We start from the raw sequence: 288,358 nt of genomic DNA on the forward strand, positions 1-288,358 counted from the left end.
TGGTGATGGAGGGTTTGATACTTTTCTGGAACCTGTGGGTTAACTGCACCTCTTTAACTTACATACCTTCAGCGTTCTCTGGCCTGATGTTCTTGGCAAGATAATTTGATTCAGTGAGATAAGGGCAGAGACTAGGTAAGCATTCTAGCTCTACAATGCTATGTGACCTATTGTCGCTTCTGCATTTTAGTTTCCTTATCTGAAATATCACTTAACTCAATGGTTAGCTCTATGACATAAATAAGATTCTTATCAAAGTATCAGTACAGCAGCTAGAGACACGTAAGGCCCTTGTCATGTGGGTCTGGGAGAATAAGCAAGCCATTGCGCAGAGTCCAAAGAAGCTGCAATTATCTTATTACCCTCCAAATCCCGTGCGCGGCCCGCAGGTGAGTGCGGCTGAGCTTCTAGACTCCAGGTGTGCGCAGCAGGTGAGTGCCGAGCCGTTCCTCTCGGCCAATGGGCAAGCGTTGGGCAGCAGGGTGGGGCGGGGCGGAGTCGCCAGTGGCGAACCGGCTCCGGGGCCGCACCCTGGCCCTGGGCGCTCCACTAGGCACTGCAAGTCCTTGGCAGCTTTCCCTGCTGGAGCTGTAGGCGGTGGTGACAGTGTCTGCGATAATACCGTGAGCCCTACGCTCTCCCAGTCCCGCCCCCAGGGCCGCCTGCGTTTGGCTCCCGAAAAGAGGTTGTGGAGGCAGACCACGGCTGGTTGCTGCAGAAGCGGCGTCAGGTGAGTGTGGGAGCCGAAGACACCGAGTGCCAAACTGCACTGCCGGCGGAGGAAGGGACGAGGAAGCACTAGCCAGAGAGTCGCCGGAGTCACCCCTCTCGGGACGCGCCTAGCGTGGGCATGCAGGCGACAACCCCGCGCGTCGGGGTGCCGGTCAGGACCCAGCCGAGCGCTCCTTTGCGTCCAGACCAGAGCCAGAGAGAGCGCGGAGGCGCGATCGAACCCGGCACCGTGAGCACCAAGGGCGGCTATGACTTCAGGAGGGTGGCGATCCGGCGGAAGTCCAACCCCTCCTACCTGCTGCCTGGGACCCCCAGGCCCTGGAGTAGGCCCTCGTCGCACCTGGGATGGGCCAAGACGGACACCTTCAGGATCCAGGCACCCGCGGACGCCCCAGGTAAGTGCTTCGGGAGGGAAGGGATGAGCGGAGGGTTGGCTCAGGTGAGGGACGCGCTGAGTGCTCTGTAGGTGCTACGGGGCTGCCGGTTCCAAAGGAGCCAGTGGGGGAGTTTTTCCCAGAGGGCTGCGCCTGGCGACCTACTCCCTTAGCAATTTTATCCCTTCCCCCAAAGGACCTTGTTTGGGCAGGAACACGCCTAGGGCTGGGCTTGCCCTGCAGGTCAGTTATTAGAGAATTCCTGAAGTTAAGGTATCACTCTTAAGACAAAAGTTTGGTTATAATGCCCATTTTCTAAATACTAAAGTTTAAGTTTCTTGGCTAAATTATTGCTTTTGGCAAGTCCTCGTGAAGGACTAGTGAGTGGGGGAGGCTGCTGTACATCCTGGTCCGCAGCCTAGCGCTTGAGTGACCTAGGACGAGCTATCTTGAGTGATCCAGTTTTCCCTTTTGGGAAAAAACCAAACAAAAAACCAAACACACACACACACAAAACAACAACACCTTGACTCCCACCCCGAGTGTGAAAAGCTGCAACTCTCTTATAAGGAATAACGTTCCCATGATCAAGAAATTGAATTCTTATTGGCGCTTTTGTATTGACAAATTCAGATGTTAGTAATGAAGTATTCTGAGTTCTGAATTCTCATGGAACCTTAGTATTGGAAGAAATCCTCAAGATGATCCATTCAACCCATACCTCCTTAGCTCTTCAATGGCATTCTTTTCTTCCAAGGCGAACTTGAAACTATGTAGAAGACACTAGAGATATTTTTCTTGATTTGTGAAAGTTTTCTTTACAACCCCCTTGCCCCTTTTTTGTGCTCCTATTATGCCATAACCTGAGATGTCTTGTATGGAGACCAGTTGTGAGGCAAACCTTTATTTTAGTCCTTGTCCTGAAGATGTAATAGTCATAGGGCAGAAAAATATGATGATGACTTACAATTATGATGAATTTATAGCCACAATAGATAAGTCCATAAATGGTGATGTGAGAAAAAATGTAACTGAACAAGTAACTGAGTTGCACTGCTTCAGGTCTCAATTTCCTCATGTGCAAAATGAAGACAGCAGTGAAAAAGACACTGTGATCTCTTCTAGATCTAGGTGGTTCATTTCAAAGTAAAGAAGAATGTTTTCTTTTTTTGAAAGTGAAAATGCATTGCTTTGTGTTAAAGTTATTTCTAAATTATTTTTTCAATTATTTGAGCTCCCCTATGTCTTAATCAACTTGAGGGAAATGGAATACAAAGCTTTTATGCCCTTCTACTTAAAATCACCTGCTTTATTGTTAGCAGAAGATAAAGTACACTCCTTTAAGGTGGAGTGAGTAGAGTTGTGGCAGTCTATAAATCATTTCTACAAGGCAGATGTACTTATAATAGGGAGTGGACTCTATTTTTATGCAGAGGAAATCCCCAGAACAAATTTTTTAAATGAAATGGAGAACCTAGTAGTAACTTTTCTTGGTCTGTTATATTGTCTCACTGTTGTTTACAAAAACTCCAAGCTTTTGCTGCTATTATTTTCAAGGTTGAAAAATAATTACTGTGACTTCCTGAATACAATTGTTTCTTTTTACCATAATCTTGTATATTCTGTAGTATCTGTTGGAGAATAATCTGGTGTTTTGACAGGTCATCTTAAACTATTGAATGACCACACCTTTATTTAATTTGATGGGGTAAGAACATTTTAGAAAGTTCTTCTTCCTTCTTTGAATCAAATCTGCCACTCTGTTTAATGTCTCATCCAACTATCTATCATTATATAAATAGAACCCTCTCCACATCAAAAAGTAAACAAGGTTTAAATTCCTAAGAAGTGTCAATTTATAATGCCTAGAAAAATATTTACATATGAAAATCACAACATTTAGACCCATTTCATACTCATCAAATTGTTACTTTCCCTCTTAAAGAGGGAACAGAAACAGAGGTCAAGCACTTAGCAGAGAATTGAGTTTTATGGTATTGTGTTATATTCTATGATTGTGAAACCCACTCTTTTTAGAGTTCTCTGCTTTTTGGTCAAAATAAAAAAAAGAAAGTCTACCAACTCCATCCTCCATATGTAGTTGAATGTGAATCTTCTCATCTAGGGGAAGGAGAGGGGAGGTAATTAAGACAGACTTTGGGGTCAAATAGCAAACAAGTTCTAGGCCTACTTTCATCACCAGTTGTGTGAATTGGACCAAGGCTCTTAACTAATTTATTTTCCTCATCTGGACAATGGAAATAACAATACTTTAATATAAGACTATTGAGAGGAGTGAGTACAATTACTTGTATATAGTTAAATGTTTGGCACAAACAAGCATGCCAGATAGTATACTAACAAGAAATCTATCTGTCTCTGTGTCCCAAAGGGTCTGGCACTACCACTGGCACATAAGAGACTCTATAAATGTTTATAATAGCTACCATTCATTAAGTGCATTTTGTATACTAAGAACTGTTATGTGATACACACACGAATACATATGTGTATGAATTTATTTCACAACAATCTTAATATGTAGGTAGTATAATATTATGCCAATTTTGCAGATGACAAAATTGAGGCACAGAAAGTTTTATTAACTTGCTTGGAATCATATATTGGTTCTTGATTATCCAGGATTCAAATTCAAGTGTGCCTGGCATCAAAGGTAATGCTTTTTATCACATATCACATAAATCACATAATTCCATTATAGAAAAAGAAATTCAGAAGGGTATTATATTTAAAGTAGGATTAAAATTTTCTTATTTTGTGCTTTTTTTTTTTTTAAGTTCAACTTTTTCTGTGCCTTCCTCTTTTCCTTTCCTACAGTATGAATATCTGAATCTCTTGTGGGTAGAGGAAAATCTATCTATATTTTTTTCCCTGCTATTATTCAAGGTAGTGTGTTTTCTTAATTACTCTTTAATGTTATGGGACTCCTGAATGGTGTGCATTGAAGATGTCTTTCTGTGGAAAATACTTATTTGTTTCTACCTCCAAGACTTTTAATAACCAGGCATTTTCCTGATTTGAAGATGTTATAAATTTGAGTTCAGGCTTGCTCAGGAAAGATCAGTGTCATTATCTTCATTAATTAATCTAGGCTTGGTGTAGGTCTGCAGATGTACTCATCAGTTTGCTTTTATAGAAGGGAGATTTTCCCCCTAGGTCACCCTTTTATCAAAGGTGTAGCTCCTTCAGTGTGAACAGTGGGATCTTGTCTCAAGTTCAGTCCTTTCCCATTTCAAATGCTTAAGGCCAAGTCTCCCTTTCCCTTTCTAGACCCCCAGGTTCCTGGGAGGGAATAGTATTGCCCCTCTCCCCCTGCCCAGCGCTGTGTGGGCTTACAAATTAGTTTGCCACTAGGGTTTAGGCTTATAGATTTTTTTTCTTTTTTCTCTTATCCTTGGGAACCTTCTTTATCTTCTATGTCTCAGCAGTACACTTTAAAGTACCATATTTTTCACACTATAAGACTCACCTTACCATAAGATGCACCTAGGGTTAGAGGAGGAGAACAAGAAAAAAAATATTCTGAACCAAATGGTGTACTAAAATATTTAATAAAATATAACAGAAAAATATTTGAGCCATGTAAAGTGAACAGCAGTCAACAGCGGTATTAAGAACCATCATCACTGTCATTAACAAATGAGGAGAGACTTTAAGGTTCAAGTACTCTTGTAGTTTTCTGGGAACCCCAGGTCAGGTAATACACATAGGTCTGTGACACAATATTTGCTCCATAAGATGCACAGACATTTCCCCCCACTTTTTTTTTGGAAAAAGTGCATCTTATGGAACAAAAAATATGGTATATCTTTTGTTATTTATTGAGCATCTGGACACTTTGTAATGGAGGACTCTTCGCATTAGTATGACATGGAAGCTTTCCATAAGTCGATTTTGATTTATAGGTCTCACAATGGAATACTTGGGTTTTCAACACATACTCCAATATCTTGAGCACTTTTGGAGGACTAATGTTACCTTTGTTAGGAGGAGGTTGGGATGGAGATTTGGATAAGAGCAATAAGAGTAATTAGTGTTCATTGAATGCTGGCTCTGAATCAGGACTGCATGTGTTTTAGTTACAGTTCTTTTTCTTATGACAACCCAGCAAGATAAATGGTATTATTACCATTTAGAGAAGGAAAAAAACAAACAAAAAAACAAGTTTCAGAAAGTCTTACTTGTAATGTAACTAGCCTAATTTCAGAGGCAGGATTTGAACCAGGTCTCTGGCTTCAGTTCTCACATGCTTGTAACACTGGGTTTTAAGAGCCTTGAAAGGCAAAGTTCAATGCATACAATGTTAGGACTAATATTTTTTGTAACATGAATAAATGTATATTATATTCAAACAGTGATCTAAACAAGTAATTTATCTAAAAATTTATAATAAAATGATGATGACATTAATGTTGTTAATGTTTGTTAGAAGCTGCTTAAAAATGGACTTTGAAGTTGGGAAGTCCTTTAGAGGAACAAGAACCAGGAAGAGTTTTTTTGTTTTTGTTTTTTAAAATTTGGATTTCCTTTCAAGAGCAGTTTCAAAAGTAGTCAGTTGTCTTTCAATGAATAGCCATTCATTAAGGGTCTGCCCAAGGCCACTACCTCTGGACTTCCAGGGTACTTGGATTCAATCCTGTGGGGGTTGTACTGAAATTCTTTTTTACATGCATTCTGGAAAGTTGATTGAAAAAGAACTCAAACATGACGCATTTAATTTTATTGATGTGAGTGTAATGAGATTCACTAGGGTTGGACAGGAGCTCATGAATCTGTATTTTTAAAAAGTATATCGGATAATCTGAGGACTTGCTTGGTTTTCAAATGTCATCCTACTGGCTGCTTCAGAATTAGTGGGAGTGCTAATTAAAAATTCCTAACCACACCCTAGATATGAGTCGGAATTCCAGGAGTAGCATTAGAGAAGCTGGATTTTTAAAAGGTACCCCAGATGATCCTGAATGCAACCAGGTTTTTGAACCACTCTGCATTCCCAAACATGGGTAAACTCTATCTTTGGTCCTGAAGGCAGGCACCTGGGATTGGCAGGTACAAGGCAAAGAATAATATAGATTATCCCTCAGCTAACACATCAACTGGGCCCTCTGTATTTTTTTGGCAAACTTTTTGCCCATTTCTGGTTGATTCTTAATTGCATCATTTACATGTCTTTTTGCCTGATATTTCTACTTCACTGGATCTCCAAGTTTCTTCCCCTGCTAACCCATTTTTCTTCTCTCTTCTATACAACCGCTAGTATTTTCTGCCACCCACATTCTTAAGTGGTCTCCTTCACTCTCTGGGCTTCTGTAGGTCATCTATACTGCTCTGTTATTTTCAAGTGCCTGCTTAAGAAATGTAAATGTCAGAAGGGCACCAAATTGCAACTTCTTTTTCTGATGCAATCAAGTCCTTCCTCCTAACATTCCTTAAAGGGATCACTAACCTTGCTTTTGTAAGGCTTCAAAGTTTTCTTTAAGTCTGTTCTTTTCTATTATCTACTTGCCATCCAGTCAGCCACCAGTTCTTACTGGTTCACCTTCATTTCCAGTTGCACTTCTCCCCCCCCAGCAGTGCTGCTAGCCCATCTACATACATACCTGTCTTGCAATTAGTTTTCCTAAATCTGGGTCTGGATCCCATATGCCCCATGGCCAGAAGCCTTTTATGGCTCCCCAGCTGGCTGTTATTGATATCTGTAATGCGATACTCTACATTCAAGAATGATCACACTCTGCGACTGTTGGTTAAACCTTTACCAGTAACCCTTCAGTATGGAGATGGACCTTTTGAATTCACACAAATATTTAATCTTATTTGAACTATTAAAGCCGGACTAGTTATGCATTGACCACACCTTAGGAGTTGGGTATGTTTTCAGGAATACATTTGGCATCATTTACAGAGCATTGTGTAGAATTAGTCATCTGTCCTTGGAGTACGGTTGGCAGTGTGGCCATTAGCACCAGCAAGCATTCTGGGAGCCCACGGTCATTCTTGTGTTACTGCCTCAGTAATGCAGGAATAGACTGAAGACAAACCCAGCTGTTGGTCCCTTTCACCCCCACACCCATTCACCAGAATTACACTGTCAACTTCACCACTTGCAACCACTGTTCTGGGGATGGCACCGAGTGAAATGTCCAGCCTGCTGCGCAAGGCTAGGATATTTCCTGGGGCCTCTGGTAGGTGAAATTTTGTGTTAGGCCACATGTTAATAGAGCCTTAAAAAGTGCAATGGCTTCAGGATAAGGTTATTTGTATTTTTTAATTTATACTAATGAGTACAATTAAGAGGTGAAATGTCAGTAAGTAGAACCGAATAAATTATAAGATATCCCACCTGAAAAATACTGAGAGGTTATTGCTTATAGTTTCAAGTGTAATGCAGTATAAGGTATGGGAAGTTATTAAATTATAGCCAAATTTGGTTAAAAATAATTACTCTAAGAGTACCCTATAGAAAACCCTCTATAAAAAAATCAAAATTTTAAACAAAGCAATCTTCACTTCCTCTGCAGAAAGTTTACTAATATGTAACTTTTTCTCCTAAAACATGCTCCCTTAATGTTATTGTATTGGTGACTTAATATGACAATTAGTATTGGGAATCCAAGATGAATAACACTAATGTTTTGACCTTTAGTATTTTCAGGTTATGAGGAAGAATGTGATATATAATAAATCAATGTGATTATATATAATAAACCATGTGATATAGGAAGCAGTGTTGGGTATAATAGCAGTGATCAGAGTTGTTCTAGTTCAAAGGAAGGCACACTTTGCTGTGCTACATCCAGTTTTTGGGAAGACTGTACAGCTGACTTGAAGCTTCAAGGTCACCAGTAAGTCTATGCCTGCTGGCTTATGCATCTGTTGGAGCAGTATCCTGCTGATACACTCTGAAAATCTATACCAGGTTGGATAATGTTCTTCCGCAAGTTCCATTCAGATCCCTAAAGCAATTAATTCCACTAGTATCTGTGTTCTTTTCAAATTCCTATATCCTTCATAGTTTGCCTACTATGATCCCACTAAAGCTAGGGATCCTTCAACCCTTCAACTAGTATTTGAATGTTTACTATGAACCAGGCATTGTGTTAGGCCCTAGAAATCAAGGTGAAAAGAATGCACTATGATGACTTGTGGGCTCTGGAATTAGACTGGCCAGTTTTGAATCCTTCTGCAGTAATTATGAGTGTTATTTGGAGTTCTTTTTTACTCTGTTCCCTCATTTATAAAACAGGAATATAAGTATTACCCACATTGTGGAATTGTTAGAAGAATAAAAAGTTAATATTCTTTTTTTTTAATGGTCACTTAAAGATTTTTTTTTTATTTATTGATTTGAGAGAGAAACATCGATTTGTTGTTTCACTTATTTATGCATTCATTTGTTGATTCTTTTATGTGCCCTGACCAGGGATTGAACTCAGAACCTTTGTGTATCATGATGACACTATTCAACTGAGCTTCCTGACCAGGGCAAAACTTAGTATTCTTAAAAGACTTAGAAACAGTGCTTGGGAAGTTTTCAAATAATAAGTTTTCAGGGCTTTTGTTAGGATGAAACAGGCACTATCTTCACAGTCTGGATTTCTTGTGGCATTTTATGTGTATCTCTAATCGAGTGCTGTCTTACTTGATTGTGATTGGTTGTTTACAGTTGTACCTACTAAGTGTGAGTTACTGCCCAATGTGCAAGCTGCCCTAGGCACTTGTCTTCCCATCCCTTTTCATAAATGCTTCCTACTAAGCTCTCTCCTCCCCTTAGTCCCTGCCAAAAGTGCCTTTCACCACTGGCCTCTCTCCTCAGTCTTTACTCCGGTGCTGTCTGAGCCCGACACACTTTCATGTCCATCTTTCCTAAAGTCTCAGTTACTGCCACCCTCTTCCTCTGTTTCCTCTCTCCTCAATACTGATTCCCTGTTGACTCGTGTGGTAACTGATTATTTTCCATGACCCTCAGAGCACCCTGTCAGGACCCGAGATCAGCCCTCTGTTGGCTTTCCCTGACTATATTTGTCTTCTACCCCTATGGAAAAAAATCCTTCCACATTCACTTTTACCAGCCACCTCAATTTCTTTCTTTTTTTAAAAATAGGCTTCTTTTATCTTAAAAAAAAATCCTCACCCAAGAACATTTTTTCATTGCTTTTTAGAGAGAGGCAGTGAGAGAGGGAAACATCAATGTGAGAGAGAAACATTAATTGGTTGCTTCCCATATGCACCTGGACCTGGGATCAGACACCCCCCACCCCCCAACCTAGGTATGTGCCCTGACTGGGAATCAAACCTGCATCTTTTCAGTTATAGGACAACGCTTTAACCAACTGAGTCACACCAGCCAGGGCCAGCCACCTCAGTTTCTTCACTGATGTTCTTTCTTGTTTTTCTATTCCACCAGTGCCTATCCCAAGTCATCCTTTCCATTGCTCCTCAAGGTCCATTCAAGGACTCAATAAATATTGAGTAAACAGAAGAACCCCAAACTAACTTGGCACATCTTGCTTCAACAAAAGAATTTTCTGACAACACTGTCAGAAAATGAAATCGGGTTTCTTTGGTGATCCTGAATTTCTAATAAATGAAATACTCAGAGAGGCTAAATGACTTATTGGCTGTGCTGCGCCAGAGAGAATGTCAGGTGTAACCCTTTCTGATCAGTAATCCGAGCTTGCAAACTAAATATTCTAAAATCAGTGGTTCTCAGCTTTCCTTCCGTGTAAGCACCATTCATATGCTCCTATCAGGCATATGCAGCAGATTTGTGTAGAGGCATATTAAGAAACATGTGGGGATAGTATACTTTGTTCTCTTTGAGAATTCATGGAGTAGCTGTCCCTTTTAATTTAACAGTTTTTATTATTCCTGGCATTCTTTTTGTTGCTGTGATGTTTTGACTGAAGAGGTATTGGAGTTTGTAGGATCTGGGTTGCTTCTTTGTTGAAAGGCGCCCACATGCTTTCTTATATTGACAGGAGTTTCATTATCTTATAGCTCTGTCATTTCGCATTTCTGCCATCTTCTTTCATCTTTCATAGCCTTTTTTATTTTTTCCTGGCCTATTGTTTCTTACTATTAGGACTTGGCTTTTAAGGACAAAACTAATAAAAGTCCTTTCTTCTTTCTTTTGTCCATCTCTAATGGGCATGTCTTAAAAAAACAATCTGAGAGGCAGAAATTAGGGATGATCAGAAACTAGCTTTTAACTTCTAGCTCATAGAGAAAAAGATGAGACTGTGGAATATTTGATACCTGAAATATCACTATTGTTTCTCATCTTTTAATGTAATTCATCTAAATCTAAAATGGATCCTTTTTCATGCTTTAACATCTCTGAAATTGTGATGCTTCTTTCAGTTGATGGTGTTTTCAAAATTATGAGACATTGAAATGTAGATTGGCCTAAACCATAAAATATAATTGCACTATATTTACTTCCTCTCAATAACAGTAAAGTTTATGAAATATATTTCTGGGTTATATAACTGAAAACATCCACTGACAACTTCCCCACATCCCTATCCCAAAACATACTATACATGGCTCTCTCTTCCATGTCTCTGGTTATTGCTTCAGTCCTCTTAATTATGATTACAATCATGAGAGGCATAATAATAATAAATAGATATCATTTACTGAACACTTATTTTGTTGGTCAGACACAATCCTAAGTGCTTTGTGTGCATAAACTCAATGATCACAAATAGGACCCATTGTTCAGAATAGGAGCCATAAGCCCAGACAGAATTAAATAATTTGTCGAAGTTCACATGGCAGGGGGGATGGGGGTGGTGGGCAGGGGGACAGGATTTATACCAATACTCTTAACCCCTGTACTTTTATCTCCCATAACTGTTATTCTTATTACCAGTTTTTACCATCTCTGAACATATACTCATTATTAATCTTTATTAATGGAGAAATACTTTCCTTTTATATTTTTATCTAGAGTATTAAATACAAAAGCATCTCTAACTAGTGTGGAAGGGAAAAAAAAACATTTGCAAGGAGGAAGAGAAACATATTTTTAGAAAAGATTCTGGAAATAGAAACAAGAATAGCTTCCTGCTTTCTGCTGTGCAACCAAATACCTACTTCAAGCCTTTTGCTGCTTTCTTTCTAGGAACTTGTCTGACTACATTATATCATATCTCATCAGCTAGGTGATAGTTGCCTACAAAACTTTGAAGTTATGTAAATAGTATTAATTTTCAAAAATCATGTTAATTTTAGATATTCTGTAAAAATAGGCAAAACTGTATTCTTTTTTACCCCATTTGAAAAAAAAAGAACTGTAATGCATGGCAATATAATAGAATGTATGTGTGTATATGTCTATATGTAATACTCAATAGTAATAGGATCTTACTTGTATATGTTGGCAAACCATTTTATTATTTCTAACTAAGAGAATTAGCCATAGCTTTTTTTCACTCTTAACATCTTAATGTAATAAAAAATTGGGTTTGAGTAGTTATACTCAGAGATGCTGTGCACTGTGGGAGAAGTAGGGAGCTGACTAGGGTGCTAATTAGAGCCCCTCCACAGTCCTTTTATAGCAAGTGGTAAACTCGGGCCACTGGTTATGAAAACAGTGAAAAGAAGGGAAGAGGAGGGCAGGAGGAAGCAAGGAGGAAACTGCCAATGACGGCAATCTTTGTTCTGAAGTCAGTGTGGTGCCCCGTTGAAGCTCATTTTCATTGAGAACTAATGCCCATTTCCAAGTTTAGGCACTGAATGACCAACTTGTATGTTTTTGTTAACCTGGGAGATTTGCTATAACCACATTGTGGGCTTTGGGAAGGTAGGAAAAAGGAACAGAACATTAAAAGAGATTAACATAACCCCCACTTTGAGTGGGCAGCTGTCATAAGTCATGAAAGTGATGAGCTGGCAGGGGTGGGTGAGGTGCTTTTATTACTTAAGGAAAATTATCTTGACAATGGCACGTATTACTGAAGCGCTAAAAGCCCTTCTTTCAGAATATTCATTCCCACAGATCTTTTGTTAATTGTCCATTTCTGGCCAAGATTCCTGTGTCCCAGTACAATTTATATTTTTTCATTTGCAAAAGAATTTTTATTTTTATTCCTTGTTTTGGGTCTCAAAAGCCAGTTCCTTACAATTAGTTCTTACAAATGTTATAGTGACTCATTCAGAAAATAGGCTTTGTTACGGACTTTTGGAAACGTTTAGTAGTTCATATTTGCTCATTTTCTTTTGTCTGAAAATATCCCCCCAAGAATAGATTAAGAAAATAATTTCCCTTTATTATCTTTTTTCTTCTAACATTTTCTCTTTGCTCGTGTGTTAAGTGATACTGCTTTTTATAGACCCGAAAGTCTTTACTAATTTGACATTTCAGTCACCTGAAATCTTACTTTCAGTGTTTAAAAATTATTGAGTTCATCCGCTTCACATCTTCACTTAAACGCACCTTGTCACTGAGGCCTTTTCCTGGCTACAGTATTTAGAATCGGAAGCCCCACTCCTCTACTTGCTTCATTTTTCACTGCAACACTTACTACTCTCTAACTCTGTATTTTCTAATCTTATTTTCTGTCCCCCACCCCAGTAGACACAAAAAAACCCATGAGAGCAGGGGCTTTTGTCTGCCGCATTCTCTCTTTCAAAGGAAGGGCACAGTCAGGATTCCCAGTGTGCACAGTCCCAAGCTGAGGCCTCAGGACCCCAGGCAGCTGGTCTCTGAGACAGGGAAGAAGGTGATTATGGTGGATGTGCCAGTGAGCATTGCACAGACCTTAGAAGGAGGGTGGCAGGCGTGGGCCACAGCAATCGGGACACATGGGCTGCTGTCTTGAAAAGAACAGGTGGAGGCAGAGCGTGGATTCAAACTTATTTAAGAAGAGAAAGGAGTTGGCATGAGGCCTTCAGTTCACTAAGTTCAGTGTTGTGTATACAGAGGATCTTGCTTCATCGTCTCTTGTAGTAAATTTGTTGAATCACTTTAATGTGTTTAACATGAAGATGAACCTTTATGTTAGTTACCATCATGAGAGCAGGGACTATACCTGTCTTGTTCCCCACTGTTTCTCCAATGCCTAGAAGAATTCCTGGCTCATACTAAGTGTTTCTGAGATTCTAACTGGGTGAGCGAATGAAATCCTATGTTGAGTGCTGCATTTTCAAAGTGCATATTTACTGCCAGTCCAGTACCTAATTTAAATATACTTACCTAAACCGGTAGTTCTCAGCCTGGGCAATTTTGACTCTCAAGGAATATTTGGCAATATCTGGAGCTACTGGTATCTAGGGACAATGCAAGGGACAGCCCCGCAACAGAAAACTATCCAGCCCAAAACATCAATAGTGCCAGCATGAGAAATCCTACACTAACCAAATATCTTGTTGATGGTCATCTTAACAATCATTAGTGTTAAATAAAATTCTTTGTTTACCAACCACTTTCTTTTGTAGAGATTCTTAAGGCTCTTCTAAAGATTTTATTACTTATTTTTTAAAGAGGGGGTAAAGAAGAGAGAAAGAAAGGGAGAGAAACATCAATCCATCAATTGGTTGCCTTTTGTATGCCCCCAACTGAGTACCTTGCCCACAACCCAGGCATGTGCCCTTGTGGTAATCAAACCTCTGACCTTACGGTTCACAGGCCGGTGTTCAATCCACTGAGCCACACCAGCCAGGGCTATCTGTTTCTTTTGATCTCGCAATGACAGGGGTGGGCCAATGGAAATCACAGTAGAAAAAAAGAAGCCTGCTTGTAATTTAATAGCCAGAATGCCATTTCTATTATGTTATATTATATCCCTCATCTGGTACATGAAATTATAATTGCAAAATATTTAGGTTGAAATATCTGGGAAATTATATACTAGCTTGCTGTCTACAGTGCTGAATAGTAAACGTTTTAAAAATTATTATTTTTATTGATTTTAGCGAGAGAGGGAGGGAGAGAATGAAAAGAAGGGAGAGATAGAGAGAAACATTGATTTCTTATTCCACTCATTCATTCCTTGATTGATTCTTCTGTGTGCCCTGACCAGGGATTGAACCTGCAACCTTGGTGTATAGGGATGACACTAACCAATTGAACTACCTGGCTAGGGCATTTAAACATTTTTCATGACAAGGATAAAATTGTATATATTCAATACTAAAATGTTGGGTGGTATTGTAATTTTTTTCTATTTGTCATTTCAATTTCTATAACATCTAAAAGCGACACACTCTTGTGGGTACTTCTCTCCAGCCACTCTTGTTCTTCTCCTAATCTGTGGCTTTTTATCTGCTGCGAGCAATGGAAAAATTAAAAGCGAGATTAAAGAATTTACTGAGTGAAGGCTAACGTTAGTAAAATATAGAGTTTCAACATTATTTTAAGAGCAGATACTTTCTTTTTTTAAAACTTGGGTTGATGTTCTAACGGTTACTACTATTATCCCAAACTTGACCTATGTTTCAAGTACAGTGTTATTAGATGCTAAATATTTCCAAGCCAATTCTATAAAGCAAACGAGAATTTAATTTTTCCAAAATGAGAAGAAATGTATCAAGGACCATTACTGCGTATTCCTTCCTGCATCATTGGAAAACAATAATACTCTGAAAAAATAATTTTCACAATGAAAAAGAGTGTATATGTGATATGTAGGATGATATAGTGAAATGATGTGCAATAGTAGGATTGTGTGTCTAGAAAAGATATTTCACTTTTGCTGAAAATGAAAGGACACCAGTCACATGCAAAACATCTAAAAGGCTAACAGGATATTTATTCATACATATTAACGTTCGTTCACTTTGCCATGGATGGACCCAGAGGGTATTATGCTAACTGAAATAAATTAGTCAGAGAAAGAAAAGTACCATATGATTTCACTTATACGTGGAATCTAAAGAATAATAAAAACAAACAAACAAAAGAGAAACAGACTCATAGACACAGAACAGAATTGAGGGTTGCCAGAAGGGAGAGCAATTAGGGGACTGGGTGAAAAGGTGACGGCATAAAGAAGTACAGATTGGTAGTTAAAGGATAGTCACAGGGATATCAAGTACAGCACAGGGAATATAGTCAGTAATAACTAAGTATGGTGCTAGGTGGGTACTGGAAATATCAGGGGAATCACATTATAAAGTATATGATTGTCTACTATGTTGTGCTGCTAAAACTAATACAATTTTTTTTTTAAGTTCACTTTGTGCCCTGGCGGGGTGGCTCAGTTGGTTGGAGTGTCATCCTATAGTCCCCCAAAAGGTTATGGATTCGATCCCTGGTCAGAACGTGTACTGGAGGCAACCAATCAATGTTTCTCTTTCACACTTATGTCTTCTATCGCTCTCTCTTTGCAAGATTTTAGGAGCAAATGCAGACATATGAGAATGTGAAATCTGCTGGTTCTATTCAAATCAATACCACAAGTATATGTTTAAAACTTCTGCTATGTTTTATCAGATATCTTCAAAAGGTCCAGGCCAATTTCAATTAAAATATGCACAAGTGCCATATATATATATATATAAATTTGTAGCTAAGCATTACTGAATACTGAATATGTAAATATACTAAGCTTTAAATGCATTACTTAATTTAATCCTTCACAGTCTTACATCTGTACTTTCATTATCCTGATTTTATAAAGAAACAGCCTTAGGGAGGTCATGCAACTCATCCAAAGCAGTAAAGTAGTGGAGGCAGGATCTTAACCCAGGCCAGACTGATTACTGAGCCAGATCTCTTAACCGGTTTTACCACTTTCAAGAAATAAAGCTACTCCTTACAGAACAAAAATTTTCTATTATTCTCGTTATATTTGATATTTAAAAATATTATTCACTACCTATGACTTATATTCAGTACACAGAAAAAAAAAAAAATTGGCCAAAACACCATATGGGGCCTCATCACATTGTATAGATTTTTGATTTAGAATAAATTTGAACCTTGTTCACAGGTTAATCATATTTTAAATGTCAGTTACCAGCAAAAGTTTCAAGTAGTTCCCATTTTCCTAGCATAAAGCACTGGGAAGGCAATTAAGTTAATTACAACCATAAAGAAACCAGAGTGGGCCCAGGTGCACAAAAACACTGATTTACATGAACAAAACGACCTTCCTGAGGAAGTCAGTGTGATTAAAGTTTCTTCTTTGAAAAGACCAGGCTATTTCAAAGCAGGTAAGTAATGAATTTAGCCTAAGAATTAAAATTATTTTTATGTGCATACAATTTATCGGGAAGGGGGGAAACTATTTTAAAAATTCCAGCTGTAAAGAGTTATTTGTATTCAAATTCTTACTGCTCAGCTGAGCCTCAATTTTAGTTACAGGATAACCAACTTTTCTGTGGCTAAGGAAGCTCTAATGCAAATGTACAGTCAGGAAAAATTACTGAGGCTTTATGATTCTCCTCCATTTAAAAAATGTAGACAGACAGTTTTAGAATGTAGTATTAATGAAAAGAGCTGAACAGGGGTGAAGTGTGTGAGGAACCATAGAAAACCAAGGGAAAATGCTCAGCTTGTTATGTAGGTCAGGTTAAATGTATTATCAGATAGCTAATCCCTTTGCTCTACTAAAGGTTTTTTTTTTTTTTTTTTGTTTTTACCTTGCACTTACCCATGATAGAGATTTTCAAAGATGTAACTTAGTCTCAAAAAAATAAAAAAAAAAAATAAGTGATGTGAATAACTTCAATAGCTATAATTAAAGGATAATTTGTTACACAAAACAGATACACTTTTTAAAGTTATAGCTAAAAGCACTTAAAAAAAAAGATTTTATTTATTTTTAGAGAGGAGAAGGGAGAGATCAAGAGAGGGAGAGAAACATCAATGTGCGAGAGATACATTGATTGATTGCCTTTCACATGGGGACCTGGTCCGCAACCCAGGCATGTGCCCTGACTGAGACTTGAACTGGTGATCTTTGGGTTCGCAGGCCAGTGCTCAATTCACTGAGCCGCACCAGCCAGGGCTAACAAGCACTTTTAAACTGAATCACCCCTCAAAAGTACCAAGGAAACTTGTTTAAAGAAATCCTATTTTAGACAAACCAAAACCAAAGCCAAAATGGAGTCATGAAAAAATTAAAGGAGGTATATGTATTAGCTGTAGGATGTTTAGCAGCACCTTAACCTCCCCTTCCTAGATGCCAGTGTCTCTAAACATTGCCAAACATTCACTGAGAGTCAGAACAGAGTGCTCCCTGCTTGTGTTTCTAGCAGAACACCGCCCTCACTCCTTTATTCCTTGGGTGTGTACATATGGCTTCCTAGTGTTGGTTAGTAGCTTGTTAGTCTAGGTAGATTTTTTTTAAGGTAAATATTTCTAATAATAGAGAGATTATGTGCACTTGAAACTGTTGCTTTTTGGCAAGATAAATGTATAAATCACCCAGACATATCTTGAAGTATGTTGTTTGTGCCTACTGCTGTTTGCATATATAAAACTTCTGAATCAGTTTTTTTTCTGGATCAGAAATTACGTTAGGTGATCCAAATTTATGAGCAGTTGACTAGTAGCCATCTGATTTTATGGTATGTTTTATGATAAATGAATTCCTCTGTCCCTCCCTGGTTAAGCAGAGTTCATGGAACAATTAGCTCTAGATCTGGTCACAGTGGCTCACTTCATTCCTGTCCCTAGCTATTCTTCAAGCAAAAGCTTCATCTTCTGAGTTCTGTCCTTGTTTGTAGGTTATCACATTCCTCAAAGTGTTTGCTTGTTATGACTGAGAAAGGTTTGTGAAAAACAGATCATCAGGTCAAGAAAATCTTATTCTAGGAAAACACAGTATTGGTAGTCATCAAAAAGCTGGAATGAAAATTAATGATATGGCTTTCAAGTTCAGTTTTTTTGTATTGGATTGTGATAGCAGTTTTGAAAAAGGAACAGTATTCGAAAGGGCTTAACACTGAACTGAAATAATAAATTGTGTTTAAAAAATATTGACAAGCTGACTTAAAAAAATAGCTTTATTGAGATATAGTTCAAATAACACATAACTTATTTACAGTGGACAGGCTGATTTCTGAGATGGAAAACTTTGGATTGTTTTTGTAAAAACATTAAAAAAATTGGTTTTAGAGAGAGAGGGAAAGGGGGGGGAGAGAAAGATATCCATCTGTTGTTCCAGTTATTTATGCATTCCTCGGTTGATTCTTGCATGTGCCCTGACCAGGGATTGAACCCACAACGTTGGAGTATTGGGATGATGCTATAACCATCTGAGCTAGCCAGCTAGGGCTGGACTGTTACTATACAGTTCCACAGAACTCCGAATTAGGCAAAGATTTTTGACAGAGGGATTTTCTCTCTTCAAAACTGCTTAATTTTAGCAGGGTAAGACCTGAGGTGAAGATCAAGCAGAGAATGGGTAGCAGTTCTTCAGAATTCAGCAGCAAGTTTTTGGCAACTTTTAAGAAGATACTCTGTCCTAAATTTGTAACCACTTAAATGCTTTCTCCCAAATTGTGTAACATATTTGAAATAGAGATTGATAATATAGATAGATGTGGTTGACTTACTGGAATAGCTCACAAAAGCTTATTAGCAAACTGAGGTAGAAGAAAAGGGTCATTGATAAGTAGGTTCCCACACAAATTAACATTTACCAGTTGAAGACTTCTGTGTATTTGTAAATTGGCCTTGAAAAAATGAGACCAATGAAGTGTGAAAATGGTTCAAAGGTTCTTCCAAAGACAGGAAAGCCTGCACTTGCTATACTGAGATTTGTTACAGAAAAGAAGTTGGTGTCTTCTGATGTCTTTAGTGAAATCTGTCTGTCCGGTCCTTACAAGAAAAAACAAAACAAAACACCTTTAAAAGCATATACAATATTCATAGTAGGGCTCTTTAAAAGTAACTTTTTACATGCTTAATATTTGTAAAAGCCTATATCAGAATTCTTTTTCATTTTATTTTGCTACTTCTGTGGTACGAAATAGGAATTTAGAATATTTGACTTAGGCTTTCATAATTTTTACCCTTTGACCATTGCTTAGGAATGATTAGGTTGCAAATTGGGTTTGCCTCGAGTACAATGGCTTTTTATATGGGTAGGCTGAAGGAAACAACTCATGCTAGGATTATTGAATAAAATCTGTTGTTTCTGGACTCAGAGATACAGAGAACAAACGGATGGTTGCCGGAGGGGAAGGGTGATGGGGGACTGGGTGAGAGGGGTGAAGGGATTGAGAAGTACAGATTGGCAGTTACAGAACAGTCACAGGGAGTAAAGTACAGCACAGGGAATAAATAAGTCAATATTTTAGTAACTATGTATGATGACAGTCTTATGGGGTGCGGGAAACACTTCATAAGTTATACAAATGTCTAACCACTATGCTATACTCCTAAAATTAATATTATATTGAGTGTCAGCTGTAATTGAAAAAAAAATGTTGTTTCTGTGGGTGCTGACAATGGCAGTTAGAAAATATATTTATTCCATTTCATTGATAGGTCTTAATGCTTTGGTTATCTGGGACAGAATTTACACATCTCACATAAGCTATCATTTTGAAAATGAGCCTTAAATGGACACTGGGAGTTAGGCTACACTATGAGTTGTGAATAAGATACATATTATTTCTAAGAGTCTAAAATTTCAAAATAGCTCTGGTAAGGACCTCCTGTCAGTGGAACTTCCAGTTTTTCTAGAGAAGCCTAAAGACTGGAATTTAATATAAAATGTCTCAATGGTTACAACTAACGGAAAAATGTTACTTTGATTTGTGGAGCAAACAAGCCATGCCTATGGGCTGTTTGTTCCTGTGCACTCTGGCCTAGGCAGTGGGAGGCATGCTTTTGTCCTCAGTGGAGAGACATCAATATCTGTTGACCCGTTCCATACGGGGGACCTGGTCCTGAGCCCATTTACCTAGGGCCAGCTGGTAGTGTGTGGGCTCTTGACCTTCTGGAGGAAAGATTTCACCACATGAGTAGAGGTGACTATGAGTTACATTTGTTAAAGCTGGGGGCAGTGAGCCGAGGAAGGGTTTGGCATTGAAGAAGCAACAGGAGAGCCTAGCCTGGGCTGCCTTAGCTCACTGGGAAGTTAGAGAAGAGGGGGCCTCGGGGACAGCTTCAGGGGGTTAGCCCAGGACAAGCTGCCATTGCCCGTTGCTCCCCTGGTTGCAAGTCTCATGAGAGACCCTTAGATATTAGGAGATACCTGCCTTTGGGGGAAGGGTGGGGAGGAAAGGTACAGCATGCTTCTCAGAGGGAAAGCACACACAGTGGGTCCTTTGTCTTGAGGCTTTTATCTCTCTTGCAGGTGGAAATCTTAAGGGAGATCTCAGGGGAGGGTTTCAGCAGAATGTTCATATGTTTTCCAGGTGTGCTCTTTCAGGGTCGTGGTCTCTACTGATTAGTCAGCACCAAGGCAGTGGGTCATTAGTCATTGCAGCTGGTTGTGGCGTTGCCCACCTGGTTTTGCTGCTTTTCTGGGCCTGAAGCTGAAATACATCTAAGATCTAGATAGTATCTCTAGGAAGGTAACCTTCTGTATCTGGCTGTAAATTGCTCGGCCAGTTTGTTCAGCTGTCTGTCTCAGTTTCCCCATTCTACTTGCCAAGAAATTTTCCTAGCTTCTTACTATCCTGCCCCAATACAAGCTGGAAAGTGATCATTCCCAAGTGTGTAGGGTGCCAGAGACCTTCAGGGGGGCAGCGAGAGTCCGTGGAAGAAAAGGCACTAATCAGGGCCCTGAAGGTGGGATTTAGAAGTGGGTCAGTGACAGATTGTTATCTTGCCCAGAGAAAGAAGTACAGGCTGATTATTGTGAGGAGCAATTAAGTCAGTGTGTTACTAGCCTTGGTCTGTGGAGATATTCCAAGTAAAGGATAAGGCAAAGGCCTTCCCATAATCTGTGAGCCCCCTCCCTACCCTCAAACCTCCCCACATGAATTGTTCAGTGTGGATTAAAAGAGAGTATAAAAATTTGAAAATAAGAAAAATCATCTTTAAGATAAGTCCCTTTGCCCAGCCAGATTATTGATCCTTAACAACTCTTCTATACAGTCAAATTGCTATTTTCCTATAGTCATCCATTTTGTCACCTGGGCTGAAAATAAAATCCTCGTATATGTTTCAAGTTAATAAGGTATTGGCTCAGTATGGGAAGAACTTGGTCTCTTAAATTTTGGTTTTCCTTCACTAGACTTTCATATTTTAGAATCACCTATTATATTTCTCAGTGAATAGTTTCTGGGTGTGGTTGAATGATTCATGTAAAGGCTATTAAAGTTATTCTTTCACCTTCCCAGGGTTAAAGTTCATTGCTCTTCCCTTACTTAAGCATTAGATTTGTTATTTAAGGTGACACCATTATGATATTGACACTGTTGTGTTATATACTCAGTGAGATTGTCCATTTGAGATACGGGAGATAATCTGACATAACTAAGAATTAAATGTGTAGTTAAAAGGCTTAGCATTTTAGTCCCAAGTTGTCCACCAACTTGCTCAGTGATGTAAGGCAAATCACTTACCTTGAATGATGTGCTTTGTTTGTCTCTATTTTTAAAATAGAGATGTGGTCAAACACGGTAGGACAAAGTTTAGAACACAGAAGCAAAGGTGCTGTCCCTCCCGCATTTTGTCACACATTTTCTTGACTCTCTCCACATATTCCTTTAGTGGAACACCTTTATGAGATTTGTTTTAAAGTCTTTGTTTAGTATATCCGCCTTAGGTATTTTTCAAGGATGGTTTCTGTTGATTTTTGTTTGTTTGTTTGAATGTGTTATTATTTCCTGTTTATTTGTATACCTGTGATTTTTGTTGTTGCTGTTGAAAACTGGGCACTTGAATGTAAAAATGTGTTAACTCAGGAAATCAGATTTTCCACTTTGAGAATTTTTTGTGTTTTGTTATTTTTTTTTCCTTATTGTTGTATGCTGTCCCTGTGCTGAGGATCAGCCTGAGGTATAAACTTAAGGTCTCCTCAGGTATTTTCTGAGCCTTTCTGTGGTCAGGTGCGTGGTCAGTTTCTAATTTTTCTGTATGTTCAGTAGTTATTGAATGTCCTAATCTTTAATGTCTGACTCCTGAAAGGGGAAAAAGTGGAAAAGAAAGTGGGAAAAGAGGGCTCTTACTATCTAAATCCTCTGTAAATCACTTCAGCTGGTTGGGGAGGATAATATGGAAATAGCTGCCCACCTTTTGAAGGTATAACAACAATGGCTGCCCACCTTTTTGTCTGCCCCTCTGTGATTAAAAGCAGCAGTCTGCAGTGAAAGCATAGATCCTCATTATTTGGAGGATAGAGTCCTTTCTTGCCTGCCCTGGTTCCCATAAGCTGTGCGCAGCTGCTCCAGGAACATACACCGCTGCCTACCAAGTGACTGGGGCTGGGAGTGGGTTATTGCTATGTGCTAAGATCTGAAATTGGCCTATAGTAACCAGATTCTAGAGTTTCAAAATAGTTATATCAGACAGATTCTGCCAGTGCAGTTGTTGTCTAGGTGGGGAGACAGACACTTGGTGCTTCCTACTCTGCCATTTTTCTAGAATTCTCTCCATAAACAACCTTTTGAAGAGCACAGCATCTTCCCACTATGGTACAAATTGAGTACTGTGGTACAAATACTCAATTCTATTTGTCTTGGTTTGAAATTTGTTTTTCTTTTCCCTCTCTGATCAGATCATATTGCTTTTTTTGCCAACTGGCTGTTAGGTTTGGATGGTCAGGTGACTTTATGAAATGAATACCCCGAAATGGTATTTGAGCTTAATTTTGAAGGATTGATAAAATTTAGAATGGCAAAGGTGGGAGGGCAGCTGTGAATGATATACCCCAGCTCCCTGGAACAGATAGAACTATATCCAATTATAATAAAATAGAAGTCTTCTTCTATGACAAACCCTTCATTAGACCTTTTAAAGTATTGTTTACAATTCAGCCATAACCATGAGAGTTAGATATTGTTATTTCCTTTTTCTGTATAATACTAGTCTCCTTGGGATTTCCCTGGTTTTTATACTACCATCTCATCTTGTTTAGCATTAGTCCTGGATAAGTGTCTTAGTTTGGCTAATAAATTACATACTCATCCTACAAAGAAGCAAAATGGTGTATAGACTTAATTAACTTGCCCAACTTGGTTGGGAAGAGCCTGACTTGAGCTTTTATATTTCTAATTATAACAAATAATATTTTCTAAAAACTGTCTTGGATAGACTACTTGGGATGGTTTTACAGTAATAGTGGGGAGTAATTAGCCCTAGACTGAGAAATGCCTTGGACCTGTTTAACAAATTATAGAAGCAAGACCTAAAAGGCACAAACTGTTCCAAGTAATTTCTAACTGCATCTTGGAACAAAATTCAAGAATATTTATAGGAATACAAAAATATCCAACATCCAGCTAAGTGAAATTTTAAAATGTCTGGCATCCAGTCAATGATTACTAGGCATGCAAGGAAACAGGAAAACAACCTTTAATGAGAAGAATTATCACTTGAAATCAACCCCAAACTAATGCAGTTGTTAGAGTTATCACAGAAGATCATTAAACAAGTTGTAACTGTATTACATGTTTAAAAGTGTTAAGTGTGAATATGGGAGAGGTAAAAAAAAAAGACCCAGCCCTGGCTGATGTGACTCAGAGGATTGAGTGCCACACTGAAATCAGAAGGGTCACCAGTTCAATTCCCATTCAGGGCACATGTCTGGGTTGTGGGCTGGTCCCTGGTTGTGGGTATGTGAGGGGCAACCACACATTGATGTTTCTCTCCCTCTCTTCCTCCCTCCCTCCCCCTCTTTCTAAAAATAAATAAATAAAACATTTAAAAGAAAAAAAAAGACCCAAATTGAACTCAAGGTGGAAACTACAAGGTCTGAGATGAAAATGCATCAGATGGGATTAATGACACATTATACATTGCAGAAGAAATGATTAATGAACTTTCAGGCAAAACAGAAATTATCTAAAACAAATCTCTGGGGAAGGGAGAGAATGAGGGAAAATAAAGAAAAGAGGATAAGTGAGCTGTGGATAACATTAAGCAGCCTGATATATATATGTAATCCCTGAAGGATAGAAGAAAGGGGCAGGGCTTAGGAAAGAAATGGAAGAAATAGCCAAAACATTTCCAAGTTGATGAAAACAATAAACCCATATATCCAAGAAGCTCAGTAAACCCCTAGCACAAGAAACACTAAGAAAGTTACACAGAAGTACATCATAATCAGATTATTCAAATCCAGTGATAAAGAGAAAAATCTTCAAAACAGCCCGTGAAAACAAGATTCATTACACACAGAGGAATAAACATAAGGATCTTTGAAAGCCAATTTCTTCTGTGACACAAGGCAAATTAGAAAACAAAGAAGGACTATCTTAGAAAGAAACACCAAACCTAGAATTTTATACTCACTGAAAATACCTTTCAAAACTAAAAGTAAAATGGGGAGGGTGTTGGGAGATGGGAATGAGAAGCACAGACTTTCAAGTATAAAATAAGTCACAGAGATGTAATGTACAACATAGGGAATAGAGTTAATAATGTTACAGTAACTGTGTATGGTGACAAGTGGTTACTAAATATACCTTTATAAGTTACGTAAGTGTTGAATCACTATGTTGTACACCTGAAACCAATGTAATATTGTATGTTAACTCTAATTAAAAATAAAAAATGTTGAAGGTGAAATATAGACATTTGAGATGTTGTCAAGACATACAGAAGCCAGCAGAATTCATCATGAAATGAACCGATGGGCTTTGTTGGGCACAGATGCTTTCATAGGCAGGCCTTAGCTGGGCCAATCAGAATATCAGACCATGAAAATCATATTAGTCTGTGAAATTGGGGCCTTGTATGTAAAGGAAAGACTATTCCATGATGTCACTACTGCCTGAGCATTGCTGGACCTATCAGCTAGATCCAGGGTAGAACAGAGATTGCTTCCCCTAAATTTCCTCAGAGACTGGATGATGCACCCCTCCCCTAGGTCCTCCAGCATGTGGCTCGTGTTGGTTCCTGTCAGGTAGAATATTTGATTTTGCCATTTCATCAATCACTAATCTTTTATAAGCCTTTTAAAAATTATTTTTTAAAATATTTTTTGTCACTAATGTTTAAAAACAGAATCAGATTCCAGCTTCTGAGTCCATATCAAATGATTGTTTTATAAACAAGTTTCGATTTCTATTTGCCTATCTCTCTAATCTAGTAGTTTTATTTTACCTTCTTTTAATTCAACAGAATCATAAGTATGCTTTTGATTAAGTATTTTGCTGGTAAATAAATTGACTAGACTCCAATTAAGAATCTCAGAAAATTATTTTAATAGTTGCCCTTTTTAAGTCCTCAATGTCCTTGTTTCTAACAATGTATCTTGTGATTCTTTGTATTTTTCTTCCTTTCTGGGTGAAGTGACAGAGCATTAAAGTCTTTTACGACTATCTAAATACTCTTTTCGGAAGCTTTGACCTACTTAGAATGATTCTTTGTGCTGGAATCCCCAGGGTAACTGCTACAGAATTGCCCCCTGTGAATGCATTGAAACTTCCCACTTGTCAGATCTTTTATTACACCAACACAATGAAGCAGCATGCAGCCAGAAAAAGAAGTGAGGAAGGCTGCATTGTACTTGACTTCCTTGAATTAAGTTTTATTCATCTATGTTTTCTACAGATTCCTTAATAATAATATTGTGAACAAGGATTTTCCCAGCAACAGTTGCTTGCCATGTATGGTCATCCTCAATATGTTTGCTGGGTTGAGAAACACACCTTTAACCATTTTGTTTAATAGGACATTATACTTACAGATCAAATTTTACTTTGTTACTTAGAGCTTTTTTTAGGCATATGGCTCTAAACTGTCAGGATAATTGTATTTAGACTTAACAGTATACATTTTCAAATGTTTGCACTTATTAATACTCTGTTTTTGTGATTGATAGCAGAATATCTATGTCATTTGCTCTATCTCTTCAGGGTTGGATCATTTGCAGTGAACTTTTTCCCTAACCATTTTAGCTTTTTTAATGCAAGTAGACATCTACCTATAAGTTAAAAAAAGGGTCACTGAAGATAAGGAAATAAGCAGAGCATGTTTTATTTGGTCATTATCAAGATGAATTTGAGGATATGTGATGTTTGTTAAAAGTAGACATTGTGATGAATATAGAGGTGTTTTAATGTGCCTTTGGCCTCTAGGAGGCAGCATAATCTAGTTCAAATTTCTGGATTCTGAATCAGGAAACTGGGTCCTTTCTCATTTTACATGAAAATATTTCTCCTCTGGAAATAAATAAAATGACAGCTGATAGTCACAGAATCCTACAGAATAAGATTTTGTGATTGTGTTACTTCTTTTTGTATCTAAAAAGAGTAATTATTGAGATTGCCATAGCAGTAGCCTAAAGATTGAGAAGGTAAAAAAAAATCAATCATTTTAACGGGAGGGTCCTTGTCCATTTGCTGACTACTGTTCTTTTGTGCAGATGCTCTGTGAGCATTACTGTCCTGAACAGTGAGTTTGGGTCTCTTATTTTTAGCTGGTGTTTTTGCTAAAATACTATGTTAAATTTGTTTAAATATAATTTGAATAAAATCATTAGCAATGTTATAGCTCTCCTATAGCTATTATTAAAAGCTATTTAAAATTGGTTGAGATTCAGGAAATATATTACGCCAGTTTTTTCTCTCTGTAATTGGATACTTTTGGATGTGATCAAAATGTACTCATGACGTGACTATTGCTGGCTTCAGGAGAATAGGGACTGTGAATGAGTCTTAAGGGGACAGTAGGTGAATAGTCATCCTGTTGTCTATTTTTCTTCCTTTTCCTGTTCTCTTGGCACCTGAATAATTTCCATTTAGTGACTAGGCGAGGGTATTATAGTAAAAGAATAATGCCCCTCAATTCTTCTGGAATTGACACTTCTCAGATAAAATGTGCCACTTTTAGGAAAATTTATTCTGCTCAAGACTCAAAGGTCAGTTCAGAAGGCAAAGGAACTAGTGGGAGGATTTATTTATAACCTTATTTATAAGATTGATATTTTGTTATTGTCATTAGTTTCATTTTGGATCTGTGTCAACCAAAACCTCTTAAAGTTAAGGTCATGCTCTTTTATCCTTGATTGTATTTAATCCAGAGAGATTTCACTAAAGTATGTAATCAAAAGTTAAACTGAAAGAATTGACAAACATTAAGAAAACTTAACGCTGCCATATAGTCTAGAGAAGTCCAGTAGTTCTTTTTGCATAAAGGGATGCAGTCCTTTAAAATGGAAATCCCTGTGGACAAATAACCTGCCGTTTTTTTTTTTTTTTTTTGTTTTTTTTTTTGTATGGGTCGTCTGAGACTTCTGCCTCCCCTTTGTGTTTGAGAAACAAAGTTGGTCAGCTAATGAGCTGGGCCCTTTTTTTTTTTTTTTTTCATATACTTCTCCTCCTCCTTCTTCTTCTCCTCCTCCTACTCCTTCTCCTTTTTAAAATAAATGTTTGTTTAAATGTTTGTTGTTTTTGAATCAACAGGATGATATTTGGGGCAAAATGGAAATGAGAGAACATGAACTGGTATAACCTGTTCTGAGCCCTATAATGGGCGGGTATGTACTTGATGAAAGAATTAATATATTTGGAAACCTTTAGATTTTAAAAAGCAAAACAGGACTTCTACTCTCTACTTTTTATGTATTCTGTATTATATCATTAGAAAGTTATTTATTGGTAAACATATCATTTCAACCAAGAAAAAGTGTCTTTTTAAAAAGTACTCTTTAATTTTGCTTATTATTTTTATTTTAAACTAGAAATCAGTGGTAATGAAGGAGAACCACTGTGAGACATTTTATGTTTTATCCAGTGTGTTTAGGGTCATTTTTGCCCATTAACTTAATTCAGGATTGCTACATCTAAAATAATATTGTCTAAAAATGTTATGATCCTCTTAAGATGGGGCATTGTAGAAACTAGATTACTTATCTTGTCATTTAAAATTGTCCTCATTTTGGAACTAGTCCATGTAATACATACCAAAGGAATACATCATGAATACACCACAGCATCTGTAGAATGTGGAGGGAAATTTCTAATATCTAATTGCTAGGGTCTTTTGTAAGAAAAGATGGCCTGTGCTTTGTTTGTCAAATTAATATGTATTATTACAGGATACTGTAAACTTCAAGGCTGTCTTCGATGGACCTAGACCTCGAAAGTTGTGTTTTTTTGGTGTGTACATGTGTGAGTGTGTGCACATGCAGGCTGGGTTATTTCATTAAAAATGATCATAGGTGAGAGAGATGAAGATATTAAGAAGTACAACTAGGTAGTTACAAAATAGTCACAGGGATGTAAAGTACAGCATAAGAAATATAGTCACTAATATTGTAATAACTCTATGAGTATATGGTGCCACGTGGGTTTTAGACTTATCAGGGTGATCACTTCATGAGTTATATAAATGTCTGATCACTATGCTGTACACCTGAAACTAATGTAATATTGAGTGTAAACCATAACTGAAAAATAAGAATTTAAAAAAAGATCAGCTTATTAGGTACTATTAAAAAATATTACATTGTTCTTTGTGCCAAGAGCAGTACATATACTATTCAAAGGCAAATTTCAGTGGAAACCAGGGTCCCGGGGCTGAAAGGGACCTTGGAAGGTGTCTAGTGCTGTGATCCTCTAGCTGTGGTCCAATGACCAAATAGTGTATATATAAGCAATGCTTAAGCCTCCCTTCTGGGAAGCACAGCTTTGAATATGCACCCTGTCTCCTGTACTTGCTGCAAGTAAATAAAACTGTCTTGAGATGACCACATCCCATTTTGAATAGAGCACTGCAAGCTGTGAAGCCCTTGAGTTTGGTAGCAATAGAATAAGAAGGTGACCAAAAAAAATAAAATCAGAATTATCATGAAGGTTCTTTGAAGTCTGAACTGACATCCACTCTCGTTAAGTATGAACTTTGTCTTCAGTTTTATTATGCCTTGAGATCACTATGTTTCATTGTATTAGAAGTTCCATTTTGTGTATTTTGTAATATATTAGCACAGTGGTGCATGTATAGAATTTATAAATGTTCCTGTCCTGGGGTCCATAGTCAAAAAGTTTTTATGGGTTGTGTAATGAAAAAATTGGAGAAGGCCCTGGCTGCGGTGGCTCAGTGGATTGAGCGTTGGCCTGCGAGCCAAGTGTCGCTGGTTCGATTCCCAGTCAGGGCACATGACTAGGTTGCATGTCAGGTCCCCAGTTGGGGGCGCGAGTGAGAGGCAACCACACAGTGATGTTTCTCTCCCTCTATTTCTCCTTTCCCCTCTCTCTAAAAATAAATAAATAAATAAATAAATAAGTTAATTATTTAATTTAAAAAATTGGAGATAACTGTTTAGAGAAAGAAGCTGAAAAACTAAGGCAAAGAGGGGTTTGTTGTTTGAGGATCTATTTGGCTTCTACTGGTTACTATTGTCTGTGGTTTACTTTTTAATATATGTGCGTGGCATAACCCTAACGGCAGTCCTGTGAAATAGATGTTGCTGTTTTATAGATGGAGATCATACTTACTGGACTGCGGATTCAGTTTTGCAGTTGAGGTCTCTTCAAAACACATGGTCTTTCTACATAATGTTTCTATTACATGATGGGCATTAGAAAATCTTAGATAAGGAGTACAAGTTACTGACTTTTCCCAGTATATCACTGGTGAAATTTTTATGAAGCAGGATTTATAGGAACCCTGCCTAAGACATCTTAATCCATATGTGCTGTGTGTTATTTGCTGCTGTGTCTGGGGGTCCATAACTTATTCAGCATGCTCAAAGTTAATATTGATTCTCCTAAGTTTGTGTTTGATAATAGAATATTCAGTTAGGAAACATTTCTTTTCTCTTGGGAAGTGATTATATTTTGAATTTGGAGAATGTGGGAAAAAGCATAACTATTTCAGCAACTGAAAGTGGTATAAATACAAAATTTACTGATTTTTTATTATTTTTTTATTATTGTTGTTGCCCTTTTCAGATAAAGGTTTTCATGGCTCCTTATGATTCATGTATCTCTAGTCTTGTCGCCAAAGTTTTCAAATGGTTTCTACAGTCTCAGAAGCTAACAAGATGAAGAAAAATGCAACAATGCTGAAAAGGTTTTTGTCTGATGAGTTTAGTAGTCATACTTCCATTTTAGTCATCTGTTCCTCTGATTATTTTGACAATTTTTTGCCAGGTGGTTTATTTGTCTGCTGTGAATTTATACAACCCACAGAGTGGAATTTGAATCCACATATTTGCACAGAGCACTGACTGGGAGATGCTATAAAACAAACAGAAAAATTCCTGGGGAAATTTCAAGAATGTTGTGCATTTTTAAAATAGAAGTAACCACGTCTCTTGTTCCTGGTTTATGCTCTTTGCCCTGAGACTATTATCCTTCATTTTGGCTTCTTAAAGGTCTTCACTGTGACCTTTTTAGTTTTGAATTTGGTTTGTTTTCTGCAGAATATCATCAGGTGGTTGATGACAAATAAACACTACATCTGGGACATAGGAAAGTTGGCAGGAAAATTACTTTTCCATTCTTTATGGGGCAGCCTTAAATGCCTTCACAGCTTGTTCCATGGTTTGCCTTTTCTAGTGAGTTCAAATGCAGTGGCATATACAAAACTTTTAAGTACTCAATAATTAATTGCTATCATTACATTATTTCCTCCTGTATTTGACTCTCTCCCTACTCTGATTCAAGGCCATTAACTTTCACTTGTATCTTCTCTCCAGGGTTTGCTCACCTTTTAAATCAATGCTGTTGAAACCCTGCCATGCACTAGCATTTGCTTTCTGCCTATTACTTTTTCATCTATGAGGAAGCCACTATATACTTTTATTTAAAACAAAACTTAATTTTTATCCAAATAGGTTTCCAAACATATCTAAAAATAGACAAAAGACTGGAAGCAGTTTGTAGTGCAAAAATGCTTGGGACTATAGTACTTAGCTTCCTCTTTCCCCATTGTTTCAAGAGAGTAGAACCAGGATGATAACAAGGGAGACAATGTAACTACCACACACCAGGCACAGTGCTTAGCTGTTTAGTAAACATTATAAACTATATTATCCCCATTTTACATTGGATTCATGTGGCTCCTGCCTGTGGCTGAGAAAGAACTTGGTTGGCTCAGGGATGGCCCAGATATTTCTGCCTCTTGAACACAAGGAGTCAACCTGACTCGGGTCATGTGAATTCTGATGCCACTAGGTGGCAAGACAGAAGCAAGAATTCTAGGCAGACCCATAGGATGAGGAAGCCTGATCAGCCATACCTGCAGGGGTGGGAGGTAGGGAGAGACCTGTCAGAGTGCCACAGGGAAAGAATTAGTGCCCGTGAGTTGATTTCTCTGTTAGTTATTTTAATTCTACCTCTGGTGATGAAGTTTCTGGTGGTGGAATTTATTGCTTAGCATGTGTTGTCTTAAAGGCATGAATCATAAAATTGTAGCTATTCAAAACTTTACAAAGCTCTGCCATCAAAGAGGTCAGCAGGCACAGTCATTTCAATTTTATAGATGCACAAGTGGAAGTCCATAGAAGTTGGGTTTTGCAAGATCTCACAGCAAGTCACTGGCTGGTCTTGCTCTTGAATTCCAGTTCTGTGTCAATTAAGGTATTGTTCTGAGTGCAGTCTATTTATGGGAAAAATTAGAACCTGGAAGATGTTCTTAATTCTACCTTCTGGCTATTCCTAATCCTGAATGTAGGACCTGTTCAGCCACAACCAGACACTGCTAGTCAACAGGCGGTAATGACCAAACTTGCCAGTTCTGTAATTACAAGAAAGTGATATTTATTAGGTCATCACTTAACATGCAAAACTATAAAGTCCTAGTGGCTACTACTTTGTGATATTTGCAGGACTGTGAGGATTAAAGGAGAAAGTCTATATGTGTGCCTGGCAGATAATCTAGTACAATACCTGGAATTAATAAAATGTTTTTCTCTATGTCTCTGCCGGCTCCCTAGTAAATCTTTTCATATCTTCATCTCTTGTTTTGTGAAAATGTATTAGTTTTCTGGGCATACTAATGATCAGTTGGAATCAGAGTGCTGAAAAGTTCATCACTTTAAACTGTCTTCTTTTTCTTTCATACCAATGGACTTTTAAAAAGTGGTGTTACCATGGAAGCTGAATATGTAAATACTTTTTCACTTATTTTCAGTAGAGCAATCAGTAACTATGCTTTCAAATAATGGCTTTCAAACTTCTTAACTACAACTAAGTACACTACTGTATGTGTATGTGTGGGGTGTGTGGTGTGTGTGTGTGTGTGTGTGTGTGTCAGTGTTTGTGTGTGAAATAAAACTTACGCTATGTGCTTATACATTCCTCTATTCTGTATCGGATCCACTTAATGGGCTGGGAGCACAGCTTGCAAAATCTTCCTTAGAAAGAAAGATAATAAGAAAATATTCTTTTGGCTTGATTTCTATCTTAACTGAAGACTTTCTAGGTTGCCAACAACCAGGGCCCAATTCAAAACTAGAAGGTTACACCTCCTGAGAGACACAGGTCTGGATCCCAGGGAGGCACAGACGTCAACTCACACCACACTTACTTGTGTCATAGCGATGAGTAAAGGTGGTGAGAGCAGAAAGAAAATGCAACATAAGGACTGTGAATCACAGCTGACATTTTTGCTAAAACTTTTACTCACCCTGTATTTCTTTTGTGAGTAAATTTTAACCTCATTTCTTGCAGTTCTTGGATCGGTGGGCTTGTGTTAAGTCACATCACTTAGCGAATCCACTTGAGACAACTTTAGCAATTCAGGTGTGAGCTGTTGAAGGAAAACATTGCTGCCCTCACTGCTGATGGAGTTGGATAGCGATATTGACTGATGCCTTCTTGCTCATAATTTGGTGTGTGTGATCTTATTTGTGTTCATTCCAAACCCACCCACTGCCACCAAAAACCAAACAAGTAAGCAAAACCAGAGGATTCAAGAGGTTAGCTAGCTTGCTAACTTACTATGTAGGTAATAAGTGAAAGTAAACCTCAACCCAGCTCTGCCTTATTACTAAAAATCTTGATTTCCAAAATTCTTTGTAACATGTAATCAAAACGATCATTGTCAAGAGCAGCTTTGTTGTGGGTTAACACTAAATAGGAATTCTTTAGGAGACAAGTTAAAGAGTACAGCACAAAAAACACATCATTGTTTAAAGGCAAATAACTCATTCATCTTGACTTTGTACTTCTGATATTCAAGAAATCTTCATGGGAAAAACTTCTGGCCAAGATGGAGGTCTAGACAGACATGCTGGGTCTCCCTCCACAACTAAGAAGGAACACAACTACCTCAAAACTAGAGACAACCAGAAGTTCCAGAAAAGCAAGCTGAATGGAAGTCCAAAAAACAAAGATATAAAGAAGAAATACTCATCCAGACAGGTAGGAGGGGCAGAGCTGGGGCAGAGAGGATGTGGTGTGGTTGCGGCGGCAGCGACGACAGAGGCAGGCCAGCAGAAAGTGCAGTTACACATTTTAAAAAGTCAGGAGGGACACCTGGGGAGCACTCCCAGCTCCTCACAGGACTGCGCAGCTCACAGTCCCAGCACCGGAGAAAATCAAGCCTCATTGCTTCTGACTGTGTAGACCAGTGGGGGTTGGGGCAGAGGAAGAATCTGTGGGCCTCTCTGCAGAGTCCACTTGTTTAAAGGGCCCCCACAGTCCTAGAATGTTCGCAGACCCACCCACTCTGGGAACAAGAGCCAGGGCAACAGCTAAAGAGGTGTCAGTCCCATACGGAAGTGGGAGAAGTGCCTGGAAAAGGGATAGGTGCTGAATAAGCGGTATTGTTCTCTCTCAGACCCATCCCCCACATACAGTGACACAGCATCGTGAAATGAGTCACCCTGTACTGACGAATACCTAAGGCTCCGCCCCTGACAGTGTAACAGGTGTGACAGCTCTACCTAAGACACAGAGGCAAACAAACACAGGGGCCTGTCAAGATAAGGAGACAGAGAAGTAAGGCCCAAAAGGGGGAACGGATCAAGGTTCCAGTGGGAGAACTAAGCAATGAGGAGATAGCCAACATAAAAGATGCAGAATTCAAAACACTGGTGATAAAGATGCACACAGACTTGACAGATATACTTGAGTACAGCAAATGCATAAGGGAAAAAGTGAAGGCTATACTAAGTGAAAACGAAGGAAAATCCACACAAAACCAGTGGTGAAGTGAAGGAAACTGGGGTTCAAATCAATGATTTGGAACATAAGGAAGAAAAGAATGGTCAACCAGTATGGAATGAGGAAACAAGAATTGAAAAAAATGAGGAGAGGCTTAGGAACCTCTGGAACAACTTTAAATGTGCCAACATCCAAATCAGGGGTGGCAGGAAAAGAGGAAGAGCAAGAAATTGAAAACTTCTGTGAAAAAATAATGAACGAAAACTTCCCAAATTTGGTGAAGGAAATAGACATACAAGTCCAGGAAGCACAGAGAGTCCCAAACAAGCTAGACCCAAAGAGGACCACACCAAGACACATCATAAATAAAATGCCAGAGGTAAAAGATAAAGAGAGAATCTTAAAAGCAGCAAGAGAAAAGCAAAGAGATACCTACAAAGGGGTTCCTATAAGACTATAAGCTGGTTTCTCCAAAGAAACTTTGCAGGCAAGAAGGGACTGGCAAGCAGTATTCAACGTGATGAAAAGCAAGGAACAACCCAGATTACTCTATCCAGCAAAGCTATCATTTAGAATGGAAGGGCAGGTGAAGTGCTTTCCAGACAAGGTAAAGCTAAAAGAGTTCATCATCACCAAGCCATTATTATATGAAATGTTAAAGAGACTTATTTAAAAAAAAGAAGATCAAAACTATGAACACTAAAATGACAACAAGTTCACAACTATCAACAACTGAATCTAAAAAATAAAAACAAAATCCAACTAAGCAAACCAGAATAGGAACGGAATCCTAGGAATGGGGATCATTTTGAGGGTTATCAGCTGGGAGGAGGAAGGGGGAGAAATGGGGAAATGATGCAGGGATTGAGAAGCATAATTGGTAGGCACAAAATAGACAGGGGGAAGTTAAGAACAATATATGAGAGGGTGAAGCCAAAAAACTTATATGCATGACCCAAGGACATGAACTAAGGTGGGTGGGTTTGCTATAGGGAAGGGGGTATGGGCTGAGGGGAGCAAAGGGGGAAAAAATTGGAACTACTGTAGCAACATAATCAATAAAATATACTTAAAGAAGTCTTCATAGAGGGAATATTGATACAGTCCCCACAAATATATATATCTGTATATATATATATATATATATATATATATATTTCTTTTTGTCTGTGCAGCAAACATTAAACCTGTGAAGAAAGTGGGCAGTGTTTTTGTTCTGAAAAACCTATGAAGTAAGGGGGCAGGTGGTGTCACTGCTGGCGACACTGAGGTATGAAAGAGTTGTGTGAGAATTTGAATGAGAACTTGGGTCTTCTGACTGCTGTCCACGTCTTTGCAGTAGCATCACTCCATGTGGGCAGAGTAATTGAATGTTTTGAGTAAAGGCCTAATGTCAAAAAAATGATGAAGAGGAACACACATTGTATTTGCTTCTTGGGTTTAGAGTGTGGCCACATCCAGACTGTTTTGTCAGTGTTTTATAAAGTGATTCCATAAAGGAAAAATTAAGTAAAGTTGTGTACTTTCTGGGTATTTCTCAAAGCCAGTGAGTAGTCAACTCAACAAGTAGAAATACTCTTTAAGTTGTGATTTTCCTTTCTGTCCTCAGTTTCTATTAAAGTTTTGCTAAGCACTTAATTTGCATGTGACTCAATGAAGCGTGCCGTGTATATAAACACTGGATTAGAAATAGTTTCTAAATGTGTTTGGTCTCATTCAGCTGAAATTTTTGATTCTATAAAAGATTAAAGAAAAAGGAAAAGGGTGAGTAGTGCATTTACATTATATAACCATTGAAAGGCTGATCAAACAATAAGAATGGCTAGAGTTTGTTGAGAACTTCGTATGTTTCATGAAGTATTCAAAGTGCTTTACACATTTTATCTGAAATCCCAGTGAAGATAGATATTATTATTATTACAATTTTTACTGATGAGGAAACCAAGCCACTACTAATTTAGCTTAATATTGAGGGTCATAGTTTGATAAGTGGTGTAAAAAGTATGATCTGACTTGAGCTCCTGTGCTTTTAATAATTGTTATATTGCTTCCCTGCGAAGTTGACATGAAACTAAGAATTAATAGAAAATTGGTCCTAATTGTAGTTTTATCATTGATTTACAATCTGTACTTTTACAAGTCACTTCATCTCTTTTGCCTGTCCCTCATCTCTAAATTGCATGTAATAATAGTTTTTCTACCTACAACTTCAGTTTGTGATAGGGCTTAAAGGTAAAGAGGTATAGTGGCCACAGGGCAGGGGACATTCTGGAAATGGGAGGCAAAGGGGAGAAAGTAAACACAATAAAAAATGGTAGAAAGTGTATTCTTAAAATGTTTATATGTAAAGAATACTTCAAAACATTGTTTTGGTGAGAGAAAGGTAAGTATAATATAATTTCCAGGGTGGGCTGTGGGCACCACCTTTGTGGGAAGATAAGTGTGAGAGGCCAAAAGTAGAGCCTGGGGAAGTAGGCTGTCAGTGATGAGAAGGTGGAAGCCAAGGGATACCTTGTGGGTGCTGCTGCATAGAAGGGAACGGGCCCAACTGGACAGGAGCAAGATGAGACAGGTGACATGCTGTGAGAAGTTAGGATGAAACATAACCACGAGGCGGTACATTTACAGATGGTCATTTGCTTAACCAAGCAAATGCTGGTGAAGGGGATGAGAAATGAATGGAGAAGTTCCATCACTATTTAGGTTGATGTTTGTTAATATTGAGTTCTTTGAGGCAGGCAAGAATAAGTCAATCATTTGTGATGGAGAATAATGTGCATGACACACTGAGTCTGGGGGTCCTTGTACTTTGTACTGCTGTCTTCTTGTTTCCTCTCCTCTTTTCCTCCCATTTCCACAGTGACCTCTCATTGCTCAGGCTTATCTCTTTAATTATCTGAATTTTATATTTGTGTGTGTAAGATTTGAGCAGAATATGAATGGCTTTCAGGAATCATTTCTCTTCTTAGGAATCTAATAAGTAAGGGATAATAAGGTGTACCTAGCTATACCCACTTTAGGTATATTCATGTAAGCCCGCACACATGGTTTTCTGGAGAGCACCATGGTAGGAAGAAAGGTTAGTCATAGGAGTTCCGGTCAAGATGCAGGCATAGGTAAACATGGCTTGCCTCCTTATGCAACCACACCAAAAATTACAACTAGACTACAAAACAAGTATCACCCAAATCATCAGAAAATTGAGCTGTATAAAAGTCCAACAACCAAGGACTTAAAGAAGCCATATTCATTCTGATGGGTAGGAGCAGTGGAGATGTGGAAAGACACGGAGAGGCACAGAGAGGCATGGAGACGTGGCATGGGCAGTCCAACACTCACCTGTGGCGGATAACAATTGGGAGGGATACCTCGGGAGCAAGGGATCCCAGCCTCAGACCAGACGCCCAACCCAGGGTTCCTGTGCCAGGAAGCTAAGTCCCCATAAATTCTCGCTGTAAAAGCCAGTGGTGGTTGGGACAGTGGAAGAAAGTGTGATATTCTCAGGAGTCTCCTCTTAAGGGGCCCAAAAGGGACTTTGGACTTACGTAGACTCACTCCCCCTGGGATTCAGCACCAGGGCAACAGCTGAAAGAACACCAGTGGCATATGGGGAGAAACTGAAGTGTCTGTCATCAGGGCAAGTGCTGGGAGACAGCTTCCTCCTGGGAAAAACTCCAGAGGCCAGTCAGTGGCATTGTCTCCTCTCTGAGCCCTCTCCCACACAGCCACAGAACTGCAACATGGGTTGTCCTGCCCTGGCAATTACCTAAGGCTCTGCCCCATTCAACTTACTGGTGTGGTTTTCTCCAAAAGGCCATGCTACTAAGACGGGGAGTCAAAGCAGCTCTACCTAATACACAAAAACAAACACAAGGAGGCTGCAAAGATGAGAAGACAAAGAAATATGGCCCAAATGAAAGAAGAGAAAAAAACTCCAGAATAAGAACTACACAGAAATGGAGATAAGCAATCTCTCAGCTGCAGAGTTCAAAACACTGGTTATTAGGATGCTCAAAGAACTCATTTTTTAAATGTGTATTTCAACAACATAAAAAATACCCAGGCAGAAATGAAGGTTACACTAACTAAAATAAAGAAAACTTTACAGAGAACCAACAGCGGACTGGATGAAGCTGAGAATCAGATCAATGATTTGGAACATAAGGGGGAAAAAAGTTTAATCAGAACAGCAAGAAGAAAAAATAATTCAGAAAAATGAGGATAGGCTAAGGAGCCGCTGGGACATCTTCAAACATACCAATGTTTGAATCATAGGGATGCCAGAGGGAGAAGAGAAAGAGAAAGAAATTGAAAACTTATTTGAAAAAATAATGGAAGAAAATTTCACTAATTTGGTGAAGGAAATAAGACATATAAGTCCAGGAAGCACAGAGAGTCCCAAATAAGTTGGACCCAAAGAGGACCACACCAAGACACATCATAATTAAAATGCCAAAAGTTAAAGATAAAGAGAGACTCTTAAAAGCAGAAAGAGAAGAAAGAGTTACCTACAAAGGGGTTCTCATAGACAGTCAGCTGATTTCTCAAAAGAAATGTTATTGGATAGAAGGGACTGGCAAGAAATATTCGAAGTGAGGAAAAGCAAGGAACTACAACCAAGATTATTCTATCCAGCAAAGTTATAATTTAGAATGGAAGGGCAGATAAAGGTAAAGCTAAAGGAGTTCATCATCTCCAAGCCATTATCTCATGAAATGTTAAAGGGCCTTATTTAAGCAAAAGAAGAAGATGGAAACTATGAACATTAAAATGGCAATACATTCACAACTATCAACAATTGAATCTAGACAATAGGCTAAGCAAACAAGCAGAACAGGAACAGAATCATAAATATGGATATCACTGGTGGGTTATCAGTTGGGAGGGGGAAGGAGGATAATGGAGGACCAGGTGCAGGGATTAAGAAGTACAAATGGGTAGGTACAGAATATACAAGGGGATGTTAAAAACAGTACGTATAGCAAGTAGAGAAGCCAAAGAACTTATATGCATGACCCATGGACATGACCTAAGTGAGGGGTTTGCTGTAGGGAATTGGGGGTACTGGTGGAGGGGGCAAAGGGGAAAAATTTGGGACAACTGTAATAGTGTAATCAATAAAATATATTTAAACTTTTAAAAAGTTAGGTATATCCTAGTCACAGGAGGCCATTTGACCTTAATTGAATGTCTCATCCTGTGTGGATAGTAAACTACTAGTAGCCAGGCTATGACTTAAGGGGACCACCTGTATTAGTCATGAATCTCCAGAAACACAGAGCCATTATGGTGTCTCTGTGTGTGTGCACACAAGTATTGTATAAGGAATTGGCTCATGTTTTTATGGAGGCTGGCAAGACCAAATCTGCAGTATGTGCCAGCAGGTTCAAGATGCAGGAGAGACAGTGGTACAAACTGAAGTCCAAAGGCAGTCTGCTGGAGAAGTTTCTCTTGCTCAGGCAGGCTGGTCTTTTTGTTTTATTCAATATCAGCTGATTGAATGAGGCCTACCCACCTTATGGAGAGCAACCTGCTTACTCACAGTTCACCAATTTAAATGTTAATCTTATGCAAAAACACCCTCCAGTTGATGCGTAGAAGTAACCATCCCAGTGCCACTAAGGGAGATGCTACAGGTGCAAGACCCCCTTAAAGGATGTCAGCCTTCACCACCCCATGGGGACCATATGTCGAACCCACCCCAACCTCAGAATTTCTCTCAAATGCCAGCATGTTTAGTTAAATATATTAGGTAGAAATTCTATAACCTGTATGAATCAAATTAATGGATAAGGAAACACTTTAAAAATTGTGAAGCAGTTTACACAAGGAATTTAGGGGAGTGCTGAAGGAAGAGGGTGTGAAGTAGAATTTAGTATAATTGGGGGGTGGCCCTTTGTCATGAGGATTAAAGTGTGGCAAGAGAACAATCAACCCTTTTTTTGTGTGACTGGACTGCACATTGCCATTCAGTGGGGACCTTCTTAGAACCTTCTCTTCCATCTACAGAAAAATCCCTTCTGTGTTCTATGGGAGAATGGCTTGGTGTGGGACATTTGGAACTCAGGCTTTGCTACGTGGCCACTGAATTCTCACCCATTCTCACTGCTGCTGGCTCTTCAGGGGACTCCTGTGGTGCTGTGCAACCCCTGGGCTGAACTGGATAGATGAGAAATATAAATTATTTTTACAGCAGCTACCTTTTGAGCCATATTATCTCATACAGACTTTGGGACGGTCTAATAAAGTGGAGGGAGGGGGTGATTATGTTGCTATTTATACTTTCAGATAGAGCAACCACAATTTAACTCTTCTTTTTGCACATAATTGCTTAATAAATATTTGGTTTAAAAGAAATCGTATTTTATTTCTGTATTCTCTCCTCTTTCATCTTCTGATTTTCCTGCAGCTCACATTTAAGTGCCTACAATGTAAAGAATGTTATATTATTTTTTAGGTGAAATTAAGCAAATAGAATTTAGATCTGCTCCTTGAGGAATTTTTAATGAGATTAATTTATCTTGATACATAGTGGAAATGAAGTGCTTAACATTAAATGCTACATATCATCAAACACTAGATAAAAGAGTGCTTTTTTTAACTTAAATGTTTCATTGCATTTTAGAGAGTAAGCCTTTCTTTAGTTTAACTTATAGAAATTGTGATGTTTTTATTTTCCATTGAACTCTTACAACAAAATGTTCATTAATTAAAAATAGCTGCCTGATACAGGAAACAGCTCATATAGCAGCAGCTCCTGACACTGTTCTAAAAACAGACTTGAGCTGCTCGTGTGCTAAAAAAGAATGAACATTGAAAACTATATGAACAAATTCAGGTAAAAGCATGCTATGTTTTAAGAATTTTCATGTGCCTTTACATTAATGTTTTCTTATTATAAGAGTCATCTGTGCTTACTATTTAAAAAAAAAAAAAAGGCAATGTATTATTTAGAAAGTGAAATTCCTACCCAAATTGTGATGCCTGTTTGGTCTGGTGGTGTCTACCAGATTTTTTTCTATGCATATACAAACAGTATAGAATTATTTAAATAATGGAATTATATGTTTCTTTAACTCAGTTTTTCATTTATATGTTAGTTTTTCACATTAAATCTTTTAAAATGTTCTTCCTTTATTTTCTTTTCTATTTTAAGGCAGCATAATATTTCACTGTATAGCTGTACTACAATTTGTTTAAACCAGTTCCCTATTAATAAACTTGTAGTTTGATATTCTTATATTTAAATTTTTTTTGAAAATCATTTTTAGGGCAGATACATTTATAACTTAGCAACTCTAATATGTTGACAGTGTAATAGAGAGAGTTTACTATGTGTCTGAATCTTAAAAAGCACTAGTTTATAAAAATCAGAAGAATAATTCTACTGTCTTAGGAGGGATTTGCTATGATTGCCCCTGTTCTTGAGATGCAGAATGTCTCGGGCTCCCTGGGTGCCATCATGGGCACCCACAGAGTGGACTGAAAGACTCAGTGACTGGATCAGACATGTGAGGGCCCTTTAAATCCAGAGCAGCTGGACAGGACAGCAGCTGTGTCAGCATAAGGGAAATCAGAGCTTACAAATTTTTATTGGAGTTACTGATGTTAAAAAAATCTTTGCTGGTTGCCATAACAACAGGCTTTGGAAGACCTGCCCTCTTAACCCGTGTGACTGTGCCTTGAGGAGTCCCTGGCTATTACCACAGATGGCTTCTGTATATCCCCTGCTGACCTTCAAATCCCTGTTGTGAATTTACCTGACATACAGGGCCTTTCCTTGGATTTGTCTGTATCCCTGGTGCCTCACTGAACACCAAGAGATGTCAGTCAATCCTGCGAGCTCCCATCCTTGGCCAGTCCTCCCTAATGGCCTGTGTAGCTGCTCATTGCTTTCTTCTGAAAATAAAAACTCTTTTAAGTGTTGTCATTTTTGACCCTAAGATCCGTTTCTGAGACAGATTCTAAGAAAAGGCTTCTGAGATTTAGAAAGTATATTTCATTTGCTTTAATGATTATTAAATTGATCCTAGGTATAATGCATTAAATTTTTGGCAGAAAAAACGTGTATTCCACATTACCTTTCTTCATAAGTAACTAGCTTATCAGGACTAGAGACAATTGAAGTTCAAAATATACCAGAAAGGGCCTGTGTTTTGGTTATTTATTGCAGTTTAATAAACCATTTCAAAATTTAATAGCTTAAAACAGCAATTTATAACCTCAGTATTCAGTGGGTTGACCAGGAAGTTCTGTTTCATGTAATGTTGGCTGGCTGCTGGAATGGCTGTTGACCTCTGAGGCTTGGATAGGAACTCACTTGGGTTTCCTTGTGGTGTTTGGTTCCAAACGGGAAGTAGATGCTGTCCAACCAATGGAGAGCAAAGATCAGAATTTGTAGTGGATCATATCTGCCACATTTTAATGGTCTCATCAGTAATAGACATCGGTTTGAGTTCAGGATCTCATCATCTAAATCAGGTCAAGGTGCCGATGAGGCTCTATGAGTACAGCTGATCTCAAACTGAACACCTGTGAAAGGGACAGATGATTTGCTCCTCCCTGCCCAAAATAGAAAGGCACAGACAGGAAAATTGCAACAAAGACCCAAACAGATGCTCATCTTCAAAAAGGTATTAGAGGCTGTGAAGTAATCAAAATCTTTATATATTGCTGGTGGGAATGTAAAAAGATGCAGTCACTTTAGAAACAGTCTGGCAGTTTCACAAAAGGTTAAAACATAGAGTTGCCATAGGATCCAGCAATTCCATACCTGAGCTTATACCCAAGAGAATGGAAAACATTTACCCATACACAACTTGTACATGAATGTTCATAGTGACATTGTAATAGTCAAAAGGAGGAAACAACTCAAATATCCATCAACTGAGGAATGGATAAATAAAATTTAGGATTTCCATACAATGGAATGAAGTACTGATAAATACTTATAACATGGTTGAAACTTTGAAATACGCTAAGTGAAAGAAGCCAGTCACAAAAGGCCACAATTGGTATGGTTCCATTTATAGGAAATGCCCAGAAGAGGCAAATCTATAGAGACAGAAAGTATATTAGTGGTTTCTTAGGGCTGCTGGGATGGATGAATTGGGGTGAGGAGGAGTGGGTGCTAACTAAAGTGTACAGGTTTCTTTCTGAGGTGATAAAAATGTTCTAATCTTTGAATTGCAAACTTGGGGTGAGTTGTATGGGATATGAATTATTAAAAAAGGCAGAAGGAAGACTTGGGAGGCACATAGCAGTTCCTGATGCACAGCAGTTCTAAAATCCAGCTAGGTATGTCAGTAAATCCTTGTTTAGGGACCAGTTTATAACTTGGGTGGTTCTCCCTGGCTCTTGTCTACACCCTCTGGGTTCTTGGCTGAGTTTTCTGAATCTTCTTACTTTTTCCAAAAGAAATGGTTCATGTTTGCGACTCACTCCATCTGAATAGGCCCTGATATTTTTTATTTTGAACTGTTTCTTCTGAGTCCAGACTGATAATGCTTCTACTGATATATTTCTCAAAATCTTTGTGGTTTTTCCCGTGTATCTCTTTGGGGTTCACAGCATTAGATAAAAACCATTTCCACACATCTCTTGGAGTCAGGGCTCCCTCTACCTTGGACTGCCTTTAAGATTCTTAGACACTCTAGTGTCTAATAGTGATGGTCCTTACGATGCACCCTTAAAATTCTTTAAAGCCTTTTGGTCTACTTCTGTGACTCAGAAAGTGGTGTCTGTACCAGCAACGTTAGCCTCACCTGGGGATTGACTACAGAGGTCAGATCTTATTTTAGATCTGCTGAATCAAACTGTGAGGACCCAACCCAGCAATCCAAGTTTTAGCAACGCCTCACCCTCACCCTCGTCTGACACACGCAAAGCTTTGGAACCTCTGGTCAAAGTGGAAAGGGTCTATGAAGAGCCCCCAGAATCTTTATGAGGTTCAACAAAGGGTTGTGTAACTACATCCTTGAAGCTACATTTTCCTGGCAGCACAGGACTTGATCTTTGCCCTTAACTATTTCTTACTTTGAGTGTCTTTTGCTCAGATGCTGAAATGAGGAGTAGTTTTATTTCTGAACACATCGAGTCTGACTCCTTTATATTTATTTCCTCTAAATTCTACTTGGAAACAAACCAAACGGTTTCTTTTTTAGTTCATCTAACCACTCCTGTAGTTTATCATAGGCAGCTAAAAAAAGCCAGTTGGTACTTTCAACATTCTTCCTGGAATTCTCCTTAGTCAGATCCATGAGTTCATTGGGTAACCCTTCCACCCTCCACATTACCGCATGCAGTGGGTTTGCTAACTGTTCTGCCAGTACATAAAGTAGCTTCCCTTTCTTCAGCCACGGATAACTTGTCTTCACTTTTTTCACACCTTTATTAACAGTCTCCTCAAGACTCTTCCTCCATTTTCTGCTCACCACCCGGACCCAAAACCAGCACACATTGTAGGTTTTACTGACAGACGAGCCCCACTCCGGGTAACAAATTTTGTTTCTGTTATCTATCACCGCATAACAAATCACCTCCAAATTGTATGGCTTAAGAAAACCTTTATCTTGTTGCTCACAATTTTGGAATTTAGCCAGACTTTGATAAGGGTGGCTCATCTTGGTCTGTGTGTTGTCAGCTGGGGCAACTTGATTAGGGCTCCGTAGGATTTTTTGCCGAGGGAGCTCACATAGACAGCTGCAAGTTGGTTCTGACTGTCAGCTGGGATTTTAGCAGAAGTTGTCAGCTGGGGCCTTGATTCTCCTTCATGTAGGCCTATTTCATGCTTGTAGCTGCTTGAACGTTCTCACAGTATAGCACCTGGATGCCAAAGTGGAGGAAGCAGAAGCTGGCAGGCCCCTAAAGCTTTAGCCCAGAACTGGTGCAATGTCATTTCTGCCCTTTGCTGTCGGACAAGCAGTCGTAGGCCCAGCCCAGATTCAAGGATGCGGAGAAATAGACCCCACCTCTTGGGAGTAGTGACAGAAAATTTGTGGCTATTGTTAAGGTTTTTCTTTTTTAATACCGAAAAGACACTCTTGGCTAAAGTTATAAGTTGATAAAAAGTCATTTGTTAATCATTTGAAGAAAGGTTCAAACTCTGGAAGGAGATTCAAAAGAAAGCATTTACCTATATAGAGCCTCTCAATATCTCGAAATTTTAAGTGTTATATTTCCCCAGTAGACAGAAATCATTTTTCTTTCTTTGGTAAAATTAAATTTTAAAATTCCTCATCAATAGAATAATATTCTTCAGCACTTTTGGTTGTGTCAAGATTTGCATGTGATGGGGATGTCTGAATGCACTTATGCATCTTATTTAGTCTTAACACTTTATTTTTAGTAAAGCTTGCCTTATACTGTATATTACCAAATGCAGAGAAATAGTCTCCTTTCATAGACTCCCCTTCTTCAAATATGTACTAAATGCTGTTTAAGAGTTGCGAACAATGAAAGGCAAACTCTGATGCATTGTAGAAATGATTGTGGTAAAGGCAGAGGGTGATAATGGGATTAAAGAATCCCAAGGTTCTCTGTCATTTGGAGCTTTGGGGCGCAGCTGTTTCTAGATTGGCAAGAGAGGACAAAACAAGATGACAGAAGGAGCTGCTTCTACTTTTGCTTATTCACCCCAGTCATCTCATACAGGCTAGTAAATGGCTTCCTGAATTTGTTAAGTGCTTATATTAGTAAATTTTTCTCTATTCAATTTGATACTCTTTTAAAAAATCAGATTAATGCTCTGTTACATAGTGATTCAATGGAGTTTAAATACATCTTGTAGCTTTAAGATTCATAGAATCTGAGGGATATTCAAACTTTGACCTTTAACTTTAGTTCCTGTTTTTAGCTTTGGTTTTGTGCTTTTGGGTTTGGTTATATATTATCATGTGGCACTGATCAGTTCAGTATTGAGGTAATTTGAATGTTTTTCTTTCATTTGATTGTAAAAATGTTTTTGAAGCAACACTAGTTTTTCTTACCTGCTTTTAGTTTTATTCTATCACATTTGAAGTTGTCAAGTATGATTAATAATGCACTTCCTCCTTTTCGCTCTCTCTCTCCTTGGTTCTTCTATTTATGTTTTTCTTCTTCTTTTCCTTAATAATTCATTTTTTATTGTACTTTTTTCTATTACCATTCATCCCACTTATACCCTCTTCTGCCTCCACCCACTGCCCTCCCCTCCCCCACAAACACCACGATGTTGTCCATGTCCGTGAGTACTTTTCTTTTTCTTTCTTTTTTTTTTTTTTGCTCCATCCTCCTGACCCAGAGCTGTCATCCTGCTCTCTATCTGTGAGTCTATCTCTATGTTGCTGTTAGCTCAGTTTGTTTATTAGATGCCACATATGAGTGAAATCATATGGTATTTGTCTTTCTCTGTCTGGCTTATTTCACTTAGCATCATGTTCTCCACGTCCATCCATGCTGTCGTAAAGGGTAAATTTTTCTTCTTTTTTATGGACGAGTAGTATTGCACTGTGTAAATGCCCCATAGTTGTTTAATCTACTTATCTACTTACTGATGGACACTTGGGCTGCTTCCAAATCTTGGCTATTGTAAATAATGCTGCAAGGAATGTAGCGGAGCATGCATTCTTTCAGATTAGTGTTGTGGATTTCTTCAGATAATTCCCAGAAGTGGAATCACTGAGTCATAAAGCAGTTCCATTTTTAATTTTTTGAGGTATCTCCATGCTGCTTTTGACAGTTGTTGTAACAGTCTGCATTCCCACCAAGAGTGCAAAAGTCTTCCCCTTTCTGCACAATGTTGCCAGCACTTGTTTGTTGATTTATTGAGGATAGCTATTCTGACCCATATGAGGTGATATGTCATTGTGGTTTTAATTGCATTTCTTTGATGATTAGTGATTTTGAGCATCTTTTCATTTGTCTATTGGCCAGCTGTATATCATCTTTAAAGAAGTGTCTATTCAGGTCCTTAGCCCATTTTTTAGTTGGATTGTTTGTTTGTTTTTATTTTTTGGTGTTGTTTTATAAGTTCTTTATATTTGGATATTAACCCCTTATTAGATGTGTTGGTGAATACGTTCTCTCATTCATAGGGTTGTCTTTTTATTTTGTTGGTGGTTTCCTTTGCTGTGCAAAAGCTTTTTAGTTTGATATAGTCCCATTTGCTTATTTTTCCTTTGTTTCCCTTGCCTGAGGAGATAGGTCAGAAAAAATATGGCTACGAGAAAGGTCCAGAATTTTACTGCCTGTATTCTCTTCCAGGAGTTTTATAGTTTTGAGTCTAACCTTTAAGTCTTTGATTCATTTTGAATTTATTCTTGTGTTTGGTATAAGAAGGTGGTCTAGTTTCGTTTTCCTGCACATATCTGTTGAATTTTCCCAACATCATTTATTTAATAAACTGCCTTTAGCCTGTTGTATGTGCTTGCTTCCTGTGTTGAATATTAATTGACTATAAAGTCATGGGTTTATTTCTGAACTCTATTCTATTGAGCTAAGTGTCTCCTTTTATTCCAGTACCATGCTGTTTTGATTGCTATGGCCCTATAGTATAGTTTGATATCAGGTAGCATGATTCCTCCAACTTTCAACTTCGTTCTCTCTCAAGATAGCTGTGGCTATACAGGGTCTTTTGTGGTTCAATATGAATTTTTGGAATATTTGTTCTAGTCCTGTAAATACATCATTGCTCTCTTGATAGGAATTGTGTTGAATCTATAGAAAGCTTTGGATAGTATGGACATTTTAATGATGTTAATTCTTCTTCTCTGTGAACACGGTATATGCTCCCACTCATGTGTATCTTCTTCAATTTCTTTCTTCAGTGTCTTATAGTTTTCTGAGTATAGGTCTTTTACATTCTTGGTTAAATTCATCCCTAGGTATTTTATTATTTTTGCAACAAGTGTGAATGAGATAGTTTTCTTAATTTCCCTTTATGATAGTTCATTATTTGCATATAAAAAGGCAACTTATTTTTGGATATTAATTTTGTATACTCCTATTGTACTGAATTCATTTATCAGTCCTAGTAGTTTCTTGGTGTAATGTTTGGGGTTCTCTATGTACAAATACCGTGTCATCTGCAAATAATTACTGTTTTACTTCTTCCTTTCCAATTTGGATGCCTTTTATTTCTTCTTCCTGTCTGACTACTGCGGCTAGGACCTCCCATACTATGTAGAGTAAGAAAGGTGAAAGCAGTTTTGTTCCCTGTCTTGTTCCTGATGATAAGGGGAAAGCTCGTAGTTTTTTCCCTTTGAGTATGATGCTGGTAGTGAGTTTGTCATATGGCCTTTATTACATTTAGATATTTTCTATTTCCACTTTGCTGAGAGTTTTTATCATAAATTGGTGCTGGATTTTATAAAATGATTTTTCTGCATTTATTGATATGATCGTGTGTGTTTTTTAAAGTGTATTTTATTGATTATGTGATTGCAGTTGTCCCAATTTCCCCCCTTTACCCTCCTTCCCCCCAGTACCCCTCTTCCCTCCAGCAATCTCCCCTCCTTAGTTCATGTCCATGGGTCATGCATATACATTCTTGGGTTTCTCCACTTCCTGTGCTATTCTTAACATCCCCCTGTCTATTTTGTACCAACCAGTTATGCTTCTTAATCCCAGAACCTTTGACCCCATTCTCCCCTCCCCCCCCACTGATAGTCCATATGATTTCCATACCTATGATTCTGTTCCTGTTCCAATTGTTTGCTTAATTTTCATTTTTTAGATTCATTTGTTGATAGTTGTGAGTTTGTTGTCACTTCAGTGTTCATAATTTTGATCTTCTTTTTCTTAAATAAGTCACTTTAACATTTCATATAATAAGGGCTTGGTGATGGTGAACTCCTTTAGCTTTACCTTGTGTGGGAGGCACTTTATCTGCTCTTTGATTCTAAATGATAGCTTTGCTGGATAGAGTAATCTAGGTTGTAGGTCCTTGCTTTTCATCACTTTGAATACTTCTTGCCTGCAAAGTTTCTTTTGAGGAATCTGCTGACTGTCTTATGGAATTCCTTCATAGGTAACTCTCTTCTCTTGCTGCTTTTAAGATTCTCTCTTTATCTTTAACCTTTGCCATTTTAATTATGATGTGTCTTGGTGTGATCCTCTTTGGGTCTAGCTTTTTTGGGACTTTGTGCTTCCTGGACTTGTATGTCTATATCCTTCACCAAATTAAAGAAGTTTTCTTTCATTATTTTTCAAATAAGTTTTCAATTTCTTGTTCTTCCTCTTTTCCTTCTGGCACCCCTGTGATTCAGATGTTGGTACCTTTAAACTTGTCCCAGAGTTTTCTAGGCCTCTCCTGATTTTTTTGAATTCTTGTTTCTTCTGTAATCGTTGACTATTTATTTCTTCTTTGTGTTCCAGTTCATTGATTTGAGCCCCAGCTTCCTTCCCTTCACTATTGATTCCATCAGATTTTTCTTTATTTCATATAGTGTAGACTTCATTTCTTCACTTATGCATTTGCCATACTCAATCATTTCTCTGAGTATTCTTATCACCAGTGTTTTGAACTCTGCATCTGATAGGTTGGCTATCTCCTCCTCACTTAGTTCTCCCTTTGGAGCCTTGATCTGCTCCCCCTTTAGAGCCATACTTCTCTGTCTCCTCAACTTGACAGCCTCCCTGTGTTTGCCCGTGTCTTAGGTAGAGCTGCCGCACCTGTTACATTGTAAGGAGTGGAGCCTTAGGTATTTGTCAGTGCGAGACAACCCCTTTCACCACTCTGTGGCAATGTGTGTAGAGGAGGGGTCAGAGAGGGAACAGTGCCACTTGCTTGGCACTCTCCCCTTTTCCAGTCACTTCATCCACTTCCCATATGTGACCGGCACCCCTCTATTTGTTGCACTGGTGATAGTTCCCAGAGTGGGTGGGTTTACATACATTCTCAGATGATGGGGTCCCTCTAAATGAACTCTCCTCAGAGACTTGCAGTTTATTCTGCTGCACTAATTTCCACTGGTTTTCATAGCCAGAAGCAATGAGGCTTTATTTTCCCAGCACTGGATTAATGAGCTTCATGGTCTGGCCTGGGGCTGGGATCACTTCCCAGGTGTCCATCTCAGCTTTTATAATGTGGGACTGCTTGTTCCTCCAGCCTCAGCCACTGCCTTGCCACCAGTGTTGCATCCTTGTCTCCACCACACTGCATCCTCTCTGTCCTGGCTCCCCGGCTCTGCCCCTCCTATCCATCTGAATGAATATTTCTTCTTTATGTTTTTGGTTGTTGGTCTTGAGGAAGTGAAGCATGTCCACCTATGCCTCCATCTTGGCTAGAAGCTGATCATGTGATTTTTATCCTTCAGTTTGTTTATGTGGTGTATCTCATTTATTGATTTGCAAATATTGTACTGACCCTGCATCCCTGGAATAAATTCCACATAATCATGGTGTATGATCTTTTTGATGTATTGCTATATTCAGTGTGCTAATATTTTGTACAACCTACTGCATTCTCACTATTTTCAGCTCTAATTGTTAAAAATGTATTCTTGGATATGTTTAAAAATTGCCCTTTATTTCTCTTAGGTAGGTACATATCTTCTTGATTACCTTTCAGGTTTTTTCACAGAATTCTCATTTCTGGGCTAAATAATTTTAATACTTTTGATTTTGTTCATATCCCACTTTCTCCCATAGCTTTAGAAAATTGTCCAATATTTAATACCTTTACTAGTTAACAGAATTATTTTTCCGCTTGACCTTCCTTCTGTAGATATCTAAGCAGAAAAATTCATAAAGCATTATTGTCTACCACTTACTCTTTAAAAATATCTTTTATAAAGTAATATAATGTAGGACTTGAAAGGGATCTTTGAAATTATATAATTTAGAGCCCTTATCTTGCACTATTAGTGCACATGTAATGCACAGATTTGATACATAGAATAAAACTAATAATACAAAAAAAAAGGGGGGGGGGAACAGTGCTGCATGTAATTGGAAAATGCTCTGTTCTCCTTTATACTTCCAACATGCTCTTTACTGTTTTAATTTCAAAATTTCCTGTGGGCCTTTTAATTTCTCTGTTAAATTTTGTAAAGCCTGTCTTTCATAAAAATCTGCTTATTTACATCAAAAAGGAAATATTTGGGTTTGAGTTATTTTTGATTTTCAACTTCTGTTAATGAAGATAATTTTGACTTTCAAAACTTGTTTGGACTATCACTTTTTATTCTGGTAGCATTTATGAGCTATTTCTAGTTTATTACTTGCATTGCTTTTAAAAAGGATACCCATGAAAACTACAAATTATTGATGAAAGTAATCAAACATCTAAATAAATGGAGAGATATACTCTACTCATGGATTAGAAGACTGTCCATATAATAAAAATGACAGTTCTCCCAAACTGATACATAGATTTAATACAATTCCTATCAAAATTCTAGCAAGAGTTCTCTAGGTATAAGTAAGGTTATTCTAAAATTTACATGGGAAGGCAAAATATCTAGAATAGTTAAAACAGTTTTGAGAAAGAAGAATAATGTGGAGAGAATCACCCTATCCAATTTTAAGACATTATATAGCTAAAGTAATCAAGACTATGGTATTGCCAGAGGGATATACAAATAGATACATGTAACAGAATAGAGAACCCACAAGTAGCACCACACAAGTATAGCCACTGACTTCTGACAAATATGCAAAAGTAATACAGTTTGTCTTTTCAATAAATAGTACTAGAACAATCAAATATCTATAGACAAATTAAAAATGAACCTCAACCTAAGTCTTAGATTATTTACAATACATAAATTAACTCAAAATAGGTCATTAATTTAAATGTAAATCATAAAACTGTAAAACTTTCAAAAGAAAACAGGAGAAAATTTTGACCTAAGGCTTAGCAAAAGTTCTTAGTCATGACACCAAAAGCATGAACCATAAAAGAAAAAAAAAAACTAATAAGTAGGAACTTATCAAAATTTAAAACTTTTACTTTGTGAGAGTGTTGAAAAGGTGAAAAGACAAGCTGTAAACTGGGACAAATATTTGGAAACCTTATATTGACAAAGTACTCAGTCTAGAACATATAAAGAACTCTCAAAACACAGCCATTAAAAAGGCAAACAACCGAATTAGAAAGTGGGCAAACAACATGAAGACACACTTGACCAGAAAGGGCATACTGATGATGAGTGAAGATAAGCACATGTGGACACTCATCATACAATCTAGAAGCTGTACTTCTGAGCCTTTATCCCAGAGAAATAAATTCCACACTAAAACCTGTGCAAGAATGGTTATGGCGGTTTTATTGTAAAAACCCAAAGCTGGGAACAACCTAATGTTCTTTAACATAATGTCTAAACTTTAGTGGTACATCCGCACTACAGAACCCCACACAGCCATAAAAAGAAACCACGTTATTGATGCATGCGAGAACTTTCATGGATCTCGAGGACATTATGCTGAATGAAAAAAGCCAATGTGAAAAAGTCAGGTGCTGTGTGATTTTTCTTCTATAGCATTCTGTAGATGACAGCATGATAAAAATAGAGAATAGGTTAGTGGTTGCCAGAGGCTAGGATGGTGGGGAGAAGGGTGCTTGGTATGGCTATAGCACAAGGGTGCTCTTTTATAATGATGGAATTGTTGAGTATCTTGGTTATGTGGTGGTTACACAAATCTGTACAAGTGAAAAAATGGCATAAACATAAACACACGTTGTACTTGTGTCAATTTTCTGGTTTTGATATGGCACTATAGTTATATTCTGTGACAAAATTAGGGGGAACTGGACCTCTGTACTATTTTTGCAACTTCCTGTGAGTTTATTTTAATTTTTAAAATGTTTATTGATATTAGAGAGAGAGAAAGGGAGAGAAATATCGATGGGAGAGAAATATTGATATGAGAAAGAATATTGGTTTGTTGCCTCCCATTTGCACCCCAATGGGGGTGAACCCACAACCTTTTGGTGTACGAAATGACACTGAACAACTGAACCACACTGGCAAGAGCCTATCAGTCTATTTTAAAATAAAATAAAAAAATTTAAAAATAAAAGATATACCCAGACTTTAGTCCTGTGCTGTCCACTAGCCACAAGCCACAGGTTGTTTTTAAATTTAACTAAAATAAAAATAATTTCCATTCTTTGGTCACATAAGCCATGTTTCAGGCGCTCATTTGGCTACCTTATTATATAGCATAAGTAGAGAGCATTTCTGTCACAATAGAAGGGTCAGTTGGCAGGTCTGCTAAAGCGGGATGCTAAGTGTTCTTCCTGGATGCGAACCTCTGTGCCCATGGGGCTGGCCTGGGGCCATCACACTGCTCCTGCCAAGTGCTGCAGATGCCCAGGGCACTGCCATCACCCTTGTTCTGGCCTCTGATTTATTCCATGCAATGCAGTGAAGCCCCTCAACTCTTTTCAATCACAGCTTCAACACTCTGTCAAGTTGAACCTGTGGGGAGATGGTTTGAATCTTTTGTTAAGAGGCAAAACAGAAATGCTTCTGTGTCTTTTCAGGAACTGGAGGATGAGAAAGTTATCAGAGGAATTAGAAGATGAAGAATTGTAGTTAGAAGAATTTCCCTTGCTAAAAACATTTGATCCCAGGCCTGGAAGAACCAAGGTCATTGATACAATACTTACACTTGGCCATAAAAGATAAAAAGCTGTACAGAGACAGATTGAAGTACTCTTGATAACTCAGTTCCTTCTAAAAGTAATGCAAAGAACAGTACTTTGAAGTTGTTTTTCCCCAGTGTTAGACAGGAATTCCAGGCAGTCAAATTTTTTAAATGTCCCAGACTTGATGACATGAATAGCTCATTTGAAGGTGTAGATCCATTTTATTCTTTCTGGTATAATTTTTTAATATGCTTTATTGATTATGCTGTTACAGTTGTCCCAATTTCTTTTCCATTTGTTCCCCTCCACCCAGTGACACCCTCCCTCCAGTTACCCCCGCTTAGTCCATGCCCATTTGTTGTGCATATAGTTCTTCTCAACATCTTCCTATATACTCCACTCCCTCCTACTATGCTTCTTAATTCCTGTACCTTCTCCCTCCCTTTCCCCCCTTTCCCCTCCCTGCTGACCCCCCCCCCCATAATCTTCCCCATACCTATAATTCTTTTTCCACTCTCGTTGCCTACTTAGTTTGCCTTTGTTTCGGTTCCCTAGCTTCTGTTGTTGGTTGTTGTGATATAGTTTTCATTTAATGTTCATAGTTTTGATCCTCTTTCTCCTAAACAAGTCCCTTTAACATCTCATATAATGGTGGTTTGGATCTGATGAACTCCTTCAGCCTGGAAGCACTTTCTCTGCCCTTCTATTCTGAATGACAGCTTCATTGGATAAAGTAATCATGGTTGTAGGTTTTTGCTTTTCATTACTTTGAATATTTCTTGCCAATCCCTTCTTGCCTGCAGAATTTCTTTTGAGAAAGCAGCTGATAGTCTTACAGGGACCCCTTTGTACATAATTCTCTTCTTCTCTCTTGTTGCCTTTAAGATTCTCTCTTTATCCGTAATTTTTGACATTTTGATTCTAATGTGTCTTGGTGTGGTTCTCCCTGGGTCCAGTTTTCTTGGAACTTGCTGTGCTTCTTTAACCTGTAATTCGATTTCTTTCCCCAAGTTAGGGAAGTTCCGCTTCATTATCTTTTCACATAATTTTTCAGTTTCTAGTTCTTCACCTTCTGGCAACCCTATGATTTGGATGTTGGCCCACTTATAGCTGTCCCGTAGGTTTCTGATCCTCTCCTCATTTTCCTCACTTTTCTTTTTCTCTTTCTGCACTGGTTGGCTGTTTGTTTTTTCCCTATGTTCCGGTTTGTTGATTTGATCCCTGGTTTTCTTGCCCTTACCACTTGTTTAGTATGTGTTTTTGTTTATTTCAGCAGGACTACCCTTCATTTGCCCTGGCTGGTTTAGCTCAGTGGATTGAGCGTCGGCCTGCGAGCTAAGTGTCGCTGGTTCGATCTTCCAGTCAGGGTACATCAGAGAAGGAAAACTCTGACTCCAAAAAACCTCCGCTGCCTTGCGGCATACCTCTTCAGGGGAAAGGCTAAGGGAGTAAACCCCGACAGAAAATCCGGAGCCGGAGTCCCTAAGGCGGTTCGACGTTGTAGTCAACACCGGCAACTCCTGCGGCGCACCTGAACCCAAGCTGTATTGACTCCGTCTTTCCCTTGGACCCTTCAGCTGCGAAGAGAGGGGGGGCCTGCTGCATGGGCAACAGCTGGCCCTCCATATCACCCTGCCCAGGCTCTGTAGCTTCAGCGTCATCGCAAGATGTCGATTCAACACGGGAGGAGACAGATACCATGTCACTCCCGAGTTGGACTGCACAGCCATTCTCGGCCGTGCAGATAGACTCTTAAGAAGCTACACCATCGTCTCTCGAGACGGACGGCTGCCGCCGCCGCCGACGACGACCCTTCATTCCTTCTCCGTCTTGTTTAAGATCTGCTGTTAGGCCTGTAAGCTTTCTTATAACCAAAGCTCTGAACTGTGCCTCAGAAAGATTTCCTGTCTGCTGGTCGGTTAGAGCATACATTTGCTGTCTGATCAGCTTCGTGATTGGGATCTCTTATCATGATCCCTGCCATCCTGATAGTTTTGTGTTTACCTTTGCTTCCTGAGTGGGGCTGTCACACCTCCTATGCTGTAGAGGGTGGAGCTCCGTGCACTCGTCACAACTGCGGGACCGTTCTCACCATGCTGTGGCGTTTTGTGTGTGGGGGCGGGGGTCCAAGATGGGTTCTTGCCATTTACTCTCTGCTGAGAGACCAGGAGCTTTTTCTCCCGTCCCCACCCCCTCTGGCCTTCAAAGTCTGAGGCAATGGGGGTCTGCCTTCCCCGGTGTTGGAATCGCAAACTGACTGGTCTGGTCTGCAGCCGGCAGTGCTCCCCAGGTGTTTCTTGCCTCTGCTTAAATATGGGTGTCTGTGCTTACCGCTACCGCCACCAGCACAGCTTGACCTCTCTGCCCTGGCTTCACTCCTCCTACCTGTCTGGACGAGCACCGCATGTTTATAACTTCCTACGTTGGACTTCCATGTAGCTTTATTTTCTGGAACTTCTGGTTATTTCTGGTTTTGCAGTTGTTGTAGTCCTTAGTTATGGAGGGAGACAGAGCGTGTTGGTCTAGGCCTCCATCTTGGCTGGAAGTCCTCTTTCTGGTATAATTCTGATTCTTGGAGAGAATATTCTCATTTAGATGAAGAAGGGAAAGAAAAAGCAGAATGTTGTAAGGAAGGGAGAAAGGTTAGAAAGCAGAACACATGGACGTGGACAGCAGTGTGGTGATTGCTGGGGGTAGGAGGGTACAAGGGGACCAAATACAACAAAGATTAAATTAAAAAAAATAAAAGCATAACAGCAACAGGGGCACAAAGAAAAAAAGAAGAAATGAACAGAATAAGAATATTATTCGACAATACATGTACCTGTGATCAAAAAATAAATAAATAAATAAAGAAGAATAAAAGGCCAAGAAAGAAGCAGAAAAGAAAGCAAAAGCAGAAGCAAAACGGGAGCAAGAAGCTAAAGAAAACAAAGACAAACTCAATTAGAAGCTGCTCCATTAGCTAAAGAGAAAGAAGAGGAAGTTAGACAAGTATTATTGGAAAAGAAGAAAAGGATATCCAGAAAATAGCCAGTAAAGAGGAAAGGCAAAAATGTCAAAACTCATGCAAGACCTGGAATCACTTTTCTGACAGTGAAGCAGAGTGGATTAAAATGATAGAGGAGATAGAAAAGCTTTGTGATCACCTTGAACTAGCAAGTTTACAGTATTTGAATGAAGCATATTATCTACAAAAGAAGTAGGAAAGCCTACTGGAAAAACAGATAGAAAGACATAAGCAAGTTAGAAAAGAGAAAGAGGAAGCTGAGGCTCATGTATGACAAACATCTAAGAAATCAACTGGTGGAGGTGGAAATTGGTCACAGTATGATCCGCAGTTTGTGAACCTCTTCCCTGCTGCAACAAATTCAAGATGGGAAGTTATTGGTAATTTAATGAACATATGTTCTTCTTCTGGGGTCAGTAGAACTGCCAAAGATGTTATGAGCAAAGCTAAGAGTCTTCAAACACTGCCCCTCTTTGAGAAACTGACATAAGCAAAGAGGCTTTTGATAAAATTTTAAAAGAGCAGAGAGTGGTGCCTCAAGCAAGCCATGCAATACCTTCAGAATGATTTGAACTCCTGGGCACAGATTTCTCCCTTGGACAACAGAAGAACAGGCTGTGAAAATATACCAGTAAGTACACCTGAAAGATGGGGAAAAACTCGCAGAAGCGGTCTACACTGGCAGGACAAAGAAGGACTGCGGGAAACAATGATGAATTTGTCAAGATGGTAATAGCAAAGAAAGCTGCTCAAAAGCAAATACTGGATATAGGTATAGCCAAGAAATGTCTTATGACAATCTTTGTTGTGAGTGCATGTTTGTAATAAAACTGAAAATACTGTTAAAAAAAAATGGATAATGCTGCTTTGGACAAACCCCTCTACAATGTCAAATGCCATATGTGCAGGTATCTACACATTTCTTTGTGAAATGCCTTAAATTTACCAATCAAAAGATAGTTTGTAGCAATGAAATTTAAAAAGAACACATGGGTTTAACAAGACAATTTTTAAAAGGATCTTAATTTTTGAGGCTATGTCCCATATTTTATTTATTTGCTTGTTTGTTTATTTACTTAGAGAGAAAGGGAAGAATAAAGAGAGGCAGAGAAACATAGATCAGTTGCCTCTCATATCCACCCTGACTGGGACTAAACCTGCAATCTAGAAATGTGCCCTGATGGATTTGAACCAGTGACCTTTTATTTTGTAGAATGACGCCCAACCAACTGAGCCACATTGGTCAGGGTGAGGCTATATCCCATATTTTAATTAGAAAAGAAAATGAAATATTTCTTTCATGTTTGAAATAGAAATAGTTTTTTCCCCTTATCTGCCAAGGCTATTGCACTTTCTTCCCATACTTGCAATATAGAAAAGTACAGAAGAGGAAATGGGCAAAATAGACTGATGGACAATATGGGAAAGAGAGCAGCAGGAACAGTGTTTTAAATATCCTGTACTTTTTCTTTTTATTTTCTGTTTCTTAGTGACCAGCTTACCAATGGCAGCTTACCATTGCAGAGGAAGTATGTGTGGTTTAGCAACAGGACCTTAAACCAGACTTCTTTTTCTGGCTCAGAGTGACCTTGAGGAAGTGACAAATTTACTCTTTTCATTCTCATAACCAATAAGCAAATTAAGATAAAACCGACTATTGCTCAGGTGAACTCTTAAGTTATTCTAAAATGATTCTACTACTTTAGGTTATATGTAAAACTATTTGCTAAAGTAGATTAAATACAAAGTATTGAATTCAGTTATGAAAAGGGTCATATGATGTAGAAAGAGGAAGTTTACCAGTGTTAGATTTTGAATTTGGGGATTAAAAACAAAACTGAGCTATAGGGTAAATGTTTTTCTCATTCCATCCCAGATTAATGATTTTGAGACAACTTCAGGACAATAAGCAGACATTTTCCGTTTTAGAGATCTGGTTTTGAAGTTAAACAGTCTAGGGTTGAATTGCAACTCTGCGATTTACTCTCTGGGAAAGTTATTTGACTTTAGTTCTCAGTTTCATCATCTATTTAAATGGACCTAATTACACCATTTGTTAGGGTTGTTATGAGAAGGTACATCACAACTATACAGCTGTAATTACAGCTAATAATTTTATTGAGGTATGAAATGAAAAGATAGTGTTGGGAAGAGAATAATAACTTTGTTTACTCTCTTTATGAAGATTTATTTTTAGCCATATACATTTTTTGGGGGGGTACTAATTTTAGCAAGTTGGTTGATATCATAGTTCCTAAAGCCAATCCCAAATTTTACTAAACACATGTGTGACTAAATTGATCAAAATCACTTGATTTAAAGCCAAGACAAATACATCTGTTTTTATAAAATCTAGCAAACCAGTATATAAGAAGCAAACATTAAAAAAAGCACACATTTATTTATGAGAGAAATTTTATTTTAATGCAATCCTTACAGCATGTTTCTACAGCTATATCCACATAATATCTGAATGAACAGTGAAAAGGTTTGGTTACTTGTAAAGATATATAAAATTCTACAATGTACAGTGTCAAATTATCAGAAACTATTCCATATGAAAGAGGGCAAGAACCACAGCCAGCATACCCATTAGGATCCTGCCTGGCCTGGTTCACTGGAGAAGAGGGGGACAGTTTTAGTTTTAGGGAATAGCTCATTGGCATGTGGTCAGTTTGAAGTTTCCGGCTGTACTACTCTGAGCTAGAGAGAGGGAACCAAAAGTGCTGACATCCTCATTTGACTTCATCACTGATGCCTGAGCACCTACACCAACACTTCCTGTGCAAAATCTACTCTGACTCTGCAGAGGAGAGCCCCAGCCCTCAGGTGATCTAGTCTGGGGATGTTGGCTTCGATTAGTGAAGTTTGGGAAGCGTTAGTCCTTGGTTGGGTACCACCACATTATAGGAACATGCCATGTTTTCTTACTATACCCTTCACTTCATAGAGATCAGCTTTCCAAGCTTATAATAATAACATTCATTGATAGCAAGTGATGGTTGCAGGCAGGTTACTCGGTCTCAAAATCACCATCCCATGAAAACATGTGGGATAACAGCATATTTAAGAGCTAATTTGGAAATATAATGCTCTTGCTTTCCAACTTGGACCCAGCGTTAATGGCTCCCACAAAGAAGGGTGGTGAGAAGAAGGGCCGTTCTGCCTTCAGTGAGGTAGTGACCAGAGAATGCACCACCAACATTCACAAGCATATCCATGAAGTGGGTTTCAACAAGAGTGTCCCTTGGGTACTCAAAGAGATTCAGAAATTTGTCATTAAGGATATAGGAACTCCAGATACACGCATTGACACTAGGCTCAACAAAGCTGTCTGGGCCAAAGCAATAAGGAATGTTACATACCGTATCCAGGTACACTTGTCCAGAAAAGTAATGAGGAGGAAGATTCACCAAACAATCTCTATACACTCGTTACCCACATACCTGTCACCACTTTTCAAAAATCTGCAGTTAATGTGCATAAAAACTAACTGCTGTTGTCGAATAAAGTTATGAAACTACGAAAAGAAAGAAAGGAAGGAAGGAAGAAAGAAAGAAAAGGAAAGGAAGAAAGAGAAATGTAATGCCATGGAAATGGCATTGAAAAAAATCTGTCAGAAGATTTGAGATGTATATAGCTAGTCTCATTAATATCATATAGCTTTATCTATTTTACCTTAACACTCTTGGCCTCAGTTTTCTTACCCATACATTTGGAGGATTTCTAAATTTCTAAGACTTTGTGATTTAAATGTGTGTCTCCCCAAGTAGTTTCTTTCATGCTCCCGCTTGTTGGCTCATACGCTACATTAAATATTTTAAAATTTTACCTATCAAAATGTCCTCAAGTACTTTAAGGCAGTATATTTTCAGTTTGTTATTCTTTCGGAAACTCAGCAATTGGATGAAGTGATATTGCTAAGTTGAACTGAGTCCAGGTATTACAGTTTGATTTTTGATGACAATATCTATGTATCATATAAAAAGGAAATTAAAATTTGAATTATTATGTAAACATTCATTCAGGTCACATAATGACAAATGGTTAGGTGTTTTGAGAAATCTCTTATATGTTATATTAACTGGTGCATTGTCTTTGACCAGTGATTTTCTCTTATAAATATGGCAAGGATGAAAAATTTGCTTATTGGTGCCTTTCCTCCTTTAAAATCCTGATATCTTTATATGAAGAGGTTATTTGGGAGAGCTAGGGATGTGGAAAGGAAATGGAAGTCCCTTTGCTTTGGGTGATATGGAAAGCTTAAACAAAGTTTTATTATTCAGAATTTCTTTTTTTTGAGGTTCTTTTTTTAAATACCGTATTTTTTTGCACTATAAGACACACCTGACCATAAAACACACCTAGATTTAGAGCAGGAAAACAAGAAAAAAAATATTCTGAACCAAATGGTATACTAAAATATTTAATAAAATATAACAAAATAATATTTCAAACTTGTAAAGTGAACAGCAGTCAACGGTGGTATTAAGAACCGTCATCACTGTCGTTAACAAATAAGAAGAGACTTTAAGGTTCAAGTACTCTTCTAGTTTTCTGGGAACCCCAGGTCAGGTAATACACATCAGATCTGTGACGCAATATTTGCTCCATAAGACAAACAGACATTTCCCCCCCACTTTTTCTGGGAAAAAAGTGCATCTTATGGAGTGAAAAATATGGTATATATATATATTTTTTATTATGCTATTGCTGTTGTCCCAATTTTTTCTCCTTTGCTTCCTCTCTGCCCAGTACCCCGCCTTCCCTTCAGCAATCTCCCCCCACCTTGGGCCCATGGGTCATGTGTGTAAGTTCATTGGCTTTTCCCTTTCCTATACTATTCTTAACATCTCACTGTGTATTTTGTACCTACCAATTATACTTCTTAATCCCTGCACCATTTCCCCCATTCTCCCCCTTCCTACTCTCCCCGATAACTCTCCAAATGATCTCCACATCTATGATTGTGTTCCTGTTCTGGTGGTTTGCTTAGTTTGTTTTTGTTTTTGTTTTTTAGTCAGTTGTTGATAGTTGTGAGTTTGTTGTCATTTTCATGTTCATAGTTTTGATTTTCTTTTTCTTAAATAATTCCTTTTAATAATTCATGTAATAAGGGCTTCGTGATGATGAACTCCTTTAGCTTTACCTTGTCTGGGAAGCTCCTTGTTTGCCATTCTAGTCTAAAAGATAACTTTGCTGGAGAGAATAATCTAGGTTGTAGGTCCTTGCTTTTCATCACTTTGAATACTTCTTGCCAGCCCCTTCTTGCCTGCAAAGTTTCTTTTGAGAAATCAGCTGACAAAGGAGTTATGGGAACTCCGTTGTATGTCACTCTCTGCTTTTCTCTTGCTGCTTTTAAGATTCTCTCTTTACCTTCAGCCTTTGGCATTTTAATTATGATGTCTTGGTGTGGTCCTCTTTGGGCCTAACTTGTTTGGGACTCTCTGTGCTTTCTGGATTTGTATGTCTATTTCCTTCCCCAAATTAGGGAAGTTTTCGTTCATTATTTTTTCATATAAGTTTCCAATTTCTTGCTCTTCCTCCTCTCCTCTTGCATCCCTATGACTTGTAATTGGCACGTTTGGAGATGTACCAGAGTCTTCTTATACTGTCCTAATTTTTTTGCATTCTTGTTTCTTCTTTCTGTTCTGATTGAATGTTTATTTCTTCCTTCTATTCCAAATTGTTGATTTGAAGCCCAGCTTCCTTCCCTTCATTGTTGGTTCCCTGTAGATTTTTCTTTATTTCACTTAGTGTAACCTTCATTTCTTCCTTTATGTTGTTGCCTTACTCAATGAGTTCTTTGAGCATCCTGATCACCAATGTTTTGAACCCTGCATCTGATAGGTTGGTTATCTCCATTTTGTTTAGTTATTTTTTTGGGGGGTTCTTTTCTGTTCTTTCATTTGGGCCATATATTTCTTTGTCTCTTCAATTTGGTAGCCTCCCTGTGTTTGTTTCTGTGTATTAGGTAGAGCTGCTTCGGCTCTTTCTCTTAGTAGCATGTCCTACTGTAGAAAAGGCACCTATAACTTGTGTGGGGTGGAGACTTAGGTAATTGCCAGGGCAGGGCAGCCTTCTTCACTACTTCATGACTTTGTGTGGGGGCAGGGTTCAGAGAGGGGACAATGCCTCTGCCTGGCTTCTGGAGGTTTGCCCAGTACTCACCCTTTTTCCAGTCACTTTACCTAGTCCCCATATGTGACTGGCACCCTTCCATCTGTTGCCATGTTTCTGAATCTGAGAGTGGGTGGGTTTGAATATGTTCTAAGAACATATGGGCCCTTGTAATGGAGTGTCCTAAAAATCTGGTAGTTTATTCCACTGCCCCAACCCTCACTGCTTTTTCCAGTTAGAAGTTACAGGGATTTCTCTTCCTGGTGCTAGAATCCTGAGCTGTATGGTCTGGCCTAGGGCTGGGATTGCTTGCTTTCAAAGGTATCCCTCCTGATTTTTATCCACCACATGTGAGTATGGGACCACCTGTTCCCATTCCACTGCCACTGCCTCTGTGCCATACCATGTCTCCTCCCATCTCTGCCTGTCTCCACGTATCTGTCCCTCCTACCCATCTGGATGAATGTTGCTTCTTTAAATCCTTGGTGTCAGATTTCGTACAGTTTGATTTTCTGACAGTTGTGGGTGTTATTTGTTTTGAGATTTAGTTGTAATTCTTCCTGTGGTTGAGTGAGGAGGCGAAGCATGTCTACCTATGCCTCCATCTTGACCAGAAGTCTATTATTCAGTATTTCTTATGCCTGTCTAATCACCATGGAAAAAAATTCTTAAGATCCTTTTACACTGAATTTTGAAGGATAGTTTGTTACATATCTGAAGGTCTTAACTACCATAAAGTCACATGTAGCTGGCTCCATGCTTCCCTGTTCCACCACAGTATTCCCAGTGCTTTCTCACTACATTTTGAAATACCTTCGTGGGATTTTGAAACGCATTGTTTGCGTACTTCCTTGAGGCTTCATCACTGCTAGAAATAAAGTTATGAAACCTCGTTGTGTACTTCCCATTAGTTAGTTCTTTACTATGTCTAACAGAAGTTGTGTGTGTGTCTGGTATCTAAATACAGAATGCCTATAGATTTTACTCACAAGTCATATATCCAGATAATTCATCCACAAGCAGGAAATAATGATTAATCAGAAGACTAAAAAGCTCTGCTGGATTTTGGTTGAAAGGAATCCTCTATGGGGGGCTGTGAGTACTATTATTTTTGCAATTGCTATTTCTTAAATCTCTCAGGTTAAAAACATCTGAAACTTTTGAGTATACAAAGTATATGATGAGTAGATGAAGTAACTGGTGTTTTCCTTTTTGTTTACTACTAAATGATAAGTAATTTGTATTATTATTAAAAAGTATTATGGCTCTTGTTTAGAATGTTTTTATGTTGTGATTTTAGTACAAAGCTGTACTTTTTCTTAGTCTCATGGTTCATGTACATTACTTGAGGTGGTGGAATTTCTCCCTGTGGATTCATTGCTTAGCATTGTTCTCTGACAGTAGAGAAAGGGAGCTATGCTTTGAATACAATCACTCTTGACCCTTCCTATGTGAGACTTGTTGTTACAGCCTCTCTCCCCCTATTTTTAATTTCTGTTTCTCTTTCTGTCTTCTGTTTCTAATATATGAGCTATACTTCAGCCCATTTCTTAGAACTTATTTGTGCACATGATAGTCTCTCGATGACCAATTATTCAGGAATAAAATCCCAGCAACATACACTGATAATGTACACTTTCTTGAAGTTACATATGATTTATTAGAATATGAAGTCTAGTTGACTTGACTAGATCCTTTTATCATTGTGCCTTTAATGTTTTGTGGTCTTTTGTATTTAACTGAGAAAACATTTTAGGTAAATGTCTTTGTTCAGAAAAAAATTTTTAATCAAATTTTTGTTGAGTAATAAGGAGAAAGAAACTAAACATCCAGGTTGACTACTGGCAATGCTTTGATGTGTTTTTCTCTTTGTATCTGTTGTTTTGCAGTTGTGGTTACAGAGTACATGAATTTAAAAATTGTGTTTTCCTTCTCCCATATAACATTAAATTATTTCATGTTACTAAAAATTTAGTAGATGTATTATATTCTGTTACAAAGTAGTACTTTATTTTAGTTAACATGTCCTCTATTGTTAGATATTTAAAAATTTTCAAGATTTTGGATTATAAATAACTGTGAGAACACCACTGTTTTTATTTTATTTTTTTAATGGATAGTTATACAAAATTTAATATAGTCATACTTACACATTGACAAAAGTAACTTGTTCCAATTTATGAAAGAAATTTAATAGGCAATAAAATATTAATCTCTGAACATGGTAAGACAAATATGTGAAAATTATTTTAGCACTTGTTTTTCATAGCTGTTGACTTAGTGGTCCTCTTAAAGCTATGGAGACTTATGTAAGATGCATCCTTCTATCTACCACAGATGGCCCTACATCTGTATTGTGTGGCTTTAGATGGCCCATTTGAATGAAGTCCGAATATGCTACACATGTAGCCTCATCAAACTTGTTTCCCCAAATGCAGATATTCGAGTGTATGGGATTTGTTTTCATCAATTGAGAAAGTACAGCAAGTCCTTCTCCATGTTCTTACTGACTGCTGCCAGTGCTTTAAGACTCCTGTTGTGCGAAGCAAGAGTTTCACTCAGATTCTTTGCTCCTGCATTTTCTATTCTGTTAATAGAAAGATCCATTACTTCCAGGGTATTGCTTTTCAGAATATCATCAGAAACACCATTCAATCACAAGTTATTTTATTGCAGCTGACATCAAGGTAGTCAAGGCTTTTGTTCAGATGCAGTGCATCATATAACTGTTTTAGCCCACAGCTTCTTATATATTGCTTACTCATGTGTAGTTCAACAAGGCAGTGATTTGCTTTTAACATGTGGCCTAGATGAGCTGTGGGCTGACTCTTCTGTTCACCATACAGTATATGTTTGGTTTAGGTTTATTCCTATAGTTGATTAGGTTTGAATTAGGACTGTAGCAAATGCTGTCATACTTTGCATTCCCAGATGAGTCACCCAGATCTAACTTCTCCAAGGATGAACCAATTTATAGCATAGCAGCAAAAAATTTTCCCCCTTTATTTTCAATCTTGTTTTCAGTCATTCTTAGGTATTTCAGTTGTATTGTTATGTAGTACCCAGTGTCATTAAACATGAGGTTTAAGTAAATAATGTTGTATTGTTTCTGAAGCAGTTTTACAGCATAGTATGCACCAGCATCACTTATGAGGTGATACCTAACATCCAAACCATTAATATACGGATTCTCTAAAATTCTGGGAAGAGCCCTGGCCAGGTTGCTCAGTGGTTGGAGCATCATCCCATTAAAAAAAAACTGTTTTGCAAGGTGCCTTGGGGGTGGGGGGTGAATCCTGTTGTACTTTGTTCTTGACTTAAGAGATAAATAGCTGGACAGTACAATTTTAAAGACGAACATTGAATTAGAATTAAAAAAAATTTTTAAAGTATATTTTATTGATTATGTTGTTACAGTAGTTCCAATGTTTTCCCCCTTTGCTCCCCTCTGCCCAGTAACCCCCTTCTCTCCAGCAGTTCCACCCCCCTTAGTTCATGTCCATGGTTTGTGTATATAAGTTCTTTGGCTTCACCCTTTCCTATATTATTCTTAACTTCCCCCTGACTATTTTGTACTAAACGATTATTCTTCTTAATCCCTGCACCGTATCCCCATTTCTTCCCTCCCCTCTCCCAGCTGATAACCCTCCAAATGATCCCCATACCTATGATTCTATTCCTACTCTGGTTTGCTTAGTTGGATTTTGTTTTTATTTTTTAGACTCAGTTGTTGATACTTGTGGGTTTGTTGTCATTTTAGTGTTCATAATTTTGATCTTTTTCTTAACTAAGTCCCTTTGACATTTCATATAATAATGGCTTGGTGATGATGAACTCCTTTAGCTTTAGCTTGTCTGGGAAGCACTTCATCTGCCCTTCCATTCTAAATGATAGCTTTGCTGGATAGAGTAATCCTGGTTGCAGGTTGCCTTTCATCACATTGAATACTGGTTGCCAGTCCCTTCCTGCCTGCAAAGTGTCCTCTGAGAAATCAGCTGATAGTTCTATAGGCAACCCCCTGTAGGCAACTCTCCGCCTCTCTCTTGTTGCCCCCAGGACTCTGTCTTTATCTTCCACCTTTGGCATCTCAATCATGATGTGTCCTGGTGTGGTCCCCTCTGGGTCCAGCTCGCCCAGGATTCTCCGTGCTTCCCAGGCCTGTATGTCCATCTCCTTCATGAAATTTGGGAAGTTTTCTTCATTTTTTTCAATTCTTGCTTCCTCATTCTGCACTGGTTGACTGTTTTTTTCTTCTGATGTTCCAAATCATTGATTTGAACCCTGGTTTCCTTCCCTTCACCATTGGTTTTATGTAGATTTTCCTTCGTTTCACTTAGCATAGCCTTCACTTCTTTCCTTATGTGTCTGCCATACTCAAGCATATCTGTCAAGCCTGTGAGCATCTCTTATCACCAGTGTTTTGAATTCTGTGTCTGTTAGGTTGTCTAGCTCCTCATTTGTTAGGTTGGCTATCTCCTCATCACTTAGTTTTCCCACTGGAACCTTGATCCGTTTCCCCTTTTGGGCCATACTTCTCAGTCTCCTCATTCTGATAGGCTCCTGTGTTTGCCTCTGAGTACCAGGTAGAGCTGTCACTCCTGTTACATTGTAAGGGGTGAAGCCTTAGGGATTCATCAGTACAGGGCGACCTGTTTCACCACATTGTGGCGCTGTATGTGGGGGAGGGGTCCGAGAGGGAACAATGCCGCCTGCCCAGAACTCGCCCCTTTTCTAGGCACCTCTCCCACTTCCGCACCAGACTGGCGCCCCTCTAGCTGCTGCCCTGGCCGTTGTTCCCAGAGTGTGTGGGTCTGTGGACTTTCTAGGACCATGAGGGCCCTTTAAACAAGTGGACTCTGCTGAGACCGGCAGTTTCTGCCTCCACCCCGACCCCCACTGGTTTGCACAGTCAGAAGCAATGAGGCTTGATTTTCCCTGGTGCTGGGACTGTGAGCTGTGAGGTCCGGTGAAGAACTGGGAAAGCTCCACAGTGTCCCTCCTGACTTTGAAAAGTGTGACTGCGCTTTCTGCCAGCCTGCCACTGCTGCAGCTGCTGATGCTGCCACCACACTGCATCCTCTCCGCCCTGGCTCCGCCCCTCCAGCCTATCTGGATGAGTATTTCTTCTTTATATCTTTGCTGGACTTTCATGCAGTTTGATTTTCTGGAACTTGTGGTTGTTTCTAGTTTTGAGGTAGTTGTATTCCTTCTTAGTTGTGGAGGGAGACGCAGCGTGTCTGTCTATGCCTCCATCTTGGCTGGAAGTCCTGAATTAGAATTTTAAACAGAACTGTTGGATACCATGTTTGTTTAAATTTAGGTATCTCACCCCCACCCCCTTTGTAAAAACTTACTTCTGTGTGACAGACAGCCTATGTACTAGCTTTTTAAAATGTGAATTGCATTGCTTTCTTCATAGAGACAAACTGGAGTGGGATCTATAAAACTTTTGTAAATAGAGAGATCATTGAGGAAAATTGCAAGAGGACTTCCCTAACCAAGGAAGGTTCTTCTATGCCAAAAACCTCATGTGAATGGAAAACTGGATCCATGCATAAAAGGTAAATCTAGCATGGGCTATAAAAATACTGATGCCTGAATAACAAATTCATAAGGCTTTGGCTAAAGTTTTCCTTTGTTTCACTAGTTTAGAAATGGCCTGAGAGTCTCCCAATAATTCAGTCAGAAGAAAGAAAAAGCTTGTTGTTCCTCATTTCCATTGTATGGAGTGCCTGTGTTACAGACTTGCACCAGGCTGGAGTATTGACCTTTCTTGTGGAATGAATGGAACTGAGTTTAGGAGTACTTTGAGTTACATTTTCTATATAAAGGTGTGAAGATAAATTTTAATGAAGGAGAAATAGCAAGGGTAATCAAAATATGGAAATTTGGAGCCTTATTTTTCAGTAACTATTTTTGCATCATAAAATTTTATCTTAAGATGTCAGGGGATTTATTTTTTCTTTGCCCTGCCCCTATCTTTCCTTTGATAGTTTAGATGGTAACACAAGTCAGTGTCCTGACTTTTCTTTGTAAATGAGGGAAATTTTATTGAAAATGTGTTACACTTAAATATAATCTTTCCTCCCAACTTTTATTGTAACTTTAAAATTTAGGATCTGGTTGTTAGTCAATATATATATATATTTAAATTAAAAAGAAGTTGAAGTGGGATTTATTATAGGACTTGTATGTTTTATTCTCTAATGACAAGTATGACTATATATACAACTAAAGGAGATGCAGAAGTAGGCTGAAAACTGCAGTTGAACTAGGTTATTTTTGCCCCCATTTTCTTTCTTTTATATTTCAGGCATCCTGAGCTGCACGTGCTACTCTGTTCAGAGTGTGTACACAGTGCACACAGTGTTCTGAGGATCGACTTTGTAACTGAACCAATTAGACTCCCATCCAGCAGTTACACACATTTTGGCATTTCTCCTGTCCATTTGTTTAATCTTTCCAATTCATTTGATCTTCTGGCATGAGAGCTGACAGCTGCAATTGCATATGGGTTTCATAAAGTAGCCGAAGAATAGAAGGCCATGACCCAGTTTTTGTATAACTTCACTGATGACTGACTTGGCAGCCCAGAAATACTACAGGTTTATTTGGCTGGTCAGGTGGAACACTATCTTTATTTTATAGGAGGGGAGTTTATGTATAAAAGAGATTGATAATTGATAATTGATCCTGAGTAATGTAAGTTAAATTCTAGTCTTACTGTTTATTGAGTACCTATCAGTCACAGTACTTTGTATTATATGCATGTTATATCTAATCCTTAGAATAATACTGTAATAGAGGTGATATGACCCTATTTTTTAGATTCAGAAAGCAGACTAAATAAAGTTAAATATTTATATCTACATATTTAGTAGTCCATGGCAAATAGTAGGACTGGAATTCAAGTTCGAGATTATCTGTTTTCAAAGCATGTTGATTGTCCATTACCTACTGTAGCAGTAATATATTTTTTTGTGAATAGTATTTTATTTCCATTTTGCTATTGATGAACATTGACTATTGTGATGAAAGGTGCTATGAACATTATTGTACATGTCTTCTGGTGGAATTATTGGGTCATAGAGTATACATATGTTAAGAAGTCGCCTAAAAGTTTTCCATAATTGTTCTGGTGTGTGAATATTTTAGTTGTTCCACTTCCTTACTAATACTTTCTGTTGGTTTTAAAACTTCTAGCATGTGGCAGAGGTCTAGTGGTATCAACTCGTGATTTTTATTTGCACATCTCTGATGATTAATGATTTTTATATGCTTATTAGAGATCTTTTGTGAGTGCCCAATCAAGACTTTTGCCCATTATTAAAACTGGATTATCTTTTTGTTTGAGTTCTTTATATATTCTGGGTACTAGTCCTTTGTCTAAATTTTGAATCACAGCTATTTTTTTTTTCTGTAAGTCTTCCTTTTTTTATACTTAGTGATGTCCTTTGAATACTGATGTGCAATTTCAGATTTTTTTCCCTTTAAAATTAGATCTTTGTGTTCTTTTTAAAACACCTTTGCTTATCTGAAGGTCATAAAGATGCTTTTCTTTAGAAGCTTTATTATTCCACCTTTCATATATAGGTGTATGATCCATCTGAAATTGGTTTTCATGCAAGATGTGAGGTAGGGGTCAAGATTAATCTTTGGCTTGTGGATATCAAGTTGATTAAGCACCATTTATTGAAATGACAAGGACCATGTTTCCTGTTTCACATCATCTCATGTAGGATAGTGCCCCGTGAATACAATAGTAAAGAGTAGAGAATTTACCAGTCGTGGAAAGGTTTCTATAATGGAAGGCAGCAGCTGGAGTGTCCACCACACAGGGAAAGGTAGAGGAAATGGTTTCCCATTGCTGCAGAAGAGCAGTTTGTGTGTTGTTTCAAGGTCTTCCTAGTTTCACTTTTCCCATAAATTTCTTCCTTCTGAAAACTATGGAAGTTTGGATTGTAATCCCTCTCACTGGATTGAAAAATAAGAGAAATTATCCATTCAAAACAGGGTTCTTTAGCTGCTCTGTCTGATGTGTCGTATATGTGTGTAATAAATCTACACACATAGTTTACCACAGTGGGGACCTTTTCCCCCCTCGTTTGTTGTATTTGTTCTTCTCAATAACCAATTTGTTTTTTAAGTAAGCTCAAAGAAGGGATTTCATGAAAGACTTTTGTGTCTGGTCATAATGGAATAATGTATACTGGAATACCTTCCTCCCATTGGAAACAAAAACAAAAACAAAAACTTCATAAAACAGGAAAAAGACAGATACTGTTTGTGAGCATATAAACCTTATATGCTTGAAAGACAAACTGAATAAACCAAAAACCCAGAAGAAATAGATATTTGAATAGACTTGATAAAAAAGTTGAATTTGCAATTTAAAATCTAACAAAGGATGGCAGGATGCTGCTGGCCCAGGAACCACACTGGGTAGGCTCTGAGGTCCATGAGTTCAAGGAATAACTTCCGCAGCTATTTTTTGATCTGCATGTGACATAACATTTTTGGTGAATATCAAATAGAATTAAATTGATTGAGTGACATGAAACTAAGTAGAGAATTTCCCTTTCCTTGAAAAATTGAACAATTTTTTACCTTCCTTTTTTGATAAGGAGCCTTTGAGCTTCTCTCTGACTCATTTCAGAAAACATAGATCCTATTGAAATGAGAATGCTTTAATTTCTTGTGTATGTGAAACAATATATGATTAGCAATACCTCAGGGTTTCCTTGGTGAACATTGAAGTCATGCTGGGTGTAAATGTGGGCTATGCTGTTCCCAGGCATGCTACTTTAACCTAAAATCATAAGTGCTAGTGTCTTACATGAATTAAACCAAAAGTAACATCAATCTTTCTAGCAATGGTAATTTGATTCCTGTTTTTTGGAGGGGAGGGCAATGTATGTATGTTTCCTGGAGATACGGTTCTCTCGAACACTGCTTTGTCCATGCTAAAAGAAAGAATCAAATTATTTCTTAAAATTATTTCTTAAAATTCATGAGTTTCATCCAGCATTCAGCTAACAGTTGAAAAATTATGTAAAGTCAACAGTATTTAGAAGGCTATTGGGAGCCTTATTAGAAAGTTAGACAATGACTCTGAACAATGAATAGCTCAGTTTGTAAGAGAAAACTATATCTCAGCTGAAAATAAAAAAGTCTCATTTGAATCAAATGGCTAGTCTTTTGGGGCAGAAGTTTTATTTACTTAAAGAAACTTGAAATAACTGTACTGATATTTATTCGGCCATGACAGAGATTACGTTCCTGATCAGTTCCAACCCCTGTAAAATAAGTAACTTAATCATATATCAAAGTCTTCTTCTAAACCCCAAATACCCTGACATGATTAAGGAAAAAATGAAACAAGTCCTTCTTTTGAAATGATTTCATAAAATTTCTTACAGAGTCCAATGTTGAGAAAAATCCCAGTCCTGATATGTATTATACAAAAGCTTTTAAGAAAATGCACCAAAAATGCTGATCATTTTTACATGGTGGTTTTATATGTTATTTTAATTTTCTTTTATTTCTGTAATTTCTAAATTTCTAAAGATGTTACTTTTTTAGTCATTTAGTTATTTTTATTGTGTAATGGAAATATTTGCAAGAGTTAACTAGAATGAAGTAGAGATTTCCTCAGAGTAACCATAGCAGTTAAAATTAGTTGCATGTCATATTTTAAAAATACTTACAAATATGTTCAACAGAATGTATATCTGAAATTGCTGTAGTTTTTAGTAAAAACGATAAAGCAGGATGTATAATGTACTGCTTGCTTTCGTAAAAATAAAATATTTGTGATATATTTCTGTTTATAGGATATGAATGTGCAGAAAAACATCTGAAACAAGTACCCCAATAGGGATTATCTCTGTGTGATAGGAGTAAGCTGAATTAATTATCTTTTTGTTTATTGTCTGAAATTTTTTGCAGTAAACATGCATTACTATTTTAGAAAGTTTTTTGTTTTTTTTTTTAAAGCAAGCATGGTAGTCAGCATTTCTTCCAACTTGAGCAAAGGTGGAAAGCTTGTGCTGCCTGGCCGCAGACAGCCCTGCTCTCCAGCGACAGCTAGTGAAGGTGGAGACGGGAAGAGAATGTAGTTAGGTGCTGATGGACTGACTGACTGGCCAGAATAGATGCCCAGGTCTGCTGACTCTCCTTCTGCTTCCAAGAGGAAGAGTCCATGTGAGCTCATTGGAATAGTGTTGAGAGTTAGAGGACTGCCAGGTTTCGGCCATGAGGGTAAAACTTGGGTCACAGACAGGGAAAGAGGGGATCTATTGTCCAGCCATCTGGAGAGCAAGGCAATAGAGAAGTGCCAAGAGAAGGTAAAAAAAATTTTTTTTTTCATTTAACTTACAGTCTTGCTAAAGTGAACTTCTCTTTTTCAGTCCCCCCCCCCCACCGAGAAAGCTTCCAGAATGTCGTGACCTCTGTAGGGGGCCTCATAACTTCCTGGGCTGCCAAGCATCTTCCCTTTAAGTGCCACTCTCTCTTGTCCTGGAGAAATTGTGGTATCGGGACAAGTAATGTTCGTTAGTCCTGGGACAAGGCTTCCTGCCTGCTGGTTCCTCGAGGCTTGCGACCACACTTGCCACTTAACTTACTTCAGAACTTGTCACCCACTCCCACTTCCTTGTATGTGTCTGTGACCGGCTCCATGGCTGCTTCCTTGGTACTAACCCTTGTCTTCATTCATTCCCTGATGCTTTTTATTCTTTTCATTTATTCTTTCAACGAAGATGTAATGAGCACCTACTTTGTGCTGGACATTCCCTGGCAAACAAAACAAAGCCCCCATCCTCTGGAATTTATCTTCTAGAGCCAGAAAATAAAATGAAAGAAAAAGAAAAATTTACTATACTGTTGAGCAGTGATGAGTGCTATTAAATAACAACAAAGAAATCAATGTGTTTCCTTTGCTTATAAGGTATTCTGTATCCTGCAAATACATTTCTTGTTCTTAATCATCTTTTTAAAACTAATTGCAAAGGAACCACCCCCTCCATCAAACTAGAATAAAAACTTACATGCAATATCAAATAAAAATACAAAATTTATGGTAACATACTTAAAACATCTAGGAAAATGTCACTTCTTTCCAGATGTACAGTATTTCTGTTTCAGTGTCTGCGACTAGTTAGTTAGCTCTGTTGTTTACTCTGGTGCTTTTCAGGCTTACGTGGTAAATTTGATCTCCAGTTAGGATAGGTAATCTGAGTCTGTGTCAGACTCTATGGCCCTAACATTGTCCAGTGACTTCATAATGTAAACCATTTGTCAAGAAGGAGTTGCAGCAAGAGGAGAAAGAACGTGGGAAGAGCAGGGCAGGTGGCACTGTGCACCCCACGAAGGTTATCTTTGTGCAGGTCTGGCTGTCGTCCCCCTTGGTGCCTTAGTAACACCTACTACACCCAAGGGTTGTACCCAGAACATTTTAGTTTGCCATTTCCTCCTGGAAAATAAATAGTTATTCTTGACCTTGCTGCTCTCACCCTTCCTCCTTTTCCTCTGAAACCAGCAAGAATGAGAAAAAACCCTCCTTCCTCTAGTGCTCATTCGTATCGTTTTAGAACAGAAGAGGTCTGCCCTGGCTGCTGTGGCTCAGTGGATTGAGCATCGGCCTGCGAGCCAAGTGTCGCTGGTTCGATTCCCAGTCAGGGCACATGACTAGGTTGCGTGTCAGGTCCCCAGTTGGGGGTGCGAGTGAGAGGCAACCACACAGTGACGTTTCTCTCCTTCTCTTTCTCCTTTCCCCTCTCTCTAAAAACAAACAAGTAAATAATAAAAAGAACAGAAGAGGTCTTTGGAGATGATCTGCCCTAGCTCCCCCATTCTGTGACTGCAGTGCAGACTGCAGAGGGCGAAGTCCTGTGCATGTCACGTGGGTGCCTCAGCGGGGACTAGTCTAGGTTTCTGCGTTTCTCATTAGGGAGGCTTTTTTATCGTTGGGTTTCACAGAAGCGAGGCGCTTCAAAAATCATTCCCAAACTATGTGCCTGGGTGCTCCGGGACACCACTGCCAACTCACAGCGGTGCCAGCTGCAAAATATTTTAAAATCTCAAAAGAAACAGATATCTGTTGACTAATATGGAAACTATTAGCTCCAAGCAGTTTCAGTTTTAATATTAGGTTGCACAGTATTTCTTTAGAGGGACACCTTAGTTTCGCAGAGCTAGGGGTTTGGTGGGTAACTGTGACAATAAGCAAGTACCTGGTGAAAATCAATGTGGAATAAGAAATGAGGATGGCGATATTTAGTATGATCCTATGGTGTGAGAGGCTGTGCAGGGCCCGGCAGGCACCCACATCTCACTAGTGGCAGTGATTAAGAAAGAAATAAAAAATTTCATTTTTCTTGTACTAGTGTTTTACTATATTTTCAAATGGTGCTAAGTTGCTAGGTCAAAGTAGTTATTAAATTGTTCATACTGATTTACTTAATCAATGGAGCTGTTAGTATTTCTCTTGGCTTGGGGTGCCATGAAAAGGTTACTGAGATGCTGCGGGCTGACTTAGTGATTCTTCTTGTGTAAAGCTTTTGACCAAGGAAAAGAGGCTGAGTAAGGGCATCTTCAATAGTGAGGGGAGGTAGCACAGCACTCCCGAGGTTATTTGATCATGGCTAGCCAGCACAATGGCTGCTCCAGCAGATTCTAGGCAAAGTTGCTGCCTGCCCAGTATTTGAAGAAGATAAATTATCGAGCTTCCCTGCTTTCTCAGTACCTTTTTATCTTGAGAAACTTTATGGGAATTATTGGCTCTGTCACGTGCCCTACAGCTTGCATTTGGGGGCCCAGTAATGAGGTTCAGGGCAGTGTGGCTTGAAGTACTATTTTGGAGACAATTGTCAGAGCACCCAGAGGTGAACTTGGAGCTGAAAGGGACACTTCCTTGCCTTTCTTAGATCTGCCATTGTTTTCTTTTCTGAGTAATTCCCAAAGAATCAATTTTCTAGAAACTGAGAGTCAACTTCTTTTTTGTTTTTGATTTTTTGTTGTTGTTGTTGTGTTATTGTTGTTTTTTAATTGTGTCTTGCTAGTTGGGAGATCCACCCAAGAACATAGTGGAATGAACACTGAAAAATATGTGTAGGAGGAATAAATAATATTTTGAGAAAATTATCATTGATCACATTAAAATTTTGGGAAACAGGAATGAAAAGTATCACCAATATTTCTTTCTCACAGCTGCTTTTAAAATTCTGAGGTAGTAAGCCTAGCCTTTTGTTCCTAAGAAGTTTTTCCTTTTTAAGTCCTTACCCGAGAATATGTTAATTTTTTTAAAGAGAGAGGAAGATAGATAGATAGGTAGATAGATAAACATCGATGTGAGAGAGAAACATCAATTGATTGTTCACTGTTCACACCCTTATTGGGGATCGAACCTGCAACCTAGGTATGTACCCTGACCAGGAATCAAATCCACAGTCTTTTGTTGTACAGGATGATGCTCTGATCAACTGAGCCTCCCAGCCAGGGCAAGAATCTTTTCCTTTTTATGTAGTTGCTCATAGCAAGTTACTCAGTTATGTATCCTTTTTTCTTCTTCTTCTAGGAACTGGTGTAGCATAATGACGTAGACCTAAGCTTTGGTCTCAAATGAGGTTCTAGACTCAGTGATGAGTTACAGGGCAGTTTAATTTCTGAGTCTCAGTTTCCACAACTAAAAACTGAGGACACTAATACTTACTTTGCAGTCCCTGTGAAATTTCAATAAAATATTTGTAAAGTGCTTATTATAGCGCCTAGCCCATACCAAGGACTCAGTAAATAGTACATTGTTATTAATATACTATTAACATTTCCCTTTTGCCATATACTTTTTGTGGCCATATTTTAAATGACTGCATGATATCCCATCAAGTTGTATGGATTCTTATTTGCATTATTCTTTATTATTAGATTCTTAGGTTGCCTCTAAATTTGCACTAGAATAAAGCACTCTGCAGCAAACTGTTATTCAGTCAGCACACTCAGTAAGTGCTCACTATGTGCCAGGACCTGTGTTTGGCCTGGGGAGCACAGACTTGACAGCGGCACAGTCCTGGCCTCGAGGGGCTCCCAGTGTGGAGATGGTGATATGTCCAGATCACTGTTGTCCTGTGGTAAATGACATCACTGTCCAGATTACTGAGAAAGTGCTGAGGAGAGAGCAAAATGTCAGACTCTGCCTGGAGAGCTCAGGGAAGGCAGGAGAGGTGGTAGGAGGTGGGCCGAATTAGTGGGGAAGGGAGCAGGTTATCATACAGAGTGAGGCTTTCATTCCCAGTGCAGTGGGAAAGTTGGTTTTGAAAAGAGAAATGGCATTACCTGCTTAGGTTTACAACCTGTAGCGGGCAAGGTGGAAGCAGAGAGTTTAGTTAAGAAACTATTCAAGAATCCAGGTGAGAGGTGGGGTGGCGTAGAGCAGGCTGGAGTGATGGAGGTGGCAAGTGGCCAGATTGGAAGAAATAACTCACAGTGTGAGCTGTCAGGTTGGATGTGAAGCGTCTAAGAAAGAGGAGAGTCAAGGTTGAGCTCCTAGGGTTTAGCCTGAGTGGTTGGAAGGGTGGAGTGGCCATCTTCAAAAAGAAGAAAAGATGTAGGAGGGACAGGTTTGGGGAGGAAATCAGGAGCTGAGTTTGGGAATATGTTATGTTTGAGATATTTATTAAACAGCTAGGTAGTTAGATGTAGGAGTCTGGTTAGGGATAGAGTTATAAATTTGGGATGAATCAGTATATTTGTGGCATTTATAACATGTTTTAAAAAATTTGGTTGGTTATTTTAGCCATTACTCTCCTCATATAGAATTTTCTTTGGGATCTTCATCTTTAAAAAAAAAAAATCCAAACAAACTTCAGAGTCATTTTGTAAAATTTTTTTACATGATGGGGCAAAAGTAGGTTTATTGTTGTTTGTATGGAAAATAATACAATAATAACACAGTAATAAACTGTGTTTTGTGTACTCATAAGTGTAAACCTGCTTTTGCCCCAAGATATATTTACTAGAAAACTAGAAGTCTTTTGGGAAGACTTAGAATCTTTAAAATGGATCTTTGTATACAGTATCACAGTATGTCTCTCCATTTAGTTTTCCTTTTATTTCTCTTGGTAAAAGTTCATTCCTTTTCCCCACATGTATTACACACATTTCTTGATACTATTATTCCCAAGTGTTACATACTTTATGTTGGCATTGTTAGTAAGACCCTTTTTATTGGTATTTTGATAGGTTCTGGTACTATAGGTAATATCCTACTTGATTTCTTCGATTTTTTTCCCTAAGAATAGACTCATATCACCTGCAAATAATAATTTCGTCTTCTTCTTTTCAATACTTGGGTCTCATTTCTGGGCATGCTGAGAAAAGAAATCCTTAATTTAAGATGGGGCAAACTACGGAGGCAAAGTTAAGGAGGCAGTGAATACCTAACAGGCTAATCACAACTTACCATTTTTGTTTTGTTTTTGCTTTAAGCTTGTCATAATTATTCCTTTCCTTATCCTTTAAAAATTTTATTTTTGATAGATTTTTTGAGTGCCTAGAGCTTATCTGTTTTAGATTTGTGAGTATCCCTAATGGTAGGTTTTGGTGTGGTGTATTTGGTTTCCAGCCATTTTGGTCTTCCATGGACGTATTCTTATTGCCAGAAAACTCTTCTCCTGCTGAATCAGGATTTAACTTTCATGGATACAGGAAAAAAAGAATTAAACCCAGTAGAGAGTACATAACCAACAGATTTCAATTCTATAATTGGGTAGGGCTCCAATGAAAATTTAGAATTGAATAACCTACTCCCCCACCCATCAGCACAGAAAAAAAGAATTTATACTACAAGTATTCCAAAAGAATTATTATATGATTTACAAAACAATTGCTTTTGCAAACTTTTATTTTCAAACTAAGATACTATAGTACTGCAAATTTGAAAATTATTTTTGTTTGAAAGAAAACCTTTCTAAATACAAACCTGGTTCACTTCTGCTGTGGAATGCAAATCAGAAAATGACTTGCTGATGCACCATAGATTTCTATAATGCTTTACCATAAATTTTCAAGTTAACTTTCAAGTTCTGCTGTTTGTCAAGTTAAGCTTCTTGTGACCTTTCTGCTTGAAGTAGCAGTGGACACCCTCTGAATGCTAGGACTTTGTATCACCAATGATAGATTCACTGGAAAGCTTTTAATTGGCCTGCATTGCCTTGTTTAAATAGCCAAACACCTGCTAGGCAAGCCCTGCGCGTGTGAGTGGGGCTATATGTTCCTTTCTTTAGGATTTGCAAGGCTGGAGCACAAAGACAGCGATTGTTACCCAATAAGCAGTAGTCACACACTTCTACCAATCGCCTTAGGAGGGCTGGTTACCATGGAATCCACCATCTGTTCACTCCCCGCCGGAATGTGATTATCCTTGCTGGGCTGGGAACTGGGGGAAGCAGGGGAGCATGTGCCGTGTGAAATTATCTGCAATGGACTGGGTTAATGGGAGGCTAGATTTGGCTCGCTGGAAGAACAAATGAAGGGAGTTTTGCTTCTACCATTGGTGACTTCTAACCAAGAGGAATAAATTCAGCTTTTATAAGGTAAGTAACTGTCGTACCGTGTACCCAGTTTGTACTATATTTGGTGTGGGGCACTATCTCCATGTGGTTCAAGGAAAGGGAGTTATCAGCTCTCCTGGAAGAAATCTCTAGTGCTATACACTTCTGTTGTATTGATTTTAAGCAGCTCATATGCCTGTACAATTATATGTTAATGTTGGAAAAATGAAAGAATTATTCTTTAATATTTTATGATTTTTTTGTGTGCCTGTGAAATTGTTTTATGTCCTCTGAAAGTGCCCAAAAGATGGTCATTTTTAATGATTTCTCAGAGTGAATTATCCTAATAATTCTTTTTGGAATACGCCCATGGCCACATGTTCAGTGTCTGTTCTTCAAATAAGAAAATGTCTCAGTTCAGGTCAGGGACGTTTGTAGGTTATAGCTCAATCAATGATTATTCTGGCCCATATGACTGACTTACCATCACTAGTTCATGTTTTGAAATGTGATGTTGATGTAGTTTTATTTTGCAATGCTTTTGCGTAAGTTTCAAGGGCCGGAGCATGTGGAAACAATGTGACAGTGCTTTACCGGCGGGCGGGCGGGCAGGCATGCAGGCTCACTAATAAAGGAAGGGGCAAAGCTAGGAAGATCTGCTTCTGTTTCAAGGGCTTCCTTTGTTTTCCTGTTTCAGCCGCCCCTTAAAATGTGTGATGCATATTGTAAGCAGTAGAAGGAGATTTTGGTGCTAACAAATGGATGACTGACATTTTTCTGTGTGGCTAAGAGGTTGGTAGCTTGAACAAGGGACTTCTATGTCCTTTGTAAGGCAGCATTGTGTCCCCTTCCTCAAAACAGTGCTCTAAAATATAAAAATAAAACACAAAAGGAGTGCTGTCTATACTCTGGATACTTCTTTTGTGTAAGTTTCCCTGTCATTTCAACCACAGGGCCAGGGCTCTGTGAGTCTAGCCGGTTCTGCCATTTTTATTTGCTATAGGAAGGGTTGCAAGGACAGGCAGTGTTAGTCCTTCTAATTGTGCTGTTCAGCTGTCATCTTGGACATTCATGTCAGTGGCTGCTCAGAGAGCTAGAAAAGGTCATTGCTAACAGACCTGTTTAATTTTCTTTTTTGAATGATAGTATTAAATTAGATAACCTTGTATTGGTCAAGGACTCATGTTCTTCAAGAACAGGTTTTTAGGACTATCAGTTGTGGGCTCCTGGTATTAATTGTTGTTGACTTTAAAATTCTTATCTTTTGTGCTTACTAACCTATATACATCATCATCATCATTAGTATTTTAAGTTTGTTAATATGCAAAATTAGATTAGGTACATACTAGCTCTAAAAACCATATTTTTCAATAAAAAACATTATGTCTGGGTAAAAATTTTCTTAGCAGCATCTGTAAAATTTTTTAAAGCTAACCTTGTATTATTGGGATGAAATTTTCCCCTATAAATGTCAATCATTCATAAGTAATATAAGTTTTGGAAGGAAATGAGATAATGTGAAAAAAAAAAGCATACCTGAAAAAGCCTGTGAGTGAATGGGTGTGAAGTGCGTGAGATTCGTGGGCCTGGGTTGCGGTTACTTAAGCAGTTGAGTTGGGCTGGGTAAGTCTGTACACTTCTCAAGTTCTCTCGTGTGTGTGGATTTCTTTACTAGTTTTGTTACCAAGTTAAAGTTTGTGTATTTTTAAGTGGGTGTTTGTCACTTTTCCCAGCATTTTATGGATATTGATAGGCACTTAGCCATTTATTTTCACTTTTAGGCATATTGCTTAATATGCTCTTTGAGTTTTCTAAGTAATTAAATAATAAAGCCATAAGACATTTCAGATATGTTGAAAAAACTTTGTTCCATAGTCACAGACAAGAAACTTAGAGTTATACTTTCTCAAATTAGTGAAGAGGAGTCACAGCAGAGACAGTCCCTGGAGCACCTGTGATGCCAGCCATTGCTCCTGATATGAGACGTGCATGGCCATGTGACATAGTTCACTTGAAGGGATGTGGCTTTAGGACCTGGTGTTTCTTACTGCCCGTGTGAGATGTTCACTTCAATTCACAAACACTGTCAGTGGTAAGACCCACCACTGTGTGTCTACAGTCTTGTGGTAATGCGTTTAGAATATACAGAGTTCTTGAGTCTGCTGAGGACGGGTTGCTTTCTGAGTATCACTGTCCTCTTCTGTGACGGTGGGGAAACGTGTCAGGTTTCGAGTTCTGAGACTTCTCCCAGCTTTTCAGACTCTGATGTCTTGATGCTTTTCAATCCTTCAGTACAACTTTAAGATTTTACTAAACAACAAGTTTATATTTGTGTTTGTAAATATGTAAAGCTACCCTTATTCAGAGTTATTTCTTATAAAAGTGTTATAGATGACAAATCAGAAACTGAATGAAGTGCTTGGAGTGATTCAAATTTGTAACAGTCTGAGTAGGCAGCAAATGAACCCACTGCCAGTTCAGTGCAAAGAGTTTCTGCCTCTGCCTTTGACACATTATGCTGGAATGCTGCCTGACCTGACTTATAATTTGAACATGTGGACTATAGAGCTAATGACCAGCTGTTAAATCTTCCATTTTTCTTCCTGTGTTTTATTGCCGCACTCTGTCTAACCTCTTAATTGAGTCTTTCTATTTGCTTTTGGGATGCAGATGTATAATTCATTTTTTTGAAGTTAACTATTTTTGATCAACGTGGTCCATTTGGCCCATGAGCTGCCTGCGCTGTTAAGATCATCTTATTTTTAACTCCCTCATTTTACAGAGAAGAACCTGAGGGCTATAATGATTAAGCAAGTTGTCTAGGTTCACAAAACTTCAATTGCAAAAACAGCTAGTGTTGGGTATTGTGTGTTGAATGCAAAGATAAGGGATAAGATTAACTGACTTCCTGCATTTTTGTCCTTATGAGGCACAAAACAGTGGTGTCACCCCAAAGTCCCACAGATGGGCTTTTCAGGGATTTACAGTAAAGGAGAATCTGAAGATGCTGTCATTGCTGATGCTGCTATATCCACATGTCTGTGGAGCTGAAGCTGTTTGCATTCTATGTTACTTTTTAAAGTAGATATGCTGAAAATTGCCCCCTCCCACAATTCCATATTGCCATGGTTTCAAGAAATGCTTAGAATGAGTTAATTTTGTGTATTAGTAAAATTTTGCATTGCTGTATTAAATCTAGAACTACAGGGTATGAAGCCTATGAAGTGTGCGTGTGAATGATGTAAACTCATCCTAAAACAATACACAAGATTTCTTTCTATAGTAGTGTGCCATATATTTGATTATTAAAAGCTGTTTCTTCTGAGATGCTTCCTCATCTATTTTATAACTGCTTCCATGCTTTCCTGAAAGCTAAAAGGCAGACTTTCTATAAATGGGCAGCAAATGGGCCAATGTAGGCAGCAGCAGATCCTTGGAACAGTTCGGTGTAAGTCACTTCCTCCTTTCTCACTCAGTTGCTACTACTTTAAGCCCAGGAATGGCTTGATGACTTGTATGAGGATATCTAGCAACACCTCATTCTGAGAAAATTTCCATATTTTGCGAATAACCGCCACTCCATGGGGCTATTGTTCTTTGGTAACAAATATTTCAAGTTACTGACTTCCCCTATAAACAGTTGTTTCCTTCCTTTCTTCCAACTTGTCTGCTTAAATTCTATGTTCTTTAAAATTTTGTTTTACCAATTTCCTCATCCTGAACTCATATTAATGAAATCACGTGATAAGATACAGTCCCATGAGGCAAACAGATGGAATCTATTGGATTTTTTAGATCCCTATTTTACATTGCTGGATGTTTATTTTCATATAATTTAAAGAACTGTTAAGATCATCTCATTTTTAACTCACTTTACAGAGAAAGATCTGAGACCCATAAAAATTAAGCAACTTGTCCAGGGTCACAAAACTTGAATTGCAGAAACAGCTAATCTTGAGTATTGCATGTTGAATGTAAAGATATGGGGTAAGGTCAACCAACTTCCTACGTTGTTACCCTTAGGAGGAGCAGAACATTGTGGTGTCACCCTAAAGTCTCACAGATGTGATTTTCAGTATGCCTAGAGGGAGAGCAGCTATGAAAGATGATTCTTTCTATAACCAAGGTTTAAGAAACAGATCTATTTCTCATTATAAATGCCTGTACTTAAAAACTTTAACTGCCAAACCAACTCGACATTTGTGCTTTTTAGTTTTCATGTTCTCTCCCTTACCTCCATATCTATAAGGATAAGTAAAATTATGCTGAGAATATTGCTTGGTGCTTGTGGAGCCCAGACCAGATGGGGGGTGGGGCACTAAGGAAGGACAGCCTGAAGGACAAATATAGTTCCACCCTAGGGGACACTTGTCACCTGCACAGCGCATGCCTGTTGTGGGTTAATGCACCCTCTTCTGTGGACAGTGTTGGATGGACATACAACTTGCGCTTGCCACCTGGCTCCCATTCTTCCTCTCCTCTCACCCCACCATCCTGCTCTAATGTGGGAGCACCTTGGGCCACCTTACCAGCTATGGAGTCATTCTTTCTTCGGCTGTGTTGCTGTTATCAGTGTTAACCTTGCATTCAATCATCAAATATTTATTGAACGTTTTACCCTTTGCTGGGCCATGTGACCAGTGTTGGAGGTTAGGGCACAGAACACCATGGGCAAGGTCTTTAGTAAAACTTCCTTACTAAAGGAGAGAGAGATGTAATACACAAATAGGGGAACCATGTGACTTCAAGTAGTGACAAGCATGTGAAGACAAAACACAGTATGTGTTGAAGAGGGATTTTCAGGCAGCAAACTAGAGTGGGTCTTCATAAAATGCTTATCTGGGAGGTCTCGTGGAAGCTGAGACACAAATGCTAAGAGTCCAGGAGTAGGGGTGTGTTGTTATCTCCACATGATTCAAGTGGAAAGTGAGGAAAACCTGTCATCAGGATCGTTCTGTATTCAATCAATGCTGCAGAACCATACCACATGTTGCCTTTTCTTTCAGGACTTAATACTGAATGTATGTTTTTTCAAAATCAGAGTTTAATGGGCTAGCATAGGAAAGGGAAGGCATTTCATTACAGTAGTTAAGAGCACAAGCAGACCTAGAGTTAGTCCCATTTCACCTACTGGCTACTTGGAGGTGTCTAGGCAAGTGACAATACCTAACCTCTCTAAACCTGTTTCCCCAATTTTAGAACTTATGGGGTTGTTATCGATATTAAAGGAGGTTATATTCCAAAACCGATTAGTGCTAAAGACAATGGTGACAGTTGTGTTCTATAAAGAGGCATCGGCAATAATCCCATGAATGTTAAACTCTTTGCTACTATTGGCAGTGAAAGCCTAGAGTATTATTTGCCTTCACTCTACAGGATAAAATTTTCTTTGATCTTCATTCACTCTCTCGTCACTCACATTCATTTATTCACCCCCACATTAATTTATTCCATAAGCTTAAAAAAAATTATTTCATTGAGGTATGACTGACATGCAAAAAGCTGTACATATTTAATGAATATGACTTGAGTTTTGGAGATAAGTATACACGTGCAAAGCCATTATGATAATCTATGCCATAAATATATTCATCACCTCCTAAAGAACTTTTATGACCATCTGTCCTTGCTAGATTCTAGATGAAGAACATGATTAGAATGTGGCCTGTGCTTATGGTACTCAGGTGACAATCTGTTGACCAGTCAGTTGCATTCCTGTGATTGGTGTCACAGTGGAGGAGGGTGCAGAGGACAGAGAAGCAGGTAGCTAATTTACTGTATAGGTGAGGAAGGCTGAGAATTCTAGTCTGAGGCAGTAAAGGCAGGGAGACATGATGGGCTTGGGAAGTGCTAGTATCTGAGTGCAGAATTTGAGATAAGGTAGGGCAGGATTGAGAGCAGAGATTTTGGCTTGCATAAATGTTTTTACTGTATCCTGTAAAGAATGAAGAATCTTTGAATAGTTTTAGACATTCAAGGAATAGATCTTCAATTTTGTGGTCTTAAAGATATCTGACAGTTTATAAATGATGCAAACATTGGAGGGAACAGTGTCCAAGGCAGGCCTAATTCTTTATCATCTTCATCATCTTCATCTTCTACTTTGTTCATAGCAGGAAGAACTTCTGTCATCACCATCACAATAGCTAAGTCATTTTTTTTTTTTTTTTTTAATTTTTAAAATAGATTTTATTTATTTATTTTTAGAGAGCTAGCAATGGAGGGCGCTCCCAACCACGGACCTGGCCCACAACCCAGGCTTGTTCCCTGACTGAGAATCAAACCAGTGGACCTTTTGGTTCATGGGCCAGCACTAGGTCTACTGAACCACACCAGCCAGGGCTTATTTTTCATATTAATATTCTAAAGTCAGCTCATCAAGTAAAACTTACATAGTCAAAAAAAGTCTCTTGAGAAATTCCTTAGAAAGGCATAGCTTTAGAAATCAACTCTCTCATTAAGTCCAACCCAAGGTGCGTTTTCTTCCAGGGTTGGAAGAGGTTGCTGCTTTTATGCTTGGGCATGAGTTAAAATAATCACTTTGTTTTTATTTAGGGGACATGTTGTCCGAAATATAAAGGAGCAGCAGATCCATGATCTCTGTCTCATTCCTGCTACAGGGCACATGAGCGCTGGGCTCAAGTTGCCTGAACAACTTACACTGGTACATCTGTGTTTGTGAGCTCTCTTGTACAGCTGTTCTCTATGTCTGCAAAGCATATGTACTTCAACTGGAGCAAGTTTAAATGCTCTTATAGTACAAGTACTGTAATTACCATATGAATTTTTAGTGTTTTCTAAACTGAAGAATCCTATGAACACTTGAAGAAAAGATAAATATACAGGAACAATAAAAAGGTATCTTCTAGAGGCAAGGGGACAGTAAGTTCTTCTGGCCTCACCGGAGCCTGAGCCAGGGTTGTCACACTCTCTTTCCCTCAGGTTGGCCACTTCTGCATCTCTGTGTGGATGGCGAAAAACATGGCCACCCCAAATCTCAATTACACAGAAACCAAGGACCTTTAATTTTACTGGTGTGTGTGCGTTGTCTTTTTGCCTAAGTAATAGTAATACTAAAAGTATATTCTTTCTGTTCATTAGAAAAAGGCATACCTTCTTAAAGAGTAAGCTGATCTCAAGGCAAAAACTTAGTCTAGGATTTGCTGTGAAGCTAATTTCCCCTCCTAAAAAATTGGAATAGGCATAAAAATGTTGCTGTAAAAGTGATCAATAACATAGCTCCTTGCTTTATTTTTCTGCTTTCTGATCATTGTATACATTGAACCTCTTCTGGAATGAACAACTTCTAGACTAATTCTGATGATTACATCCTAAATTCAAGGGCCTGGCCACGTTGGGGGCTCTGAGTGGAGTGTTGATGACCTTAAGTTCACTTAGCTTCAGCCTTCAGGTATCTGTTGGTTCTACAGCATTTGGGACTCCTTGGCCTCTCTTAAAGTTTGTCACTGTCTTCTTGTCATAGAAAATCGCCAGAGTAGAAGTTTGTTCTCTCAGAAGAGCCAGCTCTGTACCAGGTAGACTGCTGGCTAATTCAGTAGTTTGACTACCTGAAGTGCACATTTTGCTTTGAAAAAGGCTGTTCCAAGGTCCAGCTCTTTCTCTTCCAAGGAGCATATATATTTTAAGATTAGTAAAAATTGAGTTGTTTTGGCCAGATGGAAGTGAAAAGGGGACGGAGTGCAAGACAGATGGTTTGAAGCATAGCTAATGGCTGTGTACTTTTTCTGCATCCTCAGCCATCCAGAACTGTTTTTTCTTAATTACTGTATGTATAATATATTTCCATAAAAGTTATTTTATTGATTGTGAGCATTGGCAGAAAGGGGGAAGGCGGGGTGTGCATAAAATTTGTGGTAGAGAACAGACCAAATGGAATATAATTTTCATAAAGTTAAATAGATTTATCTCCTTGTCCAGGTATTTATTTAATAAACATGTTGTATTTTCTTTGTGTCCGTACTGTGCTGAGCACTAAAGAAATACAGAATTCCCTCACTTATCATGGGTATTACGTTCTAGATTCCCCCGCGATAGGTGAAAATCCGCAAAGTAGGAACCTTACGTTTATTTTAGTATTTATTTTAAGGCTTTATAAACCCTTCCCACACACTTATAAACTGTTCCCAGTCCCTTATTAACCTTTCCCACTCCCTTATTAACCTCTTCCACACTTTTATAAACACTACTTATGTTCTTAAACATATTCTACACTCTTAAACCTACATAACTTTAACAACATATGTATACAGTACCGTAAAATCTGGCGATATAGTGAAAAATCCGTGATAAATAATTAAATATAATATTTTTAAAATCCCACAATACAGTGAGGCCGCGATAAATGAACTGTGATATAGAGAGGGACTACTGTACAGTCTTGCTCTCAGTAAGCTCACTTTAGTAACATGTATAATTCAGGTTTGTAAGATTGTACAAAAGTAAGTGCAAAGTGTTGTGATTGATTACACAGAGACAAGGAAGGACGCAAACCCTGGCCAGAGAATCAAAGATGTTGCCTTGGAGATAGCTCTGTATGTTACAGGGTTTCTGCCAGGTTGAAAAGTAAGGTCATTTCCTATCAAAGGAACAACATACATAAAGGCTTGAAGCTATAAAAACAACACATGTTTGGAATACGGGAAAGCTGGTGTATTGAGATTGGGTGTGGGAATAGACGATGGCACCAAATTATTTTAGATTGTCTAAATCATGCCTGGGTGGGATTATAGCCAGGTGGTGGGGGAGAAGGCTCTTACTTTTACACAGGCCAGCAACATACTACTTTTATATACTTTGGAAAGATTGCTGCCATCACTTTAAAGGAAGGGTTACAGCAGCAAGGTGCAGGAGCCCTGGCATTTTGGTAGGGAGCAGATGGTCCAGGAGAGAGGGGATGAGTTCCCCGAATCAAGACAATGAATGGCTCAAAGATATGGATGAGCTAAGGAACTGAGAAGTGTGTGGGAATGGAGTTGACAAGACTTGGTGACTAACTTGGTGGATAGGGTAAAGGAGCGGGAAGACAGCTCTGAAGTTTCCGGCTTGGTTAGCTGGCGAGATGATGCATCCTTAGCCACGGGCGACGCTGCTTTTGATTTGGGAGCACTAGTAAATATTTTATCGCATGTCTAACTAGTTTAGATTTCTTTATGAAATTTATATTTTTTACAATTTCAAAAAGAAATGCCAAATTAATCCTTATAAATTCTTCCTATGACAACATGGATGAAATTTTGTCTTAAAAAAAGGGGAAATATGATAGCAAAAGGAAAAGGATCAGAGATTTAAAAACAACTTCCAGTTTTTCTTTGTGCATCACATTTCAAGTTCTAGCACTTTCTACTATTTAAAATTAATGGTTGCCTATGAACAGGTGGATGAACCCCTGCTGTGGAGTGAACACCAAAAGTAAAACAGAGTTGTTCTGAGTTTATAGTGTAACCTGGAAAACCAATAGTTATATTTATACAAAATGTCTAAAATCTATCCAAGCACGAAATTAGTTTTTTGGTTATATATATTTCAATAATAAAATAAGCATTGTGAATGTTGAAGCAAGAAATGCGTGTGTAATGTTGAGTTTTTTTAATGGCAGAAAAAAAAAATTCTGTGTTAATTGGGCCTCTTCAAGACTCCTCAACCACCATTGTTCCCAGCTTTCTTCCCAGCCCTGTCCCTCCCCTCCGAGCTCCTGGGGCACTCTGAGACTCTATTTCTCATCAACATATTTTGCATTTGTCCGTTCTCTCTCTTATCTCTCTCCTGAACTGAGTTGAGTTCCTGAGGCTAGGGACTATTTTACTTATCTGAAATCCACAGCTTTTCACTGAGCACTGAATCTATACTTATTTTAGATTGTTGAACTGAACTAGGACTAAATAAAAAATGTAAGGTTCAGGAAGTTAGGCACACCATATGATTAAAATGGTAACTACCTTACCTAGCTGCCCTTTCTCCACTTTGGGAAAGAACGGTACTCCAATCTCTGATGGTTATGGGGCCATTCTTGTCCAGCTCTCCCTCACTATATTGGGAGCTGTTGGAGGTCACGAATTTTGTGATCATCTCTATGCTCCCAGGTGCTTGCACAAAGCCCAGCATGTAGGAGGTGCTAGATAAAGCATCTAATGAAGGAATGAAGAAAAGAATGAGTCTTACCCAGATCTCTCCACGGTAGAGTTACAGTGCTAAAGGAAACAGTAATCTGGAATAGGCAGGAGGAAGCAGGGTGGTGTGAGATTTCATCACACTACACAGAACAGCACACAACATAAAACTTAAGAATTATTTACTTCCAGAACTTTCCCTTAAATATTTTGCACCATGATTGACTGCAGGTAACTAAAACCATGGAAATCAAAACCAGGTTTAGCAGGGACTACTATACCACTTTTAAAGGGGCAATGAAGTGAACTTTCAATAATAGAGGTAATCTCTTGAACAAGTCAAACCCAGTCTAACCAGTAACTTGATTTTCATAAATAACAGGCTGTTAATTTGAAATTAGTATATGATATAATAACTAAATTGCCAAAATCAAAACGTAAACTGCTTTCAGAAACCAGGATTAAAAAACAATAGTAAGAAGGGAAAAGAAAACCCTTTTGTAACTAACACAGGTCTGGCTACCTGACACTACAAAAGCCAATACTTGAGAGGCAGGTGCTGATGTAAAGCAGAGTGGTTTATTTTCAGGTGTGGGCCACCTGGAAGACAGGACACTCATGTCTCAAAGCCCATCTCTCTTTCTCAGTGGAGGCAGAGGTTTTTACAAGGAGGTAGAGTGAAACAGAACAAAGAGATCAAGGGAGGAGGGTGCAAAGTTCTCTACGTGCAGACGAGCACGGTCCATTATGATAAGGCAAGTGATAGTCCGCTGTACATCATCCTGCTTTAGTCACCGTGCTTCGCGTCATCCCGGCTCCATGTTTGAAGGTCAGCAGATCTCCTGGAGCTGGGATACTTGAAGGTCGGGGTCTGTATCTTTTGAAATTAGTTCCTAGGATTCTTATACAGATATGCTGTTCATCTATAAGCTACATATTAGGCAGAGTCAACACTTACAGAAACAATGTCAAAAGAATGGTGGGGTGGATTACAATTCCCTGTTATAATTTTCCACTGTTACACTTTGAAAAGTTATAGGATGTGAAACTAATTTACTTTTTTAAAGTTGTGGTTAGTATCATCAGCATTTTCTGTTTTCATTAAGTATGCGTGGTCTTTTAGACACTACCCTGGTCAAAAGTAATGATACTGAAACTGACAAAAGTTATGTATTCTAAACATGTATGCTTACTTGATATAAACCATAGACTACAAAATGTGTAAACTGTAAAGTGATCTTTTAGAGCAAACTGTTACATATAAAATAGAATAAAGTTTATTTTAATAGAATAGAAATCTCTCATTTCAAACCCCAGAGTGGGCATTAGATGATTTATATATAAATGATAAGAGTAAAATTTCTTCTCTAGTAAAATATCTCTTACCTATGGATGTATCAAAACTTTAATTAATTAGTTAAATTAAGAAAGGAATGATCAACCTAGTACTTTGGTTTGAGATGATAATTTTATCTAATCAGTATATATCTGTAGGACAGCCATGACCAGGTGGCTCAGTTGGTTGGGGCACCCTCCCATACACCAAAAAGGTTGCAGGTTTGACTCCCCATCAGGGCACTTACCTAGGCTGTGGGTTCAATCCCTGGTTGGGGTGCATACAGGGATCCATGTTTCTCTTTCACATTGATTTTTCTTTCTTTCTTTCTTTTCTTTTTTTTTTGTCTCTCTTCCCCTTCCCCTCTCTCTAAAGTCAATGAACATATCCTCGGGTGAGGAAAATTTATCTCTATCTCTATGACATATTTTGGTAATATTACTGTATAATGCTGTCATGGATCTGGAAATGACCGTAATTTAAATTGGGCCATTTCAGGGTACGTGTATTTTTAGTGAGTTCCCCCCAAAAGTGCCTAGATGCTTAGTAAAGCTTCCTTATTAACTCATTTAAATTAGCAAATATTTTGTGGCTTTTATGTACTTCAAACTGACCTAGTCTTTGGGGAAGAGGGTATAGTTATAAAAATAATGTTGTTAAACTGCTAGGTTGCTTTGAGTTTTTCCCTGTTGTAAATGACATTCCACTTATCATTATGTATATAGATTTTTGTTTAGGAAATCTTGCCCAAAGTGGCAGAGCTAGGTGATGTGTGGTTTTCTGTCATGTGATATGAATTATAATTTTTTCCTCTTCAATGGCTGTTTCAATTTATCTGCCACTAGGGATGTATGAGATGACAGTTTCTTCAGGATTGGATCTTACAATTTAAAACCATTTATTCTAATCCAAAGCTAAAAGGGATATTTTAACTATCTTTTATTATTGGGATGACATTCTTTTTCAAATATTTCTTTATAAATATTATTCACAGTTACTTTTAGATGAAAAAGTAATGGTATCCTTAATTCCACGATATTTTCTTAATTTTTCATTATTCTATTTGGTATCCTAGAATCAGATCATTAGGGTTAGGTAGTCTTCAGATCATCTAGAACAATCTGGAAATATAATTAAAGTTTTGGAAGAATTCAACTTAAAGTCATTCTGGAGATTTTTTTTTTCAAGTTACTTTAGTGTTTTTGAGTGTAGCATTTATAGTATATGCAGTCCTCACCATTTCAACATTGATCCAGTAGCATTTATGTCAGCTTTTTGACTTATCTAAATTTCTGGAATAACTTCAAGATCAAAGGATTATTAGATGAAATGTACAAGATTCCTGTGAAAAACTTACCTAGGAACAATACTATCTTCCAGAAGTTGCCTCCTCTAGAACCATGGTTCATGAAGGGTCATGGGCCCCAGAAAGTACAAAAGATGAACCAAAGATGAACCACTGAGTGCAGGAAGCAGATCCTAGAACTTGGAATGTTTTCCCTAAGGAGTGTGTGTATATTTTTTTAAAGCCTTCATATTCCTAATATTTATGAACTTATCCTGGTACCTTTATTCAGATATGTCCTGTACATCAGGTGCATATGAGGAATTCCTAGGGAGGGATGGGAGGCGGCCCTGGTGTGCTCCCTTGAGTCCTTTCTGCCCATGGCATTTAGGCTTGGCTGATTCAATACACTGAGATAATATTATTTTAGATAACAAAATTCTAGGACTACTTGGAAATAAAAGACCACAAACATTTTTTGTGCCACCCAGAGATTTCTAGGTTATATAATGGCACAGTACTTAAATGAGTTGTCAGATGAAAGAATTTTATCCTCTACTTTTACAAAAAGATGCGGACCTCCATTCACTAACCTCTCATATGAAGATAAGTGTCTGTCAGTACATTTTAGCAGGTACTTGCCTAGCAGATATATTTGAGAAAATAAACACAGCTTGTCCTTTTGAAGTAAAGGTGAGATTTGAATGAGTGAGAAAGCAGAGAAAAGCATATGCTGGACAGAGCATTTCTAAAATGTTTGCAAATGTTTCCATTAGTGTGTCATTTTATCACCAAAATTGTTATGTTATCTTTTATTGTTTTCATTTATTTTTAAAAGTCTCACTTCTGTGGACCATTCAAATTTAAATACACATCTTTCAGCCTTATTTTTAAATCTTTGAAATAATTTTAGTAGGTTTTAGTCCATCAGAGCAGATGCAAATTTACTAGAAGACTTTAAAGGAAAACCTTTGCGTGATTGGTAGAAGGGATTTTAAAATGTACATCGTTATTTAGTAAGTGCAGCCCAGGATGTACTTCTTTCCTCTAGAACAATGACTCTTTCTTAGCTTGGGCAATTATTAAAACCAAGCATGGAAGTGAATTGACTTCCATCTGCTCTTTCAGATAGCTATAGCGTGAAATATTTAACCAGGATTTCAAAAACAAAACAAAAACAGCAGATTGAATCACATTGTTTTCTCGAAAATGTATTCTATCATTACCTCATCTTATTTTAAGTTCTATACTTCTGTTTTACAATATTAATTTTAGTGCAGTAATAGTTGTATTTAACTTATATACATATGAAGTCTATCCAGAAAAAGTCCTACCATTGTTAGTATAATGAGACTGGTTTGCATGACATCGATGTAGCCTGGCAGCCAAGGAGAGAGGACTGGAATGTACATGTGTGAACAGTGACAACTTCACTGTGCTAGTCCGTGGGGGTGGTAGACGCCCGTTGAGTGAGCATGTGTACTGTGTGGCCACCGCATTCAAAATGACTGGGCAAGTAGAGCAATGAATCTGCATCGAATGTTATGTTAAGCTTGAACATTCCTCCACAGAAACTATTTGGAGGATCCAGAAGGCCGCAGCTATGGGCAACTGGTGACTGGCAGCTTCATCACAACCACATGCCCTCTCATGCATTGTGTCTCGTGCTGAGTTTTTTGGCAAAACATCAAATCACCCAGGTGACTCAGCCCCCCTACAGCCCAGGTTTGGTGCCCTGCGACTTCTGGCTTTTCCCAAAACTAAAATCACCTTTGAAAGATATTTTAGATTGTTGCTAAGATTCAGGAAAGTACAACAGGGCAGCTGCTAGTGGTGATTGGGAGAACTGTGTGAGGTTCCATGGTGCCTACTTTGAAGAGGACTGAGGTGTCATGGTTCTATGTACAATGTTTCTTGTGTCTTCTTCAATAAATGTCTCTTATTTTGCATATTATGTGGCTAGATACTTTCTGGGTAGATCTTGTATGTGCACGAATACACTTATTTCACATACTTGGGCGTGCAGTACCCAGATTTCATACTGAGGAATGGATATGTCATCCAAAGTTTGAAGATATTGTGCTAGAAAACCCTCCCTGATCCTCCTCTATGCACATACGACAGTAACAGGGCCCCAGCCAAATTTCTCAATCACCATTTTACTTCTCTGCTCTCCCTTTGACTCCTTGGAAGGGACCATTTAATGAGACTATATTAAGTATCTGACACAATGTACATAGGACCCATAATAATGAACAGGACAGTCATGGTCCTTGCTTTCCAGAAGTTTTGGGAATAGTAGGGAAGACAAATGCTAAACAAGGACATTGAACATTAAATTCCAGTTGTAAATAAATGTTCAAAGGAATTCCACAAGGCTTAGTGAGGTTAGTCATCTGTAAAAACCTGAAGGCCATGGGAACTGAAAAGGATAATGTGACTGAAGGAAAATGAGACGACAGAAAAGTGATGGTCAAGACTTTCTAAACAATTCCCAGGTGTCTAGAAGTGTGCCATGTACACTATTTTGAGTCCCAACTAGGGACTCAATAATCTGTTTTCTTCTTTGTGAATGAACAGATTAAACAATTTAGAAGGCATCTCAAATTCATAGTTTTCTTTGACCCACTCAATGTTTTTGAGTTTTAAAATTTAAGTTAAAAATAATAATTCTCCAGTTTGTCACAAATAACTCCTAATTTAACCGTTAGTGTGATCGGTCTAGATACTAAATGCATTAGCCTTCGCTACCCTATGTGGAGGATAAAGATCTTCCATACTCCATAGACAGTGAGCTGTTTACTAATATAAGATTATCTTGAATTCTGCTAGTGATTTATGTATAACCTAACATTTTAAGACTATATGGGCATTTTATAATCTTTAGCGTAATATTAAAAATCTGTTTTGTTCCATCATTTTATTGGTAAAGTTCACAATATATAGACTGCTAGAATAATAATTTGAAAATTTCAAGCAAATAAACATATAAATTATCAAGTACTCATTCACTTATTAGTTAAGGTCCATAGGTTTCATATGGGATTTTTAAAAAAATTAGTTCCCTTTTTATCCCTGATCTTATTTCCTACCACAAAAGGCAGTAACTTAGATAAAATTGTCTAAAAGTTTACTGAAATTTGGATTCACTATTCCAGATTTCTTTCTTTGGAACTTTCTTTATTCCAGGAGTATACTTTTGAGATTGATTCAAAAAGGAAAGTACATGATTAAGTGTGTTGTCATCTGTGGGATAAAAGGCAAGAAATAGGTACAGTGGATGACTGGCAAAGATGGGACGGTGTTGGTTATATTTAGGGTGTCTTTTTCTTTCTACATTCGGAGTTTGTCCTTTAAGAATATTCAGGCCACCACAAAAGGCCTAAGCAGCTGTTGTCACACCAGCAAGCTGTGCATTCGGGTCTTGGGGAAAGGAAGGCAGTCAGTGAAAGAAATCTGGGTGAGGCAGCTTATCGAGGGGGGGAGGGAGGGAGGGAGGGAGTGAGAAGGAGGGGGAGGGAGGGAGAAATGAAAGCTTTTCCTCTTTTCTCCCAAGTTAGTAGCAAGACTGGATGTGCTTTACCCTTTATCTGACCTGGCAAGGGCAAAGCCTAAGTTCTGTTTTCTTAAAGCCTCAAAGGAGCCTTTTCTGGAAGTTGCATGATTATTTCAAAGTTGGAAAAAATAATAGGTTCCTGTGGAAATTTATGGAAAGAAAACATTTTTCTTGACTTCCTTCTCAAAACCAGTGATTGATAGAGGGAGCATCGTTGGGGAACATACTTTGAAAGCCAAGTGGCAAGAGATGAGGCTGGAAAGGTAAGTAGAGGACAGAGTCTTCAGGCGTTATGTGGAGTTGGACTTCATTCTGAGGGCAGCAAGCAGCCACTGAGCATACCCGCTGGTGAGGGAGGAACATTTCTGCTGGTGGTGATGAAGCTCGCAATTCTGCCCCAGGCTTCCTCACTGCCTGCCTGAAATAAGACCCCCCCCCACTTGGCTGCCTAATGAAATCTCACTTATCCTTCAAGATAAGGTTCAAACTTGTCTTCTTCACTGAAGGACATGGCTTCCAGACATGGAAGTGAGAACATGAAGCTGAAAAGAGAGGTTGGTACTGGAAAGAGATGTTTTAGAATCTTCTGCATAGTGGCGGAGGTCAGGTCTTGAGTGGGTCAGTTGTCCAGCGTAGATACTGAAGAGAAGAATGTCAAGGAGCGGACAGGCATCAGAGGGTCATGACACGGAATTCATGAGCACAAACAAGTAGATTGGGGCACAGCAGAGACAGCTTGGTTGGGCAGCATAAGTTGATGGCAGCATAAATTGATGTTTATTATGGTAAAAAAACATGCATTATGTAAATTTACCATTTTAGCCATTTGTAAGTATACAGTTCTGTGACATTAATACCTTCACATTGATCTACCACCATCACCACTATCCATCTCTGAAACCCTTCCATCTTCCTTTACTGAAAATCTGTGCCCATTAAATTGTTGCTGTCATAATTTGCTCACAATACATGGCATCCTCTCACTAGAACCCTATATGTGGACATTGTCATGATAGGTAGAGATGAAAGAGATGCAGGTAAAGGCCAATAAAGTACTAGAGAAAGCATCTGTAAAGAGTGAGCCCTTGTTGAGGTGGGCGAGGCAGAATGACTGGAAGGGAGGTATTGAGCAGAGAAAAGAAATGAACATCTATTGTTTGCTCAGCATAATATTAAGTGCTTTGTATATGTTCTTTCATGAAGCTATTATGAAAGCTAAGAATGGGTTCATTTAAGAGTTTTGAGTAGGAAAGAGAAATCTAGGTGATGGCAAGATGAGATTTATAATATAGTATTTGAAGTCTCAGAATTAACTACTTAATGAAGTGAATGTGTTTTACTTACGGGAAATACTTAGCTCTTCCAGTGTAGGGTAGTTACGTGACATTCATCATGTGGAATCCAAAGAAGTTCTGTAAAAATAATAACGGTCATAATTAAAGAAGAAACAAATACCATATTTGTCCATCAGCTTTGTTTCTGCTTTGAATTTAGATAATGTCAATTATCCTGGATTAGTATAAAAATAAAATTAGATAAAAGGCACATCAAACTTAAAGAAAAGTGGACCATGATAGGGGAAAATGCCAAAATGGAAGAAATATCTCCAACTAAAAATGTGTTTACCACTGAACTGTGTATGTAAACATATGAACGAATAGTGTGGTTCAGGATATCCATTCGGATAAAGTCATATATCCTATAAATCAAGGCATGGGAATCAATTCCATAATTTAGGTTACGAAAGTGATTTTATTTTCTAGGGTTTTGTACTCTATTTAAAGAGAGTTATTCAAGTTAGATAACATTTCAGATACAAGGTTTCTTCTACAATATCATATACCCAAAATATACAAACTATCCCTAGTCATATGTCATTAGAAAGATGTGTAACTTCCTGTGGGCTTCTACAGAATAAAGGAATTAAATTAGAACACAGAATGGGCAGCAGTTTAATCTAGGGTTATGTTGTCATCCATCTAGAAACCCTGGTTTGAGTGTTACTATGTTCTTTGACTGTTCTATGTGGTTGGGACTATAGCTGAACATACTTTTAAGGAACTAATATAAAAATATACATTAAATTAAAAAAAAAGAATAGAGATTCAGAAAGAATAGAGATTCAGGAATAATAGGCTTGCTTTGAAGATCAGTATAAAAATAGTTTGGTACAAAAATATTTAAGTAACAGGATTTACCTGGCACATATTCAAGAATTTTCAGGCCTCACTTCAGTATGGCTTGCAGATATGCAAAATGAAAATTAAGCATCAGTTGGTTGGTTTTTTTAAATTAAACTGTGTGTCCTTTAAGCCAATAGGGAATCATTTTAATACCAAATTGCTATTTGATTTTATTCGGTTGTTATTAGAAGACTAAAGAGTGCAAAATGGGTTACGATTCAGATGAGTTTCATTCTATAAATATGGAGAATGCCTTTCAGTTAAACAACATCAGTCTGAGTACTTTACTCAGAAGTTCTTCAATTATTTTTTTCCTACTTCTTGTTCTATCTGAGCAAACTGAAATATTAACATTCACTGGGCATAATTGTCCTGTTATTACCAAAAGGTGTAGTAGTAAATAATTATTGAAGCCAACTTTGTCATTTGTGTATGGAAGTTTTCAGTTACCTGACAGATGGTGTGCCAGGTAGTTTTAAATAAAAATTGTGGAGCAGAGAACTTAGTCCCCCTCATGCCACTTCTTCATAACTATTATAGATTAATAAATTTTAATTCAGGAAGCACAGGTTGCAAATTTTTGTTTTAGATTACTTCCATTAGAACTGGTAAGCTATTAAAAATAATACAGATAGCCTTTAATAAAAAGTAAACTAAGTTCAATATAATGAAAAAACAAGTGGTTATGAAATACCATGTAAGTGTTTGGCAGAACTTTCTAGGTTCTTTATTCAATGGAATTTGTAAAGAAATAACCTGCTCTACTAGGAGGGGAAGCATAAGAGCAAGGTGAGAGCCCAGTAAGTCTTCAATGCACAGGGTATTTTGTGAATAGCTGTAAGTTGCTTAGCATGGGTTTTAGATTATTTTTTCAGGACAGATACCTTTGACAAATAGTCTTTTACTAAATTAACTAAATTACCTAAACATATTTGAAAGGGCCTTTTAATTATACTACCATAGACTGTATTCACAAATGTACTTTTTTAGGGAAGCTAAATAGGTCATTTTTTAACTTTTCAAGATTTTCTTGTTTTTTTAAAAATATATTATTTAAGATATTTTAAAATTATTTTTTCAGTAATAGTTTACATTCAATATTATTAGTGTCATGTGTATAGTATAGTGGTTAGACAATCATATACTTTACAAAGTGTTTCCACTGATAGGTCCAGTACCCACCTGGCATCATACATTGTAATTACAATATTATTGACTATATTTTCTATGTTGTACTTTACATCCTGTGACCATTTTGTAACTACCAATCAGTTCTTTTAAATCCTTTCACCTCTTTCACCCAGTCCTGCAATTCTCCTCCCTTCCTTTGTGTGGGTTATGTGAACCCCCCTGTTGTAGTTGAATCTTGATTGCTGTTGGCCTGACCATGCGTGGAGTCAACCGTCAGGCGGGATGACTGTAAGGATCAACCCCAACCACAGTGTAAGAACTGCTGTGCAAGTGCTGACCACCCGAAGCAGTCTTTGCCTCATCAGGGTCTGGTGTCTGCTGAGCTCTCCCTTTGCATGTGCTGCCTGTGGAGCTAATTATATCCTGCTCTGATGTCAGAAGCTTGTCACTGGGTGTGTTGATTCTGGGGCCTCTTAGAAGGGATTCTGGTACAGTTCAATGTCAGAAGCTGCCGTGACTTGCCTTGGACAACTTGTTTGGAGCTACAAAGCACTCTACAGTTTGTAGCTGCCTCTGCTGTGCCTGGGTGTGCACGGGGAGGACCATGCTGCCACCAAGGCTGGCTTCCACCAGCACCAAGCCTAGGAGCGGGCCAGCAAAAGGCCCAGGCACCCAGAGAGCCATTTCCATCTGCCTCTGCCTGTCGGCTGCCTGTTAAGCTCAAACACTGAACAATCCTCTGATGGTAAGCAAATGGTATGGGGCAGGTTTTCGGTGAGTCACCAGGTAGGGGTGAGTGGTATTCACCAGACTGATATAGATTCAGACTTGGTGCCAGTGCTAGGTCTGAGGTCACTCAGCAAAAGTCCCAGGGTTCACCACGCTAGCTTCCTCCTGCCAGGTACTCACAGACCTTTGTGGTGTACAAAACAGGGACTTGTTACAGGAAGGACAGCAGAGATTCTCAGGCCCAAACAGACCAGGATTCGGCAGGGTGAGGGAGATCACTGCACTGGTTAGGCATGTGAGGGTAAAATGGCCCCTATCCTAGAGCCACACCACTCAGTCTGTCCCAGATTTTACCAAGACCTCCTGTGGGGAGTCCAAGCTTGGCATGGTAGGGCTGCTAGGAGTTGAGAGGGTGGGGATAGTGGATCTCCTGTGAGGGCATGATGCCAGCCATGCTCTTGGGAAGGTGCATGAAATGGTCCTTGTCCCAGCTCACTGACAACTGCTATGTCCTCCTGAACCTCTCTATACCAGGGCCCAGGCAGCTGATTCCTCTGCAGGACTTAAGCTTTGTAGGGTGAGGTGACAGGGAGTCAGGAGGGTCGTCGTCGGCAGCCGTCCGTCTCGAGAGACGATGGTGTAGCTTCTTAAGAGTCCATCTGCACCGCCGAGAATGGCTGTGCAGTCCGACTCGGGAGTGACACGGTATCTGTCTCCTCCCGTGTTGAATCGACATCTTGCGATGACGCTGGAGTGTCCTCTCCAGTGAAGCTGAAGCTACAGAGCCTGGGCAGGGTGATATGGAGGGTCTGCTGTTGCCCATGCAGCAGACCCCCCCTTTCTTCGCAGCTGAAGGATCCAAGGGAAAGACGGAGTCAATACAGCTTGGCTTCAGGTGCGCCGCAGGAGTTGCCGGTGTTGACTACAACGTCAAACCGCCTTAGGGACTCCGGCTCCGGATTTTCTGTCGGGGTTTACTCCCTTAGCCTTTCCCCTGAAGAGGTATGCCGCAAGGCAGCGGAGGTTTTTTGGAGTCAGAGTTTTCCTTCTCTGATGTGCCCTGACTGGAAGATCGAACCAGCGACACTTAGCTCGCAGGCCGACGCTCAATCCACTGAGCCAAACCAGCCAGGGTTGAGTCAGGAGGGTAGGGCTATTGCATTCCCCCAGGCAGATGCCCTATGGAGGTGCATATTCCACTGAAGAAAGATGATGTCTGCAATGTGGGAGAGGAACTCAGCACAGTGACTCTGGTGGCTACCCCTTTTTCTGAGCCACCCTACCTCCGCTGGAACCAAGGGTGAGTGGCTGCAAATGAGATTTTGTGTGCTGGCTCTTTAAGAGAGCTCCTGGGTTTCTAACAGACTCCTGTCTCTCCCAGGCCAACAACGTCCCTGCTGATTTTCACAACCAGATGTTATTTGAGCTCCTGCACCCAGCTATGTTGTTCTGGGCTCAGGAACCTGTGTGGAGTTGAGACCCGTCACTCCTCAGAGGAAGTTTTTTGAGCTGAGATATCCCTCTGGTTTCTTAGTCACAGCATGTGGGTGCAGCCAGCCCTTTTCACATCTCTGCCGTTCCTACCGGTCTCAATGTGGCTTCTTCTGAAAGTCCTTGGTTATAAGACCTCTAATCCTTGGTTATAAGTCTTCTGTTGGTTATTCAGGTCAATTGTTTTATATTTCAGTTGTAATTCCAGTTTGGTCTTGGGATGAGGGGGAATAATTTCCACCTACTTTGCCATCATCTTGGATCTCTTTCCTTTTTATTTTTCAATTATAGTTAACATTCAGTCATGACATGGCTTCTTCTTTATATCCTAGGTTATAGGAATTTCATTCCACTTATTTTCAAATGGTTCTCCAGTGTGATTTTTCCTCGATTTAGTTGTAATTTTGATGAGATCATGGGAGGAGGCAATGACAGTGTTTATCTACTCTGCCATTTTGACTGGAGGTCTCTCATGACTTTTTAAAATCATAGCAATCAGATACAATGAACCAGTGATTATCTCTACTATTGATGATAAGCAAGGCAATCGATATACCAAAAATCATTTAGTTTTGAGTTTACACTATCCAAGACAAACCATTCATTTCATAGCCTCTTGCTTTTTTAAAGAACAAATTACTTTTATTTGCTGCTCAATATTTTTTTTTAATTTAAGAGATTATTTATATACAGTAAAGTTCACCCTTTTTAGGGTACAGTTCTCATTTTTCAGAAATGCATACAGTCATGTAACCACCACCACAATGAAGATATAGTCCAGCTGCATTAGCTTTGCAAATTCCATCATGCCCATTTGTAATCAATCAGTCCCTTCTCATACCCCCGGCAGCCTCAGATCTATTTCATTTCCCTAGAGGCTTACCTTTTCAGAATGTCATATGGAATCATATCTCTGTAGCTTTTTAAGTTGGCTTCTTTCTAATGCACGTGAGAGTGTCCTTAGCTCATTCCTTGTTATTGCTGAGTCTTATGCCTTTGTATAGATTTAACATAGTTTGTGTATCCATTTGCTAATTGAAAGATAATTGGGTATTTCCAGGTTTTGGTGATTGTGAATAAAGCATCTGTAAACATTCATGTACAGGTTTTTATGTGTGAATATTAGTATTCATTTCATTTGGGTAGGTACCTAGGAGTGTGATTGCTGGGTCATAAGGAAATGCATGTTTAAGTTTATGAGAAGTTGCCATGGCTACTTAGTGGGGGGCTTAGAATTTAGTTACAAGTTTGTTGTATATGCTGAATACAATTGCAGATCATCCTCTTGTGGACAACAAGAGTCAATGGTAATAGTTATAGTTATCTTAATTAAAACTTTCTATCAGTAAATCATGTTTTGGTTTTCTAGTTTTTATTTATAAAGATTCAAAAGTGGATTCTATTATATCTTAATTTATTGTGTAAAAGTGAATTAAATTGCTTAAAAGTTATTTTACTAGTGTTATTGGCAAAGATTTTTAACCTCTTAAACGTAGTATTCTTTTCTGCAAAATGCTAATAAATTATTATTCCTTACCTTACCCGTATTATTCCTTTTACAGAGTGGTTCTCTGCTGTAAAATAGTGATGATATTATTACCTTGCAGTGAGGATTTAATGAAATGCTGCATGGAAAGTGCTTAACATAGTACCTGGCACAAAGTAAATGTTAGCTATAAAAAATAGAAATGGTATTTGTTAGAAAACTAAACCTGAGATGATAATTTAAACATTGCTATCAAAGCTCAGGAAGTACAGAAGTTGGGGCATTTTTTTATGACAGGAAAGCGTTCTGCTTTTTACATTACTGAAATTTGCCAAGGCTAAGTGGTCTTGGAATCAAATATAAATAGTTTTCCTGCAACAGTGAATTTTTTTTATCTTCACCTGAGGATGTATTTATTTTTATTATTGATTTTAGAGAGAGACAGAGAGAGAGGAACGGAGAGAAAGAGAAATCAATCAGTTGCCACCTGTATGGGCCCCCACCATGATTAAACCTGCTACTTATGTAGGTGCCCTGACTGGGAATTGAACCCACAACCTTTTGGTGTGTGAGATGACACTCCAACCAACTGAACCACTCAGCCAGGGCCTGCCACAGTAATATTTAAAACACATGGGTAGAATTTGTGAAGGAAATAAAAGACAGCTTGGTTTCGTCTCTTTCCTTGACTCCTTTTTTCTAATGTCTATTGTTTTTAGATTACGTAGTTTTAAAACCTATTCATTCCTAATATGCAAATAAATTTATTAAGAATTATGAAGTTGATAATGAACCAGCATTCCACTTTTGGGTATATATCAGAAGAAACCCAAAATACTAATTCAAAAAGATATATGCACTTCTATATTCAGTGCAGCCAGCCTTATTTTTAGTAGCTAAGTTATGGAAGTAATGCAAGTACCCCTCAATAGATAAATGAATAAAAAATGTGGTACATTTACACAGAGAATACTACTCTGCCATTAAAAAAGAAAGAAAGAGGCAGTCTTATCTTTTGCAAAAGCATGGATGGATGGATATAAAGGGTATTGTGCTAAGTGAAATAAGTCAGAGAGAGAAGGACAAATACCATGTAATTTTAACTTGTATGTGGAATCTAATGAACAAAATAAACAAAATAGAAACAGACTCATAGATACAGGGAACAAATTACTGGTTGCCAGGGGTGTTGGGGGACTGGGTAAAAATGGTGAAGGGATTAAGAAGTACAAATTGGTGGTTACAAAACAGTCACAGGGATGTAAAGTACAGTAAAGGGAATATAGTCAATAATACTGTAATAACTGTGTATGGTGCCAGGCGGGTACTGGAAATATCGGAGGGATAGCTTTGTAAAGTATATACTTGCCTAACCACTATGCTGTAAACTAACATAAAATGATATTGAATATATACTGCAATTGAAAAATAATATTAGAAAAAAGAATTATCAAGTTGATAACCCCATTTCCTGATGAGTAGGTAGAAGTTACTATGCATCCCATTTGAATGTATTTATACATAAGCCCCCCTCATACCTCATCCTGAGCCTCATCCTAAACAGATACAATTCCTAAGCAGGTGCAATTTCTAAGCAGGTGCAATTCCTAAGCTGGTGCAAATGACCCAGAGCTTTAGGCCCTCTGTGAGTAAGTGCAGACTTTAAACAAGCATGCCTCTGCCCTCCTGGTTCTCCTAGTGTGGTCCCTGAAATACAGTCCCAGACTAGCAGTGTCAGTGACCCCTGGGAGCCTGTGAGAAATACAAATTCTGGGGAGATGAGACCAGATGATGCGTCTTAAATGCCATACAGGTGACCTGAGTTACTTTATTGTGATTTTATAACTATGTACTTTGACATTTTCTCATTTTTCAGGGCTATGGGAAAATGATCAAGTACTGATTAAATAATATAAGCTTATAAGATATACAGAAAGGAGTAATACATATTTTATCAGTTAAACAATGTTCTGAACTAACATATGGAATTTGGTTTCTTGAGGTAATTCCATGAGTAGTATTTATTCATTCTGCACTATTGATTCACCAAGATCAATGAGCTATGCTAAAATGGAAAGTCTGAAGTGGCAAAATAACATTTGCGATCATGCAAAATGACACCGTAACATCTTAAGTCTGTGAATCCTGAATCTGTAACCTCTGTACCCAGTTAAAGTGGAAACAAGCTGTTTTCATGTCAGCTTTTTTAGACCATTACTAACGGTTAAGGAATTAGTCCTATTCCCAAATGTATTTTTAGTGTATTTGAAGCTTCCATGTGCCTCTGTCGTTGTTTATTTTACTGTTAATAAGTAGCAGTCTCTCCATCACACAGTTGGTCTCATGAACAAACACTGCACCAGTCCTGCCTCTGGGGAGGTGTGGCATATTATGCATGAGGTCGCCTCTGAGTAGTGAGGTCTAAGAATGCCTTGAAGGACAAAGTGCTGCGATCCGACGTGTGTGATCTCCAATCTCCAGAGGCTTCACAGCCAGGAGTGAGATTTTTATCACATGAATTTTAAAAGAGTGAGGCTGAACATTTTCTTATCAAACCAGAGTAGACTAATTATCAATATATATGAAATCATGTCCACTGATCAAGGTAAGTAGTTTCATTTTCTAGTGTATCCTTCTCTGTTTTTCTCTCTTCTTTTTCCCAGATGTTTGGGTCAGTTCATACAACAGCATGCTGAGGGATATTGAAGTGGCAGTTAGGTTTTGTTTTAAAGTTAAGAATAAGGTTCACATTATTTTTCAGCTTTAACATTAAAAATATGTACTGTGTTCATGTGGTCTGGCTTTTCCAGGAGGCTTGTTCTGGGCTTGTGAACTACAAATTTGTTTAATAATTCTGTTTCTCCAACTCATTCTTAGTAACATTTAGAAAAGTTTGAAAGTTCAGTCACTGAAGGGGGGAAGGCAGAGAAAGAAAGCAAGTTTTCATTTTTCCTTCTGTTTCTGGTGTTGAACAAAGCCAAGAAATGTTTACTACTAATCCTAATGCTGGGAGCACTGTTCTTTTCAAACAAACCAAAGTCCCAATCTTGGTCTAGCAAAGTTCAGGGGAGTGGGTGTGACTTGTTTTTCCATGTAAGATAACATTGTAGAGACAGGCATGGATTTGGATTTGTTATTTTAAATTGTTAGTGGTATTAAGTCACTGTTTTTTTCCTCCAATATTCTACAGTATATTAATGAGAAATTAATGCCTCCAATATTCTACAATATATTAATGAGAAATTAATGCTTTCAATGAGGAATGAAATGCTACCGTGTGGTAGAAATGTAATCATGTGACAGGAAATTTCTGCTAAAAATATTTTTTTAAACTGAAGTGGGTTTATTTTGTGTAGCTATTTTCCCATCGTTTCTGCATGGATAGAAACCTTCCTTAAGAACGTCCCCTCTGCTAAACAAGACGGACTGAACCTTAGATCCGGCAGTCGTCAGTTACCAAGATTCTCTCCCTTGCCCGATCACTCTTTCCCTCCTTCGGCCTCAGTGGGGCTTATACTTTGTGTGGGAGCCCAAGGGTGGGGCTGGCCACAGAACTGCCGCCCGCAGCTGCATGGCCTGCCTGGGCTGGCTCTGTTCCCAGGTTCTAGCCTCTGCTTAGACCGAGTAGCCCAGTCCATGCCTGCACTGGCTTCCTCCCTCACCCAGGCAGGATCCTCGATTCCTTCACAGGGTCCCACTGTTCTTGCACAAAGTTCAAGGTGTATATATGTGATCTCTCCGGAGTCTACTGTGGCACTCTAAATATGAACATTTTTAATGTGGCAAAAGGGAAGTATTTTCTTTCTCCATCAGTGAAGTTCTCTCTTTTTCTGAAACAGTTTCTGTCCCTTCTCATCCCATCTTCAGACAATTCGGGATGATTAGAGAATTAGTATTCCCTCCTGGAAGGCAGCTCTGAATTGAGGGGAGAACTGCTACTAGAATTTTCTGCAATAATGGACAACTCCCTGTAGTGAGTGACCACTGTTGCAAAGAGGTGGCTTTCGAAGTTCCTTTTAAGGTTTTTAAACTGAAAAGACAGTAATATAGTGGGTACTTCCTGCCCACACTACTGGGTTATTTTATTGCCTTAGAAAAATTTTAAATATACATATTTAGCATACATGTTATTTGTAAAAGTAGTATCTTTTTTTAATGACATGAAGAAACTTTCCTTATTAAAGCTTATGCTTGTAGGCAAACTCACATGAAAATTGAACAGTGAAGAATAGTTTGTGCTGAACGACTCAATAGAAGTATTGTTCCGTCTTTGCAGGATGATAATATTGTCTTTGATATTTATCAAAACTACATGTAAGTTAAATTACAATCCAAAATTAGGATTTAAATTTGACCAACTATGCTTAGACATTAGAACAACATTTATTCAAAAACTAGAATGTCCTTTTCCTAGGTGCTTGTAGACCTGTCCATCCCTATCACACCTCACCCCTCTGATCTATCATCTTCACTCTCTATGCTCTTTCTTCTTTATAAAATAGGAAGTTAATTTTTATTGGTCTGAAATATATTTTTAAAGCTCTTCACCTCAATTTAAATGTTGTCTGGCTGATCCCCCACCATAGTACCTGTTAAGCCCTGCTTCCATCAGATTCTTCTAAAGTCGTTTTCCTCCCATTGACCCAGGGTCTGTAGCTGATTGGTCATAGGTTGACGCAGGCAGAAGCAAAGCAGGCAAGAAATAATAGTGTTAGTCATGGAAGCTGGCCATTCCACATGGTGATTGTTAAAACCTGGCCCAGGGAAAACGACTGTTTCTCCCTCTTAGAGAATGAATACAGACAAGATTTTCTAAAAAAATTTAAACAAACAAACAAACAAAAAAGACATTAAGTCACGGTGGGCTCAGTCTTCATGTCATTATATAACAATTTTTTTAAATGCTGAGGCCAAATACCTTGATCTTACTTGAATCTTTTTCCTATACACATGCTGTCTGTGAACAATTCCTGCTTTAAGAGATATTGAACTGACAGTATCTCTATGCCTGTTATCCTGGTTTAAGTTGTACACAACTTTTCTTGGATTATTTCAGTAGCTTCCTCTCTGCCCCTGACCTCCTGAAGTCTCTTCTCCTCCCAGCAGCCGGAGTGCTCCTTTAAAAATGGAAAACAATCGTTGTCACTCTTCTGCTCCGGGTGGATTCCATATCTGTCAAAGGAAAAGCCTCCGTCCTCTCAGTGATAGGCAAGGCTTACCTGTCCTGTCCTGCCAACTCTCTGACCTCAATGCCAGATATGCTCCTCCAGGCTCATTCTCTTCTATCCATGTTGTCTTCCTTAGTTCCCTTTGAATACGTCGGACTTTTTGTAGTTTTATCCTTTGCTAGGAATGCTAATCCCCCAAGTATTTGTGTGCCTCGTTCCATGTCTCTACTCAACTAACTGTCCTCTGTTCAGAAAAGCTTTTCTTGAACTTCTTATAAATAATAGCAGCCACTCACCCAACAAGACTCTCTATCTCCTTTACTCAGCTTTATGTTCCTCATAGCATTTGATAACATCTGACATGTTATATAAATGCTTTTTTGTTGTTGTGTGGTTCATTGCTATACCTCTAGGATTTATAGTGAGTATTGATATATACTGGGTACTTAAGTAATGTTTTCTGATATTCATAGACCTTTTCTGTTTGCAAATTTAAAGATAAATGAGCAAGAATATGAGAAGTTAATTATAAATATCTGTAGTGTTCTCTGTTTCTTCCCCTGGATTCTTATTTACTTATTTATTCATTCATTCATTTTTAAAGATTTTGTTTATTATTTAGAGAGAAGGGAAAGGAGGGAGAAAAGGAGGGAGAGAAACATCGGTGTGAGAAAGAAACATAGAATAGCTGTCTCTCATATGTGCCTGATTGGGGAATCAACCCATGACCCAGGCATGTGCCCTGACTGGGAATCAAACCAGCGACCCTTCACCTTGCAGGACGAGACCCAACCAACTAAGCTATACCAGTCAGGGCTGAGTTCTTTTTTAAAGAGTAAATATCCTGCTTGTTGAGCAGAATGTGAGTAATGGGTTTCTTCCAATTAGCCTGAGAAGCCAAGTTGATCACAATTATAAAGAGCTGAGCCTAAGGAGGGTGGGTAGTGAGGCTGGAGTGCACCGATGGGCTCAAGAAATTGTTTGGATTGCGAATTACCAGGCTCTATTGAGAGAGAAGAAAACAGATGGAAGAAGTTTTGGAATTTGAGACAAGAAATTTGGGGAACATTTGTCTACATGGAGAAAATTGTGTCAAGATGAAAAAAAACTAGTTAAGATGTTTTGCTATGCATTAAGGGTGTGCATTTCTTTTTCCTCTTGGATTTAGACATTTAACTCTTTGAAACTCTCTTGGAGAGGTAAGCAAAGAAAGAAGATAGAATAAAATGTTACAGTTTAGAAATGTTTCCTTTTAATAGTTCTTATAAAGCTTAATTTGAAGGAATAGAAAACAAGTGTATGAATTAAAGTGTGAGAATTGTTTATATATTTATATTCATGCAATTTTGTTAATTACTATTTGCTATATGATAACATCCTTGATCTGAATGATAATAACATTATTAGATCACATGAGTTCTTGGAAATATGAAATCCATTTTGAGTATATAGTAAAAAGGAAATATACAGAGCTCGAAAATGACTATTTTTGTGATTTTATAATTACAAGCCCCCTAATGACTGTTGAAATGGTGGAGTTGCCAATTTCTATGGAATATCATCAGTTTTTCTCTTTTAACATTGCCCAACAAAAGTTTTTCCTTGAGTGACTTCTATCAGAGTTGTTAAAGTGTAAATTAGCAAATAGTTAATAAGAATGTTGAGCAAAGAAGATATTTCTTATACCTCTTTAGTCCAACATAGGTTAATCTATTAGACACAGGGCAATGGTAACAAGGCATGCTTAGAGACAGCAAATATAACTGTATTCACTATACTCAATCCTAAAACTTCTACTATTGCTGCCCTGAAGGAAGTTTAAGACTGTCTCTACCACAGACATCTAAAAGCAGTGACTATATGTGACAAATATCATAGAAGAGGTACAAAGTACATGTTTGGAGAATAAAAAAGGAGGAGCAACTGACCCTTTATATGATTCAAGAAAATATCCTCCCAAAAGGTGACATTGGAACTCAATGTGTTTAAAGAAAGACTATCAAGCTAGGGGAACCAACATATGCAAAACCAACAGAGACACAAGAAGGAGTTTAACATATTCCAGGAATGGAGAAGATTGGAATGTGGCTAAAGCTGTAGGGGTATGTGGCTATGACTGGTCAGATATGAAGGTAGATGGATGTCTGATGGTGAAGGATACTCTATGAAAATGTAGTTGTTCTCCTTTGGATCTTGCAGTCCCATTTAAAAGATTTTAAGGAAGCTCTGAGTAATAAGATTGAGTTTATCAGTGAATGAATAAATAGTTAAATTTTTTTTCTTTGTAGGAACAATCATACTAGACCTAAGCAAATATATATGACTTCATGTAATGTAGTTTTAAAATTCAGAATTAGAAAAGTGGTTATTCTTGGTGAATTGGCTTATTTTTCTTCCTCTGTCAGCCAGGAAAAAAATATAGGAAATAGTAGATAAGCTAGATGCAGTATTTGTTTTTAAGTTTTGCAGGACTGAAACAATCCTCTGCACTGTTAGAAGCCGAACACACAAAGCTATTGTGTTCCTAGTCTAGAATCTAGCTGGGGAGAAACATATGAGGCCTGCTGGTCTGATTACACAGCAGGGAGTAAGGAAAGCAAATATCTAACTTCGTAAGATGTTAAATATTAACATTTTAGTAAAGTGGGACGTATATTAATGTTTGTCTTAAAGGGGAGTATCAAAGTCAAAAGGAGGGTTATGGTATATGGAGTAGAGGCTGGCACCAAGCCCTTTGTAGAAAGCCACCTATTCGTCAGATGTGTTTTTAAAAATTGCCCTATCAAATAGAAGCATTTCAAGGTCTACATCTACTACCTGTGACCTGTACCTAAGCAGTGACTCTAGAGCAGTAAACGTTTCTCTAATTCATAAGGAAGTTAAATAACTTCTCACATTCCAGAATAAATAAATGACCATGTCAAAATTTTGACCTTTCAACTATAATTTTACTAATCCACGCTGTTTTATCCTAGGGACAAAAAAAGCACTTTGCAGTAAACACAGCCTTGCTCCTTATAGCTTGTTTGGGCCGGTCCTGGCCATGGACTACAGTGATAACATTGGTGCACTTAAAATAAGCAGCCAAGGGCAGGTTGGCCCTAAGGTGTTTTTTTTTACTTGCTCATTTTCTCCACTATTGCCATGAAGCTAAATCTAGGTTTGAAAAGAATGGATAGTGTCAGTAACTGCAAAACAAAGTGTTGGAAGACAGTGAGCTGAGAAGTGGATGTTGGCCAGTAATTTTAAGTAGGCAATATGAAGTACTCAGAAGCTCCCAGATATTAGTTAAAAGAAAGTTAGGCTGGGATGTTTTAGCTGTTGGGAATCAGGTTTAGAGAAATCAAGTTCAGAAAAATCAACCAGAAAAGTAATTACAAAATTAATGAAAATCAGCAAGGTCAGGAAGGATTTGCTTAGGAAAAGCATGTATATTCCCTTTTGTGGAGAGAAACAGTAGCCCCTTCTTGGTTGCTTATGATTAAGATAATCAAAAACAATTCCATTTGGTTTTAGCAACATCCTTTTTTCCAGCCTTATGAAACAATTGGCCAGTTCGATTTTCTTTTTGGATCTGCAGATAAATTCATTGTGAGTAAAATAGTTTGGCAGTGGGTAGAAGGAAGAGGAAAAGCCAAGATTCTGTTAATTTATAAACCAGACATCTTGAGTAAATATGTGGGCTGTAGCTCTTAGAAAAAAACATTGAACTATCTTTTGTCCTTCAAGTTTTTTTCCTTACATCTGTTTTTATTTCTTCTCTTTCTTTCTTTTTTTTTAATGAAAACTCCCCCATGATTTAGTATGATTTAGATGTGAGATAGCAAGTAGGTTTCTCTCATGACAACTCAGATCAATTGGTAGTGGATGACTGGAGTACTGGGTCGGGAAAACCTTCTAAGATCACACCTTTCAGTGTGAATAGAAGAATAAATTTAATATAACAGGTATTTTTCCATCCTTGATTCAGAAACCATTTTTTAAATCATTTTATTCCCCCCCCCATTACAATCTATCCCCCTTATACCTCAATTCCTTCCCCACAATCACCACACTTGTCTGTGTGCAAGAGTCCTTTTTTCTTTTTGCTCCATCTCTCCACTTCCTAAGTCTCCGCACACCCATAGCTGTCATCCTGCTCACTACGAGTCCGTCTCTGTTTTGTTTGTTAGTTCAGTTTGTTCATTAGAGTCCACATATGAGTGAATTTTTATGGCCAGGTAGTATTCCATTATGTGTATGCACCATAGTTGTTTTACCCACTCATCTACTGATGGACACTTGGGCTGCTTCCATATCTTGGCAGTTGTTAAATAACACTGCAATGAACATAGGGGTGCTTATATTCTATCAAATTAGTGTTTTGGGTTTCTTTGGATATATTCCCAGAAATGGGACTGCTGGGTCAAAAGGCAGATATGTTTTTAATTTTTTGAGGTAACTACTGCTTTCCACAGTGGCTGCACAACCTGCATTCCCACCAGCAGTGCACAAGGGTTCCCCTATCTCCACATCCTCACCAGCACTTGCCGTTTGTTGATTTATTGATGATGGCCATTCTGACAGGTGTGAGGTGATATCTCATCGTGGTTTTAATTTGCATTTCTTGGATGATTAGTGACATTGAGCATCTTTTCATATGTCTATTGGCCATATGTATGTCCTCTTTGGAGAAGTGTCTGTTCAGGTCCTTTGCTCATTTTTTAATGGATTGTATTTTTGGTGTTGAGTTTTATAAGTTCTTTATAAATTTTGGATAGTAACCCCTTATCAGATGTACCAGCAAATATGTTCTCCTATTCTGTGGGTTGTCTTTTTATTTTGTTGATGGTTTCCTTTACTGTGCAAAAATTTAGTTTGATGTAATCCCATTTGTTTATTTTTTCTTTTGTTTCCCATGCCTGAGCAGATATATCAGAAAAAACATTGATATAAGCAACGTCTGAGATTTAACTGCCTATGTTTTCTTCTAGGATTTTTATGGTTTTGTGTCTAACATTTAAATCTTTAATGCATTTTGAATTTATTCTTGTGTGTGGTGTAAGAAAGTGGTCTAGTTTCTTTTTTTTGTTTTTGCAAATATCTGTCCAACGTTCCCAATACCACTTATTGAATAAACAGTCTTTAGCCCATTGTATGTGCTTACTTCCTCTGTCAAATATTAATTGACTATAAAGTTGTGGGTTTATTTCTGGGATTGATTTATGTGTTTGTTTTTATGCCAGCACCATGCTGTTTTGATTACTATGGCCTTATATTATAGTTTGATACCAGACATCATGATTCCTCTGACTTTGTTCTTTCTCAGTTTTGCTGTTGATATGCAGGCCCTTTTGTGGTTCCATATAAATATTCTAGGTCTGTGAAATACGTCATTGGAATCTTGATTGGAATTGTGTTGAATCTATAGATTGCTTAGGGTAGCACGGACATTTTAATGATGTTAATTCTCTCTATCCATGAACACAGTATGTGCTTCCACTTATTTGTATCTTCTTCAGTTTCTTTCTTCAGTGTATTTAAATTTTCTGAGTACAGGTCTTTTACGTTCTTGGTTAAATTCATTTCTAAGTATTTTATTCTTTTTGAAGTGATCGTGAATGGAATTGTTTTCGTAATTTCCCTTTCTGATAGTTCATTATTGGCATATAAAAATGCAACTGGTTTCTGGAGATTAATTTTGTATCCTGCCATTTTTCTGAATTCATTTATCAGTCCTTGTAGTTCTTTCTTTTTTTTCTCTTTTTTTTTGTATGTTTTATTGATTATGCTGTTACAATTGTCCCAATTTATTTCCCTTTGCAGCCAGCAACCCCTCTTCCTCCAATAGTCCTTCACCCTTAGTCCATGTCTGTGGGTTGTGCATAAAGCTCTTCTCAACATCCCCCTGTCCATTCCCCACCCTCCTACTATGCTTCCTAATTCCTGCATCATTTCCTTCCCTCTCCTCCTTCCCCCTCCCAGCTGACCTTGCCCCACATACGCCCCATACCTATGATTCTATTCCCACTCTAGTGGTCTGCTTAGTTTAATTTTGCTTCCATTCCCTAGCTTCTGTTGTTGATAGTTGTGATACTGTTTTCATTGTAATGTTCATAGTTTTGATCTCCTTTTTCTTAAATAAATCCTTTTAACATTTCATATAATAATGGCTTGGTGATGATGAACTCCTTCAGCTTTACTTTGTCTGGGAAGTACTTACTCTGCCCTTCCATTCTGAATGATAGCTTCACTGGATAGAGTAATCGTGGTTGTAGGGCCTTGCTTTTCATCACTTTTAATATTTCCTGCCAGTCCCTTCTTGCCTGCAAAGTTTCTTTTGAGAAATCAGCTGATAGTCTTATAGGCACCCCTTTGTAGGTAATTCTCCTCTCTCACTGCTTTTAAGATTCTCTCTTTATCCTTAACCTTTGGCATTTTGATTATGATATGTCTTGGTGTGATCCTCCCTTGGTCTAGTTTGTTTGGGACTCTCTGTGCTTCCTGGACCCATATGTCCATTTCCTTCCCCAAATTAGGGAAGTTTTCCTTCATTATTTTCCACATAATTTTTCAATTTCTTGCTCTCCTTCTTCACCTTTTGGCAACCCTATGATTCAGATATTGGCACATTTATAGCTGTCCCAGAGGTTTCTAAACCTCTCCTCATTTTTTTAAATTCTCATTTCTTCCTTCTGTACTGGTTGACTGTTTCCTCATTATGTTCCAATTTGCTGATTTGAACCCTGGTTTCCTTTCCTTCACCACTTATTTCATATGGATTTTCCTTCATTTCAGCCAGGATAGCCTTCATTCTTTCCCCATCCTGTTTAATCTTTGTTGTCAGATCTGTGAGCATCCTAATCACCAATGCCTTAAACTGTGCATCTGTTAAATTGTCTATCTTCTCATCTGTTAGGTGTGCTAGCTGCTCATTGCTTAGTTGTGCCACTGGGACCTTGATCTGCCCCTGCTTCTGGGTCGTACTTTTCTGTCTCCTCATCCTTCTGTGTTTGCCTCTGTGATTTCGGCAAGGGCTGTCGCACCTCTTACATTATAGGGGGCAAAGCCTTAGGTATTAGTGCCGGCACTGTATGTGGGGGAGGGGCTGAGAGGGAACAGTGCTGGTTGCTGCTGCTTTTTCAGGCACTCTTCCCCTTCCTGTATTAAGCAAGTTGCCTCCTTTTCGAAACTGGCAGCCTTTTCCTCAGCCCCAGCCCCCACTTGCTGTCACAGTCAGGAGCAATGCGACTCTATTTTCCAAGGCTCTGGAACTGCAAGCTGTGTGGTCTAGTTTGGGGCTGATATCGTTTTTCGGGTTTAAACGGTATGACTGTGTTTTTCATCAGGGCTGCTGCTAGGCATGCCCGCCTGCCACTCTCCCGAGAGCCATGGAGCCTCTAGCAGTGCTGCGCAGAAGCACTACCCCCGCAGCCACCGCTCCGCTCCTCTTTCTCTCCGACCGGGCTCTGCCCCTCCTATCTTTCTGGTAGATTATTTCTTTATTTCTTGCTGAACTTCCCTGTAGTTTTGATTTTTTGAATTTTCTGTTTTTTTTTTTTTTTTTTTTTTTTTTTGTTTTTAGTTTTGAAGTGGTTGTGGATTTCTTCTTCGTTGTGAGAAGCAGTGCATGTATTTATGCCTCCATCTTGTCTGGAAGTCTCAGTCCTAGTAGTTTCTTGGTGGAATCTTTGGGGTTCGCTATGTACAGTTTTAGGTCATATGCAAATAAAGACAATTTTACTTCTTCCTTTCCAATTTGGATGCCTTTTATTTCTTCTTCTTGTCTGATTGCTGTGGCTAGGACCTCCAGTGCTATGTTGAGTAAGAGAGGTGAAAGCAGACATCCCTGCCTTGTTCCTGATCTTGAGGGGAATGCTTGTAGTTTTTGCCTGTTGAGTATGATGCTGGCAGTGGGTTTGTTATATATGGCCTTTATTACATTTAGGTATTTTCCCTCTATTCTTAACTTTGCTGGGAGTTTTGATCATAAATGGATGCTGGATTTTATCAAATTATTTTTCTGCATCTATTGATATCATTGTGTGGTTTTTATCCTTCATTTTGTTTATGTGGTGTATCCCATTTATTGTTTTGCAAATATTGTACAAAGCTTCCATTCACAGAATAAATCCCACTTGATCATGGTGTATGATCTTTTTGATGTATTGCTGTATTTAGTCTGCTAATATTTTGTTGAGGATTTTGGCATTTATGTTCATCAATGATAGTGGCCTAATTTTCTTTCTTTGTAGCATCTTTGTCTGGTTTTGGAATTAAGATAATGCTGACCTTGTAAAGTGAACTTGAGAATCTTCCCTTCTCTTGAAGAATGTCCCTGGGGAACCTGTTTGGAGCTATCAGCAATCCACAGCTTGTGGTTTCCTCTGCTAGGCTTGGGTACATGCAGAAAGAACCAGGCTGAGCACCAACACTGGCTTTTACCAGTAGTGGGCCCAGGGGTGGGTCAGCTAAAGTCACAGAGCCTCAGAGATCTGCCTTTGCTGTTAGGCTTAATGACTGAAATAGCCCCAGTTTAACTCAGCAGCCTGGCTTAAGCCTCACTGGATCTCTCACTTTATGTTCATCAAGATTTGCTTTATATATGTAGATGATTCTTTGTTGAGTGCATAAATGTTTACAAGGGTTATGTTATCTTGTTGGATTGATTCCTTTATCATTATGAGTGTCTTTCTTTGTCTCTTATTATAGCCTTTATTTTGAAATCTGTTTTGTCTGTTGTAAGTATTGCTACCCCAGCATTTTTAAAAATTGTCTTTGCATGAAATATCTTTTTCTATCCCTTTACTTTTAGCCTGTGTGTGTCTTTTATTCTGAGATGGGTCTCTTGTAGACAGCATATAGATGGGGATATGTTTTATTGATTTTTCTATTGTAGAGTGAGAGGAAGGGAGCAAGAGAGAGAAAGAAACATTGACGTGAGAGAGGAACATTGATTGGTTGCTTCTCATTTGTGCCCTGACTAGGGATTGAACCTGAAACCTAGGTATATGCCCTGACCTGGGGATTGAACCTCAACGCTCCAATCAGCTGAGCCACCGTGCCAAGGAATTCTTGTTTTCTTATCCATTCATCTACCTTATGTCTTTTTATTAGGGCTTTTCAGCCATTTAAATTTAAAGTGATTATTGATAGGTATGAATGTATTGCCTTTTAATATTTTATAACTGTCTTCCTTTTTTTCTTCTTCATAAAGAAGACCCTTTACCATTTCTTGTCATACTGGTTTGGTGGCAATGAACTCCTTTTACTTTTTGTTGTCTGGGAAAGTCTTTATTCTCCCTTCAATTTTAAATAATATCTTTTCTGGATAACATAGTCTTGGATATAGGCTTTTGCTTTTCATCATTTTGAATATTTCATGCCAATCTCTCTGGCCTGAAACATATCTGTTGAGAAATAAGCTTGTCAGTCTTACGCTAACTCCCTTGTAGGTAACTTTTTTCTTGCTGCTTTTAACATTCTCTCTTTGCCATTAACCTTTGCCATTTTAGTTATGTGTCTTGGTGTAGGCCTTTTTGGGTTCATCTTGTCAAGGACTCTCTATGCTTCCTGGACTTGTGTGTCTTTCTCTTTTTCTTTCTCCACCAGGTTAAGGAAGTTTTTAGTCGTTATTTCTTCAGATAGGTTCTCAATCCCTGGCTCTTTCTTTTCTTCTTTTGGTCCCCCTGTTATGTGGATGTTATTACTTTTCATTGTGTCCCAATTGTCCCTTACACTATCTGTATATTTTAAAATTCTGTTTTATTTTTGCTGCTTGCATTGGGCATTTTCTGCTACCTTGTCTCCCAAATACTGATTCGATCCTCTGCTTTATTGAACCTATTGTTTATTCCTTCTCGTATTTTTTTCATTTCAGATGATGTATTCTTAATTTCTGACTGTTTTTTATATGGATTCTATGTCCTTTTTCATGCTGTTGAAATTCTTGCTAATTTCCTTGAGTATCCTTATAACCATTGTTTTGAACTCTATATCTGGTAGATGGCTTGCCTCCATTTTATTTATTTATTTTTCTGGAAACTTCTGCTGTTCTTTCATTTGGGACATGTTTCTTTGTCTCCCCATTTTGGCGGCCACTCTGTTTATTTCTGTGTATCAGGTAGGATGTGTCTTGGTAGGATAGCCTTATGGTTAGGTGTCTTGTTGGACCCAGTGGTGCAGTTTTCTTGATCACTTGACCTGAGTGCTTTAGGTATGTCCTTTGTGTGGATTATTTGGGCCATCCTGTTGTAATTGAGTCTTGCTTGCTATTGGCCTGTTGATGAGTGGGGTCAACCCTCAGGCTGGCTGACTATGAGGATCAGCCCCAACCATGGAGTATGAGCTGCTGTGCAGGAACTGACCACACAAAACAGACTTTGCCTCATCAGGGTTCAGTGCCTGCTGAGACCTCCCTTTGGATGTGCTGCTTGTGGAGCTGATTGTATCCTGCTCTGACATTTTCTGAAGCCTGCATTGGATGTGTTGGTTCTGGGGCCTCTTGGGAGGAACTCTGGTCCAGATCAATGTCAGACTCTGTTAGTGAATGGCCCTGGGGCAACTTCTTTGGAGCTACAAAGCACTCCACAGTTTGTGGCTGCCTCTGCGGGGTCTGGGTGTGCATCAGAAGGGCCAAGATGTGTACCAAGTCTGTCTTTATCAGCACTGGGACCAGGGGCAGGTCAGCAAAAGGCCCAAGACATCCTGATTTTCCACTGCCTGCTGGCTTCCTGTTAGGCTCAGTCAGTGAGAGGGCCTCCTGTGGTATCTGAGTTCCATGAGGTACATTTTCAGTGAGTGACTAGGTAGGTTCATGTGCTTTTCACTGGATTGATATAGATTCACACTTGATGTCAGTGCTGGATCTGAGGCCATTTAGCAAACTCTCAGGGTTCACCCAGGGTAGTTTCCACTTGCCTTTGCCCTCAGACCTTTGTTGTCAGACAGCTTCTCAAGGAGTTGTCAAGGTGAGGCTAGCAGAGTTTATCAAGCCCAAACAGACCAAGATTTGGCTGTGTGAAGGGAAGATTCTGCACCCTCAGGTAAGTGAGGGGAAAATGGCCTCTGTCCTGGAGCAACACAAGTCTGTTTTTGGGTCTGCTGTTCCTTCTGGAGATCCTGACCTGGGCAGGGCTGTGCTGTAGTATATCTTCCTTGAGGGGGTGGTGCGGTTAGTCTGTTGGGAAGGTGGAGGGAATGAATGGCCCTTGCCCCAGAGACACGGATGTAGTCTCTGACACCTTGAGGCCACCAAGACCTCTCGTCGGCAGCCGTCCGTCTCGAGAGACGATGGTGTAGCTTCTTAAGAGTCTATCTGTACCGCCGAAAATGGCTGTGCAGTCCGACTCGGGAGTGACACGGTATCTGTCTCCTCCCGTGTTGAATCGACATCTTGCGATGACGCTGGAGTGTCCTCTCCAGTGAAGCTGAAGCTACAGAGCCTGGGCAGGGTGATATGGAGGGTCTGCTGTTGCCCATGCAGCAGACCCCCCCTCTCTTCGCAGCTGAAGGATCCAAGGGAAAGACGGAGTCAATACAGCTTGGCTTCAGGTGCGCCGCAGGAGTTGCCGGTGTTGACTACAACGTCAAACCGCCTTAGGGACTCCAGCTCCGGATTTTCTGTCGGGGTTTACTCCCTTAGCCTTTCCCCTGAAGAGGTATGCTGCAAGGCAGCGGAGGTTTTTTGGAGTCAGAGCACCAAGACCTCTACAGCCTAGGATAGGCAGCTGAATCCTCTACAGGGTGTGAGCTTTGCAGGGTGGGGCTATTGCATTACTCCAGGCTGATGTACTAGGGAGGGAATTGCTTCACCCAAGAAGGATGGTTCTTGCATCTGCGGTTTCAGAGAGGTACTCAGCACAGGGACCCTGGCAGCTATTCCTTCAGCTCTTACCTATAGCCACTGATCCCAGCCTCTCTTCATAGGACTCTATTCCACTCTGAGCTGCCCTCCCTTCTCTGGAGCCCAGTTGAGTGACTGTAACTGAGATTTTGTGTGTTGTCCCTTTAAGAGGGTGTCTAGGTTTCTAGCAAACTCCTCTCTCTCTCTGGCAGACAGAATTGCTATTGATTTTCACAGCCAGATGTTATATGGGTGCCTCTTCCTGGCTCTGGGGCTCTGGGCTGGAGAGCCCACAGTTCTCAAGAGGGAACCTTTGCGGCTCAGCTTTCCCTCCTAATTCTCAGCTGCCTCAAGTGGGAGTGGGCCCAGCCCTTTTTGCATCTTAGCCCTTCCTACCATAAAGCTTCTTCTGTAAACCCTTGGTTATAAGACTTATGTTCAGCTTGCCTTTAGTTGGTTATTCAGGTTCATTGTTTCATATTTGAGTGGTCCAGGGAGGAGGTGAGTGTAGCTTTTACCTACTCTGCCACCATCTTGGGTCTCTTGTATTCCTTAAATTGGATTTAAAAAAATTCTTGGATATTTTGAAGCTCCTGGCTGCACAATATTGACTTAAGTAGTGGCACAGGGTCAGGGCAAATAGCTATAATATAACAGAGATGTAATTGTTGATTTCCTGCTGAGTGAAAGGCAAAGGAGTATGAGCTAGAGTCCCTGTCTAGGGGAATTTACAAACTCTATGTAAAGGTAGCATCTAACATCAGCCTTGTCACTTAACATCACCTCAATTTATTCATCTTTGAATAGACATAAAAATGACAGCCTTACTTTATTTCAGAAGCTTCTTGAGAGGAGCAAATGGAATAATGAGTACAAAGTACTTTACATACTGCATATTTGGCACAGAATAAACATTATTGTTAGATTTTATTAACATTATTGCTAATAGTAGTAAGAACCATAGTAGTATTTGTAAGCAAGTTTTTAAAGCACTATGAAACCCCAGGTTATGATTGTTAATATTTTTCGTGACATTCATGATAAATGATTTTATTTGTATGTTACTGAAGGACATGCCTCTTCGCATCAATGTATCCCAGTCTGAACCCATGCATTCATTGCACTGCGTTTATACGAACTCCTCTTGGTGTCTAGAGAACAAATCAATTAAAAAAGGGCCATTTTGAAAACTAGTTGTTTTTCTTAGGGAGCATAGCCTATTCTAATACTCTGTTAATATACGGATTATAAGTCTTCAGAAAGAAGATAAGCTTCTCGTCAAATAAAGTGTTTTGACTGATCTTGGGGTTTAAACCCACAGAAAGGTCACAGAGCAAAGGAACAGTTGTGTCTCTTTTGACTACAGAATATAAGGCCAGTGATGTGCTTTTACATTCAGAGTATGTTTAGTTTCTCAAAACAGTATTTCAATTCATTTGGATCTAAGATCACTATAATGCTTGTATGTGGTATGTGGAGTCTTTGGTAAAACAGAATACGTGTATTCTTATGGTACTTGTCTCAATAGCATAAAACTGCCTGCATTGTTCTATATGTGACTACTCTCTGCATTGTTAGTTATTATAATACTTTACATTCTATTTTATAACCACTTTAAGCAAAAATCCCTTTGCAGATTTTTCTGTGTCACTAAGTTGTATGCCTCCAGGTGTTCTAGGCAGTGGATGTTGCAGTTGAGAGGAGGAGTGGGGTAAAGAGAACGGAGAGAAAGTGGACTGGCAGAATTACAGAATGAGATTTCACCTGATGTTTTTAAGCTGAGGGCCACTCCAGCTTTAGACTCCACAAGCAGAACTGAAGCACCTGCCTCTGGTGTGCAATTGTGAGATTTTGTGGCCTTGAAGTTGGGGCAGCTGGCTCACATTTAAAAACTGAGGGCAGGTTAGAGTTTCGGTTCATAATTTCATAGTCGGGGTCATGAGGACAGCCAAGATGATTATTGGGAAGTCAGGAGCAGGTGCCAGTAATGGACATGGGAAAGTGTGGGAAATAGACAAGGCCATAGCTGACAGGAAGTGGGAAGGAGTCCCTGGGGGCAACTTTTCCCAAAATGTGTTTCAAGACACACTAGCTTCATGGGATGTTTACTTGTACTTTTAATATACGTTGGAAAGGTTTCCGGACACACACTGGGTTCAGATTTAAACAGGTTTTTCTACTGTAGGGCTTCTCAAGGCCTCTAATATGCCCATTGGTATCATTGGTATATAAGATCAAGCTGTAAATTTGGCAGGTCAGAAATATTTCATATAGAATCTTGGTGGGTTGTAGTGGGGTGAGGAAGTGGATGGGGCAGATGAAGGATCCTGTTGCTAGAGTAGTGTTCCACAGAACACGCTTTGGAAAAAGTTGCCCTAGGGCGTGTGGCATGGGCTCTTTAGCGAACTACTCTGGATCCTGCGTAGTCCAGGAGGAACCATCCAACACTCCAGAAATGTTCTCCATTAGTAAGAGCTCTTTATCTCCCTCCAGCCTTACCACTTAACTGATACATGTTATTACTATTAATAAAATGAAGAATATTAGTCCCTGTAGGAAGGACAAGTGATTTAACCCCTAATTACTGGGACTACAAACAAACAAACAAACAAAAAACTGAATCAGAGCCTCTGTACAATTGGCCCTACATCAGACAAATAGGCTTTTTGTCCCTGCCCTTAAAATCAGATTGAAAAGTGAGACAAAGGAGTGTTTAGGGACGGTTGAATCTAATGAATGTCAGGGAAGAATGTTTATTCTGGACAGTCTCAGGCTCCTGAAACTTAAAACACGCACAACTGTTCTTGCATTCTTACTTTAAGTGAAAGGCACTGTTTCCATGTCACATTAGGCAGGAGCCTAAGTAAGGATCATTCTTTCTTCCTCTCTGTTCCTCTTTCTTCAGCAAGCTCCCTACTGATTGATTTTCTCCTCAGTAGGTCCCACAGCCTTTCCTCCTCTTCCCCCTCAGCCATTGCCAGAGTGCAGGTCCTTATTCTACTCATGGACTGGTGCACTGTTTTCTAACCACAGTTAGCAAGGGGGTGGTGGTGGCAGGTGTCCAGGATTCTGTGAAATTGTACATCTCTTTCCCCCTTTAGACAGTGAATTATGTGAGGGTGAGGATTATGTCTTTATTTGTCCTCCTGTCCCCAGTAATGAACAGAGTACCTGGCACTTCTAATTAGGGAGTTATCAGTCAATACATTAAGTAGGGACAAAAAGAAGAAACAAAAAGTGGACTAAATTAGACATTTAATAGGTTTTATTACTCTCTTTGCAGTTGATTGCTAGATATTCTCTGTGCTTACAGGACAGTTTGCACTTTGGAGCATAAAGATGAGAGCTATTAAAATTAAACACTAGTCCTGGCTGATCCTGGGTGATGTGGCTCAGTGGATTGAGCACCGGCCTGTGAACCAGAAGGTCACTGGTTTGATTCCTAGTCAGGGCACATGCCTGGGTTGTGGGCCAGGTCCCCGGTTGGGGGCATGCGAGAGGCAACAAATTGATGTTTCTCTCCCTCTCTCCCTCCCATTCCCTTTCTCTAAAAAATAGTATTGAGTGTCATATAAATAATAATAATAACAAATTGTTATATAGCACTTAGCATGGGCCTACTGCTACTCCAGTACTTTCACTAGCATCAATTAAATCCTCCTCCTCACAACAACCTTATGAGGGAGGGTACTATTATGAATCCTATGAATTCTTATTTATAGATGGGGAAATTGAAGTATAGACTAAGTCAATTACCCAGCTAGTAAATTGAGGAGCCGGGATTTATATGATAGTTATATGACTGAGCTGCCCTGAAGAATGTTTAAATTTCAGTAAGTGTATATTTAGTGCTTAATGATATAACGTTTAATAATATGCAATAACTTGTGCAGTTGGCATGGAAACAGCCAGATGGCATGCTTCTGGGGATCCAGGAAAGCTGCATAGTTGCACATGTGCATAGCACTTGAGCTGCCCTTTTGATACAGATGATCATATCAGGGAAACCTAACATTAGTTACCAGGTCCATCTGCACAATAATATCCTTAGAGATCTCTGTGGCATATTCATTAATATCAAAGCTTAAAAGTATAATGAATCTTGAGTTCTTGCAAAATGTGTGATAGCTTCAAAGCTTAGCAGTTACTTGTTTGTAGGGATGGACAGTTTCTTGAGGACATCGCTCATCATCACCAGCAGGGTAGTGACATAGGGTGTTTGGATAAACCCAGAAATGCGTGTTATAAATTAGAAACAATGTATCAGGTAAAGCACAGCAGGCTATGACCCTTCTGCAACTCAAGATGTTGTCAACTAGAACCATTCTTTGCAAGGAAGCAAAAAGAAGCACATGTCATTAATTGTGGTTTTTCTCTGCAGCCCCTCCCCCTTCCGCTCTAGTCACGGCTGTAGATACAGAGTAATTTTTGTGCTTTAAATAGCAAGAGCTTTCTGTGATCTTGACCAACATTCTTAGTTGAATGTAGCCAAAAGGGGAACCTCCCTCAGTGCATGGTTGGGGGTGGGTGAGCTACCTCCAGCTCCCTTTCCAACACAAGGCTACTGGAGGGAGTTTAGTCTCTAAAATAACACCACACTAAGACACAGCAGAACATAATGACCAAGCCCGTGCCAGCACCAATTTGACGTCATTATGGAATGTGCACTTTCAACACTTCCTATGCAGGAATTCATGGTACCTAGCAAGTTGTCACCCTGAAAGTGAGGAGCAGGGATTTCAGACCCCTACGCCCACATTCAAATTCTTACATTAACAGGCTCTATGGCCATTGGCCTTACCTGTGAGCTCCACCTCAAAACTAGAATTTTGACAAGCTTAGTGAAAGGTGTTTCAGTTCAGTTCACCTAACAGAATTATAATTTTTAAGGGACTACAAGCAATAGCATTCTTTTCTTTTTTAAATCCTCACCCAAAAGTATGTTTTAATGGTTTTTAGAGAGAGAGAAAGAGAGGGAGAGAGGGAGAAAGAGAAACATTGATGTGAGAGAGAAACATTGATCTGCTGCCTCATGTTGGCACTGAACAAGGATGAAACCCGCAACCTAGGTATGTGCCCTGACTGGGAATTGAACCAGAAAACTTTTGGTACCCGGGATGATGCTCTAGACAACTGAGCTACCCGGCCAGGGCTCTAGGGTTGTTTTTCTCTTTTTTTTTTCTTTTCTTTCTTTCTTTTTTTTTTTTTTTTGTGTGTGTGTGTGTGGCTTTTTAAAAAAAATTTATTGATTTTTAGAGACAGAGAGGAAGATAGAGGGAGAAACATCGATTTGTTGTCCACTTATTTATGCATTCATGGGTTGCTTCTTGCATGTGTTCTGATTGGGATCAAACCCTCAACCTTGACATATGGGACAATGCTCTAACTAATTGAGCTACCTGGCCAGGGCTAAATATTTACAGCTTTAAGACAAAACTTATTTTTGTGTTTTTAGAGGCTGCACATTTGTTTTATCTCACTTTGTACATATATTGTTGTATTTGCTTAAGAATAATACAGTTATAATAATTATCTGTTTACATGTTTGTGTGTGTGTGTGTGTGTGTGTGTGTGTGTGTGTGTGATCCAGCTGTGGGACCTTTAAAAATACTGAATATCCATAGTTAGCTACCTTCAAGGCATATTTTGAGTTCATATTCCTTTTGAACTTATAAGCCTTCCAGCAACCAGCTTTTCTCGACAATATAATGTTCTATAATCTTAGGTAGTCTCAAATGATGAGTCTGAAACAAACGGAAACATTTTAGTCAGTTGCTTACATGGATTTCACAACTCCCAATGTTTAGGAATCTGGGTTATAAAGATTACTTGGGTATAAGTTTTTCTAGACATTTATAATTTGTATAGAAATAACCTCGAATGTTTTGAAATTGAGATAAGAATAGAAATATTTGAAATTTTATATACTAAAGCAAGTACATCTTTCCTTGTTGTTGGACTTGAGAACTAAACATCTCTCATGAGATAGCAACTAAAAAAGTAGGCAAAGGAAGAGGAACTTGCCTAAGGCCTCTAGAATTCATTTGTTCAACAAACATTTATTGAGCATCTACTACCCTGGTAAGTGATGCCCCTGGGGGACATCAGAAAACAAAGATCATTGCTTTCTCAGAGCTTACATTGTAACAAGAGGAGACAGACAATAAACAACAAACACAATAATGTAGTTTGTTAGGAGGTGATAAGTGCTTTGGAAAAAATAAACTGTAACACATAATAAGAGTAGCACTTAACACTGTAGTTGTCAGGCTAGCTCTCATATTGACAACAGCTAGACCAAAGGCCCTAAGGTGTGCTTGGCCTGTTTGAGGAATAGCAAGGAAACCAGTATGATGTTTGGAGTGAGCAAAGGGGTGCAATACTAGCACAGAGGTTAGTGGGAAGGGGACTAGGACCGGATTCTATAGAGCCTGTCAGTCACTGTAAAGAGCTGAGTTTTTACTCTTGGGTAAAATATGGAGCCATTGGAGAATTTTATAAAAAGGATCTCTCCAGTCTGGTTGAAAACATAGACAGTAGTGGGGACAAGGGTAGGAGCAGGGAGATCAGGTGGAGGGTCTGGATGAAATCTACTTAATTATTATGGTAATTTGAGCCAAAATAGCAGTGAAGGTGGTGGTGGTAGATTGTAGAGTCAACAGTATTTCTTTTCTTTTAAAAAATTGATTGGAGAGGGAGAGAGAGAGATTTATTTGTTATTCCACTTATTTCTGTATTCATTGGTTAGTTCTTATATGTGCCTTCACCAAGGATTGAACCTGCAACCTTGTCGTGTCAGGACAATGCTCTAACCAATTAAGCTACCCAGCCAGGGCTTACAGAGAATATTTTGATGAATAGGATATGGAGTGTGAGAGAAAAAGAGAGGACTGGAGAATGCTCCCAGTCTTGTTACCCTAAGCATAGATGAAGTTGCCATTAACTTTGATGGAGAAGACTGCAAAGGCCATTGGTTTTGGGTGAGAGTTGAGAAATGAGAGTTGCATTTGTATGTGTTGAATGTGAGCTCATAGACATACTAATAGAGATGCTAAGTAGGCAATTGAACATTAATATTTCTTGACTTTTTTATTAAGCAAGAGATATGCTTATTTTAATTACAAAAGGTTTTAAATTATGTTAAAATGCATAGTAAAATTTACCCTTAACCATTGTTAGTGTACAGTTCATTGGCATTAAGTACATTCATATGGTTGTGCTACCATGACCACCATGATCCCCTCTTGCAGTTGAAACTTTGTCTTACAAAGGTGAAACTACCCATTAAACAGTAATTTTCTATTCTTGCATCCCCTCAGTCCCTGGCAACCACCATTTTGCTTTCTGTCTCTGGCTTTGACTACTTTGAGTATTTCATGTAAATGGAATTATACAGTATTTGTGTTTTTAACTGGCTTCTTTCATTTAGCATAATAGCCTAGTGGTCAGCCATGTTGGATCATGCATCAGAATTTCCTTTCTTTTTAAGGCTGGATAATATTCCATTGTTTGTTTATGCCTCTTGAGGGAGAGTCTGCAAAATGCCTGACCTTCAGAAGTGCCAAAGTCATGCAAGATGAGCAAAGACTCAGTAGCTCACAGATTGTAGTGCATGAAGGGACTCAATGAAAACTAAAAGCAACATGATATCTTGGATTGGATTCTGAAACAGAAAAAAAGGATGTTTGTGGATACATTGGTGAAATCCAAATGCAATCTGTGGTTTAGTATTGTACTGTTATTAAATTCTTGATGTTGAGAAATATACCATGGATTTGCAAGATGCTAAGGTTAGGAACCTGGGTGTAACTTCTGCAAATCTAAAATTATTTCAAAATAAAGTTTTATTTTTTAAGGTCTCTCTTTACTTTTGGACAATGTACTCCTAAAAAAGATTGTCTCCCCTAGAAAACTACTTCGTTCTCTTAAATCCAAGAGACCCTCTTGCTCCGAGGGGTGGAGTCCATTGAGATCTGAGCTAGAAACTTGATGCAGTTGGAAGAGGTGTTATGGACAGATGAGGCAGTATAGACACGGCCATTGCAAGGCCATAAAGATGTGATCTGAGGTCTTGGATACCAAGGCAAGAGATTAGACCTGAAGAATCAGAGAACTGAGTGGACCTTGCTTTGGAATGGATGGCCAAAAAGTAAGACCAACCCTGAAATATGAAAGAACCATTCAAGGAGATTTGGCAAAACATAACTTTTAAACACAAATTTTTGCATATAGGAGGCAATCACCCTAAACCAATCAGAGAGATATTATCTACCATTCACAAGTGTCCTGCAAAAGAAGACAGATGAATGAAAGGCCATAAAAGCAACCTCTTCAGTTGGAACAGAAAACCTTATACAAAGATGATGCTGGATTAATTGAGAGTATCTGAGAAGCCCCTGAAGTTATCATATGTCTAGACATTCCTTATAGTAAATAAGATCCAGAAAGCATTAAGTGAGTAACCCGAAGAGAGAGGAATTCAAAATGGTTAGGGCCAGTGGCTATAAAAAGTTTACCAATCATTAAGAGAAAACGGTATTTAAATAGGACCCCTCCTTCATGCTAATATAAAGTAACTAGTTATATCTTTGCCCAAAATAACAGTTTAATCACTCCTTCTGGTTCTCCTTGCTAAATCGGAACCAAAAAGCCTCTAGAGTTAATATAAATTTTCTTGAATGGGTGGACCATCTGGTTACAATTTCTGTTTCAATGATCTGTTACGCAACTGGCATCCAAGTAAGGACTGTCTCCAAGTGTGAGTAGGCTGAGCCTGTCATAAACAAGCAAAAAGAAGTTTAACTTTTTATTGCTAGTATCCAAGATGTTAGAAGATAGAGTATTTAATGAAATAGTGCTGCTTTTAGGTAAACTTCCGTTATCTTACATGTTTAACCTAGACCAGTGGTCAGCTAACTTTCTTGAAAGGGGCCAGATAGAAAATATTTTTTGGTTTTGCAGCCACATATGGTCTCTGCTGCATATTTGTCATTGCTTAAAAAAACACCCACACAAATATTTAAGAATGTGTTTTCTAGAGCCATCACACTGGCGTGCAAACATCCTGCTCACTGGTCAGTATAGCAGGTGTTGGAGAAAACCATGCTAGGCAAAGAACTTGCATCAAGATCAGGATTGAAATACGTTAGTGTGGATGATTTAGCCCAAGAAGGGCATTTTTATCATGTCTATGATGAAGAGTATGACTGTCCCATTTTAGATGAAGATAGAGTAGTTGATGAATTAGAAAACCAAATGAGTGAAGGTGGAATTATTGTTGATTACCACAGCTATGATTTCTTCCATGAATGCTGGTTTCACATAGTTTTTGTGCTGAAAACAGATAACAGCATATTGAACAAAAGATATGAAACAAGGAGTTATAATGAGAAGAAACTAAAAGGTAATGTACAATGTGAAACTTTTAACGTTCTCTATGAAGAAGCATTGGCATCCTACAAGGAAGAAATAGTGCGTCAGCTGCCCAACAACAAACCAAAAGGTCTAGAGGATAATATCAATCAGATATTTAAGTGGATTGAGCAGTGAGTGGATCAAAGATCATAGCACTTGACTTGAAAAACTGGCCTCTTTATAATCACTCTTAATATTTCTCTTCCCATGTCGTATAAATTGTCCAATTATCAGTAAAAAGTATTTTTTATTAAAATTGTGCTGCAGAACACAATTATAAAGAACACAAGTATAAAGTTTTATGTTTGTTTGTTTTTCCACGAGAAAGCTAAACAATCTCAAATATAATGAATATAATGTTAGTAAAAATTGAGAAGCATTGTTTAATACTTTAGTTGCTAAAGAATAAATACTCTGACCAAATAGGTGGATGGATAGCTTTTAATTTTATTACAGAAGAAAATAAACACGATCTCTTAAAACTAAAGTCTAAAGGTTTTTTTAAAACAAGAATGTGTTTTCTGTCTTTCACCATATTTCATGCTTTGTGATAGTTTGGAGACTAATTTTAAATAGTAATCTCATGAAGTTTCTGACTATGGATTTATTGTATGAACAAAAGATTTGTAATTATGGTTTTAATGGATTTATAAGAAAATGGATTTGTAGTTCCTTTCTTACTGCAGGCTTTTCAGCACATTCATGTGAGGTATCCTGTAACAATATGACACCTGTAACATTCATTGTTACCTCAAAGTTTGTTATCTAGAAATTAGGTACCTAGTTTTCAATTTAAATTACTTAACACATGTTTTGTTTCTAAATATGCTAATTTTGAAGTAGTTTTATCTTTTAATAGTGAAAGTGATGATCTGTTTTTTTTGAGATTTCAATTTAATTTGTTTTATTTAACCCATTAGCTGCTCACTTTTTATAATTTTGTTGCTATAAATTACCTCTAAAACTGCATTCTTGCTTCCAGTGTCTCATTTTTTTGGTCACATTACAGTGTCTGCCTCCAATTCTGTACCTGGGCTGCGGTTTCCACTGTTTCTGCCCAAGGCCGTCCTTCACTAGACCCCAGCAGGTGCCCTGTAGGGTTACCAGCACATTCTTGGGATCACTGTAGAAGACCGTCCTGAGGCATCTGAAAGTATGCTGCAGGTTCTAGGGATATAATTTGCCTACTTCACACAGTTTTTTTGAGAAGGTAGATAAGATCACACATTTTAAGATTGGAGCTTTTATTTCTTCTGTTTACAATTTTAGTTATATGCTGTGAGATAGTTTACCCCAAACTGTACATTCATGGCCTTTGTCACATTTGGCTAAATAATGCTTAATCCAGCTGGCAGCCCTCTTTAGCAGAGCACTGGCTGATGAAAACTGAGCACATTTGTTTTAGCTCTGGGTCTCTCAGAACTTCTCAGACAATACTTGGAACTCTTTAATATCTTCTAAAATGGATTTTTCCAAGATAAATCTTAAAGGAAGCAGAGACAAGAAAGCGGTAGTGTGGTTTTTAATCTATTATTTAGCAGTCAATTGAAATAAAAGGGTTGTTTTTGTTTTTTGGGTTTCTTTGCGCAATAGAAAGTTGATTGGGTTTTATAAGCCTTTCTTGCTTTGAATAATAAAACTTTTTTTTATCACTAATAGTTCTCTTTATAGATACATGGATTCTGTAAAAATGAAACTTTTGTTTCTTAACCAAATCACAGTTTCTTAAATGGCGTACTTTTATTTAGTGATAGTGAGTTCCCTGGTAGAAATTTATTTTCTCCTAAGCAAGGTCCAATTTGTTATTAATATCACCATGTCAACTGGAAGAAAGGGAAATTTAATATGAGTATAAAGAGAAAACATTGGCATATGATTCCTTTAAAAGACTCTTAAGTTCAACATTTAACTTCTGAAATGTATCTATTTTTTATCTACCCTTATGTATTTCAGTGTTTCAAAGCATATTTGGGGGTTTTGAGTTATAAGTATAAGACAGTGTTACCTGTATAATCTCACCCTTCCTTTTGGGGAAACATGGGTATTAGGTTATGCAATATGAGTAAGCTAGTGAGTGAGGGTGTGTGTGTGTGTGTGTGTGTGTGTGTGTGTGTGTGTGTGTGTTCATTTCTAACCCAGTCATTCTCGCCATTCTCCTAGTCTTTTGGTCAGCTGTCAGGCTGGTGCTTTCCCGCTTTGTTCTTCTGAGTTGGACTGGACTCTGCAGAGGAACGCTTTTAACAGATTAGCGCTGGGGCCCTTTAGTCCTCTCCTTAACCTGCTTCGTCTGCATCATAGGAGCTGCATTATGCCCTTTCCTTGGCCCTGCAAAGGAAGGAGAGGGAGAAGGACACAGAGAGAGTGTGTGCCTGTGTGTGCGCATGCACATGTGCACAGCAATCTCAGTCAGTATGCATTATAAGGTTTCTCAAGCACGTGGAGTGAGATCTTTCCCTGGGAAACTCTTTGTCAAGGTCAGCACACATGGGAAAAGTACTTCTATGCTTAGTCTTATAACTGTGATTGTTTTTGTTTTATAAGATCAGAAGAAATTTAAGTCATGAGACATAGTTGTCCTCTGCCTCTGCATTTACCTGCCTTTCCCTCTTGAACTCTTTCAGGCAGCAGTACTTGTCCAAAGAGCACCGTAGTTCCATCCTCTGTGAAAAGCAGCACAACCACACTGATCGATCAGAATGTATCTGATGAAGAGGCTCAGGGAATAAATGGAAAAACGCCAGCAAAACACGCAGCTGCAAGTCCAAAACCACAAGGTATGCTGATCAGGTCTCTTTGAACAGGTTGGGTACTTTGTTCTTTAGAGAAGGCTACCCAGAAGAATGAAGATCACTAAGGAAGAGTTTTAAGCTATAAGTGGGAGGAATTGGGTGTATTTTTTTTTTCAGGAGAAAAGTCAGTCTGTGAGCCTGCTCCGACAGAGTTGAGTATTTGCTCTGCTCCTAAAACACCTTCTCTATCATGAGTCTTTTCATGTTTCAGAAATTGTTTACATGTCCTCTTAAGAGGACTGTGGTCTGTTCATGCTTTATGCCTGACTTAGCACAGGGCCTAACTTACTGTTTGCATAATAAATGTGTAACAAAGAAATGTGTGTTTAGAAATACTGTCAGAAGTTGTTATGATTTGTTAGAAGTCATACGATCTGTGAAACAGATTCTTCTAAAACAGTACTTAATGTACTCAGTAAGAAGGTGATTTTACAAAACAGTACTTAATGTACTTAGTAAGAAGGTGATTTTACAATTTAAGGAACCTGGGCTTGAAAAGCCTTCTTAGTAAAGTCATCCATAGAAATTAAAAATAAATGGTTCAAGAATGGAGTAGCCAACAAGTGGTAAAACAATTATAATGGGAAATATGTTCAGTAACTATTTCCTTTTACAAATAAATTTCTAGTAAACTGGGTATTAATTTTGAGAGGCACAAAATTACAATTTTGATGATATAATATAAAGCTAAGCTTCACTATAGTCTAATGTGTAGTTTCTTTCTAACAGATTTTTACTTACACTGAATGCTCAACATTCAGCCAAGAAACAAACTGGGAATTTGTAGAATTACTATTCTTTGGAAAAAATCAATTTCTATTTGGTTTATTTTGTATTTACTTTGGTCTCTTTCCTGTTCCTGAAAAGAAAAAAATATTATAGGGAATGCAATGCATTGTAAAATAGTTGATGTTATTCTTTAAAGTTCTTATATTTTAAGGATTTCTGGAAGGGAGCCTTAAAAATGATTTAAAATGGAGTCTTACACATCATGGGATTTTTTTCCCCCCTCACTAGTCTCACTATTGGTGGTGGTATGTGGTATCACTATAAAGCAAGTTGAAAAAATGGTGATTCAGATGAATAGCCCATTTATAACCTTTTCTATTGGTCATACTCATCCCTAAAACATTGATGTGAATATGAACATAGAAATTTTTTATCATGACTTAGGTAAGCCATTTATTTGCAAAGTACAAAATTCCATCTTGCTTATTAAACCTGAGCTGACAAAGATCAAATGGGTAGAAATATAAAAAATGAATATAATTTAATTTTTGTAATGGCCCAGATCAAAAGCAAGAATTTCATTATTTATAAAGCTTTTTTTTGGAAGCACCATTGCATTACTTCATTGCTTTTCATAGTTCACTGAGATGAATTATAGCAGTGTCCTTCCTGAGCTTTCCTGAGCTACTGTGTCCTGAAATAATTGTATTCTTTGGGGAGACGCATTTAACCTTGTTTTTGCTGTGTGTAGTTATATGAAAGTCAATGTATTGCTACTTAAATACATATTTACTTCCTATCTTGAATGTGGGTTAATATATACAATGTTACATAACTCCAAATATAGCCATGTGCAGCTTAAGATGGGGATACGTCCTGAGAAATGCATTATTAGGTGATTTGATTGTTTTGTGGACATTATGTACGTACACAAATCTAGATGATCAAGGCCACTACACACCTTGGCTCTATGGTACAGCCCGTTGCTTCTAGGCTACAGGTCTGTTTAACATGTTACTGTCCAAAGCAGCATAAGATTAAATCAAGCACAAGGAGGAATGATACAATAAAGAGACGTGGCAAACACGAGCAGTATGAAGCTGCTGCCTGCAGCATAGCATGGCACGCTGCTTTTTGCTGTTGTTGTTTATGGCATACTGTTTTACGACAATTTTTTATAAGTATGAAGAGTATACTCTAACATAATAATAACAAGTATAGTACAGTAAATATATAAACCCGTAACAGTTGTTTATTATCATTATTGAGTATTATGTATTGTACGTAATTGCACATGCTATACTTCATACAGCTGACAGCACAGTAGGTTTGTTTACACCAGGGTCACCTATGATGACTACAGTCACTAGACAATAGGAATTTTTCAGCTCCATTATATTCTCTTCTTAATAAAGATTTTATTTATTTATTTTTTAGAGAAAGGGAAAGGGAGGGAGAAAGAGAGGGAGAGAAACATCAATTGGTTGCCTCTTGCATGCCCCCAAATGGGGATCTGGCCACAACACAAGTATGTGCCCCAACCAGGAATCAAACTGGCAACTTTTCAGTTTGCGGGATGATGCCCAAGGCACTGAGCCGCATCAGTCAGGGCCTCCATTATAATCTTAAAAGGAAGCACAGTCATATATTTGGTCCCTCGTTGACTAAAATATTGTTATACTGTTCATGGCTGTACTCAATAAAATGACATAAAGTACTTTATACTTTTTTGTAAAAATATTCTCACTCTTTTTGGCCCTTTCCAGCCAGCCCCCCACCCAAGTTAAAATTTTAACTCCACCCTCAATTCTGACATTTTATATTTCCCCATTCCTACTTTTTTTCTCATTCATTACAGTCTGACCTACTTTATAGTTTACTCATCCAGGTTGAATTTTTTTCCCTGCCTTCTGCACTGTCACACCCCCCATGCCTACCACATAGCATAGCAGGTCTTCAGTAACCACGCCTACCACATAGCATAGCAGGTCTTCAGTAACACTGGCTGAATGAATCCCTGCTTCATCATGCTTCCTCCACTTTCTCTGTGTCTGCTGTTTTTTGTTTACAACCTAGAATGTGTGTCATACAGAGACCAACATCCCTGATGTGAGGCTATACATATCTTAGTATTGTGAGATCAGCTGCCCAATAGATGGGGCACTATTTATTGACTTACTGATCAGTAATCAGTGTTCCCCATCCTCTAGTAAAAGGAAATGACTTTTCATTTCTGCAAACCCTTAAGAACATCTGGGTGAACCAGGCTGAGGAAGGACGGGGATGCTAATAGGCGCTTCCTGTGCAGATGAAAGGATTATCACGCTTGTTACCCAGCAGAGTGGGATTCCGATGCCTCCTGCCAAACACAAGCATGAAAGAGAGATTGGTGGGGGAAAAAAAAGGTCTTTATTAAAATGTTGCCCAATTTGGAGAAGTGGGGTACTCCCCTGTCCAGGCCAATATCTTCTGCAAAACACTGAAAGAATCCAGCCACCCCCAGAAGCAGAGCCAGTGTCCAGAAACCTTGCTCCATCCGTATCTGTCGTTCTGAGGTCAAAGGCTGTTACCTGTACGGCGCTCCCGCTTCAGGCTTCTTTCCTGGAGTGTGTGCTTGTGGGACCCGCGCCCCATTGCTTCATTGCAGCTTCTTCCTTCTCCCAGGGCTGGCGCCGCTGCCAGACCACTGGGGCTGGTGAGTATTTTGGACTATGAGTCTATGCGCCGATCTTACAGCAAGAGAAGGGGCACAGTCTGGGACCTGTGCCAGCGCCCTGTGGGCTGGGTCAGGGCACACGCCCCCAGGGTATGGCCCAGCACCTGAGACTCGCATTTGACGTGAGCCCGCCACCCAACAAGCCAGGGGCAACAGAAGCCTGTGTCTCTCCCCGCCCTCCATTTAAATCTTTGGTCCTAAAGTCCCACGAGTTCTGGAAGCCTCCACTTGCCAGCCAATCCAGACTAGGCTGGCAGGTCTAAATCTCCCTCTGACCTCTGAGGAGGGCTTTTCCAGGGGGCACATTGCCCAGCTAGCTCGGCTGGTTTGTTTACTCTTTCCCTGGGGGTATGGAAAACAGTCAGGGTTGTGATGCGGTTTTGTTTCCTGCGACCCCTCCCTCATTCCGAGGAACACAGGCTTGTGCCTGCTGCCTTGGGGTGTCCCTCTCTGCTCCTTAGAGATCTCACCAGGTCCTGCTGTGCCACACTTGACACTTGTGTTTTCACTATATTGCAAATACCTTACAAGTTATGAATGCTGAGACTGCTGAGGCTTCCAGATCCATAATGTCATTTTAATTTAATTGAAGATTCTTAGTCTAGATTAGTGGTTCTCAACTGGAGACACACCCCCACCTCCCCCTACCCCCATTGGTATTGTCTGGAGACTTTTTTCCCCCCTAAATAATTTATTTGTTTGTTCGTTTATTTTTAGAGAGAGGGGAAAGGAGAAAGAGAGGGAGAGAAATATCACTGTGTGGTTGCCTCTCACTCGCGCTCCCAACTGGGGACCGACGTGCAACCTAGTCATGTGCCCTGACTGGGAATTGAACCAGCGACACTTGGTTCGCAGGCCAATTCTCAATTTGTCTGGAGACTTTTTTTCTTTGAAACAACTTGTGGGAGTTGCTGCTGACATCTACTAAATAGAGGCTAGGGATGCTTCTCAACATCCTATAAGGCGCATGTCAGTCCCCCCACTCCCACCCTAAAGAATTATCCAACTTGAAATGTCAATAGTTAGTGAAACTCTGTTCTAGATCCTAAAAACAGCTCATAATTAAATTTTGTGTGTTTGTTTCTCCTGTGCAATGCTGATAAGACCACAGCTATGGTTTGTTCTGTTGATTTTTAAAAGTAGAAACAATATTGAATAACTTTATTGGTGGTGTTTATGTAGTAGTGTGTCTGGAACAACATCAGGTTTATGTTTATGTTTATTAATTACCAATAAGTAAATATTTTTTGAAGAATTACAGCTTTTAAAAGGATAAAAGAGCCAAATTTTAGATTAGAGATTAGATAAGCTTGCATTTTAATCTAAACTGGAGCCTGTAGATTTAAAAGTGGATTTCTTCAATAGTTAGGGCTTATTTTCCCTCAGCCTTGGAGAACACCCTAAGGCCTTGGAAAACAATGGTTTATTCACTTCATACCAATCCTACCAGTCAAGCAAATAAATTACAGAGCAACTTCAAATGTAAGTCTTTCCTCTTGTTTGCCACTTTTAATATTGGCGTATTTCCTGCCATGCTAGGCATGACTCAAAATAACTGTCTTAGCAATCAAAGCTAATAGTTCTTTTTCTCTTAAGAGCTTTGATCCATAATACTCTCCATATATAATTATTTTGATAAGACTCATATATTGTCACTTCTTCATCATTAAACCTAAATGTTTAAAAAAGTTTCATGACCTTGACAAGCCACATTATTGTTTGAATAATTTAAGTATATGTAAAGTACTCAAACCTATTTCATTTGCTTCTAAAGTAAAGCATTGTGTGGAATGTTTAATTCTTAAGGTATAATGTTATAAATTTATAGTGTATTAATATGGAACCAGTTATTGTTTTTCATAGTAAAATAAAAATAATCAAAATATAGTGGGTATCCCCGAACTTAAATGACAACTAGTGCCTCTTTCATCCTTAATAATTACTTTGTACAGTTTAAGGTATTTTAATAATGAAATTGTTTTTTCTATTTGCTATCTGTAAAGTTGGTTGTAATAAATCCCATTTTATTTATAGTCATCTAGATATTTCAAACTTAGCACGTCCAAAAATTGCCCTACCTTGCCCTGGCCCAGTGGCTCAGTTGGTTGGAGCATCGTCCTGTGCACCAAAAGGCTGCAGGTTTGATCCTTGGTCAGGGCACATGCCTAGGTTGTGGGTTTGATCCCTGGTCAGGGGGTGTACGGGAGGCCCTGATCAATGTTTCTTTCTCACATTCATGTTTCTCTCCCTCCCTTTTCCTCTCTCTTACAATAAAAACATGAATTAATAAAATTAAATGTGTATATTTACTGATGTACTGTACATTTGGATTATCTCCTTTGATAAAATAGATGCCTCCTCTATACTTCTAAAATAACTGTATACCCAACACCCAGCTTTCTCAACATCATTAAAGTGTCTCTGCTCGAGACTATGAGCTCCTTGATGACACAATTAATTAGTTCCTTCATGTGTTCCACAAATGTGCCACATGCACTGGGCAGAGAGTTACTGGGAATGTAGTTGTGATAAAAAACGGACATGCTCCTACCCTTACAGAACTCCAACCTTGTGGAGGAGAAAGCTTTACATCTATAATGTATTTAATGTTTTACTGCTGGCCCATCATTTAATATTACTACTCATTAATAATCACATAATAATTATAAGCACTTTGAGAGGAAGTACACATTGTTAGGAAACAGTTTGAGAGAGAGACATAACGGAGATTGGAAAGGTTGGTGGAGTCGTCTCTTGAGAACGGGACTGGTTGATCCTTTATTTGAAACTTTCAAGTATCTGACAGTGTCTGGCACATGATGAATAAGAAACATTTACAAGTGTACTCCATATTAGGACGAGTTATTTTATAACAGCCTTTGCAAACGCAATTATAAAGAACATATTTACTTCCTTATTTGAATATTCTAGTTATGAATGTTGAAATTGCTCTTAATGTTAAAACTTTTTTTGTGTGTGAGATATTGTCTTGGTTTACTATCTTGCCACATATTTGTCTTACACAGGAAATTTTTTCTTAATATTGACAAATATCACACTTCTAGTACCTATTGGGAAGTCCCCTCCTTCCCAATAAGGTACTATGTTAACCCTCCCCAAGCATATCTTGGAAAATAATATAATTTTTATAAATAGAAGTGTGCTATTCTTCCATTGGGATTTTCTTCTCATTTGTGCTGAAGAGAATGAGATGAATTAATTGTTACACCTATAGCTCCCTGTGATATACATTTTTTTTCTTTCTCAGTAAGAATTGATAACTGGCACAGAAATGATGAGATCTAGGCCAGTGAGCATCAGGCAACCAGCCATCAACTGTGTTTATAAAAGAGATGAGATGAGTGAAAACCAGGGTAACCAGCTCAGGGGAAATGGGGCATGTAATTAGGAAGAGACATAAAGCTAGGAGGAAGAGTTTTTTTTTTGTTATTGTTGTTTCTTTGTTTTTTCCTTAAAGATATATTTCTATATGATTTGTTAAAAACCAGTTACAGAAAAACACATAAATGTTATAATCTTTTATCCAGAATGTAAATTTAGCTCTTATGGCACAGTATATTTTCTTATCTACAGTGTTTCTCATTTGTTAGGGGAATATCTGTAGATATTAGTATTTGAGAAGATGATCTCTTTCTATTCTATTGATTGAGTGAAGGGATTATTATAAACAGATGATTTGTGCTAAGCTGATGGAAGCCAGCATTAATGTAGCAGACAATAATAATGGAACTTCTCTATCCCCCTTTTGCTGGAGTTATGATGAGGGGCAATGCTGGTAATAGAAGGAGCCAGAGTCTGGACACCAGTCATAAAATCAGATTAGCCTTGTTACCCCAGGCCAATCACTTAACCTCTGTAAGCCTTTATGGATTAAGAGATGAATAATGGTAGGTACCTCAGAGGACTATAAAGTGAAAAAAAGTTATCTAAGATCAAACGAGATAAGGGGCTTTTGTTAAATGGGAAGATGTTATAGTTATTGCAACATTACTATTGTTCGTTGTTGTTTTGTTGGCTTTATGTTTAACTTACTGGGTCTGAATTCTGGTATATCTGTTATTCACTCTTATTAACACCATGTTTTGTAGCAAGCAGTGTATCTCTAGGAATTAGTTTCAAATTTAGCACTTTATTTTCTCTGATTAGAAAAGTAACTGCTATGTTGTCTCTAATGATGTTATCTATACTGTTGCCATACCCCTATGTAGATCCCTAGGTGTTTAATAATACCATATTTAAAGTGACTTAAAATTAAAAGAACCACTTGAGTCTTGGAGATATAATTTCCACAGGACACGGAACAAGTGTCCAATAAAGATACAGGTCCCTCGGTTAAGGTTCATTACATAGTTGACAGACCTCTTTACAAAAGTTTGATAATGCTGAAGATTTTTATAACCAAGTCATCAGCATTTGTTGTTGTTAAAGAAATATTATTAATTCTTTTTCTACAGTGCCTCCAAAGCCTTTACACCTGCAGAATCCACCTTTGTCCAGTATACACCAGACCCCCAGGCAGAAAGGTTTGTCTAGTGCAGCACCCAGGATGGAGGAAGTTAAACCTGCCTCTGCTTCTTGTGTCTCAAAAGAAAAATCCAGTAAAATATCAGATCTCATCAGTCGCTTTGAAGGAGGCAGGTAAGAGCTAATTTACAATGGGAGAAGGCAGAGGGGAGATGAAATCCGGGTCTTAAAAAAGATGATAGAGTCATAAGTTCTCCAAATCAAACTGGTATCTTCTTCCATTAGGTTTGGTAGGCCTATAGAAAGTATTTCATCTTGTCCTAATATAAATTGTCCTTTGCTATTTGTTATGCATGGTTAGCACTTATGCCACCAGCTTCTTCGCATTGTGTCCTGTGTAGATCTGTATCTGTGTCCTCTGTATCTGTGTGTGTCCTTGGGGTTGTGGTGTTTGGTCACTGGATATCTAGGTTGGAAAAGCGGGAGTTTGTCTCCATCTGTTTCTCACTTCGTATGTTTGTGAATGTGACTCCACTGGGCCTGTTTCATCCCTGTGGGCTTCTTTCTGACCACTTTATTTAATGCGAGCCTTCTATAGCCATCTGATATCTGTTCCCTCTCTCCCCACTCCCTTGTACTATATGCTGAGTGTTGTGAAGAAATATTGACATTAGCAAAATTCATGCTGGCTTTCAGTCTTGTATTTATTTGATATAGTTTTTTATTTCTTTAGTCCTAATATTTCAAAAAAGGTAGCTGAGATGCTGTGTATATCTCACTTAAAGAGAAAAACAAACCCATATAAGTTGCTTTTCTACTTATATGACCCTCAGTTGTTTTTTCTTAGAATTCCCATCACTGACAAATAGAATTTTAAAAAAATTTTATCAGAAGCACTTTATTATTTTTATATCACCAAAAGTCTGTGTATAATTTAACAGACTATATATAAATTTACTCTCATCCTTGAAGCTACCTATTTCCATTAATTCTAGCGTACTCTCGGGAATGGTTTCCCATTAGGTGGTTGTATTATTTGCAGGACTTATTGTTATATATGTTATAAATCAAAGTTTGGAAATGCTCTCAAAATCTTCTGGAAATTGTGACCAGGTTCAAAACTGCTGTGTCTCTCATTTAAAGTGAGACTGTATTTAGTAACAAGTTCTGGAGAAAATTAGTGCAGAAGCCTGTCTTCAGTTTTCATTTCCAATCAATTGTGGGAACTTGAGTCATGAATGTTTAAACTTCAGCATCTCCCCTTCTGAAGTAGGATTTTTAATAGCGTTGCTATCTTAAATTATAGCAGTCTTTACTAGAATGATTTAATTCCACTTAAAATTTTTTTGGTTTCTCAGGACCACGGGATTTAATTGCACAGAGAGTGACCCCTCACATTTGTAGGTTTCCAGGGCCATGTCCAGTGACTGTTTAATAGGAGGGGGCTCTGGAGCCCTGGCCCCTGTTTGTAGTGTGCACCAGACCCAAATCTCTTCAAAGGTCAGGTCCTCTAAACCTCACAAATTTGATAGCCCTCTCTTTGCATCCTCTCCATACAGAAAAGGTACACAGTTTTCCAATTTACTGATAGCAGTTTTCTTTCACTCTTTCAGACTTCACAGATTCAAAGTCATATTTTGATGCAAAGCTGTTGGAGCTAAGGAGAGATGTGCTATCATTTATGACATTTTCAGAAAACTTGTTCCAAGTGAAGCTAGGATATCATGTGAGCATTTTGGCAAATCTGGTGAAGGACTGTTACTTGTGGTCACATCCACTGCCAATACAAAAAACAAAAAATTATATGTTCTTAGTGAGGTGTTATCAGTAGAAACTGACCCTAACAGTGTCTGAAGGGGTTAGTGTTGCACTGGGTCTCTAGGGATTGAATGGGAAGTTTGTATTTCCTATTGAGTGATGTCTGTGTGACTACAGTATAGCTCCCAGGTTATATATACCCCAATTATTACAGCTTAAACTAGCACTTTATGGCATAGGAAGCCATGGCAGACTGTGAGTTACCACAGTAGTTTGACAAGAAAAACCAGTATTGCTTCGGTGGCGTCATGGAAGATCATATCGCTCTTATTGAGACCTGACCTATGTATTATAGTTTTCCTCTTTGCAATAACCTAAAGTAAGTCTGTTTTATTATTGTGGGTGACTTAGAGGGTGTATTTGAAGCAAGTGAAATTTTATTTTTTATTGTGTTGTCTTTATCTCTTTTTTTTTTTTTTTTTTTTTTTTTTGAGAGTAAGAGAAACTAGTCTTTTCTAACCCCTGAAAGGCTTCAGGACTTTAAAAATAAATAAATAACATTTTCCCACAAAACCAAACATTAGTTTTTCCCAAGGACACTGCTAGGCCAACTGTGTTTCTCCAAAGCAGCAGGAATCATCTACACACTGGTTGAACTGCTGCTTTTACTAACCTTCTCCTGCCCACCTCACCCCTACCCTGCTTCCCCCACATAGTGTCTGGGTGTCACTTATTCCAGGAAATTCTTGCCCGTCATCCAAAGCAGTCCTTTCCAGAAATCCCAAACAAGCCGGAAGTTTGTTACAGAGGATCTCCTGAGGGTCGTTCTGCTGGGTTGCTGGACACTGATGTGTCCAGAAAAAGGACAGTTTGGTTCAGTTCTCCAAGGACCGTTTGGGAAATTACCTAGACCACAGGTGTACTGTCATAGGAGGCAACTCTCACTGGGGGAGTGTGTCACATTTATTTATTTTGACAACCTCCAACTTTTACATTATTGACATTTTCCTTTACAAATTTTTTCTTCCCTATAGAGCTGAGTGTGACCACATCTTTTTTCCTCCTTTATTGCTTTCTAGCTATCTGTTGCTATTCCTTGTTCCATGTTCCTGTCCAGATCTACGGTGTCTGGGAGGAGTGGAGGGAGGGCAGACAGCGACACACATCCAGCATTATCCACAGCCCTTGCTGCTGTACCCCCCGCCACCCCACCTCCCTCCACCCTATGACCTCTTGCTGCGCTGGGGAGGATGTGAGCCTTGTCTTCCGATGTCTGTATGCAGCTGACTCACCTGCTCCTCACTCCCTCCTTCATGTCCCAATGTGCTTATTATAATGTGGGGTTAAGGCTATAGATCTAGTGTCAGACTTCATGGTTTAAACCCTGGCTTTATCACTTCTTAGCCATGTGACATTGCCATGTTGTGTAAGTTTCCAAGCCTGGATTTATGGGGTCTCTATTTTGGAAATATAATAAGGATGAAACAAGATCATCCTTGTGAAGGGCTTGGGGTGGTTCTGGTACTTAACAAATATTAGCTGCTGATATTAAATTAGTGCCATGAACATCATCACAATCACAGTTATGTATTACTCATCGAGTATGTATCAAGCACTTCCCATATGGCAAGTGCTTTGCCAAGAAGTGGGGAGAAAGCAGAGAACAAGATGGGTACATTCTGCTGCTTTACAGAGTATTAGTCTAAATTTAGCTTTATTCTTCATTAGGTCATAGGAATCTCTTCCAGTTTGCAGCCGAGAGGTTTATGTTTTTCCCCCTTGGAATCCTAGGTTAAAATGCTATACAGATATTTCCAAAGGAACATTATAATATATTGACAGTTAGGTTCCACTGTAGTACTGTGGTCCTATATAATGTTAAGTAAAAATAAGTGCTTTAAAGAAAATGAAAATAAAACGTGTAGTTAGTGGTGGAGTGTGCTGTAATGGATAGAACCATCCAGGAGGCGACATCTGAGCAGAAACCGGAACGACGCAGGAGTAAGCCACACCAGTGTCTCAGGGCAGGCTGTTCTGAGCAGAGGACAACAGCTCCGAAATCCTTAGATGCGTGTGTTTGTGTTTTGGGAGTGGAGCGACAGCAAGGAGGCAGGTATGACGAGAGCACTGAGAGTGAGGAGAAGTGGAATGAATGAGTCCAGAACCAGCAGAGTGCAGTATATAGAATCTCCTAGGCCATGGTCAGGATGCCAGACTCACTTTTTGGTGTGTGGGGAAGCCCTCCCAGAGCTTGATCTCTGTGGCCGACTTGGAGGGACGAGACGGAGGGGATCAGGTGTGGAGGCAGGGAGATCAGTCGGGAGGCTATGACAACACGTGTAATCAGGTTTCTGCCAATGTGTGTTCCACTTTCCAAACAGAAATAACTTTTGGTTTCTAACCTGTTCATAAATTGAGGGCTAACTATGTTTGTTTTGAAAATGTTAAAGTAAAAATCTTGGGAAAAATGGTTTTATTAAATATCAGGATTTCTCATATCTAAGTCTCTACTAATTAGCAATATTGATAAACAGCCCAAGGAAATGTTTCAGACCTTATAGATAAAGCTCAGGCCTATCATCTTCATTTAAATGTTTAAGAGACTGAAAACTATACTGGAATATTCCTGTCTGTTTTTCAAAAACCACCAGAGAGGGAAAACTGTCTTTACTAAATATCCCTTTTCAGCTGGAATAAACTTGTTTTATTCTAGAACTTGTCTATGCCAGTGTTTTCACACTTCCTTTGTATTTTATCTTTTAGCACATTATCAAGTTATGGTGATTTGAAGAAAAGTTCTGCTATAAACCTAAATGCTCCTAGAACCCCAGGAAGGCATGGATTGACAACCACACCTCAGCAAAAACTCTTCTCCCAGCACCCACCACAGAAGCAGGGAAATGATCCAGATCCAGCTCACTGTGTACAGACGTGTGTGGCTAATGGTGTGATGGAGGCACAAACCCAGATGGAATGTGAGGAGGATAAGGTGGCCCTTGTTGGCCCAGATACTCCTGCTCAAACTTCTGACCCCTTGCTTGGTATGAACTTAGTGAATGGAGAGAGAGACGAAAGTACCGCGGGCCCTGCCTCCCCTACACCGAAGGACTGGGAGGCAGACGCTTCTGACAGTAGCTGCAGGACTCCAAGTGCAGACGCAGTCCTGCCCCTGGAAGAAGGAAGGGCAGACCCAGAAACCAAGGCCCCTGAGAGGGAAGATGGAGAAAGCCCTCTGGAACTGGAACTGCTGGATCAGCACCACGAGATGAAGGTAAAATGTGAAACCAGCTCCCAAGTAGGAGGGAGCACTGGTCGTTCACCTCATTTATTAATACTGTTTTGTAGCACCTGTGAAATGAATGTGTCAGATCACCCTTGCCACCAGTTAAACCATTTTCGAGCTCTAGCTGCGAACGAGTGTTTCACCTGCTCTTTGAGGAGATAGTTCACTTTTTCTTCTCTGTAGGTTCTGGTGATCAATTGTGATTTCAGGAGTCAGAACAGTGTGAAGACTTTGATATAAGAAAACCACAAACATTGCCTTTATTTACATGGGAAGAAAATGTTCTTTGTTGCTCTAGTGTTCGGGCTACATCCCTAATATTTATGGGGTAAGCAAGGGGAAGTATATAATCTTTGCTTTTCAGACATTTCTAGTCTAGTAAAATAAATAGACATGGAAGATTAACTTGTATGAGCAAATATTTCTTATAAGGACATGAATATGGAAGTACTCACAAATTACTCAGTAGATATCTATAACTCTTTCCAGGCTCCTAAATTTTTAAACCTAATTAATACACAACTAGAACCTCCTAATTAGAAGGCTTTTTAAAAGTCATCTTAGTTCAGCAATTCATTTACAAAAGCAGAAACAGTCCCAAAAAGCTGAAGTGAGTTTCCAAGATTACAATAATAGTCTAGACCTCTTGTGCCCTGATTCCCAGGCTAGTATTGTATCCCTGATGCAAGAAGTCACAAATATAAATGCCAAAATGTGGGAAATGTCAATGAATGCAGCAGCCATGAGTAATATACTACAAGGAGGTGAGACTATGGCAAACTGGAAGTTGATATCCTTTCCAAAGAAGGTAGCAGTTCAATGAACCACTTGTAGGGCCTTTCTGTCCAGGTGCAAACAAAGCGTTCATCTGCTGGTGAAATATGGTCATAATTTACCTGTGCTAGAGGAGAAACTTTGATACAATTCCAGTGATAAGACCATTGCATTTGTATTCTTTGTTCATGTCAGTATAATGCTTTGGAAATATTAATAAAGAATGGCTTTTACAAAGTACTTGGAATTTCTTGGATCAAAGGTGCATAGAAAGTTGTTTACATCTCTGAAAGACAAGAAAAAAATTTCCATTGCTTATCAATTTCCTTTCTTATCAATTTTAAATAATAATCTATGTAGGAGAGTTGAGAATTGAAAATTTAATAATTATAGGAAATTTTGTAAGTGACAAATCCATGTCCTGAATCTATGTACTTTTCCGATGGTGCTGCTGTATCTTAACACGGGTAGAAATTCAAAAGGACTAATACTAAAATATTAGAGTAAAAAGTGAATGATTGATGTATTCAGAACTTTAAAGCAAAATCCACCTTATGAAATAATTTTCACTACTCAAAAAAAAAAAAAAAAAAAGAATTCCAGAGCAGAGCCAATGGTTTATTTTCTTGAGGTTAGGAAATTAATTTTAAATGCTGACTTTCAGGCAGGGAAAGTTCAAAGAAGGAAGTGGGTGGGAGAAAGTGAGTCATGCTTAGTAACATCTGAAATATTAAAGAAATAGGACATTGCAAAGTGAGTCTCTTAGCATCTTGGAGAGAGTGTAAGGTTTAGTGCCTCTGCTTGAACCATGGTGAACAGAAGAGAAGGTTAGAACCAAGAGACTCAAAACGCAGACATCTGTCCTTTTACCGTTGGAATGATGCCACCAGCAAGTATTTATAAAACAGTAAGAGCCATTCTTATTAAGGGAAATATTTCCATTGGTAATGATGCCTGTGGTTCTTGGGTACTACTTATTTTCTCCCATTCTATATCATTATGTATACATTTTTAGAGATGTCTTACTTGGATTTGGGGGAGACTTAATAGGGCTTCTCTATTAAACTAGTGAAATCTAGAATAGTACATCTGGCCTTTCTCCTAAATGGGAATTTAAGTAGTGGATGGTACATGCTGTATGTGGGAAGAAAAAAGGTGGGTTTTTTTTTTCTCTGCAGAGCTGCTGATCCAAACACCACATGTGTCTCCTATCTGAAAAGGAGTAGTAGGATTTGATTTCTCAGGCTCCTTTTCAGATGGGAGTCACATGGTGACATGTTCTCCTTTGCAGCTCTGATGCTTGTTGCATTACCTTTCCTTGTTCCAAAGTGCAAACATAAATGTGAGGAGTGTTATGATGGTAAATTTTATATTACGTACAGTTTACCACAATTAAATATTTTTAAAAATCTTAAAAAGTAAAAAATATAATAGTGTATAGGGAACCAAACAATTGGAACCAGGAAATCTTGGTGCTGCTTCTGGCTTGTCTGCTAACTAACAGTACAACCTTCAACAAGTCACTTCTTTGTGCCTTTAATTAAAGGATACAAACTGAGTATGATCATAAGACCCTTAATCAGTGATGATACCATAATTCTATGCTGTTATATCTAGATATGTTCCTCTGTTAGCATAGCACTCCAGATTGTCGGCTGCTTCTTACAAACTGTCTATTATCTGTTGAACTTTAAGACATAATGGAATATTTGAGTTTCACTATGCAGACAGCTGAAAAAAATGTGTTCAATCTTTATGTAATTTGATTAAGAGATTTACATCAGAATAGTCTTAAAGAAGTTTCATTTATACCAGAATTAAATTTAATGGACCCTTACTAAGTGCCCCCCAGGAGTGCAAGAATGAGGGGCTGGGGGCTGGAAGGTAGGAGTAGAATCGAATCACAAAGAAAGTTCATGAAATTCATCTTGAACAATCATTATTAATAACTGAGAACTGACTTTAAAATAGTGTCAGCTTATGTAACTATTTCATTAACTATCTGATGTATTTTGATCAAGAATCACTTTCAGCAGAATAGAGAATACTGCTAATTTTACCATAAAGATTACCTACCCTACTGAAACTAATGACTCGACCATAAACAGATTTTTTTAAAAATCTCAGGACCAAAAGAAAATTGCTAACACTTTGTGATACCTTTATCTCTCACCCACAAGGTGTTAGAGTATCTTTAAATTAAGGTTAACCGTGTATTACAGCAGATTAAAAGATTGAAGTCTACTGAAGGGGAGATGTTATTATAAGGGAACATTAAAACCCATAAATTGCAGGGAAGGTAGAAGCAAAGGACTATCATGTGTGTACATGTGTTGCCCACACAGACATGCATACTAGAGGAGGCTGGGTGAGGTAGGGGTTGTAATAGTTTTAGAGTTTCTGTTTGGCATGACAAATTTGAGTTATCATAAATAGCTTAAATTATATTAGGAACCTCGGGTAAATGGCTCAGTATATTTTAGAATGAATTTTATTAAAAATGGTCACCTTTTCTCAGATTTGTAGGCTTCGGTGGGTAAGCTTAAGTAGAAATACACTAATGTGAAATGCTGCATTCATAGATTATGCCATATAAATTTAAACTTCTCTTTAGTTTTCATGAGTCTTTTAAAATCCAGTATATACTTGAACGTGTTATATTGGCAGAGTTCTGTGAGATCTGTTGTTCTCTTCTATATTTCATACAGTAAGCCAAATATAAATAAATGTGCATAAATATATGCTTTTTAAGACTAAAGTTTAAGTAAATAACAAATCTGTAACTGGCAGCATAAGCTCAAAGTAGCAATGTATTAAACCCCTAATAATAGCAGTTTTCTCAACACTGTAACAAAAATCAGAGTAGTATTATGTAGAGTTAAAATATCCACTGGGATGATTTCTCACCTGATAAAAATATAATACTATAATAGAGTTAGATGTTTTCCACAATATAAGTACAGCCCTCCAAAAGTCTCTGATTTCTTGCCTTTTCTTCTTTCTCCATACCTCCCAGAAGGGTGTGGAATTTTTGCAAGTAAATTAACTGTGTATAAGCAACATCTCCCTTTTTAAAACCTCAGTCCCTGGACCAAAACTCATTTAAAATATAAATTGCCCTAGGATTGTTGGCTTTTATTGTCATATCAAAGACCTCTTTCTAAACCTGTATCAATAATCATGCTAGTGAACTGTGTAGTCCTCAGTTGATTACCTGCAGGAAAGGGGAGGATTTAGTTGATACTGTCTGGCTTTGACTTCATGACTAGAGGTAATTTAGTATGGGGTCAGACCCTAGACTGATGCCCTAATGATGGGCAACATTATTGCATTGGTCACAATCTTCTCCCATTCCTCCTCCTACATTTTTTTTGGAATCATTACTGAATGTGTTGGCAGATGGCATGTCTCTCAGTGAAACCAAAGGCATGTGACAAGCTAGCTTCAGTAGTGCCATGATGCTTCTAATGCAGTCTGTCTTGTCTGTGGTGCGGGGGCGTGGTGCTTCAGCCTCACCCCCATGTTCTAGGATTCTCTCAGTGGTTGTTGTTCTTGAATAGATGTTAGTTGTTCTTGTGGGGGGGGGGGTGAAGTCAAGAACAATCTATGTCACCATGTTGGTTACTTCATTCTCTGGAAATAAAATTTTAAGAAGATTTTATAACTTTTGAACACACTCAAATAAAAATTAAGATGATAATTATGTTATAGGGAAAAGAATGACAGAGAATCGAATTCAGATAATTGTGAATAGAAAACCAGAGTTATAATTCAAATGAACTAACTTTTCCTCTTTTTCTGTTGATTTCTCCCCACTGAGTTTAATTGTTATTTTTAAAATTGTTGATTAATTTTATAGGATGTAATGTGAGATATCTAAGCTTTCTGGGAGTTAAAACAATGCTTATATTGGTTATCCATTTCTTATGATGAGCAACAAGTTTTGTTTTTGTTTTGGTAAAGCTTTACATTTCTTTCACTTAACTTCTTAAAATCTAAGGAACATGACTGTTGAGGTCTTGCTAGATTTGAAGACAGAGTAAGTCACTCCTTAGCTATGTCTTCTCTTACCAAACAGTTTTAATTCCAAGCAAGTGAAAGCCCTGCAAAGAAATTACCCAGCTTGACTGACCAGCCTTTTGTTGTTGCTGTGATTACAATGAGAGCTCCAACTAAAGTTGTGGGAGTTTTGAAACTGTGTAGGATAATGGAAAAGTTGCCCACTAACCATGTGGATAGTTCATAACAGTCTGAGGATAGCTTTTCTTTATTTACTTAAAACTGAATGGTGAACTCAGAAACCTCTGTATTTTGTGGTGACTTTGTTTAGTATTTTGGAAAGGTGTAACAAAGAAATGAGAAGACATGAACTTCAGAGAGCCTGTACTGAAAATCCAGTGGCCAGATTTGCTATAAGTAAATAACAATAAATGAATAAGACAGGCCCTGCCCACAGAGTGGAGAGAAACATAAGCGGATCACCATAATATAGTGACTGAGTGCTTCAAACACGGATGAAGAAAAAAGGGTGCTTGAAGGTGGGTTGGATGGGGGCAGGCTGCAGAGACGCAGTAGAATTGGGCTTGAAGGAAGGGTGAGAGGTTTCTGGGTGATCCAGAGTAGGGAGGAAAGAGGTGACGAGTGTGTCCAGACAGAAGGATAGTATGAGGAATGAGGAGAGGCAAGAGAGTAGATGCCGTATTTGGGGTATTTCTGGACTCATAGTAAGTGGCCAGAGGGCTAGAGAAATGAGTGTGGGGGTAGAGGGAGAGAAAAGATAAACTAAGGACAAATTGCAGCACATTTGCATTGCCTAAGTTATATGTTCTCCCCCAGAGAACAGTGGAGACTTTTTAAAAAGATTTTTGAAAGTCTAAATAAAAATTAATAATTCTCATTGAAAATCAAGAAAATGCAGCACAGCATAAAAAATACAAAAAGCAGCCATGGTTCCATCACCCAGAGAGAACTGTTTTGGTGTTTAACATTCCAGCTGTTTTTTTCTGAGCAGATTTTAAAAAACATATATCCACTAGCACAATGTATGGTCCTTCTGCATCCTGTTTTGTTGGATTAACCACAGGGTTTTTTTTTTTTTTTCCCATGTTATTTCAAACTTTCCATAAGCCTGGTTCTATCTGGCCTCAGAGGCACTTAATTAAAGCATGGAAGTGACATGATTTACATCTGTGGGTTTTAGGAAAAATGAGTCAGACAAAAGGAAAAACAGATGGAGCAGAGTACATAATAAGCAAGTTCAGCAGCTCAGGTGAAAGGATTAGGGCCTTGTTGCAGCAGAGGGCCAGGGTGAGGAAGAGACATTTCTGAGGATCCAGTGACTGGATGTGGGGAATGAGTCATGTTCATCTCCTAGCTTGGATGAGTGGCAGATGGTGTATTATTACTGAACCACAAGGAAATAAAAGGAACGACGTATTTGGGGGTGGGGCCAAAAATACATTGGATTTAGACATACTGAAGTTGGTGGGCAGCTGAAGATGTTTAAAACAAAAGTGGGATATTCTGGAGACATTATAGATTATGGGTTAAGGATGAAGGCTTTTGATAAAAAAAGAAGAGTTCAAACCCCAGCCCCCATCACTTAAGAGCTAGGTGACTTTGGCCGTGACATCTTAGCCTCACCCTCCAGGCCTTGGTTTCCTAAAATGTTAATGAAATAATTAAGTGGCAGACAGGAAGGAGAGTATTAGTATTTGAATGAGGGGAGGGAGTCGAGTTGCTAATTAGGTTAGTTTTGAATCACTGCATCCATGGCACCCATAAGACTTCCATTCGGAGATATTAATTAAGCAAGTGGACATACGGCTCTGGAGCTCAGGAAAGAGGATAAGAATGTAAGAGGATGTGCACAAGGGCATGAATAATATTGCCAGAATAAAATATGTAGGAACAGAAAAAAGGCCACAGACTGAGCTCTAGAAGCTCAAGCATAATCAAAAGAGGAACATAGCAAGTTATATGAGAAGAAAAAGAAGAAGAGAGAATGGTGTTGTGAGAACCAGTGGGCTTGAGAGCGAAGAGCATGTGGGAGGGAGTATTGGTAAGCTTATGAGGACCGTCATCATTTAGAATATGAAACTGCAGTTAACATGCAGACCCAGACCTTCCCTGGGACAGTGCAGCTAACTAGCTCAGTGAACCTGGCTAATCACATTAAATTGAGTGAATTTCATCATCATCGGCAGCCGTCCGTCTCGAGAGACGATGGCGTAGCTTCTTGAGAGTCTATCTGCACCGCCGAGAATGGCTGTGCAGTCCGACTCGGGAGTGACAATCCCTGCCACACTTGTTACAGGTGAAGGCAGATGGCTGTTGTTGCTGCTGTTGACGCTGCTTCCGCCTCGATCTTTTCTGGACCGCCTCCTCGTTGCGCGCAGCCTCTGCACGTGACGTACCTTGTCTGACCGTGAGCCTCCAGGCTAGGCGGTCGTCTGCTTGAACTTCCCATGTGTTGAGATTGATGGAGCATTGTGTCATATCCTTTTTGCAGATGTCTTTGAACCGTAGTTTTGGGCGACCTGTCATCCTCTGGCCTTCTGCTAGCTCGCCATAGAGGAGGTCTTTGGGAATACGGCCTGCATCCATTCTTTTGACATGGCCGAGCCACCTGAGGCGTCTCTCACTAAGAACTGCATGCAAACTGCTCATGTTGGCTCACTTCAGCACCTTGGTGTTGGGAACCTTATCCTGCCAGGCGACATGCAGGATGCGTCGCAGGCACCTCATGTGGAAGCTGTTGAGTTTCCTTTCGTGCCTTGCGTAGGTGGTCCACGTCTCGCTGCCATAGAGGAGTGAATTTATAGTGTATGTAATACTGTGTGCAAGGTACTGCAGTGAATCCAATGAGGAAACTAACAATTGAGAAGGAGGATTAAGATAACTAAATGACCATTATTTAAGATATCATGAGTTGAAGGGGAAAGGAGACTTCAAAGATAAAGCTAAGGATCTGGAGCATGGTTGGGAGGATGAATTCCCCTGTCTTGAGCAGACGTGACATGTAGCAGCGAGTCTGGAACTCTGTGAGTGAGGTACAAAGAGATGACAGCGTGGAGGTGACTCTGAGGCTTGGCGCTGGATGTGTTGATTTGGGAAGGGCCCGTAGCGGCCAGTGAGATGTCCTCAAGGGATGGGGCTTGGAGCCTGAGGACAGTGGATAAGGTTAGCTCTTGAGATAACTTGTTACTACATTTCTGAGTCCAGGTCAAAGATGGTGGGACAAGTCAGCAGTGTTTCCAGAATTGCTCGGTGGCTTGGACCTCAAGGAGAAGAAGCAAACCTAGAGTGGGTGTGAGCCAGGATCAGCAAGTCAGCAGTGCAAGGAGAACAAGGGCCTGACGGAGTCAGGGCTGGGGTTTACACAGCATTGCCACTAACAAGAGTTTGGGGAAAGCCAAGGGCATGGAGGCCACAATACACACGTAGATCCAGTTTAGTGCGGCTGTGAGAGGAATGGAAGGGTCAGATTTTGAAAACATAGTTGTATGTGGTTTATAAAAACCAAAACCAAACACTGTGTAGCCTACAAAAACAAAAAGAAAACAAACACCATAACCTGGTCGTCAGGAACAGGCTCAAGAGCCAGTCTCTGCAGGTTTGAATCCCAGCTCAGCCACTGACCCCCTGTGACCTTAGGCACACATTTAAACCTGTCTATACCCGGTTTCCTCATCTGTAAAATGGAGATGATAATCCCCACCTCATAACCTTGTTCTGAGGCGTAGATCATTTAATAATCATAAAGTACTTAGAACGGTGCCTTGAAACAAAGTATGAGCTGTGTGTTTGTTAAATAAACAGAAAATAAAATCTCCTCATTTGTAAGTCAAAATGAATAGATCCATGACCAGAAATGTCCCTTAATAGATTCAGAGTTCAACATATCCTGCCTGCTGAATATCTCAGCACCTGCTATCACTTCCATTTTAAACTGAGGTACTCCTTTGTGGCACGCACAAAGATGAGTTTGAGTGCCTCTTCCTTTTTAACTTAGGTTTCCTATATTTTGTTTTTCCTGCCTAAAAACCATAGGTTGTTACCACATAAGGCACCCATTTATATGTGCAAGGTTTTAACTCCAGGGAATTATCATCAGAAATATTTATAAATGACCTAATTTCTTTGATGTTCTGCCTAGACGTGGGATAGGTTAATTCAGTTCTTGATTATGATTATTTATTAAATTCTACTTGGTGTCTGATCTTAAATTTCTGCAAAACCCAGAGGACAGTTGAGGCGAATGTATACTAAGTTGAGTGTAAGAAGAATTGAGTTTTCTCTGCTACCACTTATATCCTGTCTGATCTTGTGAAAGTAACCAAATCACCCTTGTCCCTGGAAGCTGTATTTCTCCCTCCTCTGCAGCCCACCTCAAAGGGATGTAATTAAGACCTTCAGATTGAAAGCTCTCTCACACACCTATTCTCCTGTTATGAACTGAGTAAATAGTGTAGAGGATATACGATTGGGAAAGCATTGATGCCCAGTCAAAAGTAGGCTTAGACTTTGCTCTCAAAGCTTCTTGAAGGATCATGCCTGTTTGTGCTTGTGACACTGTATTATGAAGCACTGGGAAAGGAGTAACGTCTATGTGTCATAGTGGGTATTGTCTTTTTCTTGTAATGTGAACCTGGTGATAAAATTCTTGCTGATTACAAATCCCCGAGACCACGTGATCTTATTTAGGGATTATTACATGAGTCTTAATGGAACACAAAATCTGTGCTTTACTTCCTTACTTTCTCATTGTCGTCTTCCTCAATTCCAGAAGAAGTTTTCTTAGTTAAAAGGCTATAACAGAGCAAGAACTTTGTTTTCATAGACCTGGATTTGAATCCTGGTTCACTTACTTACCTGTATGACTTTTGAGCCACATTGAAAACTGTGATGTCTGGAAATACATTAAAAACGACACCAAATTTTTTGATGCATTTCATGAATTGTGGTACAGAATCAAGTGTTTATTCCCTAAGTTGACTCATCTTGTTATGAGAGAATGGACTTCAGAGAATACAGAGATTTATGTATCTATACAAAGTCACATCTAACCTTCTCTGTGGACAATATAATTAACTGACAGCAGATTTGGACAGAAACTCCTCAGGACCAAGGGATATTCATCCTGGTCCTATAAAAACATGATAATTTAGTCCTTGCAGACGCTGCCGCTGCCCCGGATATTCCCGCATCCAGCCATGGTCAACCCAACCGTGTTCTCAACGTCACTGCCGACGGCAAGCCCTTGGGCCGTGTCTCCTTTGAGCTGTTTGCAGACAGATTCCCAAAACAGCATAAAACTTCCGTGTTCTGAGCACCGGGGAGAAAGGATTTGGTTATAAAGGTTCCTGCTTTCACAGAGTTAATCCGGGATTTATGTGCCAGGGTGGAGACTTCACACGCCACAATGGCACAGGCGGCACAGGGGAGAAATTCGATGATGAGAATTTCATCCTGAAGCACACAGGTCCTGGCATCTTGTCCATGGCGAATGCTGGACCCTACACAAACGGTTCCCAGTTCTTCATCTGCACGGCCAAGACTGAGTGGCTGGATGGCAAGCATGTGGTCCTCGGCCAGGTGAAAGACGGCATGGGTGCTGTGACAGCCCTGGGGCACTGTGGGTCCAAGAATAACAAGACCAGCAAGAAGATCACCATTACCGGCTGCAGACAACTCTAATACATTTGATGTGGGTTTTCTCTTAACCACCAGACCATTCCTTCTGTAGCTCAGGAGAGCACCCCTTCACCCCTCTGCTTGGAATGTTCTGTTAATCTTCATGCTCTTGCCGCAGTTCATTGGGTTCCATATTTTCCTTACCCCTTCCAAGTCTAGCTGGATCACAAAGTTAAGTTTATGATTATGAAATAAAAACTAAACAACAATTGTCCAAAAAAATAAAAAGGATAATTTATATACATATTGTTTTTAATATAAGTTCTCATAAATATATGGAAAAGGCCTTAATAACCTTTAGTAGATTTGATTCAATCCTTTCAGATAAAAAATTTCTGCTTAAAATGAAATCACATGACAACATGTATTGAGTTATATAGCATAACTGAAGAGTTACAAAACATATAAAACATAAAACATAATACCAGTATCTGATTCATTTTAAAATAATGGGGAATTTTGTCCCTAAAACATCTTTTGGGAAACTGTCATTGTCCATTAACATTTACAAAATTCTTTCTAAAATAACTGCTCCCCAACTTGATGATTTTGAGGCATGTGGCAGAGCATGTGGCACCGCAGTTATGAAGAATGACTCACTGGCTCCACGGAACCATTTTCTGCTTATCCAGTTAATGAACTCTGTGAGCTGCAGTGGGAGGGAGCTCCTGCCGTACAGAAAAGTCATGTCAAAGGTCTAAAAAGAGTGGCAGGAGCTGGTGACATCTGCAAATAAAGAGGCAAACTGACATTGCAGCACTTTCATGAGCTAGCAGGCACAGTGACTGGACCAGCCCCGATGAGAAAGGAGCAGTTCTCGACCAAAGGTTACTGGAGGTGTGAAAGCACACAGTAATAGCTTAGGAAGTTGGTAAGCAGAGAGAAGTCGGAGGGAAGCAGAGAAGAGTAAATTGGGTAATCTATTATTATAAGAGGAGTGCATCTTACTTTTTTAATTCTGATGCTTCAGGTGTACTTAATATATTTTTGTTTGAGGCAATAATACTCTGAGAATCAGCTTTCAATATACAAGTATGTTATTTGCAGGTGTAAAAACCCAATCTAATCATGTAGAAGGATATCAAAAGTAAGATGCTTTTAAAATAAAATATTTATTATTATTTGAAAAGACAAGCCTGTGTATTAGCTTCCAATAAAATCAAATAGGATTTCAGCATGTTTCCAAGGGCTGTGGCTGGTTGTAGCCACGGGATCTCCAACTGCATGCGAGAGCAACCTGGAGAGACTTTGACAGCACAGGTCAGCATAATACCTGCAGCTGCCGCTCGCCTTTCCTATAATATAAAAAAAAAAAAAAATCAAATAGGATTACTTATTAAATCAATATTGTGTAACCATTATTGTCTTCCAAAGAATCATAAGAATAAATCACAAGACTTCTTAATAAAGTGCTAAGCACAAAATAGGCATTATATACTTTTGAAGTGGCAAATAGTAAGAATCAATATTATGTAACTTTACCTATTTAACTTTCTATTTAAAAAAAAGTCAAGCTATAACCACAATGTATCAACTACATATTTTAAGACTACTTTGTCCATTATTTAAGCTAAAGTCTGGTAGAGTAATAATAAACTCATGAATGCAGAGGGATGGTATATTTCTCCCTAAATGTACTCGTAAATGAAATTTAGTAACTAAATTAATGTTTTAGTAACTAAATTAATTTTTTGAAGATGGAAGCTATATTATCACATCAAATATGACTGAAATTTTATACCTGATAATGCTAAAATGCTGAAAAGTCTGCTTTAAGTAGAATTTTTTGTTGAAAAAAATAATTACTGTATAAATTAAAATGTACAGTAGATAACATTCCATTTCTAAATGGATAGTTGGTATTTTGTTAGTATATTCACTTGTAGGCACTTAATGTAGTCTTGTTTTTTGTTGCAAAGAAGGGTTAGAGTGAGAACCATTAGTGAATAGATACTTAAAATTACATACCACAGATAAGAATCTGATGCAACTACCTTCTAACCATGTGCCCTTGGACAGTTTTCCAGGCCTCTTTAAACCTGGAGATGTTGTTTTGTTGTGTGTGTGTGCTGCCTGTAAAATAAGAATAGTTATGGGGCCCTAACCAGTGTGGTCCAGTTGGTTGGATGTCATCCTGCAAAGCAAAGTCACTGGTTTGATTCCTGGTTGGGGCACATGCATGGGTTGTGGGTTTGGTCCCTGTGGGTTCGGGGTGTGTGCAAGAGGCAATTGATTGATGTTTCTCTCTCACACCGAAGTTTCCCTCAATCTCTTTCTCCCTGCTTTCCCCTCTCTAAAAATAAATACAAATAAAATCTTTATTTAAAAAGTGTAGTAATGGTATCTACTTTATAAAGGTGTTGTAAGGATTAGATAGTTTATGTAAAATACTTATAATAGTGTCTGGCACATAACAATCAGTGAGCAAGTGTTAGTTGTTCATATTTTAGTGATGTTGTTGTTGTTGGGACTGACCTAAAACAAGGCTCTGTGAGTCACTGATTTCCTGACCTCAACTACAAAATCCCTAGTAACTTCACAAATCTACATGTGAGTGATTAAACCATGTCAGCAAGGTTGGGGACCTAACATTAGAAGACCATCTGTGTGGAAGGAATATAGCTTTTGTTAATAGCTGCTGGCTTCCCCTTTGATTTTGCAGAATATGACCAGTATATCCACAATTTACCATGTTCAGCTAAAATACGATTTGCAGTCAGCTAAAGGTTGTTTCTTATAAGCATTGTAAGATCCCACAGGATGTGGAAGACCTCAGGGGTGACTTCATTGCATGGCAATAATAGACAGTATGACCTGTTGTTAATGAATTCTGACTCATAAAAAATACATGATTTTATTCTAGCAGAAATTCTGCAGGATCATTTTCTTTAACATATTTGTCAGAACTAGAATCAAAACATATAAAAGCGTGCGAGTCAAAAAGATATCACTACTATTAAAATAAAACTGGGAGCTTGAAAAGAACAAACTATTACTACTACTAACAATATGGATGTATCTCAAAATGCAGTCCAATAAATGAAAGAAGCAAGACTCAAAAGGCACGTACTGTGTGATTCCATTTGCATAATATTCTGGAACAGGACAGAGCAGTTACCAGGAGCTGGTCCTGAGAGAGGAGTGGCACTGACTCCAGAGAGATCTAAGATAAGTTTGATGGAAATGTTCTGTGTCTTGGTTGTGGTGGTGGTGACATGATTATAAGCATTTGTCAAAACTAAAACTTCACACCAAAAGGGTGAATTTTACTGTTATTTGTAAGTTTTATCTCAATAAATCTGGCTTTGAAAAACAAAACAAACAAAAGTAACTTGTAGAGTGGATGCAGGTCAGTATTTCCTTTGAGTATGTAGAATAACATATTACTTCATCCCCTGAAATGCTGATAGATTTCTTATGTATTTACTGTGTATTTGCAGTCGCTTATTATCAGTTTCAAAGTCACATTTTTAGTTTATTAAGTATTTTGCTTTCTCTATATGTAGTCATCATTTAAAAATCACTTGAAAGTTGTTTTTTTTTTTTTTAATTCATGGAATACATATACCACGTCTGTTTTATGGTATTTGTGTTCTGTATTAATCAGGATGCTACAAATAATATCAATAACACTTGACTTGGTTCAAACCATACGACTTTTATTGGCTTCATTTCTGTGGTGACGGAATGGCCCCTCATAGCACTTAAGCCCGCATAGGTACCCTCATTTACATGGAGCAGCAAAGAGAGGGCTCTTTTTCTGTGGTTCTTCCTTTAAAAATAGGAAGCCTCCTTTTCCAAAACCCCCAGTGCCTATTTCCTGAAGTCCCCTTGGCTCATGAACCAGTTCCTCTGTGCCCATCATTGTTAACACCATTCAGGGTCCGCCTTTTGATTTGACAGTGAAGTTAGTTTCTCTAGAGGAAAGGCTACATAGTAGTGGGATACATACACTAACTAAATCTGGATACCATTAAGAAATCAGGGGGGCGGGGAGGAGTAAAATGAACCTCCTTGTGTGCTGAGATTCAACAATTATATATGACTGAAATTTTCCACAGTAAAATGTTTTTTTTTTTTTTTTTTTGGCAAAGGCAGAAAGTTCTGTGCATAGAGCTGATAATTAGAGAAGATGTCTGAGAGAGTGATGAAATCCTGTCCAAAGAGTAGCCCAAGGGAGGGAGGGAAAAGAGACAAGTAGAGAGAGCATCTAAGAACTGCACAAGATAAAAGATGGTTCAAGGAAAAGATGAGTGATAATGATAACTGACTGCTACAGAGGTCAAAAAAGAAATTATAACTTAAACAAGGTGTTACAGATTATATCTAGCAAATCTCTTATTGCTAATTTTGTTCCTTTCTGGTTGGATGTTCTTTGATGGCTGAAAGGAATTGGGTACCTGAGAAGAAAACTGTTTTAACCATACTATTTGATGAGGTTTTTATTCCTTGAGAAATATTGTCCAAGCTTCATTTACTAATATGTGAATATCTATTCTATTTATAGGAGACAAATGAGCAAAAACTTCACAACATAGCCAATGAACTTTTGCTTACGGAAAGAGCTTATGTCAACCGACTTGACCTCTTAGATCAGGTAACATTTTCCTTTTCAGAATTATTTTAATTTTTAGCACTATGCATTATTTTAACTTCATAATTAAAGTGTTTAGGAACTGCAAAGATGGGCCTGACCATTTGGGGCCAGTGAAAGGAAATTTGTAACATTTTCAACTTTGTCAATGAATTCACTAGGTATAAAGGGTTTTATACTTCATACAGAACAGACTGAGGGACTCTCAGTATAAGTCACAAGTGCCTTTGTCTGTGTATTTCAACCCTAAACCACTTAATGTGACTCTGTATGCTGTGTAACTATTATAATCTAAATAAGAGATTTGTGATTCTGATGTGGTACTAACGTAGATATACCTTTGGTTTTGTGTGTCTCGTTTGCTATTCATCCCCACGTGCATCATGTGAGTTGCTGCAGTCTTAGGGCCAGAAGGGATTTTGAGAGTTCGCTTATTCAGCCTTGTATGAAAAGTGTTTTCCAGTGCCTGGTGTAAAGTTGCATAGTCAATATTTGTTACACATGTGAGGCTATTTTATCACATTTTGTACTTTTATCATGGTAGATCCTTTAGTATCATTTCAAATGCACATGAGCAAAGAAAGTATTTTTTCCCAATATTTTTTTTTAACCTTTTAAAAATTGAATTTATTGGGGTGGCATTGGTTAATAAAATTAAATAGATTTCAGGTATATAATATATCATCCTCATATTGTATTATATGTTCACCATCCCAAGTAATGGGTCCTTCCATCACCATTTATCTCCCCTTTACCTTCTCCTACCTCCCCCACCCCCCTTTCACTATGGTAATCACCATACTGTTGCCTATGTCTATGCAGTGTGTGTGTGTGTTTTGTTTGTTTGTTTGTTTTTGCTTAATCCCTTCACCTTTTTCACCCGGCTCCCATTCCCCACCTTGACAGCTGTCAGTCTGTTCTCTGTGTCTGTGAGTTGGAGTCTTTTTCAATTTTGTTTGTTCATTTGATTCGCATATAAGTGAAATCATATAGTACTTGTCTTTCTCTGACTGGCTTGTTTCAGTTATCATAATACTCTCTAGGTCCATTCATGCTGTAACAAAGGGTAAGATTCCCCCCCTTGTCTGGAATACAGCAGAGTGTAGTATTCCGTTGTGTAAATGTCCTGTAGTTGTTTTATCCACTCATCTACTGATGGACATTTGGGCTGCTTCCAAGTCTTGGCTATTGTAAATAATGCTGCACTAAACATAGGGGTGCCTATATTCTTTTGAATCCGTGTTTTGGGTTTCTTTGGATATATTCTCAGAAATGAAATTGCTGAGTCATAAGGCATTTTCATTTTAAATTTTTTGGGGTAACTCCATACTGCTTCCCACAGTGGCTGCACCAGTCTGCATTCCCACCAGCAGTTCAAAAGGGTTCCGCTTTCTCCACATCCTTGCCAGCACTTGTTTGTTAATTTATTGAAGATAGCCATTCTGACAGGTGTGAAGTTGATCTCGTTGTGATTTTAATTTGCATTTTTCTGATGATTAGTGGCATTGAACATCTTTTCATATTCTATTGGCCATCGGTTTGTACTGTTTGGAGATGGCGTGTCTATTCAGGTCCTTTGCCCATTTATCAATTGGATGGCTTGGGGGTTTTTTGTGTGTGTTCAGTCTTGTAAGTTTTTTATACATTTTGGATATTAACCCCTTATCAGATGTACCATTAGTGAATACGTTCTCCCATTTCAGTGGGCTGACTTTTAGTTTTGTTGATGGTTTCCTTTGTTGTGCAAAAACATTTTAGTTTGATGTGGTCCCATTTGCTTATTTTTCTTTTGTTTCTCTTGCCTGAGGAGATATATTGGAAAAAATGTACTGCTACAAGAAATGTTTGAAATTTTAGTGCCTATATTTTCTAATAGGATTTTTAAGGTTTTGAGTCTAACACTTAAGTCTTTAATCCATTTTGAGTTTATTCTTTTCTATGATGTAAGAAGGTGGTCTAATTTCTTTCTTTCTTTTTTTTTTTGTATCTAATTTCCCCAACACCATTCATTAAATAGACTGTTTACCCCATAGTATGGCCTTGCCTTCTTTGTCAAATATTAATTGACCATAAAGATGTAGGTTTATTTATGGGCTCTCTATTTATTCCATTGATCTATGTGTCTGTTTTTTTATGCCAGGACTAAGTTGTTTTGATTACTATGGCCTTGTAGTATACTTTGATATCAGGTAGTGTGATTCCTCTGACTTTGTTCTTCTTTCTCAAGGTTGCTGTGGCTATTCAAGGTATTCTGTGGTTTCATGTAAATTTTTGGAATATTCTAGTTCTGTGGAAAAGTTTCTAAATGTAAGTGTAACTTGAAAACTAAGGTCTCTTAATCCTGCTTCAGTGATAAAAGAGCAAGATAATTGATAGATTGTCTGCTAATACAGGTTCCTTTTATAAGAGGAAGTCTCCATGTTTGAGTGTTAGTTGTAAGAATTGTCCCACCTCTGCCATTAGAAAACTGGAACACTCCGGGAGTAGGTAGTCCTGTGTCCATTCCATGTCATTGATTCCTAGAGTAAACTGTGTCCCTGTTACAGTGAGCCTTAGGGGCCAAATTAAAGCTGTGTTCTTTGAAATAAAGAGTTTGTGACTTAAATGTTCATTTTCCAAAGAATTTCTATGTAAGTCGATCAATTTATGTTGAGTTTGTATCTTTGAAACAACTTTTTTCCTCATGGGGATCACAGACCTGAAACATTTAGGTATTCCCATAGTGGAGATGCGCCTTTTCTTCTTATCAAATTGTGGTCCTCCCCTCACCCCTCCACTACCTTTTTCCACCACATTAGCTTGTTCAGCTATTGTTGCTGACCTTAGAGAATTTTAGAGTCTTAATTACTTCAATATCTGATCTATGGGAGTCTCTAAGGACATAATTTTGTTCTTTTTGCCTCCCAAGAGAATGCTGTGGAGGAGAATTTAGAAAATTAACAACCATCTAGACATTATGGAGGAACAGACCTCCTTTGGCCTACACTTAACAGAATGGCAAGAGGTATAGTAGTCCTAGTAGAGAATAGCTAAGACTGCAAATTCTTTTTTATTGTCTTTAAGATATCAGTTATTATGTGCAGGACAGGAGAAGGTCTTTTTATACTCAAATCAGTGTTTTAATTTAGGCATTATTTTTCACTAAAGAGCAGGAAAATATTGGAGAACTGAAATATTCTTTTGTTCATCCACTGACCAGCTATTTACCAAGCACCTTTCCTCCTGTGGAAACTAAATCAGGATATGCTCCCTCCCCAAAGAATGTATAGTTTTAATAGAAAAAAAGAGATTCCAACAAATGACAGCAAAGGCAATATGTAGTGAGTGACATACCCGTCATTCGAAACATAAACAGGAATGGGAAGTACCACAGTTACTATGTGTATGTAAACTTTTTAAATCTCTTAACTCTACCTGTGGATAGGGTCGCTCAATCCTGTTAACCTCAATTGGAAATTCTCTGGCACAGAAAAGGTTAACATGCCACAGAAAGAGGCAAAGCCCAGGTTAGAGTCAAAGTTTCCTAATTCTAACTCCTGATTCTTCTTAATCAAAGCACAGGCTCACTCCTACAGTTCAAAAGTGATTGATTTCTTAAACCATGAACTTTTTCATTTATTCAACAGAATGTTATTAAAGAGCCCACTACGTGCCTAGCACAATGCCATATGATGAGCCAATAAATTTGAAGTAATGTTTACTTTATTCTCTTACTCAGGTATTTTATTGCAAGCTCTTGGAAGAGGCAAATCGAGGGTCATTTCCAGCAGAGATGGTGAATAAAATCTTTTCTAATATTTCATCAATAAATGCCTTCCATAGTAAATTCCTATTGCCAGAACTGGAGAAACGAATGCAAGAATGGTAAGAGGAATAGATAGCAAATGATATGTCTAAGACAGTCATACTAGATGCTGTGTTATTCAGCTTTTAAATTGAAATATTAATGTCACACAGGGCCATAGGCAAACATTTGTGCTAAATTTTATGTTATAGACCAATTAATAGAAATTGCATGTTTTCAACTTTAGTTGAAAAGAATTTTATCTCTGCTCTTCAAACTATTTTGATTAGTGGAGATAAGATATTAGGGGTCATCTGGAGCTTCAAGATTTTCTTAGCTCTCTCTTTACTATATCATCCCTAACTTCATTTAATTCTCTACCTTCCTTCATTCTCTACCAATCTCACAGCAAAGTGGATCCAGTCAAGCAAAGGGTATGTGTAGAAAAGTGATGACTTCATTTGAAGCCCTGTTAATTCACTTATTCTATGAGAAATCTTAATGACTTGTTTCTGTATTTTGTACAGGGAAACTACCCCTAGAATTGGTGATATCCTTCAGAAATTGGCGCCATTCCTTAAGATGTATGGAGAATATGTAAAGGGATTTGATAACGCAATGGAATTGGTTAAAAACATGACAGAACGTATCCCCCAATTCAAATCAGTAGTTGAAGAAATTCAGGTAATACGACACTTTTATTCAAGGCTCTGCATCAGTTTTTCTGTACAAATCATCGTCTTCTGGATCTAAAGTGTAGGTTGCAATATCTGTCCAGGACACCTAGCCAAATTCCATTCCACTTTGAATTATGCAGATATCACCTCTGCAAAATTAAAATATTTATTGAGCATTTGCCATGTATTGAGTAGTGAATTCTCCATTTGATTTTGAGATCAGAGAGAGGTTTTATCAGAGGTCCACATACATTGCAAAGCGAATTCCCATTTAGTTCTGCACCTCTCATGCCTTCTTTCAGAGGTTGAGATGTTGGAATGCATATAAATGGATATAAAGAATGATTCCCATGAATCCTGACATTTTGGAAACATAATTATTTTGGATTTTTTTGTCACTTTATTTATATGTCCTGATTTTTAAAAAAATCTATTACCCCTGGATAATGCATTTTAGTAATACCATAGTAATTTCTATTGGATTCTCTAGTCAAAATTGTTAATAGCTATTCTTTGCTGAAGTTTAAATATTTAGAAGGAATTGTTTAGATCACATAAGATTCCAGGGTTGGGGATTCTGCTACTCCCTGACTGCTCTCTCTTGTGTTTCCTCCTTCTCTATATTTGCCTGTGAGAGAATATATTCCAGGAGCTTACCATGGAGCTGTTGAATAATAAGTGCTCTCTACATCATGGTGACGAGGGTGGTCATTATTTTATCAAATCTTAAATCTGTCTCCACACTGTCTGTTGTCTCTGTATTATGAGGAAATGATGGGGTTGTGAAAGGTGCAATGGACTGAGAATCAGCTAACCTAGTTTAGAATCCTGGTCTGCCGCTTACAATCATTTGACCTTAGGAAACTCTCTTAACTCTTCTCAGCCACAGTTTCCTTATGTACAAAGTTTGGGATCAGTAATATTTTCTTGGATATAAGTTTGTTAGAGAAAATTAAATGAGGTAACGAAACTAATATTTATTAAGCAAAGCCATTAGCTCTCAGCTTCCATGCTAATTTCAGGCTCTTTTTTCTTTTGCTGGTCTACAACGATAACTTTTAAACTAGCCTCCCCACACTTCCTAAAGCCATATTGCAGTAGGTTGATCTTAACAGATATCTAAGGATATCACCCCCCCCCCCGGCCTGAAAACCTGAATTAAATGAAACAATACTAAACACGGTTTGACATTATTACCCCGAATTACTGTTTCTTCTTCATTCTGTTTCCCTACAAATACATTACTTGCCAACAAAACTCAGTTGTTCTCTTTTACTGAACATGTTTCATGCCCCACTGTCTTGGGCCTGTTCTCCAAGGTCACTCTATCCTCACTTGCCTCCTGGTCTTCCTCACTTTCCTTCCCACCCAAAGCCTGCCCTCAACCAAGTTCATGCTAAAGGCTCCTTTTCCTGTGAAGCCTTGGGATTGTTGTTTGCTTTAATGTAAACATCGCATCTTAATACAACTTTTATACCCTGCAGTGCCTTAATCATGGTATGAGTTTAATAAATATGTTAGGATTAATGTTTTGTTTAATGTAAATGAGAACATATCTTACTTCTCAAGTAATCTTTTGCCTTTTTTACATTAACAGTTTATTGAAAACAAATGCTATGGACTCAGTTTCTCCTGGGGGAAAATCTATTTAGGGATTTTGGTTTCTAATGGAAAAGAATGCCATGACCTAATGAAAAATTAACATTTTTTGACAGAATAAAATGATCAGATCTTGTCATTCTTTTTTAAGTTCAAAGGAAATGACATTTGTGATAGCCTTATTATGAACTAGTTCCTGCTGCGTCCAAAGTCATTTAATAAAGTTGTTCTTAGTGAAGCTCATTAAATATAGGGTGTGGCAAAAGTAGGTTTACAGTTGTGAGTACACAAAACACTTTATTCTTATATTGATATTATTTGTTTATTGTATTATTTTTCATACAAACAATTATAAACCTACTTTTGGCACACCATGTAGATGCTTCGTTTAAAAATCTCTGGAGTATGATTTACTAATGTGACCTCACTCACCCTTGTAGGGACTAATTGAAGTGGTTGCCAGCAATCTGGAATACAGTATTCCCTCACTTATCGTGGGTATTACGTTCTAGACCCCCCCGCGATAGGTGAAAATCCACGAAGTAGGAACCTTACATTTATTTTAGTATTTATATATATTTTAAGGCTTTATAAACCTTTCCCACACACGTATAAACCATTCCCAGTTCCTTATTAACCTTTCCCATTCCCTTATTAACCTTTTCTACACTTTTATAAACACTACATATACAGTACCGCAAAATCCCGCGATATAGCGAAAAATCCGCGATAAATAATTAAATATAATATTTTAAAAATCCCACAATACAGTGAGGCCGCGATAAGTAAACTGCAATAAAGAGAGGGACTGCTGTATTCTTGCTTATAATTCCACTTGATTTTCCTTTCTGTTCTTACACTAGGTTGTTAGACCTCAAACTGAAATGAAAGAATCCAGGGTGTTTTAAAATGCACACGCCCAGTCCCTAACCTCAAAGACTATAGTTTCATTGATTGGGGTGGTGTTCAACATTTCCATTATTAATAAAACTCCAGATATATCTAATGCAGATGTGATACACAGACCATACTTTGTAGAGAGATACTGCCCTTGATGAAAGCTCTGTATTACAGTGAGTTTTTAGATGAGGCACCCTAATTTTTAAATCTTTTTTTATAAACCTAATTACAGAAACAGAAGATCTGTGGGAACTTGACTTTGCAGCACCACATGCTAGAACCTGTTCAGCGGATTCCCCGGTATGAGATGCTCCTTAAGGATTACCTGCGGAAGTTGCCCCCTGATTCTCCCGACTGGAACGATGCTAAAAGTAAGTGCTGTTCCCCCTGCTCTTTTCTGTTATGGGATAATTTGGTGGCCAAGCAGCCTTGTGACAACAAAGGGAGGTAGTCTCACAGTCACTTTAGTAAAATATTAGTGACAGAAAATAACTTCACTGGAAATTGTTATCAGCACCTCCGTTAGGCAGGCACTTCAGAGCAATGCAGACCACATTTCTCGTGCTGGTTTCACGTTAATCATTAACTGAAATATAAGACTATAGTCTTAGAGATATCTGGAATAACAATACACAATTACCTTCTCACAGGAAGAATACAACCGTTCAGAATTACTAGTGCTATTGATTAATTAGATAGATTGATGTATACCAAGAAAGTTAAAATGGTATTTATTATGTAAAAACAACCTAAACAGAGTTGGCTCTACCTGCTCTGAAGAGAAAATGGAGTTATTTAGCATCAGTTAACATTTTTCCTGGGAAAATTTAATTCCTATTCTGTTGACTGTCTTTTATTTTATAGACTTCTCATTTGTATCTTTTAGATCATAAATGAAAGGCACTTTTCTTTTTAAGACTCAAGAGTTTCAATAGTAATTTTACTTTCTCGTGTACTTTTTAAAAATCTGTTAGCCTTGAACGTAAGAATGAAAGTTAAGAAATAGAAATGGGTTAGTATTCAGTACGTATTAAAAATACTGGTGTACAACCTTAAAGCATTGTCACTTCCCTAATAATTGCTTGTCTTCTGTAACAAGTGAACTTTGATCAGAGATGAGGAACACAACACACAATCTTTGGTCTTGGAGCCTGGGTGGTTTTTTGAACACAGGCTGTCTTGGGTTTGATTTTCCCACCATCCAAGTGAGTCAGTGGCCAAAGGAACTTCTCTCTTCCCCTTTCTCCCTCTTCAGTTTAGAACTCTCCAGACTTGATTTCTGCCACTTTTTATTTCATCTCCCCTGGCCACTCCTCTGGCCTGAGTGCTTGGTGTTACTGGAAGAACTAGTGGTTGGGTTGGAGGTGGGAACCCTGCTGCCACTCCACACATGGACCTCTTGTGTGGGGTCCCCATCCTGTCTTGTGTTGTTTTTCTCTGCCGTGGATTCTGGAGAGAATGTGCAGAATTGTCCAAATCAGCATAGGTCTCCAAAATGTAAGTCAAAGCCTTTGAATAGAGAAGAAACAGAATTTTTATTTATATTTTAGAGAACTAGTTTCTTTTCTGTTCGAAGACTTTGACTTCCTCGAAGGTGCCAGTGTCAACAGTGACAAAGCTGGCAACATGGTACTGTGTTTTATTATTATTTTTTTATGTCCCGTTGCTACTTACACTAAAATTCTAAGGAAAACATAGAGGGAGACCTAAAAGTAGGGAAGGCAGCAGAAGTGTGTTTTGTGCAGCAGTAGAACAAAGAGGACAGAAAATTTGGTCCAGAGGTGATAAGGTTGTTGTAACAGAATTAACCCTGCCATTATTCATAAGATAGAAAAGGAAGGAAGAGAGAGGACATGGTTTAGGATTATGAGTTCCCCGGGGTTGAGCCGGCAGGAGACCTCAGCTTTCACAGCTTCACCAGCGGTCCCGGAGCTCCTATGTGCACATAACAGGAGTTCCCATTCCCATGTCTTGCTACCACCCACCCAGCACCAAATGCTTCCATCGGCATTGGCATCAGAAGATTCTCCTTTACCTGGCTGAGGCTAGAACTGTGGCTATCTTTTTCCCAAACAAAGTTGTTTATGCTTAGTGGTTGAATTGCTCATAAGAACGAATAAAATAATACCACTGAAATATTGTAGAAATTTGAGTTAGAAGACTTAGGTTCAAATGTGGCCCTTTAATATCAGAGTTGTGTGACTGTATTCAAGGCACATCACTCTCCATTTCTTTCATCTGTCAAATGGAGCTAATATACCTTCCATTGAAGGTTGTATGAGAAGTAATTGACCTAATATCTATGAAAGTATCTGGCAGAGTGCCTTGTCCCAAGCTACTAGTGTACATGGTGTTTGTTGATTTTGAAAGTTTCATTATGGATTAGATAAACTTGTAAGCCTAATTATTGCCTATGACTTTTTATGAGGAAATACCTTCAAGTTCCAAGTATTAATCTACTTACAAATGAACTTTTGAAAGTTTCCAGTTTGTAAATGGAAATCGCCCCTGCTGCTTTTATTGTGTATCTTTGGTCTCAGATTTCTGCTGCTTTTTTCCCTTCCAGATTTCTTCTTACTATAATGAGAACTGTGTTATTCAGCTATCTAGTAGCATAGTAAGGACAACATATGTTTACTTTCTTTTCTTTTTTTCTCACTTAGAATCACTTGAAATTATATCTACAGCAGCAAGTCATTCAAATAGTGCAATAAGAAAAATGGTAAGTGTTTTTCAGAGGAGACAGTAATCTTCTAGTTAGATAATTGTCAATAGCCTAGCCTAACATTATCTACAGGATTGGATTCAAATTGAATTGATACAGATAAACCAAAAAGATTGTTTGTAAACGGTTTAGTGTTTTCTGTAACAGCTCTCTTCCCCCAGGTTTTAATTTCCTTATAATTGGCATATTTTATACCAAAATTTATGCTTAGTTCCAGTTGCTTCTGAGTTATTCATATTTTAGCTAAGGTTGTTGCATTATTAAAGCCACTGAGGTGATACCTCCTTATATTTGATCTTGTTGTGTTTTGTTTTGATTTCCTAGGAGAACTTAAAGAAACTCTTAGAGATTTATGAAATGTTGGGAGAAGAAGAAGACATTGTAAATCCTTCAAATGAACTAATAAAAGAAGGACAGATCCTTAAACTAGCTGCTCGGAACACATCAGCACAAGAACGCTACCTTTTCTTAGTGAGTAGTATAGTGTGAGCAAGTCACAGGAGAATAATTTATAAATGCTGTTACATACATCTTGGCTAAGTAGGATGCTGTCTATATATCCAACCTGGTGTGGTCACCACAAGGGGAATGTCCTTAGTAGCTGACACTTGTTCTTTCAAGGACACAAATCTTTTTTTGAAGTATTTTTCTATCATTTTTCTATGTATTTATCATATGTAATTTACTCCAGTAACACAGACTGAAGACAATTTAAGCTTTCCCTCAGGATTATAGCCATCAGTGTGTATGTGGGCTATGACATGCTTTCTGGAATCATCCTTTTCTTATTTCAGATTTTCTCTTTCCTTTCATTCTTACAGGATAAAAGGTACCATTTCCTGGGTATTGACTGGGTCAGCATACTATTCCTTAACAACGGTTCTCTTCCTAATCACCTCTAACCACTACTAATCTTCTTAGCCCAAAGTATATAAGCAACATTGGAAAACTTGTGCCTAAAACACTGATGTGAAAAGTACATGAGTTTACTGCGTAGTCCTTCTCACTGCATTCGGTCCCTGTCCCTTCCTTCACTTCCTGAAAATGACACTTAGTCTGGGCTTATCTCAAATGCAGGAGCTCTTCCTGGGGTATCCAGGCTATTTACTTTTAGTCACTGGTAATTCCAGCTTTTTTTTTTTTTTATCTCATGATATACTGATGATCTTAGTAATAGCTAACATTGAGTAAGAATAAGCTAACATTGAGTAATAGCTCAGTAAGTGTTAGTTATAATTATGAATGTTAATTATAGGCAAAGAAACAGAAACATTGGAAAAGAGGCTGCCCAGTGACTGGCACACGATTATATTCTCAGGATGTCCCTCACATCTGACTTGAATGCTGCAAGGCAGTCATCTCAGCACTAGAATATGAGCTGTCATTGGGGGCTTAGAAGTTTCCATTGTCTGGTTACAGCCTCCCTGAAAAGAAAAATTTATAGGAACTAATTGTCACAGAGAGAACAGTGTTCTCATTTTTGAAAAAGAACATATGGTTCCCATATGATGCAGAAGTTCTACTCCAAGTTTGTATAACTTGAGAAAACTGAAAACATGTATCTACACAAAACTTGTACATCATTGTTTATAGCAAAATTATTCATACTAGCCAAAAAGTAGAAATAACCAAAATTTTCATCAACTTATAAATGGGTAACCAAAACGTTCATCAACTTATAAATGGGTAAGCAAATTGTGGTATATCCATGCAGTGGAATATGATATGCCAATAAAAAGGAATAAACTATACTCCCTGCCCAGGTGGCCCAGTTGGTTGGAGTGTCATCCCTTACACGAGAAATGTTGCAGGTTCGAAGTTCGATCTCCAGTCAAGGGCACATACCTAGGTTGCGGGTTCAATCCCCGTTCCAGACAAGTACAGGAGGCAACCAGTCGATGTCTCTCTCTCTCTCTCTCTCTCTCTCTCTCTCTCTCTCTCTCTCTCTCTCTCTCTCAAATCAATAAAAAAATTCTCAGGTAAGGATTTAAAAAAAGGACTAAACTACATGGTACGTGGAGGAACTTTGAAAACATTGTGTCAGATGAAAGAGGTCATTCACAAAAGGCTACACTGTATACTTCCATTTATATGAAATGCCCAGAATAGGCAAATGCATAAAGGTGGGATGTAAATAGTGGTTGCATAGGGATGGGGGGGGAGGTGGGAGGTAGGGTGTCCATTTGGAGTCATGAAATGTTCTGGAATTAGGTAGCAGTGATCATTGCACAATGTATGGCTATTCTAAAAACCATGAATTATACATTTTAAAGGGGTATATTTTATGATATATAAATTATACTATACAATAAATCAATAACTTTAAAAATATAGAGATATTGTCCAAATTAACTACAAAAATAATCTGAGCTCAACATAAGTATTTCAACCTTTCAGAAGTTAAAAGGAGAGCTAAATGTAAATCAGGCACATGTGATGGCCTGTCGAAGTTCAAAGGTCTATTTATTTTGAATTGTAGATTTTGTTACTCAGGTGTGGTGAGGCCACCAGATTGGAGATGATTGCCATTGAAAATATAGTTATACTTACAGATTCCAAAGGAAGGGGCCATCCGCACCGTGGAGGGCTACATTAGAAAGCACCAGAGTTGAGAGACAGAGGGAATGAGGAGAAAATGTGGCCAAGAGCTTTTATTGTGGTTTCTGCAAGAAGGGATGGGCAAGGCAAGGGAAGCAGGCTTAGAATTTGCCAGTGTACATCATTTTCTCAGGCTCTGGGGCTTCGGGGCTGTTTTCTGGGACATGGCCCTAGGGTGATTAGGGCAGGGGAATCCTCACTCAGTCAATGAGAGCCCGAAAAAGGAGGTGGTTGGGTATGTGGGCTCCAGATAGGTAGGTTTCCCTAAGAAAGGCGTGCTTGCAGGTGAGTCACTTACTGTTTCTGGGACTTGGGTAACCCTGAGAGGGATAGACCCTCCAGTGTCTGCAAGGTCCCAAAATGTCAAAGCATCAGAAATACAGATTAAAAAGAGATACATAATACACTATTCTTGGGGCAATGCCTGGAAGTCTGTCTTCCCTTTGTCATTACCCTGCCTTTAGGTGCTTAGGTAATCTTTCTTTGCCCTCTTCCACATTAGTGGTAGAGTCTCTACAGTGAAGCTTTTAACCAATCACCTGAGTTTAATTTTCACATTTGAGAATTGCTCTGGGAATAGTTTTCGGTTGTGTGCCTTGATGCAGACCCAAATTAAGCAGGAGGACAGGTGGCAAGGAGCCTTGGGGGAAGACAGCAGTAGTGACTTTGAGGTGAGGACCCATCTTTTTCTAGTTAGTGTAAGCTGTCGAACATGTCCTGATGTCATTGCCTCCAGGGAGAAGAAAGTCATACAGCAGGAATGGTAGGAAAGCCACATTTATCTTCTGCAGACCATCTTAGAAGCATTTTCCTGTGGTGCTGACCCTGTTAACCCTCCCCGTCTAGTACTATACTTGTCACAGAATCTCTCTTCCGTCCGCACACTTTTATTCCTGTGGAGCATCTTGGTTTTTTCATATGTAGAAACTTCAGATGTACCTTTTTTCCCCCCTCTCTCTCTAGAAAGAAAATGAGGGCTAGTTGTCTGTTTCCTACTCTGGAGGTGTTACACTTGTTTGAAAAGCCAAATTATATTTAGAATCTGATTTTGGTTTTCAAATATTCATGTGTTTGCAAATTTGCTTGCCTTCACACCATTTTTAAAAATATCAATAGCAGTGTACTCCGTTGATTAAATAAATAACTGCACCTGACATCTGAAAGTTTAAAAAAAAAAATCACACAATTTTCCTATAGAATAGCCCGAGAAGTTTTACTCTTGAACCTTTGGAGTTCTATTTCTTATTTCCTTGTAGCTTGACAGATTTAGAATTTTTTCCCCTTGAACTGTTTAAACTTTGAATACAGATCAGGCTCTGGAAATTTCTCCAACAATGTACTTTTACCTTCTAAAATGAACCTTAGTGAAACAGTCACTGGTGAGACATGAAATTGAATTATTTCATTCAAATAAATATATTTTAAAAAACTTGAAATAGATAATGGAGGAACACTAGAGATCAAGAAGGGGGCACCTCCCTAAACTTTGAATAAAATTGAGACTTGCTTCTAAGCTTTGGCAAAGCCTAGCACTTCTAGAGCTTGTCTCACCAGCAAGGGGTTTCTTTGTCAACATCTACTTCTAAGCTGTGGACATGGAATAAAAAGGAACCTCCTACACTGAAAAGGAAAGTTGATCTACTCAGAGTTACCGTTGCTCTAACTTCCTCTTTTAGTTCCGGTGGATACCCAGAGCGAAGGTGATAGTGGCTTTTGCCACAAGATCAAGGTTCACAGTGGGGGCAGACTAGCTACCTAATTCCTTTACATATGTGGCATATACGTCTTCATAAGCAATGTTTTATATCCTTCAAAAGCTCTCACCTTCACCTCTAGGAAGAAGAAAAGTGATATTTATTGACTAGCATTAGATTTTGACCTAGATATTAAAAGGTTAATATATAGTTATTGACAATTTGGAATGTGAAGTTCCACTTAGGAAGAATATAATTAGGGGAAGCGTAATCCTGAAAGCATGAAAGGGAAAGAGAAATGTATCCTTCATTATAAGATAGTCTGTCATCTTGTATGAGCATAACTACAAAAAGTAAATGCTGCCCTGGCTGGTGTGGCTCAACCGGTTGGAGCATTGCCCCATAACCAAAAGTTTGCTGTTTTGATTCCCGGGCAGGGCATGTGCCTAGGCTATGTTTTCAATCCCTGGTTGGGGAGCCTACGAGAAGCAACCAATCAGTGTTCTTGTGTTACATTGGTATTTCTCTCTCTCTCTCTCTCTCTCTCCCCACTGCCCCCATCTCTAAAAGCAATGAAAAAATGTCCTTGGGTGAGGCCTAGAAACAAAAAAAGAGAGCAAATGCTAAGAACTCCCATATTCATGAACTTGTGTTTCTATAAAATAACAAGACTTGGCTGAACTCGAGTACAACAATCAGATAACTCAGAAATTTCATGCCAAAACATTACATTTGCCACTCAGTTTGCAGAAAATTTGGTGCTTGTTGTTATCTTTAGAGTGTGTGCCCTGTCCCTTTTGGTGGTGGCTTGGCAGCTGATCTGCGCCATTCACAACCTTGATCAGATCCCCACCTGGGAAGACTTTGATAGACGAGAGAAAGAAATGTTGACATGAACAGGTAGCAGACAAGCTGTTGCCTTAAGCAAGCTGGGATGGTGCTGAGAACCTTCCAGTTCATTATGAAATCTCTCAATCCTATGTACTACAATGAGGCTCTGATTGCCATAGTTAGAATACAGCAGATATGATAAAGGCATCGTTTATTCGTGTTTGCTTCTAGAAATGTAAATGTGAAATGTAGTGTTGAGATATACCTGATAAAATGTATTTTGTGTCCTTTATTTCTACATTATCCAGTGGTGGAAATGAAATTTCTAACACTGGTTACAGGAAGTTGCAAAATAATGTATGAGGAACAAGTGAGAAATTTGCTTTCAGAATAAGGACAACACACGACATCTCATCAAAAAGATGTTGAAATGTCTTTAAATATCCATCACCATTTCTTGTCTTTATGGCTTTGTGGAGCCAAACAGAGGAATTGGCAGAACAAGACAATTTCCCTTATCTAATCTGTCAGACAACCTGTACTTTTACAGGTAATGATTCTGAGACACTGAGAGGTTAAATTATGAATAAGGGTGTAAGTGCCCAGTTGCTCTCATCTTTGAAAAATACATGTAATCCTAGAAACAAATATGAAGTAGGAATATAGTATGAACCTTCTTTAGGAATCTGCCTATAAATTAACCCACATATTTACTCTTTCATCCTTTTGCATGTTTTAATACATTCAAAGGTAATTAAATGCCCCCCCAAAATCATTGCTCAGGCCTGACAAGCAGGAGCTGTTCATTGTTGATTAGGAATGAGGCATTACACAAAATTTGATTCAGGCTCAAAATAGTTTTTCATCTTAAAAGTAAGCCTTATACAGCTCTGGCTGGGTAGCTAAGTTGGTTGGAGCATTGTCCTTACTTGCCAAGGTGTGGGTTCAATCTCTGGGCAGGGCATATGCAAAAATTAACCAAGGAATATACGAGGTCTCTCAGGAAAAAGTCCAGCCATTGTTAGTGTAATGAGAATTCTTTGCACGACATCGATGTAGCCTGGCAGCCAAGGAGAGTGGACTGGAATGTGCATGTGTGAACAATGATGACTTCACTGTACTAGTCAGTGGGGGCGGTAGACGCTGTTGAGTGGGCATGTGTACTGTGTGGCTGTTGGATTCAAAATGACTGAGCGAGGAGAGCAACAAATATGCACCAAATTTTGTGTTAAGCTTGAACATTCCTCCATGGAAACTATTTGGGTGAATCAAAAGGCTGCAGCTATAGGCAACTGGTGATTGGCAGCTTCATCAGCACAGCGCACCTGCTCATGTATCACATCTTGTGCAGAGTTTTTTTGTGAAACATCAAATCACCCAGGGGACTCAGCCTCCCTACAGCCCAGATTTGTTGTCCTATAACTTCTGGCTTTTCTGAAACAAAATCACCTTTGAAAGGGAAGATATTTCCATCAATGAGATTCAGGAAAATACAGTGGGGCAGCTGATGGCAATTGGGAGAACTGTGTGAGGTCCCCAGGTGACTGCTTTGAAGAGGACTGAGATGTCATTGCCCTATGTACAATGTTTCTTGTATCTTGTATCTTCTTCAATTAATGTCTCTATTTTTCATGTGACATGACTGAATACTTTTTGGACAGATCTTGTATATAACTTGGGCAACATTCAGTATTTCTCTCTCCCTTCCCCCCTCTCTCTAAAACCAAAAAATAATTTTTTTAAGTAGATCTTATAAAGACTATCTTTAAAGAAACTTTTCTAAAATAGATTACTTTTCTGTTCATTTATACGGGATGACTTCTTCAGCAAGATGTGAGTCAATATAAAACAGTGACTTCATTTTCTCTAGAGTTAATGTGCTAACCTCACATGTTTGAATAAAATTTAAACTAATAACTTTAGCTATATATTAATTTAATATTAAACACACTTATAAAAATAATTGCTGAATGTTACTCTTCTCCTCTGATAGCTGTTATAGAGTTGCTCTCAGACACAGCAATTGGAAATTTTGTTCTCTAAATACTTCAGCTTTATGGGTTGAGAACTTCAGTTGGAAGGTTCTTAATAAATTGTTGCTGAATTTAACGAATTTTTAATAGTACAAAATGAGGATTGGTTTATTAAAATATCAATAAAATATTTATGAAGCAACAAAGGAAGTATACACTATGAATTTTGAACTATGATAATTTTGGTACAAGCATAAAATCTCAATATAGTATTTAAGTAATTTTGCTTGTATAGAAAGGATGATACTCCTTGGGAAGTCCTTGGAATATCGTCTAAGGTTACTTTCAGTACTGGTCACTTTCTTCTTTGTTTTCCTGTTTAGCACTGATAATGTGTTCTGCCTCCTTGCAGTTCAACAACATGCTGCTGTACTGTGTGCCGAGATTCAGCCTGGTGGGCTCTAAGTTCACAGTTCGAACCAGGGTTGGCATAGATGGAATGCAAATTGTAGAGACGCACAATGAGGAATACCCGCACACTTTCCAGGTATCTGGGAAAGAGAGAACACTGGAATTGCAAGCCAGGTGAGAGAACCATTCCTTTCATACATCTTTCAAAAGCAGCAGAATTAATTGTATAATAGAATAATTCTGAAGATCTTTCCCAAGTGAATGTTCTAGACCCCTGTGACTCTGGGTGGATGGAAGTGGAGAGATGGAAGCTCTTAAAAAGCAGATTGATGTCGTCCTTTTTGATTCCTCTACAGTGCCTAGGATAGTTGTTTTCAGAAAGTAAGCATTCGGCAAATTATATTTACTCTTTACATTTACAAGGTGCTCAAAGAATGTAATGGTTGCATTTAAGCCAAGTTTTGAGTCTTTGTAGGAAAAAGTTCTCCCCTAATCCTTTTTCCCTCCACCCTTCCTTTGGTCCACAAACGTTTATTGATGCTTATTATTTCCATGCCAAATGTTGAACACTCAGTCCTTCAGAGGCTCTGCATTCATGGGACTTAATGACACTTTAATGGAGAGAATTTTTGGAGGAGGCAGGGTGGAAAAGGTAGTGATTCTCCTGCCACAGTTGGAGGATACATGAGGGAGGCCATTTGAATCTGTAGCTACCAGTACTTCTTATGTGCTCCTTAAATGCTTCATTGAGTGGGAGACAAAGGGCTGGAATTCCAGCATCCATGCCTCTGGCATAACTGTGTTTGGAAAGAAAAAAAACCATGACAACCACTGCAGTGGATCACAGCTACCTCTTGCTGTCAGGTTTGGAAACATCTGCTTTAGTAAGACTGTTATCCATTTCTCCTATAAAGGCCTGGCATGGTGAAAACTGGGATACTCCTGAAAGTCACAGATCAGAGGGTTAAGTACCATTCCCAGCCCTCATGGTTCTGATAGCCTAGAATCCCTGCAAAGTCAGAGAGCCCTTTGGTTCCTGGGCACCAATAGCATGTGGTTCTGGCTGCTCAGGTGAATTCATCCTGGATATCTGCACTTAGTAACTGCACAAGAGCTTAAACTTCAGACTTTTAGAAGAGAATAAATCATTTTAGCAGGAATTTGTGCCCTGGAAGTCAGGGAACTGGTGAAATTACGGTTGTGAAAAATGTGGCAGACTGCAGGGCGACTGATCTAAGGGTTCGAAGGTGGCTTGGCTCTGAGTATCGTGGTTTTTCTACCTTACTGTGATGGGGTTTGGGCCCCAGACATCAAACCCAAGAGAAGAATGTATTTTGTTGACTTACTGAGCGATAGGACCTGGCAACAAGAAAGACTCCCCTGTAACTCCGGTCATTAAAGAAATCTCTCTCTCTCTCTCTCTCTCTCTTTATGTTTTTATTTTTTTACCTTTTTAAAATTCTTATTTATTCTATTACAGTTATCTCAGTGTTTCCCCCTTTTCTCTCTTACACCCAGCACCTCCCCACCCCCGCTCTGAAAACATGTCCATGGGTCATTCATACATGTTCTTTGACTAAACCTTTCCCCTTCTTTCTCCATTCCTCCCGCCCTCCCCTCTGGCCACTGTCAGTCTGTTCCATGTTTCCATGTCTCTGGTTCTGTTTTGCATGTTAGTTAATTTTGTTCATTAGGTTCCTCTTATAAGTGAGATCATATGGTATTTGTCTTTCACCAACTGGCTTACTTCACTTAGCGTGATAGTCTCCAGTTCCATCCATACGGTCACAAAAGGAAGGAATTCCATCTTTCTGCTACATAGTATTCCATTGTGTAAATGTACCACAGTTTTTTAATCCATTCATCTACTGATGGGCATTTAGTCTGTTTCCAACACCTGCCTATTGTAAATAACGTTGCTATGAACATAGGGGTGCATAAGCTCTTTTGAATTGGTGTTGCAGGATTCTTAGAGTATATTCCCAGCAGTGAAATCACTGGGTCAAAAGGCTGATCCATTTTTGATAATTTGAGGAAATTCCATACGGTTTTCCATAGTGGCTGCACCAGTCTGCATTCCCACCAACAGTGCAGTAGGGTTCCCGTTTCTCCACATCCTCACCAGCACTTGTTGTTTGCTGATTTGTTGATGATGGCCATTCTGACTGGTGTGAGGTGGTATTGCATTGTGGTTTTTATTTGCATCTCTCTGATAGCTAGTGATATTGAGCATTCTTATTTATGCCTGTGGAACCTCTGTATGTCCTCCTTAGAGAAGTACCTGTTCAGGTCCTTTGCCCATTAAAAAAATACATTTTCTATTGATTATGCTATTACAGTTGTCCCAATTTTTACCCCTTTGCTCCTCTCTTATGGTACTCTCATTCCCTACAGCAGTCCTCCCTTAGTTCATGTCCATGGGTCATGCATATAAGTCTTTGGCTTCTCCATTTTCTATACTATTCTTAACATCCCCTTGTCTATTTTGTACCTACCAATTATGCTTTGTAATCCCTGCACCTTTTCCCCCATTCTCCCCCTTCCCCCTCCTAGCTGATAACCCTCCAAATGATCTCCATATCTATGATTCTGTTCCTGTTCTGGTTGTTCACTTAGTTTTGTTTTGTTTTTTTAGATGCAGTTGTTGATAGTTGTAAATTTTTTTGCCATTTTATTGTTCATAGTTTTGATCTTTTTCTTAAATAAGTCCATTTTAGATTTCACATAATAATGGTTTGGTGATGATGAACTCCTTTGCTTCACCTTGTCTGTGAAGCACTTTTATCTGCCCTTCCACTGTAAATGATAGCTTTGCTGGATAGAGTAATATAGGTTGTAGGTCTTTGATTTTATCACTTTGAATATTTCTTGCCTGCAAAGTTTCTTTTGAGGAATCAACTGACAGTCTTATGGGAACACCTGTGTAGGGAACTCTCTTCTTTTCTCTTTCAGCTTTTAAGATTCTCTCTTTATTTCTAACCTTTGGCATTTTAATTATGATGTATCTTTGTGTGGTCCTCTTTGGGTCTAGCCTGTTTGGGACTCCCTATGCTTCCTGGACTTGTATGTCTATTTCCTTCACCAACTTAGGGAAGTTTTCAATTTCTTGCTCTTCCTCTTCTCCTTCTGGCATCCCTATGATTCAGATATTGGTAAATTAGGAGATGTTTCAGAGACTCCTTATACTATCCCCATTTTTTGTTGTTGTTTTTTAATTCTTTTTTCTTCTTGCTGTTCTGGTTTAATGCTTATTACTTCCTTGTGTTCCAAATTATTGATTTGAATCCCAGCTTCCTCCCCTCCACTGTTGGTTCACTGCAGATTTTTCTTTGTTTCAGTTAATGTAACCTTCATTTCTTCCTGGGTCTTTTAAATGTTGTTGCTATAGTCAATGAGTTCTCTGAGCATCTTGATCACCAGTGTCTTGAACTCTGTATCTGATAGGTTGGTTATCTCCATTTTGTTTAGTTTTTCTGGGGGTTTGCTCTCTTCTTTCATTTGGGCCATGTTTCTTTGCCTTCTCAATTTGGCAGCCTCCCTGTGTTTGTTTCTGTGTAGTGCTGCTTTGACTCCCTGTCCTAGTAGTGTGGCCTAAGGTAGAAAAGGCACCTGTAAATTATTTGGGGTGGAGCCTTAGGTAATCACTACGCTGGGGCTACCTGCTTCACCACTTTGTGACTCTCTTAGGGGGAGAGCTTGGAGAAGGGACAGTGCTGCTGCCTGGCTTCTGGAGGTTTGCCTGGCACCTGCCCTGTTTCCAGTCACTTCACTTACTCTCCATATGTGACTAGAGCTCTTCCAGCTCTTGCCCTGGTGCTAAATCCCAGCGGGGGTAGGTTTGTGTGTGTTCTAAGTCTTTGCGGGCCCTTTAAGTAGAGTCTCCTGAAAATCTGGCAATTTCTTCCACCGCCCCAACCCTCACTGGTTTTTACAGCCAGAGGTAATGAGGGTTTATCTTCCTGGTGCTGGAACCCTGGACTGTGCGGTCTGGTATGGGGCTGCGATTGCTTGCTCCCAAGGTATCCCTCCCAATTTTTACCCACCACACATGAATGTGAGACCTCTGTTCCACCACCACTGCAACTCTGCCCCCCACCTCCCCACCCCATCTCCCATTCTTGATACCCGTCAGGATGAATGTGGCTTCTTTAAATTCTTGGTTGTTGGATTTCCATACAGCTCGATTTTCTGTCAGTCCTGGGTGTTATTTGTTTTGAGGTCTAGTTGTAATTCTTTCTGTGGTTGCACGAGGAGGCGCAGCTTGTTTACCTTCGCCTCCATCTTGACCAGAAATTCCCATTTTTTAATTGGATTGTTTGTTTTCCCGTGTTGAGTCGTATGAGTTTTTTATATATATTGGAGATTAAAACTTTTCCCCATTGTATCATTGGCAAATATATCCTCCCATGCAATTAGTTCTGTTCTTATTTTGATCATGGTTCCTTTAGTCATGCAGAAGCTTTTTAATTTGATGTAGTCCCATTTATTTATTTTTTCTTTTATTTCCCTTGCCCTAGGAGATATATTGGCAAAAATATTGCTATGTGGCATATCTGAAATTTTATTGCCTATGTTTTGCTCTAGGACTTTTATGGTATCACGACTTTTATATAAGACTTTTATCCATTTTGAGTTTATTCTGGTGTATGGTGTAAGTTGGTGGTCTAGTTTCAATTTTTTGCCAACACCGTTTATCGAAGAAGCCATTTTTACTCCATTGTATGTTTGTGCCCCCTTTGTCAAATATTAATTAATTGACCATAGAGACGTTGGTTTATTTCTGGGCTCTCTATTTTATTGCATTGATCTATATGTCTGTTTTTATGCCAGTACCATGCTGTTTTGATTACTATAGCTTTGTAGTTTAGTTTGATATCAGGTGGTGTGATCTCTCCAACTTTGTTCTTTTCCCTCAAGATTGCTGAGGCTATTCAGGATCTTTTTTGGTTCCATATACATTTTTGAAATATTTGTTCTAGATCTGTGAAATATGCCATTGGTATTTTTAATAGGAATTGCATTGAATCTACAGATTGCTTAGGGTAGTATGGACATTTTAATGATGTTAATTCTTCCAATTCCTGAACAGGTATATGCTTCCATTTATTTGTATATTCCACAATTTATTTTTCCAGTGTTCTATGGTTTTCTGAGTACAGGTCTTTTACCTCCTTGGTTAAATTTATTCCGAAGTACTTTATTATTTTGTTGTTGTAGCTGTGGTAAATGGGATATTTTTCTTAGTTTCTCTTTCTGATAGTTCATTGTTACTGTACCAAAATGCCATTGATTTCTGAATATTGACTTTGTATCCCACTACTTTGCCAAATTAAATTATTAGGTCGAGTAGTTTTTGGTGGAGCCTATAGATTTTTTTATGTACACTATCATGTCGTCTGCTAATGATGACAGTTTTACTTCCTCCTTTCCAATCTGGGTGCCTTTTATTTCTTCTTGTCTGATTGCTATGGCTAGGACGTCCAGTACTATTTGAATAAGAGAGGTAAAAGTGGACACTCTTGTCTTGTTCCTGATCTTAAGGGAAATGCATTTAGTTTTTGCCCATTGAGTATGATGTTGGCAGTACTTTTTTGTATATGTCCTTAATTATGTTGAAGCATGCTCCCTCAATTCCCGCTTTACTCAGTGTTTTTATCATAAATGGGTGTTGGATTTTATCAAATGCTTTTTCTGCATCTATTGATATGATCATCTAATTTTTTCTTTTATTTTGGGTATGGGATATATCACATTTATTCATTTGCAAATACTATACCTTCCTTCCATCCTTGGAATAAATCCCACTTGGTCTTGATGTATGATCTTTTTATGATCTTTGGTGTACTGCTGGATCCAGTTTGCTAGTATTATGTTGAGGATTTTAGCATCTATATTTATCAGAGATACTGGTCTGTAATTTTCTTTCTTTATTGTGTCTTTACCTGGTTTTAGTATTAGGATAATACTGGCCTTGTAAAAAGAGTTTGAGAGTCTTTTCTTGAATTTTTGGAATAGTTTGAGAAGGACAAGTGTTAGTTCTTCTTTGACTGTTTGGTAAAATTGCCTGGGCTTTTGTGCGCTGGTAGTTTTTTGATTACTGCTTCAATTTTGCTAGTTATTCTTAGTTCATTGAGGTTTTCTGCTTCTTCCTGATTCAGTTTTGGAAGATTGTATGTTTCTAGAGATTTATCCATTTCACCCAGGTTGTCCAATTTCTTGGCATATAGTTGGTAGCAATTTTTTTTTTTTTTTTTTTTTTAAGATTTATTTATTTATTTATTTTGAGAGAGAAGGGAATGAAAGGAGAAAGAGAAGGATAGAACCATTAATGTGCCAGAGAAATATCTCAGTCAGTTGCCTCTCATATGCCCCCAACTGGGGACCTGGCCCACAACCGCAGGCATGTGTCCTAACCAGGAATCAAACCAATGAACTTTTGGTTCACAGGCTGGTGCTCAATTCAATGAGCCATACCAGCCAGAGCATTTCTTACAATCCTTTGTATTTCTTTTTTATCAGTTGTCACTTATCCTCTTTCATTTCTGATTATATTTATTTGGGTCCTCTTTCTTTCTTGATGAGTCTAGTTAAGGGTTTCTCAATTTTGTTTATCTTTTCAAAGAATCAGCTCCTGGATTCACCGATCCTTTAAATTGTTTTTTTAGTCTCTATGTCACTTAATTCTGCTCTGATCTTATTTCCTTCCTTCTGCTTGCTCTGGGCTTTGTTTGTTGTAGTTCCTCTAATTCTTTTAGATGCAAGGGTATGTTGTTTATTTGAGATGTTCCAATGATCATTAGAGAAGTCTTCATGCAGAAGAATGAAGGTGCTGCCGGCTCTGAACTATCAGCATGCTTTCAAACCTGCAAACCCAAGAGGTGGTCTGAAGAACAGAAGGTTATCAAGGTTTCTTGGGTTGCCTAAATGGGGACTCCAGCCCTACCTCCTTATCAGGTTGGGTTGTTTTCTCTTTAGGATGGGGCTGATTTATGACGAATTTTCTTAAGTACAGGTAGTCATCACTTTGTAGAGTTTCAATATACAGTATTGGGTATATTCCAATTAGTGGGGAAACATGGTCCTTTTCCTTAAATTGTTTTATTCCCCTGATATCATTGCTCTAGTTATATTTATGTTAAATTGAAGATCAAAATTGATTACTTCCTCAGCCCAGTTGCCTGGGGTCCAGGGAGGAGAGGCTGAAGGAGTATCAATGCTGGTGGCCAGGCATCCTGGTGGTTTAGCTACTGAACCCTCTCCAGGGGAACCCACGTCACTAAGTCACCCGCAGAGGCTCAGGGTACAACCCCGATGAACCTACAGGGAATATAAGTGCAGGGGTGGTGGAGCAGGGTGAGGGGGGCCTTCAGTGGGAGCAGAAGGCTAGCAAAGCAGCCTGTGGGGGGTGGGCCCGGGGCCATCCACTCACGCAGGGATCCGTTCAGTGAGGAGGTTCCAGTGCACTGGTGGCTGCTATAAGGCCCCCTAGGCTGGGGCCCAGTGGGAGCTGTGGACCGAATGGCAGGGTGGGACTTGAGGCTACAATGACTCTCAAGAATGGAGACATTCAGAATGTCAATGTTAGCGGGATTACAAGGAAACAAAAATTGGGTGTATATTTGGAGATATTTCAAGATAATTCACTTCTGAAGTCACCTGAAAAAAAACAGTTCTGCTTTTCTTGCTCGATGAGTCAGCCTCGAGACTGACCTCTTATACTCTGTGCACTCTTCCATATTCAAAACTATGTAAGGTAATCCTGTTTTCTGTAGTTTTTATTCCATGGTTTTTGGTTGCTAAAGGGATATAAAAATATAGTGGTAAGTAAACTAAACAAAGGAATAAGTCAAAAACATCAAAAACTTCAAGTTTCTTTGAGTTTAAAAAACTAAAAGCAGCTGCCCCAATAAGCAGAATCTTTTATTTGACAGGCACAGATTCCAGTAGCATTCCTGGTACATTATGGTGCTCAATAATACATTTATTGGGAAGATGGATAGTGTCACAGGAGCAAACCTCCTGCCAGACTCACAAATTCATGATCTTTTGGGACCGAGGCATGTGACTGAGAAGCAGGCTGGAACTCAAATTTAGCCCTAGCCTACCAAACACTTGCAAACAGAACCCACTCTTTGATAGTCTTCACAGTCCCTGAATTTTGAGATCTTAGTCCAGAGTCTACTAAAGGGGACTTTTTCTAATATATGACAACAACCAGCTATATATGCTATTAGTAAGGGAGATGAAATAAAGAAAATTTGCCTCCGCAGGACAATAGGAGACTTGACTATAGTGCAGGGAATTTTTTCCCAAAAGAAAACTGTTAAATACTGGAGTCTATTAATCTGTGAAACTTCATCCTACAGGCATTTAAAACTTTTGTTTTTTCTGTAATTGGTTAGATATGGTATTGCCTGAGCTTTCTAGCAAAATAAAATTAAATTGTTTATCAAGGGAAATGTTAAAATAGCTCTGTAAAGCCTTACGAAGATGTTTTAGGCTCTCGAGGCTAATTATAATCTTTCTTAAGATGGGCTGTGACTAATAGCCAGCCTTTAAAAGCCTACTTGTATGTATCTCCAGTATAATGCTAGACCTCCAGAGTTGCCTGATGTCTACGACTAGATGATGGTTGTTAAACTTCATGTCCAGGCAGTATATTATAAAGGCTAAACTTATCTCTCCCCATCAAAAATTATGTGTACTATTATAAATGGATGGTATAAAACTCTGTTCAATAATTTATTTGTTCAATTGCCAGAGATTGTTTAATTTTGATTGTAACTTCTTGACCATCCCTGAATTTTCCAGAAAGTTGGAGCAACATTAAAACATTGTTTGATTTACCAGGTGTAACTCCTTAATGGTCTCTGCATTCAGTTTAATTTTGTTTTGTTTTAGTTCTGAACAAGACAAAGAAGAATGGATTAAGGTAAACCTTATTTCTATTTTTTATTTTTTGCTTTTTGGTAATCTCTGTGTATACAAACGTGCGAATACTGTTGCACTGTGCACATGTAGTCATTGGATCAAGGTCATTTAATTTTTAAGGTGACTCCTATCATAGATATTTGTTTAATAAAGGATTTTCATTAATTTGCATGTGCTACTTTAATGTGTGCTTTGAATTTTACTTATATTTTAGGCCCTTCAAGAGACTATTGATGCTTTCCATCAGAGGCATGAAACCTTCAGAAATGCAATTGCAAAGGATAATGACAGTCAGTCAGAGGTTTCTGTAAGTTGAATTAAATTCTTAAGTTTAAGCATTTTGATATTTGCAGTTATAAAAGATGTATCTGGTCATTTTGTTCTCCAGCCTTTTTCCTTCGCAGTGCCAAAACTGACTATTTAGACAGAATCTCATTCCTTCTTAGATGAATATAATAGTGAGTGCCTTTTTTATACTGCTTAAACGCTTTAAACGTTTTACTTTACCAGAACATGGTATGAGCAATGTTGTCAAGTGCTTTTGAGGGAGGAAGGGAGGGAAGAAGGAAGGAAGGGACAGTTTTTTCTATTAAAATGGAATCTCTTTCCTTTTTAGACTGCTGAGCTAGGGAAAAGAGCTCCAAGATGGATCCGAGACAATGAAGTAACAATGTGTATGAAATGCAAAGAGTCTTTCAATGCACTGACAAGGAGAAGGCACCATTGTCGAGCGTGTGGACATGTAAGTGAAATTTCTTGGTTAGTAAGATTGCCAGTAACTCTATAGGTATTGTAAAATCATAAGGTTAGAAATGACTCAAAAACTCATTCAGTAAAGCACTTCATTGATAAACTTATTTTAGTGACAAGTATGTACAAAGCACTATACTGGGTCCTGGAGGGAGAAAAGTGGTAAGTAAAATGATATCCAGCTTCACGTAGCTTACAGTCTAATGGAGAAAATAGACCCAAGGTAGGTAAATGGACAAATAAGCGTTTCAAATTACTATAAATGCAATAAGGAAGCAATTGGGAAGTTTAAAATGGAGAATAATGGTAAGGAAGAAGGATTTGGAACCACTTTTAGTTAGAAAAATGAAGACCTATCTGAGGGGTCGATATTTAAGCTGCTGCCTAAAAGGTGAGAAAGAGCTGCCCACAGCAAGGGCGGGCAGAGGTGCGTTCCAGCAGTGAGTGCCTGTGTGGCCAGAGCCTGGAGGTGGACAAGAGCTTGGTCTTTTCTTGTGACCGCCCGAAGGTCATGTGCTGGAGCATGAAGAATATGGTGAAATGTAGCAGAAGAAATAATTAGAGAAATACTAACCAGAGGAGTTGACGGCTCTGAGAAAATAGAACTTGTTAGCATAAGTGGAAGTTCAGGCTTTTGATGGGGAGAGGGAAACTTTCCTCCGCTGTAACGAAAAGAAAAAGGGAAAGGACAGCTGCAGTTGTGGGCGTGTGTGTGATTGGTGGTAGGAAAGGAGGGAATTGAGGTCTGGCGATACATATATTTCCATAGAGGTAGGAGAAAATGTCATCAGCTGGAAGGGAGCGGGGAGAAAGAAAGGTGGGGGAGTCTTGAGAAAGAGGACTAAGAATCAAATAGTTATCCCTGGGCAGGGAAAAATGAGTGTGTCGGAGAAACGCAGGTGGACTGCTGGGTGCCCATTAGAGATTTATGGTTACAAGTGTAAAAGGATGCACTAGTCCATTTAATGGCAGTGATACTTCTCTAACCAAATACCGCAACTCAAGCCAGAGAAGGCACATAGCAGGTTTTCAGCAACTGAGTCGTTTCATATGGAAGGAATGGTGATAGCAAAGCACGAAGTGAAGCTGGGGAGAGGTAGCAGCAGGTTTCGGAGGGCCTTGTAAACCCAGCTGAAGATTATGTACTTTTTTCTAAGAAGCAGCAAATAGAGAAGGGTACACATTGCAGTGTAAGGATGTAATATATTATTAGTGTGCTTCAGTGCAACAGTTGTTGTTTAGAAGATTTTATTTACTTATTTTTAGAGAGAGGGGGAGGGAGGGAGAAAGAGGGAGTGAAACGTTGATGTGTGAGAAACACATCGATCGGTTGCTTCTCGCCCACTACTAACTGGGGACCTAGTCTGCATCCCAGGCATGCGCCCTGGCTGGGAATTGACCTCGCAACCTTTCGGTTTGCTGGATGATGCCCAATCCACTGAGCCAAGCCAGTCAAGGCAATTCTTTTTGATAGTTCTTTTAGTTTATACTCACACTACAGATTTACTCTTCCTCTTTTCCTAAGTTTTGACTCAGCAAGACAGGTTTGTAGTCAAAATTACATTGATGGCAAACATCTTCTCCCTGCCTCCTTAAGGGTAAGACTTTTTAAAATCTGTCATTGAGTTTACTTGAGGTGATTCTAGGTACTGACATATTTGGTTCAGTAAACAAACAAAAATATGTTTGAATGTGGATCATCAAAATATGATTTGATTTGAAAATAATATATTAGTTAATAGGAATTTATAGTTATAGACATGTCTTATTCTAAATCCTAGTAATTGTATTGTAATTATGAGGAAACAGTGAATGATTTTTTATCATGAAACTTTATATGCTATGAACCTAAAACAAAAGTTTTACTAATATTTACACTTTTTAAATAAAGTTTGTTCACTGTGAATTGGGAAGAAATGTACTTCTAGAAGCAAGAAGATACTTTTTTTAAGCGGAAGGTTTTTGTTTGTTTTTAAATAAAAATTACCCTATAGGAATTAGGAAAAATATCATTCACTAAGATATAGTATGTATTTTCATTATAATCATTCATTCTATAAATGCTTATTGTGTGCTGGTGAGCAAAATATACAAGGACAATCTCATAGAGCTTACAGCCTAGCCAGGGCACAAACATGAATCAAATAATCCCACAAGTATATGATTATAACTTGTAATCAGTACATGAAAAATAATACAGGGAAATTTAGTAGCTCAGTGACAAGAGACATGCTCTATTCTGGAAGTGGGAGGGGTCTTCATTAAAGAAGTGAGATTTTGAGTCAACATCTGAAGGATGAACAAAAGTTGACTTTTGAAGCAGAGATTAGGTTGGAGGGAGCATAGCACGTGGGGAGCTGTAGAAGCCAGTGTCACCAAAGATTCAGAGTGAGATGGGCAGATTATGCAGGATTTAAAAGCCATGGTTAAGAATTTGTTCATTATCCAACAGCAAAGGGAAGACTGAAGGGTTTTAAATAGAGGAGAAGCATATCAGATTATGCTTTTTAAGAGATTATCTGGTATTGTTTGAAAAAGAGCTTAGAGGGATGTAAGGGCAGAGGCCTAGAGGCCAGTCAGATTACTACAAGGAGCAGTCACCAGGTTATAATAGCCCCAAATAGGACACTGATAACTTGAACTCAGGTGATTACAAAGAAGATGTCGAAAAATGGACAGATTGAAAAACTATCTGGGGGATATAAACCTGTTGGACTTTGTTATAAAAGGACTGCGGGGTGAGCTATAGAGAGGACTCAGGAATGATCCTAGGTTTGTGACCTGCTGTGACTAGTTAGATGGCTATGCTATCTCCTGCTATAGGGAACACAAGGAGAGGTGGGGGACAGGTTGGGAAGGGTGGGGTAGGGGAAGGAGAATGCCAAGGCAGGGAAGATCACAAGTTCCTTCTGGGAGGACATTGATGAAACCTCCAGAAGTGGGAAGAATGAAGGTCAGGCTCAAGTATCTTCTACCTTTAGAGGTCAGAAAGAAAAGGATGAACAAGCGTAGACCATCACAAACAGCATTATAATATTATGGTAGATAATCCTAATGTTCACAAGGATATTCTTAGTGTAATAAAAATTTGCCTCTTATATATAACTCTTTCCCATTTATTATTATTATAAATGTTTATGGCTTAAATCTTGTCGTTCTTTAAATATGGTTATTCACTCATTACCTTTTCTAATTTGAGGTGGTTTGTTGGAAGTGTTCTGATTACAAAGCTCAACTGGAGTACGATGGTGGTAAATTGAGTAAAGTTTGCAAAGACTGTTATCAAATAATAAGTGGATTCACAGACAATGAAGAGAAGAAAAGAAAAGGAATTTTAGAGGTATGAAATAGTAAATGTTGGATAGCTTTTAAATTTTTATATGAGGAGCACAGAATTGTCTTTTAACCCTGAAGAGTAAAAATAACACATTTTATTATTTCTCTTAGTATTTAGCAATTTGGAGAATGATGAGCAAGTCTTACTTTTATTCTATATTGCTGAAGGTTGGGATCATATTCATTTTTAAAGAAAGAAGAAGGGCAGTGTTCTGCATCTGAGAATGAATATATTGGTTTTGTGAAGGTAGCTGTAGTTAAATATTAGAGTATTGATTGTTACCTTTTCTAATGCCCATATTATTATAACATATTTTAAAAGGAAAGTTTTTCTCCCAGTTTCATCATACTAGCTTTGAAAAACCACTGCATGAAATTATTAAACTTTAGATTAAATCATTACTTTATTACCTGAAGACTCTTTCAACTCATGGCAGTAAAAGGTTCATTTAATAAGCATGACAGTGATCTCACAACTGCATTGAAATATTGTTCAAACCCCTAACCTTGGAAGCTATATAATGCAACTTGTATCTGAAATGAGTTTCACACCCAAAGATATAAGGCCTTTGTGGCAGAAGGTTTAAGATAGCCTGGAAGGTCTGTAAAGAATAGGCTCAAGATTAAAATTCATAGACATAACTTGGTTTATAAAGCATTTCTATGGTTTAAGAATCAATGAGTATTTATTGAGCATTTACACTGTGTAAGTAAGTGTACAAAGGTCTTTTGGGGTAACAGGAAAAGGATCATGAACCTCAAGGGTCATTTAAGGTTAAAATGCAGGTCTGCAAACTATAAGTATAACTCTGAATTCTAGGGTAGAGATGTTGCTTGAACAGCAGACCAGAATGGGGCTTTCTCAGGTAGGGTGGGTGGAAATGCTGCTCTGGACCCCAAGAATAGAGGCTCAGTACTTAACAACAGCAACTGATGCAACTAAATTAATATAACTTGTTTTACGGGATGTTTCAGGCTAGATCTATGGAATAAAAATCTCTAGGTACTTTATGAAAAAAACCTGTCTTTGGGGTGGGGGGGATCAATTACTTAACTAGGTTAACACATGTGCACACACACACGCAATATTTGAAACTTGCTTTGTGCCAACTGGTATTATATGTACTAGCCCAAGGTCAACAAACTTTTTCCGTAAAGGGCCAGAGAAAAACTGTTTCAGTCTTTGCAGACCAAGAGGCAACACTGAGAATATTACTTCTATGACAAGAGAGAAAACTAATTTTCACAAATTTTTGTTGATAAAATTAAAAATATGATAATTTAGTATAATTTTTTTAATATGGTAAGAAGAATGTAATTCTTTAACAGGGGAAGGGAAGGTAACATTTCTCTTAATTGAAGTCCAAAGTTAGTGTTCCCTATTATGAAATTGATTTTAAATGTTTATCTGTAAAAAACTTGTCTTAGCTTGCTTCTAGGCCATTGTTTACCAGCCAGTGCTTCATAAACTATCTGTGCTGAAGGCCCAGTTTTATTTCCAAACCATTACAGCTCAGTATTTTTCAAAAATACACAGTCGCGTGCTTGAGTATCATCACAAAGTCAAATTGCTATGAAATTTTCTCAGTGTTTACTCTTACTTTCTGTGCTTATCTTGAACCAGTAACAGAATAGTTTGCAGACCAGTGCTGTTGAATGGACAACACTGAGCACTGGATGCTTTCCCTAATGGGTGCCCTAAAAACCTTCATTTGGTCAAATGGTCTTGTTTGCTTTTTAGCCAGTGATTTATATATTTGGAGGCAAAGCAGAAAATTGTTATTGGTTCTACAAACAGTTAATGCAATTTTTAAAACTTGGGTTATCTCAGTTTCCAGAGCAAAGATTGCTGTACAGTATTTGCCTGTTGGTTATTGCATTCTTACATAGTTGAAGTTGGTATGCATTGCAGTTAAAAGTTTAGGCTTTGGATCCCGACTCAAATCCCAGCATGCCAATTCCTAAATGTAGGATCTTGGGAAAGCAATTTTATCTCTGAACCTCAGATAATGAAAGTCCTAACTTCTTGGTGTTGGTGTGAAGATTAAAAATTAACTAATATATTTCTTAGTGAGCTAAGGAAAGTACCTGCATAATAAGCAGTTAATAAATGTTTAACTTTATTTAAATTCAAGGTCTGGTAATATAGAAAGTTAAAGTTGACTTAAATATTTTCCCAGGCTAATAATAGATCTAGAAGAATGTTTAAATAATAATTTCAGATGAACTTTTTGGATGATCCCAGAAGACATTTTATATAAAGACACCGTATTTAATGAATACTGCCTTAAGCTGAATTGCTTCTCTATCTGGTCCGTTTTGTATTTGTTCTCACTCTCAATCTCACCCTTTCTTTCTGTTATATTTTTCTAGATCGAATCAGCAGAAGTATCTGGAAACAGCGTGGTGTGCAGCTTTCTTCAGTATATGGAGAAGTCCAAACCTTGGCAGAAAGCTTGGTGTGTGATCCCCAAACAAGACCCACTGGTGCTGTACATGTACGGTGCCCCACAGGTATGTAACTGCACCTGTCTGAAGGGACAGAGGTCACAGGGACGGAGGGAGGTGAGTAGATATTGAAGTTAAAATTGTCCTATCACCCCTTGATAGAACAAGAGAGCTCAGTATCACTGTTTCATTATAACTGGGAAAATAATAAGTAACTAAAATGAAAGTTTACCTAAACTGGCAGATTCCTTTTACAGACATTAAGGGTTAGTAAAACGTTTTTTAGAAATAGACTTAAGCCCTGGCTGGTGTGTAGCTCAGTTGGTTGCAGTGTTGTCCCAGAACCTAAAGGTTGTGGGTTCAATTCCTGGTCATGGCACATGCCTAGGTTGTGGGTTTGTTCCCTGATCTGGGCATGTATGAGGGACAACCAATCGATGCTTCTCTCTCCCATCTGATGTTTCTCTCTCTCCCTTCCTCTCTCTCTCTAAAAGCAATTTAAAAATGCCCTCAAATGAGGATTTAAATATAAAAGAAAAGAAAAAGAAATAGACTTAAAATGCCAAGGTATATACCTTATTGTTTCGTGGTTTTTCCATAACCTTTTCCTGTCTATAAATAAATTGATGCATGCATGAATGAAACACCAAATAAAACTGTATTTGGTGATGAAAGAATCATTAACATTTGCTGGCTTTATACAGTAAGATGACTATTCTTTTTTACTGAATGAAGAGCTGAGTAGGCTACCTCACAGAGAGGAAACATTGGGTCAGTGAATCTCAGCTGATTTAGGTGCCATCTCACTCGTTAACTCATTCAGTCCACATTAGCAGCGGCCTCATGTACAGACGCTGTGCTATTGCTGGGTCACCATCTTTGTCCATAGAGAGTCACAGTGCAGGTCTGTTGGAACAGGAGTAGGGAAAGAGGCTTGGTGAGATCCAGACCCCAAAGCGTCATGTGTAGCGCACTCACACTCTTACGTACTATGTTTTTCCTTCAGGATGTCAGAGCGCAGGCCACCATTCCACTCCTGGGCTATCTTGTGGATGACATGCCGAGGAGTGCTGACCTGCCACACAGTTTCAAACTGACCCAGTCCAAGTCTGTGCACAGCTTTGCTGCGGACAGCGAGGAACTGAAACAGAAGTGGCTGAAGATTATCCTTCTAGCTGTCACAGGTGAGACACCAGATGGTACTAACGAGCATTCGGCTACCGTGGACGATCATCCTGAACCTAAATAAAAATCAGAATGCTGAACTCCAATACCAACCAGTGTGGGGGATCTCAAGATTCACAGCTCAAGACATTCCCAGCTCTCCTTATTCATCTCTTAGCACTTTATGTTGAAAAATAGAGGCTCATAAAGGTATCTGTTAGGGAACTATTTTCTTATGTTTGTGTACTCCTGGTGAAATTAATGTGCAGAGCCATTCTACCGATAAAAGTTGGAAATAATGTGAAAAATGAAACATTTTTTAATATGAGCTATTTCTTGACTGTGTACTTTTGTCTTGGAGAAAATGGTATCAGCTGATTATATCACTATCAGGTTAGAATAGGCCACTTTCATTTAAGAAATCTTTTAATGTCTTCTCTTTCACATGTAGGACTTGTAACAGTTTGAAAGATATACCTCCGTGTTGCCAAAATAGATCCATGGTTAAAAAATTACAAGGACAGTTTAGGCTGTTGTATTATTAACTTATTTAACTTAGTTTATAAAACTCAAGCTGCATAAATAACATATGTCCTTTTAAAACAACAGAAAAAGGACAGATTGTTGATATTCAAACTTTTGATTTATTAAGAAAAGATAATACTTGTTTTTGTAGAAATAATCCTAGGAATAAAATATCTTAAGTATATAGCAATTTATGTATATATAGTATTAAATATAAATATAAATATACTATACATGCTTTTCTCTTCAGATTTAGGTTCATATTTGTCTCTAATTTATTTTAAAAATATAAAGCATGTTTTATCGTAGATTGGACAGTGTCCTAAACTTAAATGTTTTTGGTGATTTATGTTTAACTGATTGACATATAAGGGTATTGGTATTTTTATAATAAGAAAAACCAGTAATTTATGTGGCATGGGAGATATTAATGAATTCCGACCTTATTTTTAAAGTATAATTTTTTTTCTGTGCCTATTTGAAACAGTGCCTCTCTTTGAAGGTGCTAATAATTTCTATTTAAATATAAAATGAGGGTTTAATTAACGCCTCAGTTTTGCTAATTCTGAGGTAAAGTGAATTTTGGTCACTGGGATGGTCAAAGTCATACAGGTTATAATACCTTTCACAATGCTGTAATTGTTACAACAGTTAATTATCAGCATGTACAAAAATTTTCCCAAAAACATGAATTGTACAAGATACCTGCCTGACCTTACACAGAACTGGGATGTGTGGAAACTACATTCACTGTCCTGTTTTTCTTTTCCATAAGACTGATAAGCGTGGTTAAATGAGGACTGTATATAATGAATCCTCGAGATAATTGTTTGCGCCTGTTCCTTTTTCATATATGAATCAAAATTCACACATGATAACCCATGTTTGAGGGGGCTAGATAGGTAGTAAAGGAAGTTTATTCTCTTAAACTTCCTCACTAAGGAAGAGGAGGGGAAACAATATTGAAAAGCAATGCTTTAATGGTGGGTTTGGGGAAGGTACAAGATAATTGAAGAGAGTCTGAGTGCTCTTTTCTCATTTTTCCTTCTGGGGAATCTTCATAGACAAAATGTAATTCCTTGTGACGAAGGCTCCTCTTCATTATCTTGTAGTGATGATTAAAATCTCACATTAAGTTGGCTATTTAACTTGATCCTTTTCTCAAATTAGATCTGGGTTGGTTTTGTTTTTCATTTACCCTTGCTATCTTCTGCCTTTGGGAATTACACCTTAAAAGTAGAGTATAGTCACTGAGAATTTGAGTTTTCACTTATTTATTTAGGTCCTCTTAAGACAACTTGAAATATCTCCTATCTCCCCCCCCCCCCCCAAAGGAGCAGATGAATTAGTTATGACTGACATGGTTAGGTTGCCTTCCTCCATAAAAGGAATACCGGCCATGATCATTTCCATTAAACTAAATACTTAAGAGCCAAAAATAAATATAGGTAACTTCTTCCTATTAAATCAGGGACAGACTTAGAAATATTTTACATTGCTTCTCTTTTCTAGTTGCCAACTGTGTATATGTGTGTACATGTGTGTTCATGGGTGGTTACTGAGAAGATTAAACTGTAGTTATAGATGATACTTTGGTTTTCTTGCTCTCAAGAAGAGGGAAGCAATAACAATCAGAATGATCATCAGGAGAAGATGATTTTGTAAATGTGGATAGAACAATGGAAGTGTAAGGGCCAGTTAGGAGATTTACGGGCCAGATTTTTTTTGAAAACTGTTCTAAACAGCAAGAAGACTGCACTTTCCCTATCAGCGAGTTCCTCTCCTGGAGTGGAAGTAACACAGACAAGTTTGGGCTCAGTAAATATCAGTGTTATGTGCTATTTAATTTAGATTATTGAAAGAATACTCATGAAGAGAATATTGAGTATTATGTTCTTAATTGTATCTTTAATTTGATCAAAAAAATAGGAGTATTACTATAAGAAGGAACTTTCTGACTCTCCAGTTACCACCTTCCCATCCCTCCCTCCGCATGCCCTTCAGCCAAGCACAAAGAGAAGCAATGAAGCGGCCTTATCTGTTTTTTTATTAAAGAATCACTAATGCTTTTTCTTGGAGAAAGGCAAAGGCATACTCTCAGCCATTTAGTAAGCACTCAACTAAGCCAGAAACCTCAAAGTGTGACAGATTACAAGAATAATCCATGACTTTTGCTTTCTGAGACACCTGAGCCGCCATGACAGATTGAACTGGAAAAAGTAATTGGTTGCTTTCCTATTAAAACCAAATTATGATTTATTTTCTCTAATTTGGTGCTTTCCAAGTCATCTTTTCTTTAAAGTGCTCTTCCTCCAAACTTAAAAAAAATACTTCTTTGCTAAAAACTGCTGTTCATTATAAGACATTCCAATTTTTTTAAATGTAAATTTTGCTTTATTGAAAATCTACCATTTGGGATATTAAGTGTGAAATGTAGTGCAGACTGATCTCCAGGTCTTAGTAATGAAAATGCCACCAGCCACTTTTTTAATAACGGCATCTGCAATGCTATCATGTATGCAAGCAATAAAACTCTTCAGGGTATGTTTTTATACTGAAATTTTAATGTGAATGCCCCTAGCCACAAGGCAAAGAGAATTAACTTCTAGAGGTGATAATGCAATGCACTGCTCAGTATCGGGAAGAGAAAGTGTGCGTGAGGAGGAGTGGGCATAATTCCTTGGATTCAGATAACTACCAAATCATTTTACTTCTGCAAAGGTATGGATGGTGAAAAAAATTAAAGCACATCTGCACTACTTTATCAACAGGATTTCATTTTTCACGAAGTTTAATAACATACAGGTTGGTGTATCTGTCTTCACTGGGTAACCTACCCCCATTTTTTAAATACCCCAGTTTTTAAAAATTACCAAACTTTTTTATGAACCTGCCTTTTCAATGTGCCCCATCCCCATCTATAGATATACATTGGATTTTTTTTAAATGGAATACTTGCTGTAGTCCTAAGTATAGAAAAACAGAACAAAACAAAACTACAAACTTCATAGTACTGCAGGGTTGTTAAGGATTCAGTGAAGCCTTCTAAAAACCTTAAGGTCAAAAATACTTCTCTGAATTCACAATAACGTCTTACTTTTTCTTGTCTACTTTGTGGAATGGTGTTTTATTCTCTTTAAATTTTATATCTCATTTCTCTTTCTATTCAAAGCCTTAAGTTCTTATTCTGAGCATATTGTCTGTGATAACTCTGATAATGATCTTTCTGAACTGGATCCATCCTGAGGAAAAGGCACCAACAGGAGCAAATAAATTTGTAGGGAACAAAGGTCTTATTTTTTCCAGTTACTTTGCTATAATGCAGAATAGATTATAATGAAAATTTCCTACATCACATGATGTTCTTGTTAGTGGGTCTAAGATGAAGCACATAGTGTTTATAAGCTAAAATTAATTCAAAAGGCAAGAATGTCTTAATGTTTTCATTCTTAATTTTTGTATTCTTCGAATGTATCTCTATAAAAACTGGCTAAACAGGTCTTATTCTTAGGACTGTGTTGACATCTGTTGGTGGACCATGTTATTTTTTTATTCTCATCCAGTTTTAATTGTATCAAACTGCTTTTTATTTTCATATTACTATATACTATAGATTCTCCAGATTTGGAAGATATGCATGTGATATATAAAGACCACTAGATCTACCTTTAAAACACTTTCTGTGAATTTCTGAGTGTATGTATATATGTAAAAATACTCTGATTTCCAATTCTGTTCTTTCATAGAAGTGAACTTTTTATAGAAACTGTTCCTTTGGTTTAAATATTTTAACATAAATTATTCACATGAATTTTTTAGCATAATTAATTCTTATTTATGCCTCTGATCATGTCATGAGATGATAACTTTGCTTTCTTTACTGAGAGGGTAGAGAGGAGTACAATGAGGAACCAAAGCAAGCAGGTGGACAGAAAGAGACCGCTGGTCTGCAGATCAGAGCAATGTGTGTTAACATAAGAGAAAAATACTTAAACTGCAGAAGGTATATAAACTATAAGATATAAGTCTAAATAATTACATACTGATGGGATTTATTGTACCCAGGCCTTTCATCTCGGCCTCGAAATAGTACCATTAGTATCTTGTCATTACTTCCTTTTCCCTTTAGACTTAAAAAAAAAAAAAAAAAAAAGTCATTCTATTGGGTCTTTTTTGGCACTGTTTACTGAGGTTAAAAAAAACAAAATCCCTGTAACGTTCATCATAGTCTTTTACTTTCTGTACTGAATATTTGGCAGAGTACGTATAGTGTCTTTTTCGTGTTTTGAGATGAAATAGCACATGACTTCTACAAGATCATTTTTAACTTGTTGGGGTCCCTGAATTACATGATGACCATACCTTTCTAAAATTCATTATAGATTAAATTAGTGAGATTAGGTAGATATAGTGATAAATTAAATCAAGAAATCTCATTGTAGTATATTTCAATAAGTGAATACCAAATACATAGAGTGATATATATGTAGGTTTGGGGAGAAACATAATATTCTGTAGGGACCATTATGATAACAGAATTGCATTATATATTACACATTATATGGATGTTGGAATGTATTACTTGGGGGGGCATCTCCCTTCATTAGCAATCATGTCTGTATATAAAACTGTTTTTTTGTTTTTGTTTTACCAAACCAGCATTTCATTTTGTGAGTGACAGTTGACTGATATTTCTGAGTAAGTGTTATCTGGGTTTTGAATTGTTGACTGATCAGTTTGAAAAGGTATGTTACCAGAATTCTAGAGTAAACTAAACTGTGAAAAAGTGTACACAAAGTAGTTTTTCTTTTCTAGCTATACGAATGTAAAATACTTGCAGATAGTGTATATATTGTGTAACATATGTATATTTGGTCATAAAAGCAGAGAATCGGAAACGTAAAATTAAGCACTTTAATTCCTATTAAATATTAAACATTTGTATCTTGTAAATAAATCCATCCTTAAATGAACTCTAAAGACTTAGAGTTATTTCAACTAGAATTATATATGTTCAGTTCACAAATTTTGGTTGACTTATCCCCCTTCCCCAGCTGTCAAATATGAAGCCAGGGGAATCTGTTAAACAGAAGTCAGATCATGTTGCATCTCTACCCCAGACCCCTTGGGGCTCCCCATTTCATGCAGAATAAAAGCTGAAGTCCTTTGGGTGGCTTCACAAGGCCTTCTCCCCCCCCACCGCCCTGTACATGTCTTCTTGCTTTCCCGTAACCAAGCCAACTGCACTCCAGCCTTATAACACACACTACTGTCTGTCCCCTCTTCTTGCAACACTCCTTCCCCAGATATCTGCATGAGTAACACCTTTGCCAATTTAAAGTCTTTGCTCAAATCTCACCACCACGATCTCACTTGACCATGCATGGTATCTTGGATTCCAACTGCCTCCACTAACAACATAACACTCCCATTCATTCTTAATCTGATATATTTTTTCCTCATAGCACTTAAAATCTTGTAACAAATTAAATAATTAGCTATTTGTATGTTTGTTTTTCTTGTTTGTTTACACCTACTAGAACATAAGCTCCATAAGGGTAAGGATTTTTATCTGTTTTGATCACTGATGTCCTCAGTTCTCAGCACAGTGCCTGGCACATTGCAGGCACTCAGTAAATACCGACTATAAAACCTAGGTTACATAAAGGGGGAAAAATGACAGAATCTTTGTTTCAAAGCATCTAATTGTTATAGGTACAGACTTCTGGAATAATAGCTGAGAGAAAAAGAAAACATTGTATATAGCTAAATTATTTTAATAACAGAGCCAGATTCCTAATTAAGGGTTTTAAAACATAGTCAAGGATTTCAAAATCTTAACCTTTGCATGGTGAAATCTCACTTTTAAATAATCAGTCTCAACTCACTATCACAACCATCACCAGAGCACCTGGACTGTGAGGAAATTAGAGGCAGCTGGTCACTGTTACGGAAACAGCCAGAGGCACAGAGAGACACATCCTGAGGAAGTGGCATGGCATCGTGGAGCTGACCCAAGGTTTTGATAATGAGCACTTAGTCTGCAGTTTACGCTCTTACAGAGGAAGTGATTCATGCATTGTTTTGGTCCTGCGTTTAAGTAAAAACAAAGCCATGTTGTTTTGTCTTTTACAGTAGAGGAAACACTCTGTTTTTATACAGTGAAGATGGCACCTCATAGTCCATCATGCGATATTTTCACAAGAAACAGTATTTTTAGATCATTTAAATATATCATTACTATCCACTGAACAAAGCTCTGAGTCACTGATTATGGGAGCTGATGATCTAGGTGAAGTCCAAGTTTGTGGGGGTTTGGGTTGACGTCAGGGCTTGAGTTCACCTTCTACCAAACAGTGTGGCTGGGTCTCAGGGATGTAAAAATAATTGTAAAAGCCTCATTAGTAACTTACAAAATTTTAATTCTGCTAAAAGTCACATTAAAATGTATGAGGGTTATTATTATTTTTTTAATCCAGAGATACAAAGAACTCCTAAATCAGGAAGCTTTTGTCAAATTGAGGATAGGGAGAACTGAATTCTAATCCTGTCTCTTCAAGTAAGTGGAGCTGTGAACCTGAGCACATGATTTTACTTCTCTGAGCCCTGCTTGCCCTACTTGTTAAATATTATATTGTTGGACTAAAATTTAAAATGATGAAAATTGTTACTGTCCTTTCAAGTTCCAGTACTATAAGATTCTTATTGTTTATATTTTTGTTACTCATTGCTCCCCTGATTCTTCTTGCTTTTTTGAAAACCTGTATTTGTAACCCTATACAACTATAATTTAATTATATGTATAAATATACATCGTCATTTCTATTTTTCTAAATGTTCTTCAAGTGCTTCCTTAATACAGTGCTGTATGGAGAGTCTTCTTTCCATTGCTGTTCATCCAGAAGGTTTTGATCTCTCAGCCAAAGCCCAGGGCACCCGTGGATCCTGTGAGTACAAATAGGGTAGCCGGTGGGCTCAGCATTAGGGCTGATACACATATGAAAATCCCCTCTTCAAGAGTCAAGTTTTTATTCAGAAAAATTGGCTGAGCTGGTTGTTGGGTGAGGCGTTCTAAGAGCTGCGATTAGGCAGTGAGACGGCGTTTGCAGAGGCCATCTCTGCCCTGGCTGAATTCCAAGGCTTGCAGTGTGACTCCTAACCCCCAACACACTTCTTGGTGTCATCTACATTTAAAAAGGCCAGTTTTGGCCCTGTAACTTTATTTCCAACCAGTTAACAAAATTAACAAGATTAAAAGACAAAATGCATAAAGCAAATGAGTATTTTAAAACATCAATGCAATGGAAAAATAGGCCAAGAATACGAATACGTAATTCACAAAGAAATATAAAGGACCAATATATTCAAAATTTCACCAACTTTTTTTTTAACCTATTAAATTAGAAAAACTAAAAATACTGGTACTACCCTAGGGTGGGTATGGGGAAATGTGTATTCCCATATATTTTTGCTAGAACTATAAACTGTCACACCTGTAGCTATTTAGATTTTTTCTTTTATGTATGTAAGTATGTATTGTCTGTGTACAAAGGTATTGTCTCTCCTCCCTTCATTAAAATACTTGCTCTGCACAGGAAAGGATTTTATCCAATAAATCCTAGCATCTGGAACTCTGCATAGTACATAGTAGGCACCTGTAGCTATTTAGATTTTAAAGATGCATACTCTTTGACTTAGCAATTCCACTTCTAAGAATCTACCCAACTGAATTACTAAGAAAAGTATAAACACATACATTAGGATATTTTCTGCAACATTGACTGTAATAAATTCAAAAAGTGAGGTATCCTCTACCAATAGAAAACTATTAAATAAATAAATCTATAATAAAAGGAGCTTTTTTCACTATAAATGAAAAAAAATGGAGCTATATGTAAAGTGTGATCTAATTTATATGTTTGTGTCAAAACAGTGAACAGTATGAACAGAAAGCAGCTACTAACAGTCCTTCCAACCTGGAGAGTATGATCAGAGGTGAGGAGCTTTTCACATTTTCCTTTATTTAATGATATTGTTATGGACCGAATTGCATCCCCTATTAATTTGTATGTTAAAGCCCTAATACCCAATGTAACTGCATTTTGGGATAGGACATGTAAAGAGGTAATTCATGTTAAATGGTCATAAGGGTGGGGCCCTAATCTGATAGGACTGGTGTTCTTATGAGAAGAGGAAGGGACACCAGTAAGCTGCCTCTCTCCACTTCTGCACAGAGCAAAGGCTGGGGTAGGACACAAGGAGAAGGCAGCCACATGAGAGCTTGGAAGAGAGATCTTACAAGAAATCAGCATTGCTAGCACCTTGATCTTGGACTTTCAACCTCTAGAACTGTGAGAAAATAATGTCTGTTGTTTAAGCCACCCTGTCTGTGGCATCTTGTTATAATAGCATAAGCAGACTATTACAGATATGTAGAGATTTTTATACTCTTATTCTTGGATAGTCTTTGTTGGGAGAGACACCCTCCTCCTTTTTTTTTTTCTTTTTTTAACAGATGCTTTTAAAAGCCCACTCCAGGAACAAGCTGAAAACAGAGGACAGGAACTTTCCCAATAATGTGTCCGTTAGGTTAGGCTACTGCAACAGATCTCTAAATGTTAATGTCTCCACACCACAAAGATTTATTTTTTGCTCATTTTATGTGCTAACATGTTTTGGCAGAGAACTAACTCTATTCTGTGTAGAAATTCAGGGGCCTATGCTAAGGGTTGACCATCTTACTACTTTACTCAATGTGTGGCTTCAGAGTTTGCCCAAGTAGAGGAAGGGAGGTAGAAGGTTAAGCAAGGCTTTTCACTGACCCAGCTTATAAGAAATACATGCCACCTCTGCTCAGTTATTGCAGAACAAGTCACATGGCACCAGCCAAACTGCAAAGGAGGCTGGGAAATAATAACCACGTGGTTCTTTAGTGAATAGCAAATATTCCTGTGATACTCCTTATCATGGATTAAATTGTATTCTCCCCCCCAAAAAATGTTCAAGTCCTAATCCCCAGTACTCTTTTGGAAATAAAGTCTTTACAGAGCTGTTAAATTTCCTTTGAATAAGATTCTTCTTCTGTCGCCTTTTAAAATAAAATCATTAGAATGAGCCCTCATCCAATATGACTGGTGTCTTTATAAATGGGGGACATTTGGACTCAGACAGACATGCGCAGAAGGATGATGAGTGAATGCGTGCAGGGAGCAGACCGAGAATGGAGCTAAGAAACACTTGGACTCAACAAGAGCTGGGAAAGGCATGGAGTATGAGGTTCTCCCTCATGGCCCTCAAAAGGAGCCAGTGCTGCTGACACCTTGATTTCTGACTTCCAGTTTCTAGAACTACGAGGCAATAAATTTCAATTGTTTTAAATCAACCAGTTGGTGGTACTTCGCTAATGGAACCCTAGAAAATGAATATACGCCTTATCAAGTTTATGCAGAAAGAAAAATTTTAAAATATGCTTTATTGATTATGCTGTTACAATTGTCCCAATTTCCCTTTGTTCCCCTCCACCCAGTGACCCCCCTCCCTCCAGTTGTCTCCCCCTTAGTCCATGCCCATTGGTTGTGCATACAGTTCTTCTCAACATCTTCCTGTCACTCCACTCCCTCCTACTATGCTTCTTAATTTCTGTACCATCTCCCTCCTTTATCCCCCTTCCCCCTCCCTGCTGACCCCCCCCCCCCATAATGTTTCCCATGCCTATAATTCTTTTCCCATTCTTGTTGCCTACTTAGTTTGCCTTTGTTTTGGTTCCCTAGCTTCTGTTGTTGGTTGTTGTGATACAGTTTTCATTTTAATGTTCATAGTTTTGATCCTTTTTCTCCTAAACAAGTCCCTTTAACATTTCATATAACAGTGGTTTGCATCTGATGAACTCCTTCTGTTTTACTTTGTCTTGGAAGCACTTTCTCTGCCCTTCTATTCTGAATGACAGCTTCGCTAGATGGAGTAATCATGGTTGTAGGTTTTTGCTTTTCATTACTTAGAATATTTCTTGCCAGCCCTTCTTGCCTTCAGAGTTTCTTTTGAGAAATCAGCTGATACTTTTATTGGAACCCCTTTGTACGTAATTCTCTTCTTCTCTCTTGATGCTTTTAAGATTCTCTCTTTATCTTTAATTTTTGACATTCTGATTATAATGTGTCTTGGTGTGGTTCTCCCTGAGTCCAGTTTTTTTGGAACTCTCTGTGCTTCCTGGACCTGTAAGTCTATTTCCTTCCCCGAGTTAGGGAAGTTCTGCTTCATTATTTTTTCACAAAAATTTTCAATTTCTAGTTCTTCTTCACCTTCTGGCAACCCTATGATTTGGATGTTGGCACGCTTATAGCTGTCCCATAGGTTTCTGAGCCTCTCCTCATTTTCCTCACTTCTCTTTTCCTTTTTCTGCACTGGTTGACTGTTTGTTCTTTCCCTATGTTCCGATTTATTGATTTGGTCCCTGGTTTTCTTTCCCTCACCACTAGTTTCGTATGTGTTTTTGTTAATTTCAACAGGACTAGCCTTTATTCCTTCCCCATCTTGTTTAAGATCTGCTGTTAGGTCTGTAAGCATTTTTATAACCAAAGCTCTGAACTGTGCCTCCGAAAGATTTCCTATCTGCTGCTTCATTAGATTAGATATTTGCTGTCTGGTCACCTGCGTCACTGGGATCTCTGTCATGATCTGTGCCATCCTGACCATTTTGTGTTTACCTTTGCTTCCTGGGCAGGGCTGTCATACCTCCTATGCTATAGGGGGTGGAGCCCTGTGCACTCGTCACAACCAGGTGACGCTCTCACCATACCTGGCATTTTCTGTGGGAGGTGGGGGTCCGAGATGGATTCCTGCCATTCATTCTCCACTGAGAGACCGGCAGCCTCCTCTGTCCCCAGCCCCTCCGGGCCTCACAGTCCAAGGCTATGGGGGTCTGCCTTCCCCACCGTTGGAATCGCAAGCTGATCGGTCTGGTCTGCAGCCAGGGGTGCTCCCCAGGCACTTCTTGCCTCCCCTTAAATACGGGTGTCTGTGCTTACCGCCATCATGCCGCCATTGTCACTGCCAGCACCGTTTAACCTCTCTGCCCTGGCTTCGCCCCTCCTGCCCATTCGGACGAGCACCACTTGTTTATAACTTCATATGTTGGACTTCCATTTATTTTCTGGAACTTCTGGTTATTTCTGGTTTTGCGATAGTTGTATTACTTCTCAGTTGTGGAGGGAGATGCAGCGTGTCTGTCTACGCCTCCATCTTGGTCAGAAGTCCCTGCAGAAGGAAACTTAATACACTGAATTGGATGCTTACAAATCTTTTAGAGTGACTGGAACGACTCTAGGCTAGACATCCAGAAATTACTCTCAGAACAATTGGGGTACCAAGAGTTACTGTCCCTTTTACCGCACTCAGGAACTCACTCTCAGGATCTCCGCGTCAGCGCCTCTGAGAACCGCGTTGTCAGAACTACTAACTCCAGAACTACGGCTTGCTTCCTGACCTGCCCTAGCAAAATGGATGCCTGTGTAACACTTCCCCCTCTCACAATTTAGCTCAGCCATTGAAACCTTGCATGAATGGTTCTGTTTCATGGGATTAAAATTGTATCTGAAACATAGTTGCAAAGACTTTTGAAGTGCAGCTTTTAGCTTTTCAGCTTTTGAAGCAAAATGAAAACAAAACAAAAAAAAACAAGCAAGCAAACAAACAGCCCACAGAATACATTTTGAACAAGCATTCTGTTTTATATTTCCTTTTAGCTTTTTGGTCATTACTTTATGGTTTCCTGAACATCTTTCTAATTGTTTCCTCTTAAATGCTCCAATCTCCCATTCTGCCCTTGGCAATTTTTTTCTTTGTATTCTCTGGACAAGTGCATCTTTTCCCAGCTGTCTCCATCTCCATTATTAGCACCTAGGATACATTACCATCGGTTCTGGCTTGAATTACTGCAACACTCCCTATCTGGTTTCCTATCCTCCCTTACCTCATCCCAATCCAGCGGGATGATGGGTGGGTGACCTTTATAAAATTTATAAGCTCATGTGTCTCTTTGCTCTCTCTTCTGATGTTCTCCATTACCATTTCTACTTCCTCACTTTTCTACATTTCTAGCTTCTCACTTTCATGACTTCACCTCTGACTGACCAGCTATTAGCTTCACCATTCACCATTCCCTCACAGACCCTCCTGCCCTATATGTAGCCAACACTCAACTAATCAAAGCTTCCAGAATGTATCATGTTCTTTCTTTCCTCTTCACCTTTGCACAAGCTGCTGCTCTCTGCCTGGTTTGGAAGTTCTTTCTACTTCTCTTTCTCTGGTCAATTCCTATTGATCCTCTAATCCAGGAAGCCCACGCTAGATCACTCTCCTATATGCTGACGTCCATTATATTAATTCTTGTTCCTTGTTCATTTTCTTGAGAGGAGGGAATGAGAAGAAAGGAGATTTGAGGAATTTGGAGGAATGCCACTAAATGTGTTTTTTTCTCCTTGTATCTGGTGCTTAATGCCTGTTCTTTTTAATTTTACTTTGTTTTTGCTTCTTGTGTGAATAGTGGCACCCATTTATGACTGCTGTCTGGATTTTGGGTGCATCATTTTCTACATTTGCCTTAAGTTACTAGTACTGCTAATGCTTTGTAAAAACGTACTTTTATTTGGGTTGTTGAATACATCCTTAGCAGTATCATTCCTATTTCATAACTCAGCGGTCAGCAGTAAGATCATGGCTTTGTAAAGAGGATGATTAATTCAGAACTCTTTCTCTCATCTTGTACTAGTTCTACAACATCTTGCTTGTCCTTGACTAGCCTGATAAAGTGTATTTAAGATGAAAAAAATTTCATCCATCCATCCATTTAGTGAAACATTCAGTAACTGAAGGGGAATTAGAATAAATTAAATCCATCAGAAAGAAACAAAAAGTCAGTTGTTGGATGAACCTTCAGATGTATTACATATGCTGTGCTTAATACTTTATGCTAGACTGCCTTACTCACTAATTTTACTGTGCCACTGATGTGTGTTGTCGTCCATCCAGCCTGTATGGAATGTCTAGACATTTGGTTCTTAATACTCAAATTGACTTATGCCACCCACTACTGTTTTGATGAACCTGCTGGGGAATTAGAAAGTAAAGATGTTCAGTTTCTACTACACCTGACTGCTACAGGGAGAAATCCAGGGCGGATGTCTCTTTTGTTTACCGTAGTGTACTCAGTGAGCGTTTGATACACAAAGGTAGCTTACCAATGGCTGAAAAGCTTTATTTCTCTTCAGCATACATGTTGGCTAATGGAGTTGGTGTAGGGAAGACAAAAAGGAAGCCTGAAAGCAGAAGAGAAGGGAGATTTGAGGAGCGTCTAAGAATGTCAAACAACATTTTGGGAACCTACCGCACAGTTGTAAAGAAAAGAGGCTAATGAGAAATTCCCAGAGACAGAGTAAAGTAGTTTAAGAATGGAATGTCTAACATGGAAGTTTCCAATTTTTAGCATTACTGTGATGTAAAACCACTCTATCATCTCAAACACTTAACCGGGTTTTAAGGGTGGGAGAATTTAAAAGAAAGGCTAAGTTCCATTGGTGTTTGGGTATGGAACAAAAGGAAGAAAAATAGTCTAGGGAGATGCGAAGGGAGATGTGAGGACTCTACTACTCTTTTGTTTTTATATACTTTCAGTTTTATTTTGTATTGGTTTCAGGTGTACAGCTTAGTGGTTAGACAACCACACACTTTACAAAGTGATTCCCTTGATATTTCCAGTACTCACCTGGCACCATACATAGGTATCCACAATATTACTGACAATATTCCCTGTGCTTTACTTACACCTCCGTGACTATTTTATAACTGCCAATTTGTACTTCTCAAGTCCTTCACCTCTTTCACCCAGTCCCAGAAACCTTCTCCTCTATGGTAACCACCAATTTGCTCTTTGTGTCTATGAGGACACTGCCCTCTAATGGACTGTCTGTATCTCACCAGGCTCAATTGCTGGCTTTTGACCCACCTGACTCACCACAGCCTCTGTAGACAATTTCCTGGCACCTGCTGACAGTGTCTGTGTTAAGCCTGAGGCTTTGGGGACAGTGCAGATTGATTAACCTGTTTATCATCTTTGCAACATACTGGCAGCTTCCAAAATATAACAAAGAGGCTTCCCTATTAGAGTTGTATATGTTAATATTAGATCTGTACATTCCACTATAATTTCAAGACATGGATAATGGCAGCTTGGCTATGACTAATGAACAAAATATTAGCATAAATTAATTTGAATACTTATGTCATAAAAAATTGTCTGAATGATCTTTTGCAAGAATTACTAAAACTTTTCTGGTTCTTAATTTAATTAAAAATAAACGTTCTCTTATTAGGGATTTTAATTTAGAACAAGGCTGGCCTACCCCCTAGCAAAGTAACACGGCAGCTAATCTGATGTGGAGTCCTATGCCAGGCTAGCTTAATATGTTTTGGCTGGGTTTGACTGCAAATCCTAGCTGCAATTGTACCAATTGCTTAAATCTTTGCTTTCCAGACTTTACAAGTAAAATAAAAGGAACCCCAACCCTAAATTTATTAGCGTGGTATTATGTGACAAGCATCATACAAGCATAAATAGTGGAGATAACCAGCTAAATAAGACACCAGTTCTGCCCTCAATGAGTTCACTGTTGGCTAAGGGGCAAGGGCCTGTTACTGTCATGTCCACAGTACCCCCTCCGGTTAGCAAATACAGTACCTGGCTAGGATTCTTAGGCCTAATAGGTATTTGACATATATATGTTGAATAAGTGAGGGTATAAATGAAGAAGTGAGGCAGTATGTATAGAGGTTCAGAGTTGGCCAAATAGCCTCTTTTGATCCCAGCTCTGCAACATACTAGCCGTGTAAATGTATCACTTCACTTAAACCCCTGAAGCATCAGTTCCACATCTATAAACCTATCCCACAAGGCAGTTGTAAAATGCTTAGTGCAGTGCCTCACAATCAGTAAGCACTCCATAAATAATAATTTACTAACATGTGGAAGGAGCAACAAGGAAAAGAGGGAGTGATTAACTCTGGGGATTAGAATTCCTAGATTATGTGGTATGTATGTGCATTTAGAAATAGGGAGCAATTGTTGTATTTGTGAAGTTTTTTTAATGATGAATAAGAAGTCTGCTTTATCTTCCAAAACCAATTTATTCCTTGTGGTAGGAAATATCTTTGAAGACAGTGACTCACATCATTATAGCTCCATAATAAGAGAGAAAATTCTCCAGTTAACTCAAGTGAAAGAAATTCTCAGGGAAGGCCTCTAACTGCCCTTGCTTGGGTCAGGTCCATCCCCAGACCCATCACCTTGACCTGGTGTGGTAGGCAGAAACAAGACCCTTCTAACATGCCCATTCCCTGATTCCTGGAAGCTGTGAACTTTACATGGCAAAAGGGTCTTTGCAGATATAATGAAAGGTTCACACCATATCCAGGTGGGCCAGATTGTCTTGGCTTATCTAGGGGAGACAATCTAATTGTGGGTTCTTAAATACAGAGAACCTTTCCTGGCTGTGACCAGAGAGACATGATAGCAATGAAGGGTCAAGGAGATGTGTCATCGCTAGCGCTGAAGATGCTGGAAGAGAGTCAGGAGCTAGGGTTGGAGCAGTCTCAGATCTGGAAAAGGCAAGGAGACTGACTCTTCCATGGAGACTCCAGAAGGGAAGGCAGCCCTGATGGTACCTTGATTTCAGCTCCGTGAGAGCCACGTTGGATTTCTGACCTACAAGGCTGTGAGATAATAGTTTCTTTGTTTTCAACCAGTAAGTTTGTGGTAATTTGTTAAGTCATCACTAGGAAACTCATATACCAGGGAAACAGGATGGAAACCTAGTGTCAGTTCCTTCCCAAATTCACTCAATCTCATCTGCTCAAAGGCAGCTTGTCAGGGAGATCCTCTAGAGCCTCCACCACTGCTGGCTTCCCTCATTCACAGGAATAAATTGATTTGCAGGAATGAAGTAGATAATGAAGAGAGAGAGGGACAGGGAGAGAGGGAAAGAGAAAAAAGAGGTAGAGAAAATTCTAATGCTGCCTGAGCCCATGGTTGCAGTTATTTTTGAAGCCAAGGTCGTGCTGGCCCTTTGTTTGTACAAGTTAAGTAATTCCTCTTTTTGAGTCCATTAGTTTGAGTTTAATTTCTGTGACTTGCAACCAAACTGTTCTGCCTAAATTGTAAATGTATAGTGAGGGAGGGATGGCTGAGGGAGTCATATTTTTTAAAAGCCTTTGGAGACAGTACCTGATAATGGCTTAATTTAATTTCATAGCAACCCACTGAGAAACACATTATCCTACTTTAGATGAGGAAAGTCATACTTATTGGCTAAGTAGCTTTCTCACAAGCAAGAGTGTTCTGAATTTAAAATGTGAAAAACCAAATCAATTTGCTTTGTCTCCAGTGAAACACATTGCACATATAGAATATTCTGCCTTGTGTGTGTATTTTTAAAATGTTATCAAATTAAAGCCACTCTTTTTCAAGGTCTCACCACTTTTCCTGTTTCTCTATCCTCAAACACTTTAATGCGCCTAATAAACTCAGTGCCCTAGTGTCTAAACAAGTACTGGTCAAACCCGCTTTAACCTAGCTGGTGCTGGTAGAGATAGAACTTTTCAGCACTAGCCATGTAATCATTGTCCCTTCCCCTAGAAAAAATAGAATTAAAAAGCAGTCACTATTCTTCCTGAAGCATGTTAATACAAGGATGTTCCATCACAAGAGATATTTGAATAGAATAATTTAACTGGAAATATATAATGCCTTGTAAAATTCATGACATTTGTCTTTCTGGAATATATGTATACTTGCTCTTTTAATGTTGCCATTAGCAATTAGGAAAAGACTCTCTTGGTGCCATAAAGAAAGGGAAATGTTGTAGTTGCATCACCTTTGTCCCAGGGCAGCTTGCCCCTAGGAGACAGTTACTGGCTATCCTGTGGAGCTTCACCATGAGCCTATCCCCTCTCTTTTGTTTGTTCTCTGCTGTTTTTGAATTTTGAAAATTCTTTTCTCACTTTGTCTCTGAAAATTTTCTTTTTAAAAAGAATCAAAGAGAAGGGAATGTTTATAAAACTTGATAATATGCCAAAATACCACTAGTGGACCTTCAGGTCTTAGCTTAGCTTCATTCACTTGAAAATATGTATTGAGCCCTGGCTGGTGTGGCTTGGTGGACTGAGCGCTGGCCAAAGGGATGCCGGTTTGATTCCCAGTCAGGGTACATTCCTGGGTTGCAGGCCAGGTCCCCAGTTGGGGGCGCGCGAGAGACAACCACAAATTGATGTTTCTCTCCCTCCCTTCCCCTCTCTCTAAAAATAAATAAATTTTAAAAAAATATGTATTGCGTGCCTACTATATGTCTTGCTAAATAAATCAAGCAAGTTCCCCAGGGCTGCTGTGGGTGGCTGTGCTGGTGATCGGTACCTACTTAAGTTATGTAGCACACCACTTCCATACTGCTGGTGGTCCTTGCCCTCATGGAGATGAAATCTAGCTACTTCTAGAAAGTCTTGCTTGAACTTTCCTCTACTCAGACTAGAAAAAGTGCTACTATTATGTGCTACATAATACATCCAATTATAGGACGACCCATTTAATAATGGTCCTCTCTTAGACTGTAAACTCAGAGGTGACTGAGATCATGACCATCTTGCCACTTTCTAGGGGCTAAGGATGCATCAGTGAGTTAAACAGTCAAAAATCCCTGGCCTCTAGGAGCTGATAATCCAGCAAAAGGTGAGTGTAAACAAGTTCAGTGGGTAGCATAGAGATAAATGCTATGGAGAAAAAGTAGGGAAGGGGGCTTTCTCCTCACCTACTTTGGCTCCTTGCTCAGATGTCACACACACCCCCCCCCCCTTTTATTTTTTTCACTTTGAGACAGGAAACCTTGGAGGTTTGGAGTAGAAGAGAGATGATATCTGCCTAAAAAGAAAAACAACATTTAGGAATAGAACAGTAGGCACACTTTGCAAAAACCTAGTAAGGCAGTTATCAGATCTTCACTTTGTTGGGAATCAGGCCACAGCAAATAACATTTTATATGCCCAATATAGAAAACAAGGACACAGCCTTTCCCCTCTAAAACTCTTGACACTTTCTGAACACGTTTTTACAAAAATCCTGGAGAACCGTGTTCTAATCTGGGCTGGTTTTGTATTTTTGCAAAATAGCATCCCACGCCAGCTTCTATCAGCCTACAGACCTTTTGCATCTGTCTGGGTTGTCTGAGGCTAGGAGCTATCATATTTAAGCCTTTCCAACCCCTCATTATTGAGAAAGCGCCCTTGTAAGGAAATGACATCTTGGATAATCAAGACTCTGCTGTACTTAACACATATTAGGCATTTTCCCACCCAATATGTCTCGAGCAGAGGCATAAATATATCTCTTCCCTCCTACTTTACGGGCTCTCTCCCTAGTCTTTTGACAAGAGACGGGGAAGCACCCCAATAACGAACAGCCCTCCTCCCGACTCGGGGTGGGCCGGTGCCCGGGTGCCCCAGTGCCCCGGTGCCCCGCAGCCTTCTGGAAATCGGAGGCGCTGGTTTGCCTCTGCTGCAGAACTACAACTCCCGGCAGGCTTTGCTTCTTGCCACCTCCCTCGGCGCACGGCCTGCCGGGAGGGGGCAGGTAGCAATCAGGCTACGTCCAATGGGTGCGGGCTCCCGAGGAGAGGGCGGAGGAGAGAAGGAAGGAGGCGGGATCTGGGCCCCGGCCCCATTCATTGCCTTGGGCCGCCGGGCGGGTGGTCCCGTGTTTTCGGAGTCATGGAGGCGCTAATTCCGGTTATCAACAAGCTCCAAGACGTCTTCAACACTGTAGGCGCCGACATCATCCAGTTGCCTCAGATCGTTGTGGTGGGAACGCAGGTGAGAGACAACAGCGACATCGGCTCAGGCCAAAGCACGGGACACGGGCCTGGTTCGGGCTGCGGCGGCGGCGCACGCTCCCCGGCTAGCCTTTGCGGCCTGCGGGTAGACGGCGCTTCTTGGGGCCCCGGGGCTACCTGGGCTCTGTCGCGCCTGCCCGCCCTGGACTGCCTGGCACCGGGGCTGGGAATTGGGGCCTGGCCGGGAGGCTAGGGGCGGAGCCGGCGCAGCGGGCCTGGCGGGTTCCAGGGGCGGGGTGGGGAAGGGACGAGCCGTCGGACTGAACTGGAGTCCTCCGGGACCGGGCGCGGCTTTCCCCGAGGGCCGCTGGTTCCAAGGGCACTTGGGGGACGCGCGATGCACGCGGGACACACTGACTCGTGGAGGGCCGACTAGCCCCTTCACGGTTGGTTTCAGGGCGGGGGTTGCTTTATTTCCCTTCTTGCTTTGCTAGGGGGCTGCGGAATCAGTTTTGGAACGGCGCGCGGGCCGGGTTGAGAAGGCCGCTGCCGTGTAGCACCTGAGTTTTACTGCAGTGTAATGTATCCCTCCAAGGTTTCGAGAACACCAAAGCAGTTGAACACAAGCCAGAAACTAAAAAATCCAAACCTGGGTGTTAGGAATACCCCATTTTTCTGCATAGGCTGTGGTTTGTGTCTTCCGTCTAAATTAGGCATCAAATTTTACGGGTCTCTTAAAGATAATATAGTTTCAGAAATGTTGAAGAAATAATGTTATTTCTGGAGTGACAGGGAAGTGTAAGTTTCATTTTCTCTGCCTGCTACTTTTCTTGGTTAAAGAGGAATCATAGGACATTTATTAGAGTTCAGAGAAGCGCAGTTTAAAGATTACTTAATATATTGATTTTAAATGCTTTCATTAATGATCTTTTCTATCGAGAAGTATAAGTACTATGACAGGAAACTTAATATTCAAAATAATGTATAGCGTTTATGCAAACACTGGAAGCTTTGGAAACCATAGACATCCTGTACTGTGTGTCTGTTTTAAAATAGTTAAAGCAATAGAAATTATTTCAGAAACAAATTTCCTTTATTTGCTACAAGCTCTATATAGATTCTGCTCAGTCCTGCCTACATATGTTATGGTATTTGTAACTCTTAATATTTGTAATGATTGGCGACTCTGAATCATTAACGTATAGCAAATTACTGTATAACCAGTATTTTTATTGCGCATATTTTCTTTACTGCTGTGTTCCTATTCAGAGTCCCCGGAACAGTCTGGGGTATGTAGTAGGTGCTCTATAAATATGTATTTTGAATGTGTATTGTTCACTGTAACTAGGTAATGTTTTTAAAAAAACTGGTACTTTTATTATCAAAATCTGTGTTTGTACATAGAATTAGAGATGATATAAATTAAATCTTTGGTAGTTAATTTAGAAGTGTTTCCTAGTGGTGGACCAGAAACTTCCCACATAAATTTAAGAGATTCTCAGTGCTTTTTAAGCTTGAAGCAGAAAAAGAATCTATATTGTATGTGAATTATAGTGTGTCAGCATGAATCGTTTAAAATCAAGAAGTATATTTCTTACACAACGTACTTTATTGCAGTGAGTGAATCTGTTGTCAAAATTGGGAGCAGGGTAGAAAAGTAAAAATCTCACTATATGACAGTCATTAATGTGCTAGCAAAAACCATCCTAATGTTAACAGTTATATGTCACATCTGCATGTTGATGTTTGAAATTACTCAGAAGAAAAATTACTCAGTTTTTAGACTTGCTTTAATGAGGATTATCTCCTTTCAGGTCTTCATTAGCTGAAATTCAGTCATTTATTATTCAGGAGAAATAAATAAGTACAGAAAAATATCTTTTTTCTGTATTTGTCTCTATATTGCAAAACCTCTTCCACTTGACTTGAATATAAGTACACTACGACTTTGACATCCATGCCATTTAATGATGTGAAGCATATATACAGCACACACCTCACATTCATATTTAATGGAATAGTGTACAATGAGTGAGTTCGAGGCATAAAAGTGTACTGTGCTTAGTTCTCACTGGTAAACTCAATGGCAGTCATCATGTCTTCCTAATACAGGTATAGCTTTTATCTTACGCATTACCTATACCTTAAATGGCTGCAGGTCCTATTTTATTGAACTGTTTACAACAGTGTTTCTCACATTTACTATCTTCCTGGATTCCATCCCCAGAGATTTTGATTTACTAAGTCGGGGGTGGGGGTGGGGAGCGGCCAGGCACTGCGGGTGATTCTCATATAGTTAGTTCATAGACCCTAATTTGAAGTATCAAAACTGGAAAAAAACAAGGAAGGGAAGCTGAGTCTTAAGTCACCATCCAGTAGCATGTTCATCTTGCTTGGTCCAAAATGTCAATTCCTATGTAACCTTTGCTGTTTCCTTGATGTTTTTCAACTTTGACTTCTTAAATTGCCCAATACTTACTTAGGGCCTAGAGATTTGGTGTTGAGAAGAGGAAATCATGTTTACAGCGGTCTATCATTCACAGATTTCATGAATTAGCTAAATAAATTGCTTTCCTCTTTCTCTAGCTAAGACCTTTTGTGTGGAAAGAACAGAAAATGGGGAGAGAGAAGGTTGATACTTTTGACTTTGCAGGTGGAGGGGGAGATAAGACTTAAATAACTTTTGTGAGTCAATTTGAGAAATTTAATCACTATTTCTTAAATTGAGAATTGGAAGAGGGAGCCCTCTAGCATGTACAGTAATCCAAGCCACCACCTAGGATAGGAATACCAATGCAGATAACATGAACTTGAGACTCAGGCTCAGTGTTGCTAGAAGTACTTTTCACTTTACTGTTTATCTCAGTGATTTCAGTATTCTACCTTCATTAATTCAGACAAATGCAAAAAGAAAAGAAATCTTGGGTTTTAAATGACCAATTTGCAAACCAATTTTTTAATTTAACATTTAAAAAATTGAAATATATAATTCATATAAAATTCACCATTAAAAAGTTTGCAATTCAGTGGCTTTAGTATATTCACAAGGTTGTTGCAACAACCACTGCTAATTAATTGCAGAACATTTTCATTACCCCAGGAAGAAACTGTGTACTTATTAGCAGTCTCTCCCCATTTCACCACACCCTCAGCCCTTGGTGACCACGAACCTATTTTCAATTCTATGGATTTGCCTATTCTGGACATTTTTATATAAATGGAATCATACAATATGTGGTTTTTGTGCCTGGCCTCTTTTTTAAATTTAAAAACATTTTTTCAATTACAGTTTACATTTAATGTTATTTTGTATTAGTTTCAGGTGTACAGTATAAGTGTCTGGTTTCTTTTGCTCACCATGTTTTATAGACTCTTATGTGTTGTTGCATATATTAGTACTTCATTACTTTATATGGCTAAATGTTGGGTTGGCCAAAAAGTTTTAGTTTTTTTCCTGTACGATGGCTCTAGTAATCCTAAATTGTCTTTAACTTCATTCATAACAATTTTATTAGGTTGTATTGTGACAGCTGTCATATCAGTGTACATTTTTAAAAAAACTTATCAAAATTGGTGAATTTTTATGTAGCCACTATTATTATTGAAGATGAAAGAAAATACACAACATTTTCATTATATTATGTTTTATTTCGAGAAAGGTAAAAATGCAACTGAAACAAAAAAAGACTTGTGCAATGTATGGAGAAGGTGCTGTGACTGATTTAATGTGTCAGAAGTGGTTTGTGAAGTGTCTGGGTGCTGTTGACATTTTGGCCAAATGATTCTTTGCTGTGGGGCTCTTTCATGCATTGGAAGATGTTTAGCAGCACCTCTGGCCTCTACCCACTAGAAGCCAATAGTGGGAGAGAGCTGACATACTCAGTATATCCAAGTCATTAAAGTTATTGGTGAAAATTTTAAATGTGTCTTTTATTTTACAGATAAAAACAAAGATTTTTTTTTTTGGCAACCCAATACTTACACTATGCTTTCCTACTTGTTTGGAAAAAGTGGGTATTTTTATGGATATTACAAGTTAATGACCTTATCAAATATCTGAATTTCACTCATTTCTTACAGGTTTCAAACAGCACTAGGCCAGGAGTTTATTAATCAATACAGTAGTCCCTCTCTATATCGCAGTTCACTTATTGCAGCCTCACTGTATCGTGGGATTTTAAAAAATATTATATTTAATTATATATCACAGATTTTTCACTATATCGCGGGATTTTGTGGTACTGTATACGTATGTTAATGTTACATAGGTTTAAGAGTGTGGAATATGTTTAAGAACATAAGTAGTATTTATAAAAGTGTGCAAAAGGTTAATAAGGGACTGGGAATGGTTTATAAATGTGTGGGAAGGATTAATAAAGCCTTAAAATATATATAAATACTAAAATAAATGTAAGGTTCCTACTTCGTGGATTTTCACCTATCGCGGGGGGGGGGGGTGCGTCTAGAACATAATACTGCGATAAGTGAGGGAATACTGTAAAAACTTTCTGCTCTAGGGACTGTTAGGTCTGCAGCACTTTAGCCAGTTTGGAGCCTGGGTAGTTGAAGTGTTAATATTGTTGAGTTATATGTACAGTAATTATTCAGTTCAAGAACCACAGTTTAACACTATAAATTATGAAGTGGCTTAAACTTCAGATTTAAACTTTGTCTTCAGGTGGAGGATATCACGTATATGGTAAAAACATTTTAGTTTATTTTAAATACCATAAAATTAACATTTCTAAGGACATGAGAAATATTTTATTTAAAATAAGTGAGGCAAATATTAAGGAAACCTTCTCTGTAAATCTAAAATTATTACCAAATAAAAAGTTAAAAAATTAAGTGAAGTACATCTTGATCTGTTATATTAATGGCAAAATAAAGAATTGAGAGGCCTGTCTTAGAAGTTAGACATTAAAAACTGAATAAGCCTTGGTTAATATGGCATGAATGAATATTTACCACTCCCCACTCCCAACTGACCAGAGAAAAAGAGCTAAAAACATGACAAAGATTTTTCATTGAAAGGTTCCATCTCAGAATATGGATTAAATTAAAAACTCTATAAATGTCAATACAGTATAATTAAAAGATGGCACTAAGACAAACCCACAAACCTTTAGCCTCTGAATACACAGGATATTGAATCTATTTTGGGTATATATGGAGATGAAAAAAAGCAAAAGGTCTCTTTTCAGAGCAAGCCAGTTGTGCTGTCTGCCACAGTGTAGCTCCTATAGCCACCCATTCATTGGGTGTTTAAATCACCAGGGGAGGCAATCACTGATGTAACAAGTTGTTGAGGAGCCAACAACCATTTGTAATACCGAGGTAAAACATTGGGAGCCCACAGACGTGTTTTGTTAGGTCTTTATGTGCTGATACATATAATTTTACTATTTTTATGTAATTTTTTCTTTAAAAAAATTGAGATATAATTGACATATAACATTGCAGTGCATTAGTTTCAGGTGTACAACATAATGACATGTGTGTATCTCGAAGTAATCACCACAATAAATCTAGTGACCATCTATCACACATACTTGTAAATCTTTTTAATCTGATGAGAACTTTTAAGATTTATTCTCTTAGGAACTTTCAAATATACAATACAGTATTATTATCTATAGTCATCTTGCTGTACAAATGCTGTGCATTACATCTCCAGGACTTGTTTTTTATAACTGGAAGTCTTTACCTTTTGACTATCTTCATCCATTTAACCCACCCTCTGCCTCTGGCTACCACCAGTCTGTTCTTTGTATCTGAAAGTCTTTTAATGGTTAAATAAGATTCCACATATAAGTAAGATGATATGTTATAAGTCTTTCTCTGTCTGACATTTCACTTAGCATAATGCCCCCAAGTTCCATCCATGTAGTTGTGAATTGCCTTTTTTATGGCTGAATACAGTGGACACTTACATTGTTCCATATTCTTGGCTATTGGAAATAATGCTGCAGTGATCATAGGGGTGCATAGATCTTTATTGAGTTAGTGTTTTGTGTCCTTCAGATAAGTACCCAAAAGTGGAGTTGCTGGGTTATCTGGTAGTTCTCTTTTTAAGTTTTTGAGGAAGCGCCATACTACTTTCCAGGTGTGTGCACGAATCTACATCCTCATCAACAGTGTACAGGGGTTCCCTTTTCTCCACATCCTCACCAACACATTATTTCTTGTCTTTTTGATAGCCATTCTAACAGGTATGAGGTAGTGTCTTGTGGTTTTGATTTACATGTCTTCGAATACCTTTTCATGTTATCTGTTGACCATCTGCATGTCTTTAGAAAAATGTCTTTTTAGGTCCTTTGCATATTTTAAAATCAGGTTATTTATTTTTTGCTATTGAGTTGAATAAATTCCTTGTATATTTTGGATATTAACACTTATTTGATATATGGTTTGCAAATTTCAAGGTACAGCGAAGAAATTATGGAAAGCAATGATTTTACTGAATGAGAGGGGTAAAACTGAGTATCAAAACCTAGCAATACCAGATATGCTACATAATCTTCCATATGATCCTCCATAACCTGTTTTCTCTCATGTGAGGCATTTCTGGACAACATGAATGGGTCTCTGTGTCCTCTAGTTTCTGATTAGATTTGGAAATGGGAGCCCTGGAAAGAACTGGGGACAGGAGGAGACTAAAGTTGGGTATTTATTCCTCTGGCTCATTCCCTGTATGTAGGTTCCGTAGTCTGGCTCTTCCTCTTCCTGAAAGTCGTAGTCCTTTCTTGGGGGCCTATGGGTGATTGTTACTAGCCTGGGTTATCGCACTACTCCTTGTGATTCTCCTAAGCCTAACCAACAACTTTGTACATAGTCCACTTGTAAATAAACCCTTCTTAGATTAAGCTAATTTAAGTGAGCCACTTGCTTTCTGTATACCCTTTCTGATACAATAGATGAGTTTAGGATTTTGCATTTGTAGAAAACAGGAAATTAAAAGCTGTACTACTTTTGGCTACTAAGAAAGTATATAGTATAGAAAAACTAACAGTTAAGAAAAACAGAAGTGTATAAGTATTTAAAAGATAATATAGACAAGGGGTATATTTAGTGCTTGATTTTCTACCATTTATTAGAATAGTAAGTCCTCAGTGTGGTTGATAGGTTCTGTGACATTAAGAAAATGACATGTAATGAAGCCCTGGCTGCTGTGGCTCAGTGAATTGAGCGTCTGCCTGCGAACCAAGTGTCTCTGGTTCGATTCCCTGTCAGGGCACATGACTAGGTTGCATGTCAGGTCCCCAGTTGGGGGCGCGAGTGAGAGGCAACCACACAGTGATGTTTCTCTCCCTCTCTCCTTTCCCCTCTCTAAAAACAGATAAATAAAATAAAATAAAAATAAAATAAAGTAACCTTGTTAAAAAAAAGAAAAGAAAATGACATGTAATGAAACCAATTTTATCATTGGCTAATTGATGTAAACAAGAGTAAGTTCCTGTGTTCCCGCATCAATGTTATAATGAAATGATATTTAAATGACATTATTCAAGGACCTACTATATTATACCTATGCTAAATTTTCTGAGTGTGATCATTGAATTGTGACTATATAGAAGAATGCCCTTATTCTATTTTTTAAATCCTCACCAGAGGGGATATATATATATATAAATATATATATATAAATATTTGAGAGAGAGAGGTAGGGAGGGAGAGAAACATTGATGTGAGAGAGAAACATGGATTGGTTGCCTCTTGTATGCACCCCAACTGGGGACTGGACACGCAACTCAAGTACGTTCCCTGATGGGCAATTGAACCCGCAACCTTTTGTTGTACGGGATAACATTCAAATCAACTGAGCCACCTGGCCAGTGCGAGTGCCCTTGTTCTTAGAGATATGCCTCAACATTTAGGGATGAAGTGTCATGATATATGTAACTGTCAAATGAGACGACAAAAGAAAAATTATGTGTGTAAGAAGAGACAAAGTATTGTAATTGTATAAAAAGTGCATCTTTGTCAAGATATGTGAGTATTTACTGTTAATATTCTTGCAACTTTTGTGGCTTTGAAATATTCAAAATAAGTTGGGGGAAAATATTGAAAACAAAACATGAAATACTTATGGATAAAGAGTTTTATAAAACTAATAAAATGTCAGCATTTGAACAAACAAATAACTGAAGGAGAAATACAGAAAGCCCTTAAACAAAGGAAGCTTGACTTCAGTAATAAAAGAACACAAATTTAAATAAGCTGTCAGTGTTCCTTTGTCAAAGTAGCAAAGATTCATAAAAGTCATAATGCCCGACACAAAGCCCTGAAGCGGAAAAAATGGCAGCTGAGGTGGCAGTGACAGAGGCCAAAATGGGAGAGTGGGGTGCCAAGCAGTAACAGGGCTCCAGCTTGAAAGGTAAAGGAAAACAACGTACCTACTGGGATGAGAAGAGAAAGGAGAAGACTATAAAAAGAGAAGGCAGTCATTTTGAACTATATGCTAATCCAACCAAAAGATACAGAGCCTTCATTACAAACATAGCTTTTGTGTGAAATGGCAGTCACTTAATACCTGGTTAAATAAAAAGTTGGTGAGGTAACGTATGTGAAGCCCTTTTAAATGGATGCTGAAGACCCTGACTGCTGTGGCTTAGTGGGTTGGGCATCGTCCCACAAATTGAATGGTTGCTGGTTTGATTCCCGGTCAGTGCACATGCCTGGGTTCCTGGCCAGGCTTCTTGTTGGGGGTGTGCAAAAGGTAACTAATTGATGTTTTAAACATTGATGTTTTTCTTCCTCCTTTCCCCTCTCTCTAAAAATAAAATCTTAAAAAAAAAAAAAATTACTAACAAACAAATGGATGTTGAAGCAAGTCAGGGATGTGCCATTCTAGAATTCAAAGTGGAAGATAGTGTGAACAGAGCTGCTGCAGTCTAAGCAAGCCTAGTCTGAGTGGAGGACTACTGAAAGTCAAAGAAGATCCCAATAGTGAACATGCCAGGAGAGCAATGCAAAAGGCTGGAAGACTTGGAAGCACGGTATTTGTAGCAAATCTGGATTGTAAAGTTGGCTTGAAGAAATTGAAGGAAGGTTTTAGTATGGCTGGTGGTGGTCCAGGCAGGCATTCTTGAGGATCAAGATGGAAAAAGTCATGGAATAGGTAGTGTTACTTTGGAAACAGTCCACTGAAGCTGTGCAAGCTGTATCAGTGTTTTAATGGCCAGCTGCTATTTGATAGACCAATGCACGTGTAAGTGGATGAGAGGGCGTTACCAGAGGGAGTTTTTCTTCTCTCCTCAGTGTTCATAACAACTTCCCCATGGACTTGGTGGTATTGGCATGGGGTTACAACCAGGAGGGCGGCCTTTCGATGCCAGTAACCTGAATAAAGGCATTGGCATGTAAAACGTAGCAATGGAAATGGAAGGCATAGGGTTTGGAATAAGTAAAATGGGGGGCATGGAGGCCCCTTTGGTTGTGGTATGGAAAACATGGGTTGATTTGGATCTGGGATGAACATGGACATAATAAATGGCGCAAGTGGAGGCAACGTCCCTGAGATCAAGTGGATGGGCCCCCTCATTGACTACACTGGGAGTGCCTGCATAGAGTGCGTGGGTGCAGGCCTGAGTCATGGCATGGATAGTGTGGGCTCGGCGTTCAGGTGCACGGGCCTGGCTGTTGACCGATTGGGCCCTGGCATCTAGCGCAAGGGCCCACTGGGCCTCGATCACGTGTCCTCCTGCATTGAGTGCATGGGCCAGACATGAAGTGCATTAGATCTGGTGTGGAGCACTTCGATGCTGGCATGGGCTTTGGCCACGAGTGTTTGGCCTCACCCATTGACCATGTGGGCTAGACCATTGAGCACATGGGCTTTGGTGTGGAGCATATGGGCCCTGCCATTGAGCTCATGGTGCCCGCAGGCTTGGGGGCTGGCCTGGACTACATGGGTCCCATGATGGATTGCATGGCCACTGGCCCGGAGCACACGGGCCTGGGATGAATGATCACCAGCAATCTCGAGCACATGGGTTTGGAGTGCATGGGTCCCACCATGGCCTCTGCCCTGGATGCTGGCATTGAGCACATGGGCCTGGCCATGGGTGGTGGTGGCAGTGCCAGCTTTGACTGTGCCATCAAGATACAGCATGATAACTTCGGAGGAGTCTTTGCAGATTACATTGGTGGAGCTGGAGGCCATGCTCCTGGAGTGGCCAGGCAGGCCTGCCAGATATTTGTGAGATATCTCCTGTTTGCTTTTACAAAGAAGATGCTAAAGGACAAATTCAATGAACGTGGGCACATGCTGTAGGCTGACATCAAGATGGAGAACGGGAAGTCCAAGGGGTGCAGTGTGGTTAAGCTTGAGTTGTCAGAGTTGGCTGAGGGAGCTTGCTGGATGATGAATGGGATGAGGCTGAGTGGCTGAGAGATTGTTGTTAGAATCGATAGAAATGCTTAAGCAGCTGTCTTATTTAAACAGCAAAACCAGACCTCTGAATTTATATTGTTTCCTTGTTAACCATTAATTTGTTGGATGGGTGTATAAATATGTTTTAAAGATTCAGTTGCTTTTTGGGGTAATTTGAATTACTGGGGTTCCATTAGACTGTTTGCATTGACATTGCAATGTGTGCAATTTTTTTTGAAGTTATGGCATTTTGTTGAGATTGAATATGGCTTTGATAATAAATACCAGTTCCTGGAAAAAAAAAAGGTAATATGCCCACTGCTGATGGGGATGTAACAGATTTAACGGGAAAAACAGGTGGTGCCTGCCATCTTGTGTGCATCCCGCCAGTATCTGAATGCTCAAAATCTTTATGATCTTTAATCACAGAAATTTCATTAAATAAAATAAATCTAAAGAGGTAATAGGAGAAGTGAATAAGGTTATATGTACAAAGCATGTATTTTGCAACATAGTTAAAAGTAGCAAAAAACATTTATATGTCCATTAATTGTGGTTTCTTAGGTTCCTAACAAATACCCTGTTATGAGAATCCGTGTTGTACGAAACAAAGAACTAGCACAAAAAGAGGGTTAGGTTCCAAAAATTAAAAAAAAAAACACTATTACATTTTTATAATTAAGAGAAAATCTTTATTAAAGCAGTTTTCATCAAAAGTATTACATATTAATATGAATTAAGTAATATTTTCTTTGTCATCACTACTAAGCTCCATTAACCGAATGTGTTTTCTTTTTGACAAGATATCCTCATCCTCTGAACTTTCTTCAGCATTATCTAGATTTTTATGCCCTACTTTTTGCAAAAAATCTGTTATTTTAGATTGCTTGCTTTTAGCTGAGAGATCTTTATAAATTTTGTTATACAGTGCTCAGCACTTTTGAAGTTCTCTCTTAAACTTTGTGCTCCTTTCAGTGCAAGGATCTTCATTTAAGAAATATGACTCTTAACTGTTCGGCTAATGCTAGGCCTTTCTTTACACTTTTTAGAGTAAACTGTTTAACTTCTTCATTTTCATCAGTGTCGTCGTCCCCTAAGTTATCTTGGCACTTTCCAGATGTCATTTCCACCAAAATTGCTTCGTCAGTTTCTTCTACCAGCAATTCTTGGATATCTTCTACAGTCATATCATCAAAACCTTCCCCTCCTAAAGACTTAGCAAGTTCTGCTATGGCATCCGTCTGGTTTTCTGCTGGCTCAATGAGATTTTCACTTTGAATTAACTCTGGCCATATATTTTTCCAACCAGCATTTAATGTTGGTTTTATTTCTTTGATGGATGAGTTTATTAGATTAATAGTCCAAAATTGTAAAAAGTTCCATGCTTCTATGACTTTCATAGATTGGTCGTCAATTTTATTCAAAACGCATTGTAAGGATTTCCTGATATAATTAGTTTTAAATGTAGCTATAATTCCCTGATCTAACAGTTGAAGTAAAGAAGTTGTATTTGGTGGTAAAAAAATTATTTTGATATTTGGATGATTTAAATGTTTCAGATGGCTGGGTGCATTATCCAGTATCAGTAGAACTTTAAAGTTGAGATATTTTTTGCTTTAAGTAGTTTTCCACACTTCGTACAAAAGAGTTTAAAAACCATTTTTGAAACAAATCAGTGGTTACCTAGGCTTTCTTAATTGTGGTCCAATATAATGGTAAAACGCTTTTATTTAGGTTTTACATTGCATGAGGATTGAGAGATTTATAGACCAACATAGGTTTTACCATGTGATCGCCTGAAGCATTATGTTCTGCACATAAGTAATGTTACACTGTCTTTTGATGCCTTTAAACCTGGTGCAGCTTTTTCATTTTTTGAAATATATGTTCTCTTGGGCATTTTTTTCCACCAAAGACTGGTTTTGTCGGTATTAAAAACCTGATGTGTTGAATACCCACCCTGTTCAATAATTTTTTGCAATTGCATTGGATAGATTTTCACTGCTTCTTCATCAGCTGATGTGCTTTCTCCTTGTATTTTTAGGTTTTGTAGTGATAAATGTTTTCTCAAATGGTCAAACCACCCGTTACTAGAAACAAAACCAGAATTTGTAATAGTAAATTTTTAAAGCCTTATGTTTAATATTATTGGTGTCCAGTGAAATCCAGTTTTTTTAACAATCATCAATCCAGGTACTAAGGGCTTTTTCCATCTTCTCAGTTATTGCTGCTGTAGGATGAGATGTCATATTTGCAGAGATAGAACAGCCAGCAGCAACAGAAGCTCTAATTTTATGTTCATTTTTCTGTATAGTCCGGATCGTTGCTTCATTTAAATCCAAGGTTTTTGTGGCATGTGATACTTACTCACCCTTTTCGAGCCAATTCAAAATCTGTAATTTTTGTTCCAGTGAGATGAAATGTCTTTTAAGAGGTATTTTTAAAAATTCTGCTAGGCATTGTTCAGGGCTACAAATTAATTCACAAAAATAAAAACATAATTACCGTTTCTTTAAAAAAGGTTGGATATTACCCGAAAAAAATTTTTTGTTTATTTATTTATTTTTTATATTTAGAGAGAGGGGAAAGGAGGAAGAAAGGGAGAGAAACATCACTGTGTGGTTGCCTCTCACTTGCGACCCCAACTGGGGACCTGACATGCAACCTAGTCATGTGCCCTGACTGGGAATCGAACCAGCGACACCTGGCTTGAAGGCCGACGCTCAATCCACTGAGCCACAGCAGCCAGGGCCTACCTGAAAAATTTTAATATATGTATATTTAATGTAGCAAAAAAAAAAAAAAAAAACAATTAAAATTTTAAAGTGTAATTAGTACTCCATGAACAAAATGGGTTTAAAATTCTGATTAATTTTAAAATTCTACAGGCAAATCTGATATGGTACACATGCTTGAATGAAAAATTTTGAATGAGTTATCTTTTGCTCTTAAAAGCTTTTATCACGTTCAGTATTGTACGGGGATTTCCCTAATTTTGTGTTATACAGGAGTTTTCCCCAATTCTCTAACCGTGTTAGAATGAAAATGTGTTACAGAAGTACCATGTTATACGGGGATACCTGTACTATTTAACTGTAAATACAATATTTAATATACAATGATATCCCTGATTGTTACATTAAAATAAAAGCAAGTTAGAGAAAAATACATATAGTGGTACCCCATTTAAAGTAAAATACATATTAAGCATAACTTTACTTATACTAACATTATAGAGGTTTTGAAAATCTGGTAGGAAGACTGTCAGAAGATAGGAAAATTTTGGGGGAGTGGGACTTCTTTATCCTTTCTTTTTGTTTTAATTTTAAAGAAATAATGATATATAGAAAATGTAACAATTTTTATTTATAAGTCCCTGCAGTCATTTTTTCTTTAATATAATTTCGGATATGCTTCTGTATTTGTATAGTCTTTGAGTTGTTAAGAAACTCATTTTGCTCCTGTATATTCTGTTTTCAGAGCAGTGGAAAGAGCTCAGTGCTAGAAAGTCTAGTGGGGAGGGACCTGCTTCCCAGAGGCACTGGCATTGTCACCCGGAGACCTCTCATTCTGCAGCTAGTCCACGTTTCACCTGAAGATAAACGGAAAACAACAGGAGAAGAAAATGGTAAATTTTAGAATTGGAATAAGAATTATTACTATTTTTGGTTGAATCTTAAAGACATGAATTGATTAGACAAATTAGTGACTATAGCAGAATCAGAAGTCTGAAGAGAAGTGGTGTGCATCTTTTTTCATGTAAAAAAGATAATTTTTATTGTTTTGAGGAGAATGGGTAAACTTGTTTGGGATAGTACCTTTTTGGTATTCAGCTTAGTAAACTGTTATTAATGCTTTTTAATGGAGGATTTAGTGAGATACTCAGCAAACAGGAATTAGTTATTTTAAAGAAAAAGTTTTTGTTTTGAGTGTTTAAACTTTTTTCCTAGTGTTTGAAACAATGTTTTTGCTTTGATTTAGAATTTAAATAACCTAGATTTGCTTCTCAGCATACTGATATTATCTCACCTTCTCTCTTCTGATCTTACCAATGTGCCAGCTAACTTTTGAACCTTTTGCCCTTCAATAAGATGAGTTTTGATTTTTTATTATCTCTTTTACTATCCTCTTGCTAAGGCTTACCTATATGCACACACTATTTTAATTTTTAGCTCCCTCTCCCCCAAATAGTAAATATGGATTATTAAGATAAGGAAATATGCACTGTCGCTTATCACACTATTGGTTAAACTGAAAATATTTTAGGAAATGCTGTCTTTGTCAATCTGCAAATTTTAAATTGCTTATTAAATGTATCCTATATTAATCATTTATATTAGTGAAGTTTGAAATGTTTGATGAGAGTAATATATTTAATCTTCCCTGTTTTAGTTCAGTGTTTTTGGTTCAGACTTTATGTCAAATTTTGAAAGTCTGTAAAATAGCTCTAATTATTAAATAACATTTACAGTAGAGTACCATGTTTGCTTTTCATCTGTTGAGATCTGTTTTCAGTGCAGTTTCTACTTTCTATATCTGATCTAAGATGATAGTATGGTATTGATGAATTGAAGTTACTGTACTGTAATTTCTGTATATGATTTTTTCCTTTCACTTATTATAGGAGCACTGATGGTGGTTAGCTTGATCCGTTCCCCCTCCCCGGGAAAAGAGACCTGTCATGAGCATTTACAATGACTGTATAAAGTTAATCACTGAACCAAATTAATGAAGTTATAGATGTTACCAAGTAATTTTGGGGGATAGACCGCCCAAGGATATCAGGGGCCAGGAGGGACTTTAAATTATATTAGGTAGCTTCTTGGTATATTATTTGTTACTTTGCATTTCTGTAATATATTTTTATTATTGAAATTCTTGACCTTGAATTTAATATTTTGCACTAATTTATGGTCCAGATTCAAACATATAGAATAATACCTTAAGAATTTTATTTCCTCTAACATTCAATTAAATTTGCCAAATATCTTAGACTAAAGCTTTAATAAACTGTATGGCATTCATTAAATGTCTTTCTTTTAACTTTTCATTTTCTTCAGTCACCTTGAAAAGGGCAGATAATAACCTGTTCTCCTGTAAATTATCTGCAGGTGTGGGCAGTGTTTCTAGAAAAGGGTGTACATTTTAGCTATCGAAGTCTTAGTTTCTCACTCTTTGTTTATATGTTCACTATGTTTTATTGATGTCTTTCTTGATGGTTGATCTATATCTTTACCTATACATATATTCCCCCCCCCCAAGCTTAGTGCTTATTTTTTTTCTGTAAAATAATGAAACCTCACTGAAAATGACAACTTAGCTACCCAGACACAAAATAGATTTCATAAATTTTGAGTACTAAATTTCATATGTCTTATTAATTATTACTAGGATAGTTCTTTAGTTTTTCCTTAGAGCCTCTTTATCCTTGGGTTAACAATTCTTTCCAGTCATAAACCATTCTTACCCAGAGGAAAGTAGAATGATGCAGAAAAGCATTTGGTTAGCCAGAAGAGTATGAACTACCTGACACACTGACAGGGAGGAGAAAGGGAGGAAAACATAAGATGAAGAACTTCCAAAAAGAAAAAAGTCAGTCTCTAACCACTTTGTACGAGGACTTACAGCCTCAAAAGGCTTTGTTATGTAACAAAAGCTGAAATTACCAATAATAGGTTAACTTAAGAGGAGTGTCTTCTAAGATGACATGGAACAATATAATCCATTTTTGATAGAGGTTAGCAAAACTGGCTTAAATATTTTAATGTTTAATACTATATGTGTAATTTAATTATCAGAAACATTTACTTAACATGAGATCCTTCATTTTGCCAACTACATAGAATAACTGAAGTATCAGTATAGATTTTATTTTTAAGCTTGTCGCCCACTTCTGACAATGTAATAGAATTTTCTGATAAAATGTTAATAAAAACAATATTAAAATTTTAGAGTGGGATGGTAGTTTAAACTTTGAATTCCATGATTATCTTTCATATATTTGTAAGAAATAAACCATATTTTTCCTCGGATTTCATTTTAGACAAAATGCAAAAGTAGCATGCTGATTAAAGACCAAAATTATTTCTGTGATGTTCTATTCAATTCAATATATATATATATTTCAAAGAACAGTCTTGTGACTATTTTAGTGAATATATACTTGTATATATTTACTTTTACAGTTTGAAAGATGTGTTTGGTATGTTTTGTAGATTCTTTTTCATCAGGCAATGTACTTTTTTCATAGTTATCAAATATCTAAGACAAATTTTTGAATACTGAATTAATTTTAATCCATTTGTGTTAGAATTAGAAACCAGAAGTGACATAATTAGTTGTAATGGAAAATAAAAATAAATTACGGCACACAGCATGCTTCATTTATATCACTTAAAATATTACATACATCCCTCTAATTAGAATTAATTGTAATGGAAATTATATAGTTGTAAATTTTGAATAGTTGAATGCTACGTGCATTTGAAATGTATTCAGGTTTCTGCACATTTTTTTTAAAAGGTTTAAAATATTAGGGATAAGCACTAAACTTATCCTTCTGTGCTGTTTCTCTTTAACTACAGACCCTGCTACATGGAAAAACTCAAGACACCTTTCTAAAGGTTTCCTTTATCCATTTGTCTGTGGCCCTTCTTTTTCTATTATGCCTGCATGTGTGCTTAGTACTCTTACAGGCTGTGTGCGTTTTTCTTTCCTTCTGTTTTTATTTGCCTATCCACATTGATTGTTGCAGGTTTTAGTGGTTCTTGTTACCTTTTGGCATTTCATCAGAATGAAGGCTTCTTTTGGTGGTGAATGTGATTTATTTTTATTTAAAAAAAAATGCTTGTGAAGTCAGGCCTTTTTTATATAAGGTAAATTCAAAACACCCCTTTGGTATGTAGTGCCTGCCTCTGTGAGTTCTGTTCACCTAGATTACTCCAGTCCTTCAATGAGACTTCTGGAAGAAGGTACTTAGCTTCAAGTAGGTGAGCATTTTACTTGTAAAAAGGATCCGGTTTTATCTACCTTCATTCCACCAAAGAATTGACCTACATTTTCTCAATAAATATTTATTTGAAAAACTTATAGTCATTGTTATTTTGGTTTCAGGTGGCTGATATGCATTATTCATAAACTCAGTCATTAAGGCATTTAAAACTCTGAATTTAGCAAAAGCAGAATAGCTGTATTTTAGGGAGGTAGTTTACATTTCTAGCTTCTCTGGGAAATATAAACAAAACTTGTTCTCTTAGTTTTAGACCACTTGAACAGTGCCTACAGTGAATATATTTCCCCTTTTTCAGCAAGTGTAGAAAAAACAGACTTATCATTGGAAACTAATGGAGCACAGCAACTCCATACAGTGCATATGTGAGGGTATCCATCTTTTTCCCCCTATTTCTTTTCTTTCCTGCTTTCAAGCCTAGAAAACATACTCCTGGGGGAAAAATTCACTTTGAAGGTACATATCAATTACAGAATAGCGTCACACTACTGAGAGAGCTCTTTAAAGGAATAACACATTGTGACTATAGATAACCAACAGGAAACCAAATTTAAAAATAAAACGGGTTGAAAAGTTAGCTGTTTCATTCACATATTACAAAGTTTTACCCTAAGTTTTGTGTGTGAATCTTATATATGCTTTTTGCATTATTCAGTAAGATTCTTAATTTGTCTTTTAATCCATAAGCCTGAGTACTTTAATCAGATAAACTACTTTTATGTGTAAGATTTCAAAAATAAAGAATATACTTTTTACTGTAACATAAAATATGAAGAAAAGTAAATAATTTTATTCATAAACTCTAGATTTCAAATTGTGGGATGACCTGTGAGCAACTTGGTCTAAAATGAGTCATGTTTTTGAAATACATGATACAATTTTTAAAATGTGAAAGTACTGGGTTGGCAAAAAAGTCTGTATGGTTTTTTTTCATGAAACAAAAGACACATTTTCCATTTTCACCAATAACTTTATTGATTTGGATGTTTTGAGTATGTCGGCTATCTCCTGCTACCAGCTTCTAGTGGGTAGAGGTCAGGGGTGCTGCTAACCATCTTCCGATGTATAAGAGAGCCCCACAGCAAAGAATTATTTGGCCAAAATGTCAACGGTACCAAGAAATTTAACAAACCACTCTTGACACATTCAGTCAGTCACAGCACTTTCTCCATACACTGCACAAATCTTTTTTGTGTGTTTCAATTGCATTTTCACCTTTCTTGAAAAAATAAAGCATAATACGCCAAAATTGTTGCATATTCTCTCCCATCTTCAATAATAAGATGCTGCACAAAAATGCACCAATTTTGATTTTTTTTTTAATGTACTCTAATATAACAGCTGTCACAATACAATCTAACAAAATTGTTTTAAATGAAGTTAAAGACAGCTAAGCACTACTTAGGGCCATTTTATGGAAAAACAATGGACTTTTTGGCTAACTCAGTATAATTTAGCAGATCTTAAAATACTTGTTAACTTGTAGTTAGTGGTAAAAATAGGAACCAGTAATATTGTGTTGCATTTTTAATTCCTAACTAAGGATAAAACCTAATTCTTATAATATTGAATAAGTGGATCTTTTCTTTTTCCAGGGGTGGAAGCAGAGGAATGGGGTAAATTTCTTCATACCAAAAATAAGGTAATGACACAAAATATCATGAAGTAATGACATGTTGATAATTTAGTTTCTTTTCATTGGCAATGTGGCACGTTATCTCACAGCAGCTGTTTCTTGTAAAATAAAGCTTATCTTAGCAACATTTCTAATCACAGTAATTTATTTGGAAAATACTAAGTTGAGCCCTATACTCTCTAATTTGGAGATTTAAAAAAACATTTTATCTGAAAATTATAGTAGATATGCAATATTCTGTTTCAGGCATATAATATAGTGACTAGACATTTATATACCTTATGAAGTGATCCCCACAATTAGTCTAGTTCCCACCTGGCACCATACATAGTTATTACAATTACTGACTGTATTCCTTGTGCTGTACTTTATGTCCCTGTGACTATTTTTATATGGAGAACTTAACTCTTGTGGGATCAGACAGTCTTGAAAAGCTCATATAAACTGTGACTCCTTGACTCATAAATATATTATGTATATATTAGAATTTGTTTACTAATACTCTGAAGCAGATCTATAGACATCCTTGAAATTTATTAACCTCCCCACTTAAGAACTTTTTTTCTTATTTTGAATATCATGCTTTTTTGTTTTAATAATTTTTAGCTTTACACAGATTTTGATGAAATTCGACAAGAAATTGAGAATGAAACAGAAAGAATTTCAGGAAATAATAAGGTATGCATCTTTCTAAAGCTAGGAAGTATAAACATTAGTAAATCTGTTATTCAGTGTATTTTGTACATAATGTGTAGTGAGTCTTGTAAATTCATAATCCTGGTCTTTGACACTAATGGGATATATTTTCACAAATATATTAAACCTACTTAAAATCCCTTTTGTTTCTTAGAGCTTTTATGTACTGTCAGATATTTCACTTAGATGTTCATTCTTAATATTAAAGAGCTCTTTTCTTATACCTGAGTAAGGCTGAATTTACTTATGAATGCAAAGAGAGAGAAATTAAATATTTTTATTTCAGTGAATATGAAAAGTACAGTTGACCCTTGAACAAGAGTGGGGTTAGTGGAAAATCCTGGCACTCTTCATATTTGGATTCCCAACTGTGAAGTTGACCCTTGAAAAACACTCATTTGAACTGTGCAGATCAATTGAAAAAATTCATGTGTAAGTGGAACCATGCAGTTCAAACCTGCGTTGTTTGAGTCAACTGTAATGTTAGCAACTTTAATTTTTTTAAAATTATTTATTTATTTATTTTTAATCCTCATCAGAGGATATGTTTATTGATTTCAGAGAGAGAGGAGGGAGAGAGAGAGAGAGAGATCTATTGTTTGCCTCCTGTAAGTGCCCTGACCTGGGGATAGAACCTACAACCTAGGTATGTGCCCTGACTGAGAATCGAACCCGCAACCCTTTGGTGCATGGGATGACGCTCCAACCACCTGAGCCACTTGGCCAAGGCAGCAACTGAACTATTTTCTAGTTTTCTAAGATTGTGAGAATTTGAGATAAATTGGTGTCTAAGATTCCATTTATCTTGATACTAGACACTATCAAACTCCCTCCTTAAATGTTTTTTTTCTCTCTCTCCTTTATTCCTATTACTTTCCTCTTTCTTCCTTTCCTTTTTTTTTTTTTTACCTCCATTGTTATATTACCTAGAGGCACATTTAATCTTCAAAGTGGGTGCTAGCCTAGTACTTAATATTTAACAAAGATTGAGCCCTTTTACCTGCCAGATACTGTGCTGCAAAAGTTACTTCCTGACAGAAAGACATTTTTGAAGCCATGTTAATTTTTTATGCTTATGCAGGCTATTTGTGTTTTAGTGATTGACTCAGCTTTGTTCATTATTGAACTCTAGGCTGGTAACCTTTGAGTTACTGCTACTGCAGCCATATAATATGTCCTTGAATTTTTAATAATTGTGTTGGATAATAGAAAAGTGGCAGGAAACTATATTAGCTTGTCCTCCATCCTGGAATTATATCAGGGATAATTTTGACTTTGGGGATGTTATTAATTATAACACCAGTCTGAATTATCTTTTCAGTGATTCCTGGAATGGCTAAACTCAGGGATTGGTGGTAATTTTACATAGTACTAGAATTCAGAGTGGATATGGTTAGCAATTCAAAAAGGAAAGATTTTCGATCCTTTTGTAGTTCATAGGTGTTGTGATGATCAGGTGTTCACATTCATGTGTGACATGTGCCTCCCACAGACCTTGTTGCAGCGTTAGCATATTACCCATCTGATGTGAAAAAAAGGAAAGATTTTAGTTACATTAAACTGAATGTCATGAAGGATCGAGTCTGTATACAAACATGATGTTTAATTCATGGTGGGGATATGGAAGACTTCCCTAGCAGGTTCTCTCATCCATAGTGTCCAAAAGATGGGAAGTCCCTACCCTCAAATATTTGGAAAATCATTCCTAAATTATGTTTATCATAAAATATATGATACTTTGATCTTAAATAAGTAATTTTATATGTGGAAATATCTAAATGATTTCACATGCCTAACATAAAGCTTGAAAGATTTGAAATATCTGTGAGATTGGAGTTGTAAAGGCTTTGGGGCAAGCTTTGGGGCATGATTAAGGAATGCCTGAGAAATATAGAGACAAGGTAGATGTGCTGAATATCAGCATGTAATGACTTTGGAACAGTGGAGTATTTAAAAATAGAAAAGTAGTTCAGAGTAATCTAACATAGCAAATACAATTGTATAGAGAATTCAGAGTAAAGGATGTTCCAATAAAGCTCTCTGGGGAACTGGAACATTCAGTGGGTTAATGAAGGAAGATTTAAGGTGGATAAACAGATGAAAGTTCATTTTAAAGGATAAAGAAGAATGTGTAAAATGACATGTCAAGAACATTTCATAAGTGTCCTTTTACATGTAGCTAACTCAACTCTAAAACTTGTATGGGACTAGTAGTGAAGAGACTGTGTAATAGTATAGGGGAGAGAAAATATGCGTATCTCACACTGTCTAGATTCTTATTATTCAAATTCAGGGAACTAGAGATCCAGAAAAATTTTCTGAGGAATCTCTTCCAGTATACACTCTTGCCACTTGATAGTCAAAGATTAGGAACTGGATTGGTTTGGATAACTTGTTTACCTGTGCCTCACTTCTGAGCTCAAGATCCTCATAAATTTGGATAGCAATACATTTTTCTTTCATTAAGCACTAAGTCTGTTAAACATATATAAGAAATGGTAGCTGCTTAGAATCAAGAAAAAAATGAAATAATACAGGGGAATAATAGAATATTATGGGTATAGGGTTTGGTAGGGTTATAACATGTCATATCCCTTGCTTTACTTTCCATGTATTTCATCAGGTTTTGATTGTTGAAATGTTTTAGGGATATGGTTTAATTCATACTTAAAAACATCTAATGTCTGTCTACTTGAAATGAGATTTACTTTAACATTTTATATTTTCTTGAAATTTCATTGTGATTTTAATGTGATATTTTAAAACTTATTTTTAGGGAGTAAGCCCTGAACCAATCCATCTTAAAATTTTTTCACCCAATGTTGTCAATCTGACACTTGTGGATTTGCCAGGAATGACCAAGGTAAAGAATATTTGTTACTCATTGTGGGTTTGGTCATGTTTGTTTTCACTTAAGCAAATATGCTTTTTCTTATTTATTTCTTTATTTGCAATCAACTTGATCTATTAGCATTTGATACAGTTGGGTCCTTTCTTCTCCTTGGACCACTCTTTACTTGTCTTCCAGTACCACACTACAAGTTTACTTCACTGGCCACTCCTTAAAGTCTTTTTTGCTGGTTTATCTTCTCTATGTCTTAATAGTGAGTGTCCCAGAGCTCAATTTTTGGACCTCTTGTCAAGGGGGTACACTTAGCCCCTTGATAATTTTATCCAATAGTATGGCTTTAAATACAGGAGTAACTGCTGACAATATTTAATTATGTCCAGACTTATATATCCATCTCCAGAATTATATATCCAACTGTCTACTTGACATATTTAATCGTCATGTTTCATACCAAATTCCTGGCCCATTCCTCAACCTGACTTGATGCCTCTGTAATGTTCCCCATCTTAATAAATGACAACTCTGTTCTACCAGTTGCTTAGCTGAAAAGTTTGTAGTCATCCTTGACATCCATCCCACACCCTATTCCTGTCAGCAAATCATCTTGGCCCTCCTTATTTTTAAAATATGTACCACTCTCTTTTCTCCTCCATGTCATTTCTCTCAAATGTCATGATCTGAAATCATTTCCCTCAAATGTCATGATCTGAGTGAGGTCTTCCCTGATTACTCTATTTAAAAACACAATCCAGTTTAAAAGTATAACCTTCTCTAACCATTCGGCAGCCTTCAGTTGTGCTTTATTTTTTTCATAGTCCACTACCTAGAAACTATATTTGTTTGTTTAGTATCTGCATTTTACCACTAACATACAAGGTCTATGAAGACATGAATTTTGGTCTTTTTTTTTTTTTTTTTTAATTTACAACTGTGACAATCTGGCATGTGGAACAGTTTCTGAAACACTGTAGGGTGCAAATAAATACTTGCTAATTGAATCAATGAATTTTTCTCTAAGTAATTAACACCGACCAATCGTTAACATAGTAAACTTGATATTTGCAAGAGATATATTTTGCAACTTTCACATTTTATCAAATTCATATATACTGCTGTAGTATATAATTTCTTTTTAACTGTATATAAATGAAGTAATACCTATAATCTGTGGATAAAATGGGAAGAAGCTGAGTCAGTTTTTTTTATTACTAGTTTCTTGTTCATCTCTGTTTGGTTCAGGTGCCTGTAGGTGATCAACCTAAAGATATTGAGCTTCAGATCAGAGAGCTCATTCTTCGGTTCATCAGTAATCCAAATTCCATTATCCTCGCTGTCACTGCTGCTAATACAGATATGGCAACATCAGAGGCACTTAAAATTTCAAGAGAGGTAGATCCAGATGGTAAGGACAGATGTTAATATTTATTGAGATGGTTGGTTAACATTGGTAAATCTGCTTCCTTTTGCCCAGGCCAGGTTGCTCAGTTGGGTGGAGCGCCGTCCCTGTACACAAAAAAGTTGCATATTTGATCTCCCTGATTCGTGTGTACGGGAGACAGCTGATTGATATTTCTGTCTCACATCAGTGTTGTTTTTTTCTCCCTCTCTCCCTCTCTTGCTAAAATCAATAAACATATCCTCAGGTGAGGATTAAAAAATGTATTTACTTTCAAGAAAATACTAGCTGTTAATACAGATTTCAAAAATAATGCTTTCCTATTTTGCTTATAATTTCAAATAGAAATTCTGATGGAAAAATAAAGTTTTAATAGGTAAGGTTCTGTATAGGTGAGGCAAAAATACTTATGTCCATATTTGTATGGTTACCTAATGATTTAAAAATAATAAAATGGCTTTGCCAAAAGAGTTTCTTGTTTGTATATTGGGTTGGCCAAAAAGTCCATGTGGGTTTTTCCATAAGATAAAAGACACATTTTTCATTTTCACCAATAATTTTATAGATTTGGATATTTTGAGGGTGTTGGCTGTCTCCCGCATGGTATCGTGTTGATTGTTCTTGATTAGATGTCTCGATTTGATCGCTATCAACTACAACTGGTTACCTGACCGTGGAGCATTGTCCAGCCAGAAATCTGCAGTGCAAAACTTTGCAAACCACTTTTGACATGTCTGATCAGTCAAAGCACCTTCTCCATACACTGCACAAATCTTTTTATGCATTTCAGTTGTGTTTTTACCCCTCTTGAAATAATAGAGCATAATATGCCAGAAATGTTGCATGTTTTTTTCTTCCATCTTCAGTATTAAAATGGCTAAAAACAAATTCACCAATTTTGATATGTGTGTGTGTGTGTGTGTTTTCAATGCATGCTGGTATGACCGCTGTCACAAGACAAACTAACAAAATTGTTTCAAATGAGGTTAAAGACAACTAAGTACTAGAGCCATCTATGGAAAAAGCCAAACAAACTTTTTGGCCAACCCAATAAATAAAGACTTGCGCTTTTGAATGGCTGACTTCTGAGAATAATTAACTCTGACAGTAGATAATTGTTGTAGATTATTAAGTTTTAGTACGTAATTATGGTACCTACATTCTTCAGAGGTACAGAATATTTAGATGTGCTCAGGAAGAGGAGATTCTTAGATAAAGGTAAAATCCTTTTATGAAGCATTCATAACTCCAAGGGTTAGTTCAGTCTGTGGGTCAGTGTATAATACTTGACTAATGCTGTAGTGTGCACCTCTTAATATATATAAAATGCCAGCTTGTAAGAGAGTATTGCTACTAATAAATACATGCTTTGCTCCATACAGGGGACAAACTTTTTTTTACTTGAGTATTTGGAGGGTCAGTGTGCTCTGCCATGGTTCTTTGAAGAAGAGTTTCAAATAAAAATTTGATAAGAAACAGTAGTGCTAAGACTGCTAATTGTAATTCCCATAAACAGTGTCATTAAAAATTTTTTATTTCAAGTTTTTAAGAAACGTTTTTACTATATGAGTAATTAATGTTCATTTTAGATTAAAATAAACTATATGAAGAGATTTATTTAAATTTTGTAGTAAACTATTAAGCATTTTATATGCATTAATTATATTTTAAACAGACTTTTGAGCTGTAAATATGATCATACTTTTTAAAATAAATATTTTATTTTTTAAAAATTTTATTACCTTTAGAGAGAGGGGAAAGGAGGGAGGGTGAGAGAGAGAGAGAGAGAGAGAGAGAGAGAGAGATCAATATACGAAAGAAACATCAGTTAGCTGCCTCTCACACATCCCCAACCCAGGCATGTGCCCTGACCAGGAATCGAACTGGCAACCTTTCAGTGCAGGCTGGGCTCAATCCACTGAGCCACACCAGCCAGGGCTTTATTTACTTTTAGAGAGAGGGGAAGGGAGGAAGAAAGAGAAACATCAATGTGTGAGAGAAACATCTATCAGTTGCCTCCCTCATGTACTCAACTGGGGACCTGGCCTGCAACCCAGGCATGTGCCCTGACAGGGAATTGAACCAGGGACCTTCCGGTTTGTGGGAGTATGCCCGACCCACTGAGTCACATCAGTCAGGGCCATACTTTTGATGTAGAAATCTTAATATAGAAATATATTGTAAGGAAATAATATAATCAAGTAGTATTTATGGTATCAAAAAATTAGATTTAATATAGTAAGGATGATTAGCTTAAGAACCCACAGTAAGGATTATTAGCTTAAGATAACAGAATATGAAATCATAAAAAAAGATGATTTTGTAGATTTGGAGCAAATAGGAAAATGCTTTTAATTGAAAATGCCATATGTAAAATTGGACACTAGGCAGAGCAGTAGCTGGAACTCTCTCATACATTGCTGGTGGGAATGGTATAGCCACTTTGGAAAACAGTTTGTCAGCTTCCTAAAAAAGTTAAACAAGCAGTTCCACTCGTAGGTAATAAATCATGTTAAAAGGAAACCCAGCCCTGGCTGGTGTGGCTCAGTGGATTGAGCACTGGCCTGTGAACCAAAGGGTCGCCAGTTCAATTCCCAATCAGGGCACATGCCTGGGCTGCGGGCCAGGTCCCCACTTGGGGGCGTGTGAGAGGCAACCACACATTGATGTTTCTCTCCCTCTTTCTCTCCTTCCCTTCTCTCTAAAAAAAAAAAGATTAAAAACAATAAATAATATTTAAATAAAAAGGGAACCCATGTTCATATAAAAACCTGTATGCAAATGTCTGTAGTAGCTTTAATTGTAATCTCCTAAAACTGGAAACAACTCAGATGTTCTCAAATGGGGAATGAATAACCAAACCATAGTATTGGGTTGGCCAAAAAGTTCATTTGGTTTTTTTGGTAAGATGGCCCTAGTAGCACTTAGTTGTCTTTAACTTTATTTGAAACAATTTTGTTAAATTTGTCTTATGACAGCTGTTATATCAGTGTGCATTAAGAAAAAAAACCCATCAGAATTGGTGAATTTTTATAGTCATTTTAATATCAAAGGTGGAAGGAAAAAACCGCAGCATTTTGGCATATTATGCTTTATCAATTCAAGAGGGGTAAAAATGCAACTGAAATGCACAAAAAGATTTGTGCGGTGTGTGGAGAAGGTGCTTTGACTGATCAAATGTGTCAAAAGTGGTTGCAAATCTTGCTCGAGATTTCTGGCTGGACGATGCTCCACGGTTGGGTAGACCAGTTGTAGTTGATAGTGATCAAATTGAGACGTAATCAACAACAATCAACCTGATACCACGTGGGAGGTAGCCAACATCCTCAAAATATCCAAATCTATAAAATTATGTATTGGTGAAAATGAAAAATGTGTCTTACTTTATGGAGTATATGGACTTTTTGGCCAACCCGGTATATCCAACCATGGAGCACTGTTCATCAAAAGAGAATGAACAATTAACATATGGAACAACATGGATAGCTCTCAAATGTATTACTCCAAGTGAAAGAAGCCAGATTCAAAAGGTCATGTATGTGACTCCATTATATAACATTCTGGAAAAAGCAAAACTAGGGTGAAAAGTAGGTTTGGTTGGGTAGTACAGGAAAAATTGCGGGGTAATGGAACTGTTTGTCTTGAAATATCAGTGATATAACTCTTCCCATTTGTCAAAACTCATAGAACTATGTACCAGGAATGAGTGAAATTTTAAACAAACTTTAAAATGGTTATTAAAAAGTTAAGCCCTAAGAGCTAATAAAAATTTTTATGTGAAATTAAAAAAAATACATGATTAAAATTAGATTTTAAAAGTATTCGTAAGCAAAGGTTAGCATTATCAGATGATAAGAAGAGGTCATCTTTGGTGGATTTTAGATGATAATTTTTCTTTATTCTTAAAAGCTTTATTTACTGGTCGTTGTCTTTTCTTTTTTGCATTCACCAGGTCGCAGAACTCTTGCTGTAATCACTAAACTGGATCTCATGGATGCGGGTACTGATGCCATGGATGTGTTAATGGGGAGGGTTATACCTGTCAAACTTGGAATCATTGGCGTGGTTAACAGGTTAGCAATCAAGAATGAGATAAGAGTTGCAGCATTCTCATTTCGAAGCAAATCTGAATTTTTAAAAGCAGTCTGACATGTGATAGTGTCTCTGTTTTTTCCTCTTCTACTCTAATCTTGGTATTGCTAAAGAATTCATTGCTCTAAAGGGAGAAAAGAGATTCATGAAACCTCCTGTAGACAAAATGGAAGGAAACTTAATAGCTAGGCTTGAAATACTGTAGCCTATTATGTTATGTATGAAGAAGGCACTGGATAAAGGGAAAAAGGTATTATATAATTTGCACCCAGTCAAGAAAGAGTTTGTTAAGGTGGTAGGATCTTAATATATTGGCTTAATTCCTAGCATTAGTGATTCCGTATACTTGCCACGATGTGTCTTGGAGAAATTTTATTAAACATATCCTAATTATAAATAGCTGGTCTTTAAAATTGTGGAAAGGAAAGGGTGTCTAATTATGTTTTAGACACTCTACTGTGATCAATTTTCAAATGGTATCTTTTTGAACCCTTAACAACATCCCTGAGGTAGGAATTGATGTCTGTTTTATAATCAGGAAACTCTAGTTACACATTTGCCAAAGCCACACAGCTGGTCAAAGCAGGGCTAGATTCAATTGAAGAACCCTCTTAGCCTCTTAGTCCAAAGCCTTTCTAAAAGTCAGAAGCACTGAACTGATCATATCGTTCACAAAGTAGATATAACACAGGTTTAAATGACACCTAACTTCTTGGGTCTCAGACCTTCTAAAATGAAAGTTTTTATTAAGTGATACCTAACATCCATTATAGCTGTCTGCTTCTATTCATATGTCCTTCTACCTCATACCTACTCCAAACTTTCTTTTTTAATTCCCACTATTGCTCTTTTCAAGCAAAAGGGTGGTATATCAATGTTTGTTTTATTTGTAGATGACTGCCCATGGACAAAATATTTTTTCACCTGTCTGCCCCTTTCACTTACGAATACTGCTTTTGACTATAGTTAATGGTAATGAGGAGGTCTAAACTATTTAGGCTTTACTTATAACTCACATGGTTTGAATCTTGGCTGAACTACTTAATATGTGACCTTTGGTAAGTTGGTTCATCTCCCTGTGTTTCAGTTCTTTGCCATAAAATGGGATAATACCTTCCACATAGAATTATTGTGAGAATTAAATAAAACAGTCCATGTCAGGCATTACAAACAATGCTTAGTGCTGCTGTATCATCATCATCACCATCATCCAAGGTACATAGAGGGCCACAGTGAACTTAAGCTGAACAGGTTTATTATTTTTCAACTGCAGGAGTCAGCTAGATATTAACAATAAGAAGAGTGTAACTGATTCAATCCGTGATGAATATGCTTTCCTTCAAAAGAAATACCCATCTCTGGCTAACCGAAATGGAACAAAGTATCTTGCTAGGACTCTAAACAGGTAATGTTTTTCACCTCTTGGGAAATGAGATGTTTTCCTTTGCAGATAGGTGTCTGAGACCTTTCATTTTCAATTCCTTATATTTTTATACTGTTCTTGCACATACAACGTCACTTTTTGTTTCTTGTACAGTAGGTTCTTGTAATGTAGGTGTCTGTTTTTATTGGGGTGGTTGGCATTAAATCATCATGTAGTCTAGGAATGCCAAAGTGAATTTTAAAGTATCTCAATTATTACATTCTTCAGTCAATTTACTTTTGATAATAGTACTAGATAGCTGATGTCTTCAGTTAACTTTCGATTTCAGGAATTGAATTAAAAGTTATAATTTTCTTATAATCTTATTAATTTAGCATGTCTTTTATTCCTATTCATAAAAATAAGCTATATATTTTAAAGTCTGAATACTCATGGATGGTGGAAGGACTAGTATACCTTTCTAGATGATTTTTAAATGACTGAAGTCAAAGCTCTTTTTACTTGTGTCTTATTTCCTAAATAAATTAAAGGCTGATGGATTTTGATCTTAGTAAGAGTTTCACTATGCTTAGGACCCATTGTAAAAGATTAAGTCAGGAACCAAAATTATGTAGATAAAATTGGATTGAGTAGCTTACTTTTTCTGAGGTAATTGCAATAATTTAAAATAATTTTCTTCAATTTATATTTTGTTCTCTAGCAATTGCCATAATTTGATGTGTTCAGGTGAATTTAAAAAGTATTTACCAACACAGCCTACTTCATGTCATTTATTTTTAAGACTTAAGTATTTATCTCTAATCTAAGATTGCATTGTTTCCTGCCGTGACATATTATTTGACAAATTTCCCATTATTTGCATTTTAAAAATTTGACCTGTTTGGGTCTTCAAAATACACAATTTTACTTTTAAATCCTTACTTTTTAACCTTTTTTAGGTTACTGATGCATCACATCAGAGATTGCTTACCAGAGTTGAAGACAAGAATAAATGTTCTAGCTGCTCAATATCAGTCTCTTCTAAATAGCTATGGTGAACCTGTCGATGATAAAAGTGCTACTTTACTCCAGCTTATTACCAAGTTTGCCACAGAATATTGTAATACTATTGAAGGAACTGCAAAATACATTGAAACTTCAGAGCTGTAAGTAAGACATTTCTCTTATCAACTTGGCTACTGGATTGATAGGTTACCTTATCTTTTGTTACCATGACAAAAGATATTCTGGGATTCTCTGACTGTGGCTTATTACCTGTAAGACAGGAATATTATTTTGTAAAAAGGATAGGATGATATGTGTGTTAAAATTCTTATAAACTATGTAAAGTACATTAAAAATTCCAGGTATTTTTTTTCAACTTTAATTGATAAGTACTTAAGAATATTTCATAATTTAACTTTTGAATGCTTGTTGTTTCTTAAATATGCACTGTATAACTGTTCATGGAAAAATAAGAAAATATAGATAAGAAAAAAGAATAAAGCATAAGGACAAAACTACTTTTAATTCCATCATCCAGAAATAACACCTGCTAACTTTGGCATTAACTTAGACATTTTTCTGTGCGCCTATAAAATATAAATATGCCTGTATTGCACACCTTTAAAGACCAGAAGCGACACGTTATTTTGGAATCATTTCTTTAAGTCAACATGTCACAAACAATATTATATATCTGTATTATCAATCTTAAGATTTACATAGTATTTTATTTTTTAGATACCCTATCATTTGTTGAACCAGTCCCATACTATTGATAGTTTGTTTTCAGTTATACACAATTATAAACAATGGTGTGATTGACTGTCTTTGAGGCACGTATTCAAGTAAACCCTTAGGATAAATTCCCAGAAGTAGAATTACTAGATCAAAGGATATAACATCCTCAAAGTCTCTTATTATTGCCATGCTATTAACAGATTTATTGTTTTACCATTTGCAGTATATAAAAATGTCCATTTTTGTAAACTCTTTAAAAAAATTTTTTTGTTTGACATCTGGGAAGTTGCAAATGAATCTACAGAGGGGTCCTGTTCACCCATCACCTTATCTCCCCCCAATGTTGCCATCTCGCATAACTGTAGTACAGTAAAAAAATGAGAAAATAAACCTTGGTACAAGCCATAGATCTTATTCAAATTCATATTATACACATTTGTGTGTGTGTGTGTGTGTGTGTGTGTGTGTGTGTGTGTGTAGTTCCATGTACTTTTTAAAAAAGATTTTACTTATTTATTTTTGGAGAGAGGGTAAGGGAGGGAGAAAGGGAGAGAAACATCGATGTGTGAGAAACATGGCTCGGCTGCTTCTTGCATGCCCCCATCCGGGGACCTGGTCCGCAACCCAAGCATGTGCCCTGACCGGAAATCAAAGCAGTGACCTTGGACTTTGCAGGATGATACCCAACCCACTGAGCCACACCAGTCCAGGCAGTATTATGTATTTTTGTGTGACCCCAGTGGCCATTTTGTCATTTAATTAGTTGCTTCACAAACTAATTGTTGAATGGTTATTATATGTATGGATTATCGAAGGAAATAAAGATTACTAAGATAAGCCTTTAAAGAGTTAGTTAGCAAGGTACATCAGGGTAACAAGAGGCTTGATTAGGAGTATAATCAAGTATTTTTATTAAATATAATACATAACCAAAAAAGTACATATAACATACATGGTGTTTTATAAATAGTTAATAAAGAAAATATCTGTGATCATCTCTTCAAGCCTTTAGAACACTGAAGAGACCATTTATATTTCTTTCAGGTACAGAGAGCTCCCTTGCTAAAATGCATTTGGATTGGGCTCTGAATAGAGTGTGGGAAGGCAGTAAGGAAAAGGGTGTTCTAGGCTTTGCAAGAGCAAAGAACAGTCCAGGGTGTATTTGGAGAATAGCATGTAGAGTGAGGGGATGTAACATGTATCTAAGAAAAATATTGTGGAGAGTCAAGTATCTCTAGAATTTAGAGTACTTCGTTTTTGTTTTTTTTAATATGCTTTATTGATTATGCTGTTACAGTTGTCCCAATTTCTTTTCCCTTTGTTCCCTTCCACCCAGTGACCCCTCTCCCTCCAGTTGTCTCCCCCCTTAGTCCATGCCCATTGGTTGTGCATATAGTTCTTCTCAACATCTTCTGTCTACTCCACTTCCTCCTGCTATGCTTCTTAATTCCTGTACCATCTCCCTCCCTTTCCCCACTTCCTCCTCCCTGCTGACTTCCCCCCAAAGGTTCCCCATACCTATAATTCTTTTCCCACTCTCGTTGTCTACTTAGTTTGCCTTTGTTTCGGTTCCCTAGCTTCTGTTGTTGGTTGTCGTGATACAGTTTTCCTTTTAATGTTCATAGTTTTGATCCTGTTTCTCCTAAACAAGTCCCTTTAACATTTCATATTAACAGTGGTTTGCATCTGATGAACTCCTTCAGTTTTACTTTGTCCTGGAAGCACTTTCTCTGCCCTTCTATTCTGAATGACAGCTTCACTGGAGAGAGTAATCGTTGTTGTAGGTTTTTGTTTTTCATCACCCTGAATATTTCTTGCCAGGCCCTTCTTGCCTGCAGAGTTTCCTTTGAGAAATCAGCTGACAGTCTTCTCGGGACCCCTTTGTATGTAATTCTCTTATTCTCTCTTGCTGCTTTTAACATTCCCTCTTTATCCTTAATTTATAATGTGTCTTGGTGTGGTTCTCCCTGGGTCCAGTTTCTTTGGAACTCTCTGTGCTTCCTGGACCTGTAAGTCTTATTTCTTTCCTCAAGTTAGGGAAGTTCTGTTTCATTATTTTTTCACATAATTTTTCAATTTCTAGTTCTTCTACACCTTCTGGCAGCCCTATGATTCATATGTTGGCCCGCATATACCTGTCTGATAGGTTTCTGAGCCTCTCCTCATTTTCCTTACTTTTCGTTTCCTCTTTCTGCTCTGGTTGACTGTTTGTTCCTTCCCTGTGTTCCAATTTGTTGATTTGATTCCTGGTTTTCTTTTCTTCACCACTAGTTTCACGTGTGTTTTTGTTCATTTCAGCAGGACTAGGCTTCATTCCTTCCCCATCTTGTTTAAGATCTGCTGTTAGGTCTGTAAGCATTTTTATAACCAAAGCTCTGAACTGAGCCTCAGAAAGATTTCCTAACTGCTGCTTCATTAGATTAGAAATTTGCTGTCTGGTCAGCTGTGTCACTGGGATCTCTGTCATGATCTGTGCCATCCTGACTATTTTGTGTTTACCTTTGCTTCCTGGGTGGGGCTGTCACACCTCCTACGCACTTGTCACAACTGGGCGACCCTTCTCACCACACTGTGGTGTTTTCTGTGGGGGTGGGGGTCCAAGATGGATTCCTGGCTTTCACTCTCCGCTGAGAGACCGGGAGCCTCCTCCTCAGTCTCCACCCACTCCGGGCCTCACAGTCCAAGGCAATGGAAATCTGCCTTCCCTGGCTTTGGAATCGCAAGCTGACGGGTCTGGTCTGCAGCTGGGGGTGTTTCCCAGGCATTTCTTGCCTCCCCTTAAATATGGGTGTCTGTGCTTACCGCCATCCTGCCGCTGTCGCTGCTGTTGTCACAACTGCTGTTGCCGCCAGCACAGCTTGACCTCTCCGCCCCATCTTCGCCTCTCCTACCTGTCCAGACGAGCACCACTTCTTTATAACTTCATACGTTGGGTTCCATTTATTTTCTGGAACTTCTGGATATTTCTGCTTTTGCGGTAGTTATATTCCTTAGTTGTGGAGGGAGATGGAGTGTGTCAGTCTAGGCCTCTATCTTGGCTGGAAGTCAAGAACTTCTTACTATAAAAAATAAAACATTTTGGTCAGAGGGGTAACTGTTTTAGGATAATTCTGGTCATTATGAAAATTATTTGGAAGGGGAAAGGTGAGAGGCAGAAAGACTGGCTATTGATAATTTTAACCATTTTTAAATGTATAATTCAGGAACATTAATTATATTCACAGTATTGTACAACCATTAACTAGTATCTATTTCCAAAAATTTTCATCACCCCAACAAAAACTCTGTATCCATGTAAGTAATATCTCCTTGTTCTCCCTTCCCTAGCCTCTGGTAACCTCTAATTTACTTTTATGTCAATGAATATGCCTATTTTAGATGAGGGGAATCATATAATAAGTATCCTTTTGTGTCTGGATTATTTCACTTAGGATAATATTAGGCTTGAACCTTTTGCCTAGACTGCTATAAGGAAGTAGTGAATAGTGATGGTGAAAATAGAAATGGATGATTTGGGGAGACATAAAGGCATTTGTAGACTTCAACTGGACTTGAATCAAAAATAAAAGATAACACAGCATTTCTAATCATTAAATAAGAAATATCATATGCCTAGTACATAGCCATTTAATTTATTTAAAGCAGGAGTAGGCAAACTATAGCCCAGTGGTTAAGAATATTTTGTGTTTTTACATGGTTGAAAAAAATTTAACCAAAGTTCAGATTTTCGTGTGCATAAGTTTTACTGGAAAACAGCTATATTTGTTTGTTTACATATTATATATGGCTGCTTTTTTGCTCAATGGTGGAGTTAGTTGAGTAGAAGAAAACTAGGGCAGAGAAAAGATGCTTAGTAGTTCTTAGAACTGATGTTTCCTGGCAGAACAGTGAGAGAGAGAGGGGAGAGAGAGAGAAACAGTACAGAGAGTAGAGAGTAGAGAATGAATTCCTTTAATGAAATGACTGCTTTCCCCAATTTAAAAAAAAATCATAGAAACTGGTACACAGTGGAGTTGAGGACACATGGAAATGGGAATGATCTAAATGTGATTGTTTACCTGAGACTTTCTCAGAAGATGAGTCGAGCTTAAAGCTTATAAAGACTTCCAACTTGTAGCTTCTTTTCCTTTTAGTAATACTAGAAACTAAACTTCATTGTCACTGTCTTTCAGATGCGGTGGTGCTAGAATCTGTTACATTTTCCATGAGACTTTTGGGAGAACCTTAGAATCCGTTGACCCACTAGGTGGCCTTAATACTATTGACATATTGACTGCCATTAGAAATGCTACTGTGAGTATGTTTAACTCAGAATTTTTTGAAATGAGGTTAAACCATTTTTTATTTAAACTCATTGTTCAGTTTGTTATTTTGCATTCATACATGAAATTGGAAAGCATTTTCATAAAAAATACCAAAATGATTTATTTTAACCTTTGGAAAGAACTAAAATTATATGTAGCTATAAGAACTCGAAATTGAACTTTTTAGGGTCCTCGTCCAGCTTTGTTTGTGCCTGAAGTTTCATTTGAGTTACTGGTCAAGCGGCAGATCAAGCGTCTAGAAGAGCCCAGCCTCCGTTGTGTCGAACTGGTTCATGAGGAAATGCAAAGAATCATTCAGCACTGTAGCAATTACAGTACACAGGTAACTGAGAAATGTAACAGGTTTCAGATTAAGAAGGAAAGGACAGGAGGTAGTGGTTTCATGGGGAGGAGGAAAATATATTAAATAAGATGGACTAAAGTTAAAATATGCAGTTCCCCTATCTAAAAGTGATTTGAAGTAATATACTTAAATGTAGCTTCCAAATCTAATTCAGTATTTTCCGTGATTATTTAATTTCCCTTTAAACTAAATGGACTGTTTTCTTTTTCTTCTACCATATAATAGGAGCTTCTGCGGTTTCCTAAACTTCATGATGCTATAGTTGAAGTAGTGACTTGTCTTCTTCGTAAACGACTGCCAGTTACAAATGAAATGGTGAGCTACTGTTTCACAAATCGTCACTATAATTGTTGTACAGCATTATGATTAGAATTCAGGTGTAATGATTCCCAGTGTATTGGGGAGAAAAAAAGTGGATTTCAGTTTTATTTCAAAGGAAACCTTAATAATTCTAATACAAGGTGTATTTTTCTTGATAATCATTCTTAGTCTGCAGCCACAGGTTTTCAGAAGGGAGTTACTGAGGTTTGTGAAGAGCTTTGCTGTGTTATGTTGGATCTAAAAGAAAAGTAGTTGTATCTTTAGCTCCAGTAAACTGAGGTTTATAGCAAGCTCTTATTTTAGCTGATGTAGATCAGGATAATTTGGCCACTTCTATAGTTTGCTTGTTTGATGGCCTAATACTTTAATATCATGGCTACTTGCTTTTATTTTGTGTGTTGCTGCTGTCCTTAAAAATAAAAATGCTAAAACTTACCCTCTTGCTCCAAGTGTTGGCTGGGGTTTTTTTTTTTTTTCCTTCCTGATTACTACAGTGCATTTGGGTCCTTGGTTCAGGATGGTGAGCCCCAAAGGAGTTTTACTAAGAGGACAAAACTGTCCTTGGCAATGGAGAACGTTGTGTTGCTACTTGTTTTCCGAGCAACCCTAACCTCCGGTGATCTACTCTACCCACTAATGTCACAGAATCATTGCATTTCATTTGAATAGATACTTTTCACCTGGTTTTTGACCTTTTCATGCTGTTCTGAGATTTGTCAGGATAGTGCAAATGAAGTTATTTTAATCTCTGCAATGCTGGTGAATTTAATTTCAGCTTTCCTTTTTAAGTATTGTCCAACTAAGATTTTGAACCACATATAATATATAAACTAGGTGCTTCAAATTAAGGTTACTCGGTCACTACCTCAGATCTTTAAATGAGTCCTTTGCCTAAAGTTAATGTCTTTATATCTGATTGTGAAATGTTTTCTTAATGTTGAACCTGACCTAAAACTTTGACATGGAATAATGATCTGAGGTTTTAATACCAAACTTGCAATCAGTTTTGGAACTTAGGTTTGCATAAGGTAGATAACATTTTCCCATAACAAAATACTTCAACCACCTTAATGTCGTTTCCCCGCGCTTTGAAATGCAGTCTCAGATCCTGGAATGGAATAGTTTAAAAGATAGTAATTTGCTCTAATTGTCAGATATTTATTTAGGCATCAGTTTCCTGTACTGTCTTGTTTAGAATTATCTGTTTAGTAAGTTATATATATATAGTTTCCTAAAGTAAAATTAGGTTGACACATTTTTGTATATAGCCTGATTTTATTTTTTTCCCTAGGTCCATAACCTAGTGGCAATTGAATTGGCTTACATCAACACAAAACATCCAGACTTCGCTGATGCTTGTGGGCTAATGAACAATAATATAGAGGTGAATACAATTCAAATTATCATTTTGGGAGAAAAAAATCTGTTGTAACTCAGTTATATCAAATATATTGAGCATGGGATGACTATAAAACATACATTTACCATATTATTGCCTTTTATATGCTAAGAAGTATGCGAAGGGCATTATTTTAACTTTTAATTCTCAAAACCACCTGGAGGCATTTTCTGTTCATGAAACTGTAACTTGGAATCTGATTATGAAACTCAGAGAATCTGGGATTCATTGATTTAGTATTGAGGACTGCCTGGCTCCATTTCAGTAACTCTTATTGCCGTTTATTCAGGCTGAAGTGCATAAAAGAGTCAGTGTTTAAAGTTGTTTTCATTTGGCTCTGAAAGCTATGAAGGAAAACATTCCAAGAATTACCGACTTTATAGTAAATTTGGAAAAGTTGAGTACTGTTTTTACTGGGGTGGCTGCATTTCATGGATCTTTTTTTTCTCCATTTGAGGTTAATGTTGCAAGTTGCATAAGATCTCAAGATGGAGCCGAGGCTGGTGGATAGAGCAATTTATCTGATTCTATTTTTTCTCTGCCACTTTTATCCAAGAACAGTACATTTTTCTGCTACTCCTTAATACAGTAGGACCTCAGAGTCCCCTCCTATATCAAATTTCCTCTTGTGCATATGGATGGAAAGAATATTGTAAACATGGAATTTGGGAACTGGAAGGGACCTTGGGTTATCGACTTCAGCCCTTTGGTTAAACTAACAGATGAGGAACCTGAGACCCACAGACGGTAACAGCTGTTGCTTTAGTGCTTATTTTGCTGGGCACTGTTGGCGGAAACAAGCACCTTCTCTTTAACAGGTACAGGGAACTATTTGTTAGCTTCGTAGCTGAAGTGACTCTATTGTCAGAAAAAAATTCTAAAATGCACATGAGTAAGAAACCTAACACTCGGAAAGTAGACTAGCTAACAGTTACGTTAAAATTAGCACATAGACACTGTCTTAGGATAATGATTTAGTTTTTGTGACACTGAGACCAGCTTTATGGAAAATTTGTGTCTGGAAGTTTTTGTAATTACCAACAAGATCATTTATGATATGACTTCTTTCAAATTAGTATTTTTCTACAGATGAGTATGTCTCCAATTTTATTGACCCTGTGCTGAAGAACTTCATGTAAATATTCTCATTTAATCTTTACAATAACCCAGCAAGGGTTGGTAGTTGGTGGCCTGTGCAGTAAACAGAGCAAGGGAGCCAGGACTATTGGGCTCCAGGGCCGGCTAAGGTCTTAACTGCTTGGTAACAGATTGGGGTGAGAATTTCTGGTCTTTGGATTTTCCTGTCTTGCTTTGCGTCCCTCTTCAAAATGTACATTTTAATGTGTTAACTTTTTATTCTGAAGATAGTTAAAATCCATATCATCTGCTATATTTGTAATCATTGAATTATCTTCCATGAAAACATGACAACGAGTCAAATTTCAGTCAGAAAACTTTATTAACTACAAAACATCTTTGTGAAGCTTTATTGAATTACAACTTTTTGCAAGTTTGAGAGTATTCATGAAATGCTTTCTACTTAGGAACAATTTTAATGAAATGCTTTTCTACTGTATTTGATACCTCCTTTGAGAAAGTCATTATTAATACCTACATCCTTATATATTTTCATAGTCTTGCACCTTGGCCTGCCTGCTCAATTAGCCACTTACAGAAAGGACTGTCAGTTTTGCATACTACATTTATATCCTGGAGATGGCTTAGGGTAAAGAAAATGGAGCATTCTTCCAGGGTAACCTTCACCACATAGTGTGTGAGAACTGTGTGACTGTAACACAAAGGTGTCTTAGGTTGGAATGATTTTTAAAGGCTTTGCTTATTAGTTTTCTGTGATCTGTGCACTTTAAATTCTGCAATATACACATTTATGTGGGTATAGTTTAGATCAGTGGTTCTTGACTTAAAGGGAAAGGCCATTCCCTTTCATGAAATTCAGTCCATGGCCCCTCATTTTAGAATCCCTGGTAAGGGGGAGCCACTGTTACTGAGTTACATCATATCCCTCAGGTGTGTTGGGGCAGAAAAAGATTGAGAAGCATTGGGTTAAATGGTTTGTTTTAAAATCTAATTATGGCATGAGTTTCAACAGTGAGAGGTTATACTATAAGTTATTCCTCACTCTTTAGTTAAGCTGAACATTTTTTAGTAGGCTTATATATACTCAGTGCTCTGAACATCACTTCTGTTTTTGCTTGATTGTGTTTTATAGGAACAAAGGAGAAACAGGCTAGCAAGGGAATTGCCTTCAGCTGTATCACGAGATAAGGTAAAAATAGTTTTTAAAGCATATTCCCACTATCCAAGGATGGATTTGTCAGTCTCAGAATATTACTTGCTCCTAGGAGTAATTTTTTTCTTTTTCTCCCTTTAATATGCCATTGAAGCTCTTCATTGTTTGAGTAAAGGTATGGAAGTGTAAAAACAGGCTTTGATTAATTTAAAGATAATTGGTATTTTCAAGAGAACAGGATGATCGTTGCCAGAGGAGGAGGGTTAGGGAACTGGGTGAAAAAGACAAAGGTATTAAGAAGTTAGAAAATAGTCACAAGGATGTAAAGTACAGCAAAGGGAATATAGCCAGTAACACTGTAATAACTATGTATGGTGCCAGGTGGGTACTAGAGATATCAAGAGAGGGGTAAACACTTTGTAAAGTATCTGATTGTCTGACCACTATGCTGTACACCTGAAGCTAATACAAGATAATATTGAATGTAAAGTGTAATTGAAAAGTAAAAAATTGAAAAATATTTTTTTAGCTTTACTATTTTTCTAAAAATTTTGATTTATTGATGACAACAAACTCACAACTATCAACAACTGAATCTAAAAAATAAAAACAAAATCCAACTAAAAAAAATTTGATTTATTGTTTTTCTGTTACAGTTGTCCCACTTCTTCCCCCAAGATAGTAGTATTTTTAATGCATAAATGCAGATTTTAAGCGTCCAGCCTTATTTTTAAAAAATTCACAGTGACTTTATCAACTTTGTAAATGACCGACTTTATTGTTACAAGAGGCTTTTTGGAGAGGGAGGACAAAGTGCACATAACAGGTTAATACCGGTAATAGTTGCATGTGTTGTTTTTGTGTATAAAAATCCATTACCTCGAATACTTTACCAGAAAAGATCTTACCAAATTCCAAAAATAAAAATGAAGTTTTGGGGTTTGGATTTTCCTTAGGTATTCATCTGAAGAAAGTCTTTAACAAAGTAGTACAGGGAATAAGGCAGAATAAACATTAATTTCATGTCCTATGATTACTTTTGTTCTTCATGTTACTTTACTGCTTTGATACAAAGGGAAAAAGTCGCATTTATAGAATGTTTCTGAATGCATTTGGCAGCCTTGATTTTTTTCCCCTGCATTTTTTGCCTTTAGTCTTCTAAAGTTCCAAGTGCTTTGGCACCTGCCTCCCAGGAGCCCTCCCCTGCTGCTTCTGCTGAGGCTGATGGAAAGGTCTGTTCTGATTCTTAATCTAAGCCTGCATGCCTAGCTGTTTGATGCTACATGATCATCTGGAAACCGTACACAGAGTAACAATATTAATGTGGGCTATATGTAACAATGTATACTTCTAAAATTTTTCTTGATATGCTTTTGCTTACAATATAAAAAATGCACACAGAAAAAGAAGTTAAAGAGGAAATTAATCTGCACTTTTTGAATTTCAAGCCATTAATACTGAAATTTTGCTTGTTAAACTGCATGTTTTAACATATCTTTTAACAGTTACTAATTCAGGACAGCAGAAGAGAAACTAAAAATGTGAGTCTTGTTTCAGAATGGCAATGTTGGTACCTTTGAAACACTGTTTCAAAACCATTAAAGAACCTGTCTGTCCAGTGGCATCTAACTGGTTGTCTCTGTTATGTTTTTAATGTTTCTCTTATTTAACTAACCCCTTAATGGCATTAATTCTAGTTTTAACATTGTTTTAACTAATAACAATAAGCTTTTCCACTGTTTTCTGTTACCTTCAAGAATAGTCTTGAATTTAATATTTTGTTAGGGAATTAAGATTCCAAAGATGGAAACTGTACTTTTGGACATTTCCTCTTTAAAGGTTCTGAGATCTGTCCAGTACTAAGGGATGGTCCTCTCATGCTTCTTTCTTATGCTTCCATTCAGTTTGCACTTGTCACCACTGTCTGTGTGTAGCGTACGTGAGCCTCAACAGCTTAAGCACTTCAATACAAACGGGGGCTGTGAGAGTTTGAGACTATTGTTAATTCTTTATAACCTTTTTAGGGGGAAATTAATAATCTGTAAATGTTTCAGACCCATTCTCCTGGTTTTTCTGACACTTAATTTAGCTCCTTATTGCCCAGATTTAAGGTTCTGAACTTCAAACAAAAGCTGATAAATGTCTTATCTTCTCTCAGCCCACTGTACTCAGACCCTAAGAGAACCATTTAAATTGTTGCTTCAATGTCATTTCACTCATGGCATCGCCCTGAATTTGCTTTCTTCCCTTAAGATTTCATTTGTTACATCTTTCATGTATAGTTAACAGGCATTTAAAAATTAATGTGTCAATATACTGCCTATATTTAGATAAAGCACATCTTAACTAACAAATTTATGCCAGAATGATACCAAAAACTGACATTTTTAAACAACTGCCATAACACTGTTCTATGAAGTTTATGTATGCCATTTTTATTTCTACCCATAAATTTTGAATGTGTTCTTTATCCATTTTTGAGTATAAGATTTTAAAGAGCACCTGTTCTCCTAAATGTTTATGAATTATGGTTTTTTTCATTATCCTTTTTTTTTTTTAGAAACCAGGACTAACAGATATCCTAGAAAAGGAGGCGAAAAAGCATTTGTGATTAGCAGTAGCACTAGATTTCTTTCAGCAGATAATAAATATGAAGGGAACTTGTGGCTATGTTACACCTCACATTTAGGCAGTTTAAAGTCACTATTAGCCTAGGAAGTCATGAGTATACCCTTATTTCTTTTATTAAAGAGTTTCTACTTTTATCCTGTGGCATTTTGTTGACTAAATGAGAAATTCATACATCAAGTTCTTAGAGACTTGAGTTCCTAAAACTCTTGGAGAAGGAGTTCAACAATATTTAAGGTTACTTTGAAGAATTGAAGCTGAGTGGTAGTTATGTTTTTCCTCGTGCTTGTAATGAATAGTCTTGTTTTTAAGGGCATCTTACGCTTTTTCTACAATCTAGTGTTAGAAGGTTTGGAAAAAAGGGAAAACTTTGAAAAGCTTAGTAAATGCTCTTAAAGAAGAAAGGAAATAAGTAATATTGGCAGGGGCCTTACAAACATTTTCTAGTCGAACCTCTTAATTTAGATAGCTCAAGGTTCCAGCTATACATGCCACCTCATCTCTTTCCCTGTTACAACTCCAGCTGGCTACTAGATGGTCTCCTTGATGACTATCAAAGAAAATGAACTTTGTTTAGTTATTGTCAGATTTGATATGATTGATACAGATTTTGGAACATCTGTTGTTGTTTTTTTCAGGTTGCACCTGGAGGTGGTGGGGTTGGAGATGCTGTTCAAGAACCAACAACAGGCAACTGGAGAGGAATGCTGAAAACTTCAAAAGCAGAAGAGTTATTAGCTGAGGAAAAGTCAAAACCAATTCCAATTATGCCAGCCAGTCCACAAAAGGGCCATGCTGTGAATCTGCTGGATGTGGTAAGCCACAAGAATCTGGCTGAGGGCCAGTAATTTAACAAATTACTAGGAAAACACTACAAAAGACAAAAGGATCTAGAAGTCTTAAAAATGTACTAAATATTGAATGCTAAATATTGCCATTTTAAAATGGCACAATATAGTATTTTTTCCTTCTCACCCCATCTAGCCAGTTCCTGTTGCACGAAAACTGTCTGCCCGTGAGCAGCGAGATTGTGAGGTTATTGAACGACTCATCAAATCATATTTTCTTATTGTTAGAAAGAATATTCAAGACAGGTTAGTACATAATATAAATCAGTCTATGATACTGCTAGATGATTCCATAATCTGTTTTGAAAATACATGCACTTAAAAAATTTTAGGCTTTTATTTTAAATCAAATTGATCATTTTATTGCTTTGTTTTGCAGTGTACCAAAGGCAGTAATGCATTTTTTGGTTAATCATGTCAAAGATACTCTTCAGAGTGAGTTAGTAGGACAGCTGTATAAATCATCCTTATTGGATGATCTTCTGACTGAATCTGAGGACATGGCACAGCGTAGGAAAGAAGCAGCTGATATGCTAAAGGTATCGTGATTTTTTAAAAAATTTTTTCACACTTGGGTTGTAGATACAAACATTGTTTAAAATGCACTCTAATCCTCGGATACAACTATGGTCTTCATATGATGGCTAATCTTTTTTCTGTTGGTGTTTAACTAGATTTGAGATGGATATTGGTTAGCATAAATCAACCACATAATAGATTGCCCTGCATAGTTCAGATTCTTTGATAGCATAAATATGAATTTATAATTATCTTCTTTAATGCAGGCATTACAAGGAGCGGGTCAAATTATTGCTGAAATCCGAGAGACTCATCTGTGGTGAAGAGAACTACATAATACTGAGACTTCATTGAGTTGAAAATTGCTAGTTACTGCCTACTTGAGTAGATTTTTATTTATGAACTCCTGTGTATTGCAATGGTATGGATCTGCTCACATGAAGACTGGCTATAAACTGAAAACTGTACTCTGTATTACAGAATGAATCACATTTAATCCAAATAATGAAATGGCTGTTTCTAATGTTTTCCAATACATATAAAATATATCAAGTCTGTCTTATGACAGTTTCATTTGAACGTAAAAAGAAATGTTGTGTTCTTGTACAAGCCGTTTGCCTGTGGATAAGATGACCTGTGTAATCTGTTAGTCTTAGAGCTGCTGCCATAGTCCTTCAAAAAGAACGCACCGAGATGTTTCATACAACTGTACTGCATGAACTATATAAACTGATCTGGCTTTGAAAGATTTGGGTTGACAAGTTCTCACATAATCACTGTCTTCCCCCTCCTTTGATGTATTAGTAAGAAAGCTGGATGCACAGAGGATCTATAACAATGACAATGATGCAGTGTGCACAATGTATAGCTACATAGCCCTTCCACGTCTGGGTCCCCATTGCCCTAGTGCATTAAAATAGCTTTGATTATTACTTAAACCTAAAAGCATGAATTACATTTTCCTGTATTAAAAATAACTGTCTAGACTTGATCATCTAGTAAGACTTAATGATAACCAGTTCCTTTGTTTTTTAGAGGGTCTAAAAAAATTCCCCTTGGTTTTCAAATGTAGTAGTAGTAGTTCAAATACATCTTTAAATTGGGGCACTCACACCAGGCTCCAAGGTTCACTTGGAGGTGGGACTTTAAATACTGCTGATCATAGAAGTGTATCTTTTCTCTGTAAGTATTAGCTGGTAATAGTTCCTTTTGCTTCACACCAGTAAAATGCATTAGAATAGAGGTGTGAAAATATTGGTGGAGCCTTATTTAAAGAAAAACATGCACACACTCCTAATGGCTTATAGACCACTAAATTGCATTCTGGGATTTGAGGGTGAGGTTTAGAACAAATATACATTCTATTAAAATTCCTCAGGTGATTCTTGATACAAAATACATTATAAATTCTCAGATAAGGGTCAAAATCCTTAAGGCATCTAGCTCCATTGCTAACCAGTAACATGTTAAATTATATATTGCAGATATTAAATTTTCTTTTTAAGTTACATCCTTTATGCAGGACTACTGGCAATGTGAATATACCTGTTAACGTTAGCTTATGGTACCCATTTAAGGAATAACAGGTTCACCAACTGATCTCAAACAAAAATACTAGATCAGTCTGATACAATATGGTACTTTGAATTGGTTAGTAAGTACCATCTTGATAAGACTACATGGTACCAGAAAATCACTCTGCCATCATTAAACATCAGATTTGAGATTATAGCGATCCATGATTTACTTATTTCAGGCAGATCAGCTGACTACCATTTTAGCTTTTTGAATTTTTAAGGGGGAAAACCCCTTTAATGCACCTTTCTCCAACATAGTGAACAGATTTCCAATAAAAAATGTTACTTTTAAAGACATGCTATGGTAATGCACTTTCTAGTACTACACACCTTGCACAAAGGAAAACGGGCAAGAAAGGTATGAAAAGAGGAAACCTTTGCTGGCCCTTAAATGAGTGAACTTCTGAAATGTGGAGATGAGCTATGGCATTTATAATGGATACCTGTATGATCTTGCTGTGTAAATAAAACTTCTGGTATGAAATGACATTAAAGTTGATCAGTAAATTAATTCTTCCTAACTTTAGTCCCCCCAAAAGTTTAAACTGTAGCTTTTTAATATGTAAATTTAATACAATTTATACTGTATGAAAGTTATGACTTTACTAGATTCTAACAATTCACTGAAGTATTACTACATCTCCATTTTTGCATATGAAGACAGTGACTTGCTCCAAGTAATGCAGGTAGCAAAAGGCTAGAACTTTACTATTAAAGCCATGCTTTGCTGCCTGTAAGGTTTTCTAGGAGAAATTTGTGAACCATTTTGTAAGTTTGCCTTTCACTTGATCCTCAGGGAAATGGGGTGCTATTACCTTGATTTTTCATATGTGGAAACAGGAAATTTGCCTAATGTTTACAGAGCTTAACTAAGTCTTGATAACTAAACCCTTTATTTCAATTTGACCTGAAAGCTTCCCTTACCTGGGTAGCTTCTGATATTCTCATGTAATTGGATAGTTGGTATAACAATCTTTTACTTCTTTGGTTACTTAAGTTTTCAGTTTATCTCAAGTTGCAATCTGCTTGGGGAGAGAAGTTGAAATTTAATTTAAAGCTAATTTAAAAGTTTCCAGATGTATGAAATACTACTACCGTAGTAATCTGAAACACAAGATTGTATAATTTAGGTATACTGAAACAGGTAAGGGAGTGGCAAACTCAATTAGAAACTTTCTGAAAAGTTAATTACTGATTTTAATCTTCAAAAAGAAACTACTTCTATTGTAATTTCTAATTCCAATTATGGCTTTATCTAACTCTTCTTTCTAAGGAGAACTGTATTTGCCTTCTAAACAACAACAAAGAAATCAGTTTCCAATACTAGGTTTTGCATTTCTAATGTGGACGCTAGAGGCACTACTGATTTTGGAACAGTGTAGACACTAACGAGATGGATAAGATGTATACTTGATATAAAAGTATCTGCAATTCCTTATACTACCTCTTTTTCATTGGTCCTCTTCATGTCCAAAAAGGAGAGCAAGAAGGATAGGATTGGAAACACAGCTTTTACTTTTTTCATGAAATATAATTTTTAAAACAGCTTAACCCTGGAAATCAGTTTTCAATGATAGTCCTTAGTGTTTAAGGATCAGGAAATAAAATAGGCCATCATTACACAAACTTATTAACCAACCTATGTAAATAATGAAATTACTCACACTGCCAGGCCTAGAGTATACTCCATTACCTTGATTTGCATAAAAGTGAAGCTGTAAATTCTGGAGCCAGCCTTTCGTATGTCTTGAGAATGAATAACGCACCAGTTTGAATCAACAGGGATTTTTCATCATAGCTGAAGCCATTTTATAATGTAGAAATTCCGTTTTCCTATTTTAAGTAATGAAAGTCCATTCTTAAGAATATGCTGTCCAACAACTAAAACACTCTCAGGATTCGTTACTTGTCTGTGATTTATACTGACTCCACCTTCTGTTATCATCCGATACCTAAAAATAGAAATGTATAGTAACTAGATAAATCTAATCACTGTTGACCTCTTCCCATAATACAGATACATCATTATTGTATTTCATTTAAATTTCAGAAGTTCTGCAGTTGAAACCTTTAGCATTAAATTTGTCTTCATGTTTACTAGCTCTGCCTCCCTTTAATAATGCTCTGCTAAAGAAGCAAGTTTAAGGCATAATGGGTTTCTCATTTTGTGGAGCAAAGAGCTGGGGTATCTCTCAGCTCTTGATAGAACTGTTCAGTGGATAGTGGTTTAAAAATGAAGTGAATTGGAATAATGCAGGACCATTTTCTGGAGGGTACTGTCTACCTTGAGGGGAAAAAATCACAGAAAAGAAAATTCCAGGACAATGCTGCTTTTAATGAGCTACCTGTAAGATACAAGTCACAACATTTAATGTCATCGATAGGTTCTTGGAAACTGCAGCTTTTAAGCGAATCAACATGTAACAACCAGTTTTACCAAAGGCTGATGGGTAGTGAGAGTTAAGTCCCTGTAGTACATGTCCAGTCACAAATATATCACAAAACTTCTAAAGACCCAAAACACTTCTAATATGAAATAAATGTGAACTATACATACATTTAAGATCAATAAACACAAGATAATGATTTTTCCAACCCACTCATTCCAGTTGTGTGGCTGGAACTTTTCCTAGCAGCGCAGAGTGCAAGGCAGGCCTCCACCCTGCACAGGTCCCCTGTCCACTGCAGGGCGCACTCACACACATGTACACCCACACGCAGACTGCGACAACGCTAGTTCACCTAATGTGCATGTCCTTTGGGATGTGGGAGGAAACGAGAGAACCTGGAGAAAACCCACGGAGACGTGGGGAGAATGTGCAAACTCCCCACAGTGCCCTGGCTGGAAATTGTTTTCCCTCATTAACATTATTATGATGTTATTTGAAGACTTGCTGTTAATGTTATCTATAGAAATCTTTGGGAAACTTGCTTATGAAACTGGAAAATCCTTTCAAATTACATTGATTCTAAGCAAATAAGGGCAAACTGTTAAGACTACAAGAAAGCAAAATGCTCTTTTTAAAAAGTTGGCTAATTTCAGAAATGGAAAATCACTGATTAAATTCTAGATTGCTAACAAAGTTTTTTGATGGCCTATGTAAATAGGTTTTATTCAAGGTATTTATCATCAAATACATTCCATAAGCATTTACAGAGCCCTTACTTGCACTAAATATATATAAAGCCAGACAAACGAACAGTTATGACACACTGATTAAATGTTGTAAAGAGCTATGAGAGGTTGCTCTGGGTTGGGGTTGGGGGAATAGGGACTGGAAATTTTCCTGAAAGGAGTCACTGAAACTGGGAGAGTAAGGAGCAGTTACTTTCACAAACAGAAAGAGGAAACATGGGAGCAGCTAGAAAGGTGAGATTTCAGTAGAAAGGAGAACTAGAGTATGAAGGGCCTTTCCTTCTGCAAGGCAAATGTGGATTTTCCTTTATCTATGTCATCAAATAAAATTTATGACTACTAGGCATGGTTTTAGCTCAATAGTAAAATATTTAATATTTAAGGACAGACTTCTTCCTCTTAGGAAGTGTTATTTTAGGGTGTTTGTTATAGTTTCCAGATCATGTGTGACATTTTAAATGCATAAGCCAACCTTACTTAGCTTATACAATCTAAAAAATGTCAGTATTACTGAGAATTTGGCTAAATCAAGTAGTGTTATCTTCAGTAGCAGTGAAACTTTGATCAGTAAGTAAACCATGAGAACAATTCAGGAGGAAATAAATGCTTCCACAGTGAGGAAAATTCTTAGAACCACAGATTCACTGTGGGGAGGTGCATGACACCACCCTCAATTCAGTAAATACTAAGTAAACTAGCATATTAGGAAATCAATAAGGTGGAATGGTAGGTGATAGAAAATGGATATTTCCTCTGTAGAGAGTAAGGCTCTTTAGGATAGAGGCAAATAATCTGAAAACAATTGGAAAAAAGAAAAATCCCAACTATAATGTAACATGTCCTTCCTAATTATGAGCATGGACTGATAGCTATGACTTACGCTAGAACTGTAGATGAGGGACTGAGGGTCTTCTGGCTAACTAATGCTCTGCTTTGCTGATCTCAAATTGTGACCATCCCGGAGCTGACTGATCTCAATGTATTTATTAAATGTAGGCCTTTTCCAATGTTGGAGGGAAAACTGACTGGGTTAGATTTAATAAGAAACAGTATTGTAGTAGTAGTCTTAATTTAGAAAATTTAAGCTATTTTCAGCAATAAGTAATCTCAGTTTTCACTCTACTCCAAGGCTAACCTAACTTCTGGAAGGAATGAGACACCATTAAAGCACGCTCAGGAAACCCATGCTGTGAATTGTAACATTTAATACTGTATTAACAGTGAATCTGAACGTTAAATAATCTTACCCTCGGGGACCATCTGGAATGGCATTTGCTTTGCGGCATGTATCTAGGACGCTTGTTCCAGGGTCAAGAACTAATTCAGAAAATGAAGCTTCTTTAAACAACTCTTTTAACTCTTGATCAGACATGATCTCCAGTGCATCTACGCTGCTATGATAAAGGGCTTGTGTACACCTGAAAAACATCATGCAAGTGCTTATTCAAATACATGTTCTAATACCCAGGACCAATTATGAAATGTCCAGTATGTTCTAGATGAAAAGTTTTTGAAACAGCTACATTTATCTTGAATTTATATATTTAGTTCAGGATCATCTTTATGGTAAAGAGAGGCCATTTTAAAGCAATTAAGGCATACACTGACAATCCTTGTTAGTGGTAAAAGACAACCCTAAAGCAGTGCGACTCTAAATTTTCTCAAGTCTATTAAGTAAAGAACTTCAGCAAGTGTCACTTGAAAAGGCCACCTTTTAGCGGAATCCAGCCCTTCTTGTCCATGGACAAGCTTTGTGACTTCTGCAGCTAGTCGTTTCTGAGGACCTCGCTTCTCTGGCTCTTTGACATGCAGCTGCATTATGTGGTCAATCTCCGGGAGGGGCAGAAAAGTGAAGAGCTTCAGGTACCTTCAGGACCAAAAAGAGTTAAGATTTATATCACATACCTAATTTTTATCTCCCACTTCCTTTACTTTCAAATTTATTTTTAATTGCAAAACATAACAAATAGGCAGAAATGTACCGAATATAATACAAGACAATAATTTTAAACAGGTCACCGGACTGAAGATGTTACTATTTTGCCATTTTTGTTTCAGATCTTTTAAAAGTCACAGCATAACACAGAATAAAGGCCCCAGCCCCATCATATTCTCCTTGCCCTCAGAGATAACCACCAATCTAAATTTGTGTGCATCCTACCCAAGCATGTTCTTTACTTGTTTTTCCTGTATGTGCCCATAAGTTTTAGAAAATATTATAATTTAAAAACTGACAGATATTTTATATGTATCCTTTTTTAAAACATTTTCTTTAGTGAAAAACAAAAGTAAACAAATCACACATAACTTAATGTAAACATAAAGCAAACATCTAGGCAGATCGAAAGCACTACCCCTACCTGATAAGAATGGTGTTGCTCAGAGAACCATGAGGATGCAGTGAGCGGAAGAAAAGAAGTTTATTGAGAGAATAAGCAAGTGGGGAGGAAGCCGTGCCACGAATGGCCCAACTCCGGGGTCCTAGGGAAGGAGGGGTTGTTTTATAGGGGGAAGAAAAAAGAAACTATTGAATTCAGTTATCTTGCAGCTGTGAGTCTAGGGCTGATCAAGGCCAAACGGGGCTCGGGTTGAGGTACCCCACTATCATGGGAAACTCCCAGACAGCTGCAGGCGGGCGGGGGGACGGAGGATGGCATGCAAACCAAGGTTATCACTACCCAAGGAAGCCCAAGTGCATCACATATCCCTACTTCCCTCCAAGGGAACCACTCTTCCGCTTTCCATGGCAATCACTTCCTTTTTCTTCATACTTGCACCATCTCCGTATGCTTCCCTAAACAGCATCACTTAGTTTTGCCTGTTTTTAGACATTATTAAATGGAACTATACAGAACATATCTTGGCGCTGGCTATGTTGGCACATCAGCATGTTCAGGAGAGTCATCCATGTTGCTGTGCGCATAGCTGTTGTATGCAGCATTCCATGCTATAACCCCATAATGTATATGTTTATTCTAATGTGGATATTCGTGTTATTTCTACTAATGGACTATTGCTAATAATGCTGTGAATATCCCATACATTTCTCCTGGTGCACACATCACCTACTTCTGTTGGGATGTACCCAGGAGAACTGCTGGACCAACTTTTTGTTCCTATTCAGCTTTAGTAGGCACAGCCACATATTTTTGCAAAGTACTAGAACTGTACTGTAAGTGCCTGACATTCAGCCTTTGATTGCCAAGGTATACGTGTCAAAGACATCCATTGCTAATAGTAGTGGGCAAAAGTATATTTACAGGACTTCTGGCCAAGACGGAGGCGTAGACAGACATGCTGCATCTCCCTCCACAACTAAGAAGGAATACAACTAACTCAAAACTAGAAACAACCAGAAGTTCCAGAAAAACCAAACTACGTGGAAGTCCAGCAAACAAAAATATAAAGAAGAAATACTCATCCAGACAGGTAGGAGGGGCGGAGCAAGGGTGGAGAGGACACGGTGTGGTGGCGGCAGCAGCAGCAGGCTGGCGGAGAGTGCAGTTACACGTTTTAAAAACTCAGGAGGGACACCTGGGGAGTGTTCCCAGCTCCTCACCAGACCGCACAGCTCACCGTCCCAGCACTGGGTAAAATCAAGCCTCATTGCTTCTGACTGTGTAAACCAGTGGGGGTTGGGACAGAGGCAGAAACTGCCAGTCTCTCAGCAGAGTCTGCTTGTTTAAAAGGCCCACACGGATCTAGAACATCCGCCGACCCACCCACTCTGGGAAGAACAGCCAGGGCAGCAGCTAGAGGGGCGCCAGTCCGGTGCAGAAGTGGGAGAAATGCCTAGAAAAGGGGCGAGTGCTGGGCAAGCAGCATTGTTCCTTCTCAGTCCCCTCCACCGCATACAGCGCCACAGCGTGGTGAAACAGGTCGCCTGTTACTGACGAATCCCTAAGGCTCTGCCCCTTACAACGTAACAGGAGCAACAGCTCTGCCTGGGACACGGAAGCAAACAAACACAGGAGAGTTCCAGCCAAGATGGAGGCCTAGACTGACACGCTCCGTCTCCCTCCACAACTAAGAAGGAATACAACTACCGCAAAACAGAAATAACCAAAAGTTCCAGAAAATAAACGGAAGTCCAAGGTATGAAGTTAAAAACAAGTGGTGCTCGTACAGATAGGAAGGAAGGGTAAAGCCAGGGAGGAGAGTTCAAGCTGTGCTGTCTGCGGCAACAGTAGCGACGGTGGCAGGACAGCGGTAAGCACAGACACCCGTATTTAGGGGGAGGTGAGATGCACCTGGGGAGCACCCCCGGCTGCAGACCAGACCCGTCAGCTTGCAATTCCAAAGCTGGGGAAGGTAGACCCCTATTGCCTTGGACTGTGAGGCCTGGAGGGGGTGGAGACTGAGGAGGAGCCTCCCAGTCTCTCAGTAGAGAGTGAACGGCAGGAATCCATCTTGAACCCCACCCCCGCAGAACACGCCACAGCGTGGTGTGACAGGTCATCTGGTTGTGACAAGTGCACGGGGCTCTGCCCCGTATAGCGTAGGAGGTATGACAGCCCTGCCCAGGAAGCAAAGGTAAACACAAAACGGTCAGGATGGCACAGATCATGATAGAGATCCCAGTGACACAGCTGACCAGACAGCAAATTTCTAATCTAATGGCTCAGCAGATAGGAAGTCTTTCTGAGGCTCAGTTCAGAGCTTTGGTTATAAAACCTAACAGCAGATCTTAAACAAGACAGGGAAGGAATGAAGGCTAGTCCTGCTGAAATTAACAAAAACACATATGAAAGTAGTGAAGGCAAGAAAACCAGGGATCAAATCAACAAATCGGAACATAGGGAAGGAACAAACAGTCAACCAGTGCAGAAAGAGGAAGCGAGAAGTGAGGAAAATGAGGAGAGGCTTAGAAACTTATCGGACAGCTATAAGTGGGCCAACATCTGAATCATAGGGCTACCAGAAGGTGAAGAAGAACTAGAAATTGGAAAATTATGTGAAAAAATAATGAAACAGAACTTCCCTAACTTGGGGAAGGAAATAGCCTTACAGGTCCAGGAAGCACAGAGTTCCAAAGAAACTGGACTCAGGGAGAACCACGCCAAGACACATTATAACCAAAACGTCAAAAATTAAGGATAAAGAGGGAATCTTAAAAGCAGCAAGAGAGAATAAGAGAATTACGTACAAAGGGGTCCCAATAAGACTGTCAGCTGATTTCTCAAAAGTAACTCTGCAGGCAAGAAGGGACTGGCAGGAAATATTCTAAGTAATGAAAAGGAAAAACCTATAACCATGATTACTCTATCCAGCGAAGCTGTCATTCAGAACAGAAGGGCAGAGAAAGTGCTTCCAGGACAAAGTAAAACTGAAGGAGTTCATCAGATGCAAACCACTGTTATATGAAATGTTAAAGGGACTTGTTTAGGAGAAACGGGGTCAAAACTATGAACATTAAAAGGAAAACTGCATCACAACAACCAACAACAGAAGCTAGGGAATTGAAACAAAGGCAGACTAAGTAGGTAACGAGAGTGGGAAAAGAATTATAGGTATGGGGAACATTTGGGGGGGGAGGTCATGGGGAGAGGGAAGGGAGAAAAGGGAGGGAGATGGTACAGAAATTAAGCATAGCAGGAGGGAGTGGAGTATATAGGAAGATGTTGAGAAGAACTATGCACAACCAATTGGCATGGACTAAGGGGGGGGACAACTGGAGGGAGAGGGGTCACTGGGTGGAGGGGAACAAAGGGAAAAGTAATTGGGACAACTGTAATACCATAAACAATAAAGCATATTAAAAAAAAGTTAAAAAAATCTATTTACAGTTGTCAAATGGAAGTAATACAATAATTAAACAATATAAGAATAAACTTTCACGGACTCACAGCTGTAAACCTACTCTTGCCAACCCTTATATAATACAGCTGGAAGCAGGCAGCCCCACTTAAGAAGTTCCCCTTTTAGAAAGCTCTGGGTAACCCAGATAACTGACCGCTTGAGTAATCCCATGCTTGACTCAAATAAAGGCAGAGCCTGAGATCCACATTCCCTCTTCCTCCTCTGTGACTTTGCCATGTGGCCCTCGGGGTGCCATGTACCTCCAGGACTTGTAATAAGTCTTGTTTTTCCAAAGTCCCCAATGGCTGCTGCTGAGGTGCGTCCAGCAGCCGTAAGAACCAAAAGGGCGGGTCCGGCCCCAGCACTAGCTCCTGTCCAGGCCATGTCTGTGGGGGCTTGCCACAAGCAGTGTGCGCCCAGGTGAGCGCCACAGGCATTTTTAGCCAATAGCAGCACTGTAACTAGGCCGAGACCGTCGTTGGCAGGACTGCACACCTGCACTGCAGGGATGCCCTGTAGCCTTGCCTAGCTTACGAACTGGCTAACCCAGTGGGAACACCACTTGGGAAGGCAGCCCCGCTTGCTGGCACGTGCTCTTGCATATTGCCTCTGCCATGTGTTGTCTGTGGTATCTATCCCAAAGTGTCACCACTGCCATAAAACTCAGTGATCACACAGCAGTGTGATCAAGGCCATATGGTCCAACAAGATGATCAGAATGCTTAATTGACTACCTATGTACTGAGGGTCCTCCATGCCTCGCAAGTTGAGCTCGGTAAAGCTGTTCTCACCCCCACCAGGTGAGCCTTTGGGCTAATGGCCGGAAGGAAAGGATATTCCAGTAGGGAAGGAGGAGGGAGACCTCCCACTGCCACCACTCAGTGGTGGGTCACACCAGAACTTTGTGTCCTAGCCTGGAATAGTCAAACAGCCTTGCAACGTGACAGGACCACGGAAGAGGAAACAATACAGCAAGGCTTGCTCTATCACTGTGGCCACTACATTTGCTGTGTCCATCTCTGTGCCCCCAACTCGATGGCATATCATGGGTCTAATTCCTGGAGCGATGCTGCTAAACAATTAATGGACAAATATAAATGTCCTGAACATCTTGTGCCTGTGCCTCCTAAGACCCCTGAGGAGGCTCACCAGCTCCTGATAAATATGACGCCCCTATAGAAGCTTCCTGGACACTGCTTAGTGCCACTGTGTACTAACACGCCAACTCTGGTGTTCGACTCCAGAAGACACAGGGCTTCCCCAAAGACCCTGGGACATCGACCACACTAGCAGAGGCAGACCTCAGCGCCCTGGAGAGGGAGGTAGCCCCCTCTGAATTACGCTCACAGGGGCATTTTCTACCAACTTTCTGGTAACAGCACATAAGATTCAAGGTAATAAAAAAAAATCATGAAGTAAAAATTGAGATCATAAAATTACACCTTACCTGAAATTAAAGATTTTATACAGCAGGAAAGAAAGAAGGGAGCTGACTGCCTGTTTCAGGTTACCGGGACCTAACTGTTACCCACGGCTGCCAAAGTGCACCTAGTGGCTGGTCCCTCTAAAGACCCTAAAAATCTATAAACGTCTCAGAGAGCCAGCCAGGCGGTATGTCCGCTTCCTCTGAAATACCACATGTCCTGTGCTCCCTTGGCTTTCCCCTGAACGGGGCAGAACAAAGCAACATGCCTCAGTAGGCGCCTCTGCCACCAACAGAAAAGCTGACAGCATTATCAAGGCCTCTGGTGAGGATGAAGAGGGAGGAAAGAAGGCTGAGGACCCCGGTAGTCATAGCGGGGCCTCCCCCTCCTCACCCGGGTCTTTACTGCCTGGCGCTGTGCCCACCCTTCCATCACAGTGACTGCCAGGGCTCAGTGAATGGGAAACACTAGATGAGAGCTGTCTGCCACTAAGCAAAATTGGCATGGTCCAAATTTCTATGACCACAGTGACCCAAATGACCCTCTCCTCATTTCTGGCCCTGAAGAAGGCCCATTTGACTGAGTCCAGAGAATTCTTTCTACAAGGCTCTCTCCCTACCTATGGAACAGTGCTCCATTTTACTGGGACTTCAAAACCTCGTGAAAGGCACTGGAGGGCACTGACATGGTCGCTAGACATGCACGCAGCATCTGGGGATGCACGCAGCATCTGGGGATGCACTCAGATGCCCAGATACCTCAAACTTACGTCCTCATGTCCCCGTTAGCGCGTTTTCCTCACTGAAAAGGGCTCTCTACCTCCTCCATCAAGAAACCCCAAACCTAATTTTGCCCCTTATGGGAATACCCAGGCTAACTTACACTACGAGTTATGAAATCATGAAGGTCCTGACCACGTACTCTCCGGACAGTCTCTAGCATTTGTCCAGCTACAGCGCCCTCTGCGGTTCATCTTCTTGCAAACAGCAGCCCTCTATCCCCTTCTCTACCCTCCAGCTGGCAGCCAGCTAAGCCTCTGCCCCAGGAAACTATCAGCTTCCCAGCACTTGTCCCACCTCCCTGACAATCGTCCCCATACCACTTTGGGAGTCCACTGGGACAATAAAAATGCGGTCCTTTTTGGCTCTATTAGACACTGGCACCCAAGTCACTGTTACTCCACGCAATCTCTGTCAATTCTCAAAAGGGGAGCCCTACAGAACACTGCCAGTAAAACAATCAAAGGCGTGCAAATCCATCCCATGTAACCACTGGGACCACTCACCTCAGATTCCTCTGACGGCGGCCCCTTGAGTCTTTCATTCCTTGTTACAGGCACGGAAGCACTGACAACGCCACGCCACATGAGACAAGCCAAGTGCTTGGCCTTCTGGGTGGGACTCACCAGATGGATTGCTGGCGATAGATGGTAGCCGCTGCCCCAATCCCAACTCCAACAGGGCACTGAAAGCCTACACCCTGTTATTAAAGATTTGCTTAGGATGGGAGTCATGAAGTCAACAATCTTCCCTTTAAATAGTCCCATTTGGCCAATACTTAAACCATGGTGTGTCACCATTGACTAATAAAACATTAATGTTTGGGTTCCGACTTCTAATATTACAGAATTGATTGAGGTCATTCAAGGGGCTCAGGAGTATCCTTCATAGTCACTGGCCACGCTAATCTGCTCTGTTTCCAGGAATCCCAGGCCCAACTTGCCCCCCCACCACCACTTTTAACTTTTAAAGAGGCTTAATACTCACTTACATGGTTCCCAATGAGATGTTTAAACAGCCCCACAAATGCACATAACCACTACTGCCAAGATTTAAATACCTTGCAGTTGGAACACTGGAGTTTTTGCCATCATACTGATGACATTATGCTGAGAGAAGCACAACACCTAAGGAAGCGCTTTAGGCAGATTTACACACCCTCACACACCACCTACACCAGAGTGGCCGGGCAGCTGCTCCTCACAAGATCCAAGGCCGAGCCTTGTCAAGTTCCTGAGCACCACCTCGTCAAACGTCAATTGCTCCCTATGAACCACCCACCACACTCTGCAGGTACAACACATACAAGGCCTTTTCATTTCTGGAGGCAACACATCCCTCATCTCTCACTCACTGTTTGCCTCGTATACACAATCACGCAGAAGCAAATGCAAGTCTGCTACCTTCCACTGGGCTGTGTTCTGGAAGCTGCCCAGCAGGCAGTCCAACAAGCCTTACCTTTAGCCCACCTGGTTCCACAGTCCAAGTCAGTCCTTGACCGCAGCTGACTATGTCTCCCAGAGTCTGCCCGGTTTCCTTTGGGGCTTTGGATTAAGTGCCTACCCTCAGGAGCAGCCACTGAGCAACAACTTTTGGTATCTTCCTGCGCTCTTTTAGAAACCGAGGCCCTGCCTGGCCAGCACTATTACATACCCAAATTCCTATAATGCTCTGGGTTAGGGATGCTTCCCATTACTAGCCTGGCAAAGCCACTGACGCCTCCTTGGTAAAATGGAAACAGTACCTTAAGGAGAGCTAAATCTGATGCCAAGGCCTTTCCAAATTACAGGAGGATGTGGCCTCCCACACACTCAGCTCCTTGCCCAAGAGTCTTGTAGAGTTAGTATCGATGCTTGTTTCCTCCTCTGGCCGCTTGGGAAGCCCCTTGGAACCTAGTGTCTGAGATGGACAGGGAGTCAGTATTCTTCACATGAGGCAGCTTACACTAAGCAGCTCGCTGCAGGGCTGTGGCGTTCACCTAGCCTCAGGCATCCCTCTAGATGAGAGGGGATTCCTGGGTCAGCCTGCTGGCAAACTTGCAGGTGTTCACCTAGTCCTAAGTGAGCCATAGAAAGGGGCCTCTTGCAGATCTGCATATTCAGACTCCTGGGCTATTGCTTACCGCCTGGCAGTTTGGTCTGGCCAATGGCTTAGGGACAATTTTCTCATATAAAGGCAAGCCCATCTGGGGTTCCTAGCTATGGAAGGAGCCCCTAGTTTTGATCATTGTTACTCAAGTCTTTGCTCACACTACCTGTTCTTTGGCAGAACACATTTCCAACAATATCACAGACTCCCTCACTGATCCCTCCCCAGTCTGCATGTATAGACTCCTCAGGGCGTGACCCTTTCTACTGGCTTGAGAAATGGGCCCCACAATCTCAGGTGACTGAGGAATTCATACCTTAACTACTTGGGCTCCAATGAAGGGACTCCCTTTCTCCTTGGTGGCAGCCAAAGCTGAGATAGATGACTGCATTCTCTGCTCCTAAACCAAACAAGGAGGCTATCCAGGTGGGGACATATTCCCTGGGGAGGCCGACCACGCTCCTGCTAGCAGTTTGATTTCATCACCCACTGTCCTCTGCTGGGACTTCCACATATGTCTCCACAATCATTAACTTTTTCCATGGGACTCCCCTTGGAGAATTCATCTTAAAAATAGGTACAGGCATACCATGTTTTACTGAGCTTCACAGATGTTGTGTTTTGTTGGAAATCAAAGGTAAGACCCAACACCAGAAAAAAATCATAACTTGCTTTACTGTGGTGGTCTGGAATTAAATCCACAATATTTTCGAGGTCTGTAATCTCTCTCCTTATTAAACTGATTTCCATTCCCTTTGGATTGCCAGACATTACTGACTCTGACCAGGGTACCCACTTTACGTCTCCAGAGACCCAGACCACCCAAGGTAATATTCTTTGGAATACTATCTAGACTACTGCCTCCAGCCAGCTGGCCTTATTGAGCATCACAACAGCCTCTTCAAGAAGCACTCCTTACATTCATTTCAGGCAGCGGTTCCCCAAATGGACTGAACTCTTGCTTGGTGTTTGCCTGCTGACCCTACCCTATACCAAGATGCCTGTCAAACTGTGATGATGTCCTCTGCCTACTGCAGGGCAGCACTGCATCTAATCTCCCAGTGTGGCAGGCCAAAATGCACATTCGGAACCAGACAGCTCCCCTGCCTGGAAATACCATCCATTTAGACTCCTTGTCCTCACCTGTTCCCCTTGACTGTCTGAGTTTGTGACCTTACACAAAGCTCCCCAACCATGACTTCTGCTGGCCACCACTAGCCCCCACCAACACTACCCCTGACACTATTATGACGCCCTCCACCACACTCCTCCCTACACTTTCCACAGCGTCAGCAAAGCACTTCACAAACGCCACCACCATTTATATTAAGGGAGATGGAGGGCTGCCCAGACACTGGGAACCAGAAATCGCTGGGCCTATCATCTGGCTCCAATTGCTTGAACCCCCCCTTAAATGCTTACCCTACTGATACACAGGCATACCTGGAAGATATTGTGGGTTTGCTTCTAGACCATGCAATAAAGTAAGTCATGATCTTTCTGCTGGTGGAGAGTCTTGCTTTCAACTTATAAAAATGCAACATCTGTGAAGTGCAATATTCAATTTCAGCCAACTCCATTTAACATTGTTTAACAGCAATGTCTCTATTCTGGGCATCCCTTCAGTTAGCTGCCCCATACATTTCCTACCCCAATTGCTCCTCAAGGGGTTGTTTTGTGCCTTCCAGGGGACCAGTTGTTGCATGTACATCAACAACTTAGCTCAAGTTCAAACCTACTTACATCAGATGGCCCAGGACATTAAAATCTCCCACAATAAATTACCCAAATATGTGAACAGATTCCTAGAGATCACTGACCTATCATGGCTGGACCCTTCAGGCTGGGGACAATGACTAGACACTGGATTTTGGACCACAGGATTTATTACTATAACACTTATGAGATGTTTACTCTCTTGATTAGACAAATTAGACAAGAGTCCAGACCTGACTTGTAACATACCCACTATCACGACTGTTAACGTTCTCACCATTATTCAGATCCCTTGGCATCACAGGGTGGATTGCAGTGTAAGTGCCTGATACCCAGCTTCTGATTGCTAAGGTGTCCACGTTGAAGACATCCATCCTGAATAAACATGCTGCCCGCTGGAGGCAGGACACAACCAGTAGCAAAACAACCAGATAAGGAAGCAGGCAGCCCCACTCATGAAGTTCCCCTTGGAATATCTTGGGTAACCTAGGTAACTGACCACTTGAGTGACTCCTCTTCTCCCTTCCCACTCCTGAATTCTCACTTTATGCTTTAAATTTGCCTATTAAGAGTGAACCCATGAAACCTTAGGCACCCCATCCTCTACTGAAGGCAGAGCTCCAGGTCCACACCCCCTCCCTCCCTCCTTACCAGTGACCTTGCTGTGTGGCCATCCATGACCAGTGAATAATAAATCTTGTTTTTCAAAATGTCCTGATGGTTGTTGCTAAGGTGCATCTGCAACCATAACAACCACCACAGAGGCCAGTCCAGCCACCTTAGCTCTGGTTGGGGGAAATGTCTGTGGAGCTCGCCACTAGTGTGGGCCCAGGTGAACTCCTCACTCGTTTCTAGACAATAGCATTGCTATCAAGAGGCTGAGACCCATACCACAGTAAGTTTACTTTCAACAACACTTGGTATTGCCAAGTCTATGTTTAGCCATTCTGGTGGGTGTACAAATAGCATTTTACTGTGCCTTTATCTTACATATTTCTTATTATTAAGGTTGAGCAACCTCTTCACATGTTTTTGGCCTTTCAGATATAATCTTTGTGAAATGCCTGTTCAAGTCTCTTCTCATTTTTCTACTGGGTTGTCAGTCTTTTTCTCATTGGCTTATAGAAATTCTTTATATTTATTTGAGTAGAAACTCTATCAATTAGCTGCATGTACTGCACTATTAAAGATGAATTTTTGATGAACAGATCTTAATTTTAATTTAGTATAATTTCTGTACCCCATATTTAAGAATCTCTCCCTGTCCCAGTCATGAATATATTTTCCTATTTATTTTCTAAAAGCTTTGTTTTGTCTTTTGTAATATTTAGTTTGATGTCTTAAATAGAATCCAAGTAAAAAAAAAACTCAAAAAACTATGACGTGTACACGGATACATACAGATTCAATGCTAAAATTACATGAACTTACGTGCTTAAGTTTTCTCAGCACACTATTAAGAACTCACCTTTCTACTGAATTATCTGGCTGCCTGACAAAGAACTGATACAATTCAAATGGAGATGTCTTATCTCTGCTGAGCCAAACAGCATTGCCAGCAGACTTCCCCAGTTTGGCTCCAGTTGTACTAGTAATTAGAGGAAGAGTGATTCCAAATACATCTTCTCCGGTCAACCTATGAATAAAGAAAAGCTCCATTATGCGTTTCAGGCACAAGTGGTGGTAGGTTCTAATCACTGTTCAAATTTCAGTGTGCTGTCTTGCTCTAATAAACTTCTGTGACTTCCTAAATCTGGATTCTTGTCTTTTATTGCTTTCACAGCATTCACTCTATTTTGGCATTTGTCATTCTGAACTGCAACGAAACCAGTGACTCTGGGCAAGCCAAGGGGAGGTACCGTTTAGGACCTAGAAATGTTTAAAGGCTGGGTGAGAAGAGAGAGATCTGGGTAAATGGGGAGTCAGGTAGAGACACTAAGATAACTTCAAGGGATTAAAAAATCCTTTGGGCTAGCCTTGTAGTTCATCCCCCTCAAGAAAATGCCATTAAAATCTACATTACTTGCCAAATATTTGGAGTGGAAAAAATGTTTTGAGATGCTAACCAAGAACACTAGCTTCATGAAAGGTGCAAAGCTAAAGCAGGGACCACTCAAAGGAGGCCTATATGCGTTCAGGTATAAACAAAGAGAGCAGTTTTGAAAACCAGAAACAAAAAGAGCTATTTAGGGTAATTAAAACACACAATGCGAATCCTGACTAGTGGTCTATTTCCTGCAGGGCCCTACAATACATCCCATACCTTATACTTTAATTCAGCCCTTTAGTTCTCATTAGCCAGTTATAATATTAACACTATTACAGACCCTTAATGGGGATAAAACCAAAAAGGGCTAGCATGAAGGGCGTCATTTCACAGTCCTAATAGTGCATCACCAGCTATTTCGTGTGCAAATTATTTGGTCCCAGGATTGCTCCTGGGTCTAAAGACGCTTACTTGTTGATGAATTCGTATCCCGACATGATATTGCCCAGCTGATCAGATCCACCCAGCTGGACCCGGCAACCATAACGCTGGTACAGGTAGTAGAAATCATAGGCCTGGAGCACCTGGTATAAGAACTCGCACAAGCTCATGCCCTCCGGGCTCTTGAGCCGCGTCTGGACGCTCAGCCGGCTCAGCAGCGTGCCCATGCGGAAGTGGCCGCCCACCGCCGCTAGAAAGTCCACCAGGTGCTGCTCCTGATACCAGGACGAGTTGTCCAGCACGGTGAAGCTGCCCCAGCTACGCCCATCAGTGAAAAGCTGCTGGTGATTAGCTGCCAAAGTCTCGAGCCCTTGGCGTAGGGCGCGCGCGTTGCTTCTCACGCGCTCTGCGTCCAGAGCCTCGCGCTCCTTGGTGCGGCCGCTAGGGTCTCCTAGACGCGCCGTGGCACCTCCCACTAGCGCGATCACATTGTGGCCGGCTCGCTGGAAGTGAAACAGGCCCAGCAGCGCCAGCAGGTGCCCCACATGAAGCGACTCCGCCGTGGGGTCGAAACCGCAGTAGATGGTCTGGGGAAAGTTGCTCGCCCTGCGACGGTCGAAGAGCTCAGGGAGTTCTATCTTCGTACCTGTCTCGGGGAAGAACTCCTTGAACAAACCCCGAGCCTTCTGCACCGCCAGCAACCCCTTATTGCCCGAGTGGGCCTCACGTAGGCCCAGGGGCAAGACTTCCAGCAGACCTGGGGTACAAAACCACTGGCCCCGGGACATGCACCGCAACATGGGCGCCGCCATCTTGGTGGTGGCACGAAAAGAATGCTGGGATTTTCGCCGCGCCGCTCTGCGCCGGCTTCCTACAAACTCTTACAGAATAAACTTTAGTGTTCTTGTGCGCATGCCCGGGTAGTATAGCGAGGCGGTTACTTAGTTACGGAGCTGGCGTTCTAGGCAGTCATTGGAGCTCTGCTGCCCAAGGAGGGATTTCGCGTAATATTTAGTCACTTTAAAATCTCTAAAATTTAATTTCTTCATCTGTAACTATTATTATAGTTACTACCTCATAGGGCTGTTGTTGAGGATTAAGAATTAAAGTACTTGGCACATAACGCGCTACAAGTATTAGCTTTTGTTTAAGTTTCCACGTTACAAAATTGTGATGCACAAGTCTTGTTTCTATTTAAAAAAAAAAAACCTGTGCAGAGCCTGTGAGAGGTTAGGAATTGGTTTAATTTCATGGAGAGATACGGAGTCGGCGCTAAGACGCCAACTTCCTAATACTGATCACTCGAACGGATGAAAGCACCTGTCCCTAGTATTCATTAGCTTTTCCAGGAGGTGGCAGTATTGTCCAAACTATAGCGAGAGAAAATTCAATATACTAATATTTTAACTTACAGGTAAGCAGGTGGGACAATGCCTTACCATAAATGGATTCGAATTAGTAATGACATTGTCATAGAATTTTTCCAGGTGCTATCAGTACCCCAGTCACTAGGGACGGGGTTCTTGTTGATAGCTGGCTGGCAGGGAATCAGCTCCAAAAACCCATTGTAGAGTCTTATTTCTAGGACTACTTTTAATACCTTCTGTTTTAGGTTGAGTTCCTTGGGAAACAGACTCAAACTGAAGATTTGCGTGAAGGGAGGTTATTGGAGTGTGCCCTTGGGAACAACATCAGTACTGGAGTGATGGAAGCAGAGTTGGGCAGAGGGAGAAATTGAACTGTGAAAAATTTGCAGTAGAGGTCTCAGGCAATACCAGAGGCGGCCTTGGATTTGGGATTTTCGTTTGGTCATTCTGAATTGAGGAAAGGAGGCAGGCCTTTGCACCCTATTATTAACCAGTCACTGTGGGATGGCCCTGGGGAAGGAGGCAAAAACCATGGGCAAGGCTTTGGCAGAAGACAAGGTGCAGAAAAGGGCTCAACTGTGAGCCACTGGCACCAAAATTTTCATCAGCAGGGGACTGAGTGCCTTGGTTCTTAAATCTGGGCCATGCTCCAAACCATTTTCTTTAGGACCATTTCACTTCTTAGTATTATAAAGTCATTTAGCAAAATGAATTTTTTTTAAAAAAATTGTTTATTTATTTATTTTTAGAAGGAGGAGAGGGAAGGAGAAAGAGAGGGAGAGAAACATCAATGTGTAGTTGCCTCTTGCATGTCCCCAACTGGAGACCTGGCCTGCAACCCAGGCATGTGCCCTGATTGGGAATCGAACCAGTGACCCTTTGGTTTGCAGGCCGGCGCTCAATCCACTGAGCCACACCAGCCAGGACCAAAGTGAAATATTTTAAAAATTAGTTTCTTTTCAAGTATAATTATTAGTGAAATGAATTTCTCATTGTCAAATTGTCACTTCCATAGGATTTTCAGATACTTATTCAACAGGCTATGTAACATTATTCCAAATGTAAAAGAAAATAAGCAGGGTGTATTCTATCTCTTATGTTGAGATACAAAGTATCTTAAAAGTTGCGATTATAATCTGTTTATTTGCAGTCTTATTTCAAGCCAGTTTGGTGAGGAACATATTTCAGTATATGTAGCAGCAAATGTTGCTTTTTGTTTAGTACCTGACACACAGAAAGGTTTGAATATTTTTAAAGGAGTATCTTTCATTCTTGAGGTTTCTGGTTAATATGACAGATGACTTACCTGTGGCTTTTACAAGTATGTTAGTAATTTTATACCAGGAAGTATGACTTCATTTTGTGAGGTAATTACTTCAGGGAAACATACTTTTCTATAGAAACATGTACTTATTTCAGCATTACTTGATGGACCTATGCCTAATAGAGGAGAACTGTGGAAAAACAGAAAATTTATATCTGACAGTTGAATTTATTATAAGGTCTTTAAAAATAGACTGAAGTTCTACTTGGTCTCTTCTTAAGTTTAGTTATTATTTCATGAACAAGTAACAAAGTATGGTACAGAAGTTAGTTTCAGAGCAGGTTCTAAGAGACTCGACAGTGGCTAAGTGACAGCAATAATTATTTTCCTTTTATAATCTGTCATGGTGTAGTAGGAAAAATGAGGCTTTGTCCAAAAGACAGGAGCAATACAAGAAAGAGGGACTTTTAAACCTTTGCAATTGTTGACATGGCTTAAATTTTATTGGACTGGACCCATGACTTGAGTTTTGGGGGTAAGGAAAGGTGCACAAGTTGATTCTTGCTGTTTTTATTGTCTTAAAAACAGAATGAATAGGCCCTGGCCAGTGTTGCTCAGTTGATTGGGTGTCATCCCACAAACTGAAAGGTCTCCCATTCAATTCCCAGTCAGGGCACATGCCTAGGTTGCAGGATCAACAGACCAATGTTTTTCTTTCACATTGATGTTTTTCTTCCTCTCTTTCTTACTCCCTTCCCCTTTCCTTAAATAAAAATAAAGTTTTTTAAAAAGTAAATGAATAGTGTTAAAAAGTACTTTAGAAAATATGGTTTATCTCAACTGTGATAACTTGAAGTTAGCTGATTTTGAATTAGTGGCACATCTATTTTGCAATTAACCTTATATACAATAAAATGTCACTTAAATATTCACTTTGATGAATAATCCCTAGTTTCCATAGTTTTATTTTTGAAATGTAAACAATTATATATATAAAGGTATACCTTGGAGATATTCCAGGTTCAGTTCCAGATCACGGCAATAAAGCAAGTATTGCAATAAAGCAAATCACACAGATCTTTTTGTTTCCCAGTGCATATGAAAGTTGTGTTCACACTATACTGCAGTCTCTAAAAAAAGAAACAATGTACCTACTTGAATTGAAAAATACTTTATTGTTTGCCAAAGAACATAGATGCAAAACCCATGGACAAAGACAATGGTGCAGCAATGGCCAGAGGGAAGGGGGAGCCGGGGCTGGGTGAAGGTTGGCAAAGCAGGGAACAAGAGAGATATCTGTAATAGTGTCAATAAAAAAAATTTTTTTTAAAGAACAAATAAAAAATAAAAATACTTTTCCCTGGCTGGTGTGGCTCAGTGGATTGAGTGTAGGCCTGCAAATCAAAGGGTCACTGGTGCAATTCCTAGTCAGGGCACATGCCTGGGTTGCGGGCCAGGTCTCCAGTTGGAGATGCACGAGAGGCAATGACACATGGATGTTTCTCTCCCTCTCTTTCTCCCTCCCTTCCAGCTCTCTAAAAATGGATAAATAAAAATGAAAAAAATAAATGCCATATTTTTTGCACTATAAGATGCACCTGACTCTAGGTTTAGAGGAGGAAAACAAGAAAAGAAAATATTCTGAACCAAATGGTTTACTAAAATATTTAATAAAATATAACAGAATAATATTTCAACCATGTAAAGTGAACAGCAGTCAACAGCAGCATTAAGAACCATCATCACTGTCATAAACAAATGAGGAGAGACTTTAAGGTTCAAATACTCTTCTAGTTTTCTGGGAACCCCAGGTCAGGTATTATGCATCATGGTCTGTGACACAATATTTGCTCCATAAGACACACAGACATCCCCCCCCCTTTTTTGGGGGAAAAAAAGTGCATCTATGGAGCGAAAAATACAGTAAATAAAAATACTTTATTGCTAAAAAACACTAACCGTTATCTGAGCCTTCAGTGAATTGCAGTTTTCACTGGTGGAGGGTTTTCACTTCAATTTGTAAAAAACACAGCAGTTATGAAACACAACAAAGTGAGGTATGCCTGTAACAGCATTCAAAAGGCACAAAACGAGTAAATATTAATTGGTCTCTCCCAGGTTATGCCCAACAGTTTAAAGGTAGGCAGTCCCACTTAATTCTGAAGGGTTTATCTTAAGCACAACACACGTTCAAATTACAGCAGAGATCTGGCTGGGCTGAAATGTGAGTTGCCTAAAGGTTACAGCAAAATGACAGCCAAAGGAGTCTGAGGAATTCTGATCATCATGATCACTATAAAACATTGTGCCCACATGTGTTTTCTCTTCTCTTGGAGACAGGAGGTACAGGTTTCTTCTGGAAGGTAAGTGAGGAGAGGATGCAAAGGAACTGGACAGAAACAAAGAATAGAAATAGCGATTTGTTTCAGAGATGAGGGGAAGCCTTCTTCCAATTGAAGTATTTCCACAAAATTCCTGTTTCCTACTACTTGAGAAAATTTCTAATAGCTGGTTTCAATCCTTTGTTGTATAGAATGAATAAATTAATCTTCCCCATAAGTTCATCATCTCTCATGGGTTCCCTGCTGCCATTATTTTTGAAACCGATACTGTAAATCCTAAGGATCGTCCCACCCTGCCCATCCTTCCCTGCAAACCAATTGGTTCCCTTTCATTCCAAATGAATTCCTCCCAGAAGTTTCCTCTGCATTAGGTGGGACAAGACAAAAATGCTCTGACTGTCAAGGTTCTTCCTACTCCTAAAATGTGTTAAAATGTGATCAATAATGCTTATCATCCTCACAAGAAAGGAAAGGCCATTAAATTTGATTAAAAGTATAATTTCATGTAAGTAAGAGGTGACTTGAAACCTAATCTACATCCTTTTATTCAAGTGGCTCTAATGCTTTTTGAGCTGGTGATCATCTTAACACCCATATATTTTTAGGAAGAGATTGATTTCTTTTAAGCTGTTCGTTATAGGAGGATATTGACCAAAAGAAAACCACACGTGCGCACACACACACACACACACACACACACACTCCACACACAAAAAGTTACTAAATGTGTATTTCCTTTCTGTATTGCAGTTTAAAGAAGTATAAACAACTGCTCTTACTTTCTTTTAAGCTTATCTCATTGCCAGTGGAATAACTTGTAGGGGTTGCCGTTGATTTATGTGCACCTAGTCACATACTTCTACAGCTGAATAATGTTTTGAGATATTTATGACATTGTTTTCCTATCCTTCATCTTTCCCTTTCCATTCTATCCTTTTAAGCTGGTAGTGAGTTCTGTGTGTCCTTGCCTGGGGGAAGTGAGGGAGGAATGCAGAATAAGCCTGGGACCTTTTGTGGCTTTTCTTTCCCAAAGTCAGAAGCCTTGAGGCAGGATAAAGTTTGAGGAAATAAGCTTGGAGAAGCAAAGAGAAAGAGACAAGATGGTCCTTATTAAAGAAGACCTCCAACCTGGGCCCAGAGAGTGTGGGCTGTTGGCCCCATTTGCAAGAGGGGCTGTGTACTTCTCCCTGGCCTCAAAGAAATGGTCTCCCTGGCTGGGTGGCTTACTGGATTGAGTGCCTGCCTGTGAACCAAAAGGCTGCCAGTTTGATTCCAGTCAGGGCACATGCCTGGCTGGGTTGCAGGCCAGGTTTCCCCTTGGGGGCATCCGAGAGGCAACTGAGAGATGCATCTCTCGCACATTGATGTTTCTCTTTCTCCCTCCTTTCCCCTGTCTATAAAATTAAATAAATAAAATCTTTAAAAAGAAAAAAAAGAAAGAAAGAAATGGTCTCTCAGTACACTTCGGGCCTGGGCGTCCTGGCCTTCCCGAAGGTTCCACTGTTCCAGTTCCATCTGAGGCAGAGGATGGCTTGAACGCCATCTGGAGGCCTTGGAGAACCAGGGTTGGCCATTAAGGAGGGCTAGAGTGATCAGAATAGATTGGAGATCAGAGATTATTTCCTGGGCATCATGTAAGATAACTGAATTTTAGTTAAAATTTTGAGATGAAGGAGCCCAGTAATGATGGAGAAGCAATCTCCTACCATTATATTGGGTTCAGGACTCAGAGAAGTCTGCTCATTCATGTAACAAGTATTTAGTGTAAGTAGTCGATGAGTCAGACACTTCTAATGGCTTAGGACACGTCTGTGAACCAAAGAAAGACTCCTGACCTCATGGAGATGGAATTGTTCTGTGAAGTTATATCTTCCTGAGCAGTACTGTTCTTCACCAACTTCCTCTTCCTCCCCCAGGGTCCTTTTCCATCCCCAAAGCCTTGGAACAGAGCCAGGGCATAACTCCAGGGCACCGTTGAAGCCCTGCAGATTAGGATGGGGCTGTGGGCAAGCAACAGTGCAGAGGATGTGACAAGGGAGGTAAACCCCTTACCTAATAGTCGTGACAGAAGCATAGAGTTAAGGGGATCCTAGGCCATAGAATTCAAACAATTCTTCCCCTTTCAATCTGCAACTGTGTCTTCCTTTACAATTGCTGCACTGAATTTTTTTTCTCTCAAGGAACTGAAATGTTTTTCTCAAGTAACACTCTTTTTGCTCTGAGTTTGGTGAGAGCTGGTTTAGTCCACACCAACATTTTGTTCCACAGACCCTCGGCTAGGGTCATTCTTTAGGGGTGATTTGCAAGCCACTGAGCGGCTTGTCTGTTTGCTAATGTGATGATAAACGTGAGCTTGTCTCCTAGAAACAGAATCTTGGAGACCCCAGTTATGATTGTATTTCGAAGAGCTCAGTTCTAAGAGGATAATGTCCTCAGACAGGATGATTTTGGAGTTTTTCTATTTCTCAAGTTACCTTAATAATTTGTTTTGTCTCTCAGATATAATGTATAAGCAGATCAATCAATCCGTCATTGTCCTTCCACGAGGGCCAACTGCATTTATAACTCCTTTGGAGAAGAAGTAAAATAATAAGCAATCAGTCTAAGTTTGGTAGAGCATTTCCATTTTGATTCCATCTATTTTTGTCTTTTTTTTTTTTTTCAGTGTTTTTAATAGTGGCTTCATGTGCTTCTGTTGTAAGCTCTCTAAGCTCAATCATCTAATGAGAAACAAGTCTGGAAACGTCCCTGTAACTACTCTTCGATTATGTTAGGAAGGGAATAAATACTTGGCATTTACTTGCCCCACACAGAACAGTCAGGCATTACTTCCTTCATCCTCACAACAACAAAATATGGTTCTGAGTTGTGGCACAAAGGCCTAGGTGATGTCATGCCAGGCCTGGGTGTCCTCATTTTACAGGTTAAAGGCCTAGATTATTTCTAAAAGCTCATTCGATTTTAAAATCCTGAGTTGTGTTGCTTTTTTGCTAATATTTAGTCAAAGGTCACATCTATTGTTTCTTTATCTTCATTATTTAACCAATGAAACATGGTTCATGTTTGCAAAAACGTACAACCAAGACTCAAGCAGCTATGCTCAGATCCGAGTGGTTTTGGTCTCCAGAGATCTCACTTGTAGCTGTCCCTGCGTGGGAGAACAAACTGGAAGGGTCTCACTAACAGAGACAACAAAGGAGAACTACTCCTCAGTGTGCACATAGCCATTTTCCCTAAAGCCAGAAGAAATGATAGGTTCCTGTACCCCTCTTCCTATTACGTCCCTCATGTCACTCTTCTCCAAGCATGAGGTTTAAGGAGGGTTTAGGGAAATGTGAACAGGGACACATGTTTATGTCACATTGTGACCAAATACATGGCACAGATCACCAAGTGCAACACCTTCTCAGTGGACTGCTAACATTATTTCACACTGCGCGTTTGAGAATGATCCATGAAAGCAGGTAACTGCCTGTAAGCCCTGGTTTAGGTGCTTCTTCCCTTTTGCTCTCAAAGTGTCCTGCTTTGACGGTAAATTACATGGTCAATCTATTTGAAATTTCTACACTGGAAACCATTATAAAGACAATGAAATCTTCATATATTTTGGTCTCAGTCGTATGAAATATGGAAAAAGACAGGCACAAGGATGTGTATCATCATTATTTTAAATAACAAACTGTTAAAAAAAAGAAAAGACTAAATATCCCAAGGTAGAGTACTGATTAAATATATTATTGCATAATCCTTGTTGGTATATTTTATAGCCATTAAAATTGTGGTTATATTTTATAAAATGAGTAATATCAGAAACAAATTTATACATATTTCATATTGAGGCAGGATTATCTAAAATAAAAACAAAAAGTAGGACCATACACAAAGAGATTAAAGAATATCTGTTGGAGCCCTGGCCAGGTGGCTCAGTTGGGTAGAGCATTGTCTTCATACACCAAGGTTGCAGGTTTGATCCCTGGTTGGGGCACATACAAGAATCAACCAATGAATGCACAAATAAGTGAACATCAAATCAATGTTTCTCTCTCTCCCTCAAAAATCAATAAATAAAAGTTTTAAAAAGAAAGAATATGTTAGGTATGTAATAGAACATCTACAAATTGAACTAAAAATAAAAATTCTATTTTTAATCCTGTAACCCAGGGGATAAATTTGCACCCTGCATGGGGCACACACACTCCATTGTAGGGTGAATGCCTTGCAGTTCAGAGCAAAGTGCAAACACGCTAACCCCCTGCAGTGACAAAGCTCCCTGGCTCCCTCCTGAGGAATAGTTTTAAACTAGTTTTTGATGGCCTTTTAAGGTTCCTAATGCTTATATGTAACCCTTCTCACTTTAGGCCTCAAGGAACTTAATCCTTGATGTTTCTTGTTCCTTTCTGACTTCTGTCCTATTTCTTTTCTTTTGCTCACTCGTTTTATTTGCAGTCATTTTCTCTCAGGCAATCTGTTTCCCATCACATTTTAACACTTAAAAACATATGCATTTCCACTGACTTTACAACATAATGTTCCCAGCAATATTGACAGGACACACATGCAAGCAAGGAGGGAATGATTTCTTTTGGAGGCCACTTGGATTCTGCCCAAGATGGAAATAACCTGGAAGCCATTCAAAGACTGGATAAGTTGCCAACTGGACGAAAATTGGAAAGTACACTGGGATTTCTCACATGCAAAAATATATAAAAGAGACATGAAGAGAAATAAAACCTGTACTACTTTCACTAGAAAAATAACTCTTTACCTAATACATAATAAGAACTGTGACCTCAGCCATTTGGCTGTCATATCCTAAGATCAATGTCAAAAGCCTATGGGTTGGATCTGTGGTATTTAAAGATAAGTCTGCTCTCTTCCAGAAGACCACCATTGCTACCAGTTGCTTCTTTGTCTTTTCAAATGTATCATATATAACATTAATACTAACAGACTCTTCTGCGTGTTTCTTTTTTTTTTCATTTAACATTATATCTTGCAAAAGTTTCTAGCCAGTACAGAAAGAGCACCCTCATTTTTTATGATCTCATAACACGCTGTAACTTCATTTTCTGTTAAAAAATTAAGATATAGTATCATTTAACATTATATTAGTTCAGGTGCACAATATTATGATTCAATATTTACATGTACAGGGGTTAGCAAAAGTAGGTTTACAGTTGTAATACAAGTAAATAATACAATAATTAATACATAATATTACAAAAATGAACTCTCTTTCATAACTTTAAGACTACTTTCGCCCACCAGGTATTGTGAAATAATGAGTACAATGAATTTAGTTAATATACAACACCAGAGTTACAAAAATCTTTTTTCTTGTGATGAGAATTTTTAAAATCTACTCTTTTAGCAACTTTCAAATATGCAATATAGTTACCATGCAGTATATTACATCTCCATAACTTATTTATTTTATAACCAGAGGTTTGTACATTTTGACCTCCTTCACCCATTTTGCCCACCACCACTTACCCCAGCAGACACAAATCTGTTCTATCTATGAGTCTGTGTGTGTGTGTGTGGGGGGGGGTGTCCTCTACAATGCGGGGTATAGTGCTTCATGGCTAATAAGCACTCACATATCCTTTCATTGATCAAATTATTGTACAATCAAATAAAGCAACGTATATGATAGAAATGGGAATATATGTGTATATATATATATATATATATATAATCTTCAAGACTAAAGTATTATGATTATTCTCAATAATAAATTCAAAATCAGTTCATGTTAGACAGATAAGTTTCTGGGTTTATTGCTTCCTTGTCCTGACCTGTGCACAGGGATTACTCAGATGTAAGCTATCCATGTAAACTCCACCTCAGCCTATAAAGTTGCCTCATACCAGCTGCGATGGCTCTGGCTTCAAAAAGTTTTCACCTAAGAAAGAAGGGTATCCCTGACTGGGTGGGTCAGTTGGTTGGAGCATCATCCCATTCACCAAAAGGCTGCAGGTTTGATTCCCAGTCAGGGTGCTTACCTGGGTTGCAGGTTCAATCCCTGGTCAGGGTGCATACTGGAGGCAACCTATCAATGTTTTTCTCTTACATCAACTCTCTCTCTCTTTCCCTTCCTCTCTCTATAAAATCAATAAAAACGCATCCCCAGGTAAGGATTAAAAAAAGAAAGAAAGGAAGGAAGAAAAAAAGAAAGAAAGAAGGGTAATGTTCTGTTTTATAAACCAAAAAGTAAGAATAAATGATTTTCACACGATCTGTTTGTTCAGATGAGGAACAAAGTTTGCTTTGTTCTTCCAGGTATGCTTTTTGGATGAAGAGCTAGTCCTGTTAACGCCTCAACTGAAATCAATCTACCGAGCAAGCGATATTGTTCAGCATTATCTCCAGTTGAAAGCATTTAGGCTGTAAATGAAATCCTATTAGCAGGAAAGAAAGCATCAATAGGCCCAGAGCTCTAAATTGAAAACATACGAAGAATAAGGAGTGGACAGAGGGTGCAACTACTGGACAAGGTGTTTGGTACTCTGGTGTTTGGGTTTGTATATCTACAGGTTAATTTGCATTATGTGTAATTTACCCCAAATGGTGTAAAGAATTATAAATGTCATCTCCTTTAGGTTACGTAAGCTCTATTAGAACCATGAAGGCTTTCAGACCACCAAGCCTTCTGCTCTACAGGATGCACACAGAATCCTGCCTGGCTCTGAGAGCTAAACACACCGGCTTGGCCATATTCAGCCATAGCTAACAGCAACTTAAAGCAAGAGTAGAGGACAGAAAGGCCCTGTCCTGAGGAAATGAGGCAGTTCTGCTCAGTGTTACCGCTCTGTGGATACGCTCTATTTTTAAAGATTCTGTGATATTGATCTCAATCCAAACAGGTCTAAACTTAGTTATGTAACCGAACACAGGTCCAGCTGCCTGCCACTTTGAAAGCTAATACCTGAGAGGCAGGTGCTGATGTAAAGGAAAGTGGTTTATGTATTCAGATCCAGCCATCTGGAAGATGGGGGAGTCTCGTCTCAAAGTCCATTTCAACACCTCAGTGCAGGCAGAGGTTTTTTTATAAGGAGGGAGAGGGGAAGCAGAACTAAAAGGCCAAGGGGAGGGGGTTGCAAAGTTCTCTCTGTGAAGACGAGCACAATCCATTCCGATAAGGCAAGTGATCGTCTAGTGTGTATCGCTCTGGTTTAGTCATCCTGGTTTCACATCATCCCGGCTTCAGTCATCCTGGCTCCACAGCTGAAGGTCAGCAAATTTCCTGGAGCTGGGATGCCTGAAGGGTGGAGTCTGTATCTTTTAAAGTTAGTTCCTAGGATGCTTATATAAACATGCTGTTTAGCTACAAGCTACATATTAGTCAGAGTCAGCACTTACCGA

The 288,358-nt window shown here is 38.5% G+C and overlaps 3 protein-coding genes, 2 non-coding genes and 5 pseudogenes across 10 annotated transcripts; 8 read left to right on the plus strand and 2 right to left on the minus strand.

Annotated features, from left to right (window-relative positions):
- Positions 1-624: 624 nt before the first annotated feature.
- On the plus strand, positions 625-194,569 carry FGD4 (FYVE, RhoGEF and PH domain containing 4). The gene is made up of 17 exons (XM_090272997.1): positions 625-1,127; positions 131,864-132,016; positions 139,952-140,135; positions 144,483-144,990; positions 159,980-160,069; positions 163,785-163,930; positions 164,378-164,534; positions 167,259-167,397; positions 169,690-169,748; positions 170,076-170,222; positions 177,260-177,432; positions 186,160-186,190; positions 186,404-186,496; positions 186,806-186,931; positions 190,139-190,279; positions 192,649-192,789; positions 193,730-194,569. Exons 1-17 carry the CDS (start codon positions 851-853, stop codon positions 193,970-193,972), a joined length of 2,808 nt encoding a protein of 935 aa, XP_090129123.1. The 5' UTR covers positions 625-850; the 3' UTR covers positions 193,973-194,569.
- On the plus strand, positions 53,469-57,670 carry LOC150011568 (dnaJ homolog subfamily C member 2-like; annotated as a pseudogene).
- On the plus strand, positions 59,968-60,480 carry LOC150011569 (large ribosomal subunit protein eL31 pseudogene; annotated as a pseudogene).
- LOC150011570 (leucine-rich repeat-containing protein 34 pseudogene) lies at positions 65,271-66,206 on the minus strand (annotated as a pseudogene).
- On the plus strand, positions 118,837-129,402 carry LOC150011571 (adenylate kinase isoenzyme 6 pseudogene; annotated as a pseudogene).
- Positions 156,645-156,775, plus strand: LOC150011572 (small nucleolar RNA SNORA44). Its single transcript, XR_016511003.1, has one exon. It is a non-coding gene; the product is annotated as a small nucleolar RNA SNORA44 (small nucleolar RNA).
- An 18,563-nt stretch (positions 194,570-213,132) lies between the features above and the next one.
- DNM1L (dynamin 1L) lies at positions 213,133-258,064 on the plus strand. Of its 6 annotated transcripts, XM_090273002.1 has the most exons (21): positions 213,150-213,318; positions 227,134-227,281; positions 230,238-230,276; positions 232,258-232,304; positions 232,905-232,976; positions 235,771-235,857; positions 237,085-237,247; positions 241,194-241,314; positions 242,607-242,738; positions 243,656-243,862; positions 248,612-248,732; positions 248,931-249,086; positions 249,333-249,422; positions 250,720-250,812; positions 253,058-253,114; positions 254,233-254,310; positions 254,584-254,619; positions 256,345-256,521; positions 256,691-256,800; positions 256,934-257,093; positions 257,340-258,064. In XM_090273002.1, exons 1-21 carry the CDS (start codon positions 213,217-213,219, stop codon positions 257,394-257,396), a joined length of 2,253 nt encoding a protein of 750 aa, XP_090129128.1. In that variant the 5' UTR covers positions 213,150-213,216; the 3' UTR covers positions 257,397-258,064. The 6 variants fall into 6 exon arrangements, with proteins under 6 accessions (XP_090129127.1, XP_090129128.1, XP_090129129.1 ...); XM_090273001.1 differs by lacking the exon at positions 254,584-254,619 and having other exon boundaries at positions 213,133-213,318; XM_090273003.1 differs by lacking the exon at positions 230,238-230,276.
- Positions 222,096-222,803, plus strand: LOC150011574 (heterogeneous nuclear ribonucleoprotein M pseudogene; annotated as a pseudogene).
- On the plus strand, positions 234,416-234,522 carry LOC150011575 (small nucleolar RNA U13). Its single transcript, XR_016511058.1, has one exon. It is a non-coding gene; the product is annotated as a small nucleolar RNA U13 (small nucleolar RNA).
- Positions 258,065-260,142: 2,078 nt separating the features above from the next.
- YARS2 (tyrosyl-tRNA synthetase 2) lies at positions 260,143-276,871 on the minus strand. Its single transcript, XM_090273004.1, has 5 exons — positions 276,051-276,871; positions 275,061-275,228; positions 263,498-263,653; positions 263,034-263,204; positions 260,143-260,602 (listed from the first exon to the last, which is right to left on the minus strand). Exons 1-5 carry the CDS (start codon positions 276,830-276,832, stop codon positions 260,443-260,445), a joined length of 1,437 nt encoding a protein of 478 aa, XP_090129130.1. The 5' UTR covers positions 276,833-276,871; the 3' UTR covers positions 260,143-260,442.
- Between the last annotated feature and the right edge of the window lie 11,487 nt (positions 276,872-288,358).

The sequence above is a fragment of the Furipterus horrens genome, unplaced genomic scaffold (assembly GCF_987537825.1).
Source record: "Furipterus horrens unplaced genomic scaffold, mFurHor1.1.pri manual_scaffold_4, whole genome shotgun sequence".
In the NCBI taxonomy this organism is placed as follows: domain Eukaryota; kingdom Metazoa; phylum Chordata; class Mammalia; order Chiroptera; family Furipteridae; genus Furipterus; species Furipterus horrens.

What these genes read in the sequence shown, in the direction of transcription:
- YARS2 (XM_090273004.1), bottom strand. Translation starts at nt 276,832, where the DNA reads ATGGCGGCGCCCATGTTGCGGTGCATGTCCCGGGGCCAGTGGTTTTGT. An exon ending in GGGCTGGATTCCGCTAAAAG is followed by an intron (nt 263,205 to 263,497) that starts GTGGCCTTTTCA and finishes GATGTTTTTCAG; the next exon opens with GTGTACACAAGCCCTTTATC. An exon ending in ATTCCAGATGGTCCCCGAGG is followed by an intron (nt 260,603 to 263,033) that starts GTAAGATTATTT and finishes TTCTATTTTTAG; the next exon opens with GTATCGGATGATAACAGAAG.
- FGD4 (XM_090272997.1), top strand. Translation starts at nt 851, where the DNA reads ATGCAGGCGACAACCCCGCGCGTCGGGGTGCCGGTCAGGACCCAGCCG. An exon ending in TGCAAGTCCAAAACCACAAG is followed by an intron (nt 132,017 to 139,951) that starts GTATGCTGATCA and finishes CTTTTTCTACAG; the next exon opens with TGCCTCCAAAGCCTTTACAC. An exon ending in ACAGTCAGTCAGAGGTTTCT is followed by an intron (nt 186,497 to 186,805) that starts GTAAGTTGAATT and finishes TTTCCTTTTTAG; the next exon opens with ACTGCTGAGCTAGGGAAAAG.
- DNM1L (XM_090273002.1), top strand. Translation starts at nt 213,217, where the DNA reads ATGGAGGCGCTAATTCCGGTTATCAACAAGCTCCAAGACGTCTTCAAC. An exon ending in CTCAAGACACCTTTCTAAAG is followed by an intron (nt 230,277 to 232,257) that starts GTTTCCTTTATC and finishes TTCTTTTTCCAG; the next exon opens with GGGTGGAAGCAGAGGAATGG. An exon ending in ATTTGCCAGGAATGACCAAG is followed by an intron (nt 235,858 to 237,084) that starts GTAAAGAATATT and finishes TGTTTGGTTCAG; the next exon opens with GTGCCTGTAGGTGATCAACC.